This window comes from Triturus cristatus, chromosome 10 (genome assembly GCF_964204655.1).
Source record: "Triturus cristatus chromosome 10, aTriCri1.1, whole genome shotgun sequence".
NCBI classification, from domain to species: domain Eukaryota; kingdom Metazoa; phylum Chordata; class Amphibia; order Caudata; family Salamandridae; genus Triturus; species Triturus cristatus.
The window spans coordinates 1,089,085,845-1,089,292,767 of record NC_140593.1 but is presented as its reverse complement, the minus strand read 5'-3'; the positions used below and the strand labels follow the sequence as shown (position 1 = coordinate 1,089,292,767).

The following is a 206,923-nucleotide window of genomic DNA, read 5'->3' as shown; positions in this document are numbered from 1 at the left end:
CTCACCCTTCAAATAAACTTCTTTGCCGTCTCTCTCACAACGATATGTAAATGGGAGAGACCAGACTTCATGCAAGAAGGCAGAACCAAGTTTTTCAAATCTGCCTAAGGCATAATGTTTCATGCACGAACTAAACTTATACATAGAAATTGGTAAAGTTACCATTCCATGTACGAGCCACACTGCATAATCCGACTCAGCAACAGAAAAAGGCAAAGGTTCTAATTTTTCTATATGCAGTAGCGAATATGTAGCTTCTTTCATAGACATGAACTGTTGTTTTGCTGACAGATTAAATGGGCGGAATAAAGACGAAATATTCATGTAATCCCATGGTACTCTCCCCGCCTTTAACGTCTGCAAAGTCCAAGCAAATTGCATAATCGATCGCAATTGATTTTGACCATGATATAAAACCGACACATCGTCTTGGACAATATCTACAACAGATGAAACAATGTTATCTAATGTATATATTCTTGAAGATAAGGTATTAATACTATTATCTATTACTGCCAACACTTTTTCCATATTGGCTTGGTCAATAGCACGGAGTCTGGAGGCAGCCTCAATCTGGGACAACTTCCATACTTCGTTGTAAACAGCATACACCCATCTTTTGGATCTTCCCAATGCTGGACCTTTAACAAAATCATTCAAATCAACTTTTTCATGTAAACGTGACAAGTGAATTTTAACAGAATCTAATGTGGAATGTTGCAACCATGACTGGCACAATTTACCTACCGAGTAAGTAGTGACAGTGTGTGAGGACAGAAAACGTGGGTCTACTCTATCCTGTATGTACCCGGGAATTAACCCCAAAAATCTACGTTGACAGGTATCCGAACTTTTCTGCCATATTAACCAACCTGCAGGGTCTAATGCACTAATATTGAAGGTGGAATTAGAAACTAAAGACTGCAACATAGTAAGGGACTGATCTGTGTGATTTTCCCAACCAGGATAAGCTCTCAGATCCGGGATCGAGGGGGAATTTAATTTTTTAGAGATAGCCAATCCAAAACAGGTTGTCTGAAAAATAGTAGAATTTAAAAATAACATGTGGTTTGGGATGAGGCAGGCACGATGTAAAGCTTCTGTACCTTGTACTTGCCAAGATTTAGTTCCCCAGACCGACTTGAGATCAATAGTATGTTTCCAAACGTCATACCCTCCAATTGCCAAATCGTCCATAAAGGACTTGGAAAACAATAATCTAGTGTGGGTCAAACGCACCTTTGAAACAGGTTCGTCCTTAAGCTTAAAATAAAAAGAAGCATTATTGGATACACTGAAATCTGAAAAATATGAAAACTTTCCTACCATTGTTTTTGAACTACCAACCTTCGGGGCAGGGCAATGTTCCCACTGCGTAAAATTGACCAAACTACGAAATGTGGTTGCCCTATGAAGAAAATGTGTGCCATAATGTTGATAACAAAATTGTTCTGCATAGTTTTCATTATTCAAATACAAATCCTCAGTATCAAATGCGGCATAGTATTTTAAATCAGAAAACAGTGTCTCTATAGCTTTAACATCCCAATCGTCAGATCGAATGTCTTGCTTAACCACATCACCCATAGAAACACGATATACAGATGGCACATTTATCACTTCCGTGGGCCCATGAATTTGAAATTTAACTGTATCCCATGCTATTCCATCATGAACAGGCCAGGCGGTGATGTTCACAAAGGTCTGGTCCCTCTTCATGATGTGCGACGATGAATGTGGGGCCAAAGTTCCATTAATTAATCTAATTGTAGAACGTTCATTCAGGTAGTGTCCATTTATCAACCTAAAAAACACTACCACAAAACCAATGGACATGAATAAAAAAATGCAAATGAGCACCAGCCAGATGTAAATCCAGGGGGGAACCAAAAATTGTCTCTTGAACCAGGCAAAAAATTTAGAAAATTTGGAAGGGGCAGTGGAAGTCAATGATTCAGTTCCAAAGGAAGAATTAGACTGGACAATGTCAGTTGAATGCAAAAGGGGCAATGGGACATCAGTAGGATATGAATATTCAGCATCATCAGGTAAAGCACCATCCGCAGGTGAAACAGCAGAATCAGAAAGTACTTGCATCTCAATGGCAACCTCAGGTACTACGTCAGATGGTCGCACCACAACAGCACTGCGCATCATTGAAGGGCAAGAAACTGAAGGTGTCAGACTATGGAGTATCGGCCACCCTGTGTAGCTTGACATTGTCAACCGAAATGTACCTGTTGTCTCTGTGACCAGGAAGTGGAGGCAAAACAATTGTGCGGGTACCCTCAACTCCAAGCACCGGCACTGGTGCACGATAAGAGGGTCCAAACTCCTTCTTCTTCTCCACCTTTTCACGGACCAGATCACCAACTCGGGGTAGCCAGCCGACTACCGGAATCTGAAGTCCAGCCTCGGTCGCAGAATATACGTGCTCTTTTGCTAGAGTGTCTCTTGTTTCTTGAAGATTCTGTAAGACAGTACAGTGGTCATCTAAGTCAAAAGGCGCGGCTGCCGCCGCCATGTCGAGACCCTCAAGGTCAGGGACAAACATTCGAACTCCGAAAAGCATCATGTACGGGGTCCTCCCACCCAGAGACCTTCTAGGGAGATTATTAAGTGCACGCTGGACGTCATACAAATGGGATAGCCAGTGTTTGCCAGTACCTAACACCCGGGCCGTCAATGATTGCTTTAGGTTACGGTTCATTCGTTCCACAACACTATTGCCCTCAGGCCGATATGGAGACGAAAATTTGACTTGGACCCCCAAACTTCTCATAGCATCTTTGTAAGCCTTAGAGGCGAACGCAGGGCCCTGATCAGAGTGAAGGGTGCCACATGCAAAACTCCCTATAAAGACACGCAATGCTTTGATGACAGTCCTGGCGTCAGCACTCCTGTGTGGCCACACCCAAAGAAAACGTGTGCACGAATCTACTGCAACCAAGATATACTTGTACGCAGTGTCCGAGGAAAAAGGACCGCAGTGATCTAAATAAACACACGCCAGTGGTTGATTAGAAATGTGCAGCTGCGTTTGTGGTGGACGTGCCACCGTAGACGGCTTTATTTGTTGGCAAATTCCACAATTGAGGACATAAGTCCGTGTATGTTTGTACAAACCGTACCACCAATAACGCTGTTGCAACAGTGACACAGTTGCGGACACTCCGGCGTGCGCTGACGCAACACCCTCGTGTGCAGCTTGTACCAATGCAGGTCTGCAGTCCGAATTGGGAATAACCCTATCCCCAACATCATTAATCCTCACTAACGGGACGTTATCAGGACTTAAGTGATAATGGTATCGAGAAGGGAAACCTCTAGGGAAGTTTTCCCCAGTCTCTGAAGCAGCAATAGCTGCCAAGATGTCATCATCGATCTTACTTTTGGATCTTGTAACTGTTGCTACTAAGTATGTTGCCACTGCTGTTTTAGCTGCCTCGTCAGCCAAACTGTTACCGACAGCATGGACACCAACTCGTTGGTGACCAAGAGTGTGAATAACACTCACAAGGGGTAGACTGCATTTCAGTTCAGACACCCTAGCCCAAAGCGTTTTATGCTTTATTGTGCCACCTTTCGAATCACGAAATCCATTCGCAATCCAAAACATCAGATTGTCGTTGTAAGATTGTACACAATAGTAAGAATCACTCACTATAAGAGTTGTGACTTTATAATCAGCAAACTCCAGTGCAAGCACCAGAGCTCTAAGCTCCGCCAATTGTGCGGTACAATCACCCAAAGTCTGCGTATGCACCGCATTCTGAACGAATTCACCATTCACGAAAGTACCAACAACAATTGCGCAAGCCGCAGAATAAGCGTGCCGTGATCCAGTTGCGGGTTGCGCGGACCCGTCAGTGTATATGACACAATGGAACTCCTCCAACGGGCGCAATGTAAGTGGAGCCGGATGAACTAATTCATACTCCAAACTCTCCTGAGTCTGAAGTCCTGCGTCAAAAATGTATTCGACATCAGGTGAGGCTAAGGAGGTTGCCCATTGTATCGACCGTGGATGCAAAGCTTTAGAATTCGGCACACTTGCTTTAGTGACTGCCTCTAGGGCAGGAAATGGTGTCACCACCATCATGCGTTTCCCCTGTGATAGCGCTCGTTCTTTCAGGATTGCCATCTGAACTGCTGTCAAAACTTTTTCGACAGTGGAGAAACGCATTTCAGCCGAAGTATATAAATGAGATTTGTAAGCAATGGGGACAGTGTCGCCTTCAGTGTATGTTAAGTACGTGAACCCCTCAGCACCCGGCACAATTCTAATGACCAGGTTTTTGTGGTTATCACGAGTTTGTAAATATATCGCAGTAAGAAGGTCAGACTGCAAAGAGTGCAATGCAGCCGAATGCTCTGGCAGCCAGCAAGATTTGGTAAAAGTAGGTTGCACCAAGGCATATAGTGTCTTGATACGCTGGGCATATTCAGGAATGTAGGTACGACCGAAATTCAGAAAGCCCAGCAACGATTGAAGTTGTTTCAGTGTCGTAGGGATACGAAGGCGTGCGCATTTCTCAAGGAACTGCGGAGCCAAGCCTCGGCCCTCATTGTTGAGTTCGTACCCCAAGAATAAAACTGTGTACTCGGCAATGTGGGACTTCTTAAAGTTAAACTTGTAACCAAAGTCCGCAAACATACAAATTATGTTGTCCACTCGAGCAAGGTGTGGAAGCAACTCGTCGTCTGTCAAGTAGATGTCATCAACGTACGAGTACGCCTCCGGGTCTACCATCTCTAAGAGAGAGACCACACGGGCAGCAAATACCCCAGGACTATTTTTATAGCCCATTGGGAGCCTTTTGAACACTTTTTGTTTACCACCCGAAGTAAAAGCGGTCCACTCATAACTATGAGGGGATATGTTATGGCAATAAAAACCATTGGACAAGTCGAGTGTGGTTTTGAACCTTTTTCTCACAAGATTATCAACGAGAGCCGAACTATGGGTATTTTGCACCGCACAATTCCGGCAGTGTGAGTTTAAGTGCCGGTAATCCAAAACTAAGCGGTACGATCCGTCAGGCTTCGTTACAGTGAATAAAGGATTATTCATGGATGACACACACGTTTCAATTACTCCCTGATATTCCAATTGTTCAAGGATAGCCGCGACGTGAGACCTAGCCTCACGACGCATAGGGTATTGGGGCTGAGGCTGGGGGTCGGACCGCAATGGAAATTCGTGGAGGGTAGAACTTTTATCCCACCCCACCTGATTACGATACAACGCAGGTGCAAGCACCCGCGCCCATTCCTCGGCTAACTTCTCAGACTCCTCCTTGGGCACTACGTGTCCAAAAGAAGGAAGAATGACTTCTTCCCCCCTTGGAGCGTTTAGAACGAAAGCCGGGGGCCAATCTTTCTCCGCCAATAGTATATCATAGGTGGTCGTTAGATTATCCCAAAATACCGCGTTAATTTTTCGTTGTATGTCACCCTCAATATTGAGGACTATGTCAAATAATCTCTCAGGGGGGGCTACGCGAGTATCAGCAGTTTCTACTGTTACATAGATTTTAGTTGCTGTCGCCTCCAGAAATGGACGCAGTGCTCCCCGCACTACTGTAACTTCCGCCGCGCTGTCTAGCAGCGTCAAAGCCCATTTCATGTTCAGAAGTTGCGTCCGCACCATCTGAGGCATACTTCGCTGAGATAGCAGCAACTTTCCTTTTCTGAAACGGAGGACGCGGACGTGCAGAATCCTCCTGCTTGCTTTTTACGTCCGCTTGTCGAGGTTGGTCACGTCCTTGAGCACTCCTGCCTCGCCCACGGTCTCCTCCAACAAAGTGTGAAGCCGCCGATTCCTGTGAAGAACGAGGAGAGCGCTGGTCAGGAACCTGAAACCTATCAGGTGACTTAATACGAGAACGATCACGCAAATCATAAGTGCGTTCAACATACGCCTGAACTGGGGACGCGGGACGAGTCTCCTGTTTCTGTTGCTGTTTATCTTGTTTTTTATTTCTCCAATTTTGTTTTGGAAAGTTGGGTTTATCAACTTTTGTAGACGAACTCACTTTAGTATGCTGTACTACATCAGGAATCTTGATGACGGGTTTCACGCCTAGGGCACTACGTCCAACCATCCTATAGGCCTTTGCAATAACTTTTGCAAACTCCCTCGGCTTATCTTCATCCGCAATAAGCGCCATCATGTTTCCCACTTGAAACTGCATGGCATCTCCTTTGAGATTTCCCATGATCATGGAACAAACTACATCGAAGCTGTCGATAAGCCGCATTCCCAACTCAATAGCTGCTTCCGCCCCATGGTCCTCCTGGACTTTTTTGATAACGGAAGGTAGTACCGACATAGACGTAGTGCCGAAGCACTTCGAATAGGTCGCTGCAAAGACCTTGCCCCAATTGTCACAATCGACAATGTCTGGGACTAGTTCTTTTGGCAAAGTAATAGTGAGGATCCTGTGTTTATCCACAGGACTAGTGTTAGGAAACACGGCTTCTAGTTGATCGAATTTCTCTGCAAGCCAATAAGGATACTCATCCTTATTCTGGGGGCGCTTGCCAACAACCGCGTTTACCATTACAGGACTGATCACAACCGCATGATGGTGATCAGCCCCGTGTCCCGCAACTGTAGGTGCCCCCACCTGGACAGTGCGCGACACATACTGCACTAACGCCCTATGGACCGTAATCAGGGTCGTGTGCAGTACACGTAAGCTATCCACTCCTACCGTCAGGTAGCGTGGATGAGGTGTATGTCCGGCCAGCACCGGCCAAGTAGCTCCTTCAATAGACAAAGGACCCAGTCTCGCCGGGGTGACCGTGTGGGGGAGGGCGCCATTAAACCAAATAGTGTGTTGCCAGGTAGAAATAGGAATTTCTAATGCCATATATGGGGTATAATGTAGAGGCACCTGAGTAGCAGTGTATTTGTGGAACGTTTTATCAACGTCTTCCACAGCCTCAAAGGTAACCCAAGAGTAAAACAACTCATAAGGGTAAGTAGCACTTGCACTTACGACAAATACCACTGCCATCCCGTCATCGGGCACCCCGTACGTCCTCAAATGAGCACGTAGAGACACCCTACTATGAGCGGGAATTTCTACCGCCATAAGGACTTAAAATAAAAGATACAACGAGATCTTTAGTAGCACTTGGGCTTATATTAGTTTAACCTTTTTTATTATCAAGCTTGAAAGAACCTATAGCCTAAAACCTAGGTAGGTTAAGCCGTCACTCCCGTTATCCGGAAACCAGAGTGAGGGCGTTGTGGACTAATAAAAAGCACTACTAAGGCATCTCAGATATTAAGACCAAACGTTAGGTGCGCCATGTTGTAGGGATTCTGCGTATGCACAGAACTATGCGCAGGAAACCAGAACCTTAGAGAATTGTGGTGTACCAGAAACTCCCCTCAGAACTAAGAACCCCTTATCCGACTAGCTTAGTGTCACATTCGTTATCCGAGATTTAGCTCGGCAGTCCCAATGTATAGACAACCCAGAACAAGCGACTTAGTTATTCTCAGGAATGGTGGGAACCCGAAATACCCGTTTGCACATATATATTAGTCCACAACAGAATAACTAAGACACAGTAAAGTTTAAAGAATTTATTCATAAACCTCGAGTCCTGTTATACAATACTTTGGCTAACATAAGTAGACAAATGGTTAAGATCATTACCATTAACATTGTTACAATACCATAGAATATAAAAGGAGCGATCATATTATAATGACAGTGGAAAATAACCACCCTCCTTTCTCTAGTTACTAATAAAATATTATTAGACTATTAGAAGGTCTCATAGGCTTGCATAGGGGACCCCATACCGTATAGATCAGCTCAGGTGTATCACATCACAGGATCAGCTCAGTGTTCTCTGCAACAGCTCTTCTATCGAATGCCCTAACAATATGCTGCGCTGTGTTATTAAAGCCCTCGACTTTCTGGTATTTGCAGCTGCGTGCATGTTGTGACTAAACAGTGGTACGATCACCCTGAACATAATCAGCCGGCACCGTCTAGTGTCCTAGAACAGTTCTTTACTCGATGTACAGACCAAGGGCACTAGCAACTGTTAAGGATGTATAAATAACATTCACTTGAGACAAGAGCGAGTCTGCATTTCTCAAAGTAATAACATGTAACAACAGTGTCGCGTGCAAAGGCAGCGAAAGCAACAAGATGGTCCTCCAACATCTAACGTGATTAAGCTAACTTAGCACTGTAAATAGGGAGTGGCCTAAAACCACGTGACAGACCGAACAGAATGAGATCATACCAAGCACAACTAGGTCTCCCTCCAACCAAAAGATAATGCTCACTGGCCAGACTTTGAACTCATGTCGGAAAACAAGGTCTTCAACATAATTGCAATCTTAAAGCCCTCTTCCCACACTATGGACCCCCTCCCATCCACATTAGTAAAACAACTCAATGACAAGATTACCCCTTTCTGGACAAAAATCATCAACTCCTCTCTCACGTCAGGCTGTGTCCCTGACTCCCTTCATCTAGGACAAATCACACCCATACTCAAGAAACCAGGAGCCGACCCCAACGATCTCAACAACCTCAGACCTATCTCCAACCTCCCGTTCCTAGCTAAAACATTGGAGAAGTGCGTTCTCCAACAACTCAACGAACACATTGACGATTTCAACCTCCTCAACACCTTTCAATCGGGATTCAGGAAAGGTTGTAGCACCGAAACAGTGATGCTCAATATTTCTGACGATATCCACAGAGCCTTAGATGAAGGCAAAGCTTGTCTCCTCATCCTTGTTCACCTATCTGCGGCATTCGGCACAATAAATCATCCAGCTTTACTTGAGACTTTGAAGATGTGCTCTGGCATTAATGGCTTAGTACTAAAATGGCTCACTTTCTTCCTTCAGCACCATTTGCAACAAATTAAAATCAACTCCTGTCTCTCGAGGCCAACACAAGTCACACTTGGGGTCCCGCAAGGATTGATCCTCTCACAATCCCTCTTCAATCCCTGACAATCATTCTGAAACAAGCAGGAGTTAACTACCACCTATATGCAGATGACACTCAAATTTACTTCAAAATCAAATCTCCCAGCGACATCCGTCACCTCAATGTCACACTAACCAAGATCCAATCTTGGTTCAACGCAAACCACTTAAAGCTGAACCCAGACAAAACAAAACTAATACTTTTCTCTCCAAAAGTAACCACCAACCAATTCAAGACTGGCTCAAGAATCTTGATGCCCTTAACTGCTCTCTCATCCTATCCGACTCGGTTAAGTCACTAGGCATTACCCTGGACAAGAACCTATCAATGAAAGCCCACATCAAAAACTCTCCAAAAGGTGCACTTTACTCACTAAAACACCTCAAGAAAATTAAACCTTTCATTCCCCAAGATGATCTCATGACAATAGTACAATCCCTAGATCTCTCCAAACTGGACTATGGGAACACCATCCTAACAGGGACACCGAAAGCTCACCTAGCCCCACTAGGGCCAGTCCTCAACATGGCAGCCCAACTCATTGCTGGTGTAAAAAGATTTGATCACATCACACCAGCTCTCAACTCCCTCAACTGCCTTTCCATGGAAGGTAGATGTATTTATACACTGGCCTGCATCACACACAAAATTCTTCACTCACCTTCCCCCAACTACTTTAACAGCAAACTGGTAAAAGCAGGAAAATCCAGAACTCTGAGAAGCTCCAACTCACTTCTTCTCATCCCACCAAAAGGAAAACCACTCAGTGTCGATCCTTCTCTGGTAATGTACCCAGGATGTGGAACTCCTCAAATGCAACCCCTCCTTCTCCTGCTTCAAAAGGGACTTGAAACTCCATCTCCTCAACAAATTCTTTACCGACCAAGGTCAACTAACCTAGACTCTGATAACCTAGTTGACTCCCCCCTCACTTGACCATCAAGGATAAGTGGTTACTGGACTGTGCCAACCACCTACTTTATTTTGTCTCCCTCACCCTCACCGTTTGCCTAATTATTATGTTTTTGCTTATATCTTTCTTTCTTCCTTAGATCATGCTATGTAATGCAACCTTTATCTCTCACTGTTTTTCCTAATTATTTTGCTTTTGCTTATATCTTTTTTGCTTCCTTAAATCATGCTATGTAATGCAACCTTTATCTCCTGTGTATATGTAAAGCGCTCTGATACCCACGGGTCAAGCTAGCACTATATAAAACTTTTAAAAGAAAAAAAGCTATTGAGGGCACTATCTCACAGTTTAAAGATGTTTTTGTGAAAAAGTTGTTGGGTATGTTTTGGAATTGGCCCTTTTTGCAGGGTAATCCCTGAACTTTCTTTTTGTCTTCCTCCTGTATTTTCTCTGACATGTTGTTGTTGGTTTTATGACTCTGGGCACTTTACCACTGCTGATCAATGCTAAAGTGCATATGCTCTCCCTATTGTAAATTGATGTATGGATTAGTGACTCCATGATTGGCTTATTTGATTTACTGTCAGACCCTAGTACAGTGCACCGCATATGCCCAGGGCATGTAAATCAAATGCTGCTGGTGGGCTTTCAGCACTGGTGGTGCCACCCACCGGAGCAGCGCGGAAAGTGTGTCTCAGACCTGCCATTGCAGAGCCTGCGTGCAGTCTGGTACTGCCATGTCGACTTGGTAAGTGGGCCCACTTACCAGTCCTCAAACATTCCCTTTTCTACATGTTAGCCACCCCTAAGGTAGGCCCAAGGGCAGGGTGCATTGTATGTGAAAGGTAGGACATGCCCTGATGTGTGTGGCATGTCCTGATAGTGAATTACAGCCATTTTAATTTTTCACTATTGCAAGACTACCTGCTCCCTTAGGCCAGAATGGGCAGTTTGATTACAACATCTTATAATCCCCACTGACCCAGGGAACAAGGTAGAAATTCAAGTTTAGTATGCCTGAACTTGGAATGATAAAATACATCTTTTAGTAAAGTTTTAACATTCTGTGTTTGAAAATGCCACTTTTAGAAAGTAGGTATTTCTTGCCTAACCATCCAGCCTGCCTCTGCTAGGTTGTGTATTGTATGTCTGGTTTGTGAGTGACAGGGGCTGGGGTGGCTCCAGGAGACAGAGTGAGTCAGCACTAGGCTGAATAGACCTATCTGCATTGGGAGTGGAGGGAGGAGTAGCACCTGGGCCTGAATAGAGCTGTGCCTGCCTTACACAATGCTGGCTCCACCTCCTGTGGTGCGTCTGATGACCCTGGCCCACGCTGACAAAGGAAGAAGTTGTGCACTGGCAGAATGCACCCAGAACTGGTTTGGACTAGGTACAGGCACTCTCTGCCTTCAGAGAGAAAGGATTTGTGTGTATAACAAGGGGGACCCAGACCCCAGAACTTTAGATCACTTCTGGGAATCAAGACAAACCTTTGCTGAGGAGAACAACCAGGAAACTCAAGGAGGAGACTACCCCTGTGCTGCGTGTTTGGGGGTTGGCCTGCAGTGGTTGCTTCATTGCCAAAGAAAGGAGAAAAGGACTGAGTGTGCTTTCATCATCCTGAAGAAGATCTCCAAGGGCTTGAATTGAGCTTGCCTCCTGCCTGAAGTCTCAGGGATACAAGACTTTACCCCTTCTGTTTGCCTCCATCTAGAACTGCGGTTTTAGCTGCTACAGAAGGAAATAGCGATGCCGTATTCTGCACCAAAGGCGTGAGCGCTGCTCCGGCTTACAAAGTAGACCCAACGCCAGCTGCCGTGCCACATCGATGCCAGCGAGCCACGCCATAACCTGCCCGAAGCCGTGAGCGCTGCTCCGACTTGTGCCGTCAGCCCGACGCCTGCTGCTGTGCCGTATCGACTCCCAAGCCGACATCGTCATCGCGTAGCCGATCCTCGACGTGGGTGACCAAGAATCCATCGACAACGCAACATCGTAAGGAACCATGGTCTCGGCGCCATCGTGACGTCACCTCCCCGAAGCAGTAAGGAACTGTCGTCTCACCTCCCCTGCGCTGCAGTAAGGAACCGAGTCTACACCTCCCCTTGGGTCGTAAGGAACTAACGCCGCGCAGCGCCAAGAAAGCCGCATCTCCCCGACGCCGTGAGCTGTTTTTCTTTTTCATCGCTTTTCCAAGTTACTGTTCTTTGGGGGTCTGTTTGACTCCGGGCCCGACGCCGCACACCTCACAACGCCGTAATAACTCAAGGTGGAGTTATTTGTTGCTAGAGACTGCATTTAAGTGAATAACCTATTTTTCAGCATATTTTAAGTACTGTATTGTGGATTTTTGTTGTTTGGGTCTTGTATTAAGTCTATATAAAATACTTATTTTTATAACACAACGTGTGTGGCGTTCATCTGTAGTGCTTTACACACTGCTTCTTAGATAAGCCTGCCTGCTCGTGCCAAGCTACCAAGGGGGTGAGCAGGGGTTATTTTAGTAGTGTATCCTCCTTCCCCTGACTAGAAGCAAGGGTCCCTATTTGGACAAAGGTGTATACCATTGCCAACTAGAGACCCCCAAATCTAACAGTATGGTTAAAGGTTTTCTCACATGAAATCGATTTGAAAGTGGGAGAGTCACCAGTCAGACACAAACTCAGAGAGGTACCCTTTAGTATTAGAAAATAATTTAGCCTATTGCTTAATCAATTGTTATAGAATGGTGTTATTGAACCAGTGATTCATCTTAATGGGTTTCTCCCATAGTTTTAGTAAAGAAAACATCTAGTTCATTGAGATTATGTGCAGACTTGAGGGCAGTAAATACATCTGGTTCATTGAGATTATGTACAGACTTGAGGGCATTAAATAAACAGATCATCATTGATTGCCACTGATTTCCCAAAATACAAGAGCTGTTGGCACAGTTGGAAGGTGCAAAATATTTTACATCCCTGGATCTCAAATCTGCATATCACCAGATTGTGTTAGAGGAAAGTTGCAGACATCTAACATCCTTTATTACGCCAGATGAGGCCTTCAGATATGTACGCATGCCTTTTAGGCGGGCATCGGCCACATCCATGTTCCAAAAGTTAATGTATATTCTTTTTAGAAACATGGATGGGGTTATGGCATTCCAGGACGACATTCTTATTTTGATGACTAAAGAGTCTCATAATTTGGGGCTGTCCAACGTGTCAAAAGAGTTACAAGACAAAAAGGCTGACCTTACAGATGGAGAAATGCAAATTTTTAACTCAAGAAGTAGAGTATTTGTGGTACACCATTTCTTCTGAAGGAATATCTCCTATACCGTGCTTGATCCAAGCTATTGAAAGATTAAGCACACCGACAGATAAAGATAAACTAAGATTGTAGTTAGGATTATACAAATTCTCCAGATTTGTGTGCACATATTTTCAAATAGCATTTTCATCGAGGAATTAGCTTGAAAAAGGAGTAAAATTCACTGGGCTGAAGGAACATCAGGAAGCCTATGGTATGCATAAACATTTTATAATAAAGGCTTCACAGCTATCTCCTTTCAATCAAAAGTTGCATTGTTATGTATATGTTGTTGCTAGTTCTGAAGGGTTGAGGGGCAATGCGTACAAAGAAAGGTCAAGCCTTGGAAAACACTGTGGGTTTTGCATCAAGTCCTCTGTTGTCTTCGGAAACAAAATATTCCTGAATTGAGAGGGAGGCCTAAGCATGCACTTAGGCAGTGGAACATTTTAGAACGTATCTATGGGATAGGGAATTTACTAATAAAACGGACCACAAACCCCTTCTAGCCCTAGTTAATAGCAATAGTATGGGTAGAGCTTTTTCCCATTTGATTAGGATTTTATCCAAGATATATGAATATACTTTCAATGCAGTTCATATTCATGGTATGTTCGATTGTGTTGCGAATTGTCTTTCAAGGTTATCCGATTCATCTGTTAAATCTGTTGCTGAGATCGTGGAGGACTGTGTTGTTGCAGTGATGGATGTTGTGTTGCCTTTATGTGAAGGCGAGTTTTGCAAGGGAGCCTAGAGGAAGAGTAGTATGGACGATCAAGAATAAAATAGCAAAGGGTGGGCTCATGAGAAAATACTTTCACCGCAAGCAGATATTTTAGAAGGTCAAAGACTCTATTTCATTTTCAGAGGATTTTGTGTTCAAAGAGGTGTGTGTTATTCCTCCCAAGGACCTTCGCCTCAACATTACCAAGTTAGCACATAAAGGACATTTAGATGAATCCCTTACCAAAAAGAGAGTCAGATAAATATTTTAGAGGCCATATATGGATTCACACATTTCTGTGTTTGTCCAGCATTGCTCTATTTGTTGTCATTCTGATAAATCTTTGGTTACCAGCAAAGTTGTTCCTATTACATCTGACTTTCAAAATAGACTATGGGACAGATTAGCTCTAAATATTTTAGGACCATATGATAATTTGTCTAAATGCAAGGTGTATGCATTTGTCCTTGTTGATTACTTTTCAAAATGGGTGGAATATAAATGGGGTTTCCAACCCACCACTGATAATACCAGTCTTGGGAGAGTAGGTACCTTTTAGCCATATTCTGGTAAACGTGACATCTAATATCAGTTTTACCACTTCACCTAAATATGCTGGAAGTAAACACAATATTCTCAAACTGGGCAGCACCCGCAATGGCGTGAGATTACTCTTGGAAGGGTAGTCCCTTGTCCTGGCCATCAGAATCACTGCTATCCCCAGTTGTGGTCTGGGGGCTCCTTGGAAAAGTGGAATCAGAAGTCACTGCGTTTAATTCTGGCCTCCCATTTGGCCATATTGTGTGTCCTTGGGCAATCCCTTTTTTAATGTATTCCTCTGCTCCTTTATTGGCAAGATTGGGAGTATTTAGATTTAAAGTAAACACTGCTAATAAGTCTGTAGTTAAAAATGGACTTGCTATTACCTAGGGATAGGGGGAAGTGCCCGGTCTCATGGTGTATTCACACAGACTTTGAATCAAGTAGAAGTGTGTCACAGTCTCTGTTCTAATACTTTTAGCACACTGTTCAATCATGGGCATATCATAGTCTTCTTGATCCTCTTTCCACTGATATCATAGTATATAGGCACTTTGAAGCAGGCTCAATCGAAGAAATAAACACCAAACTCATACTTCCTTGACAGGTCCCTAGAATGGTTTACATTCACACATTTGGGTCTTTTCATCTGCATGTGGATGGATTTGCATTTTATTTGTTGAACATGCTCCTGGAGCTATGTTGTGCAGGATTCCTCCTGTGCTGCAGCTTCTCCCTCCTAGCCACAAAAAGGTTAATATTTTGTAGTTCAAAAAGGGCTGAGTTAGGGAAATTTGCATACAGAGAGCATTAAAAGTGACGGGAAGCAGGGTAGATCCTCCGCCGAGTGGGCGCGAGACTACGACATACGTTACTTTAACGTGTCCATTCTATGCCGCTATCCGATGGGGCCAGTCTTGACTAGATTTTAGATTGGCTACTGCACCTACAGACACCACACGCTGCTGCAGCTTCTCCCTCCTAGCCACAAAAAGGTTAATATTTTGTAGTTCATAAAGGGCTGAGTTAGGGAAATTTGCACACAGAGAGCATTAAAAGTGACGGGAAGCAGGGTCGGTCCTCCGCCGAGTGGGCACGAGACTACGACATTCGTTACTTTAACGTGTCCATTCTATGCCGCTATCCAATGGGGCCAGTCTTGACTAGATTATAGTCTGCACCTACGGACACCACACGCCTCTGGTGCAACTTAACTGGTAAAAACTAGGTTACTACACCCCATTACCAGTGACTTAAGTGTAGATTTATTTCCTTAGTTTAGGTCCTGAATAATTGCCGCCAGATCTTTCCGACTATGCAGGCATGTTGACCGAGTAATTCTAATGCTACTGCCTGCAACATTACTGTAGACAGTCACCACACTGATTTTAATCAGGGTGGGAGACAGGATTATTAAAATTAGTTTCCCTGATCCTCCCATTCCCCTGTTTTAATTCACATGGTCTATTAGAACCCACATCACTGCACTTCTACACTCTAGGGCCTCTTACACACACTGCACCTAATGGCAAGGAATAAAAGATCTCCGCCAAAGAGCCCCCACTGTGGGTGCCCGTCGGGTATTGCAACGCCGACCCGACGAGGAGCATCCCCGATGATGAAGCAGGACACCCAGCGGGCTGGGTGTGTGAGGGCCCTCATTCCAAAAGGAAGGATTCCCCATCCTCCCTCTTGGTAGCCACTATTGGATCTCACCCAAAGTTGTTTGTTAACCCCCCTTAGGAACTGCATACTACTTTTTGGTTGTTACTTGTATCGGGCCTGTATGCTGGACCTTAAAAGCCCTTATCTTGTCCCTCCCTTTTGTTAACACAATTTATTTTCCCTTGAGGCCTTTCAAGTCCACATCTTTCACAACTTAGCCCTTCCTTTCTCACATACTGGGCCATATGTAGGTAGCCTAACATTTACCGATTCATAAATACCGAATTTTACCGATTCGGTATTTATGAATCGGTAAATGATATGTAGGTAATCTATCGGTAATATTTACCGATTCGGTAAGGGTCGGTAATTTAGAATCGGTATTTACCGAATCGGTAATGATGCATACCTTCCCATTGATTCCTATGGCCCAGGAGGCCCACAGGAATCAATGGGAAGCCAGTTACCATTACCGAATCGGTAAATACCGAATCGGTAATGGGGGGAGCACAATCAAGGGTGGCAGGGTATCACATTGACACCCTGTTGCACCCCTGATTCCTGCATGTGTGCACATGTGGCGCATATACATGCCCTAAGGGCATGTATGTCTGCCACATGGCACTCGTAGTCCAGCAAAATATTGCTTTTTGCAATGTATTCGGTATTTAGCACCAACCTATATTTGGTGCTAAATACCGAATTATTTTTCCTACACATCACTCATTTGAGTGTCACCTACATATCATTTCAGGATTCGGTATTTACCGAATCGGTAAAATTACCGATTCGGTAATTTTACCGATTCGGTAAATTACCGAATCCTGAAATGTGCCCCCTACATAGCAAAAGCCTAAATACCGGTCGGTAACGGGATATTTACCGAAAATCGGCCGTTACCGACCGGTATTAGGCTTCCTACATATGGCCCACTATCTTTTATACAGTCTGTATTCACTAATTCAATTTCCCTAGATCCTTTTCACCTCAGCCCTTATTGCTGCTACTGTTTTCCTCAGGCTTTTCTCTCCTCATTCTCCCTTCTTGAAAATGTGTCTCTCCTTCACTGTTCTTCAGCCTTTTCTCTCACTACGGGTCTTTCTGTATAAAAACACCACGGATTTTCGCTTAGAGAGCCTCCTGCTTTTTGGTGTCACTCCTTCACACATTTAATAGGGTATAACTACATGCGTGCCAAACAAGGTGATGGGGGAAAATGTTCCTCACTAAGAATGTCAAAATACCTTTAGGGGCATATGCTTCCCTCCCTTCCTCTATTTTTTCTTTTCTGCCCTCTTTCTTTCTTTCTCCTCCATTCTCCTTCTATCAGTCCTCCTCCCCTCAGTCAATGACTTCCGCCATTTCTACTTTGCATTCAAAGTCCTTGCTTCATTCTGTCTGACATTTGGTCTCAGTGCCATGCACTGTGCCAAAAGCTGGATCTCCTTTGTCAGTCTGCCAGAAGGTCCTTCGCCATGGGCAATAAGAACAATTGCCTTGTACATCAACGAAGTGGACAGGCTGGAATGTCTGTCATAGTACTGAGTTTGTCTCTTGTATGGTGGCTAGTCACTCTTCTATGGCTGCTGGTCTGTCTTTTCTGGGACATAGTCTGCCTTTTTCCAATCAGTGTTAAGCTGCAGTGGCCAACATGGTCAGCCAATCTCCCCTAGTGGAGCAGCCTGCCTGTAAGTATAAACTAGCTTTTTAATTGGCTTTACTTACATTCAGTTTTTGAAAGCAGGTTGTAGGCAGTTTTGAGGTGATCTAGGGGCATATGTATGAAAGCAAAAATTAGTCGCAAACGCTGCGAATCGCAAAAAACAGCGTTTGCGACTGATTTTTCGCTATTTCATATGTATGACACATTTCCAAACTGAAAAATAAGAAATCGCTAAATTAGCGATTTCTTAGGCTGCGAAACAAGAAAACTGCGAATTTCCTAGCGAATACCTAATTTGCGATTCCTTAGCGTTGCGAATATCGCTAACAAGAAATCGCTAGCTAAGAAATCGCAAACACATGTATGAAAAAATCGCAAATTGCGATTTCACGAAATTCGCTAATTAAGAAATCGCAATTAACACCAATTGCTTGCAGGTGGTAAACTGGTGCAAGGTACAAAAACCAGCCCACAATGCAACAAACACACCCACAATGGCTGCAATGTACGTGATAGCCAGGAGGCTGCGTATTCGGGCCCTTGCACACAGGAGAATGAGACAGGAACGTATCTTCAGGCTGCGCATCACCCTGTTACAGAACACTGAAGAGGAGATCTATGACAAGTACAGACTGCACCCACAGACCATAATGGACCTGATTGAGGAGCTGAAACCCCACTTGGAGCACCCTACTCGCAGGACACAAACAATTCCCACACATGTGCAGGTCCTGTGCTCCCTGCACCTCCTCGCGTCAGGGAGTTTTCAACGGGTCATAGCGGAGGTTGGTGGTGTGTCACAGAGTGCACTTTCGCGCTTCTTCCATGCCTTCCTAGATGCAATGCTACTGAGGCTCCCACATCACATTTACTTCCCCACCACCCAACAGGCATTACAACAAACGATACTGGACTTCTACCAGATTGCACGTTTCCCCCACGTCATCGGCTGCATTGACGGGACCCATGTGGCCATCACACCCCCAGCAGAAACTGAATATGTCTACAGGAATCGGAAATGCTACCATTCCCTCAACATACATCGTAGCCAAATACCCCGGCAGTACACATGACTCCTTCATCTTCCGACACAGTGGAATACACAGACGTCTGAGTGCTGGAGAGTTTGGGGAGGGGTACCTGCTCGGTAAATACATTGCACACATCAATACATCCACTACATCAGTTGAGGGGGGGGACATTGACTCACCTATTGTGTTTTTTTCCATGCAGGTGACAGTGCCTATGCAGTGCGCGACTTCATCCTGACCCCATACCTGGATCCTGCAAATGCAAGTGAGAGGAGCTACAACAGGGCACACAGATCTACACGCTGTGTCATTGAGCGAACCTTCGGAATCCTGAAGAGCCGCTTCCGGTGCCTGCATAAGAGTGGAGGCGCACTGCAATACAGCCCTGAGACCTGCTGTAAAATCGTGGCAAGCTGTGCAATGCTACACAACATGGCAATGAGGAAAGGCACCACAATTGATGTGACCGATACAGACACATCGGATGACGAGCGCCCTGCTCCCCCTGCCAGACCAGCACCAGGAGTTGGGGCAGCTGCTGGACGCCAGAGACGGACTGAGATCACACAAAACTACTTTTAGGTGAGTATTGAGGAAATGAGACTACAAAGCCTGATGATGTGTCAAGTGTTTAATCACACTTAACATGAAAGAAAATGTAATTGTCCCCAGCACATGTTGTACACACAGTGCAGAGAAGGCACAAGAAATAGGGCAAACAGCCTTTTGCGGGTTAATGCACCCGTGTTGCAGTCAGTGTCCCCGCAGATGATCACCTCCGTCGGTGCCGTCCAGGGTGGTTGACCCCCATGGTGCGCCCTTGGCCTGCTACCTGTCTGCCACTGCGGCGTCTTTCACCTGGCAAGGTTGGAGTGATGCTGCTGCGACTCGATGTGTCCTCACTCTCAGCAGAGGCCATTAGTGCGCTGCCACCTGCATTGGCTGTCTGCAGCTGTTCCACAGCAGTGGTCACCTGCGCCAGCCCTCGCGCTATGTCCTGGCAGCAATGTGCCATGTCCACCTGCATGGTTACGCTTCTGCGTGTGAGTGCGCTGGTGGTGGTGCAGAGGCAGTTGACTGCCTTGGTATAATTGTGTAGCCGTGCATTGGCACGTCGTCCAGCCCTGTCATTGGCAGCTTGGGTGTCCCTCAAAGTGGCACAGAGCTCTCGTATTGCCGCTACCATGTTGCGATTGTCCTGATGTAGGCGGCCTAGCTGGCGATTCATTGACCGCATTGCCTTGCTTTGCAGGCGCTGTTCCTGCAACATGCACTGTTCCAAGCCGGAGAACACGGTGCCTTCTCCTTCTGTTGCAGTGCTGCTCCTGGGCCTTGACCTGGAAATGGCCTGTTCCCTTTGCCTTGGTGTTGGTGCGTCATGCCGGGGCATGTCTGTCACACCCTGACTCCCCTCTCTCCTGTCGGTGTCATCGCCTGTTGCTGGGACTTCATCCTCAAATGGAGGCAGTGGGGGCACATGTGCGCGCTTCCTGCGCTGAATTGGCTGCTGCTCTGTCTCATCGCTGGAGTCCGCAGGGTCTGCAGGCTCCTCTCCCTCAGCGCTGTCTTCTTGTGGCATGGCGTGTGCTGTGGATGTAAAGGGGACTATATGAGTTTGTGTTACTGTCTGCATGTGGCACTCAATAAAGTTACAAATCTTTGACGGCTAATCTCTGACACATTTCTATTCAATGATCCCCAAAACACATATGTTGCATTTACTTGTGATGGTGTCATGGACACACAGTCAGACACAGTACTACGAGTACCATGATGCATTGCTGGGTGTGCTGTAAGACCTGGGCTGGATTGGCATGTTGGGAGTTAACTATGCGCATTTGGGGGAGTGTGCAAGGGATGGGGAGGAGTGCAGGGTGATTTGGCATGCATCTTACCTTGTCTGCTGGATGAGGGGTCGGAGCTGTCGATTGCAGCCACACCACCAACGCTCTCAGGCAGGAGGGTTGACTCCACAAGCTCCTCATGGGGGGTTGGCTGCTCTGCAGTGGATGGTCCTCCTCCAGTCTGACTGGCATCCTTGAGTCTGGCTGCCACCCTCTCCTTGGACCTCTGGCGCATATCATACCACCGCTTGCGCAGCTCCTCGATGGTGCGTGTGGTGACTCCAACAGCATTCACCTTGCTCTGTATTTCCAGCCAGATTTTCCTCTTCCTGGCCTCTGGGACTTTGAGTGCCTTCTTCCCAAACAGGAGCTCATGGCTGCAGACCATCTCCTCAATGAGGACCTCCTGCTCCTTTTCTGAAAACTTGTGTTTTCTCTTTCTTTTTTCTGCATCTTTGCCCTGCTGGTTTTGTTTGGGATCCATTGCTGGTTGCTGTCTCCAGGAAAGCCTCCTCACACTCCACAAGCAGCCTCTGGGTGTGGCTCAGGTGAGCAGGTGCAGGCAATCACTACAGTTTCCTGTTTGTGATGTCATCAGCCTGCACCAGGCTTGCAGATTCCCGTTTTTGCGATTTCTTATTTAGCGAATTTCGCTATTAAGAAATCGCAATACGGGATTCTGCGAATTATTTGCGATTTTTAAGGAATCGCAAATGATTAGCGATTTATTTTATACATCCCGTTTAGCGAATCTGATTTTGCGAATCGCAAATTCTCGCAATTTGAGATTCGCTAAAGGGGAGTTTGATACATATGCCCCATAATGTTTAAGTAACTCTGGTAGTTTAGGAAGATCATAGTTCATTCAGAAGAGCTGAAATGTTTAGTTTTTTTAATGCTAGTCCCAGATATGATAAATCCCTGATTATAATTTGACTTTAGAGCAAGAAAAATATAAAATAGCAGACAATTTACTTAGCAGTTATATATGTCCAGCTCCACTTTCGCTATCACTGTGTTACCAGATTTACATTCCTCATAGATCTTGAATAGGAAGATTTTATACGACAAAGTTGGCCCTTTCTAGACTTCTATGGCAATGCACAAAACATATTTCTTTTAGCAAAACAGGTAGGTTTGGGGGGAAAAATAAGTAAAGTTACCAGGCAGATGGGTGGATTTAACGAAGGCCCTGGAGCCTGAGAGTTTACTCGACTGAAAGGCTGGGATGCTAAGTAAAGTAGCTAATGCCCATAGGGCTCAAAGTAGAAACTGGGCTATGGGCAAAGGAAGCCTGCCTAAAAGACAATAAGTGTGCAAAGTATCAAGCATATGCAAATCTACTTGTGTCATTAGATGGTGTCAGACATTCAGCGGTTTACAGGGAAAACAAGGGCTGCTGGCACCCCATCATGGTGGTCATTTTCCTCAGATGTCCCAGGGCTCTTCCTACTATCGTTCTGTAAATTGGGCAAAGTACAACCCTTTCCTGGCTCTCGGGGTAGCGAGGGTGAGCCTTTGCTGGCATCTAAAGGAGGTAGTGTGGGGTGCTCGAGCCCAGAGCTAAAAAATAAATCAATAATTCAATAAGGGGAATGCCCAACCGAGTGATTAACTTTTCAAAAAAGAAAGTACTTTATTTACACAGTGTAACTCTATAATGCACACTAATAGTTAAAAAGCAAGCTAGGTTCACTTTGGCAGGTGCTGTGCCTGCTCCACCTCCACTGTCTCTGGGATCTCTTTGTTGTTCTTGGTGGCTCTCTCTATGTCTCGGAGAAAGCACATTGAGGCCTTGATTACAAGAAGAGGTGCTATTTTATTGCACCTGATCAATAATGGCACTACAGGTACGTTATTAATCGGGTGAATTTACAGACCCACACATAATCATGTCCTTAGTGTGAATTTAGCACATGTGCAGTTCAAGCACCAGCAAACAGTAGGTAGGCTCAGTGTTCATCTCTTACCCCTTTACGGGTAAATCAGTCTTCTCAGGGTCCTACTCGGGCCGCTTGGTACTCCGGGGGCATGCCCACTTAACTCTGCGGAGTAGTGGCATGTTGGCACACTGTTCTGGAGAATCTCTTGCCTCTGACGCTAATTTCCTCTCTCAGGTGCTTCATGACAGATAAACAGCTTCTCCACGATGAAGCATTGTGGTGATGCCTCATCACCTCTGGGAGACTGGCTCTGAGGCAGATTCCAACCCAGGGTGCATGGCAAGCCTCCGATTACTCTGCAGAACTCTCCCTTTCTTGGGATTTGCAGACACTTCTCCGCAGGGCAAACACCAACACACTCTCAACGCTGGTGTTTGCCCTGCAGCGATTGCCTTCTTTTTAACAAGGGGGTAAAGGTCCCTTGTACATGACTCCTCGCTCGTCCTTGCCCACAGGCTTTTATGCAGCTTAATAGGTGCTGCATTGCAGGCAGCAAAATGTCTCTCAGCAATACAAAAGAGGCACAAACTTCCATACTCCCGAGGACGTGGAACAGGAACAAAAAAGTGGAGTAGTTGATCCTACATTTGGATGCAACTGGCAGCCAGAAGACATGGATCCGCTGACTAACATTATAGAATCGATTTAGTGTGGTTCTCTGTTAAAGAGTCCTTTCCAGACTGTTCTCCATACACAGCCTTTGTGTAGAGTGATGCTCCTCACAGCTGGTTTCTTCTTCACCTTGAAATACCCACAACAGAGTCACAGACAGGGATGAGAATTCTGCACAATGCTGTCATCAGCACAACAGAAGGAGTAATCAGGGGAAGACAAAATGGCATGCCTCACCTAGTGGTTTCCCTACCTTTCACAACAGAGTCTGCATTTCTACCCTTCACTCTTACCAACCACTACATTTCAGTGTTCTGGAAGACTAATGCTCAACTTCTAGCTTACAAAAGATCTTATAGAATATCTAAAGGAGTCCTCCCCACTCTCCCCTAACATCATTGTCTAGGTCTTTATGATGACTACCCCTCCCAGGACCAGAGTTAACTCTTAGTCTAAGCAGCACAAACCCACTCAGAACGTGCTTGTGGAAAACGTGCCGAGACACCTATGATGATTTATTGAAAGGACATGTCTCATAAGGCCTTAGCCTTGAGAAAACTGGAGCAACGCAGGAATAACATAGAACAGTTCAATCTTCCAATTCCTGGGGCCACCTTTCTTCAGGTAGCTTCCTTTCAACTCCTTGTCAGTTTCCCAGAGGGCTCGGTGTCCCCAGAAGAAAACAAAAGACACAAAACAACCACCAGTCAGTCCTATTTAGTACTTTGCTAAGTAGAGTGTGCTGACCCTCCACCTATACAGTCTATCACCACGGCCTGTGAGGGAATAGGGGTGTTGGAAGGAGTGGTCCTAGACAGTGCCCGACGTTCATGCACAGTCCCCTGTCCTTCCCCTCCCAGCCAACCTCTTCCAAAACTGTAAAAACGGCACTTGCCTGGAGCTACGGTCCTCCTGGACCGTAGCGTGGGGTATCTCTCCGTCGTGCTCTCTCTGCCACCTCTCCTCGGGATTCGCTTGCGCGCCTTCACACACTGGGCTCGTCTCATCTCCCCCTGTGGTTGATGATGTCAGTCCTGCGCCGGCCGTTGTTTCTGTTCCGCTAACCTCCTTCTTCTGATGTTCCTGCCTGGGCGCCATCTTGAAGGACACGGAGGTCTCATCTCCCGATGCGTCCTTATCACACTGCCTTTCTCCTCGGGGTTTTGACGATCGGGCCATTCTGATACAGGGAAGCGGGAGAGGTAGTCCACGTTACCTTGCATCTTTCCGGGAATATGCATAGTCTGAAATGAAAAGGGCTGTAAGGCCAAGAACCATCTCAGTACTTTGGCATTGGTATCCTTATTGGCAGCTAACCAAGTCAGGGGCGCATGATCCGTTAAAAGAAAGAAAGTATGCCCCAGTAAGTAATACTGCAATGAGTCCATCGCTCTCTTAATGGCTAGGCATTCTTTTTCCATAGTGGCATATCTGGTTTCCCGTGGGATTAGCTTCCTACTCAGGAACAACACTGGTCGTAGTAGTCCCTGTGAATCTGGTTGGGACAATACTGCTCCTAGTCCTCTATCAGAAGCATCCGTTTGTAACACAAATGACTGTCTAAAGTCCGTACAGGTTAGAATAGGTGCATTACACAGTACTTGTTTTAGGGAACAAAAACTGTCTTCCTGGGCATTTTTCCAATCCTTGTAGATTGATGCCTAAGTGAGTCTGTGAGAGGACTAGCTATCTCGGGAAAACTGAGGGATAAATCTGCGGTAGTAACCTACTAACCCAAGAAAGGCTCATACCTCTTTCCTGGTAGTGGGTCGGGGAATGTTCTGGAAAGCCTCTAATTAGTTGTGTTGTGGTAGTATGGTTCCTTCGCTGATGGTGTATCCCAAATATTCTATCTGATGTGTTCCAAGGGTGGTCTTTTTTGGGTTTAGGGTAAGGCCAGCTTGTCTCAAGGTATCAAAAATGTTACTAAGGTGGACTAAGTGAGTTTCCCAATTCGGACTATAGACTACTATATCGTCTAAGTATGCAACGACATATCTTTGGTGAGCTCGTAACAGGACATCCATAAGCCTTTGAAAGGTTGCCGGGGCTCTGTGGAGGCCAAACAGCATCACCTTGAACTGGTATAGTCCAGACGGTGTTGAAAAGGCCGTCTTTTCTCTGGCGGATTGCGTCAAAGGAATCTGCCAATATCCTTTAGTCAAATCAATGGTGGACATAACTTTAGCTTCGCCTAGCCTCTCAATCAGCTCGTCCACACTGGGCATGGGGTAGTTGTCAAACTTTGAGTGGGCATTCACCTGGCGGAAATCTATGCAAAAATGAAGACTTCCTTCCGGTTTGGACACTAACACAATGGGCGAGCGCCAATTGCTGTGAGAGGGTTCAATTATATCAACTTTAAGCATAGCCTCTACCGCCTGTCCTACTGCTGTCCTTCTTGCCTCTGGTATCCTATAGGGTTTCAGGTTTACTACTTGCCCTTCTTGAGTGATAATATCGTGAGCTACTAAAGAGGTACATATTGGGTGACCGGAACTAAGTCCTGGATATTGGTCCAATAACTGTCCCAACCGCTGCTGCTGCTCGGGCGAGAGCTGGGATCCCATCTGGGGTCTTTCCTTCTTGTCCTCTCTTTCAAGTTCCATATGTATGTCTAGTGGTTTATTGAGAGTCACTTGACATATGGAATGTACCCCCTTCCCATCTTTGGAAGAGTTATCCGTTTCCTCCCATTTCTTCAGGAGGGTGATATGATAGGTTTGTCCGAGGCTATTGGTATGAGGGACAGCTACTCGGTATGTGACTGGAGAAACCCTCTGTGTCACAGTGTATGGTCCTTGCCAAGTTGCCAACAACTTCTTCTCTGAAGAGAGTAGGAGAATCAGTACTTTATCCCCTATCTTTAGTTCCCTTATTCGGCTGGTACGGTCATACTGTTCTTTCTGTTTAGCTTGGGCTTTCTCCATGTTCTGATGAACAGTGTCCCACAAGGTGGCTAATGTTTCCTTCAACGTTTGCATATACTCTAAAAGGGGTTTCCCTTCATCCTCCTCCTCAGTCCACTGTTCGGCGGCCATCTCTAGCACAGTACAAGATTTTCATCCAAACAGGAGTTCAGAAGGACTAAAACCTGTTGATTTCTGCTCATGCGTTCTGATGGCAAAGAGGACAAGAAGCAGTTTACGATCCCGGTCTTTCCCTGTATCTCCTATCAGTTTCCTGAGTATGGTTTTGATTGTCTGGTTGTACCTTTCCACCAGACCATCCGTCTGAGGGTGGTAGACCGCCGTCCTGATTTGATGGACCCCTAGAAGCTTGCAGATGTCCTTCATGAGTTCGGCCATAAAAGGAGTTCCCTGATCAATTAGGATTTCCAAAGGAAAACCCACTTGGGAGAAAAAAAGAGATCATAGCCTGAGCTACTGCCATTGTAGTCATGCTTGTGAGGGGAATGGCCTCGGGGTATCGGGTGGCATAATCTACCAGGACCAAAATATACTGGTGTCCCCTGGCTGAAGGTATTAGGGGTCCTACTAAATCCATGCCCACTCGCTGGAAGGGAATATCACTAATTGGTAAAGGATGTAGAGGTACCTTTCTATCCTTTGAGGGTTTTACCAATTGGCACTTGGGACATGCTGTGCAGAATCTGGTGGTTTCCTGATACACTCCTGGCCAATAAAAGCGCTCCAATAGGGACTTTAACGTGAGCTCTTGGCCATAGTGACCCCCTCCCGCCTGGCTGTGTGCTAACTGTAAGGCCTGTTCTTTAAATGCCATCGGAATCAGTAACTGTTCAATGTTATGTCCGGGACCTCCACTAGCTCTATACAACAGGCCTTTTTTAATGAAAAAATAAGAGCCTACCTTGTCTGGGTCGACTTCCTGTACTTGATTCCAGGCCTGTAGTAATGTGCTGTCATCTTTCTGTGCAGTTCGAATGCTCCGGGTGGGAGTACTTCCATTGTCTGTGGAAGAGAGCATACATGAGGACATACCTTGGCAGGCATATGTGTAGTTCTCTCTATCTTTTCTTTTCTCCCTACGAGTTTTCTTTTCCCTATCTCTGGGGCTTGATATGGATTCACTGCAGAATGGTGCCTCTTGTAGCCACTCTACCTCAGCACATCGCCTTGTAAGTTCAGTCGAATACTTGTGAAAGTGGAGAAGGTCAGTGCCTAATAACACGTTTTCCGGCAACCCAGGAACCACTCCTACCTTTCTGACCTGAGGATACCCGTCTATCTCTATCACTATCTCAGCTAAAAGGTAGGACCTGACATCGCCATGTACACAGGACACTAGTACTGTCTCCCCATCGCATACTTTTGCCACCGGAATCAACTCTTTTGCTACTACTGTATGGTAACACCCTGTGTCTAATAAAGCATCGACCAGTCTGCCATTTATCCTGATGGCTTTCCTGTACCTCTGTCTGCTTGCTCCTGTAACTAACACCCTTCCTCGGGACCATCCTACCTCCATAGGTTCCGAGCTATCTGTGGTTAAGGGACAGTTTCTAGCTATGTGCCCCCACTCTGCACAGCGAAAGCACCGGGGTCCCCTGTGGGCCGAAGACGGTTTTGGAAGCGGCTTAGAGACAGGCCTCGCAACTGGAAAGGGACGTTTATCTCCTCCTTCGTTTGGTGTTCTTGGAAGGGGTTTAACGGAAGGGATAGGGGCTCATACTGTCTGTGCTTTGAAGTCTATGATAAGCAGAGGCTAACTCTATGGCCAACTGTTGTGTTAGACTTGGATGCTGTTTTACCCAGGCTCTCGTGTTACTTGGTAGGGCTTCCAGGTATTGTTCAAGGAATGCTTTCTCAATAACCTCCTCCTTTGAGGAAGTAGGGGGCTGAAGCCAGCGAGTTCCCAAGTCTTTAATCCGGTAAAAAAGAGCTTGGGGATTGTCTTCGGATCCCCATTTCTCTTTGCGAAAGCGGGCCCTGATCACACCCCAATCTTTCTAGAATGGACTTTTTTATGTCCTGATAGGGCGTAACTCTGGCAGGGTTGGCGGCTTGATATGCGGCCTGTAGTTCTCCGGATAATAACAGGGCTATGTACTGACTCCACCTCTCAGGGGGCCAAGTGGCTGTGGTAGCAACTCTTTCAAAGTTGGTGAAGAAATATTCTGGGTCCTCTCCCTCTTGGAATTTCTGAAGTACACTCCCAGGGATATTCGGATGGATCCTAGCGCTGGAAATAGCGTCCGTGAGGCGTAGAATAGCCGTATCCTGCACCTGTTGGTTATTTGTTAGTATCACCCCCTGTTCTTTCAGGGTTGTATGGAAAGCTTCCCTTTCCTTCTTTGCGTTCTGGTTCTGTTGCTCCAGGACTAACTGTAAATGTCTCTGCCCTTCGGCCAACTGAGTGATCATGTCCTGTAGGGTCATGGGTTGCGTCATCTTCAAGCCTCAGATGATTAATCCCACTTCTGACACCACTGTGATGACTACCCCTCCCAGGACCAGAGTTCACTCTTAGTCTAAGCAGCACAAACCCACTCAGAACGTGCTTGAGGAAAAGGTGCCGAGACACCTATGATGATTTATTGAAAGGACATGTCTCATAAGGCCTTAGCCTTTGGAAAACTGGAGCAACGCAGGACTATGACTGGAGTAACATAGAACAGTTCAATCTTCCAATTCCTGGGGCCTCCTTTCTTCAGATAGCTTCCTTTCAACTCCTTGTCGGTTTCCCAGTGTGCTGACCCTCCACCTATACAGTCTATCACCACGGCCTGTCAGTGAATAGGGGTGTTGGAAGGAGCGGTCCTAGAGAGTGACCGACATTCATGCACAGTACCCTGTCCTTCCCCTCCCAGCCAACCTCTTCCAAAACTGTAAAAACGGCACTTGCCTGGAGCGATGTCCTCCTGGACCGTAGCGTTGGGTATCTCGACGCCCTGCTTCTCCTGGGGACGTCCGGATACGTGGGCAGTGGGCGTTAGGGAAACCTCCCTCTTCGGCTCCTTTCCTCCTTCTCCAGGACTCCACGGGTCTCTCTTCCTGACGGTTCTTCCCAGGTCCTCTGGGTCAGGTCTTCAGCCGGTCCACTGGTTGTCTCTCCGTCGTGCTCTCTCTGCCTCCTCTCTTCGGGATTCGCGCGCGCACCTCCAAACACCGAGCTCGACTTATCTCCCCCTGTGGTTGATGACGTCAGTCCTGCGCTGGCCATTGTTTCTGTTCCGCTAACCTCCTTCTTCTGATGTACCTGCCTGGGCGCCATCTTGAAGGGCAAGGAGGTCTCATCCCCAGATACATCCCTATCTCAGTTTCCTTCCTCTAGTTACAGGAATGCGGGCAATATTCTTCCACTGCCTGGGATCATAGTCCTCACCTCCATCTTGTACAAGGTAATCCCAGAGATACACAAATTGGATCGCACTGGCCTCCATTACTCTGGTTCATTCAGACAGACCATGCAGGTATTACACAGGCTACAACATCAACAGCTTAACATACACTTGGGATGTTTGCACAAAAGACTCAGTAAGCACATAGAAGCAGAACGCTACGCCAGTGATCCAGTAGGCCTCCACTCCAGTGGCTCAAATAAAAAGGTCTTGTCTCACTATTGATTCTCAAAACACAGTATGCTGCAGCCAGTGTTCTGTATACTAAACACATGACAGGAACAGTAGTACCCTGTCAAAAGATGAAGCCATGTTTGGTGTGCCCTTCCAGGCCACAGGACGAGTCCAAGACCTATTCATTTTCAAGCGTCAGCACACACACTTGTTTAGCTTGATGCCAGGGCCAAAAATCATGAGTCAGGATACAGATTTATGCAGCCGGGCATTCATGGCAGGGGAACACAGCTGTTTATCATCCAGGGGACATTCTTTACTAGTGCTGGAGAGATTCAAAAGGACTAGTCAGGGGACCATAGCACTCAATTTCAAGAGGCCTTACTATACTAGCCTGCACATCCTGTGTAGGAGAAACGCATACCCACCTTCCTGCCCCGTATTGTCTAAAAAAAAGGCTGGTATTATAGTGGACAACATTTAATGTCTGCTTAATTTTTTTTCAGAAGTCACAGCTAGGTGGGTATACAAGCAATCGGAGAAATTGTACTAACATCCGGATCATAAGTGTGGAAATATGGATTTTTATGATCAGTTATGTCCCCTATCTTGGACCCCAACGGTTTCATGTATGAATCACAAGTACATGTATGTTCCCTCCAGTTCCAGTTATGAAGACGCAAACACATGTGCGTCCACCGTCAACATGTCCTCTTTTAGATCCGCCATGAATAGGCTGGATATTCCATTCCTAAGTATGAAAGGCCACCGGCTTTATATGGTTCACTTATGCCATTTTACAGTCCAGGCAAGTAGGCCCTGATTCTGTCATCAAGCTTTTCTTGCCTTCTGCCTCTGAAGCTCCAGTCTGAGCCTGCATCTGTGACCATGAACTTTGTCTCATTCCCTGCGCGGCTCATGAAGTCTGACATCAGTCTGTTGCCTGCCAAGAAACTGTATTTCACCTTCGAAATTATCTGCTCCGCTCCCTGCCCAATGCATTCCTGTCTAGTAGTTTAAGTAAACATTCTTCCAGCTACCGAGCAAAGGCCCGGCTTCTCTGTCTTTATGCAAGTAATTCATAGCCCTGTTACTATGGACGATTTCTGCCCCCGCATATTGTGTAGACACTTAGACGCTTGTACACGCACTCACAGTCAATATAGTCAGTATAGAATAAGATTCTACTCTAAGAGACCTCTCTTTTGGATAACATAGTTCTTTAAACATAGGATGTTAGATATGATTTGGGATTAGGTTGACTTGACCCTCCAGACTTCTGTCGCCACATATAGAGCTAAATGTCAAGTCCCCTTCACCCCCTAGTTGCACGTCAATCACACGTCATGCTGCTGCGCGCGCATTTCTGCCAAGTATTTCTGCTGACATTGCGAAATTCTTTCCTGGAACCACCCTATTATGACATCACACCTGATGACGTTCTTTAGTCACATCCAGTTACACCTACTTTTGCTACGTATGTATGTCTTATCTACACTATCAATTGTTACACCTCTTGCATTTGCTTCACTGTAATGCCTATTGTATAAAAGTGATTAATTATCAATAATGTATGTACTTCACTTCCTGAACCTTCGTGGTGATGGAACTTGGAGCAACCGATTCGAATCGTCCATTGGAATAAAGCCCATTCCGAACCTCTAATACCACGGATTCTGCCTCTTATTTACTGAGCTATTTCTATTATGTTTCTGTATCAAATTAAGTCCCGGTAATTAAATTATTTACCACATGAATGGCGCCCGAACAGGGACACTTTCTCATCTCACGCGCCGGCGGTGCGTTGCAGACCCGGTCTCCTGCCACAGCTGGACGGACAACAACGCGTACCAGCAGGATTTCCTGTATCTCCCTCCGGTCAAGCGGGGGCGACTGAGGCTGCGATCAACACCCAGACGAGGCGGTGAGAAGTGCGAAGTATCCCGACCAGAGCCTAGCTGAGAGAGCAAGATGCGAGGTATACAGAGGCCCACCAAGTTTCCGATGTCCCGAAGCACCGAAGTTTTCGAGTCGAGTCCAGTCCGGTCCAGTTCAGTTCAGTTCCGTTCCGAGGCCTTCCGTTCCGAGCTACCCGGTGAGTACCATTACTGGGGAGGCGTTCTGACGTGCACATAGGTTGTGCCGGTCAAGACGGGTTTGGGTACACAAATCCGGTCTGCACTGTTTCAGCAGTGTATCTGTACTGTTTAGCAGTATATCTAGTATATCAAGTATATAAATTCAGAATAAATCAGTTAAATGTCGAGTATTATGTTTAGTGATTCAGTTTCCTTAGATCGTCATCATCAGCGTTGCTCAGATAAATGTTAAATGTTAAAATGTTTTAAATACGTTCTGCATATTGTGGTGTGAATGACTGTTCATTATTGTGTTTATTGTATTAAGTTTGTCCAAGATCAAGTATCAGATCAGTTCTCAATATGCCGCTCTTTTCGAATTTAAGACAGATCACAACTAGAAAAGGGGTACTCGAAGAAGCTGTTCCTATTCCTCCTAGGGACACTCCAGGGTACTTCATGTAGAAGAAGAGTTATGGAAAAGGAAAGTCCGACAGTCACAGAAAGACGCCGTTGAGTTATGGCGTAAAGAATCTCATAGACGTGCAGAAAAAGCACTCCGACAGGAAGAGAAAAATAAAGAGAATTCAAATAAAGTCCGAGAAAATCTCTTAATTGAAGAAGGTACACGGGTGAAATCAGAACAAGTAGACAGACAAAGAAATGCCCTTATGAATGGTATGTATCCCCTCCTGGCCGAGGGATTACCTAAGGCTACTCCGGAAATACCAAAAGACTTGCCACCCCCATTGTTTCCAATAAAAGTACATCCTAAGGGGCATCCTAGAACCGCAGAAGATGTTTTTCTTTCCTCATATTTAGATGACGCAGCTCCCGAGTATGCTAACCCCGCCCCACATAGACCGTCGGCCGGGGAGGTTCAACGCCAAGATCCTGTATCTGTATCTCTACAGCGACAAATCCTGACACAAGTTCCGGCAAGCACATCTGTTTCTACATCTGTTCCTACAGCTACTTCTATAGCTGTGTCCACACCTATAGTTGCTTTATCGCGTTCAACGAATCCTTTCACGCCCGATACCCCAGACGGGGCTACGGGAGGTGCTACCAACATTTTTTCTACGCCACCCAGAGTAAATAAACTTACCTTTCAAGAATCAGCACATTCACGTACCCCCAAACTCATAAATACCCGCACGCTTAAGGAACTTCTTATAGATTGTAGATATGACCCTGTGCCCGGCAAAGAGGACGAAATGATCATGGCATCATTACGTATCAGACGAGCCGCGGTGTATCTAGGGAAGATACCAGGAATGACTGTGCATCTAGATAATATATACCATTTTGTCCAAACAGGGCGAGATTCTGAATGTATTAACAGAGCTATGGAATACCAGAAAGTGGAGATACAGGGGGAACTGTTACGTTTCCTCATAAATTGTGTGATCAGAAATCAAGACCGACCGGGGGTAGACCCGGAAGCAATGCAAACTCTTACCAGATGGAGCCAGAATATATCAGAAGGGAGACATGATAAGCAAAATTGTATAATAGCCATGTGCCGAAAGATCCGTAAAGAAATAGAACGCCTACACGAAGAGAGATTAGCGGTAGACCAGTTCGAACAAAACGAGGAGGAGGAAGGATCAGGACTGTCCACAGGGCAGTCAGAAACCATAGCCTATGTAGGTAGAGGAAGATCTTGTAATAGTACTAGATGTTTTATTGACCCGATACGTCCGATATGTCCAGATAATAACAGGAATTTCCAAACACCTATAATAAATATAAGGTCCCCCGAGCATTCGTTCCAAGCCGCTGACAAATTACTCCGAGAACGAAGGGGTTATCATTTTCTCGATTCTATGGATGAACAAGAATTAGCCAGGTCAGCCGTTCATTGGGTTGACAGTCCCGGAAAGTATGATGATGATACAGTAGCACACACATTTTTGAATCTCACCCCAGATGAACAGCGTTTAGCTGGGATTTATATGATTCAACAACTTCTTATACTATATAAAAGCCAACATTCAGATCCTGGTCCCTTACCTGATATATTGACTGAATTACTCACGAATAGATGGAGAGGTTCAGGTACTAAGCTAATTAAAGAAATACTAGAATCAAGAAAGCAGTACATTCTTTTTGTATGCCCAGAGCATGTCTCACTGCCCATTAAGGAAAGAACGACGTATTACATGGACAGACAGAATCCCTTACGAGAGGTACACCCAATAAAGGGCGAGGACAATCAGTTTAAACGTGTATTTGTATATACGCCCATATCGAAAATAGAATTGTTAGAGATGAAGAAAGTGGTACCCAGTCATGACAAAGACCCAGCGGGTTTCCACCGAGAAATTAAAGACATGTTACTCATGGGAGAGTATACCTATCCCGACATTATGACAATATTAAAGGTATTAATGCCTGCTGGCATTTATGAAAAACTCAAGGAAAAAGAGTGGGAGGTGGGAGACCAAAAGATAGACTGGACAGCATTAGAAAATGAAGAAAAGGCCCGAGGTCCAGGTTCGGGGCTTGGGGATAAAACTAAAGCACTACCAGGTTTACTAGTACAGGTACTGCCACGTTTATTAACTACGAAAAAGGAAGACTGGGGTGCAATCTCAGCCTGTAAACAAAAGCAAGATGAAGACACTAGTGATTTTTATGCCCGATTTGAAAAATGTTTTGGCATAAATAGTGGCCTAAAAGCAAGTAGCGAATCATACCCACATCTGTTTGTGACAAAATTAGTTGAAAATTCCTTACCCCAAGTGAAGAATAGAGTATTAAAATTCGAGAGTACCTGGCAAGGTAACACCCCATCACAAATGTTACAAATGTTACAGTATCATCACAATAGAATTAGAGAGGAACAAGAACATGAACAAAGACGCATGAAAGACACGAAAATGAAAATGCTAGTCTCCCAGACAGTTCCAGCTGAAGGACATAAAAAGGGTACGACACATTCCGGTGATTCAGCAGGACCTGTAAAAGGGACATGCAACTATTGTAAACAACCAGGTCATTATATACACGATTGCCCAGTCCTGAAGCGTAATATCGCCACAGGTATTACAAAAGAAAGACCACGGCCACCTAGACAGGATCAGAATGAACAAGGAGCCCCGCAGCATGCACAGTCCATGCCAGCTCCACAACAGTCTATACAGTTTGTGCCAGCTGCACCAGCGCTGCCGGTTGCTGCCACACAAACCACGACACGACAGCTGTACCAGACCGCACAGTACGACTATCCTGATTATCAACGATACGCATGAACAAGCCTAGAGAGGGAAGTTGACTTACCCCTTATCGAGGTCCCTGTAGACCAAGAAGGACCTTATGTACATAGTGAATTATTAGGCCAAGATAGAACATTTTTACGCGATACAGGGGCAAGTCGAACAACCATAAAACGTAGTGAAGTTCCAGGGGCACCCCTCTCAGGCTCACGGAATATTTCCCTTGGTTTTTCAGGAAAACCTATTGTTAATGAAGTATCACAGCCTCTTCCACTTACGATAGGACCCTTGACCAGAACTACAGATTTATTGCTTACTAAATCATGTCCAGAAAACTTGTTAGGTATAAAAACACTGAAAGCTCTAGGAGCTATAATATGTTGTTCTCCGGAAGGAGTAAGATTGTTTTTACGTGATTTCAAAGGTCACTATGTGTCTAGAGACATGGATCCCCGACTGCAGACTTTACCTACACATCTATGGGCACAAGGCCCTACTGATGTTGGTTGCATGAATATTACACCATATCGGATTACACTAAAGGCAGGAGTGGTACTACCACGAATGCGACAATACAAGTTACCACCAGATGCTGTAGTGGCTTTACTGCAAATCATTGACGAGCTCATTGTCCAAGGAGTGGTTGTGGAAACAGACTCCAATGTATGTAATTCCCCGATAATTCCGATTCTTAAACGAACAGATCCAAAGGCCCCGCCAGTATATCGATTGGTTATTGATCTGCGCGAATTGAACAAATGCATTGTGCCACAATTCCCTGTGGTCCCAGATATCTCGTCATTACTGACAGCTATTGATTCTGAAGCAACATTCTTTACTGTAATTGATCTCAAGAATGCCTTTTTCAGCGTCCCTATAGATCCGGAAAGCCAATACTTGTTCGGATTTAGTTTAAATGGACGTAGCTTTAAATTCTCACGCGCACCTCAAGGATTTACAGAAAGCCCCAGCATCTATAGCCAAGCACTGAAACGAGAACTCGACAGTATCCACATGCCAGTAAACACTGCCCTGCTTCAATATGTCGATGATCTGCTGATCACCGCTAGAAGCTAACCTGAATGTGAGAAAGCATCACTGACAGTTTTACAATTTCTAGCCGAAAAGGGGCACAAGGTGTCCCCTTCTAAGCTGCAATTCTGTGTCCAGCGAGTTGTTTATCTTGGACACTCGCTGTCCAAGGAGGGAAGGCAGCTTACACCCGACCGCATTCAGTTAATAGCTAACATGCCAATACCCAAGACACAAAAGGAGGTGCGGGCTTTCATAGGCCTCACTTCATATTGTAGGCAGTGGATCCCTCAGTATGCATTTCTAGCAAAACCACTCATTCAATTGACAACACAGGAGGCAGCCACATCGACTGTTCTCCCTTGGACTCAGGAACATACACAAGCTTTTGAAAGCTTAAAGAAAGCTTTATGTCAAGCACCGGTTTTAGCAACACCATGTTACAATAAACAGTTTACACTTTTTGTTACAGAACGCGAAGGTACTGCCTTGTCAGTACTCACACAGGAACAGGCAGGATCCCACAAACCATGTGCTTATTTTTCTAGTACATTAGATCCCGTAGCTCAGGCTTTGCCTGCATGCCTAAAATCAGTGGCAGCAACAGCTTTAGCAATCAGACAAAGCGATGCCATAGTGTTAGGACATCCATTGACAGTTCAAGTACCACATGCAGTAGAGGTTCTCGTGAATCGAACGCAAACACAACACTTAACTATAGCGCGACTTACAGGGTATGAATTAACATTGTTCCAGCCACATATAGAAATCAGACGTTGTAACACATTGAATCCTGCCACACTTTTACCCGTAATTGGAACAGACCCACTAGCTCATGACTGTATTGACGTTATTACAATCACGACGAAACCCAGACAAGACTTGACAGATGTCCCATTGTCAGACCCAGACCTGACGTTGTATGTAGATGGTTCATGTATGAGAACAAGTACAGGAGAGTTAGTGGCCGCTTACGCAGTCACAACAGACACTGAAATCATTGAAACAAATTGCATAAATACCTTGTCAGCTCAAGCCGCAGAGCTCGTCGCTCTGACACAAGCCTGTATTCAAGCCACAAATAAAAGAGTCAACATATACACTGATTCACGTTATGCATTCGGAGTTGTACATGACTTCGGCGTGCTGTGGCGAGAGAGAGGTTATTTAACTTCTCACGGTGCCCACATTCAGCACGGACCCCTCATTCATGCCTTATTAGATGCAATACATCTACCCACTGCAATATCAATTATGAAATGTAAAGCTCATACGAAAGTTACTGATATCATTTCTCAAGGCAATGATCTAGCTGACAGAACAGCTAAACAGACTGCTCAAACTCAAACATTCGACATGACAAAGACAATAGTCCCGACGCCAACACATTGTATGACGATTAAAGATCCCGCTCTTGACGTAATTGACATACAGACACATGCTACATCAGACGAAATAAAAAAATGGACTGAATTAGGAGGGATTCAAACGGACCAAGGATGGATGACGAAGGAAAAATCTGTATGGTTCCTTCCTGATTCTATGGTCCCAGTCATTATTAACACTATACATAGTCCAGCGCATCTAGGAGAAAAAGCTATGCTAGACAGCATTCAACACATTTGGTTCAATAAACATTTACGAGCAGCAGCTAAACAAAAAGTCCGTACCTGTATGATCTGTTGTCAGTTTAACCCAGGAAAAAGCGTTCCCGTAGAACAGGGTGGATTTCAGCCTCCTGATCACCCTTTTGAAGTCCTCCAGATGGATTATATCCAGATGGAACGATGTCGAGGATTCAAATATGTTCTCGTAGTTGTCTGTGCTCTTTCCCGTTGGACAGAGGCATACCCGGTTTCAGATTACACTGCCCCGACTACTGCCAAACAGTTAGTTCGAGAATTCTTCCCACGGTACGGTTTACCACGTGTTGTCTACTCAGATAACGGCCAGCCGTTCTCATCCGAATTAATGAAACACGTTTCACTTTTGTTAGGTTATCAGTGGAAGTTTCACTGTGTCCGACACCCCGAGGCAGCAGGTCTCGTAGAAAGACATAATCAGATCCTGAAAATCAGATTGTCCAAAATATGCAGAGAGAAAGGTGTCGACTGGGTAGTAGCGTTACCAGTTGCACTCTTTTACATGAGAATGGTAGCACACTCTCGAACAGGGCTATCCCCGTATGAGGTGATCTTTGGCAGACCACCAAATATGTGGGGGACGCCCATACCACGCAAAATAACTGATATTGACTGTAATATGCTGACAGATTACTTGGCTTCCTTGATGTCTGCACTACAATCTTGTCGTTCACAGGTAGCTGCAGCCTTTCCCGACAACACTGAGGTGAAACCCCATGACGTAATTCCGGGGGACCTAGTCCTGGTGAGGAACTTCGATCGGAAGACTCAGCTGGATCCTAGGTGGAAGTCGCCGCAACTTGTCTTGCTCACCACAAGGACAGCCGTGAAAATCGAAGGCAGAAAAGGCTGGGTACATTCAAGTCATATCAAGAAATTTCATGGACTACCATCGGATGTAAACACCACACCTCGTGTGTCTTCACCTATTGACTTAAAACTTCCTTTAGTTGAAACGAGTAATCACGAACGTTATAAACTAAAACTCAGGTCTAATCAGTCAAGCAATTTGATTGTTTAAGTCCTCTCCAAGGTGAAGCGGTTGAATTGTCTCTGACATGTATCCCTTAGACCTGAATAGAGAACCCACCCGAAAAATGTTGAAACGACAGGCGTACTGTAAATCACTGCGTAGTCATTGCACAGTGACGTTATTAATTTTGTTTTTCTTAAGTCTTTTAATAATTACTGCAAGTATATTGTTGCACATATATTATCCTATTTCTAGACATGTTTATAATATTACTGCTGAACATTCTTTCAGTGAATTACCTCCGCTTGAGTTGTCTTATAGATTTGCGCTGCGCAATAACACGTTTATTAGTATGTTACATCATTCCCATCAGGTTAGCAATGCTACAAATTGTTGGATATGTGGCCGACTCCCTCCCTATCAGAATTATAAAGGAATTCTACCTCTCTTTCCATACCCGTTCACACACAACGGCTCCTGTGGAGCATGGTTTAGTTTAATTAATTCCCTAGATTCGAATTCTGCAGTTTATCAAGATAACTGGGTATGGGGAAATTTGAACTTAGTTTTACTTAAAGTCTGCTACCCTAACAAGGAGGGACTTCCCAAGAGAACAGGAACTGATCTAGAAAATGAAGTGTATGGATTAGGCAATTTTACGCTTAATCTTATGATCCTAAATGTCGAATCCGAAGCTACTCCAATTTTACCCGCCATGTCAGTATTTCCAGTAAAACGTGAACTATGTGTAAGAAAGAATGGTTCCATACATATGGGCCATAGTAGATGCACCACTGTAATAGAATTCAGTGATCAAGGCAAGTCGACATTTAGAGCTTCCCGCCATTCCTATTTCATATGTGGTCAGACGGCATATGTACGCCTACCTCTAGATTGGGATGGTACCTGTTACATTGGATTCCTTTTGCCACCTGTTTTCCTAGCTCCTCCTGATTATCACAGAAATACTCATTTAGTACACAATAGAGAAAGGAGAGATCTCCCAATAGTCGATTACACTGAAACAGCATGGGAAAAATACACAGATTTCAATAAAGGTCTCTTTCCCTATATAGGTACCGTTACTAATAGTAAGCTGATACGTAGATTAACTAGAACCCTTGAAGCAGTAGTGAATGAAACTATTTCCGCCTTAGGCAATTTAACAGAAGAACAGTCTGCTATGCGGATTGTTGTGCTTCAAAATCGTCTTGTCCTTGACGTCATCCTGGCCGATAGGGGCGGAGCTTGTAGGGTCATCGGATCAAGTTGTTGCATTTTCATACCAGAAAATTCGCCATCTGTATATAAAGCCATAACCCGCCTTCATAAGATTGTAAGCCAGATACACCAGAATCCAGGCACCTGGACTTGGTCCGGTTGGTTTTGGAGTGTATTATCTACCTTTGGATGGAAGGTCCTATCCTTCCTAGGTATTGGCTTTCTCATACTATTCAGTTGCTGTCTATGCCTACAATGTGGACCAGCGATTTGTGGTCTGTGTGCCACATCGTGTATTCCAGCACCAAGATTTCATTCATCCCAGAAGAAAAAAGAAGAACAAATGATGCTATATGAACAGATCAATGGATTGATGAAGATTGATATCTCTTGACGGGCAAGTAGGGGACAAGGAGGGAATGTGGAAATATGGATTTTTATGATCAGTTATGTCCCCTATCTTGGACCCCAACGGTTTCATGTATGAATCACAAGTACATGTATGTTCCCTCCAGTTCCAGTTATGAAGACGCAAACACATGTGCGTCCACCGTCAACATGTCCTCTTTTAGATCCGCCATGAATAGGCTGGATATTCCATTCCTAAGTATGAAAGGCCACCGGCTTTATATGGTTCACTTATGCCATTTTACAGTCCAGGCAAGTAGGCCCTGATTCTGTCATCAAGCTTTTCTTGCCTTCTGCCTCTGAAGCTCCAGTCTGAGCCTGCATCTGTGACCATGAACTTTGTCTCATTCCCTGCGCGGCTCATGAAGTCTGACATCAGTCTGTTGCCTGCCAAGAAACTGTATTTCACCTTCGAAATTATCTGCTCCGCTCCCTGCCCAATGCATTCCTGTCTAGTAGTTTAAGTAAACATTCTTCCAGCTACCGAGCAAAGGCCCGGCTTCTCTGTCTTTATGCAAGTAATTCATAGCCCTGTTACTATGGACGATTTCTGCCCCCGCATATTGTGTAGACACTTAGACGCTTGTACACGCACTCACAGTCAATATATTCAGTATAGAATAAGATTCTACTCTAAGAGACCTCTCTTTTGGATAACATAGTTCTTTAAACATAGGATGTTAGATATGATTTGGGATTAGGTTGACTTGACCCTCCAGACTTCTGTCGCCACATATAGAGCTAAATGTCAAGTCCCCTTCACCCCCTAGTTGCACGTCAATCACACGTCATGCTGCTGCGCGCGCATTTCTGCCAAGTATTTCTGCTGACATTGCGAAATTCTTTCCTGGAACCACCCTATTATGACATCACACCTGATGACGTTCTTTAGTCACATCCAGTTACACCTACTTTTGCTACGTATGTATGTCTTATCTACACTATCAATTGTTACGCCTCTTGCATTTGCTTCACTGTAATGCCTATTGTATAAAAGTGATTAATTATCAATAATGTATGTACTTCACTTCCTGAACCTTCGTGGTGATGGAACTTGGAGCAACCGATTCGAATCGTCCATTGGAATAAAGCCCATTCCGAACCTCTAATACCACGGATTCTGCCTCTTATTTACTGAGCTATTTCTATTATGTTTCTGTATCAAATTAAGTCCCGGTAATTAAATTATTTAATTATTTCGAGAGAAGGGCCTTCAACCTGAGGATTCTTGGATGCTAAATGGTAGGGACACAGGGAGAAAATGAAATGACCCTGTTCAGGTCAGATATTGTACACACAGTCCATATCTGGTGGAGCAGCAAAAGAAGGCATGCAAAGCTACATGAGTAGCTTAGCTGGCAAGTTAAGAATGGAAACTGAGGGTAGTGTGGTAATATGTGACTAATTCCATAGAGCCAATTGGTCATAGCCGCTGATCTCTTAGTTACTTATGTTCTGTCAACAATATGCATTTTATGAGATTTGTTCAAATAATATTCCTTCACCTGTTTGTATTGCACACACTGATGATCAACTCAAACTGCTGCCTTTGGACTTCAAAGAGGGGGGGATTGATTCCATCAAAATAGATATAACTTAGAGATGTTTCAGACTTGAAAGTAGACTTCCAACAAAAATCCTGTTATTATGCTAACTAAATGGATAGACGGATGATATTTGGAGAATTGGAACTCCATGTTGGCTCCAGTTTCCCTTGTAATTGCTAATTAAGGATGTATATGCTTCCTGCAAGGTGTTGTGTGAGAAAGTGCCATCTTTCTTGTATGGTATGCCCCCAATTTTTTGCTGAATTGCTGACTGTACTTTGACTGAGTGTGCCCTGTGCTCCTGCCAATCAGGTGCTCAGGGCCTATGTTCCTTCCCTCAAACCTAAAACCCAAATTGGCAAACCCTGGCCACATGTCAGCCCCTGGTAAATGGTACCCTAGGTACCCAGGGCCTTGTGACCAGGGAAGGCCTCTAAGGGCTGCAGCACTTATTGTGCCACCCTTAGAGGTCCTGTACCCAAACACACTGCCCTTGCAGGCTAAGTGTCTGGGTACAAGACAAAACACAGAGTCGACATGGCACACATCCCTGTGTGCCATGCCCACACCCTACACTGCCCTGGCATACATCAGCCACCCCTCTAGCTGGGTGCCCTATGCCAGTAGTGTGGGCACAGGAGCATGAGCCCTGTGCCCCTACAGTACCTAGGTCCATTCCTGGGCACTGTAAGTGCAGTGCTGCCATTTAAAAGTATATGGTGCTGGGAGCTCGTCAAACACGAACTCCACAGCACCATAATGGCAACACTGAAGACTGAGAAGTTTGGTATCAATCTTCTCAGCACATTAAACCCGCACTGATGCCAGTGTGGGATTTAATGTACAAAGCACTACAGAGGGCATCTTAGAGATGCCCCCTGAAACCTAACCTATAATCCACATCTTGTCTGAGAGGCTGCCTAGGCTGCCACACAGCAGACATGTTGCAGGACACCTGGGTGGAGAGCCCCCGCTCTCCTGGGCCTGCAACAATGCACATCCTGGGCGAGGTGCTAGGTCTCCTCCCCCAGGATGGGCAGGGGGAAGCTTCAAAGGCATGCCGCCTTTGTGAGCTTCTCCAGGCCATTTGCTGTACCCAGCAACTGGCCCCCACCGATTCTGACCCCGACTCTGGCGGGAAGACTAGCCGAAAACCCCAAGTAAGGACAGGGGATGTGCCAGCCTCTGCCAACCCCACCCCTCAGGTGGGGGAGGCGAGGTGAAGCACATCTCCGGCTATTGCCATCTTGAAGATGGGAAGCCCTGCCCAATCAGGATTAGGCTACTGCCCCCCTCCCACAGGAGGGTGGCAGGATAGAATGTGTACCCACCCCAGGGCAGGGACCCATTGGTCCCTGCCCTTTACCTACCTGTAACGCCCCTAAATCTAGAATATAGGGGCACCCTGAACCTACCCTCCTCAGATTCCAGATTCAGAAAAAGCAAAGAAGAACAAGATGAACGAAGACCTGCCGTGCAGCTGCTAAGAAGAGGAAGACACCAACTGCTTTGGCCCCAGCCCTACCGGCCTGTCGACCCTCGAACCTGCTCCTGCTAAATCCCGGCACCTCCTGTGGCCAGCAACCTCACAAACCCCCCCGGAGGACCTGGCTACCTTGTGACTCCAACTACCCAACTTACCTCTCGAAGTGGTTGTGGCACCTGAAGAATCTTCGTCCCCGAGCTTGCAGCCTTTGCTCGTCCTTGAGCTTTCCCATTGAAATCCATGGTGCGCCCGAAGGCTCAAAATCACCCTGCACCCAGCTGCCCGAGTGGCCCTGGCAGTGCAACCTCTACTACTACCTACTTCCCCATTTGCCCTGAGCAAGTGACCAGGAGATCAGCTCCCACAGCCGTGTGGCCTGCTAGTCAGCAGCCACCAACCAAGGCCCCCCTGCCTCCCATAGGATAACATTGGGCCTAACTCACTCTGCACCCGGCCGCCCCAGTGCCGCTGAGGGTGTAACAACTGTACCAATCTGACCCTGGGTGACCCCTGAGTCTGTGCCCAGAACCTTAACTCTGCCAGTCGAGTACTTACCCAAAAGCCGATAACTCACTTTTCTTCCATAGGGTAACATTAACTGGTTTCTTCTGAAATTTCTTGTGTGTGGAGTTTCTAAACTTTAAAATATTCACCTAAAATCAACCGAGTAATGAAAATGGGAATACTCACCTGCTATTAGGGGAGATCCCAGTGCTGGATCCTGGTGCCCAGCACTGACCCTGAAAAGTACTTACAACCGTACTTACCACTAACTCAATTTTCTCCCATAGGAAACCATTGACTGTTTTTCTGTGAAATTTCTTCTAAGTGTCGATTTTTGCAAACTACAAATATTCTTTCAAAACGTACCAACTGTGAAAACATAATTACTTACCTGTTTTAGATAGATGCCCCAGTACTGAGCCTAGGAGCCCAGCACTGGATTACAAAAGTAACGAGAACATACTTTACCCGTAACTTGAATTTCTTCTAAGTGTCGATTTTGTAAACTTATAAATATTCCTTAAAAATTGCCAGTGTAACTTAAACGCAGTTTCTCAACTGCTTACAGGTGGTACACTAGTGCTGGATCTAGAATCCAACACTGACCTAGAAAAAGTACCCATAACCCCACTTACCTGCTAAGTGAATTTCCTTCCATAGGATAACATTGGTAATTTGATCAGAAAAAGTTTCTAAGTGTCAACTTTTAAAATAGCAAAATATTGTTTCAAAATCACAACCGTAACTTAACTGAATATACTCACTTGTTTCCAAGAACTGTCCCAGGACTGAATCTAGGATCCAGTCCTGGAGTTAGAAAAGTAATCCTGAAAGTAATCAAGTGCACATAACTTAAAATTCCCATTGAGCTCAATGTATTATTGTGTTTGAAATTGTGTTGCCTATTGCAACAGCCTGTAACTATTACCTACAAAAGTCAATTGCATATTGCAAAAGTATTTAACTAAAGCATCTCATTCTAAGAAAGTATATTTTGATACCTATTGTTGGTTCTAAAATAAAACGACCATATATTTTTCATATAAACCATTGGCCTAGAGTTCAGTTCTTGAGTGTGTGAGACCATTTGCTGACTGAGTGTGTACAACAAATGCTTTACAATGTCCTCTGATACTGCCTTACTGCTCGACCAAGCTACCACTTTAGAGAGTAAGGTTATATCTAACGTTAACCTCTGAAAAACCTCTGGGGACTGTGGACTCTGTACACACTGTACCTATTTGGGAACAGTATATCCAGAGCCACTTTCTCACAGTTAGGTACTTGTACAACTGCTTATATTTAGCCAATGACTAACATATCGGGTGCTGCTACATACAGGGATGATCTCCAGTTTGTAGGTCCCTTATCGCACGGAATTTAATCCGTCTGTGTAATCTGTAGAGCTTTCACAAAGTTTAAATATTTAGACTAGTTGAGGGACTCACAGCTTAATATAACAGAAAAGGGACTATAACTACAAAATCTTCCCTTATTTTCTTATTGTAACAGAAACCTCATGGTGGTAGCATGAGCAATGTGGCAGCCATTTTAAAACACAGGGAATACTGTGCATTTACATTATTGAAAACAAAAGTACAGACACACAATTTGGTCACAATCCATCTGCCTGTCCTGGATCTATTCTTATAAACACGTCCCTTCAGAAAAACTGGTGCAGACATAAAAGAGATGTGCCGGGCGGAACCAATTACAGGTGCCTGTTTGTAATTTTTATCAGGGCGAGACACCTTTAGAATTATTGTCAGTTAGAGCTCTGTTTTAGGGTCAAGCTTACTTTTTTTACTCTCATAGATACATTCTGAAAATATTAGGAAATTGTTATTATTACTCCAGTAAGTCTAGTCTTTCCACAATGAAACCTATGCTTTCGTTTGTCTCTCAGTACAGGTGTCAATGTGACTCTTCAGGGCTGGGTGGTGGTTGAGTTTTTTGCTAAGATATTTTCTTCCAATCCGAAAGCTAACTCTGGGATTTTAACTAGTTTTGGCAGGATTTTTCATAGTTTCATTTCTAATGCGCTTCCTTTATGCTCTATTATAAGAAATTATGAGCTTTACTTAAAGAACAGCTTCCAAACAATGGTCATTTGAGGATTAAAAGACAATTGAAACTTGATGGACATTCACTTGAAGCTTCACATATGTGACGATTGAGGAATGGAATTGGTATGTCTCGGTGCCCAGATATCTGCGATGCAAAAAAAATCACAGAAAATCAGATCAGACTTCTGTCTGCTATAGGAACATTTATACCAGGGACTACTGAAAGGTGCTGCAATGCCACTTTGGTGATACATTTCAATGCAAACTGAGGCTCTTAAGATTTCGTCTATTAACAACATAAGATTTTTTGACAAATTAGTCTAGCATGTAAGTCTGAAAATTGGTGCGTATTTCTTATGTTTGCCCAGTACCTTTATTTGATTGTTAAGAGGCTTTGTGATGCAATCAATAATTTTCTGATTTGCACTTGTTATAGGTGCTCATTCATTTTCTCAAGGAAGATCACCTGCAAGTAGTGGTAAGATTACTCAAATTCATGAAAGCCAATGGAAACAAAAAGAACCAAAAAGATAATCTGTTAGAAAAGAGCATTACAAAGTGTAAGGTTAGCTCTGACAAATTATGGTTTTAATTGCTTTATGACATTTGATGGTGATATTAATGAGGAAAGCAGGATGTTGTTTAACCCAGACCACATACGCATTCTCTTTATAATGAGTATGATAATTTGTAAGAAATTAGGTTTTTGGTTGAGGGGGATGAAAGCCCTTCTCAAACAACACACCACAATCCTTGTTAAGGTGTACCACAAAAGTCACTAAATTAACCTGTGCTTAATCCTCTGGTAGCTTGTCACAAACGTAGTCAGGCTTAACTTAGAGGCAATGTGTAAAGAATTTATGTAGCACATGAAAAGTAATAAAGTGAAAACTCATCTGAAGAAAAAACTCACACCAATTAAAACAAATAGAGACATTTTTAATAATCAAAATGACACAAAACGAATCAAATCCAATCAGTAGAACAGGAGTTATGATTTTGATTTTTTTTGGTGTGAAATCTAGCACTTAAAAGATCAAAGCGCCAACGTGCATATATGGTGACGAGAGACCAGGCCAATTTCAAAAGTTAGGCTGACCGCGATACACAAGGGGGATTGGGCCCGGTCTTGGCTTACTATCAGACTTAGAAGAAATTCTACAGAAAAGACCAAGAGAAGGTAGAGTTCAGCGGGACAAGGCAGCAGGCTGTTTCCAAGGAGGAGTCATCATCGCTGAGGAGCGGTAGACGAGGTCTCGGTGAAGCCGTTGACAAAGGTGGGAAAAAGATTCAAACTGAGAGAAGCTGAATTTCCAGGCCGAAGAGGTTGTTGGGGAGCCTGTTGCTGTTGAGCTCAGAAGATTGTCATCTTCGGAAGTAGACAACCTTTTGGTAGTCAAAAAACTTCAGCAGGATGAAGCTGCAAGTCATATCCGAAGAGGGCTCCACAAGTCAAGATACTGTCGCACGAAGGAACAGCTGAACAGAATATGCTGTTGCACAGAAGGACATAGTAGGAGCTACTGCGGCCGGCGATGCACCTTGGGCAGTTCAGCTGCCAGGTAGGTACCGGTCTTCAGATGGTTCTTCTGGCACTTTTTAATGAAAATTCTTCTGAGTCCAAACTTTTAGTGTTCGGCAAAAGCAGCAGGTCTAACAGCTCTTTCAAGGGTCCAGGACCTGGGAGGTACCACCTAGTGGGGTTAGGACTTACTCCAACAGAGGCCAGGTGCAAGGTAAGTTGTTGTGAGTTGTGATGTGTTCTTCCGCTTTGGGTAAGTCTTTGCTGCTACCATTATCTGGCACATTGACCGGTTCTAAATCCACGAGCCACTCTGATTAAATTCTGCATATCCGGGGATGGTTTTTAGGTACTTTTGAGAGCAGATAGGCGCCATCACCTCCAGAATCTTTGAAGATAGTGTACACTGCAGCACAATATGATTTTATGTAATTGGGTAGTGAGAGGAATGGTCTTTATTGTTGTTGACAGACGCTTTGCGTAGTATGTGGAGTTTGTCCACTGGCTTAAGCATGTGCAGGTAGGCGTATATTAATCGGTGATGGTGTGCTGCTTTTTCACCACTATGGATGTGGAGATGATTCTCTATTTAAGAGGATGGTGTTCATATGATATGGATTTGAGACAGGATTGTGCTGGATTTTCATGAGGTCAACCTAACACAAATTCATTTTGCTTGCATGCTGGTGGTGCATTGGTTTATCGTGGGTGTTGAAGATTATATGTGTGAGATTTCATTCTCCCTGCTTTTTCCTCATACCGCAGATTATTCAAGGGTTCAGTGATTCATTCCCGACTTACAAGTGATTCCACTATTTAGGTGGTGAGTAATACATAGATCATTTGATTGAGGAGGCCGGTATGTCTAAGCACAGGATTATGGAAGTTTTTTGTTTTTGTGTTCGTTTATGAGCAGGTTGGTAGTCAGATGACTACATAGTGAGGAGAACCTTACATTAATACAGGGTCGAAATTTTGACAAACCCTCCCTTTTGGTTGACACGTGTAATTTATTCTAATGGGATGTCATATCAATTCATGCAACCTTGCTATGGACTTTTGTGAATAATTAAGGCAACTATAGGGAATTGCACTGTGTCTTAGTTTATACATGTTGTAAATAGAATCACTATTGGAGCGCTGCATTGTATGCACTATGTTTACTAACTATGTATTTTGTTACATATGATTGGATTTAATGTATTTGAGATGGAAGCCAATTATATACTCGGCTTCGTTTTGTAAATTAACTTTGGTTTAAAGTTGATATTTAAATAAAATCACAGGTCCCTTTTATGTACACATGTGGTTCCCACTTATAAATAAGTTCCTAAGGATAATTGTCTACATTACAAACTTTCGAAAACTGCCATTTTCAGGATTGTGACTTAAAATCTGACTTTACCACTAACGAGGATTTTAAATTACAATTGATTTGAGTCCAAACTTGACAGCCCTATCGGTTTCTAATCAAAAGTTAACTCTTATTAAATGTAATAAGGTAAGCCAGTGTTATTCAATAGGAGAGATAGGCCTTGAGTAGGGAAAAACAAATGTAGAAGTTTTTCACTACCAGCAGTGCTTTAAATGGGCCGGTACTCACCGGTACTAAGTACCGGCACTTCTAAATTTTCGGCCCTTGAGTACCGGAACTTTTCCTTGTACAAAGAGAGTACCGGTACTCATGGGGCATCCAGCCAAGCTCAGGGAAATTTAACATGTACAAGAAAGAAGCGCGACACAGCTGACGAGTTGGTCCGTTTCCCTGAAGCACTCTGATGGAGTGCTGATCCCCCCTCCTGCTGGCATGGCAGAATACGGCAACGTTTGTTTGGAGTCCGATAAAGGAGGAAGGTGGTGATAGTGACGCTGTAGGGGGTGGGGAATCAAGGCTTAGTAATGTGCGCAGACTCCCTTTATCGGACTCCAAACAAACGTTGCCGTATTCTGCCATGCCAGCAGGAGGGGGGATCAGCACTCCATCAGAGTGCTTCAGGGAAACGGACCAACTCGTCAGCTGTGTCGCGCTTCTTTTTTGTATATGCTAAATTTCACTCAATTTGGAAAAGCAAAACCTTTGGCAGGCACAATTGCTAGTTGATCTGAATATGTATTGAATAGTGCTTACACTCTGATGGAGGCACGTCATCGATAGGACTGATGTGCGAGCGGCCCCCAGCCCAGGATGCAGATTTCGGTCACCCCTTCTGCTCACTACACTGTGACTCTGAACAGGAGTTCCTGCTCGCCCAGCACGTCGAGATCGAATCAACCACAAAGAGCTTATGACGAGAAATTCCCAAAATGCAAGTCCCTGGAGAGTCGAGGCACATTTGAAACATTGTCCTATGTGATGCCTGTTGGATGTGAAGGGTGCAGGGGGCATTACAACCAGAAGCAACATTTTTATTTTTCAGTAAGAAATACTCCGAACTGAAATTAAAACTTTCTCCTAGAGAATGAAGTTTGCTTTGTGGATAAAGAGGTTGTGCTCAGAAGTACAGCAATAATTCTCTGTGAGAGAACCGGCAAAGAGGTTTGCTTCATTTGTGTGTCAAGTGTGTTGCCTAAAGCAAATGTTTTGTTATTTGTTGGTTAATTGATCGTAAGGTCTAATGCTCTAGTTAAGGAGAAACTAACCACTTTACCTCAATAATGACCAAACCCTAATACAGAGCACTTTGTGAATTGTTTTTATCCGACCATGGAATATCCTAAATTCTCGAAGACCATGAGCTGGCAGTCTGTACCTTAAGGCTCTTGAACTCAAAAGGCCACCTGATCTAGGAAAGAACCTAGAATTTTAAACCAAAATCCTTTGGATTTTCTAACCTAGTATTTTATTGGCCTAAATTCTGTACTTCGTTTTTGTGAACTTTTTCAGTACAAGAATCTTCCTTGATATTTTGGCCAAGCTGGTGCATCTCTTTGGTCCCCAAAATTCACCTGTGACTTGCACGGGGATGGTGAAAAACGAGTGCTGTAGTCCAACAGTATTATTTTTGGCACCCACTCTTTTTCTTCTGAGAGGGCAGAGACACTGCAGCCTAAGGGGCGACCCTGTAATAGGACAATTACTCCGATTTAAACTGCTTTCCTCACGTTTTGCTGGGTTTTGTGAGTAGACTTAGCTGCTGTGAAGATTCTTGGCCTATTTAGGGAAGCGTAATCAAATTGTTCTCAGGCTAGATTAGAAGCAAATTTGCATTGAGTGGCTCAGGTGAATGTATGTTTTGCATCTCAGTATCATTCTGCACATCTGCGCATCAATTGAATCTCAGTCAAATTAAATGTGTGTCTCTGGCCGGGTCCATTAGCATTGTCAGTAGCCCCGCCCCCATAGGCCCGCCCCAAACCCCGCCCCCTAGTCCACATTTCAATTTGGTGAGTACCTGCACTTATTTTTTTCCATTTAAAGCACTGACTACCAGGATATGAAAAATGAAAAACCACATGGAATGCAGTGCACCTCACCATGTGGGCTGTTTAATTCTTATCTTAGGGATGACTAATATGTTTTAAAATAGAAGGTTCAACCCTGGAAACAAAGTTTATTTTGCCAGGTCGAATTAGCAGTTTTAAAACTGCACGACAGGCTGCAATATTAGGCCTCAGACATGTTTTAAAGTGCTACTTAAGTGTGTAGCACAATGAGTGCTGCAGGCCCACTAGTAGCATTTAATTTACAATCCCTTGGTACACTCAGTACCATAAACTAGTGACATATAATGAAATTAAATATGCCAGTCAGGTGTAAGTAAATTGTACCATATTTTAGGGAGAGAGCACAAGCACTTAAGCATGGGCCAGCAGTAGGTAAAGTGCACAGAGTCCTAAAACCAACAAAAACGAATTCAGCAAACAGGAGGGGTGTAAACACAAAAGGTTTGGGGAATATCATGCTGAGGATGTCAGGTCTAACACCAATCAATTCGAGTATTCTCCTTTATATGTCCAGAAGACCCTCCTTTCATCTTGAACAAGCCCATAGTCTTGTTTCCTATTGCTTTTCCTACATATCATTTGTTTGTCCCTTCCCTCACTTGACAGTCTGACTAGGAGACAAGGCAGATTTTGGAGTTTGTCTGCCGATGAGAAGGCATCGGACGTTATACTCAGTGCTTTTCTTTCGAAAGATACTCGTGACCAAATTCTGAGCCCTTAGGTTTTTTACCTATAGTTACCTCTATATATTTTGCTTACGAGGAGCCTCGCATCTCTGGGCTGGCCCAGCCTCATGCTGTGTGCCTGGATCACTAGCATGCTTCTCTCCACTGCTCAGTCGCTGTAGATCCCCTTTTCTTCCAGGTTAACTGTAATATTTCCTGCCAGAATTTCTTTCATTACATTAACAACTAATGTGGGTCCTTCTGGTGCTTAATCAGTGTTTCTTAAGGATTAAAAACAAGTGCAGCTCGATATTACTGCTTTTGATCTATTGCAGTCTTATTAGACCTTGAGAAAGGGCCAGCTTTGGGCTTGAAACACGTTCCAGCAGGGAAAGAAGGTAACATGTTTCTCATTTTTTGCCGCTTTTTTTTAGGATGAAAATTGAAAAAATTGGAAGAGTTTTCCACTCTATAAACTATCTGTTTTGAGCTTCTGTTTGGGGTGAGCCCTCCTAGCTTAGTGACAGCTCAGTTCATTGGTGAGGTCCAGACATCAGGTGTCTCAATAATAAAACCATACACCGTGACTTTCTGAATGGGCGGTCTTTTGAAATGTGGCTTCCCAATGCATCCTCCTACCTACAGGAAAGCTGATTTGATTTCCCATGCATTGAGATGGTAGGTGAATAACCTTTGTGAGTCTTCTGCTGTACACGAGAAAGCAAATTCATTTGCAGCTATCTCTTCTCCACGCCTGTCGCCGTAGTGGTAGACTTGACATGCCAATATGAGGTGTTTATGTCTGTTCCTACCATGGCAACAGACATAACAACTTCCTCTTAGTGGTGTATACGATCTAAGTATAGAGGAAGGGTTTATCAGTGAACATCTTGCCTAGCACAGCATGGAGGCCCAAAAGCCATCTGGCAGCACCCAGGGGTGGCCCCTGTGACACCACACCTCTGGATGCAGAGCTGATACTTGACCATAAGAAGATGATCCTCCCACAACCTCAGCACCACATCCACTCAACCCTGAGCCCACCTTGATGCACACTTAATAGATACATGGGAATTAAACTGTGGTGTTTTACCCAACAGGGCAAACGATGCAAGCTATTACCAGCATATGGCCAGAAGTCACCATCTAATTGCTACCACCAACTACCTCTTTTAGATATTTCAAAACAACTTAGATTATGTGTAAAAATGAATGTTAATTTGTTTCCAATAATGGGATGGATAAGAAAATAGCCTGGCTGTTGCACAGGTAGGTTTGAGGCAAGGTGAAGCAAAGGTTGCAATCGAGCAATCAAAAAATAAAAACCCTTAATAAAAAAAAAACATACCTGAACCATCTGATTTACTCAAAGCACAGTGTTTTTACAGACCAATTAAAACTAAAGCAAACATGCGACAGAGTGACTCACAACCAAACGGTGAGAGTTGAAACGTGGGGTGGTTAAAAGTGATTTTATGAGCAAGGTACATTTTAAATGGAATGCAAGGAATAATGCAGCAGGAAGCTGCTCCAATCAAGTGCCGAGTAAACTTGTAAATGGATATAACTGCAACATTACAGCCCGCGCCAATGAAGCGGAAAACACACGTACTATAAAAACGTAGATGCCAACCCACATGCTTGCATGTGGGGGATTGCTGTGGACTATGCAGGTGATGAGAATTTGAGAGAAGTGTTTAACATAACCCAGATTCATTCAACCTCAGGGTAACAGTGCGCTCTATAAATGTGAAAAATAAATAAATAAATAAATTCAACTCCTAACCTGCACCCATCACCTATGCGAGCCACTGAAACAAGGAAAAGGCGCACACGAAATGAGTGTTCAGGCGCTAAACTCACTGGGAACGACTACAGAGCCTCAACAGCCAGTTAGATCTGGCTATCCTAGCCAGTAGAGATGAAGCTACCATGCTCTACTTAAGCCGAGCCACAGGGCCATTCAAAAGATAAGTGGAGACACCAATAACACAGCAACCTTCCCTTGCAAGGTACCGCGGTAAGGCTTGAATGCATTCACATCACGTTTCACACACAACAGAGGGACCTCCAGAACATCTGTGGTTTCCACTTTTCCATGGTGGCCATTATTGGGCACAACCTGTACAAAAAGCCTCACAGACACAAATATATGTACTGTGGGAACTCTTGAGCAACGTCCTAAGAAGCAAACCCAACAGTAACATTAGTTACATTGTTACAGTGTGTGCAGGCGCGCAACACCCATTGGGCTCACCGGGCTTCAGCCCCCCCCGTCATGTGCGTCAGCCCGGCTGAGATAGCCTCGCGGGCTGGCGTCCGTCTGATTGCAGCCGCACCCGAGTACTTCACAGGTCTTTAAAAGACCATTTACTCGTTAATGAGGCTTTTGTTGTGTGTTCACCCCTTCTTACAGCCACTCTGCCTATGGCTGGAAGACTTAGCCCCCCCCCGAAATCTTTTTCAGCCCCCCCCGAAACCTTTTTCAGCCCCCCCCGAAATTTTGCTCTAGTTGCCCGCCTGAGTGTGTGCCTGCAAACTCAACAGTTGCCAAGGACATCATCCTCCGACCTCCACACCCCAAAAATAAATGACACAAACAAGCAGACGCAAACAATATCACGCACATTAAGCGTCATTATAATCACTCACTTAACACATACACTCACTCACCTAACACTGGAAATTACTCTGGGCTTTATTCCAGTTTTGTTTTTGTTTTTTTTGTTGATTGTGCACTAAAAACCTGGATCAACCATTTGCAACTGAGCATCTGTCCTTCTCTAATGGGAACAGTTAAAAGCAAACTACCATGTCACTCAGCCCCTGAGTGGGATCATAAGCTGTCCTGACGCTTTTCGGGCCTTTGTAAGGCTTCATGGAGGGGGCGGGGCAGTTATTCTGCCTTTTGAAATCCATAAAATCCACTATCCAATAAAATCCATAATTACTGGTAAATAGAGTTCACTGGAGTGGAGGCTTTAGAGAGCGACCTGGGGCAGGTTTTAGAGCAGAACATGCTGCTACCTGCGAGCACAAAGGGTTTTTCACCTGCTGCAAGGGTGGAAATTAGTCTTTGACAAACCCATGAATGTATGCTTCGTCTATTGAACTTCATCAATTAGACAACCCTCACATCGGCCGGGATATTCTCTAGCCTAGTGGGATTTCTATACAGTGTTTTGGAACGTTGTATACAATAATGATTTATACGCATCGTTTATAAGCAGATTTATAAGCATCGTGTTATGTCCGGTACCGGACGGATAGTGACAGCGGTATGCAGGAGGGTAGCAGATGCTCCGGGATCCGGAGCAATGAAAATAACACACACCTACGCTTGCTAATGCGCTTCGGTGCACTGACCCGGATCATCCGGTCCAGCCCCCATTTATTTGTTTAGGCCCTTCCGGGTCACAGACGGGACCACCCTCGCGTAGGCGTGGGGGTGTTCCCTTGAACATAACATTCCTCCTTTATCATGGCACAACAAACGAAAACACAATACCGCTTGGCAGAATGCTCCAGTTCAAAAATGAGAGAGAGAGAGAGAGAGAGAGAGAGAGGAGAGAGAGAGAGAGAGAGAGAGAGAGAGAGAGAGAGAGAGAGAGAGAGAGAGAGAGAGAGAGAGAGAGAGAGAGGGAGAGAGAATATAGAGAGAGAGGGAGAGAGGGAAAAGTAGAGAAACAAAAGGAAAATGGGAAAACATTGCATTACTGTTCTCTAGTCCATTACAAAACCTCTCAGTCGAGACGACACCGTTGGATTGGCTCTAAGATGATATCTGTGTCCACCTCGACCTTCACTCGCTCCTCTCCGGCTTTCTGCTCCAGCCGCCCCTGGCGAATGTTCCACAACTGCCCCAGGCAGAGGGGGGGCTGGCCCTGGTGACTCACTCTCCTCGTCAATATCGTCGCCCGTCGGATCGCCACCCTCAGGCTCTGGCACCACCTCCCGGGGTGGGGCCGGGCACCGGTATTTTTTGAATTGGGAAATGTTCCTGGTGACTGTCTCATGGCCCCTCTGGGCAGTGACCATCGTGCCCTTAACTGTCTGGACCACCCAGGGCTCCGGTTCGAACGGAAGGGAGAACTTCCCTCGTGGACGTCGATTTCTCACCAGCACCCGTTCGCCAGCCACCAACACACTGCTCCTGGCATGGCGCCTCTGGGACATTCGGTCGTTCTTGGCCCGCCTCTGTTGGAGGCGTACGGATACTTGACGATACGCAGGCAAAGGCGGTGTCACTTGGGGAAAAACATCATTCAGCACCCGTTGATTGCACAGAGAACCAGGGCTGGCCATGGTGGTTGAGTGAGGCGTAAGTCTGTATTCCTTCACGAAGTTGTACAGGGCGCACTCCATGTTCTGCTCTCGAGACATAGCTATCCGGAGCACTTTGTTCAGGGTGCGCATGAAACGCTCGGCCTCACCATTAGCCTGTGGCCACCGTGGTGTGATCTTTACATGACGGATGCCTCTTGATCGGAGGTATTCAGAGAACTCATGGCTGGCGAACGGCGGGCCGTTGTCCGTACGTAGCTCCTTGATTAGCCCATGGCTGGCCATGATTTTCTCGAATCGAGGTATGGTGTTGCTCGCCGTGATGGAGTCCAGTACCTCAACCTCAGGGTATTTTGAGAAATCGTCAATGACGACAAGCATGTGTCGGCCATCGGGTAGGCTCCCAAAGTCGGCACTCGCCCGGTGCCACGGGTGAGGAGGGATATCTTCCGTCACGATTGGGGCCGGCGGATCTGCTGGGCCTACCGCTTGGCAGAGTGCGCAAGACCGGACAGTCCTCTCCACCACACTGTCCAGATCAGGGAACCACACCTTGCTCCTCAGACGGGACTTTGTCTTGACTACCCCTTGGTGCGCAATGTGAGCTAAGTCCACCACTCGCTGTTGTAAGGACCTGGGGATAACCAGACGCGTGCCTCTCATCAGACACCCCTCGGGGGACACGGCCAATTCAGACCGGACGTTGTGAAGAGCCCTTAACGCCAGTTGTGCATCATCCGTGCGGTGCGTTAGGTTCTCCAACAGGGAGTGCCACCTTCCTGATCCAATCGCGGAGATCACCAACTCCCAGCAGTCATCCTGTTTGGTCGCCTCCAGGATGTCCTCGAGCCTGATGGGCAGGGGTCGGGAGCGTTCCACCACCAACCTGACATACTCCTCCGTCTCCTGCGCTTCAGATTCTTCTTCTCGGGTAACTGGCCGGGCATGCCTGGAGAGGAAGTCTGCAGGATTTTGCGTCCCCGGGCGGTAGACCACTTTGAATTGATATTCCTGCAGCTGCAGGATCCACTTTTCGATTCTTGGGGGTGGTTTCGACGACACGCCCATGAAGAGAGGAATCAGCGGTTTGTGATCAGTATGGACCGTGAACGGCTGCCCATAGAGGTAGAGGTGGAAGTGGCGACACCCCCAATGTATCGCAATCGCCTCCTTTTCTATGTGGGAGTACCGTTGCTCAGTGTCTGTCAGGGCCCGGCTCGCGTAGGCAACCGGGGCCCACTCCCCGTCCAGTTGCTTCTGGGACAATACAGCACCCAAACCGATGGGACTGGCATCCACCGACAGTTCAGACTCCCGGGTGGGGTCAAAGTACGCTAGGGTGGTTTCGGCGGACAGAGCCTGTTTGGTGTCTTGAAAAGCCTTCTCTTGACACGGGCCCCATTCCCAGGTTGCGGCGTTCTTGGTGAGGTCCCGTAGAGGTGCTGTTAGATTCGTGAGATTCCGGATGAAGCGACCACAGTAGGTGACCATGCCCAGGAAGCTTCTCACTCCGGTGACTGTGGTCGGGGCTGGAGCCGTCTGGATGTCTCGAACCTTGGCCGGGTCGGGCGACACTCCTTGTTGCGAAAAGTGATAGCCAAAGAACGCTATCTCCTTTTTCAGGAACTCGCACTTCTCGCGATGTAGCGTGAGACCACTGTCCTGGAGTCTCCGGAACACGCATCGTAGGCAGTTCATGTGTTCCTCCAGAGTCGGTGCATGTACAAGAATGTCATCACTGACGTTTATGACTCCACTGAGGCCAGCCAACACCCCTCTGATGGTGTCCTGAAACACTTCCGCCGCGCTGGACACCCCGAAACTGAGGCGCTTGTAGCGGCGCAGGCCCACATGGGTGGAGAAAGTGGTTATGGCTCTTGACTCGGGGTCCAGCAGGAGTTGATGGTAGCCCGCCCGAAGGTCCATCTTCGAGAACCAGCGCGATCCGCTGACCTCCGCAACGATGTCGTCGACAGTGGGCGTCAGATGGCGTTCCCGCTTGATGGCGTGGTTCGGCAGACGCATGTCCACGCATATCCGGACTTCACCTGGTTGCTTTGGTTTCCGGGCAATCACAATGGGGGAGACCCAAGGGGTTGGTCCGTCCACTTTCTCGATGATGTCAGCGGCCTCCAATTTCCTTAGTTCCTCTTCCACCTTGGGCCGCAGATGAAACGCTACTCTCCGATGCTTGAGAGCAACCGGTTGCACTGATTGGTCTATGTGCAGCCGCACCAGGTGGTCCTTCAGGCATCCAATGCCGTTGAACAGGTCCCGAAATTCTTCCACCAATGACTCGACATCCTCCCGGTGCACAGCGAACGCAAAAACCACCAGTTGCAGGTGTTCCGCCGTACGACAGCCCAACAGCATTCCCGTACCCTCCGTGGTGACGTACACCTTGGTACGGACGGAGTTGGTCTCGTGAGCAATGTCGGTGGTGAAAACGCCTACCACCGTGAGTGGTGTGCCGGAGCCATAAGCAAACACCTGTATGGACGTTGGCTTCAGGACGGGCTGAGTTGGGAAGGATTTCAGCATGGACTGGGCCATTATGTTGATGGACGCACCTGTGTCGATCAGCACCGGCGTTAGATGCCCTGCAATCTTGACGTGACACTTCGGTGCCCTCCGTCTCGGGCATCCATCAGGCTGTAGAGCGTGAATTACATGGACCGTGCCTTCGTCCTCATCGTCATCCATGTCGTCTTCCTCAGTTTCGGGCGGAGGGGCATCCACCGCATTGACCTGCCGACTTTGTTGCCGCTGACGTCCCGCCGATCGGCACACTTTGGCTAGATGGTTCAGGCGACGACATGCCGAACATCTTTTCCCTTGCGCCGGGCATACACCTTGGTGTGGGTACGAGCCGCCGCACATGTAGCAGGTGCGGGATGATGGTGGTGGAGTTCCGTGGTCCGGCTTCTTTTTAGACGCTTTCTTCGGGGTAGTCGCCACCACCGCGTTGACTGGCTCTGTTTTTACCTGACGTTGGAGGGCCGTTTCCATATGTGCGGCTCGCACTTTGGACAACTCCTTAGACCGGCCCATGGTGAGGATATCTGTCATGGAGATCCCGGGCAGTTCGAGGACTCTTTCTCTCAGCTTCACGGACGAACAGCCTTGGATGAATTGCGCCCGCAATTCGTCATCAGTGTCCGGTAGAGTACAGGTGATAGCCAGTTCTTTCAGACGAGCATAGAAGGTGTCAACAGACTCCTCGGGTTGTTGCCTTGCTTGGCGCAGGAGAAAACGTTCGTAATCTGGATTCGCTAAGGGCTCAAAATGTGCGGTCAGGGCCGCCTTGAGTGTGGCATAGGTGAAGGGAGGACCGGTTTCCACCACGGACTTGGCCAAACGGTGAATTGCAGCACCACCCAGATGCAGGAGCATGGGCCGATGGCGTTCAGGCTTGAGGCCGACTGCGGCAAAATAATTCTCCAGGCGCTCCAGCCACTCTTTCCACTTGGCCGCCTGGGCGGAAGGCGGGCCATCCACAACGAACGCTTCCACCGGGGACACCGTCGTCATCTCGGCGCTGACTGGTGAATGCAGATTTTAAGAACGTCAGATGAGGCGCTTCAGGGGTTAGACACAGTCACAGCAGCCAAGACGCAGTACTTCTGGCGCAGGCCGCGGTAAAATTCGGCCTCCAGGCACCCAGCAGCCAGGCCACAGGGACCAGGCGTCGAGCGTCGATGGAGCGCACACCACGTGGCACCAGGCGGCAGCAGGTAAGACCCCCGGGAAGGAATCAGCAGCCACGGGCCCCCTCCGTCTCACAGCAGCCTCAAAACGCCACCCCGAAGCCACCACCACAGCCAGCAACACCCCAGCAGGGACACAGACAGGCACTGACCGGGAGGGGCAAACTGCAGGTGCGCGTCCTCCACAGCAGCTCACGAGGGTGCAGAACCAGGCAGCAGGCCGGTCGAAGGGGGCGTGTCCTCCTGAGCAGCGCACGATGGTGCAGACCAGGCAGCAGGCCGGTCGATGAAGGGCGCTCCCACGCGCCGGATGGCAGCTGTGACGCGGGCCGGGGACCGGGAGACAGCAGGAAGGCGGCCGGGACAGGCCGCGCGTAGACGCACGTGCGTGTGAAGATGAGCGCTCCGTGTGGCGGCCGCCACCGGAGCGGGTCAGGCAGCGAGGATCCAGCCGTCGAAGAAGCGAGAGTCCGGAAGAGACCCCCTCGTCGCCAGTTGTTATGTCCGGTACCGGACGGATAGTGACAGCGGTATGCAGGAGGGTAGCAGATGCTCCGGGATCCGGAGCAATGAAAATAACACACACCTACGCTTGCTAATGCGCTTCGGTGCACTGACCCGGATCATCCGGTCCAGCCCCCATTTATTTGTTTAGGCCCTTCCGGGTCACAGACGGGACCACCCTCGCGTAGGCGTGGGGGTGTTCCCTTGAACATAACACATCGTATCAAAAATGTTATTAGCCAGTGCTTTAGGTGGGATGAAAAAGTGGGAGGCGGTGTCTTTAAAAGGAACGTGGCCTGTGTAATTAGGGGCGTGGCTTAAACACGAAAAACTACATTGCGTGAAGCACAACAACCTGGAAATAGCTAACACTTTTAGGTAATGTAAGATTAAACAAAGCATGTCAGATATAAAGAGGAATTAAACTGCGAACGTGGATTACTGCGAAGTTTTTACTTTCCTTTTTTCAGAAATAGATCTGTGTTTTTGACACTAAAGTTAAGCAAGATTGAATACAGGAATCGGGACCCGTTTCAATGTCCATTTCTAATTGATACCAGGTCTGAGACCGGGAGGGACCCTGCCCACATAAAGCCCTGGTATCAACCCAGACGTACCAGACCTGTTACATACACTCATGACTGTATATGAAAAATATAAAGTTCCTATGTATGCAGCAATAGAGGTGGCAGTGACAGTCCACTTTCTTATTAAAAGAGTGCTGTGTGCAAGAGGAAAGAGTTAAGCACTTGAACAGAAGTACAGTCGCGAGGAGGAGGCCTATGGCATATTTCTTTTCTTTTTTGCAACATAATTTTATTGATTTACATAACCAGACCAATGTTCACATCAAGGTTAGGCAACCCAGTAGTCCCGCCCATTCGAGCGTAACACTGCGCCGTACGTAATCAAATATAAATAACATGCGTCACAGGGGGGAGGGCCCCTCTGACAAGAGAAACACACATTAGAACAGTGGAAGGCCTATGGCAGATTTCTGGTCTCAGGCATCAATGATGTCTAAAAACCCAGGATCCAAAGAAGGCGAGTGTTAATGGGTTCACTTAAAAACGGATGGGATGGGTCCTTACATCTATAGTAGGAATTCATCATGTAAGCTATTCTGAGTAAGGAGTTAAATAAAAACTACTGAACAGATTCCTGCAGAGGGCGCCCAACATCCAACTTTGCACTTGTGCAATTCGTGCTCATGCGCCAAAGATAATGTGCATGCATGGACGTATGTATACTGAATTTGTAACGCAGTGAATCCAAAGAGAATTAAACGTGTACATTTTATACAGCTGCAGATGACTGCATGGGAGTTCAATCCTTTCCTGGGATAGATCATTGGCGCAGCAAGCGGGCCATGGGCCCGAATGCAAGCAAGCACATGGACCCCTTGTTCTCCAACTTGGGGGTAAAAATAACAGCTTTACTGTGGGTTCAATGGGCCCTCAGACCTTGCCCCCCCGCCCCCCCGCCCCCCGTGCCATTGCCCCTGCTGCACTATTGATATGTAAGCACGTGGATTGGATGGTACCTATTGAGCTACTTTGCACATGTCTCTCACTTCTCTATAGTTGTATACTTACCTCCTTGGGGTCACATTACTTGAAAAAATGGAACTGGAAAAACCAATGGAGTAGATATGTTTAGTGGGTTCATAAAAGTCCGTACGAAAACCACTTTTACAGCAGGCCAAAAAAGTAGTAAATTGTATGTGTTTTGTTCTAATAATAACTAATACGGGAGGATACATTTTTAGGCAAATCTATTTGTTATATAGAAAAAGAGGGGTCTCAAAACACGTTTTCCCCATGCAATTTTCCCAAGGGATTTTAGACACGACTACAGTGCGAACCGCTGAACGGAATTACACCAAATTTGGCAGAAAGCTAGATTTTAGTCCAGAAGGAGTGCTTTTTGTAATTTGGCATACATCTGTTCTGTAGTTTTGGAGGTATTAAAGTAAAAAGATTTATGTATATCTAGAGATGCGGATCCGGGTGGATTCGCAGATTCACATATCAACAGCAATGCCGTGACTGGCTGGCTGCAACCTGAGAGGAAAGTTGCGGCTTCCATTTTGTGCATCAGACAAGGTTCCCAAGGGGGGGAAATAAAAATGGAAAAAAGTTATAGAAGGGGTCAGGGTAGAGGCACCCTGACCAAATAGGACTGATGGAGGGGGTCTGTGATGGACCGCTCATGGGCAAGATATTGTACAAAAATGTATTTTTTTTAACGTGTGAGGATCCTCATGTATTTGGGCGGTTTCGGCTGGATCGGTGGATCCGGACCCCAATAAAAAAAAAACACATACACAAACACCCACTCACAGATACACACACCTACTCACACACACACACTTCCACAACCACTCACAAACCCACTCACACACCCATACAGCCGCTCACATACCCACTCCCAGACCCACACAGACACTCATGCACCCACTCACACACATTCACACACCCACTTACATACCCACACAGCTACTCACACACCCATTCACACACCCTTACAGCACCTCACATGCCCACTCACAGACCCACAAAACCACTCACACACCTACTCCCATACCCACTTACACATCCACACAACCACTCACACATCCATATAGTCACTCACACACAGTCACTGACACAGCCACTCACATATCCACACACACAGGCAGTGATACAATTCTAGAAATTGCAATAGCATATGTTTGTATTAAATGTGTTGTTGTTTTAGTATTGAATGTGTGCAATATAACAGGCAGACCCCTTATTTGTCTGATGATTCACAACAGATCCTGTAATCTATCAAATTAATTGTAAAAAAACAAAAAGACTTGGTGCATTGCATTTATAGGAAGACTACATAAGTTACCTTACCTTCATTTTAAAATGTTTAGTTTAAAAGGTATAATAAGAATGAATGTGTGAAAATGTATATTAGTAAATTGAACTTATGGGTCAAATCATAGTACAATATATATAAAAAAAGATGAAATTCACTAAAAAACCAAAGGTTACAGGGACGTTATAGTTAGCAAATAGCATTTTTTTTAAACATAGAAATTCACTGAAAAAAACAAAGGTTGCAGGGATGTTATAGTTAGGTTCAGATTTTACACATACAAATCCATAGAAATTCAGCAGTTATAATTATCTCAAATAACTATAGCTCGTGCCCTAAGGTAACTTTAACTTGTGCCCCCGACATTCACTGCTAATTACGCCACGTTACATCACTCATGACATCTTCTATGACATCACTGATAATATAATTGCAGCATTTGTAGTGAAATTATTGATGGGAAACCTGTGCATGGCAGTGGTGAGAGTTAAAGTTACCTTAGGAAATGAGTTATAGTTACTTGCGATAACTATAACTGCTGAATATATCAAGTTTAGTCAAAAGAATCTTTATCAGTTTAAAAATCAAAAAAGAGTACATATGAATTCATTTAAAATCACATAATAAAATCACAAAATATCATCTCTGTACTTAACAATCTCTATAAGGCTCTATGTCAACTCTCCACTTTCTCGTATAGGGCTAAGCAAGGGACAGCTGGAAATGATAAAGACGCGGAATCAGGTCGGAGGCAGTTCATAATAAGACACAGGTAGCGTTGCCAGAGTTACAGATCGCTCTAGCAGCATAACCAGACCCATTCCAAGTATAGTGTCTGGTATATTGGTGAAAAAAGCTCCCAATCAGTCCTCCACATGGAAGAGAGTCATCATTAGCCCAAATACAATGAAGCCATGTTGTCTACAGAAGAAGAGGAAAACAGACAATTATTGCTAACAATGCACAGTAATTAATGATAGTCAGCATTTACTTGGCCACCAGTTTGCGCAGCAGCCTAACTACGGCTGCAATATATCAGTAAACTGCATGACACGTGGTGTCAGATTGCAACAGCTGGAGATGGTGCAGCGCTGGTTTAAGCACTCTAAAATTAAGGCTTCTTAATAAGGGTTTCAGAATATTCTCCTTGGGTTCCTATATAAGTCATAAACAAAGAAAAGGTGCTATTGCACCTGGGACGATACTAAATTACCCAGGCATGAAATAAGCTTTCTTCCATGGAGGGCCTCAGAGGGGTAGGATACCAATAAGTTAACCATGCTAAGTCTGAATCTTAACAAATAAAACCTCTGGTGCCTCAGTACCTTATACAGGTATGGTTCCATGCAGTTAGTTGTAATTCTAGGGATATTGCTTCCACTGCCCTCTTGCTCAGCTCGGCTGCTACTCTTTCCCTTGCCAGAAATCCAGAAATTCATCCTTAATTGAGACTCTGATAGATTGACTGACATTCTGTGGATACAATTGGACTTTCACATGGGACAGCCATTTGATGTTGCAGGCTTTGGCTAGATTCAAACACTCGGCTATTACCATTTGACTAAGTACAGCTTTCAGCCTAGACCAGAACGAGAGCCATAACAGGACTGGTGCTGTTTATGAAGTCTCCTAAATATTGTACCAAAAGACACAAGCATCCGGGACCGGTGTCAGGGTATCACCCCATATCAGTCAGGCTAGCTTAAACCCTGTGGCACAGTGAGTCCGGGACCCCTGTCTGGGCATACCCGGTGCATTTAGGGGGAGAAACCAAAAGACATACAAATGATGGATGGAATGCGGAACAAATCAAACAGTCATCCCCAGTCAAGAGATCTGGGATGTTTCCAAGAACTCATTTTATCAAATGGAATCCCCAAGTATATGAAAGTGGGGACGCACTACTGTAATTTAGTGCCACTAACATAGAGGGAGCTAGTCTTACTTAATGGGCGACCACAAACCATCGTGAAGGATTTCATTTTATTGGTGGACAGTCCCAGATCATCCATTAGTACAACAAATCTGTCCAGGAGCCTCTGTAGACCCATCCCAGTTCTTGACATAAAACACAGTCATCAGCACTGGGAGACTCCTGGTTCCCACCCTATGTGGATCATCATTTGTTCCCAGCAGATATGTGTCAAGATTGTTTATATAAACTCCGGAAATACAGCTTATTCATCATTAGGAGACTACATTATTGTGTTTATTTCAATTAGAACTCTCTCAAAAGGAATACTGTAACTGCCTGTTTCATATGTTTAATCCACATAATCTGTCCTCTGAAAAGGGTGGGAAATAGCATTCGGTAATGTTTACAATGAGTGACTTAAAGTTTGAACTAGAATCAATATTTCGCCTGATGATGGTGAAAATGTTCCCTAAACACCTAGAGAAGCTATTTTTACACAAATGAAGAGAAACCGGTTTATTAAATACTCTTTCTCGATGGGAAAGTCCAAGAACCAGCTCTGCTGCCATATTCTGCATCAACTACAGACAATGTAACGTTCTTGGGCTAGTCATTGTACTGTCTCGATTCTCCAGTTCTCACAATTGGAAGTCTCTAATCAATTCAATAGCTTTACTCGGCTCATAAAAACAAACCATATAAGCACAGACCTGCAATACATTAAAAACAGTAAATACATAATTGATATGGATAAAACACTGCAATTAAAAGCCACCAAAGTTACAAGCATACTAACCAAAACTGGGTCCTGGCTCAAACAAGCTCAGCTGAACTGAGCCCAATTAGCAGAAAAAACAAAACATATTGTACAGACTGAGAATCACTACAAACTTCCTTTTTTAGCTCCTATCATGACAAATAAAACGTGAGAGGAGGGCTTTATGAATTTCCTTTTTCTCAGGAGAATATTTATTATTTATTTCTCATTTCTCTCATATTGTGCGCTAAAAAATAATTCATTGCGCACTTACATTTTATAAAAAACAACATAATACAAATCCAAATACATTACAAAACAATACAAAATGGTCTTGATCCCCTATATGGAGATTACATACTACATTCACTCCTCAAACATTCGTGGCCAATACACTCTTACAAACAATCTACATGCACTGAACAAAGTGGTCCTAATGACACCTTTCCTTTTTTAATAGATTGACTCCCAACCTCTATAGAAGTCAAAATACTTTCTCTCTTTTTTTATTTTTTATACAATAAAGAGACAAAAAGACGTTGTTAGTAGGAACATCTCAAGTGGGTGCAAAACGGACCAAACTGGTCGACGTGTTTCGAACCTCTATCTTTTTGGGTTCTCTTCAGGACCAATCAATTTCTGTAATAAAGAAACAACAAACCCTCTTTAGATAGTTAAAACAACTAGGGACCTCTAAAGAGCCATCAGCGGCTGAGCACACCCACCTTAAACAAGTGCGTAAAAGTAGAATCTTAACTGTCTGCAACCAATCCAGCTTGCCCTGGGGCTGTGAAACACAAATGAAACCCACTTATATCATCATTCTTTCTGTCGACAAAGTTACAGAGACACACAAAAAAGACACACAAAAAGACTACTAAAAGTGTCCATATAACTCACCATTCGAAGCGAATCCGTTATCTGAATTGGACAGCCGCAAGCTAGAATGGAAATTGATTTTGAATGAATCGGAGTGTGAATGGGTGCCCCCAACCACTTGGATCTAAAATGAAGCCCATGTTGGCTTACCGAATTATGAGACGGCTGCCTCCTTAGCCGGCTTTCACGATGGAAAGATTTATTTTCTTTCTAAAAGTGAAAGGAAACAAATCGACGGATAGGAATAAGGCGCTACATTACACCAGCAATCATCCTCGAAGTCTGAGACAAAACCTACCGTACGGCCAGTTCCTGCGGATTCGCAGGAACTGTTCAAATAAAGAGGAGTATTTTGCGCATGCGAACAAACTAAAAGATCGTTTATTAGCGAGGGGATACCCCAAAAAATTACTCAAACATTCTCTCAAGAGAGCATGGTGGACACCAAGGGAAACACTTTGGAGCAAAGAACAAAGAAAATGGCCAATAGACCAGTCTGTTTCACAACGTTTTGCCCCAACACACACCAACTTCGAAAACTCATCCTCGCCAACTGGCATTTGATCAAGGATCTTCATGAGGAATTTTCCATCCCTCCTTTGTTTGCATATAAAAAAGAAAAAAGCATAGCCAACTACATTGTGAGAGCGGCTTTACCGAAACAGCAACCCCCGACTTTGAGAAGCATGTTAGATCTGCCACCAATTGCAGGACACCACAAATGCGGAACCTGCACATGCTGTGAGCAAACTATAGAGGGAGATGTCTTCACGTTTAATAACATTCATTGGAGACACAACACGTTTACAAATTGTAAAACCAGGAATGTCGTGTACGCAGTCACCTGCCCATGTCCAAAGCTTTATATCGGGAAGACCACCCAGGAGGCACGGCAGCGTATTACCCAGCACAAGTCGAGGATTCGACGACGAGTGGAAAATGCCCCACTAGTCAGCCACTGGGCCGCAAAGACACATAGGGAGGAAGACTTTAAATGGACAGTACTTTCGAAAATTGAGCGAGACCCCCGTGGGGGTGATTTGGAGGGCCATTTAAGTCAGCGTGAAGCATTGCTTATCATGAAATTTAACATGGCAATCAACGGTTTAAATGAGATAGCGGAGATATTCAGACCAGTGGTATAGACTCCGTTTTTTTTTTTTTTATAGCGTGATACCCTGTTTTTCTATCATACGTGCCCGTTTTTCGTCTGTTCGTATTTAATGATGATGACATAGCATATAGACACCAATAAGGCTACTAATTAGCATTCCATCAAAGAACTTCATGTTCCATCATGTGCTGAACCATCGGTACATTAAAACTCCAATTCCCATGAGTCAACGGGATTTCACGACCCGGGAGCATTTAGTTGTTAACTGCCCCAGGTTTCCCAGGAGTATCGTGAATGGACTGATGCAGCCACGAAGCGCTGAAGGAGTGGAGTGATCTCGGTAAGCAGTTCCTCCCTCTGATAGTTTCGCATAGTTTGTTGTATATAGATAGGGCCAGCCGAGCAATACTAACGGCACGGGACTCCAACGTGAGATGAGCAGGCAAATTCAAATAGGTAAGCGGCTCCCCCAGGATCCAATGGCATTTTTCTGTAGCCCGTCGTGTTCAAAAAGAAGTTACAGATTAGTGTTTCCTTTCACTTTTAGAAAGAAAATAAATCTTTCCATCGTGAAAGCCGGCTAAGGAGGCAGCCGTCTCATAATTCGGTAAGCCAACATGGGCTTCATTTTAGATCCAAGTGGTTGGGGGCACCCATTCACACTACGATTCATTCAAAATCAATTTCCATTCTAGCTTGCGGCTGTCCAATTCAGATAACGGATTCGCTTCGAATGGTGAGTTATATGGACACTTTTAGTAGTCTTTTTGTGTGTCTTTTTTGTGTGTCTTTTTTGTGTGTCTCTGTAACTTTGTCGACAGAAAGAATGATGATATAAGTGGGTTTCATTTGTGTTTCACAGCCCCAGGGCAAGCTGGATTGCTTGCAGACAGTTAAGATTCTACTTTTACACACTTGTTTAAGGTGGGTGTGCTCAGCCGCTGATGGCTCTTTAGAGGTCCCTAGTTGTTTTAACTATCTAAAGAGGGTTTGTTGTTTCTTTATTACAGAAATTGATTGGTCCTGAAGAGAACCCAAAAAGATAGAGGTTCGAAACGCGTCGACCAGTTTGGTCCTTTTTGCACCCACTTGAGATGTTCCTACTAACAACGTCTTTTTGTCTCTTTATTGTATAAAAAATAAACAAAGAGAGAAAGTATTTTGACTTCTATAGAGGTTGGGAGTCAATCTATTAAAAAAGGAAAGGTGTCATTAGGACCACTTTGTTCAGTGCATGTAGATTGTTTGTAAGAGTGTATTGGCCACGAATGTTTGAGGAGTGAATGTAGTATGTAATCTCCATATAGGGGATCAAGACCATTTTGTATTGTTTTGTAATGTATTTGTATTTGTATTATGTTGTTTTTTATAAAATGTAAATGCGCAATGAATTATTGTTTAGCACACAATATGAGAGAAATGAGAAATAAATAATAAATATTCTCCTGAGAAAAAGGAAATTCATAAAGTCCTCCTCTCACGTTTTATTTGTCATGATAGGAGCTAAAAAAGGAAGTTTGTAGTGATTCTCAGTCTGGACAATATGTTTTGTTTTTTCTGCTAATTGGGCTCAGTTCAGCTGAGCTTGTTTGAGCCAGGACCCAGTTTTGGTTAGTAGCTTCAGGAGCGGGCAGAGGCTCGCGAGGTTGTTCTAGTGGTAAAAAGGACCACGAGGCTTCAGCAACTTCTGTTGTGAAATATATGTGCTGTGCGTTCTGTCGGATGGTTTTGTCAAATTGTTGTGTTGTTAATTGTTTAGTACGTCATTTTATGTTTGAGTCATTGTTATTCCCTATATCAGTGTGCGATGGCAGAAAAAGATGCCTTCGCCTATAGCGAAGAACATATTCAGAATTTAATGCGAGAGCCACCAGTCTTTGCATCAGCCACCTTAAGTGTCACTGCTAAAACACAGAATGAGTCAGACAAACTAACGAGACTACGCAAAAAACAAATACGGACGGACCTTCATGGACACTTCTTACTACAACATCTAAGGGAAGGGACAATCCCATCGGGACTACAGATACGTAACATCCCGGCCGTGTTCATTGATGACCCGATATATAAGAAAGGATATAGCTGCATAGAGACGAAATGCAGCCGGGACCTAATGGTTCTAACTGTTGAGACAGCACACAGGCTGTCTTTGGTACAATTACAAGAGATCGCGGACTTGGAGGCTGAAATTAAAAATAATCCACATCTTGCTGACACAAAAGCTCTATTAGAAAAGGTTGAAAAGGAGATATCGGAGTTCAAAGACTACACAGTCATTCAAAAAAGCAATAAGTTTGAGTTGGACAAAAAGAATTTTTCGTTGGAATCAACTTACCCTTATCTTAACAAAGATTTCTATACTAAAAACTATTCGAGAAACTACCTTCAAAATTACCGAGGTCGGTCACGAAAGAAATTTATCACCTTCTCAGAATCATCATCATCCTCGGGCGAGGACACGGACGCCAACACTAGGGCAAATCAAAATCCAAGGCTAAATCAACAAAATCAGGAACCGCAAATATTAAACCAAGAGGCACGTTTTTTAGCCCGAGGCCAACGACAAGGCAGAGGACGGTTACGATACTCCCAACCATGGGAAATGAGGACACGCCGTCAGTACTACAGAAGCTAGTTTCTTCACCGATATTCAACCTGTCTGATAAAATTTTAACAGAAGCTGAAACGTCAATATTGGAGAAAGGATTAAGCTTTGTTCCATCTAGACCAACAGACTTTGTGAAAATGAAGCTGGAAACAATGGAGTTTTGCCGCAAAATTCGTCTAAAAACATTATTTTCGGACTCCACTGAAACTGTAACAAAAGAGCTAACAGGACTGAGGAGAAAATCCTCTTTTTGCCCAACAGGCCCCAAAGTCCCTAAAGAAATTAGTACCTTCGAAAGAACCGTCCTATCTGGAATACAGGCAATGGAAGGCAAAAGAAGCTATGTCAAGTACAACTTAGCTAAACAAGAGAAAGATGCTTTGATGGACCTGAAAAATGATAGATCGGTAGTGGTGAAACAGGCAGATAAAGGGGGTGCAATTGTTATTTGGGACGTGAACAAATACAAGAAAGAGGTGCTACGCCAGTTAGAGGATGCTGAATGTTATCGAAAAATTTCTAAGGACCCAACAAAGGAATTACAAAACCAACTATTCCAAATCATCGAAGAAGGTTACACACAAGGTTTTGTTGGTCCAAAAGAACGAATCTTTTTACAGAATAAGAACCCCAGAATACCCGAGGCGAGGAGATGCCTGTTGAACGTGTGGGAACCAACCGACTATTCGGCGCCACAGACGTGGTGGGTGACTCTGGGATATATGGTGGCTAAGCGCGATATTGCTCAGCTGTGGGGTTCCCAGAGGCCCCCGACTGTTTCGGCCTGGAAGGACAATATGGACTGGTGCATGTTTCGGGAAAAGGTGGTGTATGTAGCGAGAGGTAAGCCTGGGACATGGGTGAAGGTGTGGGGCCCCTGGAACGCCTACCGTGGGGGAATCTGTGCCCCGCCGTTATTGCCCGATCCATCGCCTGCCCCGTCCCCTTAGCCGGTTTAGCTCTCTGGTACCGGGCATTGAGTCCACCCAGTCCCTGTTCTGACCTTCCCCCCCCCCCCTTGATACTCCTATGGCTTGGTAGGGTCCCCCTTCTAGGGGAGCACATGCTGCTGTTTTCGATCGTGGGTTGCCTTGTGGTTTGATTTTGTTTGTTGTTATTTATGTTTAAAAGAAACCGTCATGTGGGGTCCGGATGGTGTGGCCATCAACGCGGCTAACTCCTGTACGTTTCCCTTTGCCGCAGCCTGTGTTTTACTGTGTGTATCTTATGCTCCTCTTGTTTGCTAGCGGCCGGCCTGAAGGTTGTAGGCCCATCTTTGTATACTCTTTGAACTTTGTAATAAACGGTTTCAAAAAAAAAAAAAAAAAAAAAAAAAAAGAACCCCAGAATACCTGTGTTTTATGTTCTGCCTAAATTGCATAAAAGCGAACTTGACCCCCCAGGCCGTCCGATAGTGTCGGGTTGTGAGTCACTGATTGAGCCAGTGGCTCAATATATTGACTTCTTCCTGAAACCATTCATTGGGGAAATCCCGGCCCACTTGAAAGATACTACGGCCTTCCTAAATAGAATAGCACCCGTTGGTTTTGACAACACACGACAACTGATGGTCACATTGGATGTAGTATCGCTCTATACCCAGATTCCCCAGGATCAAGCATTAGAGACTTTGGAGTGGTTTTTGGGCAAAAGAGAACAGCCGGTCCAAGTACCTACGGAATTTCTTCTGGCACTTGCCAAATTTTCATTGTCTAAAAATTATTTTTCATTTGACTCACAGTTCTTCTTCCAAACAAGAGGCGTGGCTATGGGCTGTCCCTTCGCCCCAGAATTAGCGGTGTTATATATGGGCCTATATGAAAACAATTTCATATATAATAACAACCCCTATATGGCAAACATCTCCAGTTACATGCGTTACATCGACGACATTTTTTTAATCTGGACAGGCACACAGCAATCACTTGATGAGTTTGTCGGTTGGCTCAATGGACGGTCAAATGACATCAAATTCAGCTGTTCGTCATCAAATGAATCGATCACATTTTTGGATGTAAAAGTGGAGGTATCGGGTGGACATCCAGAGACCACACTTTTTAGGAAATCGACGGATAGGAATAAGGCGCTACATTACACCAGCAATCATCCTCGAAGTCTGAGACAAAACCTACCGTACGGCCAGTTCCTGCGGATTCGCAGGAACTGTTCAAATAAAGAGGAGTATTTTGCGCATGCGAACAAACTAAAAGATCGTTTATTAGCGAGGGGATACCCCAAAAAATTACTCAAACATTCTCTCAAGAGAGCATGGTGGACACCAAGGGAAACACTGTTGGAGCAAAGAACAAAGAAAATGGCCAATAGACCAGTCTGTGTCACAACGTTTTGCCCCAACACACACCAACTTCGAAAACTCATCCTCGCCAACTGGTATTTGATCAAGGATCTTCATGAGGAATTTTCCATCCCTCCTTTGTTTGCATATAAAAAAGAAAAAAGCATAGCCAACTACATTGTGAGAGCGGCTTTACCGAAACAGCAACCCCCGACTTTGAGAAGCATGTTAGATCTGCCACCAATTGCAGGACACCACAAATGCGGAACCTGCACATGCTGTGAGCAAACTATAGAAGGAGATGTCTTCACGTTTAATAACATTCATTGGAGACACAACACGTTTACAAATTGTAAAACCAGGAATGTCGTGTACGCAGTCACCTGCCCATGTCCAAAGCTTTATATCGGGAAGACCACCCAGGAGGCACGGCAGCGTATTACCCAGCACAAGTCGAGGATTCGACGACGAGTGGAAAATGCCCCACTAGTCAGCCACTGGGCCGCAAAGACACATAGGGAGGAAGACTTTAAATGGACAGTACTTTCGAAAATTGAGCGAGACCCCCGTGGGGGTGATTTGGAGGGCCATTTAAGTCAGTGTGAAGCATTGCTTATCATGAAATTTAACACGGCAATCAACGGTTTAAATGAGATAGCGGAGATCTTCAGACCAGTGGTATAGACTCCGTTTTTTATAGCGTGATACCCTGTTTTTCTATCATACGTGCCCGTTTTTCGTCTGTTCGTATTTAATGATGATGACATAGCATATAGACACCAATAAGGCTACTAATTAGCATTCCATCAAAGAACTTCATGTTCCATCATGTGCTGAACCATCGGTACATTAAAACTCCAATTCCCATGAGTCAACGGGATTTCACGACCCGGGAGCATTTAGTTGTTAACTGCCCCAGGTTTCCCAGGAGTATCGTGAACGGACTGATGCAGCCACGAAGCGCTGAAGGAGTGGAGTGATCTCGGTAAGCAGTTCCTCCCTCTGATAGTTTCGCATAGTTTGTTGTATATAAATAGGGCCAGCCGAGCAATACTAACGGCGATTTTCGACGCCTTTGGGTTTTAGATTCCGGCACGGGACTCCAACGTGAGATGAGCAGGCAAATTCAAATAGGTAAGCGGCTCCCCCAGGATCCAATGGCATTTTTCTGTAGCCCGTCGTGTTCAAAAAGAAGTTACCGATTCCTTTCACTTTTAGAAAGAAAATAAATCTTTCCATCGTGAAAGCCGGCTAAGGAGGCAGCCGTCTCATAATTCGGTAAGCCAACATGGGCTTCATTTTAGATCCAAGTGGTTGGGGGCACCCATTCACACTCCGATTCATTCAAAATCAATTTCCATTCTAGCTTGCGGCTGTCCAATTCAGATAACGGATTCGCTTCGAATGGTGAGTTATATGGACACTTTTAGTAGTCTTTTTGTGTGTCTTTTTTGTGTGTCTCTGTAACTTTGTCGACAGAAAGAATGATGATATAAGTGGGTTTCATTTGTGTTTCACAGCCCCAGGGCAAGCTGGATTGGTTGCAGACAGTTAAGATTCTACTTTTACGCACTTGTTTAAGGTGGGTGTGCTCAGCCGCTGATGGCTCTTTAGAGGTCCCTAGTTGTTTTAACTATCTAAAGAGGGTTTGTTGTTTCTTTATTACAGAAATTGATTGGTCCTAAAGAGAACCCAAAAAGATAGAGGTTCGAAACGCGTCGACCAGTTTGGTCCTTTTTGCACCCACTTGAGATGTTCCTACTAACAACGTCTTTTTGTCTCTTTATTGTATAAAAAATAAAAAAAGAGAGAAAGTATTTTGACTTCTATAGAGGTTGGGAGTCAATCTATTAAAAAAGGAAAGGTGTCATTAGGACCACTTTGTTCAGTGCATGTAGATTGTTTGTAAGAGTGTATTGGCCACGAATGTTTGAGGAGTGAATGTAGTATGTAATCTCCATATAGGGGATCAAGACCATTTTGTATTGTTTTGTAATGTATTTGTATTTGTATTATGTTGTTTTTTATAAAATGTAAATGCGCAATGAATTATTGTTTAGCGCACAATATGAGAGAAATGAGAAATAAATAATAAATATTCTCCTGAGAAAAAGGAAATTCATAAAGCCCTCCTCTCACGTTTTATTTGTCATGATAGGAGCTAAAAAAGGAAGTTTGTAGTGATTCTCAGTCTGGACAATATGTTTTGTTTTTTCTGCAAAGTTACAAGCATGGCATCAAGACCACAACTTTAACTATTTATTAATGCATAGGCGTACTTGTCAATTGAAATCTACATTATTATTTATAACCAATTTATTATATGCATTGACTGATCAATCCTTTTTTCTGTACATCTGTGGCTTCTGTTTTATGTTCTCCATTGAAAATAATAAAATTATTTTTAAAATATAATTAACAAAATAACTTGCCCAAGGTAAACTAGTCCATCTGTACCCTCACAGTTTAAAAATCAACAATACATGACCCCTTTTTAGGTCTCGCCTAAGCAGCGCGCATGCGTTGCATAGGAGAGACCTTTAGTCAACGGCACAGCTTTGCGGCCAAAAACGTGCACGTGTTCTATTGCCTTTAATGCGTTGGCTGACAACAGCCAGCGTCCCTCTGGGCGCGCCGTTTGAAGTTTCGCTAGAAGCGAATGAGAAGTTTGTAATGGAACGTTGAAACAAAAACGAAGGTTGATGCTTGATTCCAAAATTTATTGGCGGAACTCAATAGGTAATTCGTATAATCGTATCATGAAGACTTTCCCATGACATGAACATCGCTGTATAAGCTTCATCTCAAGTGTTAAACAAGATCCCAATGCATTTTGGGCCCGTCTGGCCCTTCATCAGGGGAATCTAAATAACAAAAAAATATATACATATAACTAAATGCTGCAATGAGGGGTTTCGCCATTTAACAAAAGATAATAGGACACTGCCTGAAAAGTGAAATTCACTAAAGAACACGGTGTAGTGGTGCTTTAGAAGAATAACCACCATGAACTGGTTCATGTGGAAACGTCACAAAATCATCATGTTGGTGAATAGCATGAAACACAGTCGAAAGCTCGCTAAGAAAGAACAAGAGTGTGTTGGTGCCAAATTGGTTGAATTTCACTTTTCAGGCAGTGTCCTATTATCTTTTGTTAAATCGCGAAACCCCTCATTGCAGCATTTAGTTATATGTATATATTTTTTTGTTATTTAGATACCCCTGATGAAGGGCCAGACGGGCCCGAAATGCATTGGGATCTTGTTTAACACTTGAGATGAAGCTTATACAGCGATGTTCATGTCATGGGAAAGTCTTCATGATACGATTATACGAATTACCTATTGAGTTCCGTCAATAAATTTTGGAATCAAGCATCAACCTTCGTTTTTGTTTCAACGTTCCATTACAAACTTCTCATTCGCTTCTAGCGAAATTTCAAACGGCGCGCCCAGAGGGACGCTGGCTGTTGTCAGCCAACGCATGAGAGTTTCTTGATACATATACACTCCCTGGGTTATGAGAGTGATACCTCTGTGGCACCCGACAACACATTCAACGTTATCACCTTGAGGTTTGTGCACGATCCAAATTTCTTTTGGACATCTATTGCCTTCGATGGCAACGCGTGCACGTGTGGAGATTCACTTGCGGGAGCGAGCGGCTGGCGCCATATGTTATCAATTATCGCCGTGCCAGCCGCTCGCTCCCGCAAGTGAATCGCGCAGGCCCCCTCCTCTCGCCCCTTCCCTTGCTGCCGCGCGAGGCACGCTTGCTTGTTTTTTAAAGCCACTGGGAGATTACATGATTTTCCCATGCTCAGAAGATGTTAAGCCGACAGCGAGACTCGAACCCGGTTCCCTCAGTTCCAAAGTCAGCAGCTCTGGTTGTTACTCCACCTTAGCTTGACCTCCTTTTAGCACTCTCACGTCGCTTCTCTACGTTCTCGCTTCTCTTTCTCTCTCTTCAACTCTCTTTAATTCTCTCTCGCTTTATCTATCTCGTTCTCTCTCTCAGATACACTTCATTCCACAATCTCTCTACCCTTTCCTGCCCCCGTCTGTCCACGTCACTGCCTCCGCGCTTGCTCTGCCCATCCCACCTGTGTGTGAGCTTTGTGAGACGAACCTGTGTACCGGACGGCTGCGATCAGTTTCTTAGTTGGGCCATGACGGGAGAATATTGCAACTAAGTAGGCATCATACACCCCCCACACACACACACACAATTCCGGCCCACAAGTCGACCCTGTGTGTGGCCCCTGTACCAGAGAACAAGAGACCATACTGCGGAGAGCTACGAGCTGGGGGCAGAAACAGACACTTAGACAGTTTCAACCGCGGCGTCGAAACTCTAAAGTGCACAGATATTGACATCCTCGTCCAATGACGTGTCAAAAAAGATGTCTGCGCGAGGTGTGACTGACCGTGGACCGAGTTCAATCACAGCACAATCAGAAACAGTGTGATTGGGTGTGTGTTGGTGAGAGGGTTTGTGCATTTGTGAGTGCGTCTGTGTGTAGTGATGATTGCGAGGGTGTTATTGTAAGCATGTGTGTGTGTATGTTTGTCTTTTTATAAGTTTGAGAGGGTGTGTGTTTGTGAGTGTGTGGTTGTGAGCAAGTGTTTGTGTCTGTGTTTAAGCCCCCCCGCCCCCAAGAGTCACGCGTGTCCCTTGCAAGTTATCATCTAAACACAACCTAGCCTATGGAGGTATCTACAGGTGATTTTTCTAGAAGTTACACTTTTCTGGTAAAATTTTTTTTTAAAAAACATTTGCACGTAAGAAAATCATTTCTACGTACGAAAACCATTTGCACGTAAACAAAAGAAAACAGTTACACTTCGTTCTGTTAAAACCATGTCTAAATGTGCACGCGGTCTATCAAATAGCTTTTGTGCAGCAAAAGCAATTCCTGGCATTGCGCAAAAAACACATTCTCTCAAAATACACGCAACATTGTGTTTCTTTTTTGGAAGCGCAATGTTATTCTTTACCACTGTCAATGAATCTTTTCTCTTTAAAAAAAATCTAATTTTGAATTAATTTTACATCCCTAATGATTGAGAACAAGTACAATTATCCTGGGGTGTGTGTGTGGGGTCCCAGATGGCGTACTTACAAAACCCGCAGCCACAAGGGAGCAGCGGAAGACACTGAATAAAGATGCGATGTAAACATGCACGATGACTATCTGCGCGCGAGGCGCGAGCCACACTGCATATGTGTCAACGCGCGTGTGGCACAAGGCAACCGGGCACATCTGTGCTCTCTGCGGATCGAGTAATCAACCTGCAGATAGATGTAAACAGTTTGCAATAGTGGTCAAAGATCCCCGCCTAAGGCATAAGGAGGACAACATTATACACTTTACTGGGACTGCACACACACAGACAGCGCGCGCACACAAACACACACAAACATGGCTATGGATGTAAATAACTGGGCATTCATTCATACATAAAGTGGTATATGTTTACAAACAGGGCTTTAAGTGGGCCTGGTCCTGCCAGTGCTCAGCGCTGGCTGTTCTGAAAAGCAGGTGCTGAGACGGGTTCCTGCCCGGCTCTACATTTTTGCCCTCAGAATGAGAAACAAAAATCTTAACTCTGCAGGCTACCACCCTTCACTGCCTTTGATGTAACTTTAAACAGACTGGTTACAGTTCTTTCACAGCCTCATCATTTCAGAACTGAAGCATTTTCAATATTATATCCAACGAAGCCATAGTTGATGCTTATTTATCTTATGCAACTAACAATCATTGGGTCTGATTTTAATTGTTGTATTATATAGCTGGATGCGATAACAGAAGCAGCAAATTACCAGTCGGGCGGCACACTATGCTAAACACATATTTGTAGCTTACTTTTTAGGACACACCCTAATTACACCGGCCACGCCCCTTTTAGAACCCCCCCACCCCCTCTAGTTTTTTCATTCCACTTAAAGCCCTGGTTTACAACACACCAGCGACAATCAATGGGCCCAATAAATATGTTACTCATAAGACGTGTAATAAGAAACATAGATTCAAATGACGTAATCCAACATGGCCAAACTCTGCATAACCACAATGCAGACCAAATATACGGAAAAATCATTACCGTTGTTGAGGGAGGGGGAGGGCGTCGCGAGCCACCAGCTCATGCCTTCCTCCCAGGAGAGTTAAGGCCCCTCCCTCATAGAACAATGGTAATACATTTACATATTACACACTGCACATCACTGTGTGTGTGTGTGTGTGTGTGTGTGTGTGTCTAAATATCTCTTAGTTACTTTGCATTTCATTACATTCTAAATACATACATTTTTACATAAAACAAATGCTAACTGATATATTTGCATGTAACTAGTGTACCTTACAGCACACAAGGACATACATAGATCAATCTACCTTATGCGTGTGTTCGAGCCTCTTCCTGGATTCCTCTTAAAACGTGAGATATATTAGAGACAGGTGTCTATATTTACAGTGCTTCCGCCTTCCGGCACAACTCGCGTTTGTCTCTTCGGTGCTGCATGTTGCACCGCGCCATACACCCACTAACTAATTATCAGTGCTTAAATGGAAATACAGAACTGCTGGTACTCACTCTTTAGAGTAACTGCTTGTTACTGAGAAGTGCCGGTACTCCCTCTCTTTCAAATTAAAGACGCGCAGGTACCGGCCCATTTGAAGTGCTGGTCACTTAATGCGCACTTTCAGTGACAGAGCTCAGAGACGCTCGCCCTGTCAGGACTTGTGCGCCGGTGTTTACATAGTGATCCTAGCTACACAATAATTGTGGGACAGGGTCCACAGATCCAACATTGTGTGCATCAGGAAGGAATTTACACGTTTGGGTTACACATTTCACAGATTTACATTTTCCAGACACAGCGAGTGGGCTTACCCCAGAGTAACACGAAACGACGCCATAGTATAACCTGTGTATGAAGAAGTGCAGAGCGTAATAATATGTTACTTTATTAGGATTCCTGAGGGAGGGGAGGGGCCGCTCTTGTGAGTCATGGTCCCTCCTCACACGGAACAATGTTAAAAAAAAAGTTGTATTCGATTCTGCGCATCTGCATATATTATATTTAATGCAGCAGTAAGATTAATTCCCATTAATATATTCGGCTGTTTTATTACTTGCATATTGCATATTTGCACAATGGATGTACTTTTATTATGCTGCACTTTTAAGATGGTTTTACTACTCATTGGGATTACTTTTTATGCATTTTAATGGACGCATTTTTTAGAGCTTTCTGACATGCTAGATTTATTTTTGCACTACTGATATTTGCACTAATTGGACTATGTATAAATATCTGGTGAAATTTGTATGTACTTTTATGGATGTCTTTGAATATATCCGAATAAAGATCATTTGATTGATTGATTGATTTAATGCAGCACAATATCCTTGGTGCAACAATATCAACTGTTGCATGTTTAAACACTTATAAGGTCCCAAAGGCGAGACCTATTGGCTATGCCAATGCTTGTTCGTGGATGTCCCCGCAGATACTAGAGACTCTAGGGGACGGTTGTTGTACCCTTACTTGCAAATGGATGTCAACTGTGATGCTGCTATTCACCCATAGTTCATGGCCCCTGGAAACAGCGCCGCTCCAGAGGTATCCGCAGGCAAGCTGTGCCAGGAGCCAGCAGATGTGTTGATGGAGCTTTGACAGTCTGCTTTGCCTGGCCATCCTCCCACCAACTTTACTCAACAGCATACCAAGTTATCAATCATTAGACCAATGCAAATGATGTAAAGGGGCATCTGTGCACTAGAATAGATATTTCATTTTCCGTTCAAATATATTTCTTGAATTAATTCAAAAATGTTGAACCAAACCAATTTGGGGAGTCTAAAATCCGGTCCCTAAGGGGATTTAAGACCTTGCTTTAGCAACTGGTCTGTTAAAGCTTCAACCAGCATCCAGGAAGCGTGTGTTGATGGCCGATAACTGTCCCTCTTGACCAATCCACACCACAGTTTTTGTTTTTGTTTTGTGAGGATCGATTAAGTGTGCTGAAAGACAGTAGGGAACACATACTGATAGCGGATTACTATTATTCAAACGAAAACTTTCCCATTGAGATAATCTGTCATTTTGTGCGACTGTCTACTGCAAAACCACCTACTAAAAGGCCAACTTACTTCAAAGGAAAATCAAGTTTAGCCACTACATATTAATTCAAGATTTTGGCAGTCTTTGCACAGTTTGCATGTATAAATTATGTATGTTTTTGCTATTGATTATTCTCAAACATCTGTTGGTTAATATTCCGAATGAAAATGCACTTTTGCTCGGATTTTTTTCTGTTGTGTAAGAAGCACACATTTCCCCTTTCTGTTTTTCGCTACATGGACAGATAGTACACTCACTTGCCTTACAACCCAAGAATGGGGGATTTTTTAGGTACTAGAAATGCTTACTCTATCATTTGTTTTACTCATCTTGGTTGTTGCTCTAGGGAGAGGAAAAGAATTGGAAATGTTACACGTAATGTCACAATTTTTATTTTTTAGCTTTTTCAACATTTGTCAAGGGCACCTCTTGGCCCTCCTCTGTGAACCCCCATTTCCTCACTAATTAATTATTAAATCCCAGACCAAGAAACAACCTCGTGTCTGGTGTTTTTTCCGTCCACCCCTATTACCTGCGGGTTGTGTAAATCCGGAATTGTCGTTCGTGACCGCCCGTTTGTGCTGCTGAAATGAAATTATTTGTGCAAAAAGTTTTCGACATTTCGAGCACAGTTTTTATGTGCTTCTTTCCGTGATTCCTACTTCAAGAAATCCTTATCATGGCTGGAATCAGAAAGTGCAACTCTACAAACCAACAGTTTGCAAGCCACGGAAACCCCAACCTTATCTGTCACGACATCAACATCTTCTCAGAAAAAAATCCTTTTTAAGTAAAAGCAGATCTCGTTTTGAAAGATTGCAAAGGTACATTCGAATGATGCACAGATATGTTCAGATTTAGAATCCCTTTTTGACACAATAACTTTATAATGATAGATTTGAAAACCTGGTATTTTTTTAGCTTGCCGTGGGTGGTGTGACGGGGCTGGACTTTAATTTTTACAATATACAAACACTGGCAAACTGAGTAAAGTGACGCTAATGTTTTTGGGGTTTGAATAAAATCGATCTAGGCACTTTAAGAACATTCCGTCTTGCTTTATTTATTGATTTTTCATATTTTGAACCATTTATTTCCGTGGCTGCACTTTGGAATAGAAAAATGTCAAAACGGCATTTCCAGCAAAAGTGTTTTTCTTTTTTGCATCCATTTCACAGGGGAACAAATGAACGACAGGAAGAAAGAGAGGGTGAGAACCATTTCTTGAGTCACGGTTTTCGGTAAGTGAGGAGGAGTTAGACAGACAGAGAGGGAATAAGAGTAAGAAAGAGAGGGGGGGGGCAGCTGCCAACGGCAGAGCAGAAGCGGACACCTTCCTTGTCTTGTCTGGGCAGGAAGCAAGAGACGGAGACCTTTTCCTTCTCTGCTCCCCGCCCGTCCCCAAACAGCCACTAATGCCAGCCTTCTCTGCAGTGCTTGGATATTTCTTACGTCCAGGGACGCATGTTCCAAATAAAAAAGTAGGGGCACGCCGTGCCCTGCCGTTCCCGCCCACTTCGACCACTGATTGTATCCGATTCCTCGTGGCGGCCCCTGGGGTTTGGCGGCCCTGTGCAGGTGCACAGCTTGCACATGCCTAAGGCCGCCCCTGTATTAAGCAATATGGGGCCGGACTGGCAACAGCAACCAGCACTGGCAGATTCGTGCTCCACCGGCCGTGGGAGGGGGGAGGGGGGGTGCTAGTAAGGAGCACCTCTCACTCTGTTTGTAACAGGTAGGGTGACCAACTGTCCAGTAAATTTCACAACTGCCCGTAATTTAGGCCTCTTGTCCGTTGTCCGCGAAGAATTCTTTCACGGAAGCCTTTTGTCTGTAATTTCGGACTTCAGAGTGAGCTGCCCCCTGCAGGCAGCCTCAGAGTTCTGCAACTCTCACGGCAGGGGCCGCTCGCGCTCCTGCTGTGATCAGTGGCCTGCAGCAGCAGCTCCCCAACCTGGCACAGGCTGCTGTCGGCCCATTATCATTCTGTATGTCGGCCTAAATATCACATACAGAATAATGGGCCAGTGACAGCATTTGCTGAGCCTCCTCCTGCCAGAGCCCAGGGCATGGCAACTGTTTTGTTTAGGGGCGCCTGTCACCTCACCAGGGGCCAGGCTCTGGGATGGGTGGAGGTTTCATTTTGGTGCCTGTTACCCAGGTGCATCCAATATGCAAACGCAGGTATTTAAATTTCACTCCGACACCCAGCAAATGCAGTACAGGGTTCTCTCAACCTAATATAAACTTATTTTGACTTGTGCTTGTGGTTTATTTACTTATGTCATATTGCAGGACCTCCTCTAATGTGTCTGTAAAATGTACCTTTTGTCCCGAATTTTTGTCCTGAATTCTGACCTTCTGTCCTGAATTTTTGTCCTGAAGTTTGACCCTTTGTCCTGAATTTTTACCGTCACTGTCCTGAATTTGCACCCATACCAGTTTGTCACGCTAGTAACCGGGGACCGATTTGGCAGCACTGCTGCAAAACCGACCCCTACCACTCCGGCCCACCAGGGGGAAATGACCAGTGCCCACTACGACCAGTCCAGCTTGTGTGTTTATTTTCGACAGGATAACATTTACCCGTGGAGGAACTACTTTTTCTACACTCTTGTTAATGTTGGCGATGATTTTGTTTTCATTTCTACTTTGAATACACTTAACTTCCACGATTTACAGGAATAAGTGTTTGGGATGAGAAAATATCTGCAAACTTACAAGTCTGGGGTTGTTAACCAACATTTGCAGGTAGACCTTCAAGAAAAAAAAAAACCCCACATATAACAAATATCTGGAAATGTGGCACTCCCACAGTACTGGTGAAAATTCCCTCTTTGCTGATCCATTTTACAAGCCCACTCTTTCATGGGGTCCATGAAACAGGATGGGGAATTTGCCTTAGGAAATCTGTTTTTTGACATATCTAAGTTTGAAATAGGAGTACAGAAAAGTTTGTGACACAGGCCTTTTGTGACCAGTGCCTCTGTTGGATCAGCATTCCATAATGTATTCTTTAATATTTTGAATGAACTTTGAACCTCAGATTGTTATTAATTTGTGGCTGATTAGCTATCACCAGTGATAGTCTCTGAAAACACATCAGAGGCTCTATCTACTGTAGTCACTAGAAAGAATGGTCTGTTAGCTAGGTGCACCATCTTGTCCATCACTCATACTCAGTCATCGTGAGGCTTGTTGGCCAGCACAGGTTGAGACATCTTTGGTCACTTCTAAGTGCACATTACATCTTACTTTTTCCTCACTACACCCCATTCCCATTGGGTCAACTGGAAAGCAATAAGGATTTACAGGTATATGATGTTTGGTTTAACAACTTTGAATCAATCGACAGCTCTTGCAATGACACCCTGTGGTTAGTTTGGCCAAGTTGCATCTTCATACAGTGTACTTGCTTGAGAAGTACCCTGAGAATTTGTCTTAAAAAATAATTTTGAAGTGCGGAAATACCGGTTTGAGTGTGCCGGATCAGGTTTAAATGGGAGACTAAGAAGAAAGGGCAGGTATTGATATTTTTAGTAATCTAAAGAGGCATGTCTTTAAGCATTTTCTGAAGAAAGAAGTGGTCATGGATGATTTTCCATTCAATTGAAAGGTTGTATCAATTTTTGACTGCTGGTAAATGATAGCTCTTCTTACTCATCAAGCCATCTTAATGGGAGGCATCTTAATGAGGTGGTCTGAGCTAGAATGGAGACATCTGCTAGGTTGGTTTGGAAGAAGAATGTTGGAAATAAAAGATGGAGCCAGAGAATTTAGTACTTTTTAACAGAAAGTCAGAGTTTTAAATAAGACGGGCTTATTGACAGGGAGCCAGTGCAGCTAGTTTAGATGAGTTGAAATGTGGTTCTGTAGGGGAGTTTATGAAGAAGTCATGCCGCAGTGTTCTGCAGCTGCTGCTGACAATAGAACTGATATGTGTCGAGGCCTAGCTAACACGTGTTACTGTAGTCGATTCAGACACCAGCAATGGCTTGCATGGCCATGAAAAGTCAATTCGATGAGTAAAAGTTACAGTCTTTTTCAGCACTTTGAGGTGGTTGAAACAGTTGAAATTATCTTTGCAATACAGATTTCAGTGGTGAGATTTTGATCAAACATAAATCCTACATTGTGTATGAACTCTACTGGTGATGGACGGTACCCAAGATTAGGGGGAAGAGTGACACCAGTCGGCATGATCAATGAGAGCTGGAATTCCCAAGTATCAGACTCTCAGGTTTGTCCAAGGTAAGTTAAGACAGCTGGTCTTCATCCAGTGTGCCAGATCAGAGAGGAAGTTCCTAAATTTACTTTTAGCTATTTCTTGGTTGCCATCAAGTCGGATGATCAATTGTGTGTCATCAGCATAGCACATGAAAGATATGCCATGGTGCATAATGAGATGTGCTAGGAGGGCATCTAAACCCCAACCGTGGTGGTTGAGGAATTTTGCCTCTGGTGTCCTGGGGTCTGCCCTATGGCTCAACAAACTCGGCCGAGTACAGCTCTTTCGGCACTTGACTCTCAGGCAGCCAGGGTGAACACAGGCTTCTTAAGGAGGTAGTGAGGAGGCAGCTCAGAACTCAAAATCAATCAACAGGCTCAGTAACTTCAATGTCCAACCCAGTCTTTGCCTTTTTAGAAAATAAATTACATATTAATCTCACAGTAGTAATGCATACTACACAATTTAATCCTGTACATAGGGTAATGATACTGCTCAAGATTATTCTCCTGGCTCCATGCTCACTGATTCCCCCCCATGCTTTCTCCAGCTCAGGTGACCCTCGATAAATTTACCTCTCTGGTAACTAAGGAAGAAGCAATCAGTTGCAGGTGCAGAGCCCGGTGCAGCACAAGTCAAAGGCGCAGTCAGTGCATGTGTATTGAGTGTTCTTACCCCATATAGGGCATTAGTCCCTGAATCGCTTTTCCTCGATCTGGTAGCTTAGTCTTCCCCTGGTAGGATGAGGCCTAAGGTAGTTGGAGGCAGTCCTTAGAAACCACCAAGAAGGCACTGTGTTGCCTGCATTTCTTCTCAAATAATGGCCAGGGTTCAGTCCAATGTTGATCATTGGTCTTGGTGCTTATGCGTTGGTGCTGGTCCGGCTGCTTCAGCTCCGTTAGGCCAGTGCGATGGATGCAGCCCTGAGCGGCTGACACCCAAACATCTGAGCTGATACAAATTTCGTTGCAGCCCCAACAGCACTGACACGATCACCACAGCAGTTTCAGCCCTAAGTGGGCTTACACAATCACCACACAGTTGCAGCCCCAACCAAGCTGACATGATCACCATGACAGTTGTAGCCCTGACCAGGCCACTGTGCTCAAGTGGAAGTATTGCACTTCCTTCCAGGAACATTCTGAGACAACAGGGATCCTCTGCAGCCCTGGTCCATCCTGGTTTCACTTTCATGCAGTTAGTTTTCTCTGGGTGTCCCTTCACTCTGGACAGTTTCTCATGCGGGGCCAAGAAGACATATTCTCTCTTGCAGCAGACAGGCTTCTAGCCACTAGGCAGATCCTCGGCTCCTCCAGCAGGGTTCTTACCTCGGGGGTGAAAGGGAGTGAGGCAGACACTAGCCTTTGTCACACAGCAGTCTTTCTAATGCTCTGTAAAGCACTCTCTTACTTAATCATGAAGGTATTGGAACTGTAACACAGTGGGGTGGTTTGGTCCCAAATTTTATACACATATTCTAGACAGGTGGTGTGGATACACTGTCTTAAACTTCAGAAACAGTTCCTTTTTCTTTTCAAGCGTCCTTCGCAGGCCTGACTTAGAAACTTCCTCATCCTGCACAACAGAAACTGCAGTCCCACTCACACCTTTACCCAGGGGCAGCCCACTAGGGCGGAGGAGTGTCGCCCCACTGCTTTCTCTCAGTGCGAGAAACCCAAAACATAAAATGGTAATACCTAAAATGTATTTTATGTTTGCTTTTGCCATTGCGGGAAGGTGGATGGGTGGGGCTGCTCTGCTCTCTGAGCAGGGCAGCAGGGGAGGAGTGGTTTGCCCACTCTAGAGTGCGCACAAACTGTTTGGTCGGCCCTTCTCGGGGCGCCCAAACCAGTAATGCTAACTCTGCCCTTCTCCATGTAGGCTGCAATGCAGCGTACATGGAGAACATGCCATCTCCTACATTCCTTGGCTGGGTGGCGTCCCCACCAATCACAAGGCTGCTTGCATCATTGTGATTGGCTTAGGGGAGGTAGCCTGGCTGCCTGCTTCCTGTTCCTGTGGGAGACAGGAGAGCAGGAGCCGAGAAGACGATGGAACCGGTGCGGAAAGGTACGTTTAATTATTGAATTTTTACCTGCGACCCCCCCGCGACACCCTCTGCAACCCCTTGCGCCTGCTCGCCTCACCCACGAGCAATGCTGGCCGCTACTGCCTATACCGTCAACCAAATGGCAGTAATCAATAAGAAATAATTAGTAGTCCCTTGATAGCTATTCGACTTGTCCCTTTCTGCAAGATCATCCCCTGTTTTTTTGCCTTCATCCTCCTGTGATCTGAACCCATTTTTGTTAGCTTTTCTGGACTCTGCTCTTTTTACCACTGCCTAAAGTGTTAAAACATGGTAGAATTGGCTTACAGGCATTTGGCATATTTAATTTACTTGTAAGTCCCTAGTAAGATGGCACTACCTGTGCCTAAGGTCTGTAAATTAAATGCTACTGGTGGGCCTGCGCCCTGGTTGTGCCACCCACGTAAGTAGCACTTTAAGTATGTCTCGGGTCTGCTATTGCAGCCTGTGTGGGCAGTTTTAAACTGCCAGGTTGACCTGGCAATATAAATCTTTTGCCAGGCCCAAACCTTCCTTTATAATACATATAAGTCACCCCTAGGGTAGGCCTTGGACAGCCCAGAGAGCAAGATGCCATGTATTTGAAAACTTGGGACATGTACTTGTAAGCTTCAAATGTCCTGGTAGTGAAAAACTCTTAAATCTGTTTTCACTTCTGCAAGGCCTACCTCTCCCATAGGATAACCTTGAAGTTACCTTATTACATTTTATAAGTGTAATTTCCAAATAGGAACAGATGACTAAGGGTGGATGGTGAATTCTGCTCCGCTGGCAGAGCTTGCAGAGTTTTGCCGCTCCACTTGGAGCATGGAGTTCAGGAACACTTCGCCATCTGCCACGTAGCGGTGTTTACCCACGCCGAGAGTTTCTACACCTAATATGGCTCCTAGTTCATTCAAGTAATGCACTCTAGTAGTGCTGATGTGCTTCTGTGGAACACCAAACTCTTCAGAGCCAATCATGAGATGCACACGATGCGCATCAAGTTAGACTTCTCCTTTGCGCAGTCTGACTGAGGCGGTGTGTTGGAGGCAAATTTAAATCACCCAAGTATAAGGCTGCACAATGTGCAGTAACAGGAGATAATCTGTCATCTTCTTGTTTGCAGCGCAGCCCTCTGCAGTAAGTGGAAACAGAATGTGTCTAAGGTGTTGTTAATATAATTCCAGGCCTTATCTGTGCAACGTAACTATTCGGGTTTGGGGCACAGGAGGCGGGGTAGCAGGTTCGCAATGTTGCTACAGTTCCCCACTGAGTGAAGGCGCTGCCATGGTGTTTTTATCGAGCATCACAGGTGGCCCACAATAAACATCAATGCATCTCGTGGCGGCTGCAGGACGTGCTGCGGAGTTAGGTTGAAAGAGACTATGCATGATTGAGCGGAGGTGCGGGTGCTCTTTTTGATGGTGTTGGTAGGGAGTTTGTGCTGGCAGAAAGCCGCTGAATCACTCATTCAATTTCGTGAAATTCTGCAATGTTGAACACCGTGAACTCCGCCCACCCCTACAGATGACCCCTTGATGTTTGGTGTCCCTGGAATAGTAATTTAAAATCCTAATTTATGGTGACGTCGGATTTTTAATTAGAACTTTGAAAATGTCACTTTGTTCGCCATAAGTTGGCAGGGTATGCTCAGACGTGAGTCCCTGCTCACTTTGCCACTGGATTCAAGCAAGCCTGGCTGAGGACGGCTGAAATGCCAGAAACCGGACCTAGGAAGCTTGTTTCCGGTCCAGGGAAGGCATGGCTTGGCAGTTCGGGCTGGACTGTTCCCATGAGGCACACGGTCAGACTGATTTGCATATGGCCATGTCTGAACTGGGGTGGCAGAGTGGGCTAAAGAACGGTGATGGATCAAACCCAGATCTCTTGACTGGGTGTGAGTGTTTGATTGGTTCTGATGCTCCGTTCATCACCACCCCCTTTTGTACCGCTTTGTTCGCCATAAGTTGGCAGGGTATGCTCAGACGTGAGTCCCTTGCTCACTTTGCCACTGGATTCAAGCAAGCCTGGCTGAAGACGGCTGAAATGTCAGAAACCGGTCCTAGGAAGCTTGTTTCCGGTCCAGGGACGGCATGGCTTGGCAGTTCGGGCTGGACTGTTCCCATGAGGCACAGGGTCAGACTGATTTGCATATGGCCATGTCTGAACTGGGGTGGCAGAGTGGGCTAAAGAACGGTGATGGATCAAACCCAGATCTCTTGACTGGGTGTGAGTGTTTGATTAGTTCTGATGCTCCATTCATCACCACCACCCCCTTTTGTACCACTTTTAGAAAGTTGGCATTTTTTTGTTGCCATAGCATTTGGTGCCTGCAGCCTTTCTCTGAGTCACATGACTGGGTGGGAGTGACAGTTGGGCTTTGTGTATTCCTTCTAGAGAGCCACAGCCACACACAATGGGGAGTTTAGGTGTGCCTGGATGGGCCATCACTGACAGGATGGGAGGGAGGAGCTGGGTCCAGCCCCACTTACACTTAAATTGGCTTTGTCCTTTCCCCACCGAAAGGTCTGCATAACCCCTGTAGTTAGTCAGGAGCCTGGGCCAGGAAGGCAGGGCCTCTGTGCACCTCAAAGGCATGCCTCTTGAAGCTTCTTCCCACTTCCAAGGCGCAATTGTGTATAAATACTGAACTTCAGACTCAAATTTTACAGTACACTTCTGGACCTGTGGATACTCTGCCAGGAAGAAGGATTGCTGTGCTGCTGAAAGGACTGCCAATCTGATTGACTGCTGCTCTGAGGGAGCTGCTGCCCTGCTGTGCTGACCTGCTGCCCTCTTGCATGGGTGAGAAGAGAATTGGACCTGCAACTTCACCCTTGAAACCAGGTTCTCAGAGTAACTCCAAGGGCTAGTAGGCTGGTCTTCTGATCTGAGGGACATAAAAGGCTCCCCAACATCCTGCACCGGTCCCTGGACCCAGCTGCAATGAGTTGCTGACCCTCAAGTGGTACCCCTCAGGCCCAGGACCTTTGGTGTGGCTCAAGGGAGCTGAATTCAAGCTTTTGGACTTTTCACGGACGCGTACGAACCCATTCACACAAGACCTCGCAGCTCACACTGTGATTCAACACGAAGCTCCAGAAGTTACCTCTTCATGCTACAGCATCAACTACTAGCGGGGACCACCAACGCCATGCTCCAGCTACTCCCGCCTGCAACACTGGCTGGTTCTTCGCGGCAGCCCCCCACAACACCCTCTCTGCTCCTCACGGCCCTCTCCATCGCGAATGGGACTCTTGGCTTGGATTTGAGAAGATAAAGTTCAGCGGGCCTAACCGGGTAACTGTAGCCGACATGCGCTTCATGGCGGTCAGCCTGAAAGTGTGACTTTGTCCTGGTCCAGTGCGACCAGATAGCCTTGGTTGGCGCTTTGTGCTTTATGGCGCTATTTTTCGTTTCACTCTTTAAAAATTCCTAACCCCAGTTGTACTGATTGGATTTTTGTCATTTTGGTCTTGTTTTATTGATTAAATCCTGTTATATTCTTCCAGACGGGCGTGGGAACCTTTTATGATGTGTTTTTACTTTGGTACTGTTTGAAGTGTATCACAAATACTTTACACATTGCCTCTAAGCTAAGTCTGACTGCTCTGTGCCAAGCTACCAGAGTGCTGAATACAAGTTAATTTGGGGTTGGCTTGTACCTCACCCTGACAAGGATTGTGGTTGCTACTTGACCAGGGCTCACGCCCCAGTCAACTAACAACCCAATTTCTCACAGTAGTCTGTCCCCATCCTTCTCACTTTAGTGTCTGGATCTCCACCCCCAGTGACAGGATTGCAGACAGTGCTCAACTGTCTGAGAAACCTGTCCTCATCATTCAGCCTGTGCCATGCCAAACCAGGGGCAAACAAAAAAGGACCCCACTGGCATCAGTACGCAGACTCGCTTCCACACAGAGTCTTACTGCACGTGTGCTTCACACACACTACATATTACATACACTCGATATCCACTCAAGATATCAGTGCAAGGTTCTAGGCATTCAGAAACAGATCAAAAGACTGCTCACACTATCGCTCTCATAACTCAGTATGCTTCCACTACTACGTTATGTGCTAGCTAAATTGAGGACAGAAGCAGAAGTCCTCTGTCCATTCTGAGGGCACAATTCGTGTACCCCTCCAGATCACAGGACTAGTGCACAGGCTTGCATAGTCAAGGGCAGGCCTAGCTCTTTGCGCTTCTGTTTAGATCTGTATGACGCCAGGGCCCAAAAATAAGTAAAGTTACCAAATACACAAGCAGGCAAGCACTCTGGGCAGAGGAACACACCCATGTACCATGCTGGGGGCCTTCCTGTCCCAACAGGGGCAATATAGAGATTGAAAAGGGTGGGATGCTGTGAAGATCCCTCAGGCACCCCACAGGAGATGCTCTTAGGAGTGGACCTTATTGGAGCCAAGGCACACAGTATGAAACCTGCTTGTGAGAAAGGAAGCCAATTAATGTCTTTGCTTATCACGCAATCTGCTTGTGTGAAAGGCAAAGCTAATTTAGGTCTTTGCCTCTCACAACAGCCTCACACATTCTAGGTAGCAGAATATCCAGAGACAAAGGGCCTGAATTAGATTTCTGAGGATAGGCTTAACTCCCTCAGGAGGATGGAGTAAAATCCTCAGTTGCCCTGATGGAGTACCCGTACTTCACATCAAGTGATGTATGACCCTGTCGGCATCAGTTAACATTAGCAGGAGCTCCTGTCAATAGGTTAAAAGACACCTGCAAACATGACTGCCGCCCGGCAAGCTTTCAAGTCGCTTTGGTTTTTTAAAAATAAAATCCTTCAGTGGGATTTTGTTTTTGAAAAAACAAAAACTAATGACCCCCACACCATGGGTGTTGTCTCCCGTGGTGTGGGGGTCTTTGAAGGTTTTCACTGACCCTTACTGCCAGGTTTTTCGCCGCGGTAATGGAAAGTAAATCTGGCCATTTGACTTCCCGCTCTAAGTTGGGCGGGCAGTCAAATGGCCATAAGTCCAATAGCCTGTACTCCATCAGGCTATCGGAGGAGTATGTCAGCGATGGAGCTGGAGTAGGCTTCGTCGCTGTCATAGTTAAGGTCTTCCTGCCTGTGCGTCAGGCGGACTGACCAAGGAGTTGGCAGAGAGAGTACTATGTCGCAGTTGCAACGGAGTACCCTTACTGCCAAGCTCTAATTCAGACCCAAAGTGTCAACAGCAGCAGAAAGATCATGGACGAACAGTGCAGTTGAACCCTCGTGTCCTTGTGTTATGCTCTGTGCCATTAAGAATAGCTACTAGGACTACTTAAGTAGCCCTGTGCAGAAGATGGGAGCCGGCTTGTACGTCATAAAGGAGAGAATTATCCTAAATAAAGCTCAACAGGTGTCTGTTACTTTCTTTGGAAGTTGTTGTTTATGATAAAGAAAGTCTAATAAACATTTTTCTTAAAAATGAAAATGAATGATTAATGGTCTCTATGAATATGTTTATATATACAGACAGCTGAATCCAAAATTGCTGCTGAAAACACAGAAGAGAATTCGGGGTATTTTTTCATAGCAGGGAACAGAACGCACCCTACCATTGTTAAAAGGGAGTAAAGGTTGACAAATGCATTGACAGTGTCTTTGTCATAAAACCTAAAAAGACTCATTCATCTGCACATACATGCTCGCCCATTAATCCATCCGTGCACTTACTCACCCCTTAATGTACTTTATCACCCATCCATTCATGAATGTCTTTGACTGATCCTTCAACCTGTGCCCTCAGTTACTTACTCATTCATCTAGCCGTCCAAAAAAATGAAGCCTTGTCCCATTCGCTTGCAAACCAATCCACACCGTCACACAAACTCCCCATCAATGAAGGACAACCTGCACTCATAAAATATAACTCAGCCATATTGACTTTCTCAGTGCTTGTTTAATATAGGTGGACACAGAAGCCAAGAACCAGCGATAGGCACACCTCCAGTCTCCGCTAAACACACGCATACAGTGCCATATTTATAACTGTTGTCACTTCTACCAACCTCGCTGCTTTTAGTTACTAGGATTGGTGTTGGGTGCTATTGTGCCACTTTCCTTTGTGGAACTTGTAGTATAGCAGTTCCAGAGATCTTAGTTTTCACAGCAATTGATTTTTTTTGCCAAGAATGCCCACTTCAAAGGACAAAGGTTCAGTATTTATTAAACTATGGGGATAAACTTACTAAGGCAGGATACTCATCCCTGTAGGAAGGGAAACCTTCAGGCTGAGACAACTCCTGAAACATCAAAGACTCTTTTTCTGCTTCTAAATTTATGGCATGGTTTGGGTCAACGGAATCAACTTTTAAGTAACTAAGATTGTTTTGAGAGCAAGAGGAGGTAATTTGAGTCTTTTTCAGAATACAGAGGTCTTCTCTAAAAAATGATACCAAACTCATTCGGGACTCATTGACTCCCACATAATCGATGTCAGCACACGGGAGGGTTGCCGTGGCGGGCAGATCTGAGAAGGTACTGTTATTCTTGAGTGGCTGGATGTAAGTGATGTAGGAAATTTGTTCTTCTTCAGGATCTGAAAATGTTGTAGAATAAGGCTTCAGTTCTTTCTGTTCCTTCTGCACTGCATCACCTTCAGATTTGAAGACGTGGACACGTGCATCTCGTGGTCTGATCCAGTCCTAAAGAGTTGTAAACACAAAGAAAATAGATATGACTTTAGGACCCAAAAGGTATAGTACACACAATTCAATGTGGGCTGTTGCACAGTCCTATTGCAGAGATCACTAAGTGGACCTTAATTGTAACATATATAGGGCTGGATTACAAAATGGCTGTAAAAATGTTGGTTAATGTCACGTGCATTACTTGGAAGATCACTGATATTATAGAAGATATGACATGAGGGCATTCACATTCTGAAGGTGGCATTCTTCATTTGCAAGATCATATGTTCCATAGATAGTTCTACCCGGGGAACAACCTTTACAACGCAACTTTTACAACGCACTACACTTACAACGCATTTTTTACAACGCACAATCCATTACAACGCATGACATTACAACGCAGGACACTACAACGCATTTTTAAAAACTACCTTTACAACGCATTCCATTACAACGCATACTACCATTACAACGCATACCATTACAACGCATAATATAGTAATTTTTACCCCTATACTATCCAACACTTACCCTACTGTTGCACCCCCTGGAGTTAGAATAGTAATTTTTACCCCTATACTATGGATTTGGATTTGGATTTGGATGTCGATTTATAGAGCGCATAGCTACCCTTGGGCATCCCAGCGCTAAGAGGACCTAGTTTATTCCAAGTGGGGTCGGTGCAGGAAAATGTTTAGGGAAAGAGCCAGGTTTTTAATTTTTTTCGGAATGATAGTAAATTCTGCTCACTCCTCATGGGTAGTGGGAGGGAGTTCCATAGCTTAGGCGCGTTATAGGCGAACCTGCGGCCGCCCGATCTTGCCTTTTTTATTCTCGGGATGGATGCTAGTGCAAGTGAATCAGATCTTAGGTGACGGCTAGCTTTGTGAAGTTTCATCAGGAATCTGAGTATTGGGGGGCCTTTATCTTGCAGGATTTTGTGCGCTATGCAGAGCGTTTTGAACGTAATGCGCTCTTTTACTGGGAGCCAGTGTAGGCTCTTGAGGGCAGGTTTCGCCGAGTTCCGTGCTTTGGTTCCCGTGAGGACTCTAGCTGCGGCGTTTTGGGCCACCTGGAGTTTTTGAATGACTGATGCAGGGGCTCCCAAGTATAGGATGTTACCATAATCAAGTCTTGAGTTGACCAGTCCCTGCATCAGTAACTTCCTGGAATGGAAAGGGATCAGGTGGAAGATCTTACGGGCCATACGGATTAGGCCGAAGCAGGTCCCTGATGTTTTCCTGGCCTGGGTTTTGAAATTAAGGTCCTGGTCAAGCCAGATACCTAGACTTTTGACTTCTGTTTTGGGAGTAGGGTAGGTGCCCATGCAGGCTGGCCAGGAAAGGTTTACGGGTAGTTTGTGTTGATTGCCCAGTAGGAGGATTTCGGATTTGTCGCCGTTGAGCTTGAGTCTAGAGTCCGACATCCATTGTGAGATCCCTTCTAGGCAACTGGCGAGGTTTCCTAAGCTAGAGTCAGAGTGGTTAATGGACACCACCAGCTGGGTGTCGTCAGCGTACATCACTGACTTGACACCGAAGGGAGTGATGATGTCTTCGAGGGGGGCCATATAGACATTAAAAAGTGTGGGGCTAAGGGAAGAGCCCTGAGGGACCCCACACTGCATAGGCAGGGGTTTAGACGTGGAAAAGCCGTCTGATACCTGAAATGATCTTCCCTCGAGGAAGGATTTAATCCATGCGAGGGCTGAGTCGGTGATTCCCAGTTGGCTCAGCCGGTGGACCAAGATGGAGTGGTCCACCGTGTCGAAGGCGGCACTTAGATCGAGGAGGATCACTGCCACTGATCCTCCTGCGTCTATGATGGCTCTCGCCTCTTCGACAACTGCGAGCAAGGCGGTGTCGGTGCCTTGGCCCGGTCAGAAGCCGGTCTGGGAGTCGCGTAGTAAGTGATTGGACTCCAAAAAGGAGGATAGCTGTTTGTTAGCTATTCGTTCAGCCACTTTACTAATCCCTGGAAGAAGTGAAATCGGCCTGAAGTTGGAGGGGTCTAGAGGGTCCAGGTGGGGTTTCTTTAGGAGGGCTTTGACCGTAGTCTTTTTCCAGTTGGCTGGCACGGCGCCACTCCTGAAGGAGGCGTTTATTAGATTGGTGAAGGGTTGGGCAATGGTGGGGGCGACCAGTTTCATCTTACTGATGGGAGCAGGGTCCGCTGGTGAGCCACTTTTTACAGCTTTCAGGGTTTCTAAAAAAGTTTCCGTGGAGATCTGATCAAAGGCTCGCAGGCAAGGAGCCTCCGGCTGAAGGGGGGATGCTACTGTTGCACCCCCTGGAGTTAGAATAGTAATTTTTACCCCTATACTATCCAACACTTACCCTACTGTTGCACCCCCTGGAGTTAGAATAGTAATTTTTACTCCTATACTATCCAACACTTACTCTACTGTTGCACCCCCTGGAGTTAGAATAGTAATTTTTACCCCTATACTATCCAACACTTACCCTACTGTTGCACCCCCTGGAGTTAGAATAGTAATTTTTACCCCTATACTATCCAACACTTACCCTACTGTTGCACCCCCTGGAGTTAGAATAGTAATTTTTACCCCTATACTATCCAACACTTACCCTACTGTTGCACCCCCTGGAGTTAGAATAGTAATTTTTACCCCTATACTATCCAACACTTTCCCTACTGTTGCACCCCCTGGAGTTAGAATAGTAATTTTTACCCCTATACTATTCAACATTTACCCTACTGTTGCACCCCCTGGAGTTAGAATAGTAATTTTTAACCCTATACTATCCAACACTTACCCTACTGTTGCACCCCCTGGAGTTAGAATAGTAATTTTTACCCCTATACTATGTAATACTTACCTTAAATGCAATTTAATATTATGCGTTGTAATGGTATGCGTTGTAAAGGTAGTATGCGTTGTAATGGAAATGCGTTGTAAAGGTAGTTGTTAAAAATGCGTTGTAGTGTCCTGCGTTGTAATGTCATGCGTTGTAATGGATTGTGCGTTGTAAAAAATGCGTTGTAAGTGCATGCGTTGTAAAAGTGTGCGTTGTAACGACATACATCCGTTCTACCCGCATATCTTCCCATTAGCAAAAGCATACTCGGTTGCAAATATGCCCCTACTGGCGATGCCCAATATCTGCCACCCACAATTTATTCTGGGCTAAGAGCAAATGAGGAAATCTGGTATCCAGGTTATTCCCATGTCAGCAGACAGACAGCTGCTCTGCTTTTTATTGTCTCATTCTAGCAACTGACTTGTGTACAAAGGTCCAAGCACTGGTCCAGGACCACCGGTGCGCAGGGAGCGCTGCTCATTCCTCATGCCTGCTCCTTAAGTGAAACTGCATGCTGCAGGCTGGCTCATAACCTGGCTATGAATATATTATTCCTATAATAAACAGTCTTCTTTGGCTCTCGCCAGAGGCTTTGCTTTTAGCACTGGCTGTGTGGGCTTGAAGGAGATCCATTTGGGGCCTCATTACCATCTCTAAAGAGAGTATGTACCAACTCCATCCTCCTAGTGTGATTGTACTCTTCCACTCCTTCCTCCTCTTACAGTCTATATATATATATATATTAACAGTGTTTTGTAATCCTCCCAAAATATATTTCAGTTGATTTACACGTGTTTTCATTGTAATTCATGTTTCAAGATGAAATTATTAAATTATTTGATCCAAGAAATGCAAATTCAACATTGAAAATCACATGGATCAGAGGGGTGGTAGGCTGTGGGACACTGGCGTCGACTACAGCTTCACCAACAGGACCTGCCGGCCTTTGCAGAAGACCTGGTACGTAAGTATGCACTGGCAACGCAGCGATGCATATAAGAAGTGGGGGATAAAGCCTGTAAAATGTTTGCATGGCTTGACAAGCGAGATAAGAAATGATCCTGGATACTTGAAATATGCGACCGTTTGGGGGACACGCAGACAGCAAATGCAGATATAGCAGAGGCCTGGGCCTCGTACTACGAGACCCTCTATGCATCCAAGACCTCCATGACGGATGCGGGCTGCACTGATCTCCTCAAGGATGTCTCCCTTAAGGAACTCACTGGAGAGGAGTGTGAACCCTTGGAGGTGGATCTGAGGTAAGAAGAATGGGTGCAAGCGTTGCACAAGCTCCAGTCGGGGAAGGCACTGGGCCACAACAGCTTGCCGTTGAGCTGTTCAAGGGGCTTGTGGATGTTATGACTAAGCCTAGGCTTGCAATGTTTTAGAAGGCATGCAAAGACGGCTGCTTGCCTGAGGATCAGAGAATGGAAACAAAATACTATTGGGCCTCACAGCTCCTTGTGATTAATGAATGGGTCTTCGAGGACCGCTGGGACCCGGTGTACATGGTAGATAGAGAGGCTATGGCCGAGGAGGATATGAAAGGTCACCTGTATGGTGCAAGGAGCAACAAAGGTATGCCGCAACTCACACAGACAGTGGTCAGAGTTTGGAGGGATTCCACAGGTTTTTGGGGCAGGACAGGGAGGTTCACCAGTTTGACACCCCTTTGGCATAGTCGATTATTGTCTGAGGTGGGCGGACTAAAAGACTTCTCAAAGTGGGAACTCATAAGCATACAACATCTGGGGAATATCTGGAGGGACCAAGCCATTATCAGATTTGAAGACCTCTGCCAGGAGTATGCTCTAGCAGAATCTGTGTGATTTCGAAACTTAGAACTGGGGCATGCCGTTCGTTGTCACCTACAAGAAGGTGAGCAGATACCTGAATCCTCCCCTCTCGAGGACTGAATATTCACTGAGGCATTGTCAGAGAAAGGGGTGTCAAGGATCTATAGCAAACTGGGCAACAACTCCCCCGACCCTCTGGGCTCCCTAAAGTTAGAGCAGGAGGGAGACCTGGGGGACCTTAAGATGAAGATTGGATAGAGGCCCTTAAGAGCCCTTGAGACATAGTCATTCACCTCAATTCAGATTGGTCCAATTCAAAATACTGCATAGGTCCTACTACTCACAGACACTACTACATAAAATTGGCAGAGAGGAAACTCCACTGTGTAGGAGGGGGCGGGGGAGGAAGGGCATGGTTTTCCACATCCTCTGGGAGTGCCTACTTATACAGAGCTATTGGGTCAGAGTGAAGGAGAAAATGACCTGTGTAGTGTCATTGGAGTCCCCCTGCATGCTGAATGGCTGCTCATAAGGATTACTGGGGAAGCGAAGTGGCCCACATCTACAGAGATCTGGCTACAGTTGGCAACGGGGGTTGCCAAGAGCAATGTAGAGAGATCGTGGGGTGCTGTGGCCCCCTCAGAGATAGCAGAATGGGATGTGGATCTGGATTGGTGCCAGAGGGCAGAACAAATGATTTACAAAGCAAGAGGCTGTTCCAGAAAGTGAGAGAAAGTGTTTTTGGCATGGCGTAAATACAGGGAGTAAGGGCAGAGAAAGAACAGAGGGAGAGCTACCTGGGAGTAGGGGAGGATGGGTTCAGAGGACAAATTTGTGCATGCTGCAAATGTTTGTGCCGTAAAAGCTCCATTTTTGAATTGCTGGGAAATACCCACTATGACTTACAACAAATCAAAGATCTGTAATTGTTTAAGAACTGTCAACTTTCTCTCCACTATACACTGTACAAAGCTTATGTTTTCCAATAAAAAGGGTTAAAAAAAAAAAAAGAACATCGCACGGGAGAAAACAGTGAGGCCTGTAAAATGCACTCTGACAGCCCTTGAAAATATAAACATATATTATCAGTACACAACTAGAAGATTGGTTATTTTAGGATCAAAGTGTTATTGTGTGGGTTGGTGTGATTTCTGCTTAAAATGGTTCACAGCTCTGCAATGGTGAAGCAAGCAACAATTTGGAACCTCCCTAAGAAAATCCACTTTCCATGGTTTTAGGAGGCAGCGCTTACTAATGTATATTTTACATACATTCCAAGATAATAAATAAAGTAGAATGAGCTCAGAGTAATTGCCTCTCTCTGGGCTGTGATATAATTATGTCGCACTACGAAAAATCTACTCCTGTCCAGACAATGTGTATTGCAGCAGCTGTCTAGTCAATGAGTGGATTCACACCATCCAATCCAGAGAGTCAAAGACGAAGCTATGTAGCTGTGGGGCTGCACAATTCATTTTTAATCTGGGGCTGCCCACTCAAATACCACAGGTCCACATTTGTAATGGTACAGACAAGCTAAGACTCCTAGCTGTTCAAGAGTGCTACGAGTTCAACATTCTTTAGAATTTCTAATATCTAATGTGGCATTTGGGCAAGGTATCTCCAGGGGATTCATTGCATTTGTAGTCAGTTGAGCGGACTGCTTTGAGTCGAATGAACCAGTCTACTTCTTATCAGACAGAGATGGCACACAAGCATTTGCCACTGGAGTGGAGAGTCTTTAGAGGGTATACTACAAGGATATCAAATTTTAAATATGTGGAGTTAAGAGTAGTAAATTTGTATTTACATCCATATACTTACTTTCACAATATTTCTGTAGTCGATATTGTGACTGCAATAGTATGATACTTTTGTGCTCGATATACTAACTTACAACTCTCCAGTGTACATTCAGATACACATCTGGGGCATATTGTCTTCTGAAAGTAGTTTTTGCCTCAGGCTGAAATTCAAAACCATCTTTACCCAAAAACATTCAAAAAAGGTCTTTAGAAGGTGATATTTTGAAAAATAGGATGTATGGAGCAAAACAAAGTGTTATTTAATTTTTAACAAAAGGTGACTCCCGACCCCTGGCTTCTATCAGAACAGACGCCCCTTTTCCTCCATTTCAATCCTTCTATCTTCCAAAATTGCCTTTCTTCTCCTGGATATTGTTTGAATGCTATGTTTGCTCTCACAAAAACTAATGTATGCAAATATATATTAAAATATATTAAAATCCTAGTTAAAAAGAAAAAGCTATGAAACAAGGAAGAGATACAGTTTTATTTGGCTTGCACACAAATTTTGAAACTGACGTCTTCACTCACTCACGCACTCACTCACCTATCCGCTCATTCACTCGCCCACTCACTTATTAACTCACCCTTTTACTTGTTAGCTACTTGCAGCCACTGGTGGGAGTGTACCAGATGTTGGAATTCAATAAATTACTGTTCATTCCATTACAGATATGATTGTTTTTGTGATTTAATGTATGTTACAAGTTTCTTATTTTAAACCTGTGGCATGAAGCTCTTAGGCTAAATGTGTTCAATTAAGAACTGAACAAATAATGATAATTAATAAGAAAATATTGCTAGTAATCTACCTGAAAATCTCCATTATGATCACTGTAAAGTAGACGGAAAAAATTAGCTGGATTTGGTATATCCTTCCAAAGTGACATTTGTATCCTGGAATGAAAATGAACCATTTTTATTATTTGCATTTTTTCAGGTATGTCTTTATTATTTTAGTTACTATACCTTAAAATGTAACATTTTGACACTTTGAATATGCAGTAAGGACATAAATAAAAACATTTTTGTTTTACATTTCTTCTATGATTGGAGCTGTATCTGATATTCAAGATAACATCACGTTTGTTGCAGTTAGGCCATTGAATGGAGATGTTGCATATGGTTTTCTTTGGAAGGGATTATTTTTAAATGAGTTCCAAAATGGAGTTTGTGTGGTATTAGAAAATATTTTCTCAGCAGTGGAAGTTGTACTTTTGTCATATTGTGAAATTTTAAATTTGTTCTGTAGTAATTAATGTGTGAATGTATAAGTATTATAACACTTGTTCAAAGTAACACGAGTTAATGAACCACATTTAGGCTTACTGACATAGCCTTGCTGATTCCATTCTAGACTTACTGCAGAGAAAAACGTCATGACTCTTACAAATAACACTTAGAACTTCTGAATTTTGTTCTCACTGCATGAATTTAACTGTTTGTTTGGTAATAACCTCTAATGTCCTTTGTGTAGAACATATGTTTTTGAAGAAACTCCTGCTATATTGGCAAACATATTCAAAGATTCAGTAGCATAACTTAACACCATCAATCATTCAGAACCTCTATCACAACTTGGAGTATCCTTGCTATAGTATCAATGTGAACGATATTGATAATCTTGTTTATTATAAAAAATAAATACATTTAAAATAGCACATCTTAGACAGGTTAGCTTAGAAGATAGTTATACCTTTAATATGACATTCTAGATGCATTCTGCCTATTGCTGAAACGCTATAAAAATCTTGCTTTTATTTTTATTGTACAATACCTTGAAGGGCATATAAAGTTTACAAGTAGATATCCAATGATGAACACTATTGGAACAAGGAGGAGGATAAAAAGGTGACTGCTATTCAACTTGCCATCTTCTTGTGAAGGACCTACCAAAATATTTAAAAAAATTATTTCATTAGAAATCCAGTGACTAATTAGTACAGAAAATTCTTTTCTTCATGTGAAATAAGATGTGCATTACCCCCTTTTCTAAAGCTCTGAAGAACCTCAAGATATTTTTTATCAGTTATCTAGAGCGTGGACATTGCCCAAAGGATCAAAAGCACTATAGAGAAAAAATAATAATAACGCCTCACATTAAATAGTTTAAAACAGTTTAAAATGGAAAGTGAACACTTTTTATGAATTGCTAATAAAAATACAAAATTTTGAAAGGGAATCCTTAAAGATAAAGCAGAAGTAGTTGTTTTTTTAGCTTCTTTCTAAAATCTAGAAGCGTTGACTTATTATGGAAGTCAGGGGAAATTTGTTCTGTGTGTCTGGTGCTCTATTACAAAAACCTGGTTTTGGATTTCTCGCACCTTTCTTTGATAATTAGCAAGGATGTTATAGATTTAGTACAGTGTATATTATCAAGCACAGCAACCTAAGCCACAGGCTTCCCTGCAGGGGAAGCCAGTGAAGCTCTCACAGGTTTAGAGAACAGTGAGTAATCTTCCAAGCATCGAATTGAAGTTGGGATACAGAATACAATACCATTTTCTTGGATTCAGTAGATGACTTTGGGAGTCAGGTACTAAACCAAGGTATGCATCCTAAATATTGACACAAACATATCGTAGGGCCTTAATATTGTGGTCAAATTATTGTGACTACAAATACATGGTGGCCCAAAATATTGAAGGTAAAAATATTATTGTTTTAATTGTAAAGTTTATATTTAATATTTACGTTTTGTGAATTTCATTTTTAAATATTTGAAAATAATCTGATAATGCACAATTTGTTTCTGGTTGTTGGGTTTATTGAAGATTGGGAGGGTAATCATTTTTATTTTATCAACTAATGTTATTTGATTAATGTGTTATTGTTTATATATTATTTATTTGCTTTGACATGTAATTGTTTTTTAAATTATTTAATTAACTTTAATATTGGGCTGTGTGGTTCATTTGAGGATTTGGTAGCGAGTGTTTTATATATATATTCTCTTTTTATCATGCCATATTCTACTGTTTATTGTAAATGTGATTTGTTTTATAAATTGTAAAAATTGTGTTATTCTGACATATATGTTCATTTAATGTATTTACATATTTTATATATTCAGGATTTTAAAAGATTCTATTTATATTTATAATATAATTTTCTAAATACATTTTATTACATGAGTGTGGTAAATATGAGCCTCCCCAACAATGTATGTATTTTCCCTCATGTTTGTTAGGCTGAGGCTAAAATAGTATATTTGACACATCAGTGTATGCACCTTCCACAACGTGTTTTGGACTGGAGTTAAGAATAGTAAATCTGACTCCCCGAAGTTGCACTTTATCCAGTGTTTGTTAGATTGGAGTTAGAGTAGTAACTCTGACCCCATAATGTTTCAGGTTCCAATGTTTGTCAGTACTGAAATCAGCATAGTAAACGAGGCCCTCCCTAAATATACATTTACCTAGTGTTTGTTAGATTAGAGTTAGAAGAGTACACCAGACCCCGTCTCCAAAGTATACACTTTGCATGCTGCTTGTTGGAATTGACTTAGAATAGTAAATCTAATTCCTAATGTATCCACTTTCCTCAATATATGTTAAATTGGATTTGGAACAGTAAGTCTGACTCTTCAATGTATCCACCTTCCCCAATAGTTGTTGGATTGGTGTTAGAATAGTGAATCTGCATGCCCAATATATGCACGTTCTTTAATGTCTGTTAATCTTGAGTTAGAATAGTAAACATGACTCAGATCACCTTTGAAATCTATGCAATGTCCCCAATGTTTGTTAGATTGGATCTATAATTGTAAACCTGACCTCAGAATGTATGAACCTTCAATAATGCTTTCTTTAGTCGAGTTATAGTACAGAATAGTACATCTGCACCCCCACCAATGTATGCACTTTACCTAGTGTTTGATAGATTGAAATTAGAATAGTACACTCAAACCCCTTCCCCATGTATTCATGTTCCCCAGTGTTTGTTGGATTAGAGTTAGAATACTAAACCCGACCCCACAAATATACGTAGTTTCTCCAATGTTTGTAAGACTGCCGTTAGAATTGTAAATCTGACCCCGCAATATATGCGCTTTCCCTAGTATATGTGATTGGATTTGGAGCCTGACACCCCTCTCCAAAATATATGCATTTTCCCTAATGTTTGTAGGATTGTAGTTAGAATAGTGTAGAATTGTTTTGATCAGTTTTAATGGTTTTTAACTGTTGTAAGGTTAGTAAATGTTACTCAATTTTATTAGGCATTTAGAGCATATTTAATTAAGAAGTATGTATTTTTAATTTATTTTCTTTCTGTTTGTTCTATTGTTTCTTTTACAGTTTTTTGTTATATATCTTCAAAAACAATTTAGAATGTTTAATACATTTAAATTATGTTATTTTATATTTCTAATTTATTTATAAATATGAATGTTCATTTTTTAATACAAACGCATAATATTATATTGTAAAGAATAACACTGATTTGTGTAATAAATGTATTGTAACGTATAATTTAATATTGCCTTTTTTTAAGAATATATTTTTTTACTTAAAAAATGAATGATTTTATAGTTATTTATTTTTGCACCAAAAAAATATATTTTTTCAATTATAATAATGTTAACTACAATTAAATATATATACTTACCAGCATGATGTCGATATTTTGGACCACAATATTTTGATAGTCGATATTTTTGTACTTACATTACAAGCGAGTAATGTTGATATTTTTGTACCTTTATGTTTTCATGGTCGATGTTCTGTTCGACAACTCGAAAGAATCAGGGCACGCACAACAGTTGTAAAAACAATTGGGGAAACAAGAAGATGTGGAAATGTTTTATTTGCAATATCAGATGAAGTTGATCAGTGGAAGACCTTGGAAGGCAGGACCTTTTTTTACGTGTAAAGGAGGTTGTTACCTGACGTTTTTACCATACTGAACTATAACCATGGGAAACCCATGCCAATAGAGAGCGATATGAATGACCCTTTACAGATGAACCTTGCATGCGAGTTTTCAAATGTACAGTGACAACTTCTATGAGAGTTGCCGATCATGCTACAACAAGCGTCATTACATGAAATCTCTAGGTACAAGACATGGTCACTCTTAAAAAAAATGGCAAATATACTCCTTTGCATTGTGGTGACTTGCACAAGGAGACAGAATCTCCTCAGGTGCTGCAGCATTTCAGAGTTTGAGATGGCAGGTATAGCAGAATCTACCAAATGGTGGCACTCAGAGTAGAAAAAGCTAACTTTTTCTTTATTGTTCTGCACAATGACACACAAGAAAAAAAGGGACAATCCCATTTACCTTTTTTCATGTGAACAAACAGACTGTCCCAGGTATATACTGAGAACCATCACATCCATTCTTCAGTTCACTTCTGGACCTGTCGAGGACTCGCAGAGGGCTGCTTTGCTGCCTGTGGCCTGCCGTGTACTTCAGAGGACTGCCTCTGATGCACCAAGAGGACTGCTCTGCTTCCTGAAGCCTGCCCTGTGCCCTCGGAGGACTGCCCTGCTGCTGGAGGTCTGCTTCTCTGCTTAATCCCAGGACTTCCAGAGTGATTCCAAGGGCTAGTTGGCTGACCTCCTGATCAGAACCTTAGGGACAGAAAATGCACCAGCCATCTTGAACCCACACCTTGACCCGGCCTGAGTGAATCCTGACCCTCCAAGTGGTGGTCCTCCAGTCATGGATCCGTGGAAGTGGTACTAAAGGTGTCCTGATAGCCTAAATTTAAAATGTAGCACTTCAAAATTTTTCACCCTTAAGGCGCCCAGAAAATCAAGGTGAGACCGTGACCTACCTGCTTGCCGATCCACCCAAGGTCCATCGCCGGATAACTTGACTTCCCTGTAGTACCCGCTACATTCTTCTCAGCACCAGCAAATACTGTTCAGTGGCACCTCACAGAAGAGGTTTCCAGCCTCTTGGACTCCTTGCCAGCTACAGCCTGCAACTTCGCCCCCTGAAGATTTTCAACTTCCATAAAGGAGGCTAAGAGCCTAATTATGAGTAAGGCAGCCCGACCACCGCCACACTGTGGCCTCATGCTCCGCATTATGAGTGTGGAGGTCGGACCACCACAGAACTGCCAGGTTCGCTGGGATCCAGGATCCCATGGCGTGACAGTCTGAGGCACTAATATTCTGGCAGTGCCGCAGCGGCACTGCCGAGCATATTCAAGTTGCCAAGCTACCACCCTTTCCATGGCAGTAAGCTCAGAGAGGTAACTAAGAGGGCCCCCCTGGGTTTGCCCACCCAATTCCTGCACGGTGTGGCATATATGCCACCGTGCAGGAAGGTGCAGTCGGCGCTCTGACAGTGGCGGTCTGCATGTTAGGCTCTTCTATGAGCCTGCCAGTCTGCTGCTGTCAGACCACCACAGCACCTCCTGCCAGACCGGGAATCAACTACTAATCATGTGGGCGGCAGCTCCACTGCTCTGGTAGTCCTACAGCAGATGACGCGTTGCACTGTCTGCTGTAGGACCACCAAAATCGTAGTCAGGTCCCAAGTCCGACCATAGAGATCTTCACCACGACTTCGTCCAGACTCTCCCAGATGACAATGCCACCTCCTCAAACACTGACAGCTGCATTACCCGCTCAACTTTCTCAAGACATTTTTTAATAAAATTTCTTCTAAGTCCGAAGATAAGCGGAGACCGGGCCCTATCCACCACGTGGATCTGAACTGCGCTTCATCTCTGTCGGTCATAGCTTTCGACTTTGCCTGCTCTTGTGCGACAAGATGTCCACAGTTGGAGTTTGGATGTTTAAGGTGCTATTTTGCAGTTCAAAATTTAAAAATTGATAACTCAGTTTCTACTGATTGTTTTTTGTCATTTTGGTGTCAAATAATTTACTGAATTTTCCTGTATTTTTCTAAATTATTGTGTTTTTTTCCTGTGTTGTGTCTTAGCTTTATTACTGTTTAAGTGCTGCATAAATACTTTACATATTGTTTCTAACTTAAGCATGATTGCTTTTGTGCCAAGCTACCAGATGGATAAGCGCTGTTTACTTTGATGACTTTTTGTGGTTCACCCTCACAGGGATTGTGGCTGTTGCTGGAGTAGGGTTTCACCCCGTGTTGCATTCGATACTCATTTTATGTAACTATCACTTTAACAAATGTTAGCTCATGTTTTGCCTTGCATGGCATGCACTCTGTTTATTTTCATTATGTGTTCCATGTTCTGTATAGAGCTTCTGTTGTAGATTCCAGCTGGGCTGCAGTTGCATCTGGAGCCACAGCTGGAGAGATGTACTTTGCCGTGCTGAACCCAATCACAATGGCGACGAGGATGGGATCCCTGGATGTGTCTTGTGTGCAATTCTAAGAATAACATTTTGCATTCCTTTTGGAGGTACACATTTGCTACCTTTAAAAAGTAAGTCACCTTCAAACTCCAGTTATTCTGCTACGTTGCATAATTTTAACAACTCAGGTCTGATTTCATGTTTTCTTGGCCATCCTTCTGTTACAATTTTTTTTATGTCTTCCCAATCATTATCATTGCACACACACTCTTCCCACATACTTTCAGTAATATCATTGATCTGCACTGGGACGATGTCATTAATGTTAACCACAAAATCAGACTCCTTGACCACATTCACTTCATTGTGAACACACGGTAACCTTGATAAAAAATCTGCTGTTACATTTTTCTTTCCGGGAACGTACTCTGTTATAAAATTGTATTCTTGGAGCCTAGATGCTAGCCTAGCAATCCTTGCTGTGGAATTCCATCCTCCACCAAAAGAGAGACTGTTAACTAATGGTTTATGATCAGTTCTTAAGGTGAATTTGCTGCCCCAGACGTACAACCGGTAATGTTCATTAGCCCAAACACATGCGAGTAATTCTCTCTCAATTACAGCGTACTTTAGCTCACTATCATTGAGTGTTCTTGATGCAAACGCCACATTCCACTCCTCTTTGCCACTTTTTTGTGATAACACTCCGCCTTTCCTGTATAAACGTGCATCAACCGTGATGATACATTCTTTCCTCATACAAAATGGCTTCAATGTTGGAGCATCTCTAATTTGATATCCTCAAAAGCTTTTTGTTGTTCACTAGTCCACACATAAGGCGTATTCTGTCTTAATAAATTCATTCAAGGCTCCATCTTAGTGGCAAAATTCTCTACAATTTGCTATAATACTCACACATGCCAGCAACATTTAATAATTGATCTTTGTTGTTCAGTGCTGGTGCGTTCAATATGGCATCTACATTTGATTTTTTAGGAACTACCCCATCACCCGAACAGGTATGTCCTAAATATTCGACAGATTTCTTATATTGAATATTTTTAAGTGTGACAATAACTGATTCTACACAAAAAGGGTGAAAAAGCAAGAGCAGTCCCAATGGCTTGCTGATATAAATTTAAGAAAAGACTTTACAAAAGAAAAATGGAAGCTTGAAATTTTGTTTAAAAAATAAAATAAAGAGAAAACACACGTTACAAAATAATACACCATGCAACACATCCCCTGCCTCTTTACTTAATGAAGGGGATTTGTTGCATTCTATACTCATTTTATGTAACTATCACTTTAACAAATTTTAGCTCATGTTTTGCCTTGCACGGCATGCGCTCTGTTTATTTTCATTATGTGTTCCATGTTCTGTATAGAGCTTCTGTTGTAGATTCCAGCTGGGCTGCAGTTGCATCTGGAGCCACAGCTGAAGAGATGTACTTTGCCATGCTGAACCCAATAAATCACCTTACAAGAAAATAAGCTTTGTGGAATCTTACACCCCTATCAACCAACAACCCAATTTCTCACAGCACATATACCAAGGGCGTTTTGCTTTTGAGGTATTATTTTTGTGGAGAATAGGATATAAGGGTTCTTATTTAATGTTTGACTGGTGGTTGTGTCAATTGAACTTTGCTTTTCTCCAATACCCCAATTTGGGTTGGAACCTCGTGTTTTGGAAACCTTCAGTGTTGGTAAACTGATATTTCTTGACCTATGATATTTTAATAATGATGATTGTTGGGACTATAGTTGATGTATGGCTTGCACTTTGTTTAGGAACATAAATAGTTGTGCATTGCTATAGTGTGCCTCTTCAAATCAAATAATTTGCTAAGAAATGTAAAACAAATTCTGAAAAGTTTTGTTGGTCAACAATCATAGCTGCACGAATTACTTCCTTCTTAAGTTCAGTATCATCTTGGCTGTTTGCGCCTAATGTCTTAGGGTCCTATTAGGATGGCGGAAGGCCCGCCACCGCCGGCCCGGCGGTGGTGGTCCTTCCGCCATCACACTGTGAATTACCCTCCGGCCAATTATGTTGGCAGTGGGTACTACGGTGGACGCAAAGTACTTCCACCACTTTACAGCCAAAGGCAATCGTACCGATTGCCTGGCGGACGGTGCAGGGTGCCTAAAATGATGGTGGTGCCTAGCAGGCACCATCCACCAATTTAGGATGTGGGTAATGAAAGGCCTTACCATCGGCATCGGGCTGGCAGGGATTGGGTTTGGGGGACCGTTGAGGGCCCCCCTTGTGTGGGGGGGTGTTGCTGCACTAGGGGGTGGAAATGCACAGCATCACATTTTAACCTTGCGTACGGTGCTGCAGCCAGCAGCACCGTCCGCAATGTTAAATGCCCTGGATGTGCCCGCCAATATGACTGGCTCATCCTAATTGCAGTGGTGGGACCGCCGCATGTCTGGTGGGTGGTCCCAAACATCGCAACGATGGTGGGCGGACTCAGGTCCGCCCGCCATCGTAATGAGCCCCTTAGTCTTAAGCTCTGGATGAATGTATGTTCTTCAGATTCTACTTTATTATGGGCTAAACAAGTACAATGTAACGACAATAACTCCTTTGACAAACCATCTTTTTGTGTTGCAGTATGAGGTCTCTCAATATGGCGTCCTTCCCCTTAGGTCCTAAAGAAGTTAAGATTAGTTTGCCCTAGACATCAAATTTAAGCTCGGAACTACATTTAGAACTGTATTCAGTGGTGTGTTGAAGAACAGATTGCAGAAAAACATTTCACAATAAAATGAATAACAACGAGGTTTGTTTTAAAAAATGTAAAATAGGATACACATAGTCGCCATTTTTGTCTAACCAAGAAAATAACACGTGTTAAAAATTACAACACCCACCTTTGGAAACAAGAACATTTTTCAACCCATTAAATACTTAAATACGAATGTCGCATGTCGACGTGGTTTTGTTAGTGTTATTTGAACCTTATGATGAATTGAAAAGAGCAACTCATGCTGTAGGTAACACAATAGAAGCCTTATTTCTTAAGTAATAATTCTTGTGGAATGACCAGCCCTCTTAGAGGATGCGCGATTGTCGCAGCCTTGTGGATACCGCCTAATTTATTCGGAGGAGGTTGAACATGTGGTTATAGTAAATGTGCAATTAATGTTTTGACTGAGGGATTGCTGATTGTTTCTGAGTTGCTATTCTATGCCTTTTTTAGTTGTTAATCTGAGAAAAAAAGAAACTTTTAAACGCTGTGTTGCTCCAGGAAGAAACAAGGAAGACTTGCATCCATCTCTTGGAGATAGAACCTGCAGACTTGTTGATTACATTAATTTATCCTTGAGTAAGGGTCGTTTGAGGTCCTCAATCTTATGCTAATATCTGTAGCAGCATTATACTTTAGCTCAAATAAAGGTATGATCACTGCTATAGAGTATTCACTTTTTATGTGTAAACTATTTGTGTTTTTTAAACTATGCACAGTTCTCTGATGACTCCTGTATTCACTGTTTGCACTCTACACCAATGATGAATGTATGTCTCCCGTTTTTGTGTTCAGAAGGCGACTTTTCCGTATTCAGGCTCATGATTTTTTTTCATATCTGGGTTGTTTCTTTCGGACTGTTGGAGTACTATCGCCTGCTCTGAAACATTCTTTAAGAAAGTCTATTTCCGATAGCCTTATGGTCCAGTTACATGTGTCCCTTTGTCCTCTTCAGGTTTCATGACAAAGGAGTGACTGGAAGTCGGTCTCCACACAGTTTTTAACTCTTTCAGAACGTCCTAAATTGTTGATACTGAGAGGGAGGCAAAAGAACAACGTAAATATAGAAGGCACAGAGATTGCCCCACAAAGTTTTCATGCATGAGGGTGGGAAAGCTGGGGGCCATACACGCCAACTTAGAAAACAATCTCACTGTGCGAGGAGGGGGTGGGACCTTGAACGAGCGGGGCCTCGTGCCAAGAAGTACTTTTGAATCCACCCCGCCCCCAAACACCCTTCTCCAAAAACAAAAAAAAGCTTGCTGAGGCTGGTGCGGATGTCCTGGTGTATTTTCATACTCCCTAATGGACGTCCGCAGTTTAAAGTCATGGAAAATGAGCAGGAAAGCCACTATTTACAGTGGTTTACAGCTCATTTTCCCTGCCACCATGTTATATCGGCTCCTCACCGGGAGACCATGTGATGGGAGCCGATATCGTGTGTCACACGGCAGCACCGTGTGAGTTGGCAGGTTTGTGGGGGCCCTTCAGGATTGCAATAGCAGAAGACTATATCACTTAAAAGTTGTGGTCTTCTTCTCCACACACTTGTACTTCAGGAGTTGTGAATGCTGTGAAATATCATATTCACAAAAAGTGATGGGAGGAATGCTTGCAAATAGTCCAAGCCAGTGGTAATCGCTATTGGTAGCATTCCAACCCATCAAAACGATCTTGCGGTTGATGCCTTCAGTGTGGCAAGTGTTCCCAGGTACCATAGTGCTCACGATATAGCTCACTGACGAGGCCCAAAGAGGCCACAACTGGAGCTGCTTGTGGTTCCCTTACGGAAGGTGCCTTGCTTGGTAGTTCGGGATGGACTGTGTCTATGAAGAGTAGAGTCAGGACTGATTTGCGTGAGGCAGGCCTTCGTCTAGAGTGGCATGGTGAGTGAAAGCAATGAGCTAGAACGTAGCCCGACCAATTGCCAGTAGCTGAGATTAATTCAAGCATTCCATCCATCACCTTGCTGTTTGCTCCGGCTGGTATAATATACTCTGTAACAAAAGTTACAGTGAAGTTACTTACCATTTAAGGGCTTCTGAAAAATGAGGTAAGAGCTCCAATCACTCCAATGGCTCTCATAGTAAGAATATTTCGCAGAGGTCTTGCAACGGATGCGCAGCATATAAACCACATCTTCTTCCAGCTCTGATGCCTCCATTTCTAAATGCTGGAGGGCGCTGCTGGGGTTCTTGTACTTAGATCTCTGTGGGGGCAGAAGAACAGCAGGATAGCTCTATAACCAGTAGAGATGAGATGCAAGAGCTTGGAAAAAGAACCACAGGCTCAGATAAGGCGAGCATACCCACCTCCCAGGGAGCAGCCTGCTCCTTGTACTGTATCTCATACCGCATGTGTTTCGTGCGCCTTGAAGCTACGCTCCACCCAACTACAAGTTGATTGTTGCTGAAGCTACTCGAAAGATTGAAGGGCGGATCATACTTAACTGCAAAATATACACGTTATGCTTAGTATATTCATAAACTTGATGCATTTTTTAAACATTTGCATTCACAATGAAAAGGATAGGGATTGCACAAATGGTATTACTGTGGGGCGCGAATGAGCAGGCTTGCATTGTTAGTAAGGCTGACTGAATGGCGTAGAGGTCAATGGAAGGCCTGGCCAAAGGGTTACATCATATGCAGTAGGATTTGCAGCTCTCTGTCACTCTCTTTGTCTGTGCAGCTTTGCAAGTGCCATTGAAGCCCCCCACTTGAATTTGGAAGATAGTCCAGTCCTTTCTTGCCCATTCAATTATTTACTCTCAGTGGAAACAGTTGTCAGTAACCTGCTAGAGCACATGCTTTTCACTATAGCAGAATAAAGACCAACAAGAAATGGACAGACATTGCAGCCTTGTCTCATATACTAACTAAATTTAAATAACTCTTCTTGTAAAAGTGAACAAAGGCAAAGAGGGCTGTTATCTAATAGGCCAAAAATGCCTTCAATCAACATACTAGGTGCCACTTATACCAAAATGACAAATGAAAAGGAGCCCTATTAGAAATATTTAAACACCTTTTTAAAGGTCCATTTACTTTCAATTGTTAGATCTGGGCTTTGAGACAGCTTTAGCTATTTCGTCAGAATATTGTTTTTCAAAACAATTCATACACAATATAAATATATAGATGGGTATTGGTCAGTGCACTTCATCCATTGGTCTGTTTAGTTGTAATTCATATTTTGATTCCACTCACCAAGGCATATTGCATGGGGTAAGCGCCATCCCACTTTACCAATTGGTTCCATTCACTTTAAGTGACCATGTGACCATTGTTCACAACCACCTAAAATAGTTGCTTTCTCTTATATGACAAATCTGGGTCAAACTGTGTTTTAATTTATTCATCTATTTTGTAAATTAACTTTAAGTGCCAACTATGTATTTCAGCCTGTACCATGGGTGTCAAGTTAGATGGCAATTTATTTTCCGTCTCCTTTCTAAAGTTGCAGTTAATCAGTGTTTATGGGATTTGGTCACAATTTAGCAGCTTCCAATTTGAGTGCTTGGTTAGGTGTTGATTTATTCTTGCCTCCATCACAAATAATAATAATAAAATGCTTTGCACTTCTGAAATACTTCTTCATTAGTAAAATAAAAGCATTGTTTTTTTTTTAAATTTAAAATGTTTTACTGCAAGCATATGGTGGTCACATTTTGAGTGGCTGCATGTTTGTGTTTTTAAATCTTGTGGCATATGCATGCAATAGATAATAAAAACATTAACAAGCACACCAGTGTATAAAGGGGCAGACTTATTGGATACGACAATGCTTGCTGTACAGTGCTTAATTTGACCCGGTGGTTTCCGGTGCTCAGCAATGGCACTTTCTTGTCAATATCAGCTCTAATAACAGCTGCCACATGGTGGTTCTGTTTGTTTAATTTTGTGAGAGACACAACAACAGGTGTTTAATAATTAAATATACATTAAAATCAGTAATAACTGCCACCCAAGCAATAAGAATATCTTGGGTGGCATGTATTAGTCATTTTGAATGTATATTTAAAGTCTGAATTGTCACACTTGTATGGGTATGATGGTTAGTCGTGATGATACTGTCATCAGCAGCGCTAGTTGGGCCAATGTCTGCTCACAGACATCCGGTATGTAACCTCCTTAAGGCATGAATTAAGTTGAGTGGAGGAACGGCTGACATCGGGTGTTAGGGCCATGATGATTTGTGTGTCATCTACATAGGACACTAAGGCAAGACCATGTAACCTTAAGATTTCTGCAAGGGGAAGTACATATAGGTTTAAAAGTGTAGGGCTCAATGACAAGCCTTGTGGGACTCTGCACTGTAGAGGATGGACTTTAGAAGACAGTGAGCCTTCACACACCTGGAAACTCCTGCTTCTCAGGAAGGCTTCCAGCCACTTGATGGCGCCCCTAGAGATTCCCAATTCCTTCAACCTCTGGATGAGGTTGGGATGCAACGGCCGCACTGAGATCTAACATTATCATTGCAGCTGAGCCACCTTGGTCTAAGATTGAGCAGAGTTCCTCAGACGCTGCCAGCAGTGCGGTCTCTGTGCTACAACCCGATTGAAGCCTATCTGGGTGGGGTGGAGAATGTCATGAGTTTCCAAAATACTGGACAGATGTTTATTGACGTGGTTTTCTAGCAGTTTGCTTACTATAAAGGTTTAAGTAAATCTGTATACATACTTGTCTGAATTATGTGAATTATTTTAGTTTAGTGTAAATATATAAATATGATAGAATGAGTATGAAAGTGAAGTGTGAGTGAATTAATAAATAGAGCATAGCATGTTTTATTATGACAGTATCATATTGTGATTGTATTGGCTCAGGATGATATGTGGGACACTATAATATATCAGAATTCATAACTGAGAAGACAGTGTCCAACCATAATAATGCAGCATCCGAACCGGTGAGAAATGAAGCAACTTTTTGATCATGCACCTGCAGATCCTGACCTCTGTTCTGTGTCCCACACCAGGAACATTGAGGAGGCCGTAGTGCAGCGGTGATCTCTATATATAAGCCGGTTGCATTCAATGTTGTGCAACATGCAGCATGTTACTACTGCCTCGGACACAACTTCTGGGAAAAAAGCCCAGTATGGTCAAGACATCTAAAAGGCGACTGAAGAACAACAAAAGCGCACACAAAAATGGCATGTGTATGCTTGTGAGAACACTATTGTACCTCAGTTAAGGCTGTGGGGTTGGATGTGAGACAGGTTTAAGGAAATGGAGAGAGAGAGCACAACCTCGTTTCAACTGAGACATGGGAAATTTCTTATGTAGTTTTATTCCAAATGTACTCTATCATCTACATAGGCATGCAGTGACTGTTAGTTAGGTTAATGTGTGTCTACTGTGTTGCTCTGAGTAATGAGTGCGCATGTTTAAGATGCCATCTCCCAAATGCACATGCAACGCCATTGTAAGATGTTTTAACTTACCTATGAACCATATGTCGCCTAAATCCCAAGTAAACAACTGACATGCAAGAGGACACTAATGAAATATATAGCTATCCATTACAGGCGGCACTCACATCCGTGTAGCAGCTTTTAGCATCATAGACAGCTTGCAAGTTGATGGAATGCCATCTGTATTTGTTGCAGAAAAGGTGCTCCCTGTGGTGAGGTGGCTGGAGTGCCCTGTGGGTACAGTCGATGGCACCTAATACATAAGAGAAGTGGGCAAAGGTATAGAATTCCTGTGCTACCTTTTGCCTTTCCTCCAGTGACTGTGCCATTGCAATAAACTGGTTAACTTTGCTGGTGATACAGCTCACTGCATGCTGCAAGTATCTGGATTGACTTGCTTGTGCCATGCCTACATTTTCAGAATTGTTCCTCTGGAAAGACCAAGAGGCTGTGAAATGGAGTACAACGAGTATTTAGACACAAGCAGAGAGGGCCTGTGAGTGATCCATATGTGAATCAATCTTTTGCTCTCAGTCTTTAATCGTGTCAAGCAGTGCTTAATTTGTGAAAGAATGCGTACCGCGGCCCATAGTTTTTCTAATGCCTGCTGAAGTCACGGGTTGTTGAATACATAGGCTGTGTAATCTTAAGGCCACCTCATGCCTCTTTCATGTCCCAGACTCCACTCCCAGCCCTGTTATCTCATTCTTTTTGCAGGTTGTTTTTCACCTCTGCTTTATTTATGTCACTGTTTATCTGTCTTTCTCTTTCCTCCTTCCTCCTTCCTCCTTCCTTCACCTTTACTGCCTTTCTCTCTCTTTTTTTAGAGTCAAAATCTGATGATGAAAAATAAGTCCTGCTTCCAAATTCCAGTCTGCTCCCCGTAGGACAATTGACTGAAATTAAGCAGGGATATCAAACATTACTGCCGGTGACAAGTGCCATCTAGCAACCACTGCTTCTCTGGTTATGCCAAAGATGAAGATTCTTTGCCTTTAAACTCCCCTCTCTCTCCTCCTTAATTTTTCATCAAACTGAGCACCAAAGCTACAAAGACATTCACTGACATAGTGAACACAAAAACGTAATTTGTGTGAATTCATTTCAGTGCTCAGCCTGCACGTGATTAGTTGGTGTTGTAATGGCTTCAACAGTAGATAGATATTTGATTCCTGAGACTTCATTCCCTCCACCCTTTCATTAAGAGCTGTGCTCTCTGTGTTGGTAGCCTTGTTGTAGCCTTGTTGGTAGCCTTGTTGTAATATTTTTTAAATGAAAGATTGATTATAAACATTTTTATTAATATTTATACTGTACGTAAATTACATTGATACATTTTATAAACAAGACAAATGACCAAGCCATAAAAAACATTACTTTAATTGAACTATTTTTCCCTAATATTATTTGTTGCTTTCTTTGTTTTCTGTGCAAGTGTGTTGTTGTACCAGTGATTGGCCATGTGTGGTGGTTGACTTACTCTAAGGCCAGGCTGTGGTAGGTTTGGGCTTGTTTTGTTTCTATTCGAGCTATAGTAGAATTAGAAATGTATTTTATGTATAGCAATTGTCTTACTCTGTTGTAAGCATGTTTTTATTATCATATACCTCCCTACCCCTCCTTTAATTCCCATTAAACTGAATCATTTTATAGTAATTAATTCAGTATTTCCACTCCACATTTGCTCCAAAACATATGCCTACATGTTCAGAGGTTTCCACACACGTGGCAGAGATGTCCATACAGAAAAGATTGTCGAGAAGGAGATGTTCTGGCAAAGGTTTCTGAATTTCATCATGTAGTAAGTAAATACTACTATTACTGGAGTCAATCAGGCCAACAGTGTGTCCAGCGTATTGATACATTCTTGGTGGTTGACTATGTAGTAGACAGCACAAAGAGAGGGCAGGTTCAGGAGATAGGAGGTCATTTTAGTAGTTGAAGAAGAGGGTGTCATCGAATTCTTAGAGTGTAGCTAATTTTGTGCTGCAGCATGCACTAGGTGGTCTGATCCTGTAGTTAAATGGCTTCTTTGATGGTAGTGTCATAGAAGATGACTACAGATGAGAATGTAAAAAATCTGGTATTCAGATAAAATATTGAGTTGGAAATGTCAACTTACACAAATATCAAGTTGTAAATATCGTGACACAGAAATATCAACAGCAAGAATATCATGGTCAAGAATATCGAATTTAAGGTAAGAAATATCGATTTAAAAAATATTGAAGTCATTAATATCATTTTTAAAAATATAGTTGTTTAAAATATCAGTTTTTTAATTAGTGTTATGTATTTTAGTATGTTTTTCAAATGTATGTGATGTCTTTTTTTGTATAAGTATTGTTAATGTTTTTTAATATTTATCTGTTACATTTTTAGTAGTTGTTATTTTTATTTTTATTACATTTTGTGTTTTTTAGTTCCATAGCAGGTTGTGGGTCTATAGGGGAATAGGGTGGGAAGTAATTTAATTATAATAAAGTATTAATTATTTTCTATTTATTCATATTTTTTTAATTGAGATTTTATAGTGTTAAGGTGGGAAGTAATTTATTTTTATTGAATTATTAATCGGTTGTTAATTGATAATTAATTGTGTTAATTGTTTAATTATATAGTTTTTTGGGAGTGGGTTGAGGGTTTATAAAGGTAAAAGGTGGGAAGTTATTTATTTTTAATTAATAATTATTTGTTAATTAATATTAAATAATGTATTAACAATTAAATACGGAAATTGTGTAATTAATTTTAGGTGCAGGTTGTGGGACTTATAGGGGTAAACTGTAGGAAGTAATTTATTTTTAATTAATAGTTGATAATTAATATTAATTAATTAATTGATAATTAATTAGGGTAGTTGTTTAATTTGTTTTTTGTATCGGTTTTGGGTTTATAGGGGTAAAGGGTGGGGAGTAAATTATTTTTACTTACTTTATAATTAAATGGTAAATACTATTAGATATTTAATTGAAAATAAATACACTTTAATTATGTAATTAATTTTTTTACAGTTTAATTTTAGGTGTGGGTTGTGGGGATTATAGGGAGAAAGGATGGGAAGGTAATTATTTTTATGTGTTTTCATTTGTCTTTTGATTAATACTATTTGTTTAATTGATAATTAATTATGTCAATTATGTAAGTACATTTATTTATTAATTTTGATGTGGGTTGTGTGGTGTTATTGGGTAGGAAGTAAATAAAATAAATGTATGTAATAATTAATGTTTTGGTTAATAAATAATTTCTAAATAAAAATATTTATATGTTTGAATATTTTTTTATTGTATTTAATATAATATTTGTAGGTATTTGTGATATGTATTTAACATTATAATATGTTTATTTTTAAATTTGTAATATTAAATATTTTTGTATTTTAATTTCTAACATATTTATATTTTTTTATTTACTTTTTAAATAGTTTTATTTTGTTTGTTTTATAATTTTGAACTGACTGGAGTGGGAATAGTAATGTTTACCCCTCTGCAATCCAACACTTCCCTATTGTTGCACTGACTGGAGTAACTTTTACCCCTCCGCTATTCATCACTTTCCATACTGTTGCACTCACTGGAGTGAGAATAGTCAATTTTATCTGTCCGCTATCCAACACTTTCCCTACTGTTGCACTCACTGAAGTGGGAATAGTAATTTGTACCCCTCTGCAATCCAACACTTTCCCTACTGTTGCACTCATTGGAGTGGGAATAGTAATTTTTACTCCTCAGCAATTCAACACTTTCCCTACTGTTGCACTGACTGGAGTGGGAATATTACATTTTACCCCTCTACTATTTTATAGTTTCCTTGGTGTTGTATTGGCTTGAAAGGGTGCAGTAAATATTTTTACTATGTTACAGTGTGGTGGAGGTTGGGGTCCTTTAATCCTTTTACTAATATATAAGGGACTTCTTCTTTGGAACCACAAAAAATATTCTTTTGGAACTATAGAAGAAGAAGAATCTCCTTGATTACATACAGGCCAAAAGGAAACCACAGGATGACAATTATATTTGTTGGGACTGTGTTTATCTGTCAGAATATTTATTAAGTACTTCTAATTAATGATGTTGACATAATACTTACTTTTCTTAGAGGGCACAAATGGTGACGTTAACACAGTAGAGGATTTGTTTTTGGACCCAGTAACAGGTGTCTGCAGTGAAATGGCATATTTATCATTTTGTCCAAATTCGTCTTGCACTGTTATTGAACAGTGATACCCATTTTCCTGATCTTCCTTTGGGATAAAGGTGCATTCATATTCTTCATCTGGGAAGTTGCTAAAATGGTAAAATACAAAGATAGTGATGCCAATGAACTGCAACTTGTTTTTAGCATGAAAGTTTAATATCACATATAAATATAAATTTCAATGCTCTTTAATTGAAAAGTAAGGGCATCTTAAAAATACAATACAATACAACAAATTTCTAAAGTGTTCAGCTACCTAACAAGGTATCCCGGTGCTAGCAAAAAGGATCGCCACATAGTCCGAATACGAGAACAGAGTTAGGAGATGATTAGAGCAGAATTAAAGAGAAGCGTTTTAAGACCTTTTCAGGAAACCATTTCAGAAGGACAGCTTCTCAAGGCCAGAGAAAAGGCATTCCACAGTCCGGCTATCAAGTAGGCAAAAGAACGGCCATTTCTTCTAGACTTAAAAACCTGGGGAGATTGAAACAATTTGAGGTTGTTGGAACACAGTGAGCAAGCCTGAAAGGACAACTTAAATAGGCACCTAAGATAAAGAGGTCCCTTTAGATTAAAAATCCTAAAGACAAAAATGAGGGTCTTGATCTCGCTCTATTGGCCAAAGTAATATGAGCACTAATGACTATGTTGTTGCACAAGATAATGTTTTTTATGAGCAGTCTAATGTGAGCAATAATTCAGATGTTTTGTTTCCGGAAAGAGAGGACAGTTTGGAGGTTCCATCTTCAGCTCAAGATATTAGAGGTAGCACGAGAGTCACTCGTGTTCCTTATTACTTGAAAGACTATGGTGCCAATTCCGATCCGGTAAAAAAATTCCCCGTCCGACTCGTATCCGGATTTTTTTCCGTCCGAATCGTCAAAGTAGCGTACAAACTGCCAAGTACGATTCGAACGGAAAAAAGTCCATACGAATCGCATTGGGAAGATTTCCCCACACGTCCTCGGGTCGGGAAAAGTCACCGACACGTCCCCGGGCGAGAAACCCACCGTGCGGAAAAATAAAGTCCGACTGCGCAAGTACGATCCCTCCCGTCCTCCCCATTTCACAACCGTACGCAAAAAACACCGTCCGAACCGAACTCCCATAGCAACCATGGAGACATGTGCCCGCATACGCGCCGAACACCCCACCACCCCCCGCCCGCGTATGTACGCCCCGAACCCCCACCCGTGTATGTACGCACCGAACCACCAGCCGTGTATGTACGCACCAAACCCCCCCCCCAGCCCTGTATGTACGCACCGAACCACCAGCCGTGTATGTACGCCCCCGAACCCCCCCCAGCCGTGTATGTACGGACCGAACCACCAGCCGTGTATGTACGCACCAAACACCCACCCGTGTATGTACGCCCCCGAACCCCCCCCCAGCCGTGTATGTACGCACCGAACCACCAGCCGTGTATGTACGCCCCCGAACCCCCCCCCAGCCGTGTATGTACGCACCGAACCACCAGCCGTGTATGTACGCACCAAACCCCCACCCCAGCCGTGTATGTACGCACCGAACCACCAGCCGTGTATGTACGCACCAAACACCCACCCGTGTATGTACGCCCCCGAACCCCCCCCCAGCCGTGTATGTACGCACCGAACCACCAGCCGTGTATGTACGCCCCCGAACCCCCCCCCAGCCGTGTATGTACGCACCGAACCACCAGCCGTGTATGTACGCACCAAACACCCACCCCAGCCGTGTATGTACGCACCGAACCACCAGCCGTGTATGTACGCACCAAACACCCACCCATGTATGTACGCCCCCGAACCCCCCCCCCAGCCGTGTATGTACGCACCGAACCACCAGCCGTGTATGTACGCCCCCGAACCCCCCCCCAGCCGTGTATGTACGCACCGAACCACCAGCCGTGTATGTACGCACCAAACACCCACCCGTGTATGTACGCCCCCGAACCCCCCCCCAGCCGTGTATGTACGCACCGAACCACCAGCCGTGTATGTACGCACCAAACACCCACCCGTGTATGTACGCCCCCGAACCCCCCCCCAGCCGTGTATGTACGCACCGAACCACCAGCCGTGTATGTACGCACCGAACCACCAGCCGTGTATGTACGCCCCCGAACCCCCCCCAGCCGTGTATGTACGCACCGAACCACCAGCCGTGTATGTACGCACCAAACCCCCACCCCAGCCGTGTATGTACGCACCGAACCACCAGCCGTGTATGTACGCACCAAACACCCACCCATGTATGTACGCCCCCGAACCCCCCCCCCAGCCGTGTATGTACGCACCGAACCACCAGCCGTGTATGTACGCCCCCGAACCCCCCCCCAGCCGTGTATGTACGCACCGAACCACCAGCCGTGTATGTACGCACCGAACCACCAGCCGTGTATGTACGCCCCCGAACCCCCCCCAGCCGTGTATGTACGCACCGAACCACCAGCCGTGTATGTACGCCCCCGAACCCCCCCCAGCCGTGTATGTACGCACCGAACCACCAGCCGTGTATGTACGCACCAAACCCCCACCCCAGCCGTGTATGTACGCACCGAACCACCACCCCACCAGGGAATGTACGGACCGCACCCCCACCAGTGCATGTACGGACCGTACTGACGCCAAAAAAACACGTACTGAACCCGGACAAACCATATTTACACAAGGAGAGTCAAGTAGAGTTTCCCCACACCACCAAACAGGCCCAACAACCCCACAAACATCACATACACTCACCTGCAACTGCCAAACTGCCAAACAGAGGCCCAAAACTCAATCACTCCTCATAACACACCCACACAAATTTCAAACACAGCCACACCCACAAATGGACCAATAAAAATGGACCACACACACAAACCATGAGCCTTTGCAACAGACCCACTGCTGCCAGAGCCCACAGACGACCCACACCACCATACTTGAACCTCACACTTGCATACCTTCACACAACCACCTACACAAACACCCCCTCATCACATTCACACACACACCTCCACTACCACACCCACACACCCACAGCCATCCACACCCACACCCCCACAACCACACCCCACGCCATGTCCACCACCAAGAATCCAAAGTTCACAAAGGAGGAGCTGGAGATCCTTGTCGACGAAATCCTCAGAGTCGAGCCACAGCTCTTTGGGACATTGGTCAGACAGACCAGCATATCCGAAAAAACCGCCATGTGGCAGAGGATCGTCGATTCTGTGAATGCTGTTGGGACAACCAGAAGGACCAGGCACGAGTGCCAATCCAGGTGGTACGATCTGCGGAGGACGGTCAAGAGGAAGATGACTGACAATCACAACCAGGGGAACATCACTGGAGGAGGGCCGCCCCCCAGACCGGTACAATACCATCCCTGGGAGGAGAAGGTGATGTCCACGCTGGCGGTGGAGGGACTACACGGACTGCCAGGACTCCCAGACCCTGGTGAGTACACAAACAACTCACCTCACATGGGGGGGATGCCATACACAATCAATCATGCATGCCACCCCCCCCAAGCCACCACCGGACACAACAACACTCCACAAACACACACATGCCACTGGCACCTCCATGCCCCATGCATCAATCAGGGCCATGCCAAGTCACAGGCCACACAATACACCAACACAACACAGGATGTGGTCGATGCTGGGAGTGGGGGCAGCAAAACTAACATTGAGCAACTCACAAGCACACAACAATGCCCTCAGCCCATATGGCCCAGGGCACAGCCATACAAACTGTGTGTACCCACACAGTACTGTCTTGCCTGCAAATGATGGCTGCCATGCAGGATGCCATGGGTCTGAAGGCACAATTTGCACATAACAGCAGACAATGAAGATGCATCGCTCTGATAGAGTCTCAGCACACACCGCCACAGCAGCAGCCTACACTCAGACACACTGCCCAATGGGTGCCCGGAGAACAGGGACTAACTCACATGAACAAGCCAATGGCCATTCAAAGACCGGCTAACTGTGTGTGCCCAGGAAGCTGGCCTGAGGTGACAGAGAGTGACAAAGAGAGGGAGGGAGAGGGGGAATGAGAGGGAAGGAGACAGAGGGGGGACACAGGGAGACAGACAGAGGGAGGGAGTAGGGTGACAGAGGGAGACCGACAGAGGGAGGGAGGAGGGTGACAGAGGGAGGGAGGAAGGGAGACACAGGGAGACTAAATCACCCTTGGGTGGTGTGGCCATGTCCACTCGTCAGCCGGTGGACTGTGTGCATGCAGACCAGGTCTGGCAGTGCCTCAACCCCCCCTTCCGTAGATGAAGACCGGTCCATGTGTCAATCTGTGCACGAGTCCATCCGTGCTGCAGGCACAGACCTAACCACACACCCAGTATACCCACCCACCGTGTCGGTAAGAACCCTGTCACAAATGCTTCAGTCCCCTACCTGCAACATCAAATTGCCTTGCCAAAACACCATTTGGCCAGGTACAGTGCAACACGTAAGGCGCCTCTGCATGGCTCGCTACGCCCGCACACCACACTGCTGACTGTGTACCCAAATAGATGCATCAACTAAGATTGTGTCTCACACATGCGTAAAGCCCTGACAGCTGTGGCCAAGGGACATAGCCATGCACAAGTGCACTGTGAGAGGAATGCAGGACAGATCCAACTACCCAGAGGAAGAGTGCCAAATCAGAAATGCATGCAACATGGATGCCACATGTGACACTGTCAACATTGTCTCTCTCACACACAGGTCAACGTCGACGAACACCCCCCAACACTGGGGGGGAAGTCACACAGGACCAGGCTCCGCGGGATGATGACCCCACCGCCAGCGATGACTCTCACCACTCCGTGGATGACCCAGACCAACCTGGCCCCTCTGGTGTCCAACCACCTGCAGCACCTGCGTCAGGTACAACTGTGCCAACCACCACCCCCATTCCTGCCACATCCCAGGAGACGTCCAGGAGCCCTGCCCGCACACGACCACCCAGCCAGTCTGCCCAGGAGGGACACGGTCCTCCGGGCACCCAGGAGGAGGCAGGCGGCAACGCAGATGCCATCCCTCAGGGGTCCCGGAGACCCGATGCACCCACAACGGCAGGCCAGGTGCACGTGGGCAGGGGTGGCGGGAGTGGAGGACGGCGGAGGCGCGAACCTGACCAGGCAGCTCAGGACCCGGTAGTGTCCCAGGTCAGCAACATCCTGGATACATACCGGCGTGACACCAGGGGCATGGACCAGATTGCGTCCACCCTCAATGACATCAAGGGGACCCTCCAGGAGATGAAGACCCTGCAGTCCCAGCAACATGCCTGTCAACTGCAACACCAAGGAAGGATGGAGGATAGACAGGCTGAGCTCGTGGCGGTGCAAACCCAAATGACCGGTGTACTCCGTCGGATTGCCGACAACATGGGCAACCCTCCCTGTGGCACCAGGCGAAGGCCATTACCAGACACAGGGAGGGATCAGGAGGAGGAGGATTCATCCGACGGAGCGTCACAGACATCGTCACGGACTGCTTCCGAGGGTCCCCGCAGGAAGGTGGGTCGTCCACGAAAAAGACTGTGAGAGTCAGCAGAACATCACCATCTCCCAGGTCACCTGGCCTGGCACCTGGCCCTCTGGCCCAATAGCAGCACATGACATTGTCTGCCACATGGACTTGCTGGTCACTGTCTGACCTATGTTGACGAAGACTGTGGCATGGACTCTGACATTTTGCTACGACAAGGATACCAACTCCCCCAGTGAACTTTGGATTCTACACTCCCGCTGTGCACCTCTTGTCATCCCCACAAACCCGTACCCCACCACAAATAAATTAATCACACTTACAAGATGATGCCGTGATTCTACATTATTACAATACATGTGTGTGTCGTACAGTCAAAGCATGCCTGATCTCAGAATTAACTCCAACCATCCAAACCGTGGGGTCGCAGTCTTGCCCAGGACACACATGGGTCCCAATGTCTCATCTGATACAGACATGGAGTACCAAACTCACCTGTGCTGGGCCCAACCAGCTGAGTGGTTCCCGCACAACTGTGGCTACAGACACATTCAGGGGAGCAACAGTCATGCGCAGAGGTCAGGGATCATGTGGAGTGACCTGGCTTGCCGCTCCCAGGTATGTCTAGACATGTGTCCCTACAATGTGCAGCATGCTTGCGTCAGGCGGATGTTGAGAATGGTGGCTAGGCCAAGGTTGGATGCATGGAGATGCCAGAATGCAGTTTAGGATCACTGTGCCACATGGTTGTGTTGGGGTTGTGGGCTGCATCATGAGTGTGGGCGTGGATCTAGAAGGTCATCCTGCAGCTGGCTGTGAAACATTCCCCCCATCCCGTTAGGACGTTGATGTGGCCTGGTTGCCCGACGCAGTAGCAGAGCTGTGCAGATGCACTCCGGATATGGACAAGTACCATGGGAGTCGTGAGGCACATGTCCGTAGACTGCAGGGTAGGATTCTACACAGATGTTGTAGTTTCCCTGGGGGATGGTCTCTCTTGCCTTGAGGTGGATGGAACTGTGCATCTTGTGCATAATACAGTTCCCACTCCCTGACAAACCCCTAGCATCTTGTCACTCTACACATAGACACATATGCACCACCTATGAAAACTATGCCAGACCTGCGGCACGCACAGTGGCAACAGGGCACCATTGACAGGGAAGAGGCACCTTGGAGACAGAGGGACAAATTTATTAGTCATGTGTGTTGGAATGACAATGATACTCTGTCAACACATACACAGGTCATGTGGATGTACATGTGGGAGCAACACTGGCACCCCCCATTGCAACACAGATGCTGGCATCCCATTGACCTGGCACACAAGTGACGGATAACAGCTAAACACCCCCTGCTGCCACGGAGAGGCCGCTATACACCATTGAGGCCCTGATGGGGCAATCACACACCATGTCAACCCGGTGCAACCTGTATGTTTCCGAGGCCAGTGTTACACACAATGATGGCCTCATCACAATCCCCAATCCCCTGCCACATGACAGTCACCAAGTCTGAGCATGGCTCCAGGTGAAGCCTGCCCCATGTCATGTTCCCCATGTAGGATCACCATGTATGCAAATGGAACACACATGAACCGGAGAAGTGCACACAGACTACAAACAATTCACACACCCAAAACGACGTGAGGCATCCCTTACCCTGAGGAGATTTCAACACTTGCCCGTGCATGTGACGCTGAATCAGCACATGTCGCTGTGTTCATGAGGAGTAGCAGGAGCACAACAATGCCACCAGCAGACAGCATGCACATGGACCTGTGGAAGAGAGACACACAAGGATTCAGCACAAAGGAGCACATCCGCAAGCATGTACTTAACACGTATCATGTTGTTAACATGACAGGTGACAATGATGACCCTCAGACAACATCCTTCCATTGCGCCATCACTTGAGTGACACTTCAATACACACCACTGACTCACTTGGCAGACATGCAGATGGACACACACATTGCAACACATGCCACACACGGCCCAATGCGTGCACACTCAGACACTGGAACTCACCACTAAGCAAAGAAGTTGCGTATGAGCCGACTCCGCATGTCCTCCACAGCCTCCTCCTCCTCCACATCACTTGCCCCGTCACCAAGCCCTTCATCCTCCACGGGTGGATGGTCCTGGTCATCTTGATCCAGTATGAGTGGAACAGCTTCCTCCACTGCCATGTTGTGCAGCATGCAGCAGACGATGATGATCTTGCACACCTTCACCGGGGCATATGGGAGTGCTCCGCCGGTCTTGTGGAGGCACCGGAATCGGCTCTTCAGAAGTCCAAACGTCCTCTCAATGACTCTCCTGGTCCGCCCATGTGCGTTGTTGTAGAGGTGCTCGGCAGCCGTGCTGGGGTTGCGGACAGGCGTCATCAGCCATGGCATGTTGGGATAGCCAGCGTCCCCTACAAGGAAACATCATGGACAGAAGTGTGTCAGCACAGGCAGTGAGATTGGAAGATGACGCCAAACACAGAACTGCCAGAGTCTACCCACCAACAATACATGCTCGCTCGTTCCGCAGCTGCAGCATCATTTCTGGCACCCTGCTACGCCTCATGATGAAGGCATCGTGTGCTGATCCTGGAAAGCGAACACAGACATGTGAAATCACCATGTTGGACAGACACACCACAAGGGCATTAATGGAGTGATAATGTTTGCGATTCCTATACACCACCTCCTGTGCCTGTGGTGGTACCAACGCAACATGTGTCCCATCTATGGACCCAATGACATGGGGCATCCCTCCCAGGGCATAGAACTCACGCTTGACATCTGTCAACTGCTCACGATTTGGGAATTTAATGTACTCATCCAGGTGAACCAACATGGCCTCTAAGAAATCATGCAGAACACGGCTGAACATCGTCTGGGACATGCCCCCGACATCAGCAATGGTATGTTGGAACGTACCCGTGGCAAGGAAATGTAGGGCTGCCATCACCTTCAACTTGGGTGTCAGTGCACTTGGATACCTGTGGCGCGGGAGGAGTTGTGCTTCCAGCCGGCCAGTCAACTCATCAATCAACCGTTGGCTGAATCTGTAGCGGCGTATACAGTCCCGTTCATGCAGGGCAGCAATGTCTGGCATACGTCGAGGGAGAGGCGGAGCCCTGCAGTGAAATGGAAGGAACACCTAAGAGTGAGCACTGTACAACAACATCGTCAATGCACTGAGCACATGTTACACAGCCAATACACATATGCCACGTTGTGAGTCAGGTCTGTGCCACAGTTCCTGGACACGAACGCCAGTCAGGTTACACTCCTACCAAGGGACAGCCACTAACGGAGGGGGGCAAGATCACGATGACATGGCATGAGACTAGCTGTGGGCCAGTGTAAGTGAACATGCACACGCATCACAGGATTCACAGACATCCACACATGTGCAGAGGTAGTATGCGTATGGTACAGACAGGTAGTTGGATGCGATATGCACTGGTCACATGTCATAGGAATAGGACAGGCCACACACATTGCCTTTGAGGAGTACATGTCGAGACAGAACATACATAGGGAGCATGTGGATATGTACTTGTGTTGATACTCCGTGTAGTTGGATACATACACACCTCATGGCAAATCACATATGTGGGCTGGTGTGCGGAACAGTGTGCCATGCCCATCGACACACAGACACATGTTGGCAGCAGCAACTGCTGACACATTGAATCACACACCTACAGCAAAATCATGGAAAGACATGCCACACACATGACATGGTTGCAGCATGCAACGCAGCCATACACGTGTCATATGTAATATTCCGTGTACCTGGCATCAGGGGACAGGTGCGGGTGTCCGTGACTGGGACATGCAAGTGACTCATGGCTCCACTAGTGTGTACGACATGCACACATGTCAAAGGAGTGCAGGGGATGTGTGGTACAATGCGCACCATCACACACGACATGTGTACACAGCTCATCGTACATGTGCTTTGCCCACACCTCAGGGGTAAAGTGCCACATCACATCCTGACACACCTGTGTCACACACAGGTGGTATTGCACAGACAATGCATTGGTGTCCACCCTTGGCAATACCTGTCCGCTCCATTCCTGTCTGTGTGCCGCCTGTCACCACTGACAGTTGTTATACGCACCGTACATACGCTCGGAGCGCGTGTATAGGGTCCCTGGGCCAATATTGCCGCTGGCGTATGCGTACGCCACAGTAGTACGGACTGTACACGCGCTTGTACGGTCCGGATCACAATATGTGCGCTGGCGTATGCGTACGCCACAGTAGTACGGACTGTACACGCGCTTGTACGGTCCGGATCACAATATGGGCGCTGGCGTATGCGTACGCCACAGTAGTACGGACTGTACACGCGCTTGTACGGTCCGGATCACAATATGGGCGCTGGCGTATGCGTACGCCACAGTAGTACGGACTGTACACGCGCTTGTACGGTCCGTACTACTGTGGCGTACGCATACGCCAGCGCCCATATTGTGATCCGGACCGTACAAGCGCGTGTACAGTCCGTACTACTGTGGCGTACGCATACGCCAGCGCCCATATTGTGATCCGGACCGTACAAGCGCGTGTACAGTCCGTACTACTGTGGCGTACGCATACGCCAGCGCCCATATTGTGATCCGGACCGTACAAGCGCGTGTACAGTCCGTACTACTGTGGCGTACGCATACGCCAGCGCCCATATTGTGATCCGGACCGTACAAGCGCGTGTACAGTCCGTACTACTGTGGCGTACGCATACGCCAGCGCCCATATTGTGATCCGGACCGTACAAGCGCGTGTACAGTCCGTACTACTGTGGCGTACGCATACGCCAGCGCCCATATTGTGATCCGGACCGTACAAGCGCGTGTACAGTCCGTACTACTGTGGCGTACGCATACGCCAGCGCCCATATTGTGATCCGGACCGTACAAGCGCGTGTACAGTCCGTACTACTGTGGCGTACGCATACGCCAGCGCCCATATTGTGATCCGGACCGTACAAGCGCGTGTCCAGTCCGTACTACTGTGGCGTACGCATACGCCAGCGCCCATATTGTGATCCGGACCGTACAAGCGCATGTACGGTCGGTATCACTGCTTGTGGGGTGCCCTAGGGCGTGGAACGCACCGTACCTGTGTGTAAATGTATGAAAACACATAGGGGACACATGAGGGACAAGTATAAGGGCCTAAATGCCTGATGGTTGCCATGGAGACTGAGTTAAATTTTTGAATTTGAGCACCAGGTGCACAGCAGAAGTCAGTTTGAAAGAATCTACATTGTTGCAATGTGGATGTTGACTTGACATCATTATCAAAACTGAAACCATGCAAAGCCACACACTGGGGTAGGTTTGAAGGGATTGGATGAAACGTAGGATGCTAATGTGACTGACCAATCAATCTGTACTCCTATACATGAACAGGCCAGCCAGGCATATATAAGGCAGCCAGGTCCCATGAGAGAGCACTTGCCTGCACATCCATTCATCCCTGACCACTGCTGCTGATAGTGATTCCTCTGGCACCATGTCCAGGACTGTGGAGAGGTCACAGCCATTCACCCAGGAGGAGAACCTTGCCCTGATAGATGTGATCCTCCCACAGTTCCAGAGCCTGTATGGTCGACCAGGGGTTCAGGTGAGTGCAGACTCCACTAGCTTAGACTGTGCCCCTTTTGTGTGACAGTGACTTCTGGCATTGTGTCCATGTGTGACAGACATGCACTGTTGTTTGGAGTGGGTCCCAGGGTGTGGAAGGCCTCATGTCACCCATGCAGAGCATGCTGTGTTTCCTGTGTGCACTCCTCACTTGCATAGTGCCTACTGTGACAATGAATGCAAGGTGCATGCCACATTCTGCCTGCATACTCCTCCTGGGGATGTTGTTTCCACAGTCCTGATGTGATCCTGTGTTCCCCCCAGTGTGACAGGTGTCAGTACCCATGGATGTGTGTTTGTTCAGTGTACCTGTGCTGTGAGTGTCCAAAGGCCGTGTTCGTCCCCTGCACATTGGTGTGTGTGTTAGTCCCCTGTCATGTGGGTGAGTGCATATGGGGAGTGTTGCACACAAGCAGCATGAGGGATGGATATGGCCTGGCCATCGGATGTGAGCAGGGAGCAGTGCTGTGTGCATGCCGTGCTGAGCCAGCCCCACACCTGTGACACCCCCGTCTACTGGCACATGGGCAGAGTGAGGTGTGTACCCGCAGTTGGCAATGCCATGTGATTGTCCTGTACCTGTGTGTGTCTGTGTACTCTGCTGAGGTAGCATCAGTGTGCTGGGGCAGGTGACTGCTGTGAGGTGCTGTACATAATCCTGGTGTAGCCTGTGAGGCACAGTGTGATCCCTGGTCAGTGAGTGTGTGGTACCCCTCATGCCACCCGTGTGCTTCCACTGGCACGTAGTGCATTTGGCCTTCCACAGTGGATAATGTCCCTATGACAAAGGTGCAATTAGTTGCATGCATACCATGGCCTGTTCATAATGAGGATTGTTCTATATGTGTGTCTCTGTGTCTTTGCTCATGTGGATTAATGTATTCTCTCTTTTGCATCCTCACAGGTAGGCGCCATTGCCAAGGGGGAGATCTGGAGGGAAGCCGTCAGTGCCGTGAGGGGTACAGAGGGTCGGAGGCGGAGCCTGTCTCAGGTGAGGAAACGCTGGCAGGACATCCGGTGCTGGACGAGGAGGATTGCACGGCTCCTGCTGGGGGACTCACCTGAGAGCCGTAAGAACCGTGGCCGCCGTCGTCTGACCCACATCCAGAAGCGTGTGCTGGCGGTGGTCTTCCCCGATATGGACAGGCGCCTACAGGAGAGGCAGCAGCAGGAAGGGGGTAGGTACATGTGTGTCAGTTGTGTGTCCCCAGCCAATGTAAGTGTGCAGTTGCATGGATACACTGCCAGGGTTTGATTGTGCAGTGCGTCAACTTCTCCACAAAGTAGCACAGTGCTGTTCTCACTCCCTCCCTTCCCCTCCTTGCAATGTGTTCCCTGGTCTGTCGCCACTCTTGCACAAGGTTATTTATGCAGGCAGTTCATGCAGGTGCCCTATGCTATCAGCATCATGTGTGGGGGTGATGTGCCACAGGTATGGGGACCTTGCGTGTGCCATGGCCAATTTCAGTCATTGTGGTGTCCATGTCACTTGGCACTGATTGTGAATCACGACATAGGGGTGTGTCTCCAAAATGTACAGCCTTCCAGCATGCATGTCCAATTGTGTGCCCTCTGACATGATGTGCCTGAGTGGGAGGCCTGCTAAGTGCAGGGACGGTTGCTTAATTTGCAGTCATGTCCATCCTGGACCATGGAGGAGTGTGGGCACTACTGTGCCCTGGGGCACCTCTTCCTAGGTATCATGTGCGTCATCCAACAATATGGCCATTCACTGTGTCTTTGCCATGGGTTGCGTAGGGTGGCATTGTACCCTGGGCTCAACTGTTAGGACCTACAGGTTGCTACATGTGTCCACTGTACAGGGGGACCCATTTTGCTTGTGCATACTCACAGTGGGCATTACCTGTGTGTGTTGTTGAGACAATCTGATGATGTTTGCCTGTCAATGATGTGTGGACATGGCCACCAGGGGCTGTGTGTTTACAGTCATGAATTAGTGGAGGCCATGTGTTTCCATCCCAGAGTAAGAGGTGTACATACTTTCTCCGTCTCAATGAGATTGTCTCAGGTGTGGGTGGTTTGTGCGTACAAGGCCTACATGTCAGAAGCTTCATCCTCCTTGCTGGGTTTAGCCTGTGTGTGATGTTTGACTGGACATACGCTCAAGGTGCAGTGACCCTGTCATGTGTGGCCTGGTTTCATGTATTGCCTTTGCAGCATGCGGCAAGAGTAAATGGATATGATTCATGCTCATCCCTTTTTGACGACGCAGTGTGGTGCAGGTGCTGTGCACATTTGTCCCCAGAGGCTGACTCCTCTCTAAAATTTCAGGTGCAGTGATTTGCTGTTGTGTCATGATCTCCATTGTGTCTCAGTGGCATGGTGGGTAGAAAAACTGTGTGTTCCATGGCCTACATGTGTACATTGTTTTGTAGGTGTTACTCCTGTTGCTTTTCAGGCTATGCAATGTGACCTATGTATATTTGACTCATGTGACATAAGTGTACAGGTGTCTGATTTTCTCCTGTCTCTTCACCTTGCCCACAGCATCGCCGGGGGACACGGAAGGAGACACTAGCACGGACCGGGAGGAGAGATTGAGCACCAGTACCAGCAGTGCTGTCCTGTCTGGCACATGGAGTGGCACGGAGGCCGAAGGGAGTGAGGCGGAGGACCTGTTGACTGCCAACACAGACTATGACGCAGACGGGTCCGAGGCTGAGCTCCCAGAGGTGGCGGAGTCTGCCCCCCCAGCTGATGGCAGCCCTCCACATCCCCCCGCCACCTCAGGTTCCATCACCGGCCTCCCACATGCTCGTGGCCCTTCCCTCCGTGCTCGGTCCCCACATGTCTCCTTCCTGCCAGGCACCGCACCCCCTGCCCCTGTCACCACTGCTGCGGTGAGTGCGGAGTCTGTGGACATCCTGAGGCAGTTGCAGGTTGGTCAGACTGCGATGCTAAATGTCCTCCATGCCCACACCCAGGTGCTGACCCAGATGGAGGCATACATGGAGGGCATGTCGGCTGCGCAGTCTGACCAACGGCAGTTGCTGAGGTCCATAGACTCCACACTGACTGCAGCACTGGATCTCCTGCAGCGCTGCGTAACACCCCCTACCCCTGCCCCATCCACAATTCCCACTCCCGTGCCTGTCCCACGCACATCCAGACGTCAGCGTGCACGCACCCCAACAGACACAGGCACCACACCACCAGGGAAGTCGAAGCGCACACCTCCTGTCACGCACACACAGGGTGAGGAAGGCACACCCACTGGGTCGGGGGGGAAACGTAGAACACGCAGCCACAGTGGGAGTCCGCATTCCACACAACCCACTCCCTCCAAATCCACTCCCCTTAGCTCTCCTGGCCAACAGTCAGTGACAGCATCATCCACTGCGAGTGTGCCCCCCAGCCCCAGGATGACACCACCCCGCAAGCGGTGGAGGCGGGACCCGGCCAGGGGAGTTGAGTCCCCCACCCTGTCCACACCCTCCCCCAGTGGCGCTGCGACCCATCCCTTTGCCCCCCCCCCCTCCTTGGGGCCTGTGGTTGGATTGGGTACGGGGGAGTCGCTGGGGGAACTTGCCGACGTGTGCAGCGCCATTCTGTCCTCCACCTTTGGCGCTGGCACCCCCCCTGTGGCAGATTCATCCCTCCCTGCACCCACAACACCTACCCTTTCCCCTCCTGTCCCTGCGGTGCCTGTTTCCACCCTCCCCCCTGATGCCCCCTCTTCTGTGGATGAAATGGACTTGTGAACTGTGCAGGCAAGCTAGGGGACACACGTCCCGATGTGTACCCCCCCCCCGGACATTGCTGCTGGGCTGGCCCATGGCCCTTGTACATAGTGGACATTTTCTCTGATATATTTTCCTGCTGAATAAAGCCTTTTCTTTTTGTTTTGCACACTGATGCTTTCCTGGACTTGCTGTTGGTGCTGGTGCTCCCTGCGTTGGGGTGGTGATAATGTGTTAGGGGTCTGTGAAATGTTGGAGTGTGCTGCTCATGGGGTGTACCCTGCCATCTGCGTGCCATCACAAAGGTCTCTGCAAATGGTATTTGGTCATGTTTGCTCTCACTGTATGGTGACATTGTCCCAAGGTGTGTTCCGTCCTCTGTGGCCCAGGCCATTTTTCCTGCAGGGTGTCTCCCAAATGCTGTGCTGTGCTGTGTCTACATTTCCTGGATGTGTGAGGGTTGCCTTTCAATATAGCCATGCTGGCTCAGCGATGGCTCCGCCTGCATCTGGGGTATCACCCTTGTAGGTCACTGAACTTGTTGATGGGGTATATTGTCCGATGTCTGGGCACTGCTGGGAGTGATAGGTACACACCCCTCCTGTGTCTGGGCACTGCTGGGAGTGATAGGCACACACCCCTCCTGTGTCTGGGCACTGCTGGGAGGACCCTGCACCCACCCCTCCTGTGTCTGGGCACTGCTGGGAGGACCCTGCACCCACCCCTCCTGTGTCTGGGCACTGCTGGGAGTGATAGGTACACACCCCTCCTGTGTCTGGGCACTGCTGGGAGGACCCTGCACCCACCCCTCCTGTGTCTGGGCACTGCTGGGAGGACCCTGCACCCACCCCTCCTGTGTCTGGGCACTGCTGGGGGTGTTTTGCACACCCCATTCTTATAGCAGGTTCGGTGCGTACATGCACGGGTGGGGGTTTGGTGCGTACATACACGGGTGGGGGTTCGGTCCGTACATACACGGGTGGGGGTTCGGGGCGTACATACTCTGCTGGGGTGGGGGTTCGGTGCGTACATACACGGGTGGTGGTTCGGTGCGTACATACACGGCTGGGGTGGGGGTTTGGTGCGTACATACACGGCTGGTGTGGTGGTTTGGTGCGTACATACACGGGTGGGCGTTTGGTGCGTACATACACGGGTGGTGGTTTGGTGCGTACATACACGGCTGGGGTGGTGGTTTGGTGCGTACATACACGGGTGGTGGTTTGGTGCGTACATACACGGCTGGGGTGGGGGTTCGGTCCGTACATACACGGGTGGGGGTTCGGGGCGTACATACTCTGCTGGGGTGGGGGTTCGGTCCGTACATACACGGGTGGTGGTTCGGTGCGTACATACACGGCTGGGGGGGGGTTCGGTGCGTACATACACGGGTGGTGGTTCGGTGCGTACATACACGGCTGGGGTGGGGGTTTGGTGCGTACATACACGGCTGGTGTGGTGGTTTGGTGCGTACATACACGGGTGGGCGTTTGGTGCGTACATACACGGGTGGTGGTTTGGTGCGTACATACACGGCTGGGGTGGTGGTTTGGTGCGTACATACACGGGTGGTGGTTTGGTGCGTACATACACGGCTGGGGTGGGGTTTCGGTCCGTACATACACGGGTGGGGGTTTGGTGCGTACATACACGGCTGGTGGTTCGGTGCGTACATACACGGCTGGGGGGGGTTAGGGGGCGTACATACACGGGTGGTGGTTTGGTGCGTACATACACGGCTGGGGTGGGGGTTCGGTCCGTACATACACGGGTGGGGGTTCGGGGCGTACATACTCTGCTGGGGTGGGGGTTCGGGGGCGTACATACACGGGTGGTGGTTCGGTGCGTACATACACGGGTGGTGGTTCGGTGCGTACATACACGGCTGGGGTGGGGGTTTGGTGCGTACATACACGGCTGGTGTGGTGGTTTGGTGCGTACATACACGGGTGGGGGTTTGGTGCGTACATACACGGCTGGGGGTTCGGGGCGTACATACCAGGGTGGGGTGGGGGTTCGGGGCGTACATGCACGGGTGGCGCTTGGGTGCGTACATACACGGGTGGGGGTTCGGGGCGTACATACCAGGGTGGGGTGGGGGTTCGGGGCGTACATACACGGGTGGCGCTTGGGTGCGTACATACACGGGTGGCGGTTCGGGGCGTACATACACGGGTGGGGGTTCGGGGCGTACATACCAGGGTGGGGTGGGGGTTCGGGGCGTACATACACGGGTGGCGCTTGGGTGCGTACATACACGGGTGGCGGTTCGGGGCGTACATACACGGGTGGGGGTTCGGGGCGTACATACACGAGTGGGGTGGGGTTTCGGTCCGTACATACACGGGTGGGGGTTCGGGGCGTACATACTCTGCTGGGGTGGGGGTTCGGTCCGTACATACACGGGTGGTGGTTCGGTGCGTACATACACGGCTGGGGTGGGGGTTTGGTGCGTACATACACGGCTGGTGGTTCGGTGCGTACATACACGGCTGGGGGGGGTTAGGGGGCGTACATACACGGGTGGTGGTTTGGTGCGTACATACACGGCTGGGGTGGGGGTTCGGTCCGTACATACACGGGTGGGGGTTCGGGGCGTACATACTCTGCTGGGGTGGGGGTTCGGGGGCGTACATACACGGGTGGTGGTTCGGTGCGTACATACACGGGTGGTGGTTCGGTGCGTACATACACGGCTGGGGTGGGGGTTTGGTGCGTACATACACGGCTGGTGTGGTGGTTTGGTGCGTACATACACGGGTGGGGGTTTGGTGCGTACATACACGGCTGGGGGTTCGGGGCGTACATACCAGGGTGGGGTGGGGGTTCGGGGCGTACATGCACGGGTGGCGCTTGGGTGCGTACATACACGGGTGGGGGTTCGGGGCGTACATACCAGGGTGGGGTGGGGGTTCGGGGCGTACATACACGGGTGGCGCTTGGGTGCGTACATACACGGGTGGCGGTTCGGGGCGTACATACACGGGTGGGGGTTCGGGGCGTACATACACGAGTGGGGGTTCGGGGCGTACATGCACGGGTGGGGGTACGGGCCGTACTTCCACGGGTGGGGGTACGGTCCGTACATACCCCTGCCCACGCTCTGCGTGCCTGGGTACGGGCCGTACCCATGCCTTTGGTGTGTGGGTACGGTGCGTCCCACCATTGTTGCGGGCCGTGGGGTCCGCACCGTACACAGGCCTTGGGGGCGTGGCTACGGGTCGTACCACGCGTACCCCTACATGACCCCAGCAATGCTGGTACGAGCTGTACCAAGGCCTTTCTGACGTGGGTACGGGCCGTACCGCTATTGTTGGAGTGACGTAGGGGGACGCGTGGTACGTTCCGTACCCACGCTCTTGCGGCCTGGGTAGGGTACGTACCGGTTCGCGTGACCATCCACTTCCGTTGTGGCGGACGCTTGCGTTGCTGGCCTTGCCCCCACCCCCTGGAAGTGACCAGGCCCTGATGGTCAGGTATGTCCAGGCCATGTGTGATTTGGTACCATGTGTTGGTGTTGTGTGTCCTGCCCCTGCCCCCCCCTTTGCCCCTGGTTGTTGTGCTGACCTTCTGCGGCGTCTGCGTCGGTTCCTGTACGCCAGGTGGACTGCTAGGAGGGCAGGGATGGCACGTAGGTTCGGGTCCATGTCTGTTCGTCGCGTCCAGCTGCTCCTTGCGTGTGTCGTCCTGATTTCCCGGCAGTTTTTGGCAGCCGGTAAATATTTTCCGTGCGGGATGACGTCGGTTCGAATCGTACTTCCTGGTTCGTGAAACGTAGGCTGGATGCGTACCGACGTCACGTCGGCTCCTTTCAGGATCGGAATTGTGTTTAGTTTCTGTTCGGTCGGTGTTTTGTTCGAATCGTACGGAAATGGTGTTTCCGTATGAATCGTACTTGCATTTTCGGATGGATTTCGCACCGGGTACGAGTCGGACGGAGAAAAGGCTCCGTCCGACGGTTCGTACCCGGTTTTTACCGGATCGGAATTGGCACCTATGTATTACATTGATTTATTGTGTTAGGTTTGATTTCTTGTTTAGTTCAAAATGTCAGATGATAACGTAAGTGTCTTTCCTGTTCCCCATTACTGGTAGGACTTCTTGTTGTTATTATTATTTGTTTTGGGTTTGTTTATTTTAGCTTATTATTACTTTATTTTGGAGCTTTTGTGTTTGGTGTTTAAGAGGGAGGATGTGTTGTATTCTCTATTGGAATGCTCTTGTATGTAGGTTCCAGGTTCTGGTGTTTAGGTTCGGAGGTCGACAGTTGTGCTGGGATCTCCGGACCTGATCGCCACGGTTTCCTGGGCTGCGTGTATTGGCGAACAAAGACCTAACTTCTTCCACCTATCTGCCATCTCCTTGTGGTAATTTATGACGACAACTACAACTTAACAGGATCCTTCTGTTAATCGGTACCAATGAAGCTGTCTCAAATGGCTTGATTTCAAACCCCAGGGAGGGATTTTGAGGATCAAATGGGCGGCAGCGTTTTGAATAGTCTGAAGACGCTGAACAAGAAAAGCAGGGAGCCCGAGGTGCAGACTGTTAGAATATTCCAATTTGGAGGTGATCGAGGCATGTACGATAGGTTTTTGCTGTTCCATGGGAGGAAAATGTAGCATACGACTCAAGGATCTCAGGATCAAAAAACAAGAACTGGACAATGCTTTAATCTGAGGTTCAAAAGTGAGCTCAACATCAAAATTGACCCCCAGATTCCTTATCACTGGGGAAGGACATGGGTTAGGCTCCATCTCTGATGTCCACCAGAGGTTAGAGCCAGGGATAGATTTGGTACCAAAGAAAAGAATCTCAGTTTTGCCTGAGTTCAGCTTTAAGAAATTGGTATTCATCCAGTCCAAGACAGATCCAAGACAAGACTTAAAAGAGCTCAATGAGGAAGGAACATTTTCATGAAAGCCAAAAGTTGCATGTCATCCACCTAGGAAACTACTCCTAAAGACTCCACAATATATTGGCCAAGGGTGATATATATATATATATATATTTTTTTTTTTTTTTAAAGAATATGACTCTTTACATCACGAGCCATTACTCCGCATGCCATTACAACGCGGTTGTTACAATGACCGCATTGTAACCACGCAATTCCATTACTATGCAAGTCGTTACATTGACTTGCAGTAGATGGCACGCTGACATTAGAAATGTATAATTTACTATTCCAACTCCAACCAACGTAACAGTAGGGAAGGTGTTGGAATAGTAAACCTTACTATTTCTAATGTTAGCACACCATCTACCGCAAGTCGATGTAACGACTTGCATAGTAATGGCATTGCGTGGTTACTACGCGGTCGTTGTAATGACCGCGTTGTAACGGCATCACGTTGTGATGTCCACGTTGTTAGGGTTGTTTCCCAGATTTAAACCATGACAGGGCGTGATCAGTAATACCCCTACCCATCCAGTCTCCCAAGAAGAATAGCATGAGAGACCTATCAAACACCACAAAAATATCTAAAAGCATTACCATAACCGGGGAGTTTTGGTCAAGATTATATTTAATATACTCAGAGACCTCAAGAAGAGCGGTCTCAATGCTTTATAACCATGACGAAAACCTGATTGTGAGTTTTTCCTACAGAAAGAGTATAAGCTGTCTAATAACAGTTTTTCCTCCAGCTTTGCCACAGTGGAAAGAAGTGAGATGGGTCTAAAAGTGCTCAAACTCTTCGGCTCAGCAGAGGGCTTCTTAAGTAGGGGGAGTAAAAGAGCATGCTTTCATCAAGAAGAAATCACTGCCTGATCAAGAGATTCATTGAGTAGGCTATTCACAATGGGATCAACCACTGAAACCACCATTTTGAGAATGTTCGGGGGGGCAAGATGATCTAAGCACTGAATGCCTTAATTAAAGAAAGTGTTGTATGTCAGAATATGGTTTACAAAAACATTGTGCCTTGTCTAGGTTTACTATTAGGGACTTTAATGAAACAATATTTAGGACTCAATATTACTGGCGGGCAATATTTTAGGGATATGATATTATGGCAAGACACCAAAAAGCACATGGAATTTCCTACCCAAGGCATGATGTATTCCATTTGTAAAAAAGTAATGACAAATTGTGCACCAATTTTTTCACAAATGGAATCTGAGTTTGCAAATTGACATATGTACTAATAGGTCGATTCGCGAAAAAAAGAATCTTTGCAAGTTGCAGATTGCCTTCGCTTTCAATTTGTGACTCTCTACAATTGGTCAAAATCACGTTGATGGCGATTAGTGAGGGTCAGCACACCACCACCATTCCTGTGATTGTTTTTTTAAAATTAAACCTTTTTTTAAAGTTTTTTTTAAGTGTCAGTGAGGGTTGGCGGTGATCCCTTGTACCACTCACTACTCCCTCTGAAACTTATACCAAAATATACTAAGTTTTCAATAGTTTGCTACTGGAATCACAGTCACAAACCATTGATTCATCAGGTTATGAATCGCAAATAGGAAAAAACACCCACTATATGCTCTTTCCAAATTGTGATTTGGAATCCATTTCTTATCCCATTTAACAATTCAGAAAGACTTTTCTGAACCAGTAAATGGGTTTAGTAAATCCAAAAATGCTTATTCGTGATTGCAAACCCTCTAATTTAGCAACGAGGGAATGTTAGCGACTGTTAAAAATGTTTGTACATCAGGCTTCTAATTCCCCACCAAAAAGCGCCAGGATTGTAGTTGATGACTCCAAACTTCTAGCTGCTAGTTTTGGGACAAGGAACATAGAAAGTTCTGCCACCCGGAGATCTCAGCATAGAAAATATAGGAACATCAGAGGTGGAGATGGCTGGCCAAAGGTTTGTGAACTACATATGGCCTTTACAAACTCCAAAAAGCTTTTGGTGAATCAAGTCTTAAGTACAGTGCAAGGGAGTGTAATTGGGGAAGGACTGTAACTTTGGGGACTAGTCATGTTCTACAATGAAATGAACATAAACATATTTCTTGAGGGAGGAATAGGTGGGGAACCTATAGGGATTAAGAAGATCTTTACCAACCAGGAAGACAATGAGCCCTAACTTGCACTGACTGTTTTATACACTCCCTTAGTACTGGGAACAGCTTCTACTTATACCAGCTGATTCCCTGAACCAGTAGTGGTTATTTTAGTAAGTGTGTACTGTAATTCTGCCATCTGACCTTTTGCATACAGTATTATGTTGTGCTTGTGGAAGTATATTACTTTGGGCCTGGTTTAGAATTTGTCGAAGTACCCTCTCCACCAAGCCGAAGTTCCACCCACCCCCCTTAGAGTTAGGTGTAACTTCATTATGTCAGTGTTGGAGACTACTCTGTCTCTGCCGCTGACATACACCTCTGACAGAGTAAGGGCTATTGGAGGTATGGCCATTTGACTGCTTACCTGAATTAGATTGGCTGGTCAAATGGTCAGTTTTCACTGTCCGTCACTGCAGAGACATCTCCCATGGTGTGAAGGGGCATTACTTTTTTGTTCAAAAACCAATTCCTACTTTGGGAAGTTGCATTTGAAAATTAAAAGAATATTCCTGCCAAAGTAAGCGATGTTCCCTGGGACAGTTCTCGATTCGGAGGACGGGTCTTCGAATTCCTAATCAGCCCCTTTATCTCTTATGAAAAACCACTCACTGGCCAAATACTTATTAATAGCTTTTATGTGTCTCATTAGGTTCTGTATTTCCAGCCCATACTACCTGCTTGAGAAAGCCTTGGACCTCTGCCACCCTGGGGATCAAGTGCTGAAGAATTGTACTTGATGCTCAATTTTGGGCCCAACTGTAAGGTAAAGCCCCAGGACACCAGTGGTAAACATTGGAGTGCAATGACCAATGGTTGCCATGAGACTCCGGAAAAAAGATTACCCAATTACAGTGCAGGAGAAGATACATATTAATGTAAGAAATAGGAGCAACACATCTTATGGTGAAACTTACATGTTCTGAGCATACAGGTAAAAAGGTCCCGGTCCTGCATCTTCACCTTTAACCCATGTGCAATCCATTCTGTATATGTAGTTCACATGGCAGTCAATTGTACCAAACCGAGTTGCTGAAAAGAAAAGACAATTTTGTTTACACGTGTGAACACTTTAACAGCTTCAGTAGTGCTCCTGGACAGATAATGTAAATTAGAACATTGGAATGTTGAGAGCTCCATTGTAGGCAACAAGGGCCGTTACTGACTAATATAGACCTTTGGCTCCAACATTTATGTGCTTCTTCTGTCTGTACATCGCTATTTAATTCAGTACATTTTATCCTCAGTGACACTATAAAACCAAAGTGGGGAAGGAGAGGAATTCTTTAATGCCGTCCAGCACACACCCTACCTGGAGAACAATTCACAGATACACATAGTGAGCTGTTCCGCCACGCCATTGTATTTAAAATCGAAATGGTGGAGTCAGTTTTATCAATTGGTCCTGGAAGGTCTTGTTTTTGGGATGCAATTGCCCTCACCCTCCAGGGTGGATTGCTTCATCATAGGGCTTTTGCTTCTTTGCTGAGCGGGCACTTCAATACCCAGTTGGCCCCAAAGGCAGGGTGCTTCAGCAGAGACCTTTTTATTCAACCCATGCCTGGTATTTGCATCGGCACAGGTAGGTTTCCTTCAATATGAGTTGAGGGGGAATTGGTAGATTGGGTGGTGGTATGGTTAAAATTGGTAACAGGCAATCCCTATTTCATAGGCATTATTCCTGGTGGATGTCCGTGCCAAGGTTAAAAACAGAAGGTGAACCAAATGGCCATAGTAATAAGCCAGTGATTTCACTTAGTCATCAACATGTTTCATGCCCTAGTCGCCTAGTAGGTCAGAGGCATTTCTTCAGGACCAGAGTAAAGTAAACCCTTATTTACTAGGTTAAGATTTTTTTACCAATCCTATTTGTAAAGTGCCACTAAATTGTGCCTTAGGTTACAAAACATATGTGATAAACAAAAATAAATGTTGCATCTTAAATAAATTTCATTGAGCCTCATGACCTGTAAGAAAAGAGGACAAAGGCAACATTTAAAAATATCAGCCTAGGATGAACTGTCTTAAAATATTGTAGACATAAACCGCCTTTTTCTTATGTGACACAAGATGCACTGGCATGCGGTATATGTAATCACAGCAATATGTGCTGAATGGACAGCTGCAATGGCTGTAAATAAGCGTGCAAATTTAATACATTCCAACATAATCAGACACATAATATAGGGTAACTTGGAGCTGCTAACACTCAAACCAACTGCATGTTGAATAATTAAAAAGAGACATTAAAATGGTACCCTAGTGATGAAGTCCCGCTTCGGATTGACTAATCCGTGAGGAACAAGCCAATTAAGATTTACTTGGGTGAGATGGCAATGGAGTGAGAATCCCAAAGTCCCTGAGAGTACTATGTTCTCAGGGACCAGGACTTTGGAGGCACACACCCAACCACAATGCTCCCGGTCCCAGAAGTGATGCTTGGCATTTAGTGTGTGTTGTGAGTGACCGGCTATGATATCAAAACGTCCTGCGGCCGCTCACTCAGAATCTTGGAATGGTCCTTGCGACTTGGGAATCGTTATATCCCCTATTCATTTATAGACAAGAGCTAGTTTTTTTGTTCAAGGATAGCAACATTTTTAAAAAGAAAGGTTTTTAAAAAAAATAAAAAGGTTTTCCTCTGCTTGACTCTCAATAGAGGAGGCTTTCTTCTTTTTCAATGTGTTACCTTATTTAAAAATGAAGGAAAGGCAGTGGAATACCCTCTGTTATCCCAGTTGTCAACATTCAGCCACTTAATCCCTAATAATATTCACAACATTATATCTAGTAATTGGGTGCTGATTGGTGATATAGTGTTATAGTGTATGTCCAGGGATGGAAAATTCATGGTAGGTTTAATACTTCAATTAAATCCCTTTATATATAAGGGAAATAGTACCCCCTCTAGAAAAATCTGGTGGTACTTAGTTGTGATAACATAGTATTGTGTGGATTCACCTACTATAAAGTTACCAAAGTGGTTTCATATAAGAACCAAGAAGTGGGTGTAATGATGTGGTCTGGAAATTGTACATATCATACAAAAGAAGTTTAATAATTGGGCTGTGACCGTAATGTTTTGATGCTAGAGTCAAATAGATCTTGTCATTCAACCCCATTGTGCCAGTATGGAGGTTAAAGATCCATCAGTTTTTTCTTAATCAGAAGTCTCTCTTGGATGTCTGGGTCATCCTGCAGTTTCTCAAGGATCAATCAGAACATGTAGTTGGGAGTATGATTGTGTTAGCGGTAATGGTTAGTTAGTTGTGTTATCGAATGACTACATCTAATCGTGCTCCTGTGTTTGTTGATTCTTACTTTCACTAACCTTGTTGTCATTGCTATATATTGTAGATTACAGGTGCATTGGATTAGATATACACAGCTCTTTAAGCTACAATTGGTATAGCCACGAAGTTGCCATTCTTGAGTGACTCAAGGTCAATTTCTTTCAGTTTTTTAAGGTGTCTGATATAACAGTCTCCAAAAGGGAAGAGTCCAGTCACCTTTGGGATGCCCCAAAGTGTCTCTCAGATTGCTTGATCTCTTGAGCGTCAATAAAGGTTTTGATTAGTGCATTTTTCCCATAGTGAGGCAATTCCATTTTTTTTAATAATCTTCTTGACCTAATTTGAAAAGGGAGTGGTCACGCGTCATTTGTTATGAGGAGGTTTTTATCAGTCTCTGTTTGACAACCTACCCACTTTCTGACAGAATATTATTTTCTTAATCTCTCCCCAGTTCATGTAAGTATGTTGCCAACAACCATACTGTCCTCCCACAAAATGCAACTCATTACAAAATCATTAAAGGTAAAATGGAAGTGAAATTTGCCACACTTACATCAGTAACCCGTAGCAAGCTTAAGATATTTGTTTAGAAGCCTCCACAAACAATTCCACAAATCAATTTCACTTCTGGTCCTGACAACAAGTTTTGGGACAACATTTGTTTGTAGTTTAGCAGTCGAGATGTCTTGGTATAACTGGTAAGTATTGTCCAGGAAAGTGATATCTCCACAACCTTCCCCTCTATCAGAATCTCTTCCTTTGCTGTAAAATAATGGAACTCAGCCAAAACATCCCTGGGTCTTTAGTCAGACCCACTCTATTAAACCGATCAAGCCTCCCCCTTCTTGCTTTTCACTTTGAAGAGAGAAGAACCACACGCTCTCCTGTCTGGCTGTGCTCCATCCAGCAGGTCACAGATCTGAATATTCTTTCAAAGAGTAATTCCCCAATTCCTTTCATCATACGTAAGTCTATGCAGACTTGCTCAGCACTGCCTCAAAATTCAAAGAAAAGCATTCTCAATTGCAGTTCTGTGGTTCATCTTACCTCTAAGTCTACAAGCCTGTTGTCCAGTGAGTCAACATCGTTTCTCGAACCTTCCAACTTGGGGCTCAGGTCTTCTCTAAGCTCTTGCAGACACCTTGTCAGATCACTCGGGAGATCCGCTCTCTTGTCTTTTCTATAGTAGGCTAGGCCTTCCATCAGCTCAGACATATAGTTAGTGCCAAATTTGTTGTTTGAGAGTCTGAACACATTATTGCTGTTAGCTGTTAGAGCTCCCATACTGGAATCAACTGGTGGGACAGTAGACGCAAAGAAGCCCAGCAATTCAATTTGAACCTGTGACCTCAGCTGCTTTTGAGTTATCTCAGTGTTCCAATGTCACCCAGCTGTATCTTGCCCGTCAAAGCTGATGCCATCTTAGAATTGTGTTGCTGCAGGAGACGGCTGCTTCCTTACCATCTCTTCAAAAGGCAATTGCACATCGCAAGCTACATCTGATGCCTTCAAATTCTTATTTTAATGGTGCTTGAGCAGAGCAGCAGAGCAGCACGAGAACGCATCTCTTCAGCTTGGAGCCATTCCCTGCTGCCTCAGGCTGCAAATGTAATCAAAACTGCTCCTTCTCCAAGGCATTTGTTTACTGGGCTCACGGTATAATAACTCCACCTAACCTGGCTCATTGCCTCTAAACATTACCTCACTACCCCACTAAGTACTGCTAATTAGCAACTTCAATCTGTGTGTCAACAAGAAGGAAATAAACAACATACAGACTGTAATACCTGTGCTCTATGTAATATACCTTTCCACTCATAGGGGCCAATTAAGATGTTGTCAGGAAGGGCTCCGGATGGAATTCAGTACTGTCGAATCCGATTCAGAACCCTTGTTTCTTACCGAATTGTACAGTTCTTCCAACAACCGATTAGGATGCCCGGAAACCATTTGAGCAGTCCGAATTGGTTTCGAAAGGCATCCGGACAGCCCGAGTCTTTCGTAGTCGATTTGTACAGCTCTATGGACACGGTTTCCGGACAAGTGATTATGATGACCAATTCTGACAGCCGTTGCGATTCGGTTTTCCTGAAACAGCTTTCAGAATCGGTCTTTGCCGATGTTGCAGACCTCCCTTCACCCGGAGGCGTCCAAATGTGGCCCACGGGGGTATCCAAGGGAGCCTCTTCCCAACCATGCACAATGTGGGAGGCACCATGCGGTGCCCTCCACGGGGTGCAAGATGTTCCCCAACCACCCCTTTTTTCAATGGAAGCCTGTGTTCTTGTTCTGAACACAGGCTTCCATTGAAATCAATGCGAGTCCGACCGAACAATGCTGGGAGGCATCATAATTGGTCATCCAGACTCACAGGACCTGATAAGTTTGGAAACTATTCCGTAACCGATTCATTCAAGACAGTTTCCAAACGACATCGAAATCAGGCCCCTAGTTTGGATCCCATGCCAGTCTTTACTTGACCTTTGACCTTAACTTGGAGATTTTTAACATGGAGTATTTTTATATCCCATCTCGGTTCCAGATTAAGAACCCACCATACACTACTCCCCACAGCTCGGTAAGGAAATCAACTCTGCCTTCAATTAGCAGTATGTTTAGTTCAAAGGCCAGACTGTCCTGACAACAAGCCAAAAGAAGAGACAGAAACCTGAAATCAGAGAGCAATGAAACAAGAAAGAACGGTCACTACTCCACCTAGATGAACAAGATGTGAAACCAACCTGGAAACTCTTAGAAGGTTTTCTGTTGAATATCCGAGCCAGAATTAAACCTTGCACCAACAACGCTGAGAAGTCCAGTTGAATCTCAATTATGAAGAAATAGCTAACATCTGGATGGCCATGTCTGACAGTCGAAAACCTCGCTCTCACAATCCTCACTTTGATTAATTCTGCATTCAAGTACTGACTCCTGAGGATAAATTACACCTCACATCTGCCAACAGAGCACTGCTTAGTTTCATGCCTAGATTGTTACATCCTCACATGCTCCCCAGGAATCACTGAGTTGGATAATGCCTTCTTCAAATAAGGCTCAGTTAGTTATTCATTCAAACATCCCAAAGTATCCCTGTCTTGAAGCAATGAAACACAAACTCTATGCACACATTCAAACACCATCCTACTGCTATACCCGAGCAGAACTCTGCAATGTAGGGTCAGAAAACAGCAGCTGCAGTATGTGGAATCTTAATACCTTCTCCATGATTGTCAGTTGCACTTCAGGTGTGAGGGAGAAATGGATTCTCCACTGAGCACCATTTCAGAAGAACTGAGTTACAGATCAGGTCTGTGGTATGCAGATCTGGTTCGTGTTTGGAAGGGTAGAGTAAAATACAATACATGATACTGCTGACAAGAATGGTGATGTTGCATGGACAAACATAGGACTGTCACCATTAGGCCATATAGGCAATTACACTTATTCAATAGGTGAATAACATCAAGAGATGCATGTGACCAAGGGATCTGGAGAGGGAATGTGGAGTTAGGCAATGATGCAGGTCTCTGGGCAGCACAGATTGAACTGGAAATGGACATTGTGGTCCTATTGAGAAAGTTACATTTACAAGTGAGAATGTACTCGTGTGTAACTCTACTCCTACACCTCGGACTAAATCTACACTTTGATGGCATTCACTACTACTGAGTGTAGATTTGCACCTAAGTGTAGACTTACATGTCTCCACCCATCAGTTCAGGTGGCGGAGATATATAAGACTGAATGTACGAGTGTAAGTTACTACTGGTATCTTTTCACATGTAGGTGGGGAGCCATTGCAAACTATAGGGAATCTTTTCAAAGTTTATTATTCATAAACATTATTTTAAATTGTAATAAAAATAGAAATGAATAATACTTTTATACTATATATTACTGCTATATTTATACTAATAAAATAAAATGTTACAGCACATTAACTCATTGAATCAAATGTATTTAAAATAATGAATTAATTTAAATATTAATGTTTAATTTATAAATAATAGTTCTTGGAGAATAACTTAAAGTAAAATACCAACCACTTAAATTTTCAGTTTTATTTAGTATGCATTACTTTTTGTTATGTGTTGAATGAAGTAACTTTTTTAACAAAAATTGAATTAAATTGTATTATTAAATTATATTTAATATTAGATTTTATTGGGATTGTGATCAGGAGATTCAACGTGCTCACGGGTTCCCTTTTCAGCAGAAAACACCTACTTTTCAGGAAAGGGCAATCCAAAAGCAATACTTAGGTGGCATATTAACAAGGAACAGGGAAAATTAACGCTAAGGGCGCTTAGCGTTAATTTTTTTAACGCCTGCTATCGCTGGATAATATTGCCTGGTTATCGCGTTATTAACAATGCTAACCACCTAGACGATAAAAAATCCAGCGATAGCGGCATTTTGGGAGGTTATCGCTGGTAATGCAGCGATAAACCTACAAGGATAGGGATATCCTTGTTGATAGCCCATGGTGGATTTAGCCATGTAATCCACCTCCCATTGGATTACATGGCTAAGTCTGAAAATTAGCAGACGTAAAAAAGCAGCGTTAACCGTGGTTAGCGCTGCTTTTCTTGTCTCTAACAGGGTTAGCGTGAAGCTTGATAATAGGAGAAATGTCGCTTAGCGACATTTCTCCTATTATTTTGCTCTGGAACGCCCACTTTGCATCTCATTAAAGATGCAAAGGGAAGCTAGTGAAAAAGGGTGCTAACATGCGATTTTGAATGTTATCACCCTGTTGCTGATAGGGCGATATTTTTATCTCCGCTTCTTTGGCTTTTAAAGCCAAAAAAGCGGAGATAAAGTCCTTGTTAATATGCCCCTTATATATGTGGGAAAATTCCTGTTGCGCCAGACAATTTCGAACATGGCTCGCCTAGATCGGCCGCGCTCCTTTGAAGGCTCCACATTTTTTGTCAGACCAAATACTTTCCATTCCACATTAGAGCGCCGCTGGCGTCTACTTCAGTTACTACAGCTACTCCAAGCCAAGGGAGCTCAGGCCTTTTTAATGAACCTGGCTAAGTTGAAAGTGGTTTGGCGTGATAAATTAAGGCTAAAGAATTCTTGCAAACTATAGGTTAAAGGTGTATAAGTCCGGCCATAATGTATGAGGATACTTTATAGTTCTTGGTTGTTCCTTCTCTCATGGTGATAATCGGCGTGGGGGTTTTCTTTGGCTGTGTTAAGGGGCGCTGAGATTCTAAAGTCAAGAAGGCCTGGGCATTCGGGGGGACAACATTCCATCATAGGACCTTGGTGGTCCAAAATGTTTTTTGAGGTGGTTGGGGTGGGAGTTGGGGGAGTTGTGGGGGATCAGGGGAGGGTCAGAGGGGGTCGGGATGTGGATGTGGGGGGTGAGTATTGGGGGTTCAAAAAGTCACAGTATGTTTGTCAAATGTCACAGTAGTCAAGAAGGCCTGGGCATTCGGGGGGACAACATTCCATCATAGGACCTTGGTGGTCCAATTTTTTTCTTGAGATGGTTGGGGTGGAAAGAGGGTGGTGGGAGTTGGGGGAGTTGTAGGGGACCGGGGGGGTCAAAGGGGGTCGGGATGTGGATGTGGGGGGTGAGTCTGGGGGGTTTAAAAAGTCACAATGTGTTTGTCAAATGTCACAGTAGTCATGTATGGAGTGGGTGGTAAGCCTCATGATAAATGATTTCGCAGTTCGTCATAAGTTTATTAGCAGCAGCAGCAGGAAATGATGGTTATTTGATTCTGTAATGTATAGCAGGAGGTAAAGTTCGGATCTGTTCTATTAATATCTGTGGCCTCAATGATAGAAATAAGAAGGGTAGGGTTGCAAGGGGCCTAGGGTATATGAAGGTTGACATTGTGTGTCTGCAAGAGACTCCTATATCCTAGGATAAACAGGGTGGCTGAAAGATTTGGGTTTGTCAGTATTGGCATGTACTCATCAATGGTCAACCTCGAGGGGTTGCAATTTTAGCCAACAAATCGATCTGCCCCGCAAATGAGTCAAAGAGGGTAAACTTGGCCGGTGGGCCATTTTGGAATGTGCGGTGGGTGCAGGGGGTGCCCGGTTTACAATTTGCTCTATCTATCGCTCCAACTTTGATGAGGCTGTGGTGTTGGATTTTCAGAATACCGAGCTGACTCTGTGGTCTGGCCCCCTAATTCTCTGTGGGGATTTAAATATTCATGTAGACATACACGAAAATCCTAAGGGGAATCAACCTTATAGAGGAAAGAAGCCGGGTGTCTATAAGGCACTTCAACGCCTGGTGTGGACCATGGTTTGTTGGATGTATAGGCTAAATGAAAGGCACCTGAACCAGGATTTATGTTTTATTCTATCCCGCATAACAAATTGATACAGCTGGATTCTTTTCTTATTTCAACAACCATGAAGGGACAGGTAGGGATCAAGAGTCACCCAAGGGTAATGTCGGACCATAATCCCCTTGTGTTAGATCTTGCAGTCACAGGTATTATTAGAGAACAATTGTCTTGGACGTTTGTGAGGAAGCTCTTGCTAGATCAGGTATGTAGAGATCATATGTCTGAATGGATCTTGGAATTCTTTGAGATGTACTGAGGGACGGCATTGGCCAGTTCTGTTTGGAATGCCTTTAAGGCCGGGGCCAGAGGGGAAACCCGGAGTTTCTCTCTTCATCAGCAAAAGATAAAGCAAGCTGGTCTTTGTAGATGGCATGAGAAGCTGATAGTGGCAGAAGTGGGACTATGGGTAAAGTGTCCAGGGGGGTAGATGCTCAGGAGAGTCAGCAGAGAATAGCGATTTTGAAAGCTAAAATCATTCAGAATTCTGGTGCCGATGTTGCTGCGAAATTCCAACAATATAAGTCCATATCTTGTGAGTTGGGAGAAAACACGGGCTGGCTATTAGCCAAACACATTCGACAGAAAGAAGTGAAAAAACAGATTGTGGCGATTAAAGATCAGTCAGGGCAAGTGTTTGAGTCCATTCCAGATATTCTAAGGGTGTTTAGGGATTTTTTATTAACAACTGTATACTCAACAAATAGCTCCCTTGGCTGATGGGTATGGCAATTATCTCAGGGATTTGGTCACGGCTAAGGTCACAAGGGAAGAAGATGTGATGTTCGCAGCCTCAATAACTGTGAAAGAAATAGAAGAAGCGGGCTAGTCTCTAGCTGCGGGAAAGGCCTCTGGTCCAAATAATATGCCTCTGGAATTTTGTTGACTTTTTTTCAGGTGGTACAACAGGGCTCTTGGCAAATTAATAATATTATAATCTTTAAAAAGGAAGGGAAGCCAGAAATGTTGCCGGGATCTTATAGGCCTATTTCCCTTTTCAAATGTGACGGTAAAATCTATAAAAAAATACATGCTAGTCGATTAGGGAAAGTTGTTGTCCTGTTAGTGTCATCTCGCAGCATCCCAGGGAGAAGCACGACAGATCATGTTCATCAGGTAATTATGATGTTAGATTGGGCTTAAGCTACGAGCTCACCATTGGGGGTGATGTTACTGGACGGCGAAAGGCATTTGACCGGGTCTCGTGGCAGTTTCTCTGGTCAAGCTTACAGTGGAAAGGGTTTGGTGACAACTCTATCTGGGCAGATTGCTGTATTGTACACCCAGGGCCATTATTCTAATAATCGGACAAGATTCTGAGGCAATCCATATTACAAGGGGCACCAGACAAGGATGCCCATGCTCCCCACTATTATTTGCTTTATCAATTGACCCATTCTTAGAAACATTGGTAGGGAAGACCAATATTGATCCGGTGGTGCTTAATACAGTGGCGTACAGGGCCCTTGCATATTCTGAAGATATAGTGGTGGTTACCACAGACCTAGCTTGGGCACTTCCTGAAATCGGAGCCCTGGCTAGGCAGTTTGGGTCATGGTCCGGATATAAACTGAATGAAAATAAGACACACATTCTATGCACAGAAGGACTGCAATTTAGGGATCTGTGGGTAGTCTCTCAAGCTGATTATTTGGGGGGTCAAAATTACAACCGCCATTGATGAGATTGTTGGTCTGAATGTGGCCCTGATCTTAGATAATACTAGAAGGGAGTTGGAAATATGACCATTTTACCCAAAGTACTGTATGTTTTGAGAACAATCCCTCTAGAAATTAGTTTATTTTGGTTGTCCAGTTTTGAAAGGACCTGTTTTAGATTTTTGTGGGGCTATCGCAAATCCAGGAGGGCAGCTAAGTGGATGATTTTACCAAGAGAATGTGGTGGGTGGGCAATCCACAGCTTCAGTTTGTATTATTGGGCATGTATGCGCCAATATATAGGAATCCTGGTTTCGGATAGCCCGGGAAAATGAACGCAGTGGAGAAGCCAACTATTTACAAGCTAGTCTTGGGGAGTGAGGCCAGAGGGTGTCTGGTTAAGATCTTAGATCCTAGCTACTATAAGAAGACAAGCTTTAAAAATTTTAAAGCAGCATATAGGGTTTGAATACAGGTGAGACTGAAATTTGGCATCCCTAAATTGACTTTTTATACACCTATTACGGCATCCAACAATTCTTCCTCCAATATTTGAAGATCATGTAACATTCAGGTGGGCGCATAGGGTGGGTAAAATCCCTGGGGGATATGAATATTGATGGACAGTTCTGCTTCTTTTTAGAATTGCAAGAGTTATGTGAATTGGTAAGGGGAGATTTTTTTAAATACCTACAATTGGGGGAATTTCTTGCCAAGAACATGAAATACCCAGAATCAGTTATGAAGTTACCATTAGTGGAGGCAATGAAAAACTGTTCCCGGATTGATAAGATTTATGAAATACTAATCCAGGGATGTCCCGATGATATTGGGGTGCAAAACTCGAAATGGGAATCCAGATTAGGATCCGATGGGTCTTTTATGGAGGAATCATTGCAATTGGCAAATATGGTCCTCTTAACAGGTAGTTTGAGGAGCCAACCTTTTATGTCAATCTACAATCTATATCATACACCTGTAAAAGTGGCGAAATGGGGTGGTAGGTTTGGGGGTAAATGTAACAGATGTGGTTTATAGTCGGCAGGCAGCCTGCATGTTTTTCTCCTGCCCCAGTCTGGTTATATTTTTCAGGAGATTGGCAGGTTTTTGGGGGCGATAAGTGGTATACCAGTTTTAATTAGTCCCACTTTGCTGATTTTGGGGGTGCTTGAGAACAACAAAGAGATGGAGTGATGAAGGGGAGGCTCATTTTTTATTTTTGGCTATGTCAGTAGCTCGCCTCTGTATCACTTCGCAATGGTTAAGATCCGATCCCCTAACATTTGCAATCTGAAGACCAAGGCTGTTAGCTGTCTACAATATTGAACTCCCTCTATATAATCTAAAAGGGCGGAAAAAAAGAGTATGGGCCGGAGGATTTGGGCCCCTATTACTACGTGGTACAAGGATCAGTAAAAGGATCAGTAAAAGGGAGGGAGCTTTTTTTTAGTTGAGGCCTTTTTTGCAGGGAAGGACTTGAGCTGTCCTGAGGGAATGTGATTTCACAATAGATTTTTTTTGAACCTATTTTGGACGTTAGAAATATTTGCAAACCTATGGCTGGATAATCATGCTTTTGTTAAGGCCTTATGGTGAATTTTTGCACAGACCTTGTCAGCTTATGAATTATGTATAATGTATTGTATCGACTGTCGCGGGTTCTCATCATTACCTGTCTGAAGGGTTAGTAGGAGAATGGAGGGAGTCTCGTAGCCAAGGCCTTCTCTGGAGAGGGGCTAGGGCTGCCCTTAGGGAACTTTTAGCTCACAAAGCACTTTATGTGATATTTATGCTGTTTTTTCTATAAGAAATATTTTTGGTTATTTTAAGGCTATACTGTGAATTTTAGCTCACATTTTGTCAGTTTATGAATTATGTATAATTTATGGTAATTGCTGCTTTGGACACTAATGACATTTTGTGATATTGTAAAATCAATAAAAAATATGTTTTTTAAATATTCGATGTTATAATAGGTAAACAATTATGTAATAATGTTATATATATTTTAACTTCAAATAAAATATATACATTTTTTCTTAATAGTTAAATTAATTTCCTTTATTGAAGAATATTCCCTATGGGGTATTATTTGAAGGCCCTCCCTCCATTATTATTACTAATAAGGGGCCGATTCCGATGTCGGACGGACTCAGGTCCATCCGACATCGGTCAGGAGCCGTAACCGACCGACCTGCTGTCGTCGGTTACGGCCCTGCATGTACGATGCGATCGAACAGCGCACTCGTATACTTCACAATGCAAGCATGCATTCCGAGCGGAATGCATGCTTGCATTGTGAAAAGCAGGGGTGCAGTTCATCCCTGCACCCTGTAGCCGGCACCCCAAGGTGCCTGCCACCGGGTGCAGAGATCCACAGAGGGGCACCATAGATCCCCCCAAGCCGCCATTCGGCAGCCTTGCACCCATGGGGGCCCTACTGGGGGCCCCCAAAGACAGTTTCCGACTGCCTTTTTGTGCCAGAAAGACCGGCACGAAAAGGCAGTGAAAAACTGCCATTGTACTCCCTCGGTTGTAAAAAGGAGGCCGTGGGAGTACTGAGGGATTTCCGGATGGGCTCTCCGAGCCTGTCGTCAGCCATCCGGAAATCCAGCCGACATGTTCCGATTCGGTCGGAAGGGCTCCGACCATCGTTCAGAGCCCTTCCGGACGAAATCGGAATCGGCCCCTAAGTAATAAACCTAGATGTGTGGAGATCTCCTCATAGAAAAGATTGGAAAAGTGGAGGTGGTGATTTTCACTCCTTGGTTTGTGAATTGCATTTTGCAGTAAGTATTATTCCTCTAATGCTACTTAAGGTTCTATAACATAGAGTTTGTGAAGCGGTCCCTTTGTATCTACATTTCACAGCCACTTACTTGCAATAATAATCTAATCATATGACAGTTTATTTTGGGGTACAACATGGAAAAAGATCACTTTGTTATGTGCATGGTGATTTTGTTATCTTGCAAAGACAAAATAGAAATGTATTTAACATTTTGCGATACACATATAAGCAACAGTGAGTAAAAGACTATTCAGGGGAATGAGTTTCTTAATACCAAGTGTAAAAGATACCATTATGTTATAGGACAATTAATAGGAAAAGTGAAATACCACAAAGTCTTTGGCTCAAAGCATTTTGTAAGTCTGGAGAATACATGAAAGGACTTCAAGTTACTTACTTGTTTCACTGAGCACCGCAGAAATTAACGTCACATAAGCAAAGATCTGGAAGTGCCTTGTCTTTGTGCGTGCAATCATTATTCTTTCCATCTGAAAACATAGAACATTATGAGACTAGATGTTAACATTTTTTTTTCACCATGGTAGATTATCATCAGTAGCTTGTATGCTCTTCCAACTGGGAGAATGTGCAGTCTCCATGGTTGGGGGTCCAGTGTGAAGACGTAAGGCAATCTTACGAGGGATCAAATGCTATAGCGAGATAAAAAATAAATCATACAGCAATACAGTAATGGATGTTCTGATCAGCAAGAGAGTAGCTAGAAATATAACATATCCCAGCTTCGGTCTATATCCAGAACAGCATTCAGTGATTATGTGTTCTGAGCGCTTATTCAGTGGGTTGCTTCTCCAAGTGTATTCTGAAAACATTTAAGGCCATATTATTCATGTTAGACTCCATTTGGAGGGTTTGGGGGTCCTACTGGGCCACACACGGGGCAGTTGGGGTTATTTGCCTCTGGTGTCTGTCCTACTGTGACTCTTCAAACAGGGCCAAGTATAATCTTTTCGCACTTGACTTTCGGGGTCACAAGGGCGAACAGTCAAATGTTTCTCAGGGAGTATGTTGGGGGCAGAGACTAAGGGGCTTATTTACAATATTTTGATGCACGGCAGCACAACAAGCCTTCCTGCTGCACTGCTGTGCGTCCAAAAAGAGGGCAGGAATGCGCCGTATCTACAAGTTACATATATCAAGGAGAACAAAGGTATCAAGGAAATAATACATCAATCATTCGTGAATTGTTGAGGATGTCCGAGCCCTATATGGTGAGTTATTCAGAGGAAGATATTAATAAATTGAAGCAGATCCCTTCTCTTTTGGGTGTAGACACTTCTGGAGTGAGGAATCTTAGTTCAGACAAGGGTGAACGGTTGATACAACTTAGGAAAAAGAACACTAGGACTCAATTACATGCCCAAGTACTGCTGGAATACTTAAAATCCAACACTATACCTGCAGGCTTGCAAGTTAAAAATATTCCTGTGATATTTATAAATGATAAGACATACTTGGTTGATTTCAGTGGGGTTGGGACAAAGTGTTCCCGGGATTGGATTGTGTTATCTATCCAAACTGCCTTAAGGGTAAGTGAAGAGGAACTCAAGGAAATCAAGAGATTAGAAGAAGAAATTGGAGAAGATACCACCATAACAGATGCGAAATCACTGTTAGAATCTATTGAGAAAACATTAACTGATTTTAAAACCCATACAGTAAATTTAAAGACGTCCAAAGTAGTGAAAGACATCAAGAACTACAAATTAGAGTGGGTATATCCTTATTTAAAAGAGGATTTTTTCAAAAATAATAATCCAAGTAATCTTAATCTGCAATACAGAGGGAGATCACGGACCAAATTTGTTACCTTCTCGAATTCCTCGTCTGACTCTGAGTCAGGAGAAAGGACCTCTTTTCAACCTTACCCCACATATCAGCCCTATTACCAATATCCTAGGGCTTACCCGCCTCCACCCCCTTTTTTAGACAGAGGTGGGAACAGGGGTCGCGGGTTCCGAAGAGGATGGCGTACACCCATGCCGCAGAATCAGGAACAGGGATTCTTCAGGACACGCAACAGAGTATACAGACGTTAAACCACAATGAGAGTCATAGTTACACTGGCCTGGAGTTGATGCCTGTATACAATTTGTCTAACCACCCCTTGTCTGATGTAGAAATTACAGTTCTCCGAAAGGGGTTGTCTTTTGTACCTACGGTAATGCAAGACCCTGTAGATACTAAAACTGAAGTGTTGCAGTTTCTCAGGAAAATTCGATTGAAGATCTTTTTTTCTGATTACAATGAAAGCAACGAAAGAAATTTCAGTGGCCTTAAAAAGAAGTCCTCCTTTTGCCCACAACGTTTGGCGATGCCCAAGGAAGTTCTGGTTTTTGAAGACCAAATTTTGCGTGAAATAGATCTGTTAAATTCCAAACAAATATCGTTCAGATCGAATTTGTCTAAACAAGAACAACTGGCGGTACAAGAACTAGCTAATAACCCCCTTACGGTTATTAAACCAGCCGATAAGGGTGGGGGAATAGTACTATGGGACACCAAAAAATACGATGACGAAATCATAAGGCAATTAAGTAACAGGGAGCACTATCGTCCTCTAATTGATAACCCCACAGCTAGCCTGAAAGCCAAAATATTACACCTTACCACTGATGCCATGGAAGCAGGGTACTTGTGTAAAAAAGAATACGAGTTTTTAAATGTCACTGAACAGAAAATACCAAATATATATGTATTGCCCAAAATACATAAAGATGTATCCCAACCACCCGGAAGACCAATTATTGCCTCTTGTGGCTCAATTCTGGAGCCACTAGCGAAGTATATTGATGTATTTCTCAAGCCATTTGTAGCACAAACCAAAGCGTATGTGAGAGATACGATGGATCTCATCTCCAAAGTTGAACTCTCGTTGTTCGATGGGGACCAACAGCTGTTGGTCTCCTTCGACATCGAGAGTTTATATACTAATATACCACAGGATGAGGCACTGATGGTTATGAGACAGGTACTGGACACAAGACCAAGACCACACATGGTTCCCTCTGAATTTTTGCTTGAACTGGCAACGATTTGCTTGAAAAATAATTTTTTTGCGTTTAAATCTGATTTGTTTTTGCAAGTCAAAGGTGTAGGGATGGGATGTTGTTTTGCCCCTGAGATTGCTAATCTAGTGATGGATTTTTTTGAAAAAAGGTATATCTTCGATGAGGGGACCCCATTCAGAGGTCACATTCTTGAGTGGATTCGCTTCATTGATGATGTCTTCATGGTATGGAAAGGCACACAAGAAGAGCTTGAGCAATTCCATATATGGCTGAATACTCGTACAACTGACCTCAAATTTACCAAAAGTGTTAGTAACATACGCATTAATTTTTGGACGTATGGATCATTGCCAAAAATGGCAGGTTGGAGGTGGACTTGTTCACCAAACCCACCGACAGAAACACTTTACTGGAGTACTCGTCAGGGCACCCTCGTAACCTCAGGGACAACCTGCCCTATGGGCAGTTCCTGAGGGTACGACGTAATTGTACTGATAAGAACGATTATTTTAAGAACGCCAAGAACTTACAAGAGAAATTGGTGAAAAGAGGTTATCCCAAACGATTAGTTAAAGGAGCACTCAAACGAGCGTGGTACACACCCCGGGAAAACCTACTTACACCCAAAAACAAACAAGAATCTGAGCAACTCGTCTGTGTACTGACTTTTAGCCCCAAAGCAAATAAGGTTAAACAGATTATTCTAAGGAACTTGAGGTTATTGGACCATCTTAACATTCCTAAGCCTCTGTTTGCTTTTAGACGAGGCAGGAACTTGAGAAACCATTTGGTAAAAGCTATTCGTCAGTCGCCCATGCCCACAGACACAAGAGGCCTTTTGGGGTTACCAAGAGTTATAGGGCACTTTAAGTGCAATAATTGTGTGGTGTGTGTCCATACCAGAGACTCTAAAGTAGTGACTATTCATGAAAAAATACACAAACAGTTATGCTTTTCAAATTGTAACACGAAAAATGTTGTGTATTGTGTGACATGCCCGTGTGGAAGTTCCTACATTGGGCAAACCACACAAGCTGTCAAAATGCGGATTATTCAGCATAAATCCCGCATTCGTTGCAAGACCATGGGGGCTCCCATGGTCCAACATTTTATGGAAAATGGACATGGAGAAAATGATCTGGAGTGGACTATTCTGGGAGTAGTGAAGGCACCCACTAAAACAGCTTTACAGAAAAAATTAAATAACTTAGAAGCTCGTCTAATAGAAAGATATCAGACCTCCAGTAGGGGCCTAAATGACCGTGATGAGGTCTGGTCTTTGATTGGGAATTGACCCGCCTGGCTATTCTAGGCTGAGTCATTCTCAAGTGATTCCAGGAAGGGCGCGTTAATCTAAGGGTGCGCTAGACTATGAGTGTGTTTGATTTTTGATGCTCACACTTTTTCTGTGTACATGTAGATTATATAATGCATACAATGTAAACCCCCGGTGGTTCAACCGTAGGGTTCTCCATCGCAGTTATGGTTATGTTCATAATAAGTGTATTGTATAATTGTATAGGTGTATATATGTATATAATGTAAAAAATTGTGTGTGTAGATGGGAGCTGTGCTCTCCGCTTTCCCTCCGGTGTGGTGGCCTTGCTGTGCATGCGGTGCTTTGCCTCTTCCCCTTTTTTCCATTCTTTTAAGGGGGTATTTACTAATGTAGATATGTTTTCCGAGTGCGGTGTGGTATCGCTGATGGATTTACTTTTATTGGGAGCAGGACACCTTTGTTTGTTTGTATTTTATATATTGAGTCATTTGTGGATTGTATACGATTAAAATACTGAGGCAGAACGAAGAGCGTATCGGCCACTTTCAAGTCCTCTTTCTATGTTACTGCTGGTAGGAATTGGGATTTGTGCAGAGCGGGAGTTTTATTTCCGGTTAGGACGCGTAACGCCCGGTCGTTACACCTCATTGAGCGTGTGTGGAGTGGCATTGTAGCGAGGATTGCGTGCGGAGACTGACTCGACTTCGATCTAGTAAGTGGACCATTAGTCTTGGTGACGCTGCTTAAGACGGATATAGAGGTTATCTATGGGCTCTAAAGATAGTATATCCTGATTGTGTTTTTAGAAACGTAGTGGAGAACCGGTGGTCGGATCTCTTGGATAGTATCTGTTTACAAGCGCGCACAGCGGTTCTAAGGTAAGAGCGTTTCCTGGACGTTGCTGGAGGTTATATTCAGCGAGAATGATTTTCCTGCATATGTATATTATATATCGATCGCACAAATGTGATACTTTGCTATATTGTTCCTCCCCCTGGTTGGCAGAACTTTGTTGTGTATCGTTTGAGCAGTCACGCAAGATAGAAATAAGGAAGATACATGTAAGTGGATTAGGATAAGATTCTGCTGAAGGGGTGTAATGCTTTTAGTTTTGGCCATGTTATATTTTGGAAATAATTGGGGTTTATGCAGATGGTGGTTCTTTGATAATTAATTTGGTATGTTATCACCACCATCGAGTTAATTGGTAGGATGTGCACATTGGTGATGGTAGGCCTGGTTGAGGGCTATGTACTTATATCATTTTGCTCTTGTTCCCCTCTTGCTAGTTCTTTCTTTCTATGAGTCACTTTGTGGTTGATGGGATGTAAGGTTGATTTGGTTCACCGTGGAGGAGTCCTTTGTGGGATCTTGGCTTTGTATGCACTGCTTGGTCACCACTCCGTGCTCTAGTCATGTCCTGGATGAGAGTAATGTTGCTTCCTTTTATTGTTTTAGTTATTGTTCAACCCCTGTCCTGAAGAGGCCATAAGCTAATTCTGGCTGAAACGTGGTCACGTCGACAGACATTGGATGGAGGAGTCACCAGAGCCTTAGTGACTCACTGACTGTTGTTGGGACACCTGTAAAATTTCGGGCCATTTTTTGCCCCCTTTCCCCTGTGTTCGACTACCTCCCAGTGGTCCGCCTGCAATTCAGAAGGGGACACTGATGTTAATAATCTGTATTTAGGTTAATTGTTATGTGTAGTAGATTTTGTGTGTTATGTATAGAATTGATGTTGTGTGATATATGTCATTGTGTCTTTCTTTGAATAAGCGCCTGTTGTTGTGATATTTTGAAAATGATGTCAGATGTACTCAAAATGAATATTTGATACTCTTGAAGGGGTAATTAAATGTGCTCTCTTCACGAATGATTGATGTATTATTTCCTTGATACCTTTGTTCTCCTTGATATATATATTGTCCCTTATACCCAGGTATCATAGGGTGATTTGGGTATAGCCCTGTTGTTTATGACTAGTATCTACAAGTCACGGCACATTCCTGTCCTTCTCCCCTGCGCTGGCGCACAAACAGCAGCCATGCGCTTGCGCAGACACCTTTGTGTCATTTTGCAAGGGTGCTTACGCTGAATGGATGCTTTTTTTTGTGCAGCACAAAAACAATCCTTAAAGGCATTTTGCTCTTTCTATGTGTGCTGCAGAATGCAGGATGCATAGAAAGAGGAAAAAAACAAGGAGAAATAAAAGTATTTCTCCTTGTTGCGCCTACTTACGCCTCCCCCTGGGGAGGCATAAGATTCTGATGCATTCCGAGGTTTACAAAATGTTCTAAATCTGGGAATGTGTCAAGTTCCATGGATGTTGCATGGGAACACCCACAGCAAAAGCCATGTAACGCATGCAGCATGAGAGCAGAGCTAGGATTGGTGGGAGTGGCCTCTATCAGTGCTCACAAGAGGACTGGAGGCCTTTGCTTTCTCTAAGCCAGGACAGCTGGGTTAGAGAGGGTTGAAATGCTCGTGCCTGGCTGCCGTTCATGAAGGCCGGCTAAAGAAACATGCATTTTTTATACCGGAGAGCACAAAGCTTCCTGCTGCCACTCAGCAGCAATGGCCCTGCCCCGTACTGACGCTCAGTTCGGAACGGGTCGGCAGCCGCGGTCGGTAGTAGGAGTAGCTGCTGGGCGGTGACGTGGGGAGGGGGAGGGTGAGGGGTAGTAAACTATGGATTACGGAGGTTTACAGGTAAATTAACATATACATTAATAAAACGAATTTCGTTGCATGCACTGCATCGCATTTGGGGATGCAGTGCATGCAACGAAATTCGTTTTATTAATTTATATGTTTACTTACCTGTAAACCTCTGTAATCCATAGATGACTACCACCCACCCTGCCCCTCCCCCTCCCCACATCGCCGCCCTGCAGGTACTCCTACTACCGACCGCGGCTGCGGGTCGGTTGCTGAAAAATAAAATGATAGTAAATAAACTTTATTTTACCATTTTGTTTTTCAGCTCTGGCCTGGGGCTTTTGTTTGTGGGGCCGCCCTTGTGATAATAAGTGCTTTGCTAGGTGACCTTCAGTCGTCCTTCCTGCTACTCAGAGTCAGGTGTGGCTGTGTTGTGCTTCAGCCAAGAACATCCTTCTTCTTTGTATTTCTATGTGAACATTACATTGAATTGAAAAGCGTTATTGAGAGTAAAGTGGATGTGATACCTTGAACCGCATCATCAGCACCTCATTGGGCAGGTAAGCTTTGATAGAAACACTTCCAGGAACAGGGAGACTCAGATTTAAGGGGCCTCTCTATATTTATTATGGAACTGGTACTTCATCCCAGCCAGCTGGGTAGTGGGCGATACCTCCCCGCTGCCCTGCTCCCATAGACATGCTGAGGATAAAACACACTTCCTGCTTATTTTTTTATTTTTTACAGTTTTATTATAGGGCGAACTCGACCGTATTGGGCGCTTTAAATGAGCAGTAGTTACATTATTCAAGAGCACATTAATTTGTTTTTGTCTTTTTAGGTAGGCACGGGGAGATTAAGTTACTTGCCCAGAATCACAGGAAGCTGAGCCGACGCCGAGACTCGAAACCCGGTTCCCCAGCTCCAAATTTAGCAGCTCTGGACGTTACGCCACATCCTCTCCCTGTTTTCTGATATTGTATGTTATAGTCGCAAGTATGGAAAAATGTTGAGGTGTAAAGCTAATTAAATCATTTATGGATTGAAATCAGTATAAATCTCGTGGCTTGGCTCGAGCAGCCATGCTCGAGCCAGAAATGGATGGAGGAAAAAGGCTGAGAGTTTGATGTTAATACATTCTATTTACTTTATTGTATTCTTTGATGGAATTTGTGTGTTATCCGAGATCAGTAAAAACTGAGGCCTGAAATTATCTCGCTCCGGGTTTTATCCCACAGGTCTATCTATGTTCTGCTGTGAGATGAAATGTGTGCAGTTTTATTTTCATGCTGGTGAAAGAATGGTTTGTGTTTATGTTGAAAAGTCCCCAGCTTTGCAGTGGCTGGAAAGGGCAGTGACACTGAGGCCCATGGGAATGTTTGGCGTGAGTTGGGATTTACACTGAGGTAGCCTTGCGGGGAGAGCTGGAGGGGGGACAGTATATCAATGGGGAAAGCAGGGAGGCGACCCTATTTCGTCCACAATACATCAAGCGAGGGTGTACACATTTTGAATCACATGTGACATATATATACCTGTATTCTTTTTCACATATTTACTCTTTTTTATATTAGAAACAGGCAAATTCAGTAATAAGCCCAAAATCACACGATTTGTACTGGCGTGCGGGAGCCGGGATTACAGCTCAGGTCATCACAATGCACAATCAACTACAAACTCCGGGTGAAATCGTGTTTATCGATGGCCTCCACATTCTTCGGTTGGGTGCTCTTGGAGTAGGTGGTGCAGCACTTCACCGGATGCACATAAAAGGCCACAGTAAAAGAAGATGCAGACCTCATTTTGATAAGATGCGGAGCCCTATTCAGACTGATAAAGCTTCCTGGAAGGCAACTGTAGAGAAAACAAAACCACAGCTAATCCCAGCACAGATAGACTTGATTGTGCATGAGAGGGGGAAGTGTGGTCTGAGCTGATATACTAAAGTAAATAGACTTCAGCAGATCTTTCCAACAACCTCTGTTTTAGACCAGAGGTCTTCAAACCTTTTTGCCATGAACAAAGCAAAATGTCTTTTGGTCGGGACCCCCTCCAAAGGTTAATGGGAAGGCTTGGGAGAGCGGGAGGGGCAGGGCCGCGTGCAGGGGGCGGGGCTTATGAGATGATTTCAGGAGTACTTTTTCTATAGCTCATAAACCACACTAAATATGAGATATTATAAAACAACAAATTCGTCAAGCAAAAACATGTATTGTCCCAAAAATACTGCTCCCCATAATTGGGGTGTTGTGAGCCCCCCACACTCTTGGACCCCAATGCAACTACACCTGCTGTACTAATGATAACTGCAGTCCTGAGTGGCAGGCCATCACCTCTGCATCTTTCACCTCTTCCCCACCATGCCTGACCATCACTCCAATCTTGAAACTGGCTCTCTGTCCCGTTCAGAAAAAACGGAGAGCACCCACATGTTGTTTCCATTTTTTCTGCAAGAGTGCCGTCGGTCGTCAAGCTAGAGAGGAAAATAAGCTCCTATGCCCCGTTTTTAAGGATAGACCATCATACTTGTGATGCAGTGGGACCCTCAGACCCCTGGGCCCCATTCCTGCTACATCTGCTTCATTAATGATAACCAGCAAAAGCCACTTACACACCCGGCAGCAGTACCTGCTGCACTGATGAATGTCCCTTTAAAAAAATAAAAGGCCACTTATATTGTCCCCTTCTTTGGGGTTTATTCTCTGAAGAAGCTGTCTCTGGCCATTTGTAAACATAAAATTGAGTCCCCATACCGTGATCTCCATTCTGTGCCATCTCTTTGACAATATGCATGAATCTCGCTCCTTTCCTCTTTCCGCTGGACCATTACTGTGAGGCCCCAGGGGTGAAGAGGATTAGGGCTCTGCATCTGAATGCAACCATGCTGGCCTTCTACTTGCCATCCAATGGACTCAGCTATCGGAAAAAGAACTGCTGCTGAACGGTTAATGCTGACTTTGAGGTACCTCTGCCTGAAAGCAAATGGCGTGGAGATAGCGTAGAAAATTAAAGAAGAAACCAGACATCTTACCAGCCTTAATTGATTGAGTCACTTAAAGCCAGGGTCACCTGAATTGTGAGTTTCCGCAGCAGCAGTGTTTCCACATTATTATGAGTTTACCGCATTTGCTACATAATCCCTCTTCTGCCACATAATCTGCAGATTTTAACATTTTTTTAAAATTCTAGCTCAAATGTAACAAAAGGTCCTTAAAACGTGGCAAATTGTTCCAGAGCAGTGGAAGGCCCTTTGCAAAGATTGACTGGTAATCTTGTAGCATCTTATTGCTGTATTTGGGTGTTAAACTGGTACTAATGGGGTGAAATATTTCCCCTGACAGCATTACCATGAGTTAAAATGTAAAAATAATGAAGTAATGCTGGCCACAAAATGTGCAGCATAATTAGTCTTTTCTTGCTTCGTTGTATTGTCAACCCTGCCGCATAATGTGGTCCTCTCCTCCTGAATAATTCCAGTGGCTCTGCTTCTAGCTTCATGGTGGCAAAGCCTTATTCTGTTTGAGATGTAATGTAGGGGTGTTATCAGCTGAGTTCTGAAATAATGGAGACACATAGATACAGTCTGTTTACTTATTACTAAAAACTACATATTGTAAGAACTTGTTTTATTTCAAACACTGCATCATTTTGAATTAGCCTAGCTTAGACTACGTGAAATACTATTTTAAAATAATAACTTACATATTCACAGTGCTTTATGCCACAGACTGAGACCTCATAGCACTACAAACAGGGCCACTGGAATTAAGTGGCAGGAGAAGGCCAAATTATGCAGCAGGGTTGACTAAATTTTGCAGCTAGCTAAGGTGAATTATGCTGCATAATGCCGCACATTTTGTGATTGCATTACTGCATTGTTTTGTAATTGTTACACTTGTTAGCACTATCCTGGCATATATTGCCCCTCATAAGTACCAGTTTAGTACCCACATTTAGCAATAAGCAACAGAAGGGTGGCCAGTCAAACTTTACAAAGGGCCTTCCACTGTGGGGAAACACCTGTTGCTGCATGTTTTGTAACTTTTGAACAGTTTGAGCTAGAATATTTTGTGTTAAAATCTGTAAATTATGCAGCAGATGATGGATGCGGGAAAACGCTGCAACCACACAATTGCATAATTCCAGTGGCCCTGACTATAAATGCCAAGATTCAATTATTTGTCACTGAGTATTAACACACACAGACGTCTGCGGTGATGGTAGTTACTAACTGAGGTTTCATAACCTAAAAGAGCACATTTATCACCGGTTAGTTTGACTTGCATTTATTTTTCAATTAAACTGTTAGTGCATTATTTTATACGCACTTACATGACTGTGAAAACACAAAACACTGAATGACTATTTTAAGCAACCTCTTTGACCCTCCCAGCACACTCACTAACCCGCGCCCCAATGGCACTCCGATCACAGTTCTCACGTCAAGGGCTCTGAGTAAATGAAGGCAGCTGGAAATGTGGCAAATAACCATGGTCTCACTCCAGGCCATCTTCATTGACATGTATTTGCAGAGGCATTTGCGCCCCCCCCCCCACCCCCCCCCCCCCGGTAACCCATCCATGCCACCTCAGGGGGGCCCACCCCTCAGTTTAAAGACCTCTGTTTTAGACAATTAAGGCCTCATTCACAAAGCTATTGCGTGTGGTAATTTCACTTACGCATGCAAATACCTTTTTTTACACTAATAAACAACTTGTAATTCACAGAGGCCAGTTTCGCACTGGTAAACAGAGTTAGTCACATAAATGATTCCATGTGAGAAAATCAGTCTATGAGGAGTGAGAGTTCCAGGAAGGGAATGCCCTTTAAATATGTAAATGATTTTTCATACCCTTCCTACTCTGGAAATTGTTTTTTTCTTTTAAAGGTTTTTTATTGAGTTTTAAAAGAATAAGCACATACATAAAAAGAAAAAAAAACAGATCACATTTTCAGATATCACATGTGTTTGCTTACATAGGAGGGCGGAAATGCGCAGTCCAACGAGGATTGGGCTGGCCTGCTACAATAAATCCGCATACGAGGCAGCGTTGGACATGCATGACCACGAGGCCAGGCTTCACAGACTGGGAGTCATAACATCATTTCACAGTGCTGTGACATCATAGTCGTTATCAGCGAAATAGGTAGTACACACATGAGGTCCATCTGTGCATCCCTCATCCTGGTCTACCCATCTCTGTCCCAAACAGTCCGCTGTTACTCTTGATTTACATTACTATCACGTTGCGTTGCTTGATATTGTGCAAACAAACCCCAAAAACCTTTCGGCCGACTGCAGGGGGGCATCAGTTCATTATACCCTGAAAATAGTTTTGGTTGGAAATTTACGTCTGTCAAGGGCATGAGTAAAATTCCTTTCCAGTGTGAAAGGAAGCATCCACAACATTGGTCTGGGTGTTGGGGGATGGGTTGCTCCGTGGAGAAAAACAAATTGTGGGAAGAGGAAAAAAAGTTAGCAAGTGAATTTGCACTTTGTTTTTTTCACTTACAAAAATGTACATTTTTATATTTTTGCTGGTGAAAAATTATTCACAAAGACTTTTCAGGACTACCCCTGGAAAGCTGCTTCTAGGTCAGGCTTCCTTAAAAAAACCTGGACAATTTTAGTGAATTCCAATTGGTTGTGAATATTCACCGATGGGCGGTTACAACATGAGGGTGCAGATTTCCAACCGTTTTAATAATCCGACCTATTTATTGTTCTGTGTACCAGTGCCACACAGACATGTACCTCAGGCTGTGAGTAAAATTGAGGAGGGGAAGATTTTTTTTTGAGTGAAACACCGCAAATGTTCCCTGAAGTAGAAGTGTGGAGTTAGAGTTGAGGGAGTGCCAGAGTAGCAACCAATAGGGGTCTTTTGTGGAACCCCTTTATAGCAAGGGAGGCAGAGCAAAGATGATGGCAAGTGGAGAATGCTGAAAGAAATAATTGATCTGAATGTCATAGGGAAGAAATCCTAGTTTTAATGGAGGGGTAAAAACAAAGGGCCTCAATTATGAAAAGTGACGCATCGCTGCGTGAAAGCAGCGATGCGTCACTTTTCAATGCGCACTCCTTGCGACATGCTGGATGCGTCATATTTACAATATGACGCATCATGTCGCAAGGAGTTACAGATATGTCAGTATTTCTGACATATCTGTGGGCGCAAAAATGACGCATTGCTGGAGTGTGTCGCAAAGGTGACGCAACTTCAGCAATGGATAATTTAACATAGGCAAGTCCCATTTCAATGTGCCTGTGTCAGTCTTACGCCTGCTGTGAGGCAGGCGTAAGATTTTGACGCATTTGCGTCATAGAAGTGACGCAGTGAAATCTCATGGATTTCACTGCGTCACTTCTACGAGGCTTACTTGCGTCAAAACGCCCACCCTGCATACATTATAACGGGTGCAGGTATAATGTGGCGCAGGTGTTAACAAAGTGACGCATCTACCTAGATGCATCACTTTGTAAATATGATGCAACATTGTGCATTTTTTACCCTGCTGGTGCGTCACAAAAAGTGACGCAAGGGCTCATAAATAAGCCCCAAAGTGCTAGAAATGGATGGCACCGCTGTCAAGGAATGGGACACACAGAAGCTGATGAGTCCCTCGACAAGCTGGTAAGACCCATCACCAAACGACTGATTATACTCTCTGAAGCGTTACTGCCCACGGATTTGGTGGCAGAAACCCTGCTGAGGCTATTCCCGACAACAAAGCACATCATTGCTATTTAGGCCTCAACCAGGAAATTAGAGCCAGTAGCACAGCCAGGAAGCACCCAGGGCACTTTACAATAGTTTGCATAACAAAGCAAATAGGGCTATATGTACCAAGTCTTTTTGAGGTCGCAAACAAGAATGCAAAAAGGCATTTCCAAATGTGCAAAGACCGAATTGGAATTCGGTAACCTGTTACCAAATTACAATTTGGGTTCGCAAATTGGTATGTGGAAGAGGCGTGTTTAGGGCATCCCTTCCAAATACTGATTCTCATTGGTATGTACAAATGTTTTGCAAATGAAATGATGTCTCAAAAACATTTGCACCATACTCCCAACACAAAATTGGTGGTAACAGATTCGCACATGGGAAGGGGTCACCAAGAGGTGAAAAACATGTTTTTAAGAGAAGTTAGTGGTTCTAGGGACCAGTGCCTGCTCTTGAAAAATGAAACTCAAACGTTTTCTTTTTTGGTGGTGCTGTCCCCAGCAGGCCACTATTCCTGTGATGGCAGAGAATCGTAGTAGTACATCATTAATATTCATGAGGTAGTCTATTTGCAACAGACTATGAATCGCTAAATGAAATTCAATGAGTTTCATACATTAGGAATAGCGATTTCCTACCTATGATTCGCAAAAAAAACACAATTAGGAAATCGATATTCCTAACCTTTATACATCTAGCCCACATTGCCTGCTCTGGAGACAGTTAGGTAACATTAACTCCTCGTCACTCCCACTCCCCAGTCCTTATGTTATGAGTTGGGTGCACATCCTGTAGACTGGCAGCCCACTGCTTACCTAACACAAAACAAAAAATTAAATTCCTCCCTTTCCAGGTGTGTCTACAAACAGCTATATCGATCCTACTTGGTCTACCTCCATTGGATGCAGTTGCCATGTACTTCCTGTCTCTGGATAGGAGTTGCTGATTAACTTGTGGGCATTTTTTGTTACTTTTTCTCCTTTGGTTCTGTAGCGAATGTATTCTTCCTTTCCTGACTTCCTGGACCACTGCTGGGCTTGTAGGTTGGGTTCTGCTACCAATACAGGCACCCATGCTTGCATGCTTTATTTGTGTGTGGCTATGTGTTTCTGGTTCCAGTGTTTGACATGTCACTCCCTGCTTCCTTGCTAGGCTTAGGATCCCAGTGTGCCATTTTATGCTTCTAAGGGCTCCTATTGTGGATGTGTATATCCCCTCACACCCAAGCTCACAGGGCTAGGTGCAGTCATGCCCCGCATGTACTGTCTGGTGCACCTGGGGCCTCATTGTGCAGCACTTGAGATGCCGTCACTGGAGGTCAAGTGAGTTCCCACCTCCTTTTTAGGTCTCGCCTGACCCAGCGCATGCGCTGGTCTGGCGAGACTTATTGAGAGGGCTCCAAAAAGTGCTACCAGGCCAGCCTAGAGCTACAGTGCATGTGCGCGGGCGCGCGCGCCGCGCTTGACCGAGATTACTTTCACTTTCGGGGCCGCCGCTTTGATGTTTGATCGCGATCACTTTAGCGGCCGCCCGGCCGCTTGGCATAGCCAATAGGTCTCGCTTTTGTGACCTTATAAGTATTTAGTTATGCAACTGTTGCATGGCTAAACACTTAAACACTTATAAGGCGAGACCTATTGGCTATGCCAATGCTTGTTTTAGGTCTCGCCAGACCCAGCGTATGCGCTGGTCTGGCGAGACTTTTTGAGAGGGCTCCAAAAAGTGCTACCAGGCCAGCTAGAGCTACAGTGCATGTGCGCGGGCGCGCGCTGCACTTTTCCGAGATTACTTTCACTTTCGCGGCCGTGAGGCCGCTTTGATGTTTGATTGCGATTGTGATCACTTTCACGGTCGCACGGCCGCTTGTTTCTTTCTCACTCTTAATATCTCCGCTACCATTGTTATCTCACTTCGCTTTTTATGTTCCTGAAGCCCAACAAGATAACCCTAGTGGTACAGTATAAAACACGATGACAAACTTTCAATCACTCAAGTAGTTTATTGCAGTACCTTTAGGTGATTTCCGCTGTCAGTGGCATTATTTGCAATGTTAAAAGTAGCGTTTGCTAGCAAGTTTATCAAGCATGTGGCCCAGTGACTGTGCTTTTTAAATGAAGAGCAGTGGCTCTTTTGAGAAAGAGTAGTCGAAATGTATTTCATATGCTGAAAGTTTGCCTTCATGTCGAGAAGGACGATTGCCTCTGCTTCTAAATAATTAACATTTTTTGTCGGTTCTTGAGAGAAATAAGTGAAACCTTTTTTCATCTCTTAAAGAATTTAGATTATCGCCGTTCTAGTTTCTTTTTAATATTGCACTGTAATGTAGAGTGCCAAACATAGTTGTCTCTGCTTGATGAGCATTTATGACCACCAATCACCATTCAACTATCACTAAGAAAGATTATTGCTTATTTCAGATATTTTTCTTGAAGTGTTTCTCCTCCGCTTGTGACATTAGCTATTTGACACATAGACAGCAGTTTTAAAAAGAACTGTTATGAGTTGAAGCTGGTCTTCAAAGCAACTCATTTTAATCAGTATGCTGCATTTTCATTTTTGCTTTTTTGAGGTTTTCTAAACTATATATTTGCATCTTTTACTATATTTGTTTGTCTTCTTAAGCAAGTGCTTTCTGCTTTGCAATATCCATATAGTTATCAGTCCGTAAAATGTATTGGGTTAGAAACAAGCATTCTGGTTCCCTTTCTTGAAGGAACAGTAAGTGTTCAGTATGACTCAATAATGGTGGATAACATGAGGTCAACTATTGCAATTTCCTCTTGTGACATCCCCCAGTTTGCTTGTCCAGGCTTGATAGCATGCAACATTGTCACAGATCGGATTCTTACAGCTCTTTAGTATAGGTGGTTGTATCCCAAACATTAGCCTATTCTAGAGTTATTTCAGAGTGAGCAGGTAGATATACTTAACCAATATATCAGGTCAAAAACCTATAAGATGTAGAGAGCGGATCCCTTTCCAGTCATGAATCAATCAAACCAACCTTTTGTGTGAATAACTTGGCAAGGTCTACTTGAAAACTTGTTGCATAATGTAATTCAACCCAGATATTATCACACGAGCAGGAAAGGCCATAAGCTCGCTGTATACGGGGAACACATTAGCAAGACAAGGACTGCCGGTTCGATCCTGCTATCTACCTGTCGAAAAGATTTCACTTCCAAACTTAAAAAAATATATTATTGTCTTATTTGTGAAGATATACGCTTCAGCACCTAGTGCGTTCATTGGCTCACTGTTCTATTTTATTTTATTTTGGATTGTTCGTACATTTTTCCATTTCACTTTGAGCCGCAAGGATGATTCCTATTGAAGCTTCCGCCACTATCCTGATTAGAACTAAGAATCACTCTTGATCCATGCTCCCCTCTTCTTATCTAGATTGAGTTAATCTCTATAAATTATATCATTCTTGCGGGAATTCTTTACAATATATATCAAGTCGAGTATTTAAATATAACTTTTGTGTTTTATTGATGCATAGCACCCATGAGACCACTTTTAACTCTACATACAGTCAACTTATTTACGCACATCCTATTAAAGTTTATTGGGAAACCTTTTCGTAAGATACTCTACAGACATATGTAACTAGGTGAGTGAAACCACCAATAGATTATATGCAGTGATTTCTATGACCGAGTTGTCTCTATTGCGTTTCAGCATTCCTATGTTAATTTTTATTGGCACTTTAATACATCTGAAGAAAGGGCAAAGATAATTTGTATTTGTATTTTGTCTGAATAGTGTTTTGGCAAGGTATTTGTAATTTTATTTCCTTCAAGACATGTTTTTCACCATTAACATGAATAAATGATGTGCAGTTATAATTTTGTCAACTGTTGCGTTTAAATCAAAAGAATTCAATTCCAAAATGAAAATAAGTTTATTTCTTTTCAGCCCTGAAGTAGCGGTGTAGTCTGCCGTGAAACATGGGTTGGCTGGAAGTTGTCAGATTGGCTCAACACAATAGTGATACTAAGTTATCTTTATTTTGTAACCATGGATGTTTGCTATTTGTTTTAAGACCAGAATGAATGTATAATTTAATGAGAGGAATATATAGTTTATACAAGAGTTCTATATTTCAAATGAAAGGAATGAACCATACTGATATACTTTGGATTATCTATGCGCCCAACAAATATTGTTACTATTGTCTTAATTTATCAGCCAGATAGTGCAACTGGCATTTGTTGTGGCAGCTGGCGCAGGACCTGCTCATCTTTTTGCCATACATCTCTATGTCTATTAGAACTTGGTTTAGTGCAGTGGTTCCTCTAATACACAGACTGTAAAGTTACCAAATAACAAACCTTCAGAGTCCGCACTAGCTCCTGCCTAGAGGCCTTATCCAAAATCAGACTCACTGCTCACTGAAAAAAACTCTTTAGTCTAGCTGTAGACAGCAGATTGTATCAATCACTTGAGTGGTTTCCATCGCACCCTGCTCTTGGCATAGTTGATTTTATAGGCATTTTCTGAAAATTCTGATTATCTTCCTTTTCATCCATTTGCATAAAATGCTTAATTTACTATTGGTGCTTCTTTTTTGAGTTCTCTTTATTCGTAAAATAAGTTACTTAACTTTTTTTTTACTTCTGTCAAGTACACTGACTTGATTGTGAAATAGATTGTGTGTTTGTGGATCAGCAGATCCAGCAAAGAGTGGTGGATGTCAGTGTTATCCTCAGTTTAAGCTAATGTAGTGAATGTACTTTTTAGCCTATCATATGTCAAAAGTCGGTAATTGGTGAATGCTTTTTCATGACTAAAATTCAAAGTAGCAGTAAACAAAAATATACTGTAGTTCCCAGAGTATGTAAATCCATTATTAACAAAGGAATATGGGTGAAAAGTGCAAAGACAATAAAAGGGTAGTTTAAGAAGAAGGAAAATTATCTTTGCCTAAATCAGAGATATTTGTATCTCAAAGTCATTGTCCAGTACCTTGACCTGACAACTAACTGATCTATGTGCTGTTTCTTCGCATAGTAAACAAGCATTGGCATAGCCAATAGGTCTTGCTTTTGGGACCTTATAAGTATTTAGTTATGCAGCATAATATCCTCGGTACAACAACATTAACTGTTGCATAGTTAAACACTTATAAGGTCCCAAAGGCGAGACCTATTGGCTATGCCAATGCTTGTCTTACTAAGTTGTGTATTGGATTTGAGCTTGCCACTATGATTCTTGTCAGGTCATGGTGCAAGGATGCCTGAGTCACTGGGATGATTGTTTATGTGCAAGAAAGGTTCCTTTGCTGCACATAAACAATCTGAAAAGACATTTTTCAACTCCTATGTGTGCTGCATTAGCACACATAGAATTTGCAAAACGTCATTTTTTTAAATGATTGTTTATGTGTAGGAAGGGACACCTTCCTGCACATAAACAATCATAAAAGGTGATTTCCTCATTCTATGTGTGCTGCAGAAGTCAGCACGCATAATAAGAGGAAAAAAAACAGGCAAAATGAATACATTTTTCCTCGTTGCGCATCCCTACGGCTCCCCTGGGGAGACATAGCATTGAGACGCATTTCCAAGTTTACCATTTCTTGTACATCTGAAAATGTGTCAGGTTCCATGGGTGCAAAATGCTGCGTGTAAATGGGTCCATATATACAAGGACAGGAAAAGCCATGCAGGGTGGCTTTTCGTGTCCTTGTAAATATGGGGCAGGAAAATGCGCCGCCGGTGTGTCACAAAAAGTGACGAATCGGCGGTGCAATGGGCATGTAAATAAGCCCCAAGGAATTTTGTGAACAAGATGGGGAATTACGAGCGAAAACACTTGTGCAACCGCATATGACGGAAACGCACAGTGCATTTAGATACGAAAATGATTTGCAAGACAAGTCTTACTTTCAGCTCTTGTTCTCTGTGTGCGTTTGGTCCCTCCCTCCTGAATGTTTGTGAGGGGGAGAGCCATATCTCTTTTTATCCTCCGAAATCGGAGGAAAATGCTCATCAGGCGTTAATCGTAACTAGCAAATGCGTCAGTTAGGGTGGATACTGGAGAAAGACTTCAGAGTGAACTGTGAGAGTTACTACCTAATCATTCTCCGGCCTACACTGCGGTCCAGTAGGTCACAGAGTCTTGATTTAGCGATGGTGGAGTTCATGTCAGTGTACCGGCATTATTGCAGACTGTATCCCTTCTCAGCCCCGGTGCCACTAAGTCTGTTCACCGACATTCATGGACACTCTCTGGTCGTACATTTGTGGCGTCTGAGTCTATGGACTGGGGGCTAGTTTTCATCCTCATGTAGCTGATACCGAATTGGTGGTCAAAACGAGGCTGTTCCTTTCCACTCCACCATTTGCTGCTTCCGGATAACATCAGACCTTCCGCATCATGCCCTGGAGGACACCTTCCTCTGTCCCCCGCAAGCCTCCGCCACATTCACCTTCGACATCAATGAGGACCCGCCCATTGTGTGTGGACCTACCTCAGTGCACCGGAAGTCACCGTCCCGTGGCAGGGTGCTTGTGCCGGCCGCTGTGCATCCGGGGCCACTAACTCTCTGCTGGTCAGGTCCGGGACCCCTTCTTCTGAGATATTGGATGGCCTCTGAGGCGATGGCCTTAGGGTCATCAACGCCATGTGTCTGTGGCCCTGCGCTGTCCGCTGCCTCCGGGCTCAACTGTGGTCCACCAGGGCTCACACACCAAATCGAGTCCTGACCGGCCTGGACATCACATCACCGCATGAGGCACACGCCACCACTGCCAGGACCCCCTCCAACCGCCAACTGCCAGAGTTGAAACAGTGGTCCTGACAGACTTACGGAGTTGCTCACACCTGTCGTGGATGCCATCATCAGACTGATACCCTGATCGGCACTCCAGGTGCCACTGTCTAACTACACCACAAGCGATCGTCCGTTACTGATTGAGTTTTGTGCTGTGGAGAGGTTGCGCAGCGATGTCCCCTCAAGCAGTGTGGGAGACCTGGGACATTGATGAGGAAGATGATGCAGGTGTAACACACCCCACTGCATCTGCATCAGGAATATCTTGAAGGGACACAATCCGAGACTTTTTCTTCACATGTGCGCGCGCAGCTGTAGTGCCCAGACTTCAGTGCGCTGCAACTCACGGACACTTCTGTTTGCTCATTGTGTGCCCTCTGGACTTGCTCAGGCTACCTCCATGATGCTCTGCAGTTGTCCCTGTGATGCTGGTGTTGTCTGTTTCCGTATTCATTGTGTTAACTGTTGTATATGTTGCCAGCACCAACAACTCCCTGAGGACTGGCTTGCACCCACCCCACACACACCCAGCACAGGCATCACAGTACATGTGGCCCTGCCAATAAAGGGGCCGGGCGCACGTGCCCGTAGCCAGTTTAATATCATTACTGTATGTGTCCCTTTAGTCTTGTGGTATGCATGGGGGCCCAGGGCCCTACGACATTACCTTGTGCTGTGTACAGCGCATGCAGGCATGTCACCGCAGGCATCGGGTTTGAGCTTGGACATGTAGCTTTGTCGTCACCCACTCAATTCGTAAGGGGAGTGGCCTGGGCCGTCGTACGCAGGGCCAACGTTGGTGTGTGACTGATATGTGCGTGCCCCTGGGCGTGGTTGTGTACTGTGAATGTGCATCCGCATGTGTCCCTATAGCAGTGTGGTTCTCCTTTGTGGGGTGTAGGTGGTCTCTGAAGGGTAATAAACACCAGAGTATGTGATCTAGTTCGCCTTCCCTGGGTTGGGACCCCACCCACACCTGTTGGGCCACCTCCTTTTGGCGTGCTTACACATGGCATTGGGGTGCCAAGTGTGGTTGGGTGAAGTGTTGTGAGCCAGCTGTGCTTGCGGGTGCTTCCTGCTGTGTGGTCTGTTGCAGGCTCTTTGTTCTCCTCTAAGTAGCTTGGCTGCCTGGGTCCTGGTGGTGGGTTGCATGGGATGTCCATGGGCTGTGGTAGGGCGTTGGTGTCGAAGGTGTGGTGGTCCTCTCTGGCATCACAGATGTGTTGTCTTCTGTGCTCTGCTTGAGGTGTTGTGTGCCCCTCTGCAATGTGAAGGGGAGATGCATGTTGACATTGTGTTCACATGTATGTTGGCACATTGTTCTGGGTTACATGCAGACTGTATGACAAAGTACATTGTGACTGTTTGGGAGGTGCTGACTACTGCTACAGGACAGTGTACATTTGGACTACATGACGGATGTGAGGTCGTACGCGTACATTTCCATTTCACGGTTTCCTGCTCTGTCAGATGTAGTAGGCATGTTTCTGTGCATGTGCGGAGCCAGTTGTTTCCTCTGTTCTGCAGTGTCGGCTTTGCGCATTGTAGCAAATTGTCGTCAATGTGGGTGTGCTGTTCTTGTTATGTGTGTGTGCTGCAGTGTGCCAAGGAGAATGATCCAGGGTAATTGTGAGTGTGCAGTGTGCTATACTTGATTGTGCATGTGTGCCATTGTGTCCATCTCCCCCGTGCCCCCAGTCCCTGGTCTTTACTCGCCCTGTTGATGTTGTGTCAGGTCCTCTCGAGCTGTGTCCGTACTTCATACTCCTTGCACCGTCTCTACACTGATGATTGTGGCCTCGGTTTCCTCCAGCTCCTCCTGTAGTGCAGGACTGCCACCTACTGTCACCGTTGCAGCCTTCCTGTTGGCAGCGGGTTTGTGCCTGGTTTAGGTTGTCACATCATGCCAGCTCCTCTTGGCCTCCTCGATTGGCTTCCTCGGCACTCTGACTGCATTCCAGGTGGTCTACTTGTTGGTCAGTTGCTGGTAGTGTTCTGTCACCTCTGTGACGCTGATCTGGTTTTGCTGCGGACTGCACCCCGTCTTCCTCTCCCTCTTCTTCTCGGCCGTCCCCGTTGTTCCTTGCTGGTGATCTGTGGGGGTTGTGGGGTTCGCGTTGGCCTCTGCGATGGGTCAGGGTGCATCCATGTTGCTACGTGCTTTGGCTTGTTTCTGTGGTTGTTATGGTGCATTTTCCGTCCAGACGCGTGGGATTTGCAAACCTGTGGCTGTTTTTCGCTACTTTTTGTACCACGGTTGGCCTCATCGAATGATTTTTTGCATTCGCGTTTCGTATTTTTGTGGCGTGGTGTTGATTTTTGCGCGGCCATTTGACGCATTATCTGGTGACTATCTCATGCTACCGCCGTGTTGTGAATTCCACGTTGACACAGGGTTATTTTCCCGCGATGAGCTGCAATGTTGAGAGTTGCGTTAAGCTACTCTTGCGGAAGTTATCACACGTTCTTGTGAATATACCCCAATGTGTATAGATTTGTTAAAAAAATGTATGTGTATTGCGCTAATATGCTGTTTTAAAAAAAAAAATTACAGGCACAAAAAAGGAAGAATGGGTATTACTGAAAAATAAATATATTCAAGTGATCCTTAAGACTATGATATATTGTGATTTTGAGCGGACAGGGAATACGGCGCTTGTGTCATTTTTCTAAATTCAGGCTGCCTAAGTCAAAGGGCTTCTATTCTATTGCTAAATGTGAAGGGACATAAAGTGTTGCCATTTCCCTAATTCTGGGGAAGTAGCTCATCCCTTTATTATGGTGTAGTAAACGATTGTGAGCGTTGAGAAAGTATAACACTCATGGCATTGTTCTCAATTCAGGCTGCCTAAGTCATGGGGCTTCCATTCTGTCGCCAAATGTGAAGGAGTACATAGTGTCGCAATTTCCATAACTCTGGGGAAGTATCTTATCCCTTTATCATGGGAATAGATCTGTCTTCCATGAACTAGCAGGGTTATGCTACTGTTGGTAGGTGGGACTCAAAAAACGTATTTTTTTTTGTGGTAGACCATTTATCACTAGCTATTGTTACCCTTCATGGACACCAGTCATACACACATCACTTCATACAAAAAAGCACAAGGTGGGGGATACTCTTTTTGAATATAGTGTGCCACTATGCAGATGCACATATGTAGTTATACAACCAGATTTATTTTAAAACATGTAAAAAGAATAATCAATTCATTACATTAAAAACCAATGTCAGAGATAAACAAATCCCATATGTTACATATAGGTACAGGAGGTACCCTACAGGTGCTGCATATACAAGACACAAAACATATTTAGAAAAAAGGATAGGAAAAGTAAAAGAAATAGAGTATCAACAAGACAGTACACTTTGTCATCAATAAAACCTATCCGTGAAGAGATTGAGTTTAGGCTGGAACTCAATAAATTATGGGTATTTCATCTGTTGTGCCAACCAATGTCACAGATTAGGAGCCAAAAACGTTGACGCGTTTCGATGGTATCGTCCTGGTTTAAAACATCTTTATCAAGACCGTAATATTGACTCTCATTATGTATATGTAAAGGCAACCAATATCCTACACCTTCCGGGCTAACCCATCTGGTTTTGTTAATAGTCCTTGAAATAATATAAGGGGACCTTCTAAATAATACAGAGATTCCTGGAGTAAGAGTTCTCGCAGATTGAGGTAAAACCAATAAAGATAATATATCTTGTGGACTGGCCTTCTATTAGAGACAAAGTCTATGGATTGTAGCCCTCAAAGTTTTCAAAATGTTTCACTGTGGTTGTTAGACCTGTCAGCCCTAGGGTGGTCTACCCGTTTTTTTGCCCTTGTTGCCTCCTTTTTTTCCGCCATCTTTTTGTTGGCCCTAGGTCTCTGGGTGCCTTACCACTGCTAAACAGTGCTGAGGTGCAGGTGCTCTCTCCTAACAACATGGCTGCCACAGGCCCCTGCTACTGCGGAGTGGCCATTGCATATACACACTAGTGGTTAAGAGCAATCTGGGACAGTCTGATACAGTATCTTTTTCCATCCCGCCTTTTTGTCCCATAGACTATTATGTGGAAGCTCCTTGAACCTTCCAGCCCTTGGAGGGATCATGCTTTGCCGCCTTTGCAGGAGGGTCACCTGACCTGGGGGTATAAGAGGAACGGAGGGAAACCTGACTAGTCAGTTGGGGCACCACTGGACCTGGGGGAACCTCTGCTGGAGCGTAGGCGGTTGGGCCTAGGGGAGAAACCTACACTACTGGGACTGACTGAGTCTAGGCCCTGCTGTACCCAAGTTAGATGAGGGACTCTGCCTGCCTGCTGATCTTGCCTGGTGAGGGGGCAACCAAGGGGACCATCTCCAGTGTGCTGCATGGACCCACCCTGCCTCTGATACCTGCCAACTCAACACCCCTTCTCCCCCCAATAAGCCTGCCAGGGGAGCCTACCATCTACCTTTCCCCTTCAGACAAGCGCTGACCTGGACTGCCGCTGTGGGCCCTCTACAATCTGCAAGTAAAGCGCTGTGACCCCCAAGCGCTGTGACCCCTAAGCGCTGTGCTCCCAGACCTGGGCCCCTGAAGAAGAAGCTGACCGTGATCCAGCGCTGTGCCTGCCTAGCGCTATACTGCTGGAATTGTGCCCCCCTGCCTGCACTTGGCGCCTGGTGACTGTGGTGCCTGTTGAGCGCTGTGCTGTGTGAGTGCTATACCCTCCAGACGCTACGCCCCTGCAAACACTGTGCACTGGGCGCTGAGTCTGCTAGGTGCTGTGAGCCCTCAAGGCACCGCCGCTGCCCCAGGTACCTGTGATCCAGTGTCAGGCCCCTGGAGAGCGCTGAGCTAGCGCGCGTGCCCTCGGTGCCGAGGAATCGAGCGCGGACTGCCACGATCACCGCCGCTGCACCGGGCGCCTGCAAACACTCACTGTGGGGCTGCGCGATCACCTCCGCGGCCCTAGCGCCGCTTAAGGAGGGAAATCCCCAATCCGACGTCACCCGGCACCCCTAAGAGCGAGGACGAGCTCACCCATCACCGCTGCGGCCCCTGTAGCATGGGGAGGGCCGCCGCGGTACTGCAGAAGGCCGCACTAGGCCCGGGCCACGCGGGCGCGCGTTGCCCGGCAACCAGAGCGCCTGCGGCGTCATCGGCCGTGCCCCCACTCAGCGGTAACCTGATTGGCTCCCGGGAGCCCAGAACCCTCCGAGAACCGGCGCAGTGGGGCCGGAGCCTCGAGGAGGTCTCCGCCGGCCGGAGAGTGCTCTGCCCCCCCCATGCGAGGCCCGAATGAGGAGAGGAGCAGGCCGTCCGGGGTTAGGGGCGTGAGGCGCTCGCTAGCACCGGTGTGCTCTGGAACTGCCCCACCGGCCTACCGGATTGACTGGTGAGTGTGGAAGAAGCTGGGGCTGGGTCCACGCCCCGTTACCCCTGCCAGAAGCGACCATTTTCGAGGGAGGGGGCTGCCCAACCTGCCTAAGACTCTGCCTGCACTGCCTACAAATTGAGGGGGGATCAGGGTGCTTCACAGCTGCCCAGAGTCTGCCCCACTGCACAGGGACTGCCGCAGGAGTTGAGCCCCTCCGCCCAAAGCGTCACCCTTGCTGAAGGGGCTCAGCCATGTTATCACCTGTATGGATGTCCTGTAATGTCTAATGCCTTGATTAGCTCCTGCCAAGGGAATGTTTTGATGTGTTATTCGTGTCTTAATGCTCTTATCTGCATTTACAACTGTTTTGCCGGAATGAATTTAATGTTGCCCTGCGTTTCAATGACCCATTTACGGGAGTGAATTAATTGTCGCCCCCAAGGCACTGCTGTATGTAACGGTCTGGACTAGATGAAATTACTTGAATGAATTGATGGGTATCCTAAAATTGCCTTCGTTTATCCTGAAATGAATTTATGCACTATGTCTTATCTTAGATAAAGAAACTTGTTTTTACCAAACTACCTATGTGGTGTCCTTCATTGTGTGCGCATGGCTGGATCCGCGTAGGTGAGTGATGCACTAGTGCTTTACACATTGCCTTCGGGTGCCTTCCTACCTCGCGCCAAGCTACCGTGTCGGAATCGGTGACCCTAGTTCTAACATTGGTGTTCAGCGGTGGGATTGGGACTTGCGCTTGTGCAGCACCCTACAGGGAGTCAGTGGGCGCAGCAATTGGACACCTATTTGAACGCAAGCCTATCGATTGCCCTTCACTGTCTGCTTGAGTGTATAGGCTCCTGTTTTGACCTGTTGCCTACGTCCTAGTGTTTTCTTCCCTTGAATTGTCTGGGGCCCCACCTGTCAGGATGGAGTTCGAGCTGGCCAGATTAGAAATGTATACGGTGGCGCAGCTGAAGGAGTTCTGTCAGGGGATGGGGGTGTCCGTCAGGCGAGGCGCCAAGAGATAGGAGCTTCAGAAAGCCTTGAGGGCATGGGTATTGGCCCACCCGGGAGGGAGAGGGGATGAGGGGCAGGGGGGGCCGGGAGCTCCGGGGGAGCCGGGTTCTCGGGGAGAACCGGGCAGTCCAGGAGAGTTGGACCTACTGCAGGTGGATGTTAGTGACAATGTGTTCTGTATCAACAAAAGGATCCGCGGGTCTACCACGGTCTAACTAGAACACAAAGACAACAAAACAGCATATTCAGACATGAAAGAGTCCTTCTATAGAGGACCAAGTCCCATCACCCACCGAAGTGGCATGCTTCATCATCTGGGACCTCCCTTAACCACACCTGGTGCAGTTAAAGAGCTAAAACTCCTTTATTTACTATAAAAAGGAGGAGCTCATGGATGTTTTTGATGTAACACGGAGGGTAACAATCTCCTAATGAACAAGGCTGCCAATCGTGTGGTGAAGCTAAGTGCAGTGTGTGAAATGAGAAATGTGATTTAAAATTGATTACCAATAGAAAAATATTTTTATTCAATATCTAGTGGTATCAAAAATAAAACGCAGGAGTTGGAGGAAAACGTGTGCACAAACATTATAGGAACACGTCCTCAGTGGTCTACATGTTTCAGCCAACTTGTGTCTAAACAATATGACAGTGGCTTTCGTCAGGACCGAGTGTTGACACTACTACAAAAAATAAAAATGTGAAAAACACAACAAAAAAGGAACGATACAACCTACACAGGTACCTGCTTATCTTGTGATATACGGCACCGTAGGGATGTACATTTATCACCTGTTGAAAAAAGAGAAGTTTTAACAGGAGAAACATGATTAGAATATGCTGGTTGAAGTCAAAAGTATTCAATGACTGAAGACAAATGTGCCAATAATGAACATTCGTCATGAAGAGATCAGAATGACCTTCTTACCCGTAATCAATCGGGGATGCGTCCTACACTCCTGGTAACAACTCAGGGCGTGAGGCAACGCTCTACAAAAACATAAATAAAAAGAACAACCAAATACCATAGAGAAACAGAAATTGGTTTGTTCGCTAGAAAAAGGACATAAACAAGTTAAATTAAAAGAATAAACATATAGTTGGTCGATTGACTAAGGGGAACATGTATACATCTAGAGCCTCGGAATAGAGTACAATACAGTTCAATCGGTTCGCAGCTGGAGAACCGCTTCCTTTGACAGGTATTAACATGAGTGCTCTTCTAATAAAAAGATAATTGTGCTTATTTTACTTAGAGCGAGAGGACCAGGTCCATTCACCTCTCTAAAGACGCTGTAACTAAAGTGTCAAATAAGCCCAAGTAAAAAGCGGTGGTTGCCCCGTTGCTCAAACACTGGTATCGGTAAACAAACAGACATGCCCTGCAAGCAGAGCGCCGTGTCACCATGGCCACATGAGTCCCAGCACCATTTATTTAAACAGGTACGGCACTCTCAGAATACAACGTGACAGACTGAAAAAGCCAAAGCTCAGAAGCATGCTTACCTGTCCGTCGTTACCCCGGACCTTCTTCCTAGTTGTTTCCGAGTGGTAACCGGATCAGAGTAAGCATGCCGAATTTATACACTCGTAGTTTAAGCCACAGCACACCAAGCATGAACTCCACATAGCCCTCATCACATGACAGTGTTGCTCATACGTCATACGCGTCAAGGAACGTGAGCGCGTGTAGGTATGCTGGGTATAGTAGTTGGTCAATGAGGCGAAATTGGAAGGTTGGATTTCAGCACATGAAGCAGATTTTTTGGTGACTGAACATCCGGTGATTCCCTACTTTTATGTGTTACCAAAGGTACACAAGGCACAACGTCCCCCTCCAGGGAGGCCTATTATATCTGGCCTGGGATCACTTCTTGAACCATTGTCCACCTTTTTCTCAGGCCTCTAGTCAAAACTATGCCGACGTACCTTCAGGACACTAAGGATGTTTTACAGCTGCTTCCTAGTTTGGATTTTAATACCACCACGGACTTCCTCGTCAGTTTTGACGTGGAGTCCCTTTATACTTGCATTCCCCAGACAGAGACCCTGGAAGCCATCAGAGGGTTGCTGGAAGCCAACCCAACCGGGTTGAGCTCGCCAGTAGGATTCATTATGGACTGTGCCAGGCCTGCTATGACTGAAAACTTCTTCAAGTACGAAAACCAAGTTTATCTTCAAATATCCGGTACTTCGATGGGCAGTGTTTTCGCCCTCAGCCTGGCCAATTTGTATGTCCATCTGTTCGAACAACGCTCCGTTCTGAACGATAATAATCCCTTTCGCAGTTGTATCGTCGAATGGAAACGTTACATCGACGATATTTTCGCCATTTGGCGAGGCGATTTCGTCACCTTAGAGGCCTTCCATGTGTGGCTGAATAATCAAAACGACTTCCTCAATTTCACCATGGAAGCGAGTAAGCTCAGCCTTCCATTTCTGGATCTCCGCTTTTTCCCAATTGAGAATGGTTTGGGCAGTGAACTATACACTAAACCGATGGCAAGAAATTCCCTTTTGTCATACGAGAGTTTTCACCCCAAATCACTCAGGACAGGTCTACCATTTGGGAAATACCTTAGACTGAGGTGTAATTGCTCAACCATGGATAGTTTTAAAGAACATGCTGATGCCCTGTCTCGAAATTTAAAGGTTCGACAGTATCCCTCCAAGCTTATACGACAATCGTACAAGCGAGCTGGCAACAACAATCGAGAAGCGTTATTTGAACCATCTGTTCCAAAAGCCCCTTTGGATAGACTGACATGTGTGCAAACGTTCAGTACTGAATCTAACCGAATATAGAAAATAATACGCAAACACTGGCGAATTTTAAATGCAGGACAGGCACATCTTCCACCTCCATTGTTTTCATTTAAGAGAAACGTTAATTTGCGTGACACATTGGTCCATACGCGCCCTAGGAGCATGGCTGTTCCAACTACCAACACCTTATGGAACTTGCCACCTGTCCAGGGTCACTATGCGTGTGGTAACTGCGTTGTATGTGTTCACGCACAACATACCACAGAGATTGACATCGGGTCAAGCAGACCCTGGAGACAGTTGAAACACACTAACTGTATTAGTGAGAAGGTGATTTATTTAATCACCTGCCCCTGTAACAAGAGATATGTGGGGATGACTACCATGAAGGTCAAATTGAGGATAATGGAACATAAAAGCACCATTAGATGTCAACGACAGGCCACTCGTTTGACCAATCATTATTTGGAACTGAAACATAGACCTGACGATATAAGTTGGACAATTCTTGAACAACCTTTCATCCCAACACATGTTACTGACATTTCCAAGTTTCTGTTAAAAAAAGAACAGCGTTGGGTGTTTAAGTTGAGAAGTCATGAGGTGGGGTTGAACGAGGCTATTCCCTGGAACCTACTTTAATATAGTTGTGGTACATTTCCCTTCTGGTCCTTACAGTAATCTGGGATCAATGACTCTGTACTTTTGCTAATGCTGTAATGGCTTGGATTAGTTGGTACAAAGCCATTGTTTTATCTAAATTTTCCCTTCTCTTCCTTGCCCACTCATTTTAATTTTGAGGCTTGTTCTCGACCTATGTTTTGATGCTATTATATTTTGCGCTCTTTTATGGCATCTGACGTCATAGTCTGTAGGAGACTATACTTGTCATTAATTAGAATGGGGTCTTGTAATGGTATACTACGAGGGGGTGGCCTGTGTTGATGCCACTTGTTTAAAAATCCAAGTTTATGCAGTTGCACACTGGAATCTATTCTACGAATCTACTATCACTTGGCCGGCAATAACAAGGAATAGAGCCATTACGATAGTTCGATGGTTCCGTTTGCATTTCGGCAAAACTTATTTCTGCAGTTGAATCTGTAACTCACAATTCATTGGCCCTGACCAGAAAATCCCGGATATATTTTTATTTGTATTCTGTGGTTTGGTGCGTACGATATGTAATTTATAAACAGTACGCATTTTACTGCAACCCGAGGGGAGGAAGAGTTTCTAAACTACTATACCCAGCATACCTACCCGCGCTCACGTTCCTTGACGCGTATGACGTATGATCACCACTGTCATGTGATGAGGGCTATGTGGAGTTCACGCTTCGTGTGCTGTGGCTAAAACTACGAGTGTATAAATTCGGCATGCTTACTCTGATTCGGTTACCACTCGGAAACAACTAGGAAGAAGGTCCGGGGTAACGACGGACAGGTAAGCATGCTTCTGAGCTTGGGCTTTTTCAGTCTGTCACGTTGTATTTCTGAGAGTGCCGTACCTGTTTAAATAAATGGTGCTGGGACTCATGTGGCCATGGTGACACGGCGCTCTGCTTGCAGGGCATGTCTGTTTGTTTACAGATACCAGTGTTTGAGCAACATGGCAACCACCGCTTTTTACTTGGGCTTATTTGACACTTTAGTTACAGCGTCTTTAGAGAGGTGAATGGACCTGGTCCTCTCGCTCTAAGTAAAATAAGCACAATTATCTTTTTATTAGAAGAGCACTCATGTTAATACCTGTGAAAGGAAGCGGTTCTCCAGCTGCGAACCGATTGAACTGTATTGTACTCTATTCCGAGGCTCTAGATGTATACATGTTCCCCTTAGTCAATCGACCAACTATATGTTTATTCTTTTAATTAAACTTGTTTATGTCCTTTTTCTAGCGAACAAACCAATTTCTGTTTCTCTATGGTATTTGGTTGTTCTTTTTATTTATGTTTTTGTAGAGCGTTGCCTCACGCCCTGAGTTGTTACCAGGAGTGTAGGACGCATCCCCGATTGATTACGGGTAAGAAGGTCATTCTGATCTCTTCATGACGAATGTTCATTATTGGCACATTTGTCTTCAGTCATTGAATACTTTTGACTTCAACCAGCATATTCTAATCATGTTTCTCCTGTTAAAACTTCTCTTTTTTCAACAGGTGATAAATGTACATCCCTACGGTGCCGCATATCACAAGATAAGCAGGTACCTGTGTAGGTTGTATCGTTCCTTTGTTGTTGTGTTTTTCACATTTTTAATTTTTGCAGTAGTGTCAACACTCGGTCCTGACGAAAGCCACTGTCATATTGTGACACAAGTTGGATGAAACATGTAGACCACTGAGGACGTGTTCCTATAATGTTTGTGCACACGTTTTCCTCCAACTCCTGCGTTTTATTTTTGATACCACTAGATATTGAATAAAAATATTTTTCTATTGGTAATCAATTTTAAATCTCATTCCTCATTTCACACACTGCACTTAGCTTCACCACACGATTGGCAGCCTTGTTCATTAGGAGATTGTTACCCTCCGTGTTACATCAAAAACATCCATGAGCTCCTCCTTTTTATAGTAAATAAAGGAGTCGTAGCTCTTTAACTGCACCAGGTGTGGTTAAGGGAGGTCCCAGATGATGAAGCATGCCACTTCGGTGGGTGATGGGACTTGGTCCTCTATAGAAGGACTCTTTCATGTCTGAATATGCTGTTTTGTTGTCTTTGTGTTCTAGTTAGACCGTGGTAGACCCGCGGATCCTTTTGTTGATACAGAGTAAGTGATTTGGGGATTGATCCGCGCTGGTCTCTAAAATTCCCTTAGACCCCCTAACCTAGTGTTTTTTTCAGTGACAATGTGTTGCCAGGGAGACGTACCAGGGCAGGCAGTAGTGTGTCAGCAGGGAGTGTGTCGGTGGAGAGTATGAGGACAGGAGGGAGGAGAGGCAGTTGAGGTTGGAGCTTGCTAGGATGGAGAAGGAGAGAGAGGAGAAGAGGCTAGCCATGGAGGAAAGGAAGCTTGCGCATGAGCTCAGCCTGAAGGAGTTGGAGTTGAAAGCATTGCAGCTAGGGGCGCAAGGCAACAGGAATGGTGGCAGCGTACCCACTGAGGTTCCACGAGAGCCTAAGATCCATCTACCGAGGGAGGTGGTGGCCAGTTTTAGTGTTGGGGATGACGTAGATAAGTGGCTGGCGGCGTATGAGGTGTCCTTGGTAGCCCAAGAGTTACTGGGGGGGTAGTCTGTACCGGTACATGCCTTCCGTGGCGAGGGACACGCTCTTGGGCTTACACAGAGAGGATCGAACCAATTACCCTGTCATGAAGGAGGTCCTGCTGAGGAAGTTTGGTCTCACCCCGGAGAAATATCGCCAAGGGTTCCGCAACAGCCATAAGCTTCCCACACAGAACTGGGTGAATTTTTGTGATTATGCACGTAAGGCCTTAGAGGGTTGGGTGTGTGGCAGCGAAGTGAGCGACTACGAGGGACTGTACAATCTGTTTTTAAGAGAGCACCTCCTCGATAAATGTTTTCCAGAGCTACGCCAACACCTGGTGGACCGCAAGCTGACCGACCCTCTGAAGCTTGCGGAAGAGGCAGATACCTGGGTTAGCACCCGGGTGTCCCACAAGGGACCCGGGGGAAACACCCCGAAAGGCGGACAGGGCACACTCCAGAAGAGAGAGGGGGGATAAAAAGAAAGAGTTATTCAAGGGCCCCCAAAATAGACCTCAAGGGAAGGGGGTAGGTTCCCCACCTCAATCTGGATCACCGAAACCCACTTACCCTGACAAGAGTCAGCAGCCCAGAACTGTCTGGTGTTACGAATGTGGGGAGGTTGGGCACTACCAGGGGGATACCCAGTGCCGCAAACTGTCCCTACACTAGCCACCCCGAGGTAAGAGCCCCGGGGTGGCTAGTGTAGCGCTGGGGGAGGAGTTGTCCCTAGATGAGGGGGTGAGTGGACCGGTGTGACCCTGGTTTCACTGGGGGATAGAGAGATGTTCCCAGTGACACAGTTGCCCTCGAACACTGCCAAGTACCGGCAGAGGGTATCGGTTAACGGGAGGAGGTGGAGGCTCTGAGGGACACGGGTGCCAGCATGACGATGGTAAGACGTCAGCTGGTGTCCCCGGAGCAGGTGATTCCTGAAGTATTCCACCCGGTGGTAATGGCTGATAACAGCCTGAGTCATTACCCCGTGGCCCAAGTTCCCTTTTGAGTGGGGAGGAGTCTCAGGTCAGTTGAGAGTTGCCGGCAGCCCTGCCATGCCAGTGGATTGTCTGCTCAGAAACGATTTGGAACATACCGCCTAGAAGGAGGTGGAGTTCAACGCTCATGCTGAGATGCTGGGGTTACCAGGATGGACCTGCGTGGTCACGAAGTCCATGGCTGCCCGGCAAGGAACTCAACCCGGGTTGGAGCCTGGAACAATGGCCCAGCCCAATGCTGGTCAGGAGGACGTTGTGGAAGACGCACCCTGCGAGATGGATGGGGAGCCCGCGGAGGTGACCCCTGAGTCCGCGGAGGTGGATGTGGTTCCCGTGGGGGACTTGCCGACCCCTGCAGAGTGGCAGGTGGAAGGAGGCCCTACCCGGGAGGAATTTTGTCGGGCACAGAAGGAGTGCCCCACGCTTGAAGGTATGCGGCGACAGGCCAAAGCCCAAGCAACGAACCAAGAGACCGGCAATTACCATATTTACTGGGAGGATGGCCTCCTCTACAGTGAGCCTAAGGCTCCGGTGCATGGGTCATCTAGGGCCTTAGTGGTCCCCCAATGCTACCGGGCCTTTCTGCTAGAGTTAGCACATGAGATACCACTAGCAGGACACCTGGGCCAGGACAAAACCTTTGCTAGGTTGGTCCCACATTTTTACTGGCCCAGAATGCGAGTTGCCTCTGACACCTTTTGCAAGACCTGTAAGACTTGCCAGGCGATTGGCAAGACTGGGACCAAGTTGAAGGTCCCTCTGGAACTGCTCCCAGTTGTTGGTACCCCTTTTGAGCGGGTAGGCATTGACACTGTCGGGCCGATGGACCCAGCAACGTCTTCGGGACACCGGTTCATCTTGGTGTTAGTGGACCACGCCACCCGGTACCCGGAGGCGATTCATCTGAGGACCATCACTGCACCTGCGGTGGCGCGGGCCTTGATGGGGATTTTTACCCGTGTGGGATTCCTCAAGGTCGTGGTGTCAGATAGGGGCACTAATTTCATGTCGGCCTACATGCAGGCCATGTGGAAGGAGTGTGGAGTGACCTACAGGTTCTCCACTCCTTACCACCCCCAGACTAACGGGCTCGTAGAGCGCTTTAACAAGACTCTGAAGGGGATGATCCGGAGTCTGCCGGAGGACTTGCGACGGAAGTGGGATGTCCTCCTACCCTGTCTGCTATTTTCCTATCGAGAGGTGCCGCAGAAGGGAGTCGGGTTCAGCCCCTTTGAGCTGCTCTAAGGCCACCCCGTTAGGGGGCCCCTCAGTCTTGTTAAGGAGGGGTGGGAGAAGACTTCTACGAAGCTTCCCCGGGACGTGGTCAGCTACATGCTGGCATTCCGCAACCAGATGGCCAAGCTGTGGAAGGAAGCCTCGGACAACCTGGAGGCTAGTCAAGCCAACATGAAGGAGTGGTATGACCGCAACGCTCGGATGGTGGAGTTGGATGTTGGACAGAAGGTGTGGGTCATGGAGCCCGGAGAGCTTAGTGCCCTCCAGGACCGGTGGACTGGGCCGTACGACATCGTGGAGAAGAGAGGCCAGACCACTTACGTCGTTGACCTCAAGACCCCCCGACAGCCCCATAGGGTGTTCCCACATCAACCGCCTGAAGCCGCACCACGAGAGATCGGAGCTTGCTCTCCTCATGGTGATGGATGGGAGCGAAGAGGAAGAGAGTGAGCCTCTTCCGGACCTTCTGGCGACCCAAGAGAAGGATGGATCGGTGGAGGGGGTGGTCCTCTCCCAATCCTTGACCCCTGAGAAACAGAGGGACTGCCGCCAGGTCTTGGAGCAGTATGCTTCGTTGTTCTCCCTCACTCCTGGGATCACGCATCTGTGTACCCATGACGTGGACACAGGGGACAGCCCGCCCGTAAAAACCAAGTCTTACCGGCTGTCCGACAAGGTCAAGTCCAGCATCCAGGGTGAGGTGGCCAAGATGTTGGAGCTGGGGGTGATTGAGCCCTCCAGCAGCCCTTGGGCTAGTCCGGTGGTGTTGGTGCCGAAAGCAGCCCCACTGGGCACCACGCCGGACCTTCGATTCTGTGTGGACTACCGTGGCTTGAACTCTGTGACCAAGACGGATGCTCACCCGATCCCTAGGGCGGATGAGCTGATTGACCGGCTGGGAGCAGCTCGGTATCTAAGTACCATCGATCTAACGCCCGGATACTGGCAGATTGCCATGGCCGATGGAGCAAAGGAGAAGACTGCATTCTCCACCCCCGAGGGCCACTTTCAATTTCGGGTGATGCCCTTCGGGCTCAAGAATGCTCCGGCCACTTTCCAGCGGTTGGTCAACCAGGTGCTTTCTGGCCTCGAGGCCTTCTCAGCTGCCTACCTGGACGACATAGCTGTCTTCAGCAGCAGCTGGGAGGACAATCTGGAGCACCTCCAGGAGGTGCTACAGGCTCTACAACGGGCTGGCCTAACCATCAAGGCTAGCAAGTGCCAGATTGGACAGGGATCTATTGTCTACCTGGGACACCTGGTGGGCGGGGGTAAGGTGCAACCCCTCCAGGCTACAATTGAGACCATCTTGACCTGGGAGCCCCCCAAAACCCAAACGGAGGTCCGGCCTTTCCTCGGCCTCACGGGTTACTACCGCCGGTTTGTTAAGGGGTACGGAACTATCGTGGCCCCTCTGACTGAGTTGACATCTAAAAAGCAACCCCGTAGAGTCATATGGACGGCTGCCTGCCAAGAGGCCTTTGAGACCCTGAAGCATGCGTTGTGCACCGCTCCGGTGCTTCGGACTCCAGATTTTAATAAGGAATTCATCGTGCAGACAGACGCCTCTGAGCATGGCATTGGAGCTGTGCTCTCTCAATTGAATGAGGAAGGCCAAGACCAGCCAGTGGCCTTTATTTCCCGAAGACTACTCCCCCGGGAACAGCGGTTGAGTACCATAGAACACGAAGCTTTCGCCGTGGTTTGGGCCCTGAAGAAGCTGAGGCCATATCTTTTTGGCTCTCACTTCCTTATTCAGACCGACCCCTTCGCTGGCTGATGCAAATGAGAGGCGAAAACCCCAAATTGTTGAGGTGGTCCATTTCCCTCCAGGGGATGGACTTTCGGGTGGAACATCGACCCGGAGTAGACCACGCCATGCCAACGCTGACGGTCTCTCCCGGTTCTTCCGCCTTAGTGAAGAGAACTCCCTAGAGGCTGGGTAGCTCTCCCCACTTTCAGCTGGGGGGGACGCATGTTGGACCTGTCAGCCCTAGGGTGGTCTACCCGTTTTTTTTGCCCTTGTTGCCTCCTTTTTTTCTGCCATCTTTTTGTTGGCCCTAGGTCTCTGGGCGCCTTACCACTGCTTAACAGTGCTGAGGTGCAGGTGCTCTCTCCTAACAACATGGCTGCCACAGGCCCCTGCTACTGCGGAGTGGCCATTGCATATACACACTAGTGGTTAGGAGCAGTCTGGGACAGTCTGATACAGTATCTTTTTCCATCCCGCCTTTTTGTCCCATAGACTATTATGTGGAAGCTCCTGGAACCTTCCAGCCCTGGGAGGGATCATGCTTTGCCGCCTTTGCAGGAGGGTCACCTGACCCGGGGGTATAAGAGGAACGGAGGGAAACCTGACTAGTCAGTTGGGGCACCACTGGACCTGGGGGAACCTCTGCCGGAGCATAGGCGGTTGGGCCCAGGGGAGAAGCCTACACTACTGGGACTGACTGAGTCTAGGCCCTGCTCTACCCAAGTTAGATGAGGGACTCTGCCTGCCTGCTGATCTTGCCTGGTGAGGGGGCAACCCAGGGGACCATCTCCAGTGTGCTGCAGGGACCCACCCTGCCTCTGATACCTGCCAACTCAACACCCTTTCTCCCCCCAATAAGCCTGCCAGGGGAGCCTACCATCTACCTTCCCCCTTCAGAAAAGCGCTGACCTGGACTGCCGCTGTGGGCCTTCTACAATCTGCAGGTAAAGCACTGTGCACTGGGCGCTGAGTCTGCTAGGTGCTGTGTGCCCTCAAGGCACCGCCGCTGCCCCGGGTACCTGTGATCCGGTGTCGGGCCCCTGGAGAGCGCTGAGCTAGCGCGCGTGCCCTCGGCGCCGAGGAATCGAGCGCGGACTGCCACGATCACTGCCGCTGCACCGGGCACCTGCAAACACTCACTGTGGGGCTGCACGATCACCGCCGCGGCGCTAGCGCCGCTTAAGGAGTGAATCCCCGATCTGACGTCACCCGGCACCCCTGAGAGTGAGGACGAGCTCTCCCGTCACCGCTGCGGCCCCCATAGCCTGGCAAGGGCCGCCGCGGTACTACAGAAGGCCGCACTAGGCCCGGGCCGTGCGGGCGCGCGTTGCCCAGCAACCAGAGCGCCGGTGGTGTCATCGGCCGTGCCCCCACTCAGCGGTAACCTGATTGGCACCCGGGAGCCCGGAACCCTTCGAGAACCGGCATGGCGGGGCCGGAGCCCCGAGGAGGTCTCTGCCGGCCGGAAGAGTGCTCTGCCCCCCCCAGGCGAGACCCGAATGAGGAGAGGAGCGGGCCGTCTGGGGTTAGGGGCGTGAGGTGCTCGCTAGCGCCGGTGTGCTCTGGAACTGCCCCCCAGGCCTACCGGATTGACTGGTGAGTGCGGAAGAAGCTGGGGCTGGGTCCACGCCCCGTTACCCCTGCCACAAGCGACCATTGTCGAGGGAGGGGGCTGCCCAACCTGCCTAAGACTCTGCCTGCAGTGCCTACAGATTGAGGGGGGGATCAGGGTGCTTCACAACTGCCCAGAGTCTGCCCCCCTGCACAGGGACTGCCGCAGGAGTTGAGCCCCTCCGCCCAAAGCGTCACCCTTGCTGAAGGGGCTCAACCGTGTTATCGCCTGTATGGATGTCCTGTAATGTCTAATGCCTTGATTAGCTCCCCCCAAGGGAATGTTTTAATGTGTTATTCGTGTCTTAATGCTCTTACCTGCATTTACAACTGTTTTGCCGTAATTAATATTATGTTGTCCTGCATTTCAATGACCCATTTACGGGTGTGAATTAATTGTCGGCCCCAAGGCACTGCTGTATGTAGCGGTCTGGACTAGATGAAATTACTTGAATGAATTGATGGTTATCCTAAAATTGCCTTTGTTTATCCCGAAATGAATTTATGCACTATGTCTCATCTTAGATAAAGAAACTTGTTTTTACCAAACTACCTATGTGGTGTCCTTCATTGTGTGCGCATGGCTGGGTCCGTGTGGGTGAGTGCTGCACTAGTGCTTTACACATTGCCTTCGGGTGCCTTCCTACCTCGCGCCAAGCTACCGTGTCGGAATTGGTGACCCCAGTTCTTACAGTGGTCTACAAATACTGCCCCATTTGGGCCTCAGACTTAAAGTAGCTGCACTTATTCGCGTCCTTACTGTTGCAATGGTTGAATTGAATAAAATGTTGGGAGCCATCAGCAAAGATTGTGATGTCAAGGAACGGCAATGTCGACTTACTTATATTGCTGGTAAATTTGAGGTAGTGATCCTGAGTGTTCAGTCATGTCAGAAAATCCTGGATCTACTTCTGTTTAATAGCTTCCACCCACGCGTCAAATGTTAGAAAATTTGCGCCCAAAATGCTTAGCATGACTAACAAGACTTGAACTTGTAAGAAATATATATTTCTGAAAGGTCTTGGCAACAGGTGCACTAGGCTAGCCCACTATTTTATTTGGTTAGCTTAGTAACAGAAGCATTAGCAACAACAATCAAAGACAGAAAATGCTGAGAATCTTTTCATGGAAGAGGGAATTGCTTTTTTCTTTTGACCAGCAGACTATGACATGTTTTCCATCTAAAATGGTCTGGGAGTGTACAGGAGCTTAGTAACACCAGAGCATCCTTTTCTGCCTTTTTCCATTTATTTTACCCACTTTGCAGTTTCATCCATGGGAAGTGAATGTAAGTGGGTAATGTAAGTACAAATTGCCAGGTTCCTCTTTGCCTGCGAAGCCAGAAAGGGGTCCTGTGCTAACTGCAGAATGAAAGGCAGAGGTGTGGACACCCAGCTCAGACATGCTTACACATGCAGATTCAAAGGCCCCAGACACGCTGATAGTTTGAGAGGCTCGCAATCACCGTGAAGCATCTTATTCAAATATATGCAGATCTCTGACACCACAAGTTACGATTGTGCAATATTTAAAAATAAATATGTACTATTTGCATATTGAAAAGAGAATCACTTCAAATGTGTCCTTTCCTCTTTTTTAGGTTTCCCCTGTACAGCACTTTCCCTGTGTTTGGGAAATCTCTTGTGAAGAAAAAAAAATCTTAAAAGGGGCTTAGAGCCAGCCCATTAGCTACCCTTACTTAGTATTGGTTGGCTCACAGGCTACTGTTCTTATCTTGCTTCTGATTGGTCGGCACCTCCCCTTCGCCTCTGGCTTCCTACTGGGCTTCAGGCTTCATTCCTGCTGTGGAGCATGGACCAAATACTGCTCCTTGTGGCCAGTCCTTCCACTGGCCACAGGCTCCTTCAGCTGCTCTTTTTTCTTTTTAGCACGCCCGTGCAGTCCTTCTCTTTAATCCACTCACCCCACCACCTTTGTTTCCCACTGTCCTTCCTCAACCAGAAGATATTAGAGCGCATTACGAGAGCACCAGTTATTTTACACAAGGACACATTCATTTTTATTTCACCTAGAAGGAGATAAAGTCATTTGCCAGGAATTATAGGATTTTGAGAGAATGCCGAGACTCGAACCTGGGTCTCCAGTTTGCTGCTCTGGCTTTGACGCCACATCCTCTACCCAGAGGTGAGAGTTGCTTGCCACCATGCCAAGCCCCTCACCCTGCGCTGTTTTCTGCTGCAATGCCATGGGTTCTAGGGCCATATAGACGCAGGCAGTAGGGTTGAAAAGAGAGCAAACAGTATTTGCTCCTATCTTAGCATTAGCACTTAGTATGAGCTAGAGGTTTTATATCCATGGTAAATGTCCATGCAAAGCATTAACATAAGCAAAGTGGGCGCAAACACATTAAGTGTGTTTTTCAGGCAGGGGGAGATTAAGTGATTTGCCCAGAATGACAGATTTTTGAGCCGACGCCGAGACTCGAACCAGGGACCCAAGTAGGCAGCACCACACCCTCTCCCCAGAGCAGAGGAGAGGGTTACTTGCCACCCCTAACCTCCCATACTGTTTTAAGGCATATTGCACAGTGACATGGATTACTGTGCAACATGTCTGAAAGTAAATAAAAACAAAGCACTATTACACAGTTAAAGCTGCCCGCAACCAATGAGCTGCTGTGCAACATCTTTGAAAACATTAGCAAAACCAATTATCTTGCACCAATGCTGGCCGCGTAAAAGCGCTTTATTTTTATGTGCTTTGCGCCATGTTGTAAAGCAGCCCGCACTGCTGTGCAAAATCTTTAAAAACCATTGACAACGCCAATGGGTCTTGCATAGGAGAAACGTATTGGCTTTGCCAATGCTTGGTATTTCATATAAACCTCGTTGTTGTTTGATTTCCTAAATCTTTTTAAATGCTTACACAGAAAATATATTTTTGCTTAATCTGTCTAGTAATGAGTTTTGCAGTATTACCAAGTCCATTTGCTGCTGCCGCTCCCAGAGCTTTCCCATTATGAGGTATTGGGGAAAGTATGACCATAACATACCCTCACCAGAGCAGAAAAAATAGTGGGAGGCTAGCATGTCTCTCTGGTAATTCCATATTACAATGATGCACTTCATTCCTTTAAACATAGTGAAGTATTTTTCTTCTTCAGAATTTGTGCGGTCCCCATCCTCAGCCTTCATAGGCCCCGGAAATCCCGTCTCCTGGAGCTTCTGTTTGTAATAGGTGGGTGCCGCGGTACCCACCCGGAGGATCCACCAACCAACACGTTTGGGGTTGTGGGCGGAGTCCCAGGGCCCTCGCGGCCCCAGCAGGCTCCCCGCGTGGTGTCGGAGCTGGCATTGCTCCCACCCAGGGGGAGCAGCTGCTTATTGCATGCTCCTTCAGGGTGGGAGGAACATGTGTTATGATTCCCTGGCCGCAAGTGTACGGACAGGGAAACATAACACAAGTCTGCTCCTAGCCGGTGGGAGCATTTTTAAATCTCCCGCCTTCTGGGAGAAGACTTAGGAGCACATGCATCAAGCATTTTACCAGTCGCAAACGGGCTGATTCTGCGAATCGGCCCATTAATGGGCGACTGGAAAAATGCCTTTTTCGATGCATGTACCTTTTTGCAGTCGTAAAATAGGTAATCGCAATTTTTTGCACTTACCTAAATTGCAAATGCACTTAGTGAATCACAATTTGCGATTTCCTATTTGAGATGCATGTAGCATTTCCTAAATGCGATTGTGCATTTAGGAAACGCTAATTACCATCAACTTCAAGTCGATGGTAATTTGTGCATGCATTGGAAAATGCAAAAAAAAAAGCATTTTTTCAATGCGCTATGTAGCGCAAACACATGTGTGTGCTACACATGTGCATACTTACCTTTTTTGGGGGTGCCTCAGGGGGGCCTTAGGCCCCCCCAGGCACCCTTGGGTTTGCATTCGCAAATTGCGATTACCAATTTGGTATTCGCAAACTGTGAATGCATTCCTATTCATTCCTATGGGAAATTTGCGATTCGCTATTAGGGAATGTTAAGAATTTGCAAGATTAATTGCAAAGCCTTCATGCATAGGCATTTGCGAATACCAAATAGCGAATCTTAAAATTTGGTAATCACAAATAATTACCTTGATGCACGTGCCCCCTTAGGGCCTAATTATGAGTTTGCCAGACTAATGGACCGCCAAACCTACTGCGTAGGTGTGGTACAGGCTGTCCCACCACCGTATTACGACTTTGACGGTTGGACCTCCACTGGATTGGGATCCCTCAGCAGCGGCACAGCAGTCTGAGGCCGTAATATGCTGGTGGTGCCATTGGGGCACCACCAAGCATATTATGAGTTTCTTCACCTACATGGTTTTCATGGTGGTGAGCCCGCCATGAAAAGTGTGGCGGTGAGGAAACTAAGGGGGGGCCCTATATATTGCCTTTGGGCCATGGGGTACATGCAGGTGGGTGCAAATTGTGCCCCCCTGTATGCATGGACCCCAGCTCTTGCATGGCATGGACTTCACAATCCATGCCATGCAGGAACACGCTTTGGTGGTCCCACAGCGGTGCCTTTGTAAACCTCTGCAGTGAGCCTTACAAAGGCACCATCGTGGGACTGCCAAAGCAGGTCTGCCTGCTGGATTTTAACTCGTAATCCAGCGGGTGGTCAACGGGCGGCTTTGGCCATGTGGGAGAGGGGCGCTGGCATGGTGGCATGCTGCCACACCTTCAAGGTTGTAATCAGGCCCATAGTGTTTGCTCCCATTTGGCAGGAGATTTAAAAATCATTCCACCAGATGGGAGCAAACGCATGCTCCCTGGATGCGGTAGTGTGTGCAGGGAAACTACTGTGTCCCAAGGGTGGGCTCCCTGGGACATAGCATGTGGGCCAGCTCCGGTGAGGGGGTCTCTGGGGCCATTAAGGGCTCAGGAAGGGGTGGCTGCATGACCTTCCTCCCTTTTAATTTATGTTATGGCCCTGGAGCATGGGGTCCCCAGGACCTTTTAAAGGCTTGAAGAGGGGGGCCGTTTTGCCACTTTGCCTTTTTTTACATTTTGGCCCAGGAAATGAGGTCCCCAGGGCCTAAGTTAGCTCAGGGAGGGGTTCTGCATGGCCCCCTCCCATTAAAAAACAAATCGGCCCCAGGGGATGGGGTCCCTGAGGCCTTCACAGGCTTGGGGAGGGGGCCGCATGACACCCTCACCTTAATTAAATATACCTGGCCCTGGCGGAAGGGTCCCCAGGGCTCTAAATGGGCTGGGGAAGTTTCCCTACTGATTCCCGCTTCTCATATATTTAATATACAATGGTGGGCTGCCATTTTGGGTATTATTTTCATGCTCCTGCTGGACTACAGCAGGATCTTAACATGAATTGACATTTCTTTTAAATTGTGGCTCCAGGGAGCTCTCACTGGCCCCCTCCAGCCCCCCACCAGGCCTAAGGGGGCATGGTATCCCTACCCTATATATTATTTGTTTTTGTTACTTCAGGGCAGGGGACTACGTCCCCCAGTTCTGTACTGGCTGCCAGCAACATTTTTCTCATGTTTCTGGCAGCTAATCAGAATGCTCGCTTCTGTGTGAGCGAAGTGGCCCAGAGGAAAAATAATCTCCCTGGGCCAATCAAAATGCTCTATTTTTTTTAAGTGGGTTTGAGGTACTCTTGCGAGAATTCCTCGAACCCAACCATCCATATTTACAAATATTTTTTAACCTTTATTTCTCAAAAACGTTGAATGGATTTACACCAAATACAAAAATCACAATTGGGGGACCAAGTTCTAGCTTCCTTGGTGTAATTCTGTTTCGCAGTTTTTGCGGTAGTGCTTCTTTGAGAAGACTGTGGAAAATGCATGGGGAGTTTGCATTTTGGGACCAGCTTTTTCTCACTTCCTGCTTGATGGATCTCCAAGCAACTTTCCATGCACAAACTAGACAAACAACCCCCACTTTTTTGGAAAGATTTGTGATGGTTCGTCAAACGGTGCCAAAGTTGTTAGCAACACAAAAAACGCATTTCCTATGGAAACGCTGACCTAACTATAACTACCCAGTGTTATATATGCTACAATTGCTAGTGAGCGCTATTGTACCTTCCGGGTAGCCACTGTATGTCAGTCAATGCTCTCAATGTACCTCTTGTCTTTTCCTATATGCCAGGCAATGCTGTAGAGTGCCCTAATTATACCCATATGGTAGTCAAAGCCCATAATGATATTCCAGTGCTGCACACACCAGCCGATGCCACGCTGTGCCCTTGTTTCCCCTATCTGACAGTAAGTGACCCTGATGTTCCTCTCTTTTCCACTTATCCCTTAGAGAGCCATCCTTCTCAAGCATGGGGGGAGCTGGAGATTGCAGGACTAATTGCAACACATGCATGTGGGTGTGGGGAAGGCAGGGGGGCAACAGCTCAAAATGAATTCTGCTAAGGCAGACCAAATAGCGAATCTTAAAATTTGGTAATCACAAATAATTACCTTGATGCACGTGCCCCCTTAGGGCCTAATTATGAGTTTGCCAGACTAATGGACCGCCAAACCTACTGCGTAGGTGTGGTACAGGCTGTCCCACCACCGTATTACGACTTTGACGGTTGGACCTCCACTGGATTGGGATCCCTCAGCAGCGGCACAGCAGTCTGAGGCCGTAATATGCTGGTGGTGCCATTGGGGCACCACCAAGCATATTATGAGTTTCTTCACCTACATGGTTTTCATGGTGGTGAGCCCGCCATGAAAAGTGTGGCGGTGAGGAAACTAAGGGGGGCCCTATATATTGCCTTTGGGCCATGGGGTACATGCAGGTGGGTGCAAATTGTGCCCCCCTGTATGCATGGACCCCAGCTCTTGCATGGCATGGACTTCACAATCCATGCCATGCAGGAACACGCTTTGGTGGTCCCACAGCGGTGCCTTTGTAAACCTCTGCAGTGAGCCTTACAAAGGCACCATCGTGGGACTGCCAAAGCAGGTCTGCCTGCTGGATTTTAACTCGTAATCCAGCGGGTGGTCAACGGGCGGCTTTGGCCATGTGGGAGAGGGGCGCTGGCATGGTGGCATGCTGCCACACCTTCAAGGTTGTAATCAGGCCCATAGTGTTTGCTCCCATTTGGCAGGAGATTTAAAAATCATTCCACCAGATGGGAGCAAACGCATGCTCCCTGGATGCGGTAGTGTGTGCAGGGAAACTACTGTGTCCCAAGGGTGGGCTCCCTGGGACATAGCATGTGGGCCAGCTCCGGTGAGGGGGTCTCTGGGGCCATTAAGGGCTCAGGAAGGGGTGGCTGCATGACCTTCCTCCCTTTTAATTTATGTTATGGCCCTGGAGCATGGGGTCCCCAGGACCTTTTAAAGGCTTGAAGAGGGGGGCCGTTTTGCCACTTTGCCTTTTTTTACATTTTGGCCCAGGAAATGAGGTCCCCAGGGCCTAAGTTAGCTCAGGGAGGGGTTCTGCATGGCCCCCTCCCATTAAAAAACAAATCGGCCCCAGGGGATGGGGTCCCTGAGGCCTTCACAGGCTTGGGGAGGGGGCCGCATGACACCCTCACCTTAATTAAATATACCTGGCCCTGGCGGAAGGGTCCCCAGGGCTCTAAATGGGCTGGGGAAGTTTCCCTACTGATTCCCGCTTCTCATATATTTAATATACAATGGTGGGCTGCCATTTTGGGTATTATTTTCATGCTCCTGCTGGACTACAGCAGGATCTTAACATGAATTGACATTTCTTTTAAATTGTGGCTCCAGGGAGCTCTCACTGGCCCCCTCCAGCCCCCCACCAGGCCTAAGGGGGCATGGTATCCCTACCCTATATATTATTTGTTTTTGTTACTTCAGGGCAGGGGACTACGTCCCCCAGTTCTGTACTGGCTGCCAGCAACATTTTTCTCATGTTTCTGGCAGCTAATCAGAATGCTCGCTTCTGTGTGAGCGAAGTGGCCCAGAGGAAAAATAATCTCCCTGGGCCAATCAAAATGCTCTATTTTTTTTAAGTGGGTTTGAGGTACTCTTGCGAGAATTCCTCGAACCCAACCATCCATATTTACAAATATTTTTTAACCTTTATTTCTCAAAAACGTTGAATGGATTTACACCAAATACAAAAATCACAATTGGGGGACCAAGTTCTAGCTTCCTTGGTGTAATTCTGTTTCGCAGTTTTTGCGGTAGTGCTTCTTTGAGAAGACTGTTGAAAATGCATGGGGAGTTTGCATTTTGGGACCAGCTTTTTCTCACTTCCTGCTTGATGGATCTCCAAGCAACTTTCCATGCACAAACTAGACAAACAACCCCCACTTTTTTGGAAAGATTTGTGATGGTTCGTCAAACGGTGCCAAAGTTGTTAGCAACACAAAAAACGCATTTCCTATGGAAACGCTGACCTAACTATAACTACCCAGTGTTATATATGCTACAATTGCTAGTGAGCGCTATTGTACCTTCCGGGTAGCCACTGTATGTCAGTCAATGCTCTCAATGTACCTCTTGTCTTTTCCTATATGCCAGGCAATGCTGTAGAGTGCCCTAATTATACCCATATGGTAGTCAAAGCCCATAATGATATTCCAGTGCTGCACACACCAGCCGATGCCACGCTGTGCCCTTGTTTCCCCTATCTGACAGTAAGTGACCCTGATGTTCCTCTCTTTTCCACTTATCCCTTAGAGAGCCATCCTTCTCAAGCATGGGGGGAGCTGGAGATTGCAGGACTAATTGCAACACATGCATGTGGGTGTGGGGAAGGCAGGGGGGCAACAGCTCAAAATGAATTCTGCTAAGACAGATATCAGAGTCATGGGTGGTGCAGACATAAAATACCTCTGTCACTTCACTTTCTGGCCCGCTCACATGGATACACGTCCCACTCTGGCATATATGGTCTTTAGATTTAAGAACAATCTGTCCCCAAGGTCCAAGTGAAAATGGTCTCCTCGCCTTGTGTTTTTTCACTCTGGTGCTCTGCCCAAGACACTTTCTTAGCTAGACGGTGATGGACGTGCCTCAGTGTGGGCAGCTCCTACTTCGTTTATGGGATTAATAAAACCTAAATTTCTGGGCTTCACATTAAACAAACTGAGCAGAATTGGGCTTCCCACTTGGTTCAATGCTCGCTGGTGGGCTCATGCCTCGCCCTCGCTGGCCGGCCGTCATTTGCCTCCCACTGGACCAGTGGTCCGCTTTAAGGTACTATGTACGGTATAGTATGTATTCTATGTATAAATTGTGTATAAGATCTATAACAGTGAGAGGTATTTCTTTCAATGTGTGCAGTTTGATTTATACTGATTTGTCACTATCGCTACTTTTGTGATCGGGTCCCATTTGTAGTAGATTCACTTGTTTCTAGAAAAATTTCTTATATAGCGCCAAGCTGGTTTACTGTGTGAGTAGTAGAATTTGCAAGACCGCAGTATTACACAGTAATTATTTAACTCTTGAAAAATAACTGTGCACAAATTGGTGTCTAACATATATAACTAGAGAATGGAATGTTCACATGTAAGTCTGGGTTGCAGACCCTTTATCTAGAAAATCTGGGGTTTGATCATGCACTTCAATCCACCAATCCACCAAAATGCCAGGGGTAGCACGGGTGACATTGCATGCCATCTGACCTTCACTTTCACACACAAACACCTGTTTCACATACACACACATTCACACTTACACATACACTGTCAAATAAACACTGTCACCTGCAAGCACACACACAACATAAATGTATGCTTTAAATCTTTTTATTGAAATTTATCAACAAACAACATGTCCGACATCTCAAGATATAGAGCATAGCAAGGGCAGCGTAAGCCCTAAGTGGCTGAAATACAAAAGCCAAGAAGTCTGAGCGTATGAGTGAGATACCAAAACATGAAAATAAACTTTCAGCAACTCTCCCATCACTGCTTCTTATTACGACTGGAAATTTCCTTGGTAGAAACATAGGAATGACCCTACTGAATGCCGTAACAATAAATTTAATAATAATTAAGTCTCCCGGTCTCCCATTTTTATTGATTTTCACATGTAAATAAAGACAGAACACTATAGGCTTGATTTAGTGCTTTGCAGACAGAGTACTAGGCAGAAATGTGATGGAGTGCCTTGTTCACCAAACTCTTAGTCATCCCACCCTATTTTGAGTCAGGAGGATCACCAGATTTCCATCGGTGCTGCCCCTATTGACTCCATTGCCAGAATGCTTACTCCGAAGCATAACAGAGTACTGGTCATCAGAGTAAGGGCATCACCCCACCCACCTTACTTCAGGGCTGGCGTCTGATGCCGCTTTTTAGGTCTCGCCTGACCCAGCGCATGCGCTGGTCTGGCAAGACTTATTGAGAGGGCTCCAAAAAGTGCTACCAGGCCAGCCTAGAGCTACAGTGCATGTGCACGGGGGCACGCGCCGCGCTTTACCGCGATTACTTTCACTTTCGGGGCCGAACGGCCGCTTTGATGTTTGCATAGCCAATAGGTCTCACTTTTGGGACCTTATAGGTATTTAGTTAAACACTTATATGGTCCCAAATGCGAGACCTATTGGCTATGCCAATGCTTGTTTCAGTCTGTCACCCCCCCCCCCCCCCCCCCCCCCCCGAGAAAATATGGCAGTGGCGAACAGAAAAATAAAAATAATGATCCCAAAACCAAGTAAAAAACTCCCTGGATATGGGAGTCATTAGTTATTTGTTTTCCCAAAGTAAACTATTAGGCAAAAAGTTTCGACCAGTGTCGATCTCTTAATATTGCGGTCGTCTGTCCGTCAGGGTGGCAAACATGATGTCCTCCTCCACCCTGATGGACAGAGTAGATAACATCAAAGTATAAACCAGGCCCTGTACTTTTTGTCTATAAATATTTATAAAACAGGAAAAAAAAAAAAATTGGTAGTTTTATTAAGTTGACTCTGAGTGCTATCAGTCAAGACAGTCAGGCCACAACCTGTGCAGATTGTTATCTTCTGAAGTAAAAATGGGAAGGGATTTCTTTAACCCCTTGCATGCCCGCCCCTTTCCCCGCCCAGTGCCGCGCCTTCCATTAGCGGGCGGAGTTCATGACGAGCTGGACTCGTCATGGGCACAGCGCCACCGCAGCCCATGACGAGTCCAGCTCGTCATGGGCACTGAAGGGGTTAAATAACTGTAAATGTGCACATATGTGTGCAGCATAAAGCTAACATTTCTTATGTCTCGGCTGTTGCAACATAAAAGACTGCTCACAGTATTACAACATGTCAAGTTTTCCAGGGTGAGTGCACTACTGACAATAAAAGAAATTTTGGAAAAACACGTATTGCCACTTTATTCTTTCAGAATTGAAATTAAATGTAAGATATACAAAAAAAATATGGATGTATACGGATGGAAATGTTAAAAAATAAATACTATAAAACTGGGAGAAAAAACAACAATTAGCCAATCACTGTAGAATAGGCCGAGCTCAACAATAACTACAACTGGTTCCTAACCTAAATTTGAATTTGTAGAAAGATTATCTTGTGCCTGCACCATCTCGTTCACTCAATCTTAACTTTTCAGCACCATATTTTAGCATTCCTGCCACACCCTTCTACAAGAGCACCCACGATCCATTCTATTGCACACACATTTGGTTTAAGATGTAGTTTAAGTATACTCTTCTCTACAAACTTGCATAGAACATAATATTTGGATGACTATATAGGGCCATATGCATGAACACATTTTCCCATAGACACAGAATGGGCAAAACCCTTTGATGCATCTGGCCCTATGGACCTTAATTCTGCTCTCTACTGTGGACCTCCTGCCAAGTTCACTCTGTTTTCTTATGCAAATATATCTGCCCCTTTATAAAGTGCTTTACTACTATATTAGGTCTGGCAGGCAATATACAAAATGCTAATAATTAAATAAAAACATAAGCAAAATGGGCTGTCAAACGAACAACCAAACTACGAAATGGAGTTGAGACACTTAAAGACACATTTGACATTTTGCAAACCATTTCCACCAACGTCAGAATCAGCCCCTCAGACTGAATCACACTTATTGATGGATCGAGCAGCCTTTCTGCTCATCAGTTGTTTTCAATATTTGTCACTCACCTCAGTCTTGTAGATTTATCTTAATGTTGGATTAAAATATGTACATGCTTGAGCGCTGTGCGAAGATGGCGTAGATGCTGAAGAGAGCTGATCTTTGCAACTTGTGTGCCCCCCAGCAATCAGAAGACCCAATCCTCTGAAGAATTTGGCTTTCTCAATGAGAATTTGAAGTGAGTCACTTCTTAAAAGTCTTGCTCTACAAAATCAGATAATAACACAGAGATAACACCACTACCCAATGAGGCTGTGTCTTAAGGCTGACACAACAGGAACCTGTTCAACCACTTTTGGGACTAATTGTGAAATGGGGCTAAACAATATCTACTTGTAAATCAATTCTGAAGAACTGAAGCAATAACAATTTCAAACAATTCATGAGCTAAGAATAAAGATGACTGAAGAAAAATGTGGCAAGCAATGAAAATGAATTGATAATAAAGGTTATGTTTAGTACTTTATTTCACTAAGTTACTAAAATACCGCGAGGCATGACAGCATTTTCTTTTTTATTTCAAACAAGTGTATGTACATAAATATTAAATATAGCTTTGGGATAGTATGTTTAGATTTTTGAGACCAGAATGTATTTTCCTGGAAATCATTTGTTTTTCAGGAAATGTTTTTCCCACATTTTGGAAATTCTGTGACATGGAGGAGGATTAGCCTGGGGTCACCAGGATGGTGGCCTCCATTTTGGATTTTTGAGTACTCGAGACAGTAGTAACAAGGTTATTAGGCCACTAACATGACAGATGATATGTTTTTCTTCCAAAGTGAATCTTTGCATGCGCATGCTGCCCTTTTTCACCCACCTTATGTTTTTTGTCGCAGTGATCCCTTTGGTGGGCTTGGTAGCAGGGCACGCTACAGCACTTTTGAAAGACAATCGACGCCATCTTAAGTTTGTTCCACCTCCTCAAATGTGTATTAGGCGGTTCACTAAAAGCCTGCAGCGATAAAGAAGGGTCACTAAAAGTCCTTGTTATAGAAG

At 45.4% G+C, this 206,923-nt stretch overlaps 1 protein-coding gene across 1 annotated transcript; it reads right to left on the bottom strand.

Moving 5' to 3' along the window:
- Positions 1-92,760: 92,760 nt before the first annotated feature.
- On the bottom strand, positions 92,761-206,060 carry LOC146796614 (interleukin-9 receptor-like). Its single transcript, XM_085630219.1, has 9 exons — positions 205,933-206,060; positions 155,855-155,945; positions 142,313-142,427; positions 119,439-119,635; positions 112,238-112,374; positions 111,954-112,134; positions 101,703-101,814; positions 100,738-100,822; positions 92,761-93,511 (listed from the first exon to the last, which is right to left on the bottom strand). Exons 2-9 carry the CDS (start codon positions 155,943-155,945, stop codon positions 93,038-93,040), a joined length of 1,392 nt encoding a protein of 463 aa, XP_085486345.1. The 5' UTR covers positions 205,933-206,060; the 3' UTR covers positions 92,761-93,037.
- Between the last annotated feature and the right edge of the window lie 863 nt (positions 206,061-206,923).

Excerpts from the sequence above, each read along its gene's own strand:
- LOC146796614 (XM_085630219.1), bottom strand. The coding sequence starts at position 155,945 with ATGGAAAGAATAATGATTGCACGCACAAAGACAAGGCACTTCCAGATC. Across the intron at positions 119,636-142,312 it reads TACCTGTATGCTCAGAACAT|CAACTTCCCAGATGAAGAAT; the intron begins GTAAGTTTCACC and ends TTACCATTTTAG. Across the intron at positions 112,135-112,237 it reads AGCAGGCTGCTCCCTGGGAG|AGATCTAAGTACAAGAACCC; the intron begins GTGGGTATGCTC and ends CTGCCCCCACAG.